Raw genomic sequence first — 282,564 nt, 5'->3', positions numbered from 1 at the left:
GTAAGAAAAGTCTTGTAAACGAAGTTCGTTCCATATTGCTGTTAGTAAGATGAAATGTTTATTAGTGAAGGTCAAATGCCGCGGTTAATTTGGAGAGGTTATTTTGTTGAACTCTTGTTGGTTGTGCTTATTTTTCAAGAGAACACCATACACTGGCCGTCAAATGGGTAAAGGGGCCATGGGTGCAAGGCAAAGACTTAAACTTGACGAACTAAACGGTCAGTCCATCAAGTCAAACAGTAACTTGTCTCAAAAGAAACTCAAGCTACTCAAGCTCGCCATCAAAAGGAATCCATTTGAAATATGGTTATTCAAAGATCGATTTAAGTCCGAAAAGGAATTGTTCATGACTTCACAACGTTGGGACAGCGGAGTGGTCCAGCGATATAGCACAACAAATCGTCTCAAGGATGTAATCCTGCGATCATTGAATGGGCAAGATGTAAACATCGCCATAATGGGAGGTTCAATCTCGGCAGGTGGAGGATTAAATCTTGACAATGAAGGCTTAAGAGGTATATATTACCGAGTTTTCAGCGACTGGTGGAGGAAAAACAGTTCAACCACTAACAGGGTCTGTTGCTAGGATTCATAACCTTGCCATAGGTGGGACTAGCAGTAACTTTTTTGCCTTTTGCTACAATGCTTTGTTGAACCCAAACACTGAAATGAATCTTGCACTTCTGGATTTCACAGTCAATGATTATGTTCAGTTAAGATATTCCAAATTCCCTAAGGCGCTACCACTAGAGCAATTGACCAGAGAACTTCTAAGTGAAAGAAACTCGCCTGCAGTTTTCTACGTTAATTTTGTTCAAGGGGAATTAAAAAATCCAATATGCAACAACCTCGAGAACCATGGACAAACTATGGTGGCTCAAAACTACGGAATAACAACTTTTACTCTGCGCAATTTCTTATGTTCAAGTCCTTCAGCAAAAGGCAAGAAGTTTTCGAGAATGTTTACATCTGACGGCACCCACATGAGTATCCTGGGTCATGCTCAAATGGCGTACATGATCATAAGCCACGTGAGACAATTGATGCTAAGTGCGCTCGACCGTTTAACGACTTCCAAAGTAGTTAAAGTAACTGTACCTAAGTTCTCGTTGCCGTCAATAGGCGACAAAATCATTTTGCCAGGCTGTCCGTTGAAATTCAGAGATCTTCCTGAGCCCGTGTTTAAGAGCTACAGAAAAAATTTCCGCGAACATCCTTTGTGTTTTACTCAGATAACACCAGACTTCACCAAGAATATGACACTGCGTCAAAGCCTTTCTGTAAAAGAAATAGGAAGTGTTGGATTTAAGGTGATGCAAAAAATGTTCATTGACAAAAGAGGTTCAGTCAACACGACATATGACCAGCACAACTCAGTGCATCAGATTCAGCCGTTTGAAATTCAGAAGTTCCGAACTGATGCATATGGTGGATGGGAATCACTGTCGGCCAACTCCATGCTGGAATTAGAAATACTAGTACCGTTAACTTCGCTTTCTAAACAGTGTCTTTTGGAAGATTCAACTGTTGCCAGGAATGTCGCTGTAGCGGTGAGAACACACGGTAATGGCGGCACAGCAAAAGTCTGGTTGAATGAATACGAAGAAAGAGGAGTTATAATCAATACTCGCTCGGTATTTGGTCACACTAAACTTTTTACTATAGCACATCACGTGATACCGGGACGTAACGTGCTAAGCGTCAGAACCGTAACCCCTGGGATATTTATTTTGTCGGGTGTTGTCATTGGGCCAACGTACAAGTGACAAATCGTGTCTGCCTTTTTTGTAACCCTCGGGGTAATTTGAGTTTCTCAGTTCAAGATGGTGAGACCTGGAAAAATTCAAAATGTATCAGGAATGCTCATTACGTTAACGTGATGAGCTAACATGCGGTCAAGAGTGTCATTATTGTCTATTGCACGTGGACCAGAACTGAAGCAAGCCGGGTGCCACAGAACCAGTTTCATAACTTCAGACCATATGTCATTCAAAACACAAATAAAGCAGGAATAGTTTAAGAGGCACCTAGCTGTGGCCAAGTTCGTCGAACTCTTGCCGGATCAAGCCTTCCGGGAACGATCGAGTACTGATCATTGTGTTGTGCTTTAGATACATTATGAGTAATATGGCCTTCTCGAGAATACGTGCGGCACACGCGCGATTGACTTGGTGTCGTTTATAGATGTATGTCCTTTAATTATAATGGAACCTATTCAATTGTTTCTTGTGGTCCATAGAGTACATCTTTTACAACATTTCTTCAACAGCAGTTTTGAAACCTTTTGTTAACCCACCATATGTTTACTTGCAACGGTGTAGATGCCTCGGGGAATTGCAATTTCACACCAGATTGAAGTTATAAGACAAGTATCCAACGATAAGCTATACAACTTATTTATTTTTTACTTCTCGCCGTAACGTTAGTTTAGGTACGTGTAGACTGATTTCGGTAACACTGTATTCTTTGGTATATATTGAATATCGATTAAATACCATGACTGATGTTGACGTTTTTCTTCCCGTTAAACCACCTGGTATGGTTTATCGCGGTTCTCGATTGTCTTTAATATAATTTCTCAAACTCATTAATAATTCATGAACTCACAAGCCAATCGGGATACGCCAATTTGGTCAGGTGTGTGTGGTTTGAAACCCCGATGAAACACTGGACAGAGGCCTTTCCACGGTAGTTTGATGAAATATCAAACTCTAGAGTTTGATAAAACGTCAAACCCTTGTGATGCAGGGTTATCCTAATTTTAAATATTAATGACACAAACACCGACTGAATAGACAAGCTTCTGTTTGGAATAACTCTAAAATTTACGTTAACCGCGCAATTCAAAAACGTTCCTAAATATCTCGTAGCGACCACCGTTCTTATTCGCAACCGAGTTTTGGACGAATGTTGTGAGCCAATACTTTAAAGACAGACTATCCAGGTCCTCCACTCTTCAAGACTCTGCACGCGATGAACACAAAGTTCCATGTCAAGAAAAAGGAATTTTTGCTCGCGCGCTGTTTGGCAAGTTCTCAAAGCTTCAACGGCTCACTTGTCTTTGTACTGTGTACTTCTACGGTTGGACTGTGTAAGCAAGAAATCTTCTTGCACACTTTTGGGCGGCCGAAACCGGCGAGATTCATTCTCAGCTAACCCGTCCACGTTTCAAAACTAGCAGGACGCCACTGCATGCAAATTGTGGCGGCTTGAAGTAAACGAGCTTAGTTGTGAAAAACACGGATCTTACATAATCATCACCAAGTATGCGCTAATTAAACAAAAGATAGTACCAATTAAATGTTAACGTGAATAATATCCTTTGTTTGTAATAAGGCCCCGATTTCAAACTGTTCGCTAATTAAACAAAAGAAATTAAAAAATTAAGTTTTCGTGAATAATATCTTTTGTTTGCAATTAGGCGCCGATTGAGAAGCTATTTCAAAAACTCGTGCTTCGTGTTTCATCGGGGTTCCAAACACTCCCAAACAATAAAAGCACTCGGCCTACGGCCTCGTGCTTTCATCAGTTTTCTCGTGTTTGGAAACCCCGATGAAACACTCGCACTCGTTTTTGAAATATTACATCAACATTGAACCCTAGTGAATTGGCTAATAGATGACGATCGGCTAAAAAGCTAAGTGGAGGTTAGTCTCGACTAGTCCACTATAACCAAGACAAACCAGTTGCCTCTTTTTATTTTTAACAATGGATATTGCGAAAGTTTGAACACCTGTGAGCTGGTCATTGCATCCAGTTACCACAAGTTGTTGTTGTCACGAAAGGTGCTGAGCTGACGCTAATTCCAAACATACGCTGCGGGTAGATAACCATGAAATTTGTAAAAAAATATTTTTAAATTCTTCTTGAGAGCTTGGCTCGAAGACTACCAATGATCATGGTCTAATTTCTTTAAACCTAAACTACAAACAAAAGGCAAAATGGTTCATCTACCTATCATCATTTCCACCATCATCGTGTGTTCAACTTTGGCACAAGAAGAGAGGAAAAGCTTCCATTCTTTACGTGACAAGCAACAAGAAGTGAACAGCAGGCCTTTTGAGAATTTCACTAAAATGGATGCTCTCAAACGTTCCGTTAAAAGGAACCCTTTTGAAGTCTGGTATTTCAAAGACAGGTTTAAGTCTTTGGAAGATCTGTCACTAACTACAGAGTCTTATAACAAACAGATTGTCGAAAGAAGAACAACGAAAGACCGTCTTCAAAATATTATGACAAGAGCTTAACTCGGTCAAAACATTAGCGCTACAGTCATGGGTGGGTCGATATCGGCCGGCGGTGGAATAATTAACGATTACTCCGATCTTAGTGGCATCTATTACCGAGTGTTCATGGATTGGTGGCAAAACGCCGTACAGCCTTTAACAGGATCTAACATCGGGCTTCGTAATCTCGCCGTTGGAGGAACTGCCAGCAACTTTTTCTCGTTTTGCTACAAAACTTTAATGGAACCTGAAGACAACCTGGACATTGTATTCCTTGAGTTTTCAGTTAACGATTGCATGCTTTTTAAAGACACTCGGCTTCCAAGGGCAATGTCTCTCGAAAGACTTACAAGGCAGCTGTTGAGTGAAGACACTTTACCTGCTGTCATGTTTGTGAACTTTATTCAAGGACAAAATTATGTTCCCGTATGTAATAATCTGGAAAATAATGGACAGACAATGCTTGCCTGGCATTATGGGATTACAAGCTTCAGCACGCAAGATACATTATGTCCAAATAAGGGAATGAAAAAATACCCTGTCATGTTTTCATCTGATGGTAACCACGCCAGCATTATTGCACATGCGCAAATGGCACTGATGATTATCAACAATGTCCGTAATGCTTTACTGAGGGCCAAAGAAAGTTTAACACAAGGTTCCCATCCTTTACCTTTCACGACTTACAGAGACCTGTTTATTTCATGGACACCCAGGGAGTTGTTCCAGACCCACTCTGTTATACTTTAGTCACTCCAGATGTAACTAACACGTTTTTTAATCCGTCGCTTTCTGTCAGAGAAATAAAAAATATCGGATTTAAACAAGTTAAAGACGTTGCTATCGGTTTTCACAAAACGATGCAGGAAAAATATAACGTCAGACCTTTACGAACGGATGGATTTGGCGGGTGGAAAGCAGAGATAGAAAATTCTACATTGAAACTACAATTTAATTTGCCTTTAGATGTAGGGAGAGGCAAGGTCACCAGGGATGTTGTTATAGTGTTTCGTACGAGCGGCCACGGTGGAAAAGCAGAGATTTGGCTGGAGAAGAACAAACCTGGAATCGTTGTCAACACGTATTCTCCATTTGGCCACACAAAGCTTGTCACTGTGGCACACAATGTGACTTCTGGAAGTCACGTGTTAACCGTCAGGGTAGTGAAAGCTGGGGAATTTCTATTGTGTGGCATTATGACTGGACAAAAGTCTATGCCGTGAACTGGGAAAATGCTGGAATCTCCAGTGTTAAAACCTGTTGTTATCAATGAAATTTTTAAAAAAATAAAATTTCTGGTTTTTGGAAACAAAACATTCTTCATATCGTCATTACTCAGTGTAGCTTTACATTTTAATTACGAAATATAAAACATAGCCCCCGGGGCTAAGAGCTTGTATGGAAATGTTAACAATTAGCACAACAGTGCTAAATACATTGACGCTTATATAAAGTTATTTGTTTATTTATCTATTTATTTATTTATTTATTTAATTTTATACCGATTATCTTGTATCTTGCATTAACAAAACGGTTGGGATCTACTGTTTTTAAATTTCTTCTGCGAAATAAATTTTATTATTTCATTTACATGGCATTATGCGATGCAATTGAGGGAAAGAAGGGATGTGCTCCGGCGGAGGTCAGTATTCGTATCACCTTATATCACCTTATTTATAACGAATCGTTATAAATTGCTTGAGATAAAGGAAGTCATTGAATATTGGTTTGACAAATGTCGCAGCAATTGTTAAATGAAATTTTTGAAAGATTAATAGGCAGTAATAAACAAAAATAGAAATCTTATTATCTAAGCATGTGTCAGTGCCGGCGTTTCCACCTATGGAGTGATAAATTGCGGTGGATTTCACTAATAGCTAATACAGACAGCTAACAAAATTAACAATTATTGAACGAGGTTGAGCAAAATATCGTGATTTGTCAGTGGCGAGCAGATCAAATAATTGATCTGCGAGACCCTGACAAATCACGATATTTTGCGAAAGCCGAGTTTAATAATTGTTTTAACATTCGATCACTGAATTTGTTTTTGTACAATTACCTTCGGGAATATCAGGAACTGCGCGCTTTCTCAGTGCTAAAGAAATGCAGACGAAGGCAGAACTTCGCCTTTGATGATACGAGCTGGTCTTCATCCAGTTCTTTTCCTTTCAGATATTGCCGAAAAACATTTAAGGAAATTTCCGTTGCCTTTTTTGCATTTCCGCAAATTAAACCGCTCTCCCACAACTCTGGAAAACAAGCTGCCATTTTTCTTGGGAGTGGACACAACTACGCATGAGCAGAATATCATTTGTAGCAAAATCAAGCAAAATCACTGTCAGACGCTAAAGCCACAGCAGGCCATTATTTGTAGGCAGTTATTTGCAGATCACATGGTGGGCTCTCGGCCAATGAAAAGAAAGAAAAAATTGCATCGAATGATAACATTTCTTTTATTTTTTATTTCTTTTTTGGCTTAATATTGTCATTATTCTGTGTTCAGTTGGTTGTTTTAGTATTTTTCGTGTTTTTTCTATTTTTCATTTATTTTCTTGAGAAACAGATGATCACCAGTGCAACTTAATTTGGTCTGCTTCTTTAGTTAAACTTTTATTTTCTATTTCACATTTACAGCTTTTTTGTGTTCAGTCGACTCTGTGCTGATTTATTTATATCTTGTCATGAAACATGTCGACTGGAACTTACAATTTATTTTTCACTTGACATCAATTTCTCTTAGTTATTTAGCATATATGTTGACTTGAGATCCGTTATGGTATCGTTTGTCGGGTTTCATGGCATTCCTCAACAGGTTTTTATTCAGCTGACTTCTCCTCTGTGTCCTGAAAATATAAAACAAAATAAAGAATTGTAAGTTACCTTTTTACAATTCCTACCTTCCAATTGCCACGTCTTCCTTTTTTAAGGAAACTTTCACTTTGTAACGAGATGAAACTGCCGTTAAATTGTTCTGACTGTTGTCTAAACTTAATTGTCGAGATTTGTTGAAGTACAGTCATTTAAAATTGGATCCAAGTATCAACCATTTTAGTCTGTATTGATTATACTACGTCAGACTGGGTCTCAAAAAATAGCCCTTTTATTGACCGTGCGACGTCATAAATACGAAATAGCCGGGCGAAGAAAACTGACAGATGGTCACAGTAAAAGAACTCCCTCTGTTCTTATTTTCCTTATAACTTATAAATTTTAACTATCTTCCTAACAATTTAGCGCCAGCTTTTATAATAATTGATGAGCCTTTAAAGGTGCAATTCATCACCGAAATAAAAGCCACGAATCAAACTGCAGTGTTTAGCATGTGCTCTGTATACACCTGTTGTCGTTTTCCGCGGATGTGGCCCATATAGGCATTGTTTAACGCCTCAAGCAAGTTCTTATTTGATCCCCAGCCTCCCTGCAAAAACAAAAGCAGCAAGCTACAGCTCAATGCAAACGTTTTCAATTTTAATTTTCATTGTTTTTTTATGTGACGCGAAACGTCTCCAGCGTGTTTAACTGCTTTTTTTAACGTCCTTTTCCCCCGAATGTGGCCAAAATACTGCCTATTGAGAGCTTCACGAAGCGCAAGATTATAACCCCAACCTTCCAGCTGTAAAGTAAGTAAAACAAATGCCAATGCAAAGTAAAAGTAAAACAAAATTAAATGCGAATTCTCTTCTCGGCTTCTATACGTTTTCTTATAGAACTAGTCGGGAGAATTTGATGAACAAATCAAGAAGATTATGTTCTTTGATTTCTTGTTTGGCATATTGTAAGGAGAAATATAGAAGATTGCCATTCTTGGAACTTAAGGGAGAAACGCGCGCCATTTGTAGCCATGGTGACTGTACTGTTCTAAAGTGATTTAACACTCGATATTCCTCTCCATCACGACAAATAAAGTGCCTTTTTAAGACTAAGGACATAAATGAACCAATTAACTTTGGTCCAAAAGTGAACCCTAAAATATCTTAATTAACATGCATTAACGGAGAATAAAGAACTGCTGATTAAAAAATATTTATTCAACAGCCAAATAGATACAGAAGGAGTGTCTGCACCACGGAATGTTTGGATCCAAAGTCAGAATCGAATCGGTGAGGGAAAATTTGTTTCAAAGGGGTTAAGTTTGTTTAAGAGAAAATCATGAGTGAATACCACATATATTAGCATCCATTATTCATTTTGTATGAGATAATTATTACCGTTCGTTTTCCTCGGATATGTCCAAAATAAGCTGAATTAAGTGCTTCCTCTAATGGTGGATGGTCTTCTAAATCTTTCTGTTAAATGAGTTAACACCAATTGCCATGTCAGTAAAGTAAAAATCGTTAGAAACGTGAACTTACTCAGTTGCTCACACGCAAAGAACGCCCGCGTAACGATGGACTAGTTAACCAATCAGATTGCGAGTTTTTCAATATTTCGTCCCTAAGTAATGCTCACAATGAAAGGTAACATGACCACTTTTCAATATATACGTGTGTTGAGAGTTTGTTCATTTTTTACCGTTCTTTTTCCACGAATATGTCCATAATAAGCGTTGCTTAGAGCCTCTTCCAAGCCTGGTGGAGAGTCTTCTGAGTCCTGTGTTGGAAAAAAGTGAAAAAAAAAAACTTTATTAAAATTACAAAACTACTTATTTCATCATGAGAAGATTGACTGAAAAGAAATTTTTTTAACGAATACGACATGCGAACAATTGTTTTTGAAACTTTTAGATCGAATAGAAATTAGCCAATGAAGTGTTTGTTTTAAAGACGTTAAAGAAGAAGAGATTGACTGTGATAACTCCAAACAAGAACTTCGTTCACAGGCATTATCAAATCATATGATTGCAATTATGAAATGCACAGAGGTGTTGAAAATGTTTATATCCCTAAAGCCTTTTTCGATTCGTTCAGATATTGTTCTAATGTCGCTTACAAAAAGATGATATGTATGTTAATGAACAAAGATATAATTAATTACAAATAAGCAAACACGGTACACGAGCGCACTGCTCAAAAGCTTTAATTTGAATTGCCACACAACAGTGTTTTATCTAAATACTTAAAAGTAACAACCAAATTTCTTTTTTATGATAATTGCGAGATCTGCTCTTTGAATTAAAGAGATACAATGTTTTGCTCACTTAAAAAGTTATCCTATCGGTTGTTTATTTATTTCCTTTATTCTTACCGTTCTTTTGCCTCTAATATGGCCAAAATATTTCGCGTTAAGTGCCTCGGCCCACGGAGGATCTTCGGATTTTTTCTCCGCTTCGCAGCTTGCTAGGCAAACCACAGAAAAAAAGATGGCAAGTCTTAAAAACATCGTTAATCTGGAAAGGAACGAAATTCACAGTAAGTTTTATAAATAATTGTTTCAATACCTAGTTTTTTTTGTTCACTGGGCTAACATGTAGCCCTTGTTACACAAAAGCGTTCAATGTCTATTACCCCTTAGTTAAGAATACTGCTCGGTCATTATTTCAAATTGTCAATCAGACAGGCAATGTTATAGTAAAAATTATAAACCAAAGGATTTTGTAACTAAAGATGTTTTCACTTATTTCCAGTTACAATTTTAGCCGTGTAACATTTTTTGAACAGTTCTTTTAAGAACTGTACAAAATAGTGCAGCAAATATCCGATAAATAGATTGGGAGATTCCATGAGTAGTACATGTAAAAAGGTGTAATCAGAACATTTATAAGAGGAAAAAGAGATGAAGTTTTACAACATAAAACAAGGAGGAACTAAACACCTAATATACAAAAAGAAACAAAAGAGGAAGAAAGCATAAAATTCCCATCTTATCACTTTGGTAAAAAGTTCACGCCATATTCAACATCCAATCTGGGAAGTGTCTTTTTATCAAAAAAGATCTCTGACAGGAACTCGATATACAGATACTACGAACAATAACATGAATATCGTTACTAAATCTGTTAAAACCAGTATAAATACGCGTCAAGTAATGCACTACAAGTTGAAAATGTCAAGAGATAAATACACTTAAGCTTTGCTTTTCTATTTTAGTAAAATTGTAAAAAATCAGCCATTTTTCTACTCAGTCTTTCCTTGCAAAGTGGAGCAAACTTGTACAAAATATTTTGTAAACAAACGGTTTCTTTGCTTTTCGAAAAACACGCTTTTAAAATTTCAAGTAAAACATTTATTCATTACGCGTATTTCGATATTGGTTGGAGTCATATTCTAGAAAATAAGCAAACTTTTAGACAAGAAGGGCGTAAAATGCTTTTTCATCGCACGTGGCAGTTAAAACTCTTTTATCTGAATAAAGTCAATGAACATTTATAATAAGTAATAATTGCACAAAATAAAGTAAAACATTTATTCATTACGCGTATTTTGATATTGGTTGGAGTCATATTCTAGAAAATAAGCAAACTTTTAGGCTAGAAGGGCGTAAAAAGCTTTTGCATCGCACGTGGCAGTTAAAACTCTTTTATATGAATAGAGTCAATGAACACTTATAATAAGTAATAATTGCACAAAATAAAGGATAAACATTTATCCATTACGCGTATTTGATATTGGTTGGAGTCATATTCTAGAAAATAAGCAAACTTTTAGGCAAGAAGGGCGTAAAAAGCTTTTGCATCGCACGTGGCAGTTAAAACTCTTTTATATGAATAGAGTCAATGAACATTTATAATCTGAAGTAATAATTATACAAAATAAAAACTGAAAAGCGCGGCTATAATCAAAGTTGTTCGCCATGATGGTATTAGGAGAAAATGCTGATGTTTTGAAAAAAAAAAAATTGCAATTGTGGGCCGAAAGTTTTAGTCAGCATAAAAAGATGGCCTGTTCACAAAAGGAATTTGTTTCTTAGTTTCACTGATAAATATCCAGCTCAAAGAAGTATTATTGAATGAAAAGGCGGGGCATTAAGAAAGTTGAACAACAAGGTTTTTTTGAAACCGTCGTTGATTAATTCGAATTAATCAAAGAAAGCTTAATTTCAAGGAGATGTTCGGGGGTCGTATATCGTAAAACAATTTTGCTGAGTATTTGTTATTTAGGTTAATGCAAAATAAAAAATTTCTAAAATGCAAAAGAAAAACCAAACGAAAGAGCGGCCGAAAATTAATAAACTTACAAGAAAATTCAACTTATGTATCACTGTACCTGTAAATTATTGTCGCTTCTCAAAGTTTTGATCGAAGCAAGCTAACAATGTGTGCGGTTGACTGCTTGCACCGGCTGAAAGTGATCTCAGCATAAAAAACGACAAGGCTTATATATACTAACCTGTTTATTGAGACAAAGTAAAGAATGTTAAATAGCTACAGATGTTTATGCAAAATTGTTCGGATTGTGAATAACTTTTAATGAGCGAGCTAACATAGAGCATAAATTAACACACTTAAATGACGGACGTTTATTAGTTTGACAAAAAACTGCAAATTACTTAAATAGTTCATACCATATGTTTACATAAAAGATAAAAAAATAATGGCATTTCGAATTCTGTTGGTGGCTTCTTTAAATTTTCGGTCCTCAGCTTTATTTTATTCAAGTTTCTTAAAGAAACTTCGGGTAAAACTGCTATAAATCTTTTATGGCAAATTCTTCAAGGCAAAGAAGCCTAAGAATGTTAATTACAGCAGAAGGCGAAATTTAACAGAAGTCTTAAAACGAACAAATTTACACAGTCAACCATTAAAATAAATCCAGGTTTATTTGTTTTTCGCTGTGTTTGTTTCCACACTTGAGTACTTGCACGAGAGTTGATTAGAACTCGCTTTTTGCCGTCTACGATCTGCCAAAATCCAAAAACAAAATTAAGGTAAGTTAAACACAAGTATTCCCAATTGGATGGTTCTGGATATGCTATGTCGACAACTCTGGACTCTTTTCAACTGATTTTTTCGCACATTTTAACCTGACCTGATGGAATGTACGTTGCACGCCTATTTAACACGCCTATTAAACATGCAAATTGTTTTTTTAGACAATAAAAAATAGACTAGCTATATTATGCCTCAAGACAAACCTCAAACAAATTGTCACTTCTTCGCTTTTAACACTTAAAAGCGGGCAGCCATCTTTAATCAGGAGCAGGTGCAGAATGTTAATCAACAAATATAAGGTTTGCCAATGATGGCTTATCATAAAACATTTAATGAAAGTTAAAAGTCTTTTACAATACCGAATGTCATCTTTTGAAGAAAACAAAAGGAATTTCATTTATCTTCAGCCATTTTTCTACTCAGTCTTTCCTTGCAAAGTAGAGCAAACTTGTACAAAATATTTTGTAAACAAACGGTTTCTTTGCTTTTCGAAAGAATTGAAACACACTTTTAAAATTTCAAGTAAAACATGTACTCATTACACGTATTTCGATATTGGTTGGAGTCATATTCTAGAGAATTTGCAAACTTTTAGGCAAGAAGGACGTGAAAAGCTTTTTCATCGCACATCGCATGTGGCAGTTAAAACTCTTTTATCTGAATACAGTCAATGAACATTTATAATAAGTAATAACTGCACAAAATAAAAACTGAAAAGCGCTAGCGCTGCTATAATCAAAGTTGTTCGCCATGATGGTATTAGGAGAAAATGCTGATTATTTGGAAAAAACACAAATTGCGATTGTGGGCCAGAAAGTTTTAGTCAGTATAAAAAGATGGCCTGTTCAACAAAAGGAATTTGTTTCTTAGTTTCACTGATAAATATCCAGCTCAAAGAAGTATTATTGAATGAAAAGGCGGGGCATTAAGAAAGTTGAACAAAATTTTTTCGCGTTGGTGAATATCAAAGAAAGTCTAATTTCAAGGAGATGTTCGGGGGTCGTATCCTAAAAAAATGTTGCTGAGTATTTGTTATTTAGGTTAATGCAAAAAAAAATCTAAAATGCAAAAGAAAAACCAAATAAAAGAGCGGCCGAAAATTAATAACCTTACAAGAAAATTCAACTCATGTATCACTGTACCTGCAAATTATTGTCGCTTCTCAAAGTTTTGATCGAAGCAAGCTAACAATGTGTGCGGCTGACTGCTTGCACCGGCTTAAAGTGATCTCAGCATAAAAAACGACAAGGCTTATATATACTAACCTGTTTATTGGGACAAAGTAAAGAATGTTAAATAGCTACAGATGTTTATGCAAAATTGTTCGGATTGTGAATAACTTTTAATGAGCGAGCTAACACAGAGCATAAAGTAACACACTTAAATGACGGACGTTTATTAGTTTGACAAAAAACTGCAAATTACTTAAACAGTTCATACCATATGTTTACAAAAAAGATAAAAAAATAATGGCATTTCGAATTCTGTCGGTGGCTTCTTTAAATTTTCGGTCCTCAGCTTTATTTTATTCAAGTTTCTAAAAGAAACTTCGGGTAAAACTGCGATAAATCTTCTATGGCAAATTCTTCAAGGCAAAGAAGCCTAAGAATGTTAATTACAGCAGAAGGCGAAATTTAACTGAAGTCTTAAAACGAACAAATTTACACAGTCAACCATTAAAATAAATCCAGGTTTATGTGTTTTTCGCTGTGTTTGTTTCCACACTTGAGTACTTGCATGAGAGTTGATTAGAACTCGCTTTTTGCCGTCTACGATCTGCCAAAATCCAAAAACAGAATTAAAGTATGTTAAACACAAGTATTCCCAATTGGATGGTTCTGGATATGCTATGTCGACAACTCTGGACTCTTTTCAACTGATTTTTTCGCACATTTTAACCTGACCTGATGGAATGTACGTTGCACGCCTATTTAACACGCCTATTAAACATGCAAATTGTTTTTTTAGACAATAAAAAATAGACTAGCTATATTATGCCTCAAGACAAACCTCAAACAAATTGTCACTTCTTCGCTTTTAACACTTAAAAGCGGGCAGCCATCTTTAATCAGGAGCAGGTGCAGAATGTTAATCAACAAATATAAGGTTTGCCAATGATGGCTTATCATAAAACATTTAATGAAAGTTAAAAGTCTTTTACAATACCGAATGTCATCTTTTGAAGAAAACAAAAGGAATTTCATTTATCTTCAGCCATTTTTCTACTCAGTCTTTCCTTGCAAAGTGGCCAGAGCAAACTTGTACAAAATATTTTGTAAACAAACGGTTTCTTTGCTTTTCGAAAGAATTGAAACACACTTTTAAAATTTCAAATAAAACATGTACTCATTACACGTATTTCGATATTGGCTGGAGTCATATTCTAAAGAATTTGCAAACTTTTAGGCAAGAAGGACGTAAAAAGCTTTTTCATCGCACATCGCATGTGGCAGTTAAAACTCTTTTATCTGAATACAGTCAATGAACATTTATAATAAGTAATAATTGCACAAAATAAAAACTGAAAAGCGCTAGCGCTACTATAATCAAAGTTGTTTGCCATGATGGTATTAGGAGAAAATGCTGATTATTTGGAAAAAACACAAATTGCGATTGTGGGCAGAAAGTTTTAGTCAGTATAAAAAGATGGCCTGTTCACAAAAGAAATTTGTTTCTTAGTTTCACTGATAAATATCCTGCTCAAAGAAGTATTATTGAATGAAAAGGCGGGGCATCAAAGAAAGCTTAATTTCAAGGAAATGTTCGGGGGTCGTATCGTAAAAAAATGTTGCTGAGTATTTGTTATTTAGGTTAATGCAAAAAAAAATCTAAAATGCAAAAGAAAAACCAAATAAAAGAGCGGCCGAAAATTAATAACCTTACAAGAAAATTCAACTCATGTATCACTGTACCTGCAAATTATTGTCGCTTCTCAAAGTTTTGATCGAAGCAAGCTAACAATGTGTGCGGCTGACTGCTTGCACCGGCTTAAAGTGATCTCAGCATAAAAAACGACAAGGCTTATATATACTAACCTGTTTATTGGGACAAAGTTAAGAATGTTAAATAGCTACAGATGTTTATGCAAAATTGTTCGGATTGTGAATAACTTTTAATGAGCGAGCTAACACAGAGCATAAAGTAACACACTTAAATGACGGACGTTTATTGTTTGACAAAAAACTGCAAATTACTTAAACAGTTCATAACAAAAAAGATAAAAAATAATGGCATTTCGAATTCTGTCGGTGGCTTCTTTAAATTTTCGGTCCTCAGCTTTATTTTATTCAAGTTTCTAAAAGAAACTTCGGGTAAAACTGCGAAAAATCTTCTATGGCAAATTCTTCAAGGCAAAGAAGCCTAAGAATGTTAATTACAGCAGAAGGCGAAATTTAACTGAAGTCTTAAAACGAACAAATTTACACAGTCAACCATTAAAATAAATCCAGGTTTATTTGTTTTTCGCTGTGTTTGTTTCCACACTTGAATACTTGCATGAGAGTTGATTAGAACTCGCTTTTTGCCGTCTACGATCTGCCAAAATCCGAAAACAGAATTAAGGTAAGTTAAACACAAGTATTCCCAATTGGGTGGTTCTGGATATGCTATGTCGACAACTCTGGACTCTTTTCAACTGATTTTTTCGCACATTTTAACCTGACCTGATGGAATGTACGTTGCACGCCTATTTAACACGCCTATTAAACATGCAAATTGTTTTTTTAAACAATAAAAAATAGACTAGCTATATTATGCCTCAAGACAAACCTCAAACAAATTGTCACTTCTTCGCTTTTAACACTTAAAAGCGGGCAGCCATCTTTAATCAGGAGCAGGTGCAGAATGTTAATCAACAAATATAAGGTTTGCCAATGATGGCTTATCATAAAACATTTAATGAAAGTTAAAAGTCTTTTACAATACCGAATGTCATCTTTTGAAGAAAACAAAAGGAATTTCATTTATCTTCAGCCATTTTTCTACTCAGTCTTTCCTTGCAAAGTGGCCAGAGCAAACTTGTACAAAATATTTTGTAAACAAACGGTTTCTTTGCTTTTCGAAAGAATTGAAACACACTTTTAAAATTTCAAGTAAAACATGTACTCATTACACGTATTTCGATATTGGTTGGAGTCATATTCTAAAGAATTTGCAAACTTTTAGGCAAGAAGGACGTAAAAAGCTTTTTCATCGCACATCGCATGTGGCAGTTAAAACTCTTTTATCTGAATACAGTCAATGAACATTTATAATAAGTAATAATTGCACAAAATAAAAACTGAAAAGCGCTAGCGCTACTATAATCAAAGTTGTTTGCCATGATGGTATTAGGAGAAAATGCTGATTATTTGGAAAAAACACAAATTGCGTTTGTGGGCAGAAAGTTTTAGTCAGTATAAAAAGATGGCCTGTTCACAAAAGAAATTTGTTTCTTAGTTTCACTGATAAATATCCTGCTCAAAGAAGTATTATTGAATGAAAAGGCGGGGCATCAAAGAAAGCTTAATTTCAAGGAAATGTTCGGGGGTCGTATCGTAAAAAAATGTTGCTGAGTATTTGTTATTTAGGTTAATGCAAAAAAAAAATCTAAAATGCAAAAGAAAAACCAAATAAAAGAGCGGCCGAAAATTAATAACCTTACAAGAAAATTCAACTCATGTATCACTGTACCTGCAAATTATTGTCGCTTCTCAAAGTTTTGATCGAAGCAAGCTAACAATGTGTGCGGCTGACTGCTTGCACCGGCTTAAAGTGATCTCAGCATAAAAAACGACAAGGCTTATATATACTAACCTGTTTATTGGGACAAAGTTAAGAATGTTAAATAGCTACAGATGTTTATGCAAAATTGTTCGGATTGTGAATAACTTTTAATGAGCGAGCTAACACAGAGCATAAAGTAACACACTTAAATGACGGACGTTTATTGTTTGACAAAAAACTGCAAATTACTTAAACAGTTCATAACAAAAAAGATAAAAAATAATGGCATTTCGAATTCTGTCGGTGGCTTCTTTAAATTTTCGGTCCTCAGCTTTATTTTATTCAAGTTTCTAAAAGAAACTTCGGGTAAAACTGCGAAAAATCTTCTATGGCAAATTCTTCAAGGCAAATAAGCCTAAGAATGTTAATTACAGCAGAAGGCGAAATTTAACAGAAGTCTTAAAACGAACAAATTTACACAGTCAACCATTAAAATAAAGCCAGGTTTATTTGTTTTTCGCTGTGTTTGTTTCCACACTTGAGTACTTGCATGAGAGTTGATTAGAACTAGCTTTTTGCCGTCTACGATCTGCCAAAATCCAAAAACAAAATTAAGGTAAGTTAAACACAAGTATTCCCAATTGGGTGGTTCTGGATATGCTATGTCGACAACTCTGGACTCTTTTCAACTGCTTTTTTCGCACATTGTAACCTGACCTGACAGAATGTTGCACGCCTATTTAACATATAAATTGTTTTTTTAAACAATAAAAAATAGACCAGCTATATCATGCCTGAAGACAAACCTCAAACAAATTGTCACTTCTTCGCTTTTAACACTTAAAAGCGGGCAGCCATCTTTAATCAGGAGCAGGTGCAGAATGTTAATCAACAAATATAAGGTTTTCCAATGATGGCTTATCATAAAACATTTAATGAAAGTTAAAAGTCTTTTACAATACCGAATGTCATCTTTTTGAAGAAAACAAAAGGAATTTCATTTATCTTCAGCCATTTTTCTACTCAGTCTTTCCTTGCAAAGTAGAGCAAACTTGTACAAAATATTTTGTAAACAAACGGTTTCTTTGCTTTTCGAAAGAATTGAAACACACTTTTAAAATTTCAAGTAAAACATGTACTCATTACACGTATTTCGATATTGGCTGGAGTCATATTCTAAAGAATTTGCAAACTTTTAGGCAAGAAGGACGTAAAAAGCTTTTTCATCGCACATCGCATGTGGCAGTTAAAACTCTTTTATCTGAATACAGTCAATGAGCATTTATAATAAGTAATAATTGCACAAAATAAAAACTGAAAAGCGCTAGCGCTACTATAATCAAAGTTGTTTGCCATGATGGTATTAGGAAAAAATGCTGATTATTTGGAAAAAACACAAATTGCGTTTGTGGGCAGAAAGTTTTAGTCAGTATAAAAAGATGGCCTGTTCACAAAAGAAATTTGTTTCTTAGTTTCACTGATAAATATCCTGCTCAAAGAAGTATTATTGAATGAAAAGGCGGGGCATCAAAGAAAGCTTAATTTCAAGGAAATGTTCGGGGGTCGTATCGTAAAAAAATGTTGCTGAGTATTTGTTATTTAGGTTAATGCAAAAAAAAAATCTAAAATGCAAAAGAAAAACCAAATAAAAGAGCGGCCGAAAATTAATAACCTTACAAGAAAATTCAACTCATGTATCACTGTACCTGCAAATTATTGTCGCTTCTCAAAGTTTTGATCGAAGCAAGCTAACAATGTGTGCGGCTGACTGCTTGCACCGGCTTAAAGTGATCTCAGCATAAAAAACGACAAGGCTTATATATACTAACCTGTTTATTGGGACAAAGTTAAGAATGTTAAATAGCTACAGATGTTTATGCAAAATTGTTCGGATTGTGAATAACTTTTAATGAGCGAGCTAACACAGAGCATAAAGTAACACACTTAAATGACGGACGTTTATTGTTTGACAAAAAACTGCAAATTACTTAAACAGTTCATAACAAAAAAGATAAAAAATAATGGCATTTCGAATTCTGTCGGTGGCTTCTTTAAATTTTCGGTCCTCAGCTTTATTTTATTCAAGTTTCTAAAAGAAACTTCGGGTAAAACTGCGAAAAATCTTCTATGGCAAATTCTTCAAGGGAAATAAGCCTAATAATGTTAATTACAGCAGAAGGCGAAATTTAACAGAAGTCTTAAAACGAACAAATTTACACAGTCAACCATTAAAATAAAGCCAGGTTTATTTGTTTTTCGCTGTGTTTGTTTCCACACTTGAATACTTGCATGAGAGTTGATTAGAACTAACTTTTTGCCGTCTACGATCTGCCAAAATCCAAAAACAAAATTAAGGTAAGTTAAACACAAGTATTCCCAATTAGGATGGTTCTGGATATGCTATGTCGACAACTCTGGACTCTTTTCAACTGCTTTTTTCGCACATTGTAACCTGACCTGACAGAATGTTGCACGCCTATTTAACATATAAATTGTTTTTTTAAACAATAAAAAATAGACCAGCTATATCATGCCTGAAGACAAACCTCAAACAAATTGTCACTTCTTCGCTTTTAACACTTAAAAGCGGGCAGCCATCTTTAATCAGGAGCAGGTGCAGAATGTTAATCAACAAATATAAGGTTTTCCAATGATGGCTTATCATAAAACATTTAATGAAAGTTAAAAGTCTTTTACAATACCGAACGTCATCTTTTGAAGAAAACAAAAGGAATTTCATTTATCTTCAGCCATTTTTCTACTCAGTCTTTCCTTGCAAAGTAGAGCAAACTTGTACAAAATATTTTGTAAACAAACGGTTTCTTTGCTTTTCAAAAGAATTGAAACACACTTTTAAAATTTCAAGTAAAACATGTACTCATTACACGTATTTCGATATTGGTTGGAGTCATATTCTAAAGAATTTGCAAACTTTTAGGCAAGAAGGACGTAAAAAGCTTTTTCATCGCACATCGCATGTGGCAGTTAAAACTCTTTTATCTGAATACAGTCAATGAACATTTATAATAAGTAATAATTGCACAAAATAAAAACTGAAAAGCGCTAGCGCTACTATAATCAAAGTTGTTTGCCATGATGGTATTAGGAGAAAATGCTGATTATTTGGAAAAAACACAAATTGCGATTGTGGGCAGAAAGTTTTAGTCAGTATAAAAAGATGGCCTGTTCACAAAAGAAATTTGTTTCTTAGTTTCACTGATAAATATCCTGCTCAAAGAAGTATTATTGAATGAAAAGGCGGGGCATCAAAGAAAGCTTAATTTCAAGGAAATGTTCGGGGGTCGTATCGTAAAAAAATGTTGCTGAGTATTTGTTATTTAGGTTAATGCAAAAAAAAAATCTAAAATGCAAAAGAAAAACCAAATAAAAGAGCGGCCGAAAATTAATAACCTTACAAGAAAATTCAACTCATGTATCACTGTACCTGCAAATTATTGTCGCTTCTCAAAGTTTTGATCGAAGCAAGCTAACAATGTGTGCGGCTGACTGCTTGCACCGGCTGAAAGTGATCTCAGCATAAAAAACGACAAGGCTTATATATACTAACCTGTTTATTGGGACAAAGTTAAGAATGTTAAATAGCTACAGATGTTTATGCAAAATTGTTCGGATTGTGAATAACTTTTAATGAGCGAGCTAACACAGAGCATAAAGTAACACACTTAAATGACGGACGTTTATTGTTTGACAAAAAACTGCAAATTACTTAAACAGTTCATAACAAAAAAGATAAAAAATAATGGCATTTCGAATTCTGTCGGTGGCTTCTTTAAATTTTCGGTCCTCAGCTTTATTTTATTCAAGTTTCTAAAAGAAACTTCGGGTAAAACTGCGAAAAATCTTCTATGGCAAATTCTTCAAGGCAAATAAGCCTAATAATGTTAATTACAGCAGAAGGCGAAATTTAACAGAAGTCTTAAAACGAACAAATTTACACAGTCAACCATTAAAATAAAGCCAGGTTTATTTGTTTTTCGCTGTGTTTGTTTCCACACTTGAATACTTGCATGAGAGTTGATTAGAACTAGCTTTTTGCCGTCTACGATCTGCCAAAATCCAAAAACAAAATTAAGGTAAGTTAAACACAAGTATTCCCAATTGGGTGGTTCTGGATATGCTATGTCGACAACTCTGGACTCTTTTCAACTGCTTTTTTCGCACATTGTAACCTGACCTGACAGAATGTTGCACGCCTATTTAACATATAAATTGTTTTTTTAAACAATAAAAAATAGACCAGCTATATCATGCCTGAAGACAAACCTCAAACAAATTGTCACTTCTTCGCTTTTAACACTTAAAAGCGGGCAGCCGTATTTAATCAGGAGCAGTTGCAGAATGTTAATCAACAAATATAAGGTTTGCCAATGATGGCTTATCATAAAACATTTAATGAAAGTTAAAAGTCTTTTACAATACCGAACGTCATCTTTTTGAAGAAAACAAAAGGAATTCCATTTATCTTCAGCCATTTTTCTACTCAGTCTTTCCTTGCAAAGTGGCCAGAGCAAACTTGTACAAAATATTTTGTAAACAAACGGTTTCTTTGCTTTTCGAAAGAATTGAAACACACTTTTAAAATTTCAAGTAAAACATGTATTCATTACGCGTGTTTCGATATTGGTTGGAGTCATATTCTAGAGAATTTGCAAACTTTTAGGCAAGAAGGACGTGAAAAGCTTTTTCATCGCATGTGGCAGTTAAAACTCGTTTATGTGAATACAGTCAATGAACATTTATAATAAGTAATGACTACACAAAATAAAAACTAAAAAGCGCTGCTATAATCAAAGTTGTTCGCCATGATGGTATTAGGAGAAAATGCTGATGATTTGGAAAAAACACAAATTGCAATTGTGGGCCAAAAGCTTTAGCCAGTATAAAAAGATGGCCTGTCAACAAAAGGAATTTGTTTCTTAGTTTTACTGATAAGTATCCAGCTCAAAGAAGTATTATTGAATGAAAAGGCGGGGCATTAAGAAAGTTGAACAAAAAGATTTTTTTGAAACCGTCGTTGGTTAACTAGAATTATTCAAAGAAAGTCTAATTTCAAGGAGATGTTCGGGGTCGTATCCTAAAAAAATGTTGCTGAGTATTTGTTATTTAGGTTAATGCAAAAAAAAATCTAAAATGCAAAAGAAAAACCAAATGAAAGAGCGGCCGAAAATTAATAACCTTACAAGAAAATTCAACTCATGTATCACTGTACCGGTAAATTATTGTCGCTTCTCAAAGTTTTGATCGAAGCAAGCTAACAATGTGTGCGGCTGACTGCTTGCACCGGCTGAAAGTGATCTCAGCATAAAAACGACAAGGCTTATATATACTAACCTGTTTATTGGGACAAAGTAAAGAATGTTTAATAGCTACAGATGTTTATGCAAAATTGTTCGGATTGTGAATAACTTTTAATGAGCGAGCTAACATAGAGCAGAAATTAACACACTTTAATGACGGACGTTTTTAGTTTGACAAAAAACTGCAAATTACTTAAACAGTTCATACCATATGTTTACATAAAAGATAAAAAATAATGACATTTCTGTCGGTGGCTTCTTTAAATTTTCGTTCCTCAGCTTAATTTTATTCACGTTTCTTAAAGAAACTTAAGGTAAAACTGCTCAAAATTTTCTATGGCAAATTCTTCAAGGCAAACAAGCCTTAGCGAATGTTAATTACAGTAGAAGACAGAATTTAACAGAAGTCTTAAAACGAACAAATTTACACAGTAAACGAACCATTAAAATAAATCCAGGTTTATTTGTTTTTCGCTGTGTTTGTTTCCACACTTGAGTACTCGCATGAGAGTTGATTAAAACTCGCTTTTTGTCGTCTACGATCTGCCAAAATCCAAAAACAAAATCAAAGTATGTTAAACACAAGTATTCTCAATTGGATGGTTCTGGATATGAAGGCTATGTCAACAGCTCTGGACTCTTTTCAACTGCGATATTCGCACATTTTAAGGCTTCTACTGACCTGACGGAATGGTGCACGCCTATTTATCCATGCAAATTGTTTTTTAGACAATAAAAAATAGACTAGCTATATTATGCCTCAAGACAAACCTCAAACAAATTGTCACTTCTTCGCTTTTAACACTTAAAAGCGGGCAGCCATATTTAATCAGGTGCAGGTGCAGAATGTTAATCAACAAATATAAGGTTTGCCAATGATGGCTTATCATAAAACATTTAATGAAAGTTAAAAGTCTTTTACAATACCGAATGTCATCTTTTGAAGAAAACAAAAGGAATTTCATTTACCTCTTGATAAAATTCATTTATCTTCAGCCATTTTAAGAGCTACAGAAAAAAATTCCGCGAACATCCTTTGTGCTTTACTCAGATAACACCAGACTTCACCAAGAATATGACACTGCGGCGGTCAAAGCCTTCCTGTAAAAGAAATAGGAAGTGTTGGATTTAAGGTGATGCAAAAATGTTCATTAATAAAAGAGGTTCAGTCAACACGACATATGACCAGCCCAGCCCAGTGCATCAGATTCAGCCGTTTGAAATTCAGAAGTTCCGAACTGATGCATATGGTGGATGGGAATCACTTTCGGCCAACTCCATGCTGGAATTAGAAATACTAGTACCGTTAACTTCGCTTTCTAAACAGTGTCTTTTGGAAGATTCAACTGTTGCCAGGAATGTCGCTGTCGCCGTAAGAACACACGGTAATGGCGGGACAGCAAAAGTCTGGTTGAATGAATACAAAGAGAGAGGAGTCATAATAAACACTCGCTCGGTGTTTGGTCACACTAAACGTTTCACCATCGCACGTCAAGTGATACCGGGACGTAATGTGCTTAGCGTCAGAACAAAAACCCCTGGGTTTTTTATTTTGTCGGGTGTTGTCATTGGGCCAACGTACAAATGACACATCGTGTTTGCCTTCTTTGTAACCATAAGGGTAGCTTAAGTTTCTCAGTTCAGGATGGACCTGAGTACTCAGTACTAGTTTCATAACTTCAGACCATTTGTCATTCAAAACACAAAAACAGCATAAACAATTTAAGAGGCACCTAGCTGTGGCCAATGCGTCGAACTCTTGCCGGATCAAGCCTTTCGGGAACGATCGAGTACTGATCATTGTGTTGTGCTTTAAATACATTATGGCCACCTCGAGCACACGCGCGGCACAAGCGTGATTTACTTGGTGTCGTTTGGAGATTTATGTCCTTTAATTGTAATTTTACGCTATATTGTGGCCGATAGAGTACATCTATAACAACATTTCTACAAAAGCAGCTTTGAATTCTTTTGTAAACCCATCATATGTTAACTCGCAACTGTGTTGATGCTTTGGGGAATCGGTATTTTATACCAGATTGTAGTTATGAGACAATGAAACGTCTATACAACTTATTTATTTTCTACTTCTCACCATAAAATTAGTTAACGTACGTGTAGACTGATTTTCGTAACACCGTATTCTTGGTATACATGTATAATATTGAATGCCATGACTGATGTTAACGTTTTTCTGCCCGTTTGACCATCTTGTATGGTTCATAGCGGTTCTTAATGGTTTTCCTGAAGAACACCAGCAATTGTATCCCATAATGTTAACACTTCTGACAAGTGAACCCTAGTGAAATTTAAAACCAAAATTAAATGACCCGTTCCAAAATGGCTGATAGATGATAAACGGCTAAAATTAAGGCTCAACTAGCCTACTAAAACCAAGACGAACCAGTTGCCTCTTTTTAATTTTGACAATGGATATTGCGAAATTTTAAACACCTGTAAACTGGTCATTGCATCCAGTTACCACAAGTTGTTGTTTTCACGAAAGGTGCTGAACTGACGCTAATTCCAAGCATATCCTGCGGGTAGATAAACATGATATGATTTGTTAAAATTATTTAAAAATTCTACTTGAGAGCTTGGCTCGAAGACTACCAATGATCATGGTCTAATTTTTTCAAACCTAAACTACAAACAAAAGGCAAAATGGTTCGTCTAAATATCATCATTTCCACCATCATCGTGTGTTTAACTTTGGCACAAGAAGAGAGGAAAAGCTTCCATTCTTTACGTGACAAGCAACAAGAAGTGAACAGCAGGCCTTTTGAGACTTTCACTCAAATCGATGCTCTCAAACGTTCCGTTAAAAGGAACCCTTTTGAAATCTGGTATTTTAAAGACAGGTTTAAGTCTTTGGAAGATCTGTCACTAACTACAGAGTCTTATAACAAACAGATTGTCGAAAGAAGAACAACGAAAGACCGTCTTCAAAATATTATGACAAGAGCTTTACTCGGTCAAAACATTGGCACTACAGTCATGGGTGGGTCGATATCGGCCGGCGGTGGAATAATTAACGATTACTCCGATCTAAGTGGCATCTATTACCGAGTGTTTATCGATTGGTGGCACAAAGCCGTACAGCCTCTCACAGGATCGAACATTGGGCTTCGTAATCTCGCCGTTGGAGGAACTGCTAGCAACTTTTTCTCGTTTTGCTACAAAACTTTAATGGAACCTGAAGACAACCTGGACATTGTATTCCTCGAGTTTTCAGTTAACGATTGCATGCTTTTTAAAGACACTCGGCTTCCAAGGGCAATGTCTCTCGAAAGACTTACAAGGCAGCTGTTGAGTGAAGACACTTTACCCGCTGTCATGTTTGTGAACTTTATTCAAGGACAAAGTTATGTTCCCGTATGTGATAATCTGGAAAATAATGGACAGACAATGCTTGCCTGGCATTATGGGATTACAAGCTTCAGCACGCGAGATACATTATGTCCAAATAATGGAATGAAAAAATATCCTACCATGTTTTCATCTGATGGTAACCACGCCAGCATTATTGCACATGCGCAAATGGCACTGATGATTATCAACAGTGTTCGTAATGCTTTACTGAGGGCCATAGAAAGTTTAAAACAAGGTTCCCATCCTTTACCTTCACACGACTTGCAGAGACCTGTTTATTTCATGGACACCCAGGGAGTTGTTCCAGACCCACTCTGTTATACTTTAGTCACTCCAGATGTAACTAACACGTTTTTTAATCCGTCGCTTTCTGTCAGAGAAATAAAAAATATCGGATTTAAACAAGTTAAAGACGTTGCTATCGGTTTTCACAAAACGATGCAGGAAAAATATAACGTCAGACCTTTACGAACGGATGGATTTGGCGGGTGGAAAGCAGAGATAGAAAATTCTACATTGAAACTCCAATTTGATTTGCCATTAGATGTGGGGAGAGGCAAGGTCACCAGGGATGTTGTTGTAGTGTTCCGTACGAGCGGCCACGGTGGAAAAGCAGAGATTTGGTTGGAGAAGGACAAACCTGGAATCGTTGTCAACACGTATTCTCCATTTGGCCACACAAAGCTTGTCACTGTGGCACACAATGTGACTTCTGGAAGTCACGTGTTAACAGTCAGGGTAGTGAAAGCTGGGGAATTTCTATTGTGCGGCATTATGACTGGAAAAAAGTCTATGCCGTAAACTGGGAGTATGTTTGGATCACTAGTGTTCAAATCTGTTGTGATCAATGAAATTTTCTAGAAAATAAAAAAAAAACTGTTATTTCGAAAAAAGCATTCTTCATTGTCATTACCGTGAAGCTTTACAGTTTAATTAATAAGAATATAAGGAACGGATGTGTTTTCAAACCGATTAGCTATAGCTTGCATATTGCATTAACAAAACCGATGGCATTTATTTGTTTTTAAATTTCTGTTACGAGATTAAACTTACTATTACATTTACATGGCATTATGCAAGGCAACAGGCCATTTCCGAGTTCCCCTTAGTCTCTGTTTCAAAACATATAAATGGTTTCGCACGTAGACTTGTTTTGAAACAGAGGAAAAGGTTGTCTTGAAAATGGCCTCTTAAAGGAAAGAAGGGATGTGCTTCGGTGGAGGTATACATATTATTATTGGATGATGTATTATTATTTCATATCACCTTATATAACGAATCGTTATAATTTGCTTGAGAGTAAGTATCAGAAAAAGGGAGTCATTAAATATTGATTTAAGAAATGTCGCAGCAATTGTTAAATGAAATTGTTGAAAGGTGGACAGGCAGTAAAAAACCATTATCTAAACATTTATGTTTTTAGAGTCGGCCGTTTCCACCTACGGAGTGATAAATTGCGGTGAATTTCAGTAATATTTTATAGTTGATCCAATTTTTCATTGTCTTTTGCTGATGTCATGTGATAGTAGCTAACAACATTTCTTTTTTGCCTTAATATTGTCATTATTCTGTATTTAGTTGGTTGTGTTAGCATTTTTTCGTGTTTGTTTTTCTATTTTTTCATTTATTTTCTTTCTTGAGGAACAAATGATCACCAGTGCAACTCAATTTCGTCTGCTTCTTCTGTTAAACTTTATTTTATTTCACATTTACAAATTTTTTGTGTTCAGTCGACTCTGTGTTGATTTATTTATAACTTGTCATGAAACATGTCGACTGGAAAGAACAATTTATTTTTCACTCAACATCAATTTTTCTTAGTTATTTAGCATATAATGTTGACTCGAGATCGGTAATGGTATCATTTATCGGATTTTTATGGCATTCCTCAACAGGTTTTTATTCAGCTGACTTCTCCTCTGTGTCCTGAAAATATAAAACAAAATAACGAAATATTTAAAATTAACAAATAAAAAATGCTTGATGGTACCCCTAATTGGTATGTCTTCCTTTGTTAACGAAACTGCCATTAAATTGTTTAGTCTGTTTTATAAACTTGTCAAGATGTGTTACAATAGAATAATTTAAAATGCTACAAAGAATTGGATCCAAGTATCAACCATTTTAATGTGTATGTGTAATGTGTATGATCTTCCTTTGCGATTATATGACGTCAGATAAGGTTTCCTATTATCAGAAAACGATAGCCCTTTTGTTGACTGTGCGACGTCATAATTTCGAAATGGCCCGGCGCGCAGAAAGTTGGCAAATGTTTATGTTCACATTTTTTCGTTAGCTCCCTTTGTTCTTATGTTTCTTCTGACTTAGAAATTTTGACTACCGTTATCTTCTTATCAATTTAGCGCCAGTTTTTAAAAGAGCGGACGAGCCATTTATAAAAGGTGCATTAACATCAGCAAAAACAACAAAACAAAACAAAAAAAATCAACCTGCAGTGTTTAGAATGTGTTGTGTATACCTGTTGTCTTTTTCCGCGGATATGGCCCATGTAGGCATTGTTTAACGCCTCAAGCAAGTTCTTATTTGATCCCCAGCCTCCCTGCAAAAACAAACACAACAAGCTACAGCTCAATGCAAACGTTTTCAGGTTTTAATTTCCATCGTTTAAATTTTTTATTTTTTTTTTTTTTTTAAAGAAAAAAAAAAAAAAAACCCGGCGGAACCCGCCAAAAGGGGGGAGGAGACTCTCACCACTGCGCCATCCCCCACCCCCTAAAGTGACGCGAAACGTCTCCAGCGTGTTTAACTGGATTTCTTACCGTCCTTTTTCCCCGAATGTGGCCAAAATACTGCCTATTGAGAGCTTCACGAAGCGCAGGATTATAACCCCAACCTTCCAGCTGTAAAGTAAGTAAAACAAATGCAAAGAAAAGTAAAACAAATGGAATGCAAAGTAAAAGTAAAATAAATGCAGATTCTCTTGCTCGCTTTTATACGTTTCTTATATATAAAACTTGTTGGGAGAATTTGATTAACAAATCAAGATGATCATGTTCGTGATTTTCTTGCCCTATGTGTTCTATAAGGAGAAAATAGAAGATCATTCGTGGAACTTAAGGGTGTAACGCGCGTCAATTGTAACCATGGTAACTGCACTGTTCTAAAATGACTTATCACTCGATATTCCTCTCCATCACGACAAATAAATGGCATTTTTTTTAACTGAGGCTTAGCACATAAATGAACCAATTAACTTTGGTCCAAATACTGAACCCTAAACCTTATATCTTAATTACCATGCATTAACGGAAGATATGATGTTTAAATGATGTTTAAAAAAAATAGTTACTCAATCAGTCCATTAAATAAAATAATAGAAATTTGGAATGGCTAAACCCGTTTTATTTCCTGAGTGTCCGCACCACGGAATGTTTGGATCCAAAGTCAAAATTGAAAACGTGGTTAGCTTGCTTTAGGCTCTCATCAGTCTATTTTACACCGAATGTAAGGCAGTCGCATTTTCATATTTTAGTAAAACTCACGTTATGTACAAGTTTAGCTTAACTGTTGGGATTAGTCTTGTACCTAATAACAAATTGCTTGACCTGTTTCTTTTTATGTTGTTCCATTTTATATAATTCTTACCGTTCGTTTTCCACGGATATGTCCAAAATAAGCTGAATTAAGTGCTTCCTCTAATGGTGGAAAGTTTTCTAAATCTTTCTGTTAGAATAAATATACACCAATTGCCATTTCAGTAAAGTAACAACAGTTAGAAACGTAAACTTACTCAGTTGCTCACACGCAAAAACGCGCACATAACGATGGCCTGGTTGACCAATCAGTTTGCGAGTTTTCAATATTTCGTCCCTATGTTATGCTCACAATGAAAGGTAACATGACCACTTTCCAATGCAAACGTGTAATTGAGAGTTTGTTAATTTTTTTACCGTTCTTTTTCCACGGATATGTCCATAATAAGCGTTGTTTAGAGCCTCTTCCAAGCCTGGTGGAGAGTCTTCTGAATCCTGTGTTGGGTGAAAGTAAAAAAAAAAACTTATTAAAATTGCAAAACAACTTATCTTATTATGAGAAGATTGACTGAAAAGACATTTTCTTAACGAATATGAAATGCGAACTATCGTTTTTAAAACTTTCAGATTGAATAGAAATTTGCTAATGAAGTGTATTTTAAAAGATGTTAAAGGAGAGGAGATTGGCTGTGAGAAATTACAAAAGTTACAAACAAGTACTTCATTCACAGGCGGTATCAAATGATATGATCGCAATTATGTAATACACAGAGGTGCTAATCAGTAATATCCTTAAAGCCTTTTTAACTTTTTCGATTCGTACAGATATTGTTCTAATGTCCGGCTTACAAAAAGATGATATAAATTGTATGTTAGTGAACAAAAATATAATGAATTACAAATAAGCAAACAGTACATGAGCGCACTGCTAAAAAGCCTTCATTTTTTATTTATGGTAATTACGGGATTTGGCTCTTAGAATTAAAGAGATACAATGCTTTACTCACTAAAAAGTTATCGTATCGGTTGTTTATTTATTTCCTTTATTCTTACCGTTCTTTTGCCTCTAATATGGCCAAAATATTTTGCGTTAAGTGCCTCGGCCCACGGAGGATCTTCGGATTTTTTCTCCGCTTCGCAGCTTGCTAGGCAAACCACAGAAAAAAAGATGGCAAGTCTTAAAAACATCGTTAATCTGGAAAGGAAGGAAATTCACAGTTAGTTTTATAATTAATTGTTTCAGTACCTAGTTTTTTTATGTTGACTGTGCTAACATGTAACTCTTGTTACACAAAAGCGCTCAATGACTGTTTCCCCTTAATTAAGAATACTGCTAGGCCATTATTTCCAATTGTCAGTCAGACAGGCGATGTAATAGTGGAAATCATCAACCAAAGGATTTTGTAGCTAAAGATGTTTTCAGTTATTTCCAGATATAATTTCAGCCGTGTAACATTTCATGCGCAGTTTTTTTTTAGTGCAGCAAAAATCCGATAAATAGATTGGGAGATTTCATGAGTAGTACATGTAAAAGATGTAATCAGAACATTTATAAGAGGAAAAAGAGATGAAGTTTTACAACATAAAACAAGGAGGAACTAAACACCTAATACACAAAAACAAACAAAAGAAGAAGTTAGCCTAAAATTCCCATCTTATCACTTTGGTGAAAAGTTCACGCCACATTCAAATCTGGCAAGTGTCTTATTATCAAAAAAGATCTCTGACAAGAACAGAACTCGATATACAGATACAACGAACAATAACATGAATATAGTGACCACATCTGTTTAAAACCAGAATGAATACACGTCAAGGGTTACGAACTAAAAGTTGAGTTTGCATGGTAAAATTGACAAGGAAAAGCTAACGTAAAAAGTTCAAGAGATAAATACACTTAAGTTTTGCTTTTTAAATTTAGTAAAATTATAACAAATTAACCATTTTTCTACTCAGTCTTTTCATGCAAAGTGGAGCAAACCTGTACAAAATATTTTGTAAACAAAAGGTTTCTTTGCTTTTCGAAAGAATTGAAACATGCTTTTAAAATTTCAAGTAAAACATTTATTCATTACGCGTATTTCGATTTTGGTTGGAGTCATATTCCAGAGGATTAGCAAATTTTTTAGGAACAAAGGACCTAAAAAGCTTTGGATCAATTTAGGTTTCTGGGAAACTGCTCACCTACCCCTCCCCAAACCTAACATTTTGCCCAAAGCGATAAGTAAGGGTTAATGTTAGGTTTGGGGAGGGGTAGGTGAGCAGTTTCCCAGAAACCTAAATTGATCCAAAGCTTTTTCATCGCATACGGCAGTAAAAACTCTTTTATCTGAATACAGTCAATAAACATTTAAAAATAAGTTATGACTACACAAAATAAAAACTAAAATCAAAGACGGTCGCCATGATGGTATTGGAAGAAAATGCTGATTATTTGGAAAAAACACAAATTGCAATTGTGGGGCGAACGTTTTGGCCTGTAAAACTGGTCCGTGAATAAAAGAAATTTGTTTCTTAGTTTCACTGATAAATATCCAGCACAAAGCAGTAATATTTAATGAAAAGGCGGGGCATTAAGAGAGTTGAACAAAACATTTTTTTAAAACCGTCGTTGATTAACTCGAATTAATCAAAGAAAGCTTAATTTCAAGAAGACGTTTAGGGGTTGTATCCCGAAAAAAATGTTGCTGAGTTTTTGTTATTTAGGTTATTGCAAATAAAATAATCCTAAAATGCAAAAGAAAAACCAAACGAAAGAGCTGCCGAAGATCAATAACCTTACAAGAAAATTCAACTTATGTATCACTGTACCTGTAAATTATTGTCGCTTCTCAAAGTTGTGGTCGAAGCAAGCTAACAATGTGTGCGGTTGACTGCTTGCACCGGCTTAAAGTGATCTCCGCATGAAAATGACAAAGCTTATATATACTTTCCGTTTTAAACATTTTCTATCAACACTTCAATTATATTTTTAATTATGTGTTCACTATCGTCATTAAATAAAATGTTCTTTCCTTCTCAGGGAACAAATGTTCTCCCACTCACTGCTTGCAATTAGTAGGTTAATGCGCATCCGGTCGCTCCTCATTAACAAGTAGATTTTTTTTTATTTCTTGGCACAATTAATGCTCCACCTTTTCATTCAATATTATTGCTTTGTGCTAGATTTTAATCAGTGAAACTAAGAAACAAATTTTCTTTTGTTCACAGGCGTCTTTTTATTCTGGCGAAAACCTTCGCTCTTTAATTGTAATTTGGTTTTCTCCAAATAATCAGCATTTTTCCCCTATACCATCATGGCGAATCATTTTGAATACAGCACCGCTTTATTTTGTGTAATCATTACTAAATGTTCATTGACTGTGTTCGGATAAAAGAGTTTTAAATGCCGGATGCGATGAAAAGGCTTTTGAATCATTTATCGTTTGAGTTTTTAATGAAGACATTTTTGTTTCCTCTTATGGACAGCACGTTCTTGAAACAGACATTTTTATAACTTTTTTTTTTTATCTAAATACACTCAAAACTTCATTCGAGATTTTTAAAATTAGCTGCAAGGAATATTCCACGTTTTTATTTCCTTTTTGAGGGGGAAAAGTCACTTTTTTAGAGGATGCTTTGTTTATTCAAAAAATATTTCTAACTTTCGCCTTTCATCGCCCTGTTGATTCCTTCCGCGAAAAATTAAAAAAAAAAATCCAATATGACATAGCTTTAAATTTACATCCTGCAAGCTTAAGGGTATTTTAATACTGACCAGTTTTCATTTTCTATGTCTTTGATATTAGCATTACACTGATTTGCCGTAAGCGGTTGTGTTCCACTAACGATATTGTGTAAGGTTTTTAGACTCAGAACATGATTATGTCTTCATCGAACCGGATCTTATATTCGTGAAATTTTTAATTTAAGATAAAAGCTCAATTATCGATTTACTGTTACTTCATCCAACTTAACTATTTAAAGAGAAGTATTTTGTGGAAAACCAAACTGTGTCAACTTAATGGAGAACTTTTGAGAGTACACGTAAAATCTAAGCAGTTGGCCTCGGTTGTTTCACTATATCTTCCGTTCAAGACCAAATACTTCCTAACGGAAACTAGATAATCTCACAAATTGAGGCTTTGCTGATAACAATGAACACATTTCAAGCTTTCTCTAATAGCATAAGATAAAAACCCTATGTACAGGATTGTGTTTGTAGAAGTAATCTTTGGTTTGCTGTTACTTTTGTTAGCGTTTTCTGACTTTATGTATCACATCCAGTGATATCTCTATATGGTACAGTCGGCTAACGTCGAAGGACCTTGTAGTCTCCTTGTGCTTAATTATTCTTTAGCTCACACTGAAATGATTAATTTCGTTTATACTAAATAATTATACTTACATATCTATAACTGAATAGCGATATAATGAAGGTACTTTAATGAGAACACAAAACAACTGGCCATGGGCTTCTTTTGTACCATAAAAAATAATAATGAATAAAAAACAAATGTACATTTCTCTAGAGTCCTTTGTCAACTGACTTATCTTGGCTTAATGAACACAAATTAGCTTATAACTGAAACTGAGCCAATAATTTTTTTATTCGGCCCACGAGAAGTTCAAAATCTTTTAACTACAACATATTTTTTTCTAGTAATTTAGATTCTTCAATAAGTTGAAGAATTAATTAGAAATCGAAAAATGTCGCTTCACGCCATTTTAGTAAAAGGTAAAGACATTAATCAAGACTCGAGAAGAGTTTGAAAATCCAAAAAAGACACGTAATATAAACTGTTCAAGACCTGAGGAATCAAACGTCTCGATTCGCCTCGGGATGAAATGTGTACTGAGCTATAAGCATGGCATGAAAAGTACAATTACTTTTATTTCGACCGTTCACAGACATATGCAAGTTTTATCCGTTAAACATCTGATTCACAAAAAATAATGTAATGTAAAACTTTATTTTACATTACATTACATTACGGCGTGGAATATCGAATGGATGGAGATACAAGTTTATTTTGGAAGTGAGGCTTGGATGTAAAACTAGAATTTAGGCCAATTTGATATTGTCAGCCTCCAAAAGAAGGGTCGCAGTGTCGTCGCAGTGGACATTTGTTGAATAATAGAAATCACCATCAGCCCAATAACTGAATATAATTTATTTCAGTTACAAGACAATCGACTTATGGCCGGTAAAAATGAGCAATATACAGAGTTTCTTTTGGAAAAGGTAAATTATGTGAAATAATATTATGAAGTTGACTCAAGAGAGGTGCGCCTACAGGGAGTCATGGTAGTCACGGTATTCAACTGAACAAAAGTGTCCTTGACTCATTCCTTGCAGGCGTGTCTCATTGAGGGATACTCTGCTTTCGAAATTTTGTTAAGTGCTCACTTCATGATTTCCCAGCTTCTCGATATTTACTTCTAGAAAGATATAAAGCTACCTGGAAACAACAAAAGACAAGAAAATTGCTCCGTCATGTTATCGTCAGTACGACTCACCCCGTGACACATGACACATCTGAGCCCGCAATGCAAATGCAGTCTTCCAAAAAAGCGCGCAATCCAAAATGGCGGACGAAGCTGTTTCACCGTACAAGAGTGTACCACAAAGTATGATCGACAATGTGATGTCAATCTGCCCAGATGTAGATCGTAAGGATGTAGCTAAGGATTTGGTCATCACAGGAAGTGCAACACGTACAATCAACAGAATTTTGGACGGTCAGGTAAGTGAGCATACAGATTTTGTTTTACGCAAGCTTATTCCACATGTCAGTTGCTATGTGACTGCAAGAGGCCGGGGGTCTAAATAATCGATTAATGCATACTGATTGATATCAGGTTTGTAATTCTCGGTCTTTTAACGACTCCCTTTTGTGTGTGAAGCATAGCATGAAATAAATACTGGACAATGAAGTGTGGATCTATTCGGAAATCTCTTCATGACTGATGAACAATAGATCGTTTCCCGGGGGGGGGGGGGGACTCCCATATGGGAGTGACGGGGATGCTCATCGTCTCGCTTAGGGGTATAAATTTCGGACTTTGGGTCTCGCTTAGGGTGTTCTGGAGAAAATGCAAGAAAATGACAATATTTTTAGCCGTCAGGGTCTCGTTTAGGGTTGCACACGAAGAAATATACAAATCTAAGTTCTTTTTCTGAGAATTTTGGTATCTTTTAGGGGTCTAAAATAGCTTGAGTCACGCCCAGATTGGTCTCTTTTAGGGGTTCTTTTCAAAATTTCCAACGAGCATCCCCGTCCCTTTAATATGGGAGTCCCCCCCCCCCCCCGGGGATCGTTTTCACTGTCACGCAAGAAAAATCGAAAAACCATTCAGTCAATGAAGTCAAGAAAATGGGATACTAAAGGAGATAATAAAGAAGACATTTCTCCAAGTTTTAGGTTTGTGCGTTATCCCAAACTTCAGATATTCGCCGAAACTTATTGCAGAAACTTACAGAGCCCAGTATATATGACTATGAGCTAGTATGGAGCCGCCATCTGTTTTGTACTTCCGCGGTACACCATGCCGGAAAAAAATGTAAACATTTGGAACCAAATTGGTCATCTAGGCCTTATCTGTAGTTGACAAATAAACATTTACATGAACACTTTTCCTGCTACTTTAACTTCTCAAATCGCTAAAAATCACAAGATAAATAATATATATTTTTTGACAAACATGATCGTAACTTTATGTCGCGCACCGCCATAACACTGAAATTCAATAGGTGCTAGCTTCTAAACAAAGGACGCTATTGAGCTGAAAAGTTGTAAACAGATTTCATTTTAGTACTTCTTATGCCTGAGTTAGATACAACCTTTGGTCAGTGGTGTCTCAAAAGTTTCGGATTTTAGTACTTTATGTCATGTGAAAACGATCTATCCATGACTTTAAGGTTTTTGTAATTATTGATTTCATTGAGCCAAGTGGCCCATACCACCAGAGCTTATCCTATTTTGCATAAGAAAACCCCCCCCCCCCCCCCTAGATGGGAGGCTAGTCCATTGCAGGGTAACCACCCAGATAATTTGCCGGTACCCATTTATACACTTTGGTTGAGACAGAAGCTATAAGAGTAAAGTTTCTTGCCCAAGAACACAACACAATTATCCCGGCCAGGGGTGGAACTCAGACCACTCAGGCCACCACATCTCCCACAATAATCTTTTTACCAACCACCAAAAAAAAAAAAAAAAAAAAAAAGGAAAATTTAAAAAAAAAAAAAAAAAAAGAGATAAATTTAAAAAAAAAAATTTAATTCGACAAAAAAAAAAATTGGGCAAAATGCCAAAAAGAAAAAAAATAAACTCGGAGGGTTGAACCATTACATAAATTGTAATACATAAAAGTCAACGTTTTAAATTCTGAGTTATCTATAAAAACAAATAAATATATCAAATAATAGTTATTACTGTCCATGCTTCTCATATTGGTGCCATTTTGATGTACATGTATTAAATATTTGTCATAGAGAGTTGACATTAATTATTTGATTTTGTATCAATTGTCAGTTTCCTACAGTAGTTAATATTGATTTTGATGCTGAAAGCACATCATCGGAGACCCGAACCCAGGATCAAGTTAAAAGATGTGCAGCTGATTCTGCAACCTCCAAGAGTTCAACAGCATCTGTTAACAGGGCAAAGTCACAGCAAAGTAATAACGATTCCAGTGACACTGATGTGTATACTGATACAGATGATGACGATGACATTATGATAGTTCAAGAAGAGAGGAAAAGTTTATTTAGTGCTTTAAAGAGTAGAATGAATGACAGAAAATCTGATAAAAGCTGTTCCAAACAATCAAAGCCTTCAGAGGTAACAACAGCCAAGGAAACATCTTGTCATGTAGGGGAAGAAAACAAGAAAATGTCGACAAAGCACAAACGAACAAGCGCAATAGTTGATCTCTCCTCCTCAGATGATGACAGTCAAGAAGAGCAAAACAGTTTACATTCATATGCCGCTAAATCACGAAAAACAACCCAGGATGACTGTGTTTTAGTTAAGAAACAAAAACCACACACAAGTAAGGCAGGACCACCATATCAGAACAAGAATGCTAGAAAGGAGTACTTTGAAAAATATGGCAAAAAATTTGTTGATTCATCACCATCTGATCACGACACAGACAGCTGTGAAGATAGCGACGACCTTCCTTGTGTTTTGCCATCTTCTTTGCATTCGGGTAGTGAAGGGAGCAGCCATTCTTTTACCAGCTCATGCACAGATAATTACAAAAGCAGTGACTCTAGAATGCAAAGAAGCAGCAACCTTGAATCTCAAGAGGATTCTGAAATTCCGGGAAAGAGAAAGAAAAGGTCACCAGAGGAAATCATAAGGCAAAGGAATGACGCTCTTGTAAGTTTAATGTAACTTTTCTTGTTATGTTGATTGCTCAGAAGATCCTTCCTGATCCTTTACAGGAAATGACTGGTAACCAGTAAGGGTCATCAAGAAGGGTAGAGGAAGGTGGGAGGGGGAGGCAGAGGTGGAGGGGTAGGGGGAGTGATTTGGACAGGTTCAATTACCAGAAAACTTTCCATGAGGTATTTTTATATTTCCTGGAACAACACAATCCTACAAATCAGACTGAGTCTGTAGCCTTGTACAGATACAGATGTAGCTTGCTTCAGCAAGTGCTTGCAAATGCCTGTAAAATGCCACATCATGTATTAAACTATTGTGTGTGCTTGTAAGTTTGTGCTTTACTAAATTTCCTGCTACATTCCTGATTGCAGTCTGTAGCCAGTGAATAATTCTCCTACTGCTTCAAAATAATGTTTTGCAGTTGAAAAAACAAGCCAAAGAACAGGAACGGCAAGCCAAGAAGGAAGCTATAGAGAAAGAACAGCAGGCCAGAGCACAAGCTAGAGGAAAGATAAAAATGGCTAAAGATAAAGAGAAACTATTGAAAAAGGTTTGTAAATGGAACAAAGGATATACTTCAAGGCCTAGTTGCTAGGTCATTGATGACCTCCTACCAGCAAGCTTGATTCTGGGCTGCCTTTCCTGACCTTGGTCATTGTTTTGGGGTGCTATCCAATAAGGAGTGAACTAAAGACCGCATGATCCTGTACATAAAACATTGTATTTTAGACAAAATTAATCCCATCAATTGAATTCAGTCTAAAACTGGTATCTGTTCAAACTTTAAAAATTAGAAATTTCACCATAATTTTGTAAACTACATGATTTTGTTTATCAAATGGGTTTGTACTTTGACTGGTTTTCTTCTGCTGAACTAGCATGTTCCTTCTTCAGGTGCTATTTGGTCTTCATCTATCTTTTTTCTGCGATGGGTCCTTCATGCAGAACCTTCCCTGTAAGGTTGTTGGTTTTCCTCAGAGTATTACCACTCCAGGATTTTCTGCTGTTCTACTTGTTTGTTCATGTACAATACTACACATGTAATCCAACTTGATAGCAGATTTCAACTTGTAAGTTATTTACCAAAATTAATGGATTTCTATCATTTCTTGGTTTAGGCAGAGAGTATGAATCAAAAAAATAATCGATTGGATGGCTGTATCAAGGTACAAGGCAATTTACCTTTTCTCTTCTAAATTACTGCAGAATGCCAAATATTATTTATTGTAGCTGTTGTTGTTGTTGTTGGTGATGATAATGATGATGATAATGATGATGATAATGATGATGATAATGATTATGATGATAATGATGATGATGATAATGATGATGATAATGATAATTATGTACGGTACCTTTTATGATGCATTTGGTTAAAATGTCTTTCAACAGCAAATAGTGGTCTGCATCGACCCTGAAATTCTAACCAATGGTCAGCTTCCAGAGGAAAGTGTTCTCCTTCAGAAGTTGGACTCACTGGGTGCAAGTCACAAAACACAATCACAGCAGATTCCTGGCAGCATCACATGGCAGAGAGCTTGCCTCCAGCATGATGTGCAGTCAGATACACTTCAGGTGCAGTTTACATGAAGAGATCTTTTGAAAAAATTTTGTTGAATGACAAAGTCTTGGTTGGTGTAGCTTTTGCTCGGTATTAGGTTAAAACGCAACCTCTTTTTTTTTATTTTTATTTTTTTAAACCAAAGCAAAGACTGGATTACTTCAAATCAAATCAAATCAAAACCTTTATTTATACACGATGGGATAAAAAAGCTACATAGCTTGTGGGGTCGTGTGTAAATAAAACATTAAAACTAGTAGATAAAAAACATTAAAACTATATTAAGGTAAAATAAAAAATAAAAACGCTAAAAATAGATAAATTGTTACAATGATAAAAAGATAAAAAGCGCTAAGATCTCTTACAATAAAGATTGTTAAAATAGGTTTATTTAATTATGTTCGACTTGTTGGTCACTTGTAACAGTAAAAAAAAAAAACCTCTTATGCTAAACTGTGTTGTAAAACTAAAACTAAAACCTGAAATGGTGCAAGACACTATTAACTCAGAACAATAGCAGTAACTGGAGTTCATGTATACCAGTGGCAAACAAGGAAAATGTAATCAATGGAGAGCGCGAAAAAAACAGGTCACTGGCAGCAAGCGCGGGAAAACGTAACCGGAAGTAATTCTTACCACCAGTTAGAAGCTCGGGAATTTATGTAACTGTATACACCGATTCAGCGTAAGCCGGAAGTTGCATGGAAACGAGGCCTAACGGCCCTCGGCGGCTAAAAACTATAAAGTTTTTACTAGCGTTTGGGGCGTTTCAAGTCGAAATAAAGCATTTCCTTTACAAATTAGCCACGATTCTTGATCCCTATCAGTGCAAACGTATAAAGAGAAGAAATTTTAATGTCTACCAGGCGACAGGCGAAATTCTAACAGCTTAGCGGTACGATTTTGCTGCCAAACTTCAATATTCCCCCCATCTCTCCAGCATAGGCTGAATTTCATCTGTTCTCTCAGATAGTTTACAATCAATTTTGAATTTTGTTAATCAATAAAATGAAACCCTTTTAAAGTCCAGAATACCTTTTAACCCTTTCCTTACCAGGTAGCCCTGTGGTTTTCGATCTGAATGAAAACTTTCTAGTATTATTGAGAAACTCGCGTATTCACGCAAACATCATTAAAGACAGTCTACTGATTCTGTTACAGAATTTGACAGATTTTTTCAGTAGAATTTGTGATTGGCATGAACTGTTTCAGGTGTAAATTGAATTGTACATGTATTTGAGTTGCAGATTCATGGAACAGGTTAATAATAAAATAAAGCCGACTTTCATATCAAAAGAATGATAATATAAAGTACACAACGTCGTTTTCGACGCCAATGGGTGAGTCGGTGTGTATACATGGAAGCTTATTTAGTGTTTAAAGTCATCAATGCTTTTTAAACACACAAATTCTAGAGTAGTAGCAAAGTGTAGCAGTGTATACAAAGCAGACTCGGTTGTTATTACCGGTAAAGTTATACCGACCTGGAGGCTTACATGTAAACTAGAAAATATTTTCTTGCCGGTCAAATTCGATCCATTTCACAAATGAAATCAGGTCCGTCCGTAAAAAAATTCAGTGAAAAAATCTGACATACCTGTATTTGACTGGGTTGACTGTACGCTTTTCAATTGTTGATTAATTATTATGATTGGAAAATGTAACAACAAACTGCAGCACATGTTTACCCGAGCTTCTCTGTCGAAACAAACTAACATAATTTAGATAACTGAAACTATTTGTGACACATGTTTACGCGTGACCTTCTCTACGTATCTGACACTGTCGATACCTGCAACTTTTTATTCGGATTAAGTATTTTGAGTAGACCTTTGTCCTTCTCAATAAATGGTGACTCTATAAAGCAAGTTGAATTTACAAAATCCCTTGGTGTATATATAGATAAGAACCTAACTTGGAATCTACACATTACAAATATTTCTAAAAAGATTGCATCTGGCATTGGCACCCTAAAGCGTAGCAGGTCTTTTGTTCCATTTAAGACATTACTATGTATCTATAACTCTTTAGTACAACCCCATTTTGATTATTGTAGTGTCGTTTGGGGGAATTGCAGTAAAACTCTGGCAAGTAAACTACAAAAACTGCAAAACCATGCTGCGCGTATCTTGACCTCTTCTTCCTACGATGCCAATGCTGATGATCTTATTGCAAGACTTGGCTGGAATAAACTCGATGTCCAATTTAAATTTAAAACAGCCGTCATGGTCTATAAATCACTCAATGGTCTTGCACCTGACTACCTTAGGACAATGTTTTCTAATAGAAGCAATACATGTACCTATTCACTGAGAGGGTCCGCGGGTAAACTAACTGTTTTAAAAACAGTTTTAGCTATAGAGGTCTATAGAGGTGCGGTGCTGTGGAACAGTTTACCTGTCGACCTTCGGCAAGCACAAACTCTCACTAGCTTTAAATTCGGCTGCAGCAGTTTCGTTTTTGGCTAGAATCAATGTAAATATTAACATCACACGGCATTCATGGAAAGCAGGCATTTCTTTTATTATAACTAATTAATTCATTGTAGACGACTAATGTAATTTAAATTTATTATGTAAAATAGGTATTAAGTAGTTTTAAATAAGTATTACTATGTATTTTAAGTCCTGATGATTTTTTACCGTGTTGAAATAAAGAGTATTATTATTATTTTATTATTGAAAACCTAAGGGTCTCTAAAAACCAAATTTGTTCTTCAAAAGTTCCATTCAGTAAATCATAAGGTAGTTCGTTTTATTGATTAACAAAATCCAAAATTGAGTGTGAACGGCAAACATTCAGGTTATGCTGATGAGCGAATATAAAATATTCGATTCCAAAGAAGGAGACAACAAAATCTTACCGGTAAGCTGTAAGAATTTCTTCTCTAGCCTGCTAGACCTTTAATTTCTTCTTCTTATACTTTTGAACTTAGGATCAAGATTCGCGGCTAATTTGTAAAGGGAATGCTTTTACCGACTCGAAATGCCCCACACGCTAATAAAAACTTTATGAATTTTGACCCGCCGAGGGCCCTTAGGCCTCGTTTCCATGCAACTTCCAGCTTACGCTGAATCAGTGTACGTGTATACCAGAGTAGTGGCAAGGAACGGCAGTTTCTCACGTACTAAAACGAGTTAAAAATAGTCTTGCCAAACCGTAAAAACCATTTCCTTGCGAATAAACGCAGCGGCAAGGATATTTTTTCCCGCTAGGCCCAGCCACTTAGCTCGAGTAGCCTTACTCTTGCATGTATTTACTTAATATAAACTCTTCTGGGCACGAAATAAAAGATCGTTGTTGTTTCCTGCACTAATTACGATATTTAAAAGGACCCTAGTCAGCTACACCTTTGTTTTTGTTTACATACGCCATACGCGAGTGTCATACGTGAGTTCCGGTGTTACGCGAGTTCCGGTGTTACGTACTTTTTGCACGTCTTTACCAGCCAAGGTTGTCCGTGCCGTGACTCAAATTTGAGCTGGCCTGTGACAATTGCAAGTGCGGGACGAAGAAAGTTTCGTGTAAAAACAAAACAGCCGCGGTTTTAGTAAATAGAAATCTCAGTGCTTTTGCTCGCCACCGTGAACAAGAGGCAAACGCTGAGAGAGAAATAAAGGTATTTCTTGTAAGATTATTTTTTGTGTCGTTATACTATATACATTTTGTTTCACACCTTTCTTTAAGTCTTCGCCAACGAAAGTCAGGCTCAGTGCTGTCTCTGGTTATGCTCCTAGGCGGGGGATTTGACACCAGTAATCTGGTCTAATCTGCCCTTTTTTGAGTACTTATGCTTAGTGTGGCAAGTGGCCCCACGGATGCCTGTGGTGGTGGGCACGTGAACAACTTTCAACTTTATCTTGATTGCTTTCATCACCAAATATAATATTTGTGTTTTTCTAACTTGGTTAAACAAAACTCTAAGATTAAGCTAAAAAAACACAACGAAGACTAAAGCTACAAGATAAAGCGACTAGAATTATGCAGAAATTAGCGAGGTCAAGTACTGTTAATAGCAAATAAACAAACCAATCGAGCCTACCTTGCTAGAAGCAAGCTCTTTCTTTCTGCTCTTGATCCACTCAGTAAATTCTCGAGAACTAAACTGACTACGAGCTAAACACGTGCTCCTATTTATACCAGAGTAGTGACAAGGAACGGCAGTTTCTCACGTACTAAAACGAGTTAAAAATAGCCTTGCCAAACCACAAAACCCATTTCCTTGCGAGTAAACGCAGCGGCAAGGATATCCTGCACTAATTACGATATTTTAAAGGATCCTAGTCAGCCACACCTTTGTTTTTGTTTACATACGCCATATGCAAGTGTCATACGCGAGTTCCGGTGTAAGCGAGTTCTGGTGTACGTGAGTTCCGGTGTACGCGAGTTCCTGTGTACGTGAGTTCCGGTGTACGCGAGTTCCCGTGTTACGTACTTTTTGCGCGTCTTTACCAAATGTATGTGCAAATCTCCGCGGCTCTCCTCGGTAAGGCAAAGGCGTGAGATTATGAATATGAATATGGATATGGATATGGAGATAATAACAGGCGGTGAAAGCTTAACAACAGTCGCCGTTTTTTAATCGAGGCTAAAAGAAATCGACAATGAAGCGACCGCAACCAACGTGGTCGTCTTAAATCGAGTGGCGAGTGTTGTTCAGCTATTATTATATTTCACACATACGGGTACTAAGATAACTTGAATCTATATATTGGAACGTGTTTTATTTACCACAGAGCTGCTCCTGCAAGAATACATGCAGCAGAAAGAAGACATCTAAGAGCCAAGGTTGTCCGTACCGTAACTCAAATTTCAGCGAAAGCCGGAAGTTGCATGTGAACAAGGCCTAAGGGCCCTCGGCGGCTCAAAATTATAAGCGTGTGGGGCATTTTGAGTTGGTAAAAGCATTCCCTTTACAAATTAGCCACGAATCTTGATTCTTATTAGTTCAAAAGTATAAGAAGAAGAAATTTAAGGTCTTGCAGGCTATAGAAGAAATTCTTACATCTTACCGGTAAGATTTTGTTGTCATCTTCTTTGGAATCGAATATTTTATATTTACTCATCAGCATAGCCTGAATGTTTGCCGCTCTCTGGCTACACTCAATTTTGGATTTTGTTAATCAATAAAAACGAACGTAACTACCTTATGATTCACTGAATGGAACTTTTGAAGAACAAAATTAATTTGGTTTTGAGAGCCCCTTAGGTTTTCAATCCGAATAAAAAGTTGCAGGTATCGACATAGAATCGTAGAGAGTCACGCGTAAACATGTCTCACAAATAGTTTCAGTTATCTAAATTATGTTAGTTTGTTTCGACAGAAAAGATCACGTAAACATGTATCGCAGTTTGTTGTAACATTTCCCAATCATAATAATTAATCAACAATCGAAAAGCGTACAGTCAACCCAGTCAAATACAGGTATGTCAGATTTCTTTCACTGAATTATTTTACGGACCTGACTTCATTTCTGAACTGGATCGAATTTGACCGGCAAGAGAAGATTTTATTGTTTACATGTAAGCTTCCAGGTCAGTATAATTTTACCGGTAATAACAACCGAGTCTGCTATGAATACACTGCTACATTTTGCTACTACTCTAGAATCTGTGTGTTTAATTAAAAAGCATCGATGAATTTAAACACTAAATAACCTTCCGTGTATACACACAACTCAGCCATTGGCGTCGAAAACGACGTTGTGTACTTTATATTATAATTCTTTTGATATGAAAGTTGGCTTTATTTTATTATTAACCTGTATGAATCTGCAACTCAAATACATGTAAAATTCAATTTACACTTGAAACAGTTCATGCCAATCACAAATTCTACTGAAAAAATCTAACAAATTCTGTAACAGAATCAGTACTGTCTTTAATGATGTGTGCGTGACGTTTTCGCGAGTTTCGCCATTAATATATTAGAAAGTTTTCATTTAGATCAAAAAACCAAAGGGCTTCCTTCCCACAGAAAAACCTGTTTCTTAAAAGGTATTCTGGATTTTTAAGTGGTTTCATTTTATTGATCAACAAAATTCAAAATTGATTGTAAACTACCTGAGAGAACGGATGAAATTCAGCCAATGCTGGCGAGGGAATATTGAAGTTGGCGGCAAAATCTTACCGCTATTAAAGCTGTTAGAATTTCGCCTGTCGCCTGGTAGACATTAACATTTCTTCTCTTTATACGTTTGCACTGATAGGGATCAAGAATCCTGGCTAATTTGTAAAGGAAATGCTTTCTTTCGACTCGAAATGCCCCACACGCTAGTAAAATCTTTATAGTTTTTAGCCGCCGAGGGCCCTTAGGCCTCGTTTCCATGCAACTTCCGGCTTACGCTGAATCGGTGTATTCTGTAGGCTAGCGCGGGAAAAATCTCGATTTACCTGATGGATAGAAAACACATCCTCAAGCTCGTTGCAGTCTTTTTTTAATCCAATTGCAAAGTTAAGAAAATGAAAAGGTAATTTACTACAGCATTGTATATAGCCATCAGAGGCATTCTCGTAATGACTGAATCATTTTTCCTTATTTTAGATCTCCACAAAGACTTCTTTTACAGACGAAAAACATGCAGTCGTTCGCTTGTCAGCCATTAAGTTCGTTGAAATGGTTTTTCAATTTCGTGAGGTAAGATCAAATGGCAAAATAGCATGCAATTTGTGTCAAATAAAACCCATTTAAAAATACTTTGTTTGTAGCCAAACATAAAAAGGCGACACTGGCTTTATAAACTATGTTCTGACGTTTGGGTTACTGCTGCAACCTTCTTCAGTAAAAATATGTAAATAACTTATGGCGTGCCTGGTGTTATATGAAAGAAAATTATAAAATATACAATAAATGTGATAATGAGTGTGCTAAGGAAATGATTTTTGAATTTTTCATGAGAGCTACAACAATTGAAGAAAAGGCTCTTTCATCGACTCCTCAGCAATCCAAATGGTGGTTCAGATATGTCGGCGATAGTTATGAGTGCTTAAAAAAAAGAAAAACAAATGTGAATTTTATTCACACCTCAACTCCTTTAAGCCGCACATTAAAATGTGCCATCGAGGTTCTCAACCAGTATGCATTTTCCTTATTTTTTTCAGGAGATGCAAAATCCCACCATCTCTGTGATCGCCGATGAGGAAACCTTGTGCACATTTAGCGAAAGAGCTCTGGCAATTTACCCAGGAAAAATTATTACAATTGTTGTGCTAGGACTTGAAAAGTATTGCAGGTGTGTTATAATGTATGGCTCTACATTGTACTATGAAGTCTGTTATTCTACTGCTGTCCAATACTGCTTAATATGTAACCCACTTTTCATTCTTTTTTTTTCTCTCTGAAGAGATGTAAAGGTCACTCAACAACGCCACTTTCGAAGCGCCGTTCTCGGCCCAAGCTCCTCGGACACGGAAAACACAAGCGGTAAAGGACGGAAGAAGTCTAAAAAGGAGTCTGGACCAAGCGTCATGGTATCGAGGGTTGACGTGGAAGAAGCGCTTGTGGACCTACAGATAAAGCAACCAAAATGCCGAGTACGCATGTGTGAAACAGATGAGGAGTTTGTTGAACTGCTGACCATGTTCACTAAAGCTGTGGCTGAGGCGCCGTTCAAGTAAGATTCAAGTTTCATTAACCACGGAAACAGCACACAATGTTTTACAGAAGCACTCCTCCCTTAGTGACTTGCTGTACCTTATCTAAATACCAAGTAAAATTGCAAAATTTAAATCATGAGTAAGAAAATTAAACTTTTTTTATCAACAGGAAAAAGCAACCGGAGTCGTTCAGTTTCTGTGTCGAAGGAGGTGAAAAAGGATCTGTGAAGGTCAGACGGTCCATTATCAACTTACAAATTCTCCTTCCTGCAGTCATTTATTCCCTTTTTCTTTCGCTGGGAGAATTTGTTTCCAAAGTTTGTCAACTGATGAGACTTTCTTGAGATGACCAGGCCGCTGGTCCTTCATTTGCTAATCTGCATGACGGGCGACAATTAGCTCAGTGGGGTTGGGAGAGGTGTACACTGTATATGATATGGATCCTCATAAGTTTTCCCTCGTGTTTTTCCCTTCGTCCACGTTCCTCCTTTGTTGCCCACTCTCCCCCGGTATTCCGGCCCAAGTTATGTAAACAGAAGTAAAAATAACCGCGGAAACACCACTATTTTGCTTCTTTATTGTTTGCGAATTAATCTTCATTTAACTAACCATTATATTTGCCGAGACTGAAACATTTGTGACTTGTTCAAATCTCAATTTTTATCATTTTGTAGGTAACAAAAGAAGGAGAAGGTTTGAAGAAAGTCTGGCAGCAGCATTTCCAACAGTTTAGGAATGTTTCAGCTGATATGGCGGCCGCTATAGTTGCTGTGTACCCCAGCCCACAGAGTCTCTTTCAGGTAACGAAGGATTTTTTTGCGAGATCGGCATTGAAAATCTCCTCTCTGGTTTTCATGAATTTTCTTTAATTCCGCTTAGGAGAATGTCGTTTTTAGCCTACCAACTTTAAAAATGCCACTGCCAGGTGCCCTTTTTCAAACAGTAGTGGTTTTGTTTTCGGTGATTTCCGCTTACAGTTTAAGGTAATCTAAGAAAGTTCATTCGCACATTTAGTAAGAAGGGTTTGTTGTTAACATATTTTGTAGGCGTATAAACGATGTAACAGCACACAAGAAGCTTCGAAACTTCTTCAAGACATCCAGGTAAGTTTACAACAGTGAGAGATAAATCGTAGATACGTCAGTTTTCTTCGATTTGCTATATCTTCACCGCTGAAAGTGCGAACGCGTCCGAAGAAATGATTTTGATATAAAAAGAAGAAAGAGCAGACAGCTTTTCGTCAACCATTACTCGTTTTTCACGGTCTTTTTTTGTGCCAATTATTATACTTGATGCGTGATACTTACTGGTAAAAAATATCTATTTTCCTTGTAGGTCCGTCGCGGTGCCGGGGTACTCGCCACTAGCCGTAGAATTGGTCCTGAACTTTCTCGACGAATTCATCTTCTTCTCACAAGTGAAGATGGCGACCAGTCCATGAAATGAATAGAAAATTAGTGTTACTAAGCCTGGGATTATATTTGAGTTGCCAGTGCAAGCTTGGTTCAGCTTAGCCTTGGCAGTACGAAACCGTCGGAACCTGGTAACAGCACTCATTTACATCCTCTGGAAAGATATGTGTGAAATTCGAGCCAAAAATTCCATACTGTTGATGTAGACTGTACTACAGAGATCCGTGTTGTTTCTCTGTTTGGTTTACTTGTGCGCGGAAATTCAACCAATCAGAGAGACGGATCTCTGTTATGCTGCGTCATCAGTGTGGAATTTTCAAATCGAATTTAAACATCGCTCTCTTTATTGATGCAAATGACTACACAACGAAAATCGTTTGACTCTTAAGGCTACAATTTGTTTTTTGAGTTTGTCGTGTTTTGTTTTTGTGCTAAAAGCTTTTCTCGTGGCATGTTTCGGTTGACCAGTCCTCAACGGCGCCATGCAGAGAAACCTCTAGTACCCAAGCTATGTCGTGTTTGTATTTTTAAATTTTGTGTGAATATTGATCGTTTGTTACAGTTCAGCCTCTAGTATGGTGGAATAAATCTATAAAAACCAAAGGATATTAGAAATTAAAATTATGCATGACACTACAGCATACAAATATTCATGAAAGAGATATATGATTTTAGGTACCGTATTTATTCGTTTAAGCGCCCTGGGCGCTTATTAAATTTTTGGACCTTGAGAGTGGGCGCTTATTCGAGGCTGGGCGCTTATTAAATTTTCACCATTTTTAGCAAGTAGTACGGTTATTTTGCAAGAAAAAGTAAATAATAACAGAACGTGAAGATTTCCAAGAGTCGCATTTTCACTGATCCTTGAAAGTTTCTGTAAATTATTGAGAAAGCTTGGTCTTCGGGGTGGTCTCTAACTAGTACTTAGTCAATTTCTCACCTCTCATTTTACTCCTCTGGTGCATGTCATTTTTTAGGGGGTGGGGGTGGGCGCTTATTCGAGGCTGGGCGCTTATTAACTTTTCCTACCTACAGAGTGGGCGCTTATTCGAGGTGGGCGCTTATTCGAGGTTGGGCGCTTAATCGAATAAATACGGTACTTTATATTTTATAAATAAAATTGTTTATTGAACAAAGCTCGAGATACTGGTTGTGTTTAGTGTTATATGTTTTTTTTTATTCGTTTTTTGGATCGAAAATACAGTAGAATTCTGATTTGTTGAACCCTCGATTACTCAAACCAAACGTCATTTCCCTTGGATTTACTTCCCTAAGTCGAACACTGCAGTTTTAACCCGTAACCAACTTTCGTTTCACCTCACGGTTCTAGAAATCGAGATTCCAATGTTAAAGGATCATTCCGAATTTAGAACAGCGGCCTACACAGATTTTTCCAGACTTATTTCTTAAAGCTTACATTCCTAAGAGCTCTTCTTGTTTATATACTACATGGAGATCAAAACAAGTTCTGGGCGCCAGCCTTGTCCAACTGTATCTTATCTTTTTCTCATATTTTGATTTTCCTGGTCGTCCACCGTTTGGTTCTTGTTCTGCTGGACGCCATCATTCCGACATATTCTGCTGGAAAAGACACAAATAACCCAAATAGCGAACATTTTTCTGTGAAATAGTTTAATAACTGGTTCGTTTGTCTGCGTTACGCGGCATTTAAACTTCAGGACTATGAAGTACAAAATATTAGTTCCTTTTGACGAAGAAAGTACGTGAGCGCGTGTACGCCGAAAACGATCCAAGAGAGACTTACGGAGTTACGTAAAAAAGTCAGTAATGCCATCCACTGTATTTACTATGTAAAACTGTAACGGTGAAAGTGGTGGGCATGAGAACATTCAGCCAAATAACAAACAAGTTAGTTATGAACAAACTGACATAAATAAAGGGGAATTCTTGATGTCATTACAGCAAATAAACAAGCCGATCTTATTAAGGGCTATAATAATGTAATGATTCTTGACGTTATTACAGCAAATAAACAAACCGATCTAATTAAGGGCTATGATAATGTAATGATTCTTGACGTCATTACAGCAAATAAACAAACCGATCTAATTAAGGGCTAAATGATTCTTGACGTTATTACAGCAAATAAACAAACCGATCTAGTTAAGGGCTATGATATTGTAATGATTCTTGACGTCACAACAGCAAATAAACAAGCCGATCTAATTAAGGGCTAAATGATTCTTGACGTAATTACAGCAAATAAACAAACCGATCTAGTTAAGGGCTATGATATTGTAATGATTCTTGACGGACGTCATTACAGCAAATAAACAAACCGATCTAATTAACGGATATGATATTGTAGTGATTCTTGACGTCATTACAGCAAATAAACAAGCCGATCTAATTAAGGGCTAAATGATTCTTGACGTAATTACAGCAAATAAACAAACCGATCTAGTTAAGGGCTATGATATTGTAATGATTCTTGACGTCATAACAGCAAATAAACAAGGCAATCTAATTAACGGATATGATATTGTAGTGATTCTTCACGTCATTACAGCAAATAAACAAGCCGATCTTATTAAGGGCTATGATATTGAAATGATTCTTGACGTCATTACAGCAAATAAACAAGGTGATCTAATTAAGGGATATGATATTGTAGTGATTCTTGACGTCATTACAGCAAATAAACAAACCGATCTAATTAAGGGATATGATATTGTAATGATTCTTGACGTTATTACAGCAAATAAACAAACCGATCTAAAAAAAACTACAAAAAAAAACAAACCGATCTTTAAGGGTTATGATAATGTAATGATTCTTGACGTCATTACAGCAAATAAACAAGCCGATCTAACTAAGAGCTAAATGATTCTTGACGTTATTACAGCAAATAAACAAACCGATCTAGTTAAGGGCTATGATATTGTAATGATTCTTGACGTCACTACAGCAAATAAACAAGCCGATCTTATTAAGGGCTAAATGATTCTTGACGTAATTACAGCAAATAAACAAACCGATCTAGTTAAGGGCTATGATATTGTAATGATTCTTGACGTCACTACAGCAAATAAACAAGCCAATCTAATTAAGGGATAAATGATTCTTGACGTAATTACAGCAAATAAACAAACCGATCTAGTTAAGGGCTATGATATTGTAATGATTCTTGCCGGACCGTCATTACAGCAAATAAACAAACCGATCTAATTAACGGATATGATATTGTAGTGATTCTTGACGTCATTACAGCAGATAAACAAGCCGATCTAATTAAGGGCTAAATGATTCTTGACGTAATTACAGCAAATAAACAAACCGATCTAGTTAAGGGCTATGATATTGTAATGATTCTTGACGTCATAACAGCAAATAAACAAGGCGATCTAATTAACGGATATGATATTGTAGTGATTCTTCACGTCATTACAGCAAATAAACAAGCCGATCTTATTAAGGGCTATGATATTGAAATGATTCTTGACGTCATTACAGCAAATAAACAAACCGATCTAATTAAGGGCTAAATGATTCTTGACGGCATAACAGCAAATAAACAAGGTGATCTAATTAAGGGATATGATATTGTAGTGATTCTTGACGTCATTACAGCAAATAAACAAACCGAACTAATTAAGGGATATGATATTGTAATGATTCTTGACGTCATTACAGAAAATAAACAAACCGATCTAATTAAGGGCTATGATATTGTAATGATTCTTGACGTCATTACAGCAAATAAACAAGCCGATCTAACTAAGAGCTAAATGATTTTTGACGTTATTACAGCAAATAAACAAACCGATCTAATTAAGGGCTAAATGATTCTTGACGTTATTACAGCAAATAAACAAACCGATCTAGTTAAGGGCTATGATATTGTAATGATTCTTGACGTCATAACAGCAAATAAACAAGGCGATCTAATTAACGGCTATGATATTGTAGTGATTCTTCACGTCATTACAGCAAATAAACAAGCCGATCTAGTTAAGCTAAGGGCTATGATATTGAAATGATTCTTGACGTCATTACAGCAAATAAACAAGGCGATCTAATTAACGGATATGATATTGTAGTGATTCTTGACGTCATTACAGCAAATAAACTAATCGATCACGGTAAAGGGTATGTTGTTGTTTTGTTGCTCGATCTTCTAGAATAATTTCGATACAATTTGTGTCACGTATAACGAACTTGCTATTTGTTTTTTTTTTAAGAAAAATGATTTAAAAAGCCTCCGGACATAACGAGCCTCGCGATAACGAAATTTGCGATAATTATAACAACGAACAAGGATGACGACGACTTCGCCGACGATGTGCCTTTGAGTATACACCTCCCCAGGCCAGTCCTAATAGATACGACGAGTACCCACACGAAACGGAATTTGTGATTACGAAGTACCGTACCTCCCGAACGAACTTTGTCTGGAAGGCAACAATCTGCTCTGCGCCATACTCAGTTGAACGAACTTACCCTGCGAAAATAGGTGTGTGGGGTGGGGGGGGGGGGGGGGATAAAACAAACTCCTTCGACGACATAACAAGCCTTCCTGGCATAGCCGTACGGGCCCCTTCGGACCATGAGGCCTGAAGGGGCACCTTATTTTCCGAAAAAAGCGACATGCGGTGAAGGCTGACTATTTGAGGCACGTGAAATGGACAACAAAACATGCATCAAAATAGTTGCGTGTAAACCTTACTTGTTTGCTTAAAGAAAAAGTCAGCTCTTTAATTAATTTCGTGGCGTTATTCAAAGATGTCAGTGTGTCAGATGTCAGATGTTTCTTTTTTTTTTTTTTCGTAAATTATTTTAATTCAATCTCAGAAGTTCAGCAAATGGTATGTTAGGGTAGCCAATCTACATTATTTCCCCCTCTTTTTTTATACACTCAGGGGTAATTAAATGGGTTATTACATTTCAATTTTACTATAAAAATTACCGAAATGTTCTCTTATTATATTTCACTAAGAGTTTTGAGCTAGCGCTCATGATTAGAGCTTTACGTTTGAGTCAAAAGCATTAGCTTCATCGTATATGTAACAGCTTAGTTCAGTCCCTAAACTCTCTCATCCGCGCTCCCTAATTTATAGGGGTTGAACCCAGGCGCGAAAAGAGGTTCGCACCTGGGTTCAGCCCCTATAAATAAGGGAGTGCGGAAAAATAATAGTAATAGTATATCTTTATTGCGCCTTACCCTCCATTGGTCCGTTTACAACAAAGGTTTTAACATTTACTAATACATTTAAGAAATAACAAAAAACTAGATTCTTATACAATTCATAATGTCAATGTAAAAATTAAATAAATTATAATGTTCATTGTGCTTGTAAGTTAAGAAGCTCTTTCCTTTTTTGAAACATTGAATGTATATATTTACCTACTATTTTTGATGTATGTTTTTTGTCAGCTCTAAGTAGGTACTTAATCCTCTCGTTTTCACTTAAATATATGTACCTTACATCAACCTTTGAAATGTGAGAACATAATTCATGTCTTATGGCTGTAAACCCCTGGCAACACATCAAAAAATGTTTTTCGTCTTCTACGTAATTTTGTTTACATACCAAGCATGTTCTTTGCTCTACTGGGATTGATGCTCCTTTATTTTCATATTTTCCAGTCTGTATTCGTAATGCATGACATCCTAATCTAAGCTTTGTCAGGCTTATTCTGTGTGCTGGGTTTTTAACTGTTGTTAAGTAATTCTCAAATTCATAGCTCTTTTTAACTTCCTTGTGTGTAAATTTTTTTCTTGAAGTTGACGATGAACTATTCTGGGTGCCCAGCCAGTTTTGTGAATACGTATTTCTGAGGGTTTTTCTCATAATTAATCGACCGTTCTTGATGTGTTGCCGGGTTATCGGTTCTGTTTCTTGATGCATCTCTTCGTTAGTTGCAACATCGAAGAGAGAATTCAGGGACTGGACTAGTAACAGCTTTATTTCAACTTCTTACGGCACTGGATCCACCGCGCGAGCTATGCAAAAGTCTAATAGTCTGGTCGCCCTCGACAATTTCCCACTCACTTCGAAATGATTGCAGCTGAATCAAACTGAGACGCACGCGAGTTTGAATTGGGAGAAAAATTGAAACATGGTTATAGAAATTTCTAAAAGGAAACGAAAGTAGATAAATGAGAAATTTAGACTTTTTGTTACACAAAGTTCGGTAAGTTTCCAAAACTACCGTATTTACTGGAATAAGCGCCGCCCCCGAATAAGCGCCGCATTTAAGACAAAAGTTAATACGCGCCGCACCCGAATAAGCGCCGCAGTCTCGATGCGGCGCTTATTTGAAGAATTTCGTTTTGCTTAAAACGGCACTACAAAGCAACTCTAAGACAAGCTTGAACATTTCTTTGCATCAAAAGCGATGTTTTGCAGTTATGAGTGATTGTTTTTTCGCTCTCCCATTAGTTTTTCTATTCAACACTCTAACAATGCGTAGTTCTGTAAATGTTGCGAAGGCCGCCAACCTTTTCCAGGACAGCTAGCGCCACTTCTGTCTCAGCAAGAGACAAAAACTGACAATCAAAAGACGCTCTTTTCAATACCTGTAAAAGATAAGATTATTTGTGGCGTCCAAATTTTAAATAAGCGCCACCCTCGAATAAGCGCCGCACTTGAGACGCGAACAATTTAATAAGCGCCGCGGCGCTTATTCGAGTAAATACGGTATTTCTATTGATGCGATTCATTCTGGGTGTAATGCTGATATTTGTAGGCCTATTTTCTAGTTTATTCTCCTGGCTTGTTACCAGAATTCCAATCGTTTTCCCCGCCTCGTTCGTCTACGCTCCTCGATGATAAAGCGAACTGCGATGATACAGGAGAACATCTCCTGCGATATAACGAGCCCCCGCGGCGAAGAAACGAGCAGCCACGAGTGATATATGGCGGTATAATAAAAAATCTTCCGTCAACTTTTATTCTTTGACAAACAAAACTAATAGCTTTTGTAGAGAATACTCCTTTTAGGCCTTTTTATTTCCAGCTTCTGACATTCTAAAATCGGTCCACGGTATAGTGTTTATTCCTTTCCTCCCCCCCCCCCCCCCCTCCGCCTCGTACGCCTATGTTTGGCATTGAAAGTGTTAAGTTTCCATGAATCAGTGATTTATGTTAAATTACTCAGGCAGACCAGGTTTACTGGGCAAGCATTTGAAACTTGATTAAAATAGCAGTTTTAGTACTATAAAATTTATGTTTATTTGTATAAAGATTCACATGTTAATATGCAGATCAAATTTATTCTTCTTTCTATTAAATTGATTTTCCCTTTTCTAACATACTTTTTTGTACAAAACGTAATCATACATGTACGCAACCTTATTTAATACAGAAAAGCTCGCAAATTGTAGACTCAGAACCGTATAAAAGAATTCAACTGTAACGAAGCTAATACCACATTTATTATTTGCACTGCTTTTTGCTGTCGTGAATTGCAAAATACAAACAATCAAACAACCACCCAGGGTGCCATTTTTGCATTAAAACTTATTTACATAAAATTGAGGATATTTGTTACATTACACAACAAAATCAGTGATTTGTGGAAATACATGTTAGTGATCAGCCCAGATAGGTACTAAAGGATAAACAAGTGATAGGGATTTGTATGAAATAATTTGACAATATTGGGTGCTTCTTTTTCTTACAAAGAGGGGTGGGTGGGGAGGTGTCACAAAATAAGAGAGAAAATATGTTTAATAATGTCTTATAATTGGTTCTTATTTTACCATCCTAAAGTACTGGCCCTCCCACGGATGTAGGCAGACGGCTTATTTTGAATATAGTGCTAAGGATGGTCCTCTACCCGATACCAAATATTCAATACTGCAATACCAAAAACATTATAGGAAATAATAATACTCCAAAAAATATTAAAGCTTTTGATATGCGTGAGCCCGCGGTCTGCTGGTCAGCTCCTGACATTTATAAATTTGATATTGAGTAGAGCCTGAAATTAACAATTAATGGTATTTTTGTCAATAAATTTAAACATTTGACTTCCTTGACTTGTTGTCCATACATTGCTAATGCAAAAAAAAACACAGTGATGATCAATATTTACAGTGCCATACTGCCTTTCTTTGATCAACAAATCATGTGATATACCAGCTAAGTCAATAAAGTCAGTATCGATATTGATATATTGCAGTAGTAAGTCAGTATTTCCGGGTATTATATTGATTTAAAAAACTGGTATTGGCCCATCCTTAAGAGTACTTTGTCTTATGATGATGATGATGATGATAATTTTATTATCGTGTCAAATTGCTAGCATACAATGCTAATTGGGACACCTAACCTATACACATTAACCTGTGCTAACACACCATTAAAAAATTGAATAAGTAGACACAGTACATAGACGCTTTAAGTCTTGCCCTGTAAAACTAGGGACTTTCATAATTGGCCTTCAAGGTGCAAAAGAGGTTTATCAAAGTTGTTTGATTTTTCATAGAAAGCATTTCATTTTGAGAAAGATTGTGAAAAGTTTACATACTTGAAAACCAGCATTTAAAGTACTTTTCAAGAATCTGCATTGATTTGATACATTCAACCTTTGGAACTTGTAACTGCCATGCAGTCAGTGCGGAGGAGATGAAGGGTAGTTGGAAAAATAATGTTCTTTAAAACCTTGCAGATTCAAACATTTCCTGTAACAGTGTTGACATGGGAATTTCTCCCTCGAGCTTAGCTCGCACAAGTAAAAAATATTGGTAACCCTTGGTGCATACGTCACGCAGAGCTGGAAGACGGAGAAGTAGCTTTGCAAAGCGTCCAGTATGATCAGGGTAAGTTGATTCCATGTGCTCTTTAAGAGCTCCAAGAAATGACCCTTGAAGTGCTTCAACAGCCATCTTGTCAGAAAGACCAGGTGTCTCTGAAAAACATACATAGATGTTAGGACTGCAGAATGAGCTTTAAGTCTGGACGAGGCAAATAACTTCCTATTTTGCACTTAAGACCCATAATGTCTGAGGTCTGTCAGGTCTAATTTACCATTTCAGTCTGCTACTGGAAGCAAAGTTCCCTGCTCATGATCATTTTAAATAATGCAATTTAGTTTGAGAGGGAAGAAAAAGAGACTCCATCTTCTCTGACTAATAACGTGACAATGTTTGATCTTAAACGGTCCATCCTCATGGATGAAACCAACTGAATTTTAGAGCTGTTCAAATTATCTGCTGATAGGTAACAGAGCCCACAGTGACAAAGCATATGTTGTTTAATAACTCTACTGCAGACTACTATTGAGCCTGCAGATGGTTACCTTCCCGGCTGGAAGTTGTACGTACCATGTGGTTGGCCGGCAGGTTGGCATGCAAATAATTTGCATAATGAAAGGAAACTGACACTTGCATGTCAAATACACCCTTGACCTGAATAACTTATATGGGGATTAGTCATATTACTTGAATCCAGCAAAGAACTGCTGGAAGTTGTCAAACCCCCCCCCCCCCCACATATGTGTGGAGCACAGAAATAGACATCTCTTAGGACTTTGCAAGCAATTTAATTTGGTTAAATGGTTTAATGCCTGGACAGACAAGAAAAGAAAACACTCTTTAATCATTATGTACAGTGAAATATCTACTGAGAATATTACCTGGGTCAGCTAACAGAATTGTCTTTAAACAGGCAAACTCAACTTGATCAATAGCCAGTGGTCTAAGTCTCTCCACGACATCTAGAATCATGTCAACAATTTCTTTATTCAGCACACTATAACTATCTTCTCTCACAAGAAGGGTAGTTGTGCTCATGTACACATGATCCTTATATGGAATGGATCTATAAATGACTCGAAACACAATTAACTCCATGCCACCAGCAGTCAGCAAAGCAATCTGATCCTTTCTACAAAGTGCGTCAAAACCTGGGACAAGTTTGGCCCACTCCACAATCAGGTAGAGCTCTTTGGTGATTGCATTTGAAAGTCTCGTCAGTATTCCTTCTCTGCTCTCTGTAACGATGGCTTCCCTTGAGTTTTCATGTGACTCACCAGGAGGAACAATGCATGGACTACTGGTCATCAGTTTTGCAACGAGTTCAGAGCAATATACAATGTCACGATCTTCATTTAGAGAAGTTTGAGTTTCTTGCTCACATTTTTGTTTCTTCAAAGGATAGAAGGATCGGCCACCACGCCTTTTTTCCTTTCTCACCCCTGGAAAAAAACCCAGAAACATTCAGTTCAACCTCTGCTGACAAACATTTCCCATAGCCAATGACAACACTCACTCACACACACACAGAGTCAAATATATTTTCCACTTGGACACCTAACTTCTAAAAAGTGATCACAATCACCAAAACAATCGATATCACTATAAATAAAATAGCATCTTGAATATTTACTTCCAAATTCTTTGAAGGGAAATGTATGAGAGATGTAACCTGCGATCAGGCTTTCTTTTTTTCGCGTAAAGGGAAGAAGAAAAAAAGGAAAGCCTGATACAATTACTTCTCGAGTCGTCTGCCGCCCCCTTATTAAAGTATCTTTCATTTTGGCAATCGTAGATGAGTTGTGCAAAAAAGTTGACCAAAAATTTCTATCTCTGTGAGAGTAGCGTTTCAGCTGGCGAAGGTACTGTTTCGCTTTGTGAAAATAACCCCCCCCCCCCCCCCCCCCCCCCCCCCCCCCCTTTTCCCCGGGGGGGGGGGGGGGTGGGGTGGGGGGCGGGCCGGGGGAAAAAGGGGGGGAGGGGGGGGGAGGTAAAAAAAAAAAAAAATTAAAAAAAAAAGAAAAAAAAAGAGGTATTTTATAAAAATAATATTATAATATTATATTATTTTTTTTTTTTTTTTTTTTTTTTTTTTTATCACATATAAAAAAAAAAAAAAACGAGGGGGAGAATGATCTTTTTTTCTCCCCCCCCCCCGGAAAAAATTTTTTTTTTTAAAAAAAAAAAAAACCCCGGGGGGGAGCCAGGGGGGGGGGGGATGGGCACTGCTGGAATTGACTGATGCATAAAGTTAAAGACAGGCCTGCAGGGACTCCCCATGTGGCCTTTTGCGGTCGCATCGCATTAGCGCCTTCAAATTATATTTTTACTTTCGCAAACATGTATTTAAATGATTAACCCTTTTTGAACGAGCTGATCGGAGGTTTTTTAAAATTTGTCTTCAGCAAGTGAAGGGCTGGTTTTGTGTAAGGCTCAGGTCAGACATTTCAAGGCCGTAGTTTTCGTCACTGGCACGATCGTCTGGCGTCTTTGGTGGTGCGATGTTGTAATTATCTTCGACACCATTGGAATAGATTTGAAATCCCGTTGGAAGCACCACCAAAACATCTTTTCTTTCACAAACTATTCGTCCAATACACTCCCTTTGTTTGGCTTTAAACAAAACTCTTGAAAGATTATCTTAAAGCTAGAAAAACCGAAAAACTCGCTCTTTCCTTCATTGCGCTCAACACCCGCCAGATAAAAATCATTCACGCGCGATATGTTTTGACCGGAAGTTACGCTTGAACTCAATTAGCCAATCAGGATAGGGTTCTAATGTTGCCTTTTGTATCCTGACCAATCAGCAAAAAAAAAAACAGATTCTGGACTTTTTACAGACGACTCAACAAGTAATTGTATCAGGCGTTCATTTTTCCGTTGACCCCTCCACCTGATCGCAGGTTATGACAGATGGCAAGGAGAATTTAGATATCGACCTAGAGTAGTCCTCTTGGACTAAAAGGTTGGGTGTCCTGTTGATGTAAACAGGTATTGTCACGTGACATGTGCTAGTTTCAAACTCTGAAAGGTCCAAAGGATGTGATTATCCTAATAAACTTTTCTTTTCCTTTTAGAATTGCGTTCAGCTTGCTACTCAAATACAGCTAAAGCGTTTATACAGCAAATAATTCGATTTTCTCATAGATCAGCCGTCCGCCAGGCGACTACTACATATTTACTACTACATAAACACAGTTACGTACATGTAAACTTTGATTCATATCCCACAAACGGATTCATGTAAGATAATTTTTTTGAGTTTTAATTTACCCAGGTAAACATAGATAATACCTTCTGCAACCATTCCTACTGTAAAGCACTTCTGCAGCCTGCAGAATTGACATTTTGCACGGGATTGTTTGTCCACAGAGCAATCTTCGTTACCGCTGCACTCGTATTTGTCGAGAAGATCTTTTTGTACTGTTCTTTTGAAGAAACTCTTGCATCCTTCGCAAGTGTTTGCACCGTAATGGTAGCCAGAAGAACTGTCATTGCATACAGCACACCACTTCTCGCTTTCATCATCTTTCTCTGTCATCTTCACACTATTAGCGCCCACAAAACTGTACGTCATCGGTGCTTCGTGAGCAAATTCTAGAGGAAGCCACCATTTTTGTTCCAAACTTCAAGAAGAAGTCAGAGTTTACGACTCAAGCGTATCAAGATAGCAGCTTTTGGATTATATAATAGTTCCTTACTTTTTAACGGCTGCCATAGACTAACAAAAAGACTGATTCTCACTTCTCCAACTCAAGAACTGAAAGTGACACTTTCACAGTCACGGGCAGGCCGTCAAATTACGCAACTGCACCAATGTGGTGACGTCATTATTTCTGTCACGCAACACTTCTTGGTCAAAAGATCGCTGGGCGATGGCAGCCACGAAGATAGTTTTCTGGTCGTGTTTGGTGGCAGTTCTCGGCTTTTTGGCTTACAGGGAACTGCAGGTTGTAACGCTGGGATTCTCATTTGATCCAATTTATATACCTGCAAAGCGGTCGGATGTGTTTCGAAAGTTGATAGATGCAGAGCCCGAATTTTGGGTCAAAATTCATCCTTTGTGGTAAGCGAATACATTTTGTGTATGAATAGCTGCGCGTACATTGTAGGTCATCTTTCAGATCTTTGTTGGCTCTATTTAAACCCAGTCACGCCGATAACCAACATAATTTAAAAGCAATTAAGCTTGTAAGATCAATCGGAAGTAAGAAGTAATTATCAAACCGCAAACCCGTCCAGGTGTGTCCAGTCACGCCACGACGTGCGCTCTCTCTTCATTGCTTGATGAGCTCGTCCCACTGTAAAGTCATATCAATACAGAAAAATATTTGAAGGAAAAGTTACGGATGCCATAACGAAGCTTGATGAGTGTTTTTCATTTCCAAGCACATCATGATCAAATTCCATTGTTGCTATGGAGGAGAGAAAGACAAGGCATTTTAAATGCGCGTCAGTATATCTCAGATGCAAAGGTCTGCTGTGAAATTATAAAGGAACCGATGCGCCTTTTCCCAGCTCCCGTATTTCTTTGCCCTAACTCGTCAGGTTCTCCAGGGATAGAAATTGATTCTGAGAATTGGAAATAATGCTTTAGAACGGAAAATTACAAGCTGAGGGCTAGGGGCGGGGGACAAGTTGCTGATTAGCATTATCATTTGTATTGCCTCTCTTAATTATGATATACTCGATTATAGTAACATTTTTTGAACCTTATCAGCATACTTTTTCACTTGAATAGCACTGGTATAAGTAACATTGTCAGATCACAAGATGCGGATGGACGAAGGGTTGTTGAGCTTGACATTCAAGAGAGGGTTGTTTTCTTTGGATTCTACGACACCGGTAATTTTACCTTCCATGCGGCTGTGACGGTGCTAGAGGAAAACGTATCTACTCAGCTTAAAGCACAGCATGGAATGTTACAAATTAACCAAGGCTTTGATTTAACTGATGCTGAGAATGGCAAAGATGGTACAATGTTAGCGGATCATGCTAAATACACTGCACCTCGTATTTTAGCAAGACTTGTCTTAAGACAAGCAGAGGCTGCCCGCACGTCTATAACCCAAAATATCAAGAAACATTTTGAGGAAATTTCTAAAAATGGCAAGCTGTAACTGGTGACATTTAAGTGCATGTCAACATGGGGTTAGGTACTGAATTTAAATGGCTGAGCAATGATAAATACTGACTATGCAACTCTGAAGTTTCTCTGTAGTTTGACTAACTCTGATTGCTCACTGTCATTCCAGTAATAATAATTAAAAAATAATAATGATAATGATAGAGAACATAAACAACTATAACATCGACCTTTCCTATGGTCAGTACTGCATCTTACTTCCATTCAGACAACCATAGGAAACTGACCAAACATTTTATAGGGTCTAAAGAAACTTGCAAATAAAATATATTCATGTTTAGATTTCCAAACTTCTTCAATATCATAATGCAAAATTAAGTGACAACATCTGACTTCACAAGACCACTAACTACACCAAACCTCCTGCCAGCCTCATTCCCAGGGTTTTTTCCCTTGGTAATTTGAAAGGGAAAAGTCCTGGGAACGAGGTTGACCTCCTGCCCTAATCTAATGTCTAAAATTTTGCCTTGGTCTGTCTCACCCAGACCACCCAGTATACTGTTTTTGTATGAAAACCTCAATAAAACTGAGAATATAGTTGAAAAGAAAGATCATAAGATCATAAGAACTTTAATTTTGTTTTGAAATTTATATTTCCATGTCAGGGATACAACGTGGTCGCTTGCCAGCACGCAGTTCTGATATCCTGTGGGATACTACCCAAAAATATGTGTTTAGTTAGGATGTGTGGTGCACTTCTAAAAACCTGTCTCCTAGCCTATTTCCAAACAAAATATGTGATTCCCCAATCCAATTTCAGACCTGACCCAAAATCAATACCATATTCAGAATAAACAGGAACCGCTTCGGGCAATCATAAGAAATAGTTTCTTCCAAAATATTATACCTAATTGTTCCCCGGGTCCCATTTCAGACCTAAAAAAATAAATAGGCAAAAGCTATATGCTCTACATATGCTCTGATATCTACCTTTTTTATGTGGGCAAGAAGCGTTGCGTGACGATTGACGACCTCATACCAAAGGCAGCGAAGGAGACTGGGACGGCGCCTCTGGTTATTTTTGTGAGATAATTCATGCTGGCTTATATGTAAGGGTTGGTGATCTTTTGTTTGGCTCACTACTGTCAAAATTTGTTCGAGAGACTGTTCGAGTTTGTGCTCCTCGAACTAACTTTATAATCGCCGTTTGCAAAAATGTTTTCGCATGTTACTGTTTTTCTGTTGTTTATAAGCCAGTTTTTTGATGTACAAGCCAAATATGAGCCTACCTGGGAGTCACTTGATGCGAGACCGCTTCCTTCGTGGTATGACGAGGCGAAGTTCGGAATTTTCATGCACTGGGGAGTTTATTCAGTTCCGAGTTTTAACTCAGAGTGGTTTTGGTGGCATTGGAAAGGACAAAATGATCCAAGATGCGTCGAGTTCATGAAAAATAACTATCGTCCGGGATTCTCTTATGCTGATTTTGCACCGATGTTCAAGGCAGAATTTTTTGATCCTGATCATTGGGCAGATCTGTTGGCGCGCTCTGGAGCAAGGTAAGCTTATGTAACTGATCGATTTTTTTTAGGTCGCGGTTGCGCTGTTTTGATAAAATCTATTCACTGTAAGTTTATTTCTTTGTTAGTTTAAGTTAGAGAAATGTAAGGTAAGGTAAAATGATGTAAGATAATATTATAGAACCACGAAGGTAAACAAAATTACCGGTCAGATTACCGGTAGAGAGAAAAGAGAAATTTTGGTGGCAGCTGAAAGTCACGAGACTAAGGCCCTTTTCATATGAGCCCGGTTGACCGGGCTGGCTCGATTACCGAGACGAATGTTGTCTTGGGTTCATATGAGAAATTTTATCCCGGTAACCAAGGTGAGAAAAGGCGCTAAGATCCTGGGGACGAGTTATGGCGCGAAATTCAAGAAACAAAACAAACATGGCGGCGAAACGCAAACTCATAACTTTCGTGCCCATCTTGGCTTTGTCAACTCTTGTAGCTGTATTGCTGCAGCTAAATGGAGTATTAATGATGTGGAAAATACACCAGACACGGCAAAATGATGCTATTCGGGCCGCATTATTGCGGAAGCGAAACTATTCTCTACGAAGTTTGAAGCGAATAAAGCAAAGATGCTTGAACCGAAGTAAGCGAAGGTGTTGGCATAAGCCTGGTCGAACTGACTTGTGGTGGGAAAACATTTGGACAGGAGTTGCACCAGATGAATGTTGGAATGAGAACTTCAGGATGACAAGGTTTGTCAAATCCTCCCTGCCATAAGATGGATTTGTGTTCGGTGGTCACGAATTCAACTCCTCCACGCAGCTTGGATTTTTAACAATTTCTGTTCGATTTATAATATTTGTTCTCTATTTACACTGTCCACAATAAATTATTAGCACAGCAATGCTAAATACATCGACACTTAAATAAAGTGATATATTTGTATTTTTTTAAGGGACTCTTTTGTGAAGCTAGTGGCAGAGCTGGGACCCTACATTTCACCCAACCCAAAGTCACCCAACCACAGGGCACTGAGTGCTGAAAAAAAGGTAGCAATAGCACTCTATTTTTTGAAAGACACTGGCTCCCTGAGAATGACAGCCAATAGCTTTGGAATCGCACTCAATACAGCATCAAATGTTGTAACTGAGGTTTGTCAGGCCATATCAAATTTTCTTGGCCCAAAATATTTACATCTACCCAAAGATCAAGAAGGCATGAGGGAGAAGGTGGCAGAATTTGAGGCAAAATTTGGTATGACACAAGCCTTCGGTTGCATTGATGGGACACACATTCCCATAAAATGCCCATCAGAGAACTCACAAGATTTCTTCTGTTACAAACAATTCTATTCATTGAGTGTACAGGCTGTGTGCGACTACAAAGGCATGTTTATGGATGTTGAATGTCGCTGGCCAGGAAGTGTACACGATGCAAAAGTCTTTGCCAATTCTTCCATCAATGCCAAATTAAGGGACAACAAATTGCCAACCACATTTCAAACTCCTGTTCCAGGTGGGGTCAAGATACCTAATTACCTCATTGGTGATCCAGCATATCCATTGCTGCCATTTTGCATGAAAGAGTTTGAAACCTGTTCTAGCAATGAACAAGTAATTTTCAACAACATGTTACGATCTGCTAGAAACCCAATTGAATGTGCCTTTGGCCGACTCTAAGCAAGATGGGCCATACTTACAACAAAAATGGACATGAAACTTGAGTCAGTACCAACAATTATCTATGCATGTTTTGTGTTACACAATTACTGTGAGAAAAACAATGCGTACATTGATGACGATTTGGTTGAATGTCAAATTGAACACATGAAGGAAAATGAGGTGCAGTTTCAAAATGTTCCTGACCCAATCTACTCTTGTAATGTAGGAGAGGGGAGTGTTGTTAGGACAACCCTCACAGAATTAATACTGAAGAATCTTTAACTCAGGACCCCAACCACAACTCATTCATTTTATTGTTTTGCTGAATTATAGTAGCTTTTCAAGCTTAACATTGTTAACCCTATGTTTTACAACAGAAACTGAACATTCTTAACACAAAGGTAGATTTTACATATGCAAATGTGTGATAAGCTAGGAGGGTCTTAACAACACCAGCTAAAAACTGCTTGATCATAATGGATCTACCTTACAGTGAATACAGAAAGAGGCACTGTAGGTGTCCTTAAATTTGCACTTTGAATTTAAAATTGGTTTTGAACATAAAGTTACGTAAATAAAAGCATCATAACTAACCTATTAACTTAAGGCCCTGGGTTTCTGCAATAAACTGTACACAGTCAGGTGCCAGAGAAGAGAGCAATCTGAATGAACCAGGAGAGACACTATCTTATTCTTCTCTCCAGTTTTCGTTGATCTTTGTTCTTACATGTATGTACGTATGCCATTTGACTTGTAACAGTTCAATGTAAAACCCGAGCACCCTCTTTCATTTTCCTGGCTGCTAATTTGCAACCAAAAGTAATAGAACAGAAAGTCACCAAGAGTTAGTTATGCCTTAAGGACAAGCCCTGCAGAAAAAAACAAGTTACTTCCATGTCCTTCAATTGTATCTAGGGTACATAATTTAATATTATAAACAAATGCCAACATCATGATACTCAACATGTTTCAAACAGCACTTAATCTCACCAAAATGTACTAGGTAAGTACAGCTGTTTGTAAAGACAATGTAGGACCTAGGGTGAACTTTAGGTTCAAACAGTTCAAATTTAATATTCACAAACATGTGAAAGATAGAAGAAAAATGAAACTCAACATAGCTTTCCATGTAATCTCTCACTTAGGGTGCTTTCATCTATTAGTGCATGGGGAAGGGGGATTTGGCAAAATCACTTGGAGTGGCTTCCAAATATTACCGAACCCTCAACGCCGCTTCCTTGGTAGGCAAAAATGTCACATCCCCGCCATTAATTCACCCTGCTTTTAATTTATTATTTATTTTTTGCCCAAAATTTGCTACACAGTTAGCTTTGCGTTTCCTACTACCAGTAGGTGCACCATGATCATTTTCATTGCCCTCATCAACTCTAGAACTGACCTCACTTATCTCACTTGAGCTAGGCGAGGGAACTGCTGCTTCCAAATCCAAACTGCTGTCATCTTCCAGACCATCGTTTCTATGAGCTTCAACGTCTTCCTCAAAGGTATCTCCTTCTACGCCATAAGAAAGTGGCTCAGTACCGGCCGAACCACCCCAAAGAGTAATCAACTTGTCGTAAAATTCGTAAACAATCTTTCCGCTTCCACTTCGGCTGCCAGAAACAACCGCTTTTGAGAACCCTTGTCTCATTTCTTTGACTTTCTCCATTACTCTCTTTTGTCCTCTAGTAATCATCTCCTTCGATTCTTTAACACGACTCTTCGCGGCGGCCTTTTCGGGCACTGAAAAAGTGTCAAAATCATCCGGTAACTGCGAAGCAGCCACAGGACCGAAGAAAGACACATTGTCCGCGTACAGTTTCGCCATAGCCACTCGCAATTCCTGGTATTGAATTTGTTTATCAGCGTCGAAATCGAGGCTTCTATATTCCATGTTCGACTTGTATTCGGTTAAACAGAAGATCAACTGGCTGATCATTTCTGTGCTCCATCGGAACCGCTTCGGAGGCAAGGGAGCAGAAGTATCTTCCATTGCAAGATTTGCCGCCATGTTTGACCACGTTGTCTGAAGCCGCGCTCCGTCAGCGACCTTTATGCAAGGCATGCGTAAATGAACGAAATTCGCCGCGGTAACCGGGATAAAGCGTTCATATGGAAAAAATTTCCGGCCCGTCTGCCGAGATCCCGGTTGGAAAAAGCGAGATATCGGCAACCGGGCCATCCCACCTTCTCATATGAAAACGCCGAGATTTTTACAAGGGAAATAGGAGTGAGGCGAGATCTCGGAAACTGGGCCAGCCCGGTCAACCGGGCTCATATGAAGAGGCCCTAACTTCAACAATAGGCAATTTGCATGATGGCGTCACTTGACTACAACTACCAGAATCCTCCGCTTTGTCTTTTTGTCATTCTAATTAGAGCAATTGTTTTTCAAACCCCACTGGGAATTCAAAATTTGAATAACAAAGGAAAGGCGAAATGAATTCTGGTATTTGTAGTCAAATGACGACATCGTGCAAATGTGCTATTCCCCACCACCCCTCTGGAAAAAACCTCTTCCTACATAACACCTCTTCCACATTGACACCTTGTTACTGTACCTCTGATCTTTTTAATATGTAATAATATAATATTTACAGTGTTTATCCTTGTTTGTGTTTCATATGCACAGGTATGTTGTTTTAACTAGTAAGCACCACGAAGGATTTACAAACTGGCGATCAAACGTTTCTTGGAACTGGAACTCTGTTGAAAATGGCCCTCACAGGGATCTTGTTGGTAAGCAAGCTATGAGTTTAAAGGAGGATATTTTAAAATGTCTTTCAAAATAATTTCAAAATTTTATATACATGTATATAATTTTTTATGTTGTTTTTCAATTTTATGCTTGGTTCAAATTTTATTTTCCTTTTTTTTAAACTCATTATCATACATTACCATACCCAAAAACAAAGGAAAAGAAAATTTGAACCAAGCATAAAATTGAACCACAACATACACCTAATTGCAATAAGGTTGTCATAGAAAAAGGAAAAAAGGAAAAAGTCAAATAGGAATTAATTAAGTGCATGCATAAAATTTGTTCACATAGATGGCCTTAACATGCCTCAAAATACGATTTAATCAATTTTATTAAGCTTATCTTGTTTCGGAATAAAAAAGACTGGTCACAAAGTGTGCAGATAAAAACTGATGAGTTTCTGTAAAAATATTAGTTATGAAACTATGCTAATTAATTTCCATTTATATCTTTTTTCTTTTTTCGATAACAACATTATTGCTATATTATATACATTTTCTAAATACAATACATGTATGTTTAGGGAGGAGGTGGGAGGGGGGGGGGGGGTAAACAGACTGTGCAGGCGAGTCCAAATGAACAAATTTCAATTCTATTAATTATCCTTCTGTAATTTTAATTGACTCTTGTCGTTGTTTTCACAGGTGACCTTGCGTCATCTATCAGGAAGCGTACTAACATCACATTTGGCTTGTACTATTCTCTGTATGAGTGGTTTCACCCTCTCTATGTTAAGGACAAAAAGAGTAAATTTGCAACACAGGAATATGTTGATGTGAGTTGTGCCAAAACAATCCTTAATAAACAAAGACATACAGTAGTTGCTTTCAGATTTTAAATGAAACTCCTCTTCAGATTTGAGAAAAATAAATTCAAAACGTAACATAATTATTTTTCCTAAATCATCTCTGACATGATATGAAGGACTCTTTGATTTGAATTTCACCATGCAGTTTAAAATCTTTGGGGGTGGTGTTGGTGTTGTGATTATATTTTACTCTTGGTATAATTTGGTATCACCCTTTGTTCTGGTGTATGATAATGAATATAAAACAAAGGAAAATACAAATTGTACTCTCTCCTCCGCAGAGGCCTCTTTCGTGGGGGGAGGCGAAAAAACACGAGGAGAGGAAGGCGAAAACACAAAAAATGAAAAATAGGGGGAGCGCAGTGTGCCCCGCGCGCTTTCATTTCGATTCTCTCCAGACTCCGCTCGCTTACTTTTCAGCTCTCCCCGTTCCTCTCCATATAGCCCGAAACACGAAAGAGACCTCTGCGGAGGAGAGAGCAAATTGTACCAAAGGTAAAATTGAACTGCACATTGGCATGTTCATGTGTATAGCAAATGTAAGATTTCCAACCAGCACATCATATGGCCACTTACAGATTGATGAAGAAAAACATTTTCTTTGAATGTTAAAATCAACTTTACTTACCTTTTGTCATCTTGAGTGGCAACAGTACTAACAACTTAAATTGCAGACTACCGGTATATAAAACTACACAGTACAAGTTGTCGGTAGTGTGATACTCAGTTGATGTTCATTTTATGATAATAACTGGTTTCAGTTCAGATTGACAGTTTCCCCTTACCAAAACTGCACATGTGTAAATTGTGTGTAATACACATGTGAATTTCATGGGACTGCAGATGTTTTACACATGTGTGACACATGTGTGACACATGTGTAACACATGTGTTACACTATGTGTAGCACATGTGAAACACACTATAAAATTTGCCCACTAAATCATGGTGTAACACATGTGTCACACATGTGTAATTTCATGTGTCAGACATGTGTACTTTCATGTGTTACACATGTGTACTCTCATGTGATACACATGTGTACTGTGTGTACTTTCATGTATACACATGTTAACTTGCATGCATGTGATACAGTACTTAATCGACAAAGTCACAAGGCTGGCAATTATATTTGAAATGATGTTTTATTCAAAATTAACCTTTTACAGTAAATATGTTAAAACTGTTTTCTACAAATATATACTACCTGGAAATGATTTGTTGAAGTTTTAAAAGGAAAAAGAAGATATTCCATTCAACATAAGCTCAGTTGTACTCACCAAAGCACTAAATGTTAAACGTCTGCCATTTGATAAATCACCTCATACTGTAAACAAAACCTTTGATCCGCTCCAAGAATCACAAGCTTTAAAACACTATAAGCAGATTTTAACACCGTGCGATCTGTTTCCTTTGATTATTGCAAAGGAAACACAAAAAACACAACAATACTGACCACTAGCACGAACGATTTCAAAACGACCGCGCCAAAATGGAGAATGAATAACGATATAGTCACGTGGGATAAGTTACGTTCCGTGATTGGTTAAACCAGGGATATCCGCTGGAGCCTTGTACTGCAGTCTCAATAAACATGGCGATCGCAAGCAGACGGGAAAGACGATTTCATTGTTTCACACGATCTCATTCTCGTGAAATTCTCAAGCTTTATGAAGAATAAATGTTGAAAATGAAACACAAATAAGGTGCTTAGTCTATCTGCCATATGGTTTTGAAGAATTTTAAGGGTGGAAAGCCTTATAAACTCAGTGCACTCATGATGGCATTAATTCAGTGAAGGCCGGTGCAGCAGGAACGCAAAATGGTCAGGTCTGAAATTTGTTTCTGATAATATCTCGTAAAGCAATGCTTTCTTTATGGAATGATCATGCTCATTTTTTGTTCTTGGCTCCTTTGACTGCTTGGCTGTTTGTATATGAAGTATATACAATGTTCATGCTACTGTTATAATTTTAGCGCCGCTATATATAAGCTTATATATAAGTCTTTCGACTTTCCCGCTTAAGTTGCATTTTGTGTGCTACCATACACATGTGTAACACATATGTAATGTTTAAATACGAATTGTGTAATATTTCTCCACATGTGTAACACATGTGCGATGTTAAGTTGCATTCAATGTAAAAAAATACACATGTGTGACACATGTGTAATATTTTACACATGTATTACACATGTTCAGTACACATATGTACATATGTGTAAGTAAGCACCAAACAATCAGCAAAATCCTGCTCACATGTGTGACACATGTGTTACATTGGTCTGGGTGAATAACACCAAGTTTTCACATGTGTAATACATGTGTAACACATGTGTGCACATGTGTAGTTTTGATAAGGGGATCATGTCATGAACCTTCAAAAAAGATAGTTTCACAAAGTTTAGTACCCTTGTTTTGTTTTATAGGAAATTATGCTGCCTCAGTTGTATGATATTATAAACTCTTACAAGCCTGCGTATGTTTGGTCAGATGGAGACTGGGAGGCTCCTGATAAATACTGGAAAAGCAAAGAATTTCTGGCCTGGCTGTACAATGAGAGGTATTCCGGGGAAAGTTGTCATTTGTTGCATGGCATTTAGAAAAATAACCCAAAAAAGGAATGTAAGTAGTCTTATCTCATTGGCTGAACTCTTTTGTTTAAGAAAAACTCACTGCAGAAAGTCTAATGGTCTGTGAATTATTATCTAAATTGTCCAGGCTTCTTTTAAACTCATCAATGAAATGCATGTAACATTTGAGTTCATTAGTAGGAGAACATGCCTAGTGTTTTACAAGTGTGCCTCAAATAGTTCAATTAGTGAAAACTGACTTTCACAACTCGAAGACAGTGTGAAATGACATACAATGTACAACTAGCCACTGGTCTATACTAAGGGCCTTATATGATTTGTCTTCCAGTCCAGTCAAGGATACTGTAGTTGTGAATGACCGCTGGGGTGCTGGAGACATGTGTCATCATGGTGGTGTATATACTTGTGCTGACAGATATAACCCAGGTAAAGATATTTATTATATATACAGTGAGAATTTTGGGGAATAAACCTTGCAAATAGATTTCTATATTTGCTATATTTCACATGTGAGAAAAGCGATACGTCCAATCAGCTTCGCATATAGCTTTCTTCACATGTGAAAAAAATTACCAATCAGCATCTAGTGCAGAACGACTCATCCAATCAGAGTGCGAGAACTCAAATGGGTTCCAATGAGGTTGAGCAAACAGCGAGCGCAAGTTTGCTCTCGACGGCAATTTATGCTTTGAAAACATTGCTACAATTTGTGTTTCTTTGCAAAACTCTCACTTTATTTAAATGACTTTGTGGAATGGCAAGCCGACAGAAACATGCTCAGCAAAACCTTTAGCATTCAGTAATGACAAAAATCATTCTTCAAAGGCGGAATGAAGACAAACAAGTGTCGATAAGAGAAAGCGAAGACAAGACTTTCTTCGGAACTTACAAAGCATCAGCAGACTTTCTAGGAATATTCAAGCACTCTTGGGAACGCCTTGGTAAAGTAAATCGCAGTTTTAAATGTGGATTTACGTCGTCATTATTGTTTAATTAACTGACTTCTTGTGTTATCACAAGTTGTTCAAAATTTGCCTGCTGATACGCTGCCAGTAGTTCATTCACTTGTGGCGACGTTTCTTCGATGCGATGCGATGCGAAAAGTTTTGCTAGTTTTAAAATGTTGCATATTTTATTTATTAAATAAAGTGTTTGTCTAGGAGAATTTGTCTCCAGTAATTTTTGTTATGATTCATAACGAATTCGCTTGGAAAGCGACGTTCATTTTGCAGCTTATTTTTTCGATCCTTGCGCTGCTGGGTGATTAAACTGTAATGTTTCAACGGTTATGAACTAGAAAAATTGCGTGATGTTTCCAATGGTTGAATTCTCGTTATATATAATAAACAAATAACAGCATAGAAAGTGCTTTGTACGGATTTTATTCACTCGTTGCAAAACGTTTGAAAACTTACTCGTTCGCTTTACTCACTCGTTCGTTTTCCAAAGTTATGCAACTCATGAATAAAATTTCGTACGTCGCACTTTCTATGAAGTAATCTATATCTTCTGGTACATGTATATGACTTAAATTAAATAACTATTATAAGGTTTTTTCAAATGCACAAACAAAGAGTATACTTTAATATGCTACTTTTACCACTCAGTAACAGGGCAGTAAAAAAAATGTAATGTAATTATATAAATTGACACTACTGTTTGATGTCTTTCTTTATCAGGTGTTCTGCAGAATCACAAATGGGAAGATGCTATGACAGTTGATAAAAAGTCCTGGGGCTATCGCAGAAACACAACTATGGCAGATTTCCTCACTATGGATGATTTGACGTCTATTCTTGCTTCAACTGTAAGGTGAGATAAGAGTGACTTTCCTTGCTTACTGCCTCCCCCCTGCCTGACTACCCTCCCTTCCATGTTCCTTCCATTTCTCTTTCATTCATTCTATTTCATCTGTCTGCCCATCTGCCTGTCATCCTGCCCGGTATGGCCATCTGTCTGTCCTACATTCAGATTGTGATTGAGATGCTGTGATCACTAACTCTAATAGTAGTTTTCTTTTTCTTTTATTAGTTGTGGAGGAAACATGCTTATGAATGTAGGCCCAACAGCTGATGGCAGGATTGACCCCATTTTCCAGGAACGGCTTGAGCAAATGGGAGACTGGCTAAGGGTTAATGGGGAAGGCATTTATGGAACCAAGCCTTGGCGGGCTCAGAATGATACCACAACCCCTCACATATGGTAAGAAACACTGTTATTTCCAACAGTGTTCAAAATCTGTTTTCTCCTACAATACTGATATGTTTTCAAGCTGATAAGTGGTTAGCCTGCGAAAACAGCCGCCTCTCATGCTCCGATCCACTTGTTGTGTTGAGAGGCGGCTGTTTTCGCAGGCTAATAAGTGGTGAGAATAAAGAAAGTCATCGGCTTCACTTATTTAGGTTTGACAAGCGCTAAGTGTCCATAATTATGAAAGATTCCATGTTATAGACATGGATAAAGATTATTCAATTCTGTGTTTTCTCTGTTACTAAGTGAACTGCCTGTATGGAATATAAGGGAGCCCTTATTGACAGTATATAGCTTACTTAATTAATACATTTTCCCATATGGGTAGTCCCCATGTGCTGCATGTCTTGCTCACATAAAGTAACGATTTTAAAGTGGGCCATACAGGCAGCAGTTCAGGCTGATCAGAAAAGGCACTTACATGTAGACAGGCTACCTTTACATTGATTTCTTTTTCTACAGGTATACCAGCAATAACAAAACAGGGCTAACCTATGCAATTGTGTTAGATTGGCCAAAAGCAGACACACTAAGTCTTGGTGTACCAATCCCAACAGAGGCGACCACTATCACTCTCCTTGGCCTTCCAGATGTTAAGTTTCCTTGGAAGCAGATGTCTGCTGACAAAGGGATCATTATAACGATTCCACCCTTGTCTGTGTCTGATCTGCCATGTCAGTGGGCATGGGTGTTTAGAATGACTAATGTGAAGTAACAACAATAAGAAGAATGTTCAATTTTAATTAAGTGAATTTTGCAATTTTTTGTCACAATTTTTGAGCTGGAAGTCACAGACAATCACAAGTATGCAGTATAATTAAGCGCTGTAATTTTATATTATTTTCTGTTAATTTTTAGAGCATAAAATTCTCAAGAATTGTATTTTTAACTTTTCGTATTTCTCTGTGAGAGTTTTTTTAAATAGCTTGTATAATAAGAATGTGCACGAAAAAAAAAAAAGTTTATAGAACAATAAAAACTTGTTTAAAAATATTATTGTGTGTCGGTAATTATTTTATGATAGCTTCCACCTGGCGGAGTGTCCATTACGTTCCACTTGTTGTTTATTTGTTGTTGTTGTTGTTGTTTTTTTTTTTTTGGGGGGGGGGGGTTATAAAGGATCGGCAACCTATCCAGTCACTACCACGCTATTGACTATATTTCTTTTGTGACAACATTGCACAGATTTGCAATCCTGATCACCTCAATAAATACACGGAAATGCAGCCCTCCAGATTGCTACCATCTTTTGGTATAGGGTGCTGTTATTCAGTAGTTTTCCATATCCTATAAATCTCAGTTGTTTTCTCCTAGTGTTTTGTGGATACTTGTAAAACTTTTAATACAAAAAAGTATTTTACAGTATAATCTCTAAAAAGGCAAAAAAAAATATATATATAAATGGTATAAATCAATACCAATCTATGCCTACCTATTTCTATCGGCAATCGATAGCAATCAAACTCGCAACTTTTTTCCTTTATTAACTATCATTGATTGTTATTCCTAGTGTGTTCAAATGGTAAACCAATAACTAGGGAAAGCATGGCAATCTTGCCTTTTTTTTCCTCGTTCTCATAAATGATATCTCGTACAGTCTACAAACTCGGTTGTCAATCACTGAAATGGCAAACGTGTCTGGTTTCAGATTTTGGCTTTCTCGCGTGACCTTCGATATTGATTGCGTGACTGATTTAGAAATAAAGTCACGCACATTCTCGTACCACTTCAGTGGCATCGCTCCCATCCCACTCCCCTGGTAGTAGATCTACTCATACGTACATACATTACAGATAACTGAAAATTTCTTCATCAGGGCTACTACAAATGAAAATTTTCGTAACCAACGCCAACTCAAAGCAAAAGAAATCACCGTGGTAAATTTTAGCCTCGTGAGAAGAATGCTACACGCTGATTGGTTGATTTTGGAGGTGTGTGAGGTGACGTGTCACCAAGCGCTCTCGGTCAAATTCTTCCCGAACTTTGAACAGTATCACATAAAGAAAAGATGGCAGCCGTAAATAACTGCAAGGATATTTTGTGCTTATTTGATGTTGATGGCACTGTTACTCCCGCCAGATTGGTAAGCGTAGCTCGAAGGCCTGTACTATTTGTGAGAATGGGAGGTTAATTTGCGTGGTTACGTCTTTAAATATTATCTAAAGCTCATTCGATAAATGATGCAACTCGACCTCCATCGTAGGTTGTCACTCCAGAAATGAAAAATTTCATGAAGGAACTTCGAAAGAAGGTTGCAGTCGGTTTAGTTGGAGGTTCAGATTTTCCAAAACTTCAAGAACAGATGGGAGGCGAAGATGGTAGGTTTGTGTTTTGAGAAATTTGCGGTAATAAGACAGCTTACCGAATTGTGATGAAAATTCTTGTGAAGTCAGATGAATTTGTGTTATGTTAGTTTACTATTAAAAGAAGCTGTTAATATACAAGTTTTATGGCTTGTTTTAACAGTGAAAACTCTGATTTATAGTCAAAGGTCTTCTAATCGTCTAACACGTTTTTCTTGTCATTTCTCAGTGACTAGCCTATATGATTATGTTTTTCCTGAGAATGGCCTTGTAGCTTACAAGAATGGGGAGCTAATAGCTACACAGGTTTGTTTGTCCAAAGCTATTTTTTTAATTGATATATGAAACGATTGTGGCCACTATACTCACCCCTAACTGCCTTTACTTGTCTAATCCTAAGGAAGGGGATGTCGGGGGGGGGGGGGGGGGTGAGGGGAGGTACTCCCTGAGCTGTATGATACTGGACAGTAGAAGTATGTGGAAGAAGTGAATGGTTGTCAGACATCAATAATGTAATTTTTGGTTTAGAATAAGGTATTAGAAGCATATACGGTAGTCTCCTTCATATGCATACAGTTTATTCCTTTTTTGGCTTGGAAAAGTATATCAATTTAAATGGGAAGAAAATATCGGCTTATGGGCCTCTAATGAAGTTAGATTGTGGACAAAATGTTTGACTCGTCGTTTCGTTATTGCGTTTCGTCATTTCGGCACGCTGATACTTCTATTCGAGTCGTCGTTTTCTGGGTTCGACTCGTCGAAATGCACGTTCGTTTCGGCGTTTTTCGGGGTCGGCTCGTCGTCTCCTGAGTTCGACTCATCATCTTGTCTGTTCAACTCGTCGGCTGACCTATTCGACTCGTCGTTTTTGCATAGTTGGTCGTTATGCCGTTTCGTTGTTTCGTTATGTCGTTTCGTTGTTTCGACTCGTCGACTTTGGCAGGATATAATTTCGTTACAAAATATATGAAGTATTACTTGATTCTATGCGCCAATACATGCAGTCGGAATGCGGAACGGCGGAACGATAATCGGCGTAACGATTTTTTTAAATAACTAAATTAATTTATTGTTATGAACAAAATTAAATTAATAAATTTTCACTTTGCAGACCTGCAGACAGCAGTACCTGGAACCAATTTTTTTTTCTTCGCAATATCGGTATATCTGGTATATGGCTTATTTGATCTCTAGACTTACGTAAAACGGGGTAAAACTAGGCAAAGAAACAAAGAAGCAAACCAACAGTAAATAGTATCCCACAAAATAATGGGCACCCACATCTTTTTAATCCTTTGAGGTCGATCTAGAGCCAGGAATTCAAGTTTATTTCGAGTGAGAATTTCAAGAAGCGCGACTTTATAGTGCCCTTCAAACTTTCACGCCTCAATCGAGACAATGAAACATACAAAACCGAAGCAAGTCAACGAAGCCGTTGGAAAAAGTAGAAGGGCCTGAGAAGTTACTGATTTTGTAAGAAAAAGAAAGATAGAAAGAAAACGAAAAGCCCACAACAAGGGGTATTTTCAGTTGGTCACCCAACAGGGCTTAACTTTAGCGATCAGACGAAAACCAGTCCTATCCTTGTGCTGTCAGTGTCAGACGAGACAAAGGGTTATAAAAGTCATGCAGATAGAGAAAAAGAAATACCTGGTTTAAATGGATCTTTTTGAAAACTTGGTACTTTCCTGCCAAAACTGGTCTTAACTTTTATGCACTGATTTACGTCATTTACGCGCTCTTACTGATACCACATGGAAAGAGACGTTTCTTGTCCGATGGCCGAAGTTAAGCCCTGTTGGGCTGTTGGTTTGCTTCTTTGTTTCTTTGCCTAGTTTTACCCCGTTTTACGTAAGTCTAGAGATCAAATAAGCCATATACCAGATATACCGATATTGCGAAGAAAAAAAAATTGGTTCCAGGTACTGCTGTCTGCAGGTCTGCAAAGTGAAAATTTATTAATTTAATTTTGTTCATAACAATAAATTAACTTAGTTATTTAAAAAAATCGATACGCCGATTCTCGTTCCGCCGTTCCCGCGTTCCGACTTCATGTATTGGCGCATAGAATCAAGTAATACTTCATATATTTTGTAACGAATTATATCCTGCCAAAGTCGACGAGACGAAACGACATAACGAAACGACGAAACGGTATAACGACCAACTATGCAAAAACGACGAGTCGAATAGGTCAGCCGACGAGTCGAACAGACAAGACGACAAGTCGAACTCAGGAGACGACGAGTCGACCCCGTAAAACGCCGAAACGAACTTGCATTTCGACGAGTCGAACTCAGAAAACGACGACTCGAATAGAAGTATCGGCGTGCCGAAATGACGAAACGCAATAACGAAACGACAAGTCGAACATTTTGTCCACGATCTAACTTCATAGCCTCTTTATACAATGTATGAAGGCGAGCAAGTTCAGAAAAAATGCTATCCTGATAACTGTAACTGTACACAGTATATGTGTCTGGGATCATTACTCAGGTTAAAATTAATCTTACTATACTTATGGAGAAGTGTGTTTGTCTTTTGAGGGAGGGTGGGGGAGGGGGAGGTAGAGTGTGTTACCTGTACTTGGGTCTATGCCAGATGTCTAGAATGTACAGTGGACCCTAATTTCTCATACCTCTCAACAACTCAAACCACAAGTCATTTCCCACAGATTTGCATCACTCAGTTGAACAAGTGCAAGTTTACTTCCTTCCCCCTTCTGATTTCTCCAACCAATTTTGTATAAATATACATTTAAATAATTATGCAGTAATATTGAGTTAATATGTTTTGTTATTTGTTCAAAGAGCATCAAATCCTTTGTTGGTGAAGAAAAGCTCAAGACTTTCATCAACTTTTGCTTGAAATATATTGCCGACTTGGACATTCCTGTGAAGAGGTATACTTAATAAATTATACACATATGGGACATGTACTTGTGCAGTTTATTTGAGACACAATTTTGAATATTGCTTGGGGTCTTTCTGGTATGGACCTCGTGTTGCCCTGTCTGTACAAAAAAGATCAATGGTGATATGCACCCAAGCTTGTGGGAGTTATCGAATGTAAGAAGTTTACTATGTGATTCTATGCCACACTGGACATTACAGGAAAATATGGCCCTGACAGTAAGACAATCACAGCACATGTTATATCTTAAAGAGCTGACCACCCATTATAATTATTTATTATGAAAAACACCAAAGGTGTTTTTTGGTTCCATTACATTCTATGCTTTTTTGTGTGTTTGCATTTCATTAACTTGTGGCTAACCAACAGTCTAATTTCAGTCTGTTTTATTATCCTTCAGAGGAACCTTTATTGAGTTCAGAAATGGCATGTTAAATGTTTCACCTATTGGACGAAACTGCACACAAGAGGAGAGGATTGCATTCTTTGAGTATGACAAAGTGTGTAAAGGGAACTATCAGTTATTGTGCAGTTCCAGAAAAAAATCCATACCCACCCCACGGAAGATCATTGGAAATTCTGAGGGGGTGGGGGGTCTCAAAAGCCAAAATATTTAAAGGAAAGTATGGAGCTAAACTATTTTCAGAGGGGTGGGAGGGATTCAAACCAAAAACCTTTCCGTGGGAGGGGAATGGATATTTTCTGGTACAACACATTTTGACATTACAAAACTGCAGCCATATTGGTGTTCCTAAAATTTGTATTCTGTTGTTGTGGAAACGTTTTTGCACTATTAGGGAACACCATTTTGGCTACTGTGATTGAGTCTCTTGCCCCCAGCCATTCTTTGCATCTAGCCATACAATTAAGACCACAAGACCTTTTAACCATCTTGTCTTGATGTACATGTTCTACCAAATTCTCAAAACAAAAGAAAACCATTATAATTTCCGCTTGGGGCTGAAAGAGTTCAATATTTCTTGGCCTAAGCGGACAAATGTCTCTCTTTGCACCACTTTCGTACTTGATGACCCAAAAAACATATCATACACATACAGTTTTTAAAGCAAGAAAAGAAATAAACAGCACGCAATGAGTGCAGAAGCGATGACGTTTGAAAATGGGATTTAGAAAGCAGAATTTTCGAGCCTGCAGTCAAGTACAAAAACGGCAAATAGAATGATTCCAAATCATTCGATGAGACTTTTTAAACATAGGAGCAACCAATGACTTGTTAAAACATAGGAGCAACCAATGACTTGTTAAAACATAGGAGCAACCAATGACTTGTTTAAACATAGGAGCAACCAATGACTTTTTAAAACATAGGAGCAACCAATGACTTTTTAAAACATAGGAGCAACCAATGACTTGTTAAAACATAGGAGCAACCAATGACTTGTTAAAACATAGGAGCAACCAATGACTTGTTAAAACATAGGAGCAACCAATGACTTGTTAAAACATAGGAGCAACCGATGACTTGTTAAAACATAGGAGCAACCGATGAATTGTTAAAACATAGGAGCAACCGATGACTTGTTAAAACATAGGAGCAACCAATGACTTGTTAAAACATAGGAGCAACCGATGACTTGTTAAAACATAGGAGCAACCGATGACTTGTTAAAACATAGGAGCAACCGATGAGGTCCACTGAAGGACCGAAACTCGAGTCTTGCTTAAGATAAAACATTTGCCAGGAGACATAGTTGCAGCATCCTAGAAACTTCAAATGCAGTAATCAAACTGCCATAGAATTTATTTGTTGGATGCAAGTAACGCAACAAGACAGTTAAAAAATAATGGAGGTAAAGTTAACCCCATACAAGAACTCAAATCACAACCACTCAAACTAAGGGGAGCTAAACATTAACTCAAAGAAACCATCGCTCTCAATGCCTAGAGACTGTAGTAGCCATAAAAATACTTGGATCTTAGACCCTCGCAACCGTGGAATAACGAAACGTTATCCTGCAAGCTAACCGCCACTTCAAACAAGATGACGGTTAGAGACCCACTGATCTGATAAACATTATAGACTACAACATTCTTTTGAAGGCAATTAAGAATCTTTCAACAAACAAGAGCTGATAAATCTAACGAAATATGCCAGAGTGCTAGCAGACACAATGGCATAAATATCAATGCTGTAGCGGCTCCAGAGAGCGAGTGAAATCCTCCGTTAACAGACTGAAGGCTAACTTTTAGCGACCGACGGGAGTCGTGTTTGACCTGTCACTAATAGTATAGTATATTTTCACTAATAAACGTAACCCACGTGACATTAATTCCTGTCGATCGCGCTTTAAATATTTACACACGATAAATGTTTTGGAACAAACAACAGAGAACGGACGTAGATTAATTGCACAATTGAACAACAGTAATATTTTATTTTATTTTACTTTTATTTTTACATTTCCCTTTGTTGCCTGGAGAAAGGTTACGTTATATTGTCGTGTTACATCCGATAAACAACATACGATACACGCGAGCAAGCTTATTAAAGGTCAAACGGTATCTTGGTCTCGGCGGCCCTTTGTGGTCCTGTTTGTCAAAAGAATTTAGACATTTCTTGTCTTCTAAATCTACTTGAACTAATCAAATATAATTAGTCCCTTTCGGTTATACACTGTAGTGTTCGTTTCTACCTGCACGGGAATATTGTTCTTTTGTGTTCTACGCGGCGATTTCTTGTTTAGTTAAAATGATTTCTGTCCGGGGGGGGGGTACTTCCATCTATGGGCTATAGAGGTATGTGCCGCTCAACAGTGTATGCTTTTTTGCCTCCCTGACTCTGGAACGGGGTATAGAATTCAGCCTTTCTATCTGGAACAGGGTCGATTTTCCCCCAGAATCCTGATTAAGCATGATCAAGCATAGCTACGAAACTCCGCTCCCCGTAAAAAATTTTGGGGAGTAACCCCCCGGGATTTTTGTTCGTCGGTGCTAAACAGACAAAAAGAACCGGTCGTTCGATGACATAAAGCGATGACATTATCACTTACAAGTCATCACTTAAAAAGGAGATATACATCTGTAAAGTGTACTCTGCAGAGATCCATGCAGTGTCACTGGGTGGTTGTTACTTCTGTGCAAAAATTAAAACACAAGCAGCAGCTATTCAGAGACACTGCATTGGTGTCTGATGGGCAAGGACCCAGGCAAATTACTTGCCAGCTAAATTGTAAAAAGAGAAAGCTAAGACAAGCATACAAATGTACAACTGCCCAAGGAAAACAAAATTTAAGTGCTTAAGTACTGCTTGTCTGAAATAATGTCAAGCTGGAATTCAAGTAGTTTTCAAGCCCAGTATGTGTCAGTAGGGGGTTTTCAGGTGAAATCTGTACATGTATTTCTTGGGGGGGAGAAAGACTTGAGCCCACAAAAAGAGAGTAGCTCATTTTGAAGAGTATTAATTATTTTTATATTAATTGCCTTGTGGTGTGTTTTTCCACAGGTTCACAAAGTTAGAGACAAGTTTGTGTCAATTTTGAGAGAAAAATTTGCTGATTATGGACTACAGCTAAGCATAGGTGGTCAAATAAGTTTTGACGTCTTCCCAAAAGGCTGGGACAAAACGTATTGCCTGAGACATGTTGAAAACGATGGGTACAAGGAAATCCATTTCTTTGGTGATAAATGCTATCAGGTACCTCTAACCTCTTATCTAATAAAGTCACTGAGTCATTGATACGTAATAAATAAAACTATCATTTACAGTCAACTCTCTCTCTCTAAGACGGACACCTTTCGGGACCAGCCCCAACTGTCCATCTTATTTCGTTTTCTTATGAACCTAGTAATGATGAGTCTCCCTGTAGCTCAGTGTGCCCAGCATCAGACTAGTGTACCAAAAGTCATGAATTTGACTCCTGTTGGGAACTCAGAGTTTTTTCTTTTACATTCGTTATTACACTTTGTTCAATGTGGGAATGCAACAGGCTTACTTTTGACCTGGTTTATGCTATTTTCAGTCAAACTACCATGCAAATCTGGATGGGATTAAGGTAGTTAATTGACCAAATTGAATGTAAGCTATTTGAAGTCATCAGTTGAAGATGTCAAACGTTATTAAAAATGTCACTGGATGGCAATGATACAGAACACATCGCCATAAGCTTTTAAAAACCTTAATTACTAATATCGCCTGCATCCCTTTGAGTCCAGAATTTATATGCATAACTTTCGTCCTACAAATTCATTTCATAATTTGATATTTAATCACAATTAGTGTGCGAGAAAGTCAAGTGCGCGCGTTTTGTAATAAAACTGTTCTCTCTTTCTACTTACTTCAGGGAGGAAATGACTTTGAAATCTACATGGACGAGCGGACCACAGGCCATAAAGTAACCTCGCCAGAAGATACTATGAAACAATTAAAGGAAATGTTCTATAGCTAAAAGTAAAGATTATTTTTATTTAAAGGTCTGTCTAGAAACATTTTATGTGAAACTTTAGAATTAAATAGTTTTTATATTGGTCTTAACAGCTGGTACTGTACCTTCGTAAAACGAGAACAAAGTTTTTGCTTTAAGTTTAGTTATTTATAATAACACGGTACTGTACATTGTAAAATACCTCCTTTCATGCAACATTTATTTTTATTTTATTTTTCAATTTCTAAATGCACTGCACGACTATGGAAAGGCTGCTAGCCTTGTGGGAAATCAAATAAAGACTGGCATCAAGGGAAATACTTCTTGAAGTTTTGTTTTTAATAATGCGCAGTTTGTCCTACAAGCCTCGTCAATTTTTTTGAAACACGTGTAAAAACTTGAAGTAATATATCAAACACGAGAGGCAGTGTTTCATCGGGAAGGCCGGCCTGGGATATCCAAACACTGGGAAGAGAGTTAAAAATACGACATGCAGCGGAGTGTTTTTGAAAAATTCGAGGTGTTTGGATAGCCGACGAAACACTGTTTGAGTGTTTCATAATTATTATTATCTTCTCAATCGAAACAAAAACTTCGCAATAAGCGGGGAAATGGGGGTCGGGGTCGCCAAACCTCCTTCACGGCCATGATTTTCTTTGTTTTAACTTGATGAATTATTAAGAAGATATTCTGATACAATGTAACTCCTACTCAGGATCTGCCAAACCCTCACCGACACACCCTTTTTCTCTGTCAATGTTAGAAAATGGCAAGTTCAAAGTGTTTTACCGACGTTGTACAGGGATGGGAAGGGGGAGTGTGGAAAACGAAGTGTTTTAGCACTAGCTGTGTCGAGGCTTACTGGTAGAATAACGCACGGCAACTGCATTTACTAAATGACTCTTGGAGAGGTTTGATACTTGTTCAAGAAGATTACCAACAACGAAACAAGTGACTGACTCCCTCGCTGTCAGCAATTTTATGAGCTGTGAAGTAGTCGTCACTAATGTGAGCAAAACGCAATGTGATTACCATTTATCCTTCTTTCTCTTCGCGCGCGAATCTTTTAAAGTAACCGTCTTAGTGATTAACATTTTTCTACATACAAGAAAGACAAAACTAACAAAGAGGTTCATGTAAGGGGGCGTCGACAAGTTTGGAGGTTTAGGTCAGACCCCTCGCACCTCCACCCCCCGCCTGCCCCCTTCCTTAACGTCCACAAGGAATTTCGCACTCACCATTTCTTAGAGTGACTGCGTTCATCAGTCGCAATAGTTAACGTTACTGATAAGTGAAACGTCAAGATCATTTTAATATGCTTAAAATACATTAAAAAGACCTAAGATTGTAATTGAAGCAATGTCTGCGGAATCACGAGCAATTTTGTGTGGCAATTTTTATGGGAAACTTTTAATTGCTCGTGTAGATGAAAAAAAATTGTCAATTTTAATTTGACAAATATATTTGTTAACAAGCTGGTGTGTTAGCTTTTATGGGGCAAATAAAAGTTGTTACATAAAATGTGGCACATATTTCGTCAGCATATGTGGTCCCCAATCTCCAAACTCCCACTGACCACTGTGCGCGCGTATCTCTATGCGTATGTCTGATGTTCAGGGTCATTACTAGCGCACTAAACTTTGGACTGCTGACGAACAATTGTTGTGTCATCTACACAATCAAATACATTCGTCACATACAAAATTGACGGTGTAAACCCGGCTCAACTAAGTATAAGCTAAGATCTGGTGAAAGCCTTTATATGCTAGATTTCAATTCTGGGAGCTATACTAGAGCTTTTTAAATCAGCTGCGCCAAATCTTTGGAAAAAGTTTGTCCAAGCAAATTAGTCACATCCAATTTTTCTCTAGTTTTAACGTATTTTTATTTCTTAAGTTTTTCAATTTGGTCTATGTCAGTTATCATTTTTACTTTTTATCTTTTATCAATTTTAAGCGCATTTGATCATTTTTTAATGACGTTTACTTAACTATGCAAATTTTAATTATTTTCTTAGTTCAGAAAAGATGGCGAACAGGTGACGCTTGCATATGTATTTACAAACTGCCTTGTTTATTTTTGAGACACTACTTCTTCTTGTTAACACTTCATCTGTTTTCTAGGGCTAGCGGTTTTTTATGACCTGTTATCTATTGTTTTAAGAACCAATGAAGTGATTCTTTCCGAGAGGCCTTGGTAGCGGGCGACACTACTGTTACTACAGCTTTGTTCAGTTTTGACTTGGAATTATATTCCGCAGTATGTCCACGATAGCGTGTCGTATGTGTCTCATCTTCCAACAGTAAATAACTGGATTTAAAGATGAATTAAGAAACATCAGCGTCAAAGTGTACAGAAACAAACGATCTGTAAATTCAGTTCTACTCGAATCAGAAATAATATGAAGCACGACCGACGTGCAATAGTCTGGCAAATAACAAACCAAAAACACGAGATATACATAGAATGTACTGACGGCAGATTTTCTCTGCCTTACAACATTTTCCATTTCTTCATTCTGTGCTTCTTGATGTATTTGTAGGGCTTGCATTTGGTTTGTGTGGCGTCGCACAACTAAATAAATTATGCAATAAAAAACGGTTGTGAAAATGAAACAAAGTCCCAAAATAAAAGCTATAACTATATCTAACTTAGTAATATCCCTGATCCAAAGCCCAAGTAACGAAAGAACTGCACTTAAAACCCATATTAAGATCACCACAGCAACAACACGCTTGTGAGTCACAAGTTCCTGATATCTGAGATGAAGATGAATAGCTAAGAACCTGTCTACACTTATGGCCACAACAATAAAGAATGAAGCATAACCGAATATAACTGTCATTGTGGTAAGCGCGGTGTACGTAGAACGAAAGCTACTGTCTTCAGCGCTTTGCTGTAACTGCTTGACCATCAGTGCGATGTACAAAGGTTGAGCCAGTAAACCAACACCAAGATCAGAAACAGCAAGACTCAGGAGCAATGTCTTTAAATGTTTCGGCAACGACGAAGTTTTCCTAAGCGCGTGGATTGTGACAATGTTCAACATGATGGCGGTGTAGGATGAGAAGGCGTTGAACACGCAATTAGCGATGAGCGATGAATAGAGCGGGACAGCTACATTCATTCTATATAGAGAAAGCAATACTACAGTGAAAACTTTCCGTAGGCTTAATATTGTCTTGGCACAGGATGGCTTACCAAAAGCTGTCTTAAATAATAAATTAACACTTTCCGCTTACGTCTGTCTTTAATTATCTGTGCTTAATGCATCGCCGAAAATTAAAATTTAGTAGTCTGTCTGTCTGAATTCAAACAAAAGTGTTAAGAGGGGTTTGCTCTACAGACCGACTAAGGTATGCAAGATAGCAGAGACCGATTTTCCCAAACTTTGCCAGAATAAAGGCCTCAGTAAACTAGTTCTAAAAATATAAGTTTCGGATCCTTAAGAATTTTTTTGATTTTTTAGTAGAATTTATAATATTTTGCCCGTGGCGGCACGCTAAATCAACGCCAAAATAGCGACTTTTGTGGAAGCTGTTATTCATATATTAAAAGCTTCCTAGAAAAAAATTACCAAGGAACTTAAAACCTTTCATTTCCTCTGTCTATAAGTGGTGTTCAAATTATGTGGAACAAAAACTGGAATTTTTAACGGAATTTTTAAGTTTATACATTTTGACAGTCGTAGCAACAGCCGAATTTTGCCTAAATTCACGGGTCAAAAAATCACTCTGGTACACGACTTTACCCTTTAAGACTATACGCCGTAGAAAGAGAAATTTCCCATCTACAGTTTCCACGAAAAAAAAATTGGGATAAACGAAACGACGAATTTTGAAAGCGTTTTGAAAATAGGTCACTCGAGTCATATGAGTGACCTTTCGACCTTCCGTGTCAATAACAACAACTAACGGAAGGTCTTCAAATGTTACGTTTCTTCGTTAAAATACGTGTAATTTCCACTTTGTTGCATGCTTTTAAATAAAAGGAAACCTGGTTTTTTGCGGTGGAATTGCTTATTTGCTATGTTGGCGAATTTGTTCGAAACTTTCGCGAGAGTTTTGAAATGCGAGCTTATCTTCTGCTTTGAGCGGTTCCGGTACGTTGATTACCAAATTATACTTTCGAATCTGCTTTCAACGAGAATGTGGCATCTACAACGAAGTAAATACCAAATCACTGAGCAATATAGAAATATTTCTTACCTTTATGATTTTTCCTAGTCCAGAAACCACATTATTCGTACCAAAATACGGAGCGAAATGCCTCTTCACGCCTTCTTGTCGCACGCGATCATGTTTCAATGTAACGTCCATGTTAACGATTAACTTGGCAAAACCGCATAATTCAACAGGAAGTACAGTTCACTAAGGCTTTCTTGGTAGTGCAGCAGCGCATTTTCCCGATCTTACTTTGACATCTCAAATACTCGACGCTGTCAGCTGTGTTCTGAGATGTGATGTGAATGTGCAAAGCTAGACTGGATAACTCCAATTCACCCCGGAAGTGGCGCGGCCGCGAAGCAAATTTTCAACTACCGATTATACTTGCTGTCACTCCAGTGCAGTTCATTTTGACAGAAACGACTGTGCCGGCTTTTGCTTATGGCCGCGTGTGAATATGGACAGATTGCAGGGGGAGAATGTGGTCCTAGTGTGGACAATCCGGCAAATACGAATAGTGTCGTCATTGCTAAATGTACAAAAGACATACAAGGACATCTGCGTGCATACGACGTTCGAGACGCTTCTATAGACTCGGAGCCAAAGCTATTACTAGCACGAGCAGGTATGTTGTAGTTGTACGGATATGTTAGTAACTAATAATTACCCGCTTAGTTTTATTCTCAAGCACCCAAGACATGTATGATTCTCGTGAATCTGACTAAAATTTAGAACAATAAAGTGAATACGAAGCAGTTAAAGGCACAGTAATAATTAATAATTACCAACAATAAGCATAACACTTTTACTGATCTTTACTTTTATGTAAGATTAAGTAAGGTCTGCATACAAAAATAGTGGACCATAAATTACACCCGGAGCTTATCTTGGTTCCCGTGGCATGGGTAGATTACGATGGTAGTCCAACAGAGGGTTATCCCCATCATTAGAGAGGTTAAGCATGACGTTTACGGCAAACGGCAAACGGCAAAACTGAAACTTTTGCCGTGTCTCTTTAGTTGTGTGTACAGTGGAGTGAAATTATTTGTATTTGCAATGAATATTAGGAGACATTATTCCATTTTTGTGTGCTTTATTTACGGATTAGAAGAAAAGAACTCAAAATCAGAAGTTATCTTTGCCGTTTGCCGTCTGCCGTTAACGTCATGCTTAACCTCTCTATTAACTCGCCGGTACCCAAGGTAGAGAGAGGTACTGTGAGAGTAAAGTGTCCTGCCCAAGAACACAACAGTGACCCCGGTAAGGGCTCGAACTTGGAGCGCTCGGTTCGGAGCTACTAACCGTTGGGTCACCGCGCCTGGCAGGTGCATAGCGACTTTTAAACGTGGAGTTGAAGCGTGACGAATGCGTGACAAATGCGTGACGAAAGTGGACTATGTTTCTAGTACCCAGTTTCCTTTTGGCTTAGCTCACAAAAGAAGAGAAATAGCTTACTTAGACTGTAGTGAAAGGATACAACATATGAATGCAGTGACGTGTCATCAATGGTAAAAACAATTATCAAGAGAATATTGTCAAATGTTGTTAAGCACAGTGCCTTGATTGTTTTCTTTTAAAAAGGCATTTTCAATGTGGGCGAAGATCATCTCAAACTCACAATTTGCCCAAGACACCGCGACAAGTTTGGCATCCGATGGCGTTCAAATAAAAGAAATTGTGCCGCTCCAAGTGGATGGTCTTCGCATGGGAAGTCAGTATCAGGAGTAAGAGGAATATCTCTTTCTCATGCCAAACTACTCCACCATTTAACTCAAGTACTGCTTCCTGTAGGCTCACGTAAGTTTTCAGCCTTATAACACGTTTACACGTTTGATACTTTTTGTTACTCCATATTAAACCGAAATAAGTGGTAGTCTTGGTCAAAATCCGCCCGTTACGCATTGATTAATACACAAAATAAAGAGTTGCTTTTTAACTATATTGAGACCAAATTAAGCCCCGAAGGGTTTAGAAAGATTATTTTCCAGAGCTGACCCCCCTCTTATTCCAGGGCCTGGATGATCGGGGGCCCCACTTAGCTGAAGGTCTGGATCGGCCACTGACTCAGCACGAAACGGAGAAAAATGAATAAGAACAAGAAATCAAAGATTTTCTAGTTATACATTCTAGCTAGGTAGAACATGAAATCCAGCCATTTTTTAACTCCTTAGGAATATGCACACAATGTCGAAGAAAGCTGGAGGAGTCATCTCCTATAGAAAGCACTGCCCAAGAATCTGCAATTTCACCTATCGAAGATCAATGTGGCCCAGAACTTGAAGAGGACATATCAGAGAATATCGCAAAGGTAAGTAATATGCATCAGCTACAGAGGAGGTTACTCATTGCTGATCTTAACTATGGTCGCTGCTGCTGCCGCAACTCAATGGGTTTTTTTATAAATCCACCGGCCAAGTTATTTTCTACTAACTCATCTTCACTTGTACGCAGTAAAGGTTATCATTCAAGCTATTTTACTTGCTGGTATAGCCATATGGATTGCCTTTTTATTCCCAAGTGAACATAATTTTTTTCTGTTTAAAACACAGAGAGCAGATGCAGCTAGTTCAGAAGTCATGCAACAACTTGGTGACTCAATCTACCACCTCAAGATAGAAGACTATAGTCCGTGCCAGCCCGACTCTCAACTTGATGACTCAATCCGTCACCTGACGATAGAAGAAGAAAATCTGTCTCAGCCTGATTCTACACTTGGCGATTTAGTTTACCAACTGACAACAGAGGAGACTAGCCTATATCAACCAAACTCACAGTCGGCAAGCAGCGAAACCTCTAGCGGCAGCGACACACCAACAACCAGCCTGACCACGAAACGTTTACTACTGAATGATTTCTTACGTTCATGTGATACTGATACTGTCGGGCCATACAAACGGCGTTGGGAGGAAGCTACCGTACGTACGAGAGCTAACCATGTATCCAAGGCGAAGTCTGTAATTGTGGCTGGCCTTAATGTTATCGCCCCAGGAGATGCAGGCTACCTCTGGGAGGCCGTAAGAAATTCCGGGTCAGTCGAAAAAGAACTCGGTATTGGCGAGCCTGAGGAGCGAAAATATCTTGTTGCTCTGGCAGAGTCTTACGAAAACGCATCATCCTGGGAAACAAGACGTCAAATATTGTCAATCATGGCGGACCTCACAACTTTCAAACACATCCAGAGCTACATCCCAGGCCTTACCGAATACCGGTTCAAAATGGCAAGACAGCATTCTCTTCAGTATGGGCGTGGAGTCGAAGTACCCCGAGCAAAAAGTCCGAGAATGAGAGTGGAAAGAAAACAGCTTGACCACTTTTTAACTTACATAACGAGTCCGCATGTCATCCAGGATATCCCGTTTGGGCAGCGATACCTACGCCTCTCCTCTGGGAAGATACTAGAAACACCAAATGTCATCAGGACGATGATCCCCAGCAGACTAGTAAAGCAATACCAGACTTACTGTGTGGAAACAGATTTCACTCCATTCAGCCCGGCAACTATGCTAAGAGTCTTGTCGGCCTGTGCGGCTACTACCAGGAAATCCTTGCAGGGTCTGGATTACGTTGCAGCAGACGGTGCGAAAGGTTTTGAAGATCTGTGTTCAATGGTGGAACAGCTTAAAGAAAAAGGGGGACTGGACAGAGAGACTGCTAAAGGCTGGGAGATATCCCTGAAGGAAGGGAAGGAATATTTGAAGGCTGACTATAAGGTAACACAAATTATTATTTTTTATTTTGTTTTGTTCTGTGATGCGCTTTTCTCTCTTTATTGCTCCCACTTTGTCGTTACGAAAAATGTAGGTTTTGATGACCACGGCTGGAAAAGAATATGTCTGGTATTCATTATTGCACCTGCCTCAACATTTCGAAAATACTCCCAACCCCTACTCCGAAATTCAGACGGAAGCCAAATATTTCCCAATTATAGGATAAGCATTACCAAAGATGAGCCTACGGGCTAAGATTGATTTACTAGCATATTCTTTTTCAAATATTAAACCAAAACGTATTTGTTACGCACATTTAAATCCGAAGATAAGCCACACCTTTACCAATCCCCCCCCCCCCCCCCCCACCTTTATTTGAGCGCCAGCGCTTTTGTCACTTAATGGTTTTTGCTCAGTCTCTTTTCTACAGGTGCATTGTAAGCAACCAAATTGGAAGTGGATGTTTTATTCATACAAGTTACCTTATTGGTACTAAATTTTGCGATTTTGCGAGACAATATTTCGCGGGATTTTCTTTTTGCGATTTAGTCACAACGTACGTTAAAACTAGTAAAAATATATCAAAAACGTTAAAAATACGTTTCACGGGTCTTTAATTCGCGATTGTTTGAGAATCGCGAAAATTGTGAAATTATAGACCCGCGAAATTAAATACCAATAAGGTATGTAAATTGCGACTCTTTCTGTTTTAACAGGTGCACATATCCGAGTGCTGCTCTGTTGCAGACCATTGTAGCAGCTATGCCCTTAGCGACAGCAAGAACAGTGAGCTGAGTTCCTTGTGTTCCCACGACCACAGTCTCAAGTGTTCGAAGTGTGAGAGTATCAGTGAAGTACTTTGCTGTATCGAACGATATTTAACTAAATCAACGCTTGCGCCCGAGGAGGCGGAAGACTTCTCTTACATACATAGTCAGGCCGTCCAGGCAATCCAGGCCTGGAAAGCACACCAACTCAGAACTGTTAAACAAGACACAGCACGAACAGTGTGTTTAAGTGCTTTGGACGAGAGCAATGTCATGATAACGCTAGATTGGGCAATGAAATTTCTCCCACTCAAGTACCGAGAGACCCAATCTGACTGGTATGCAAAGAGAGGCATATCATGGCATATCAGTGTCGTCGCAAGAAAGATGAATGGGTGGTTTGAAAGTCAATGTTTTGTACATATCGTGGAAAACGCATCACAAGAGACCACTGATGTAGTGCGTATCTTGGAACACACCTTGAGATCACTAAAGGAAGAAAATCCCGAAGTCGGCACTGCCTCCCTGCGTCAGGATAACGCTGGATGCTACCACAGCTCTGGCTTAATAGCATCATGCCCTCTCATGAGGGCTAATACGGGGATAGATGTTAGCAGAGTGGACTTCAGTGACCCACAGGGGGGAAAGGGGGCCTGCGATAGGAAGGCAGCGATGATTAAATCTCACGTACGCAGGTACGTGAACGAAGGGCATGATGTTCAAAACGCCCAGGAATTAAAAACGGCCATTTTGTCGCATGGAGGAGTTCCCGGGGTCCGCGTTGCCGTTGTTGACGCTACTGTAGCTGCTCGCGCACTACCTGAAGTTAAACTCGATGGAATAAGCATGCTGAACAACTTCGAGTTTTCAAGAGACACAGTCAGAGTATGGAAAGCATTTGACGTCGGTGAAGGAAAGCAAATCTGCAAATCAAAAGTTGAAGGTAAGAAAAATGAAAACAGAAAGAAATAAACAATAAACAGTGCGCAACTAACGATCAACTTCGCGTATTACACCCAGTAAGTTTGTTGCAAGACATCAAATACGTCTAGTTATCACAAAACTAAGGCAGCTGAGAGAGCCGACAAGCGAAATCAAGAAACCAGTGTGCTTTATTTGTGGTAAAAGGTTATCTTAGTCCCTGGGTCTTTTTTGTATGTATCTTTTCATTCTTGATTCACTCTGTTAAAGTGTTTATGACAGGAAATCTTTATTGGCTTTTTTCTTTCGTTGATATGCTTAAATATAGGATTGATAGTTAAAATTTGTCCCAAAAAATTTTCCGTCATTTTTTGCCTCCGAAATGTCGCACTCTCAGCCATCTTAAAAATTCATCAAACAAGTAGACGTCACAAAAGTGACGTGACGTACCTATTGTCATAGCGGCGCGGCCAAAAGGTTCGTCACGTCAGCTTTGTGACGTCTACTTGTTTGATGAATTTTCAAGATGGCTGAGAGTGCGACATTTCGGCGGCAAAAAATGACCCAAATTTTTTTATGGACAAATTTTAACTATGAATCCTTTATCGAAACATATCAACGAAAGAAAAAAGCCAAGAAAAGATTTCGTGCCATAGACACTTTAAGCTTAGGGTATAAAATTATGCGGGATTTAGTTTATTTTAATACTTAACCATGACATTCCTTTTTTATAGTTCCTGACATTCTGAAGAGTTGCCGATTTGACTGCCAGTTCTCTCCTGGTGGCTTCGTCCGCGCTTCCCAAGAAAATTCAAAGAAGCCATGCCTTGATGAAACGTTTGAAGAACAAGAAAACGACAGTGGTGCGGTGGAAGATTCCAGCGTCCTGTTTTCCTGCCCAAATGAGGGTTGTGTAAAGGTTTATCAGAGGTATTCAAGTCTGGAGAAGCATATGTCCTTTGGCAAATGCAAGATGTTGCCAGAAAAAGAGACATTGCTTGACAAAGCAAAGAAGTCATACCACATACTCCTTCAAGAAGATGTCAGTTCCGCAAAAGCACTAGAAACAACTGAAGTTGAGGCGACGGAGGGAGCAGGCTTACCCCAGGGTTGGGCCTTGAAAACAGCCAAAAAGCCCAAACGATTTAGTGAAACTCAAAGGAAGTACTTAGAAGACAAGTTCAACCTTGGGCAGGAAACTGGTCACAAACAAAACCCTGAGCAAGTTTCTAAAGATATGCGATTTGCAAAGAAAGCAGACGGGTCGAGGTTGTTCTCCAAAGACGAATTCCTAACTGCACAGCAGATACGGTCGTTCTTTTCAAGAACGGCAGCTAAGTTGCGCAACGCTGTGGCAACTTCCGACGAAGATATTAGAGCTGTGGAAGTAGAGCAAGAGTTTTGCGATGCCCGCCAGGTTGTACTGGATGACGTGCAGTTACGACACCCCATTGTTTATGACAACTTAAACCTGTGTGACATGCACAAGAAGGGGAGAATAAAAGCATTGAGTATAGCTATGCTCAAGACTGTTTGCGAGTTCTTTGGCGTTTCCACGGACGGATTCATCGCAACCCGCAAAGCGGAATTTCTTTTCTCCTTAGAGGAGATTGTAAAGGGGTGCAGCTGTTGTAGCAAATAAGACAGCAGTCATGTTGAGGTCTGTTTTCTAAGATTGTTAAGTGTATAGTTTGTTGGCTTAGGCCGGGTGAGATTGAGAAAGGGTGTATAGATTGTTGACTAAGAGGAGATTGTAAATGGGGGTGGCTCTAAGTAGAGATTAAGACACCTGTCAAATTGTCATCTGTTATCACTTGAATTGTATAGCTTGTCCACTAAGGGTAGTTTGTAAAAGATCATGTCTCTAATTAGAGAGTAAGACACCTGTCAAATTGTCATCTGCTATCATTTGAATTGTTATAGCTTGTTCGCTTGCTAAGGGTAGTTTGTAAAGGGGCGTAGCTTTAAGTAGAGACTAGGACACCTGCCAAATTGTCATCTTCTATCACTTAAATTATAGCTTGTTCGCTAAAGGGTAGAAGGGGTGTGGCTCTAAGTAAAGAGTACGACACCTGTCAAATTGTCATCTGCTATAACTTGAATTGTGTAGCTTGTTCGCTAAAGGGTAGTTTGTAAAGGGGTGTGGCTCTAAGTAGAGAGTAAGACACCTGTAAAATTGTCTTCTGTTTTCATTCAATTGTATATCATGTTTGCCAGAGGGCAGTTTGTGGGGCGTGCTTTAGTAGAGAGTAGGACACCGCAATCATCTACTATCACTTAAATTATACTTTCGCTAAGGGTAGAAGGGGTGTGGCTCTAGTAGAGAGTAGGCACTGTCAAATTGTCATCTGCTTTCACTTGAATTGTTATAGCTTGTTCGCTAAGGGTAGTTTGTAAAGGGGTGTGGCTCTAAGTAGAGAGTAAGACACCTGTCAAATTGTCTTCTGTTTTCATTCAATTGTATATCATGTTTGCCAGAGGGTAGAAGGGGTGTGGCTCTTAGTTGAGAGTAAGACACCTGCTATCACATGAATTGTATAGCTTGTTCGCCAAAGGGTAGTTTGTAAAGGACGTGGCTCTAAGTAGAGAGTAAGACACCTGTCAAATTGTCATTTTTTGTCATTGAACTGTATAGGTGTGTTGGCTAAGGGGATTGTAAAGGGGTGTGGCTCTTAGTAGGGAGTAAGACACATGTCATATTGTCATCTGAATACAATTGGCTAGCTTTTTGGAGAAGTAGCTGGTTGGTTTAAGGAAATTGTAAAGGGTAGTGCCTGTAAGTAGAGGCTTAGACATTTGCCACATCTGTTTTCCACTTGAATTGTACAGCTTGCTGACCATGTGGTATAAACCAAACAATAAAGATGTTTCATTGTGGATCTATACTAAATGCACGTACAATGTAGGATGGTATGTTTTATACCGCAGTTTCTTAGAGCTGAATAATGTCGCATGGACGATGGAATTTGCCTGTAAAGTTTTACATAATTTCAATAAGAACGTCAAAAAAAAAATAAATATACTAAATATACTAAATACACATATACCTATACATTCGCTTACTATATAACTATATTTTCAATTACCGTTTAATGAAGTCGATCAATGAAGCAACTTTTACTGTGCTCAAAATGCTCACGAAGTTTTTGCCTTTGTGTATAATATATATTTTTTAATTGATTAGCAACCTTTACGTACAGCTGGGTAGCCTGTGGCTTTACTTTACAAATCGTTAACATTCCTAAAAGACAAGCAAAAGACCACTTCTGTTGACCGAGAGCGTCGAGAATTTAAGATGCCCAATTCAAGTAACACCGGGAAAACGCACTGCTGCACTACGAAGAAAGACTCAGTGAACGCTGCCATAAGCAAAAGCCGGCACAGTCGTTTCTGTCAAAATGAACTGCACTGGAGTGACAGCAAGTATAGTCGGTAGTTGAAAATTTGCTTCGTGGCCGCGCCACTTCCGGGGTGAATTGGAGTTATCCAGTCTAGCTTTGCACATTCACATCACATCTCAGAACACAGCTGACAGCGTCGAGTATTTGAGATGTCAAAGTAAGATCGGGAAAATGCGCTGCTGCACTACCAAGAAAGCCTTAGTGAACTGTACTTCCTGTTGAATTATGCGGTTTTGCCAAGTTAATCGTTAACATGGACGTTACATTGAAACATGATCGCGTGCGACAAGAAGGCGTGAAGAGGCATTTCGCTCCCTATTTTGGTACGAATAATGTGGTTTCTGGACTAGGAAAAATCATAAAGGTAAGAAATATTTCTATATTGCTCAGTGATTTGGTATTTACTTCGTTGTAGATGCCACATTCTCGTTGAAAGCAGATTCGAAAGTATAATTTGGTAATCAACGTACCGGAACCGCTCAAAGCAGAAGATAAGCTCGCATTTCAAAACTCTCGAGCTCGCGAAAGTTTCGAACAAATTCGCCAACATAGCAAATAAGCAATTCCACCGCAAAAAACCAGGTTTCCTTTTATTTAAAAGCATGCAACAAAGTGGAAATTACACGTATTTTTACGAAGAAACGTAACATTTGAAGACCTTCCGTTAGTTGTTGTTATTGACACGGAAGGTCGAAAGGTCACTCATATGACTCGAGTGACCTATTTTCAAAACGCTTTCAAAATTCGTCGTTTCGTTTATCCCAATTTTTTTTTCGTGGAAACTGTAGATGGGAAATTTCTCTTTCTACGGCGTATAGTCTTAAAGGGTAAAGTCGTGTACCAGAGTGATTTTTTGACCCTTGAATTTAGGCAAAATTCGGCTGTTGCTAAGACTGTCAAAATGTATAAACTTAAAAATTCCGTTAAAAATTCCAGTTTTTGTTCCACATAATTTTGACACCACTTGTAGGTAGAGGAAATGAAAGGTTTTAAGTTCCTTGGTAATTTTTTTCTAGGACGCTTTTAATATATGAACAACAGCTTTCACAAAAGTCGCTATTTCGGCGTTGATTTAGCGTGCCGCCACGGGCAAAACATTAAAAATTCTACTAAAAAATCAAAAAATTTCTTAAGGATCCGAAACTTATATTTTTAGAACTAGTTTACTGAGGCCTTTATTCTGGCAAAGTTTGGGAAAATCGGTCTCTGCTATCTTGCATACCTTAGTCGGTCCGTAGAGCAAACCCCTCTTAAGTCAATTGAATATGCATGTAAACAGAAAAAACCTGAATTGCAGTCTCCGGCTTCGATTTTCGGATTCGAAATGGTACTGTTGCTCTCCCCAGAAGACAAATCGTTCGATTTTGCATAAACTGCGGGGCCCCTTATTTTCACTTGCCCGCATAGATTTCTTATCAACTTCAAGTTGACATTTGAAAGTGGTGATAGTTTAAGGACAATAAACCCAGTGCAATAATGCTAAGGAAATAGGATTAACTGGCTAACTGCAACTGAGTTCTCCGTGACTGTAGGTGTTGAATTAATGTCGTGGGAAATAGCACTAATTTTACAACCGACTTCTGGAAGCGCAACACGCGATCAGAATGTTTGATAAAAAGCAAATGTCATATTAGCTAAGTATTTTCAACTTTGGCGAAACTTTATTTCCATACACGGCCGTAGCTAGCGAACCGCACTTGCCTCGATAAAAATTTTGATTTCTTTATTTGCTTATTTCAGGCAAGAGAATCAGATTTTTGTCATATTTGTAAGTTGCTATGCATTAAAAAAAGTACACGTGAAAGAAGTGTTTTTTTATTTTTTTTTCTGATGTTGCCTCGGTTAGAATCGGTAATGACAAGTTTCTTATTTTCATTGAGGTGTTTACTTGTTATGCAAACTGGAGCTCGGTTTTAATATTTCCAGGTCTTTTGCTTCTACTTAAAAACGCCAGTCCTCTCGGCGAAACCATTTAAATACTAGTGGTAACCACAGGTTAGAAAGTGCGGGCCTCGATGCAGTTAAGAGAAGGTACTGGGAGGGAAGTGTTTATAAATCACTGGACAAAAGAAAATTATTCCGAGTAAGGTCGAGTAACGCGTCACGCTTAAGTCACGAATGTTTTTTATCATTTCCTATTGCCGCGAACCAATCAGAGATGTTTTTTTGATTGACAGTTTTGCGAAGTGTAGTCGAGCACGCGGTGTGAATTGAGATGTGATTTTCCTCCGTCGGCAAACTTGCTTTGTTGTCAGTGTTATAAGGAATTTCTCGAGAATAACCGTTGTTTGAATCATTCCCTTTGCCGTAGTTTATCTGTGATACAATCACAGCAGATCTTCTCAAAAGCAACACCTATAAAACAACGTCTGCAAAACGTAATGTCTGCAAGACAGAAGCCTCGATCTAATGTGACAAACTGTTGATTTTTCGCATTCTTATCGCTCTTGGAGACAAGATTTTTCTCTTCCGGTGTTACGGCAAACTGTCGTGATTGACACATTTTTTGCATTCCGATCGTTCTTAGTGGAAGAACAAAATTTTCAACTTCCGGTTTGCAGATAGCCTTTATAACGCAATCCGCAGCCTTTATAACGTAATACGCAATCCGCAGGTCACTGTCAAGATTAGGGTTGCGGGCCTCTCTTGGGCCCGCAAAAATTGTTTTTTGATTTGCATGGAAATGAACATCACTGATTAAAACTCATTTTTATATTAAATGTCTTTCAACAATTTTTATTCTCTGTTTTATGTGGAAGCGAACTTCCCAGCTAGAGTTCAGACTTTCGTTGTTATGCAAATCAATTGACAGTATTATGAGAAATGTATTATCATTTCTCAAACTCATTAATAATTCATCAGATTAACACAAAGAAAATCATAACCGTGACGGAGGTTTGGATACCCGATCTTAATTAGCATAGATTTTCACGATTTTATTTCTCTGTTTACTCCATAGGTTTTGTTTCGATTGAGAAGATATATCTAACACTCGAGACAATGTTTCATCGGCTATCCAAAATCCTCGAATTTCGTCAAAGATACTCCGCTGCGCGTCGTATTTTCAACTCTCTTCTTGGTGTTTGGATATCTCGATGAAACACTGTCTCTCGTGTTTGATATATTACTTCTAATTCTGTTTTGTGAACCCGCTTTGCCGCGAAGGTCATCCGACCCCAAGACAGGTGAAGATTTGTAAAATATCTTTTAAGCACAATGGAAACTTATTCAAATTAATGTCTAGAATTTCAACCAAATCTGTTTCAAAATGACGTCAGATAGACCTTGACACACAAGTAAATCATTCCGGCACTTTTATTACATTAGTGGGTTCTAGGCATGAATAGATTGTGCTAGTAAATTCAGGAAAAGTTGCTTCACAATATACCCAAAAGTTGCTCAAATATCAAAAAGTTGCCACCAAAATTTAAAAAAGTTGCTTACTCTCTAGAGTGAAATTTGCGTTTTCTAGAAATTAAAGCGCTTGCAGGTTTATTAAGAGTTGCCCCAGCATCTATGACAACCTCAATGGGGTCAATGTCTGAATTATTTCTATTTTCCTCGTCTGAAATTTCATCTGATTGCGATGCCATTAGTGACTTGCACTTCAGCAAATACCAAGATGGCCGGTTGCAGGCTCTATGTTGCAGCGAATAACCGCTGGATTTAAGCGCCCGTTAGATAGATAGCCGCTGTCCAGATTTCGTGGGCATAAAGCAAGTGTTAGTTTTAATAAAAATCAATTTTGATAAAATCCTTCGAAATGAAACGACCTTTTATGGTTTGGATCGGTTTTATATCAATTTGTTTCTCAAAAGTTGCCAAGAAAGGGAAAAGTTGCCCTAGGTTGCTGGTACTACAAAAAAGTTGCTCAAAACGCTAAAAGTTGCCGAGCACAATCTATTTATGCCTAGTGGGTTCCCTGTGACTTTGAGTAAGGTACCAGAAGCATGTAATGCTTCTAATTTTGGATACATATATATCTCTCTCCTTTTTAGGGTGAAACAGAATATTAATATATTGGATCAAAGCAAGGAAATATCAGCTTATAGGCTTCTTGAGAGGTGACACAGAACAGAACAATATGTCCTACTGATGGCTGTACAGAGGGATGTGTAGCATTAAAACTTGTCAAAGCAACTGCCAATCACAGACACTACATCACAATCACAGTCAGTTTTTTGTTACCATAGAGAACTGCTATTACGACTGCGCCGGAGGCTGCGGTGAACTCAGATCGGCCAGTTCAAATATCATAAAGTGAAGGAGTAGGGCTAATCTTCCTGCATCCTTTGCACATTTGTCACTCTTACTGCAGCTCTGTTTGGTTTCTTCTTGGAAATGTAGTTCTAAGTATGCCCATGATAGCTTGCCGAATGTGTCTCATCTTCCAACAGTAAATAACAGGATTTAAAGAGGAATTAAGAAACATCAGCGTCAAAGTGTACAGAGACAAATGATCTGTAAATTCAGTTCTGCATGAAACAGAGATCATAAGCACGACAGACGTACAATAGTCTGGCAAATAACAAACTAAAAACACAAGATATACGTAGAATGTACTGACGGCAGATTTTTTCTGCCTTACAACATTTTCCATTCCGCTATTCTGTGCTATCTGATGTATTTGCAGGGCTTGAATTTGGTTTGTGTGACGTCGCACAACTAAATAAATTATGCAATAAAAAACGGTTGTGAAAATGAAACAAAGTCCTAAAATAATTGCTATAACCATATCTAACTTAGTAATATCGCTGATCCAATGCCCAGGTAACGAAAGAACTGCGCTTAAAACCCATATTAAGATCACCACAGCAACAACACGCTTGTGAGTCACAAGTTCCTGATATCTGAGATGAAGATGAATAGCTAAGAATCTGTCTGCACTTATGGCCACAATAACAAAGAATGAAGTATAACCAAACAAAACCGTGATGGCGACAAATGCGGTGTGCGTAGAATGAAAGCTACTGTCTTCAGTGTTTTGCTGTAACTGCTTGACCATCACTGCGATGTACAGAGGTTGAACCAGTAAACCAACACCAAGATCAGAAACAGCAAGACTCAGGAGCAATGTTTTTAAAGGCTTTGGCAAGGACGGCGTTCTTCTAATCGCGTGGATTGTTAAAATGTTCAACATGATGGCGGTGTAGGATGAGAAGGCGTTGAACACACAGTTAGCGATGTACGATGAATAGAGCGAGACGGCCTCATTCATTGTGTATAGGAAGAGATATTACAATGGAAACTTTTCGTAGGCTTGATACTGCTTTGGCACAAGATGGCGTTCCAAAAGCGAAGCAACGACTAGTTAAGAATCGGCTAGTATTTTGAGCCATCTGAAAGCCGATCCACTGAAACAGCTTTAAAGTGTAGACTGATAGGGGGCGTGTTCTCTGTGCTAATTACCAATCACACGTGGGTGATCTTTGTACAATTAATTAACACTTTGCTCTTTGGATCTTTCCTTCCAGCTTCAAAAACTAGAAACTCAGTAGAAGTTACATGATGTATTACTTATGTCAACTTAATATGCATATTGACAATAAAACTCTGAATTGCAGTCTTCGGCTTCGATTTTCGGAATCGAATTGGTACTGCTGCTTTCCCTAGTAAACAGATAAAATTGAAACCGAGATCGATTTTGCCCAACGACAAGTGTACTTTATTATCAGAGTTGACATTTGGCTGAAGTGGCTATAATTTAACAACAACAAACCCAATGTAATATTGCCAAGGAAAATAGAATTGCCGGAAACTTAAATGATTCTAAGTGGTGGTGCGCCATAATTTTCCTTTGGAAACAGCACTAATTTTACAACTGTTGACTAATTGCGGACTGACTTCTGAAAGTGAAACACGCGATCAGAATGCTTGATAAAAAGCAAATTTCATATTGGTAAACGTTTTTGTAATGTGATGAAACTTCCAGTGGCATGTTTTTTATTTTCATTGAGCTCTTTCTTGTTATGCGAAATCAAATCAAACTCGTTTTTAATATTTTCAGGTGCCTTTGTTTGTCCTACTTGAAAAATCCTCTCGAAACCTTTCTATTGAAAACGTGTTCGATTTGCATGAAAATGAACTTCACCGAGCCGCATTTTCATATGCGGAAATGTTTTGAAACGAGGCTCATTTTTAAAGGTCAGAAATTGCTTATTAATTTTAATCTCTGTTTTATGGGGAAGCAACTTTCCAGCTGGAGTTCAGACTTTCCTTTTTATGCAAATCAATTGACGTGGACATTAGAAAAGTTTATAATTTCTTATTTCGTGTTTTTGGATGTGCTTTGTCGCTGAAGGTCAACACAATCCAAGACAGGTGAAAACTTTCAAAATATCTTTCAAGCATGTTGGAAACTGAACTCCAAATTAATGTCCCGAATGTCAACGAAATCCCTTCCAAAATGACTAAAGGAAGACACAGACACACAGGTAATTACGGCCATTTTTATAGACAATTGTCTAGGTTGCAAGTGCTTCGAGGTGGCTTATCACAGATCTTTTATAATAATGGGTTAAAGACGTCAGTGATCACTCATTCATAAGTTACACGATAGGTGGGTGCACGCTTGTGTAAAGAAAAATGGGTGTGATCTATTGCATTTAACGGAAAACATTTTTAAAAAAATTCGATGTCGTTTCAACTTCCCCAATTGAAACGTAACAACTGCAACAATATAAACCGTACAAAGACCATTTTTAACGAATAAAAATAAAGCTTAAATATAAGAAAAAACTTAAAATAAAGATCGCTACGCAACACTCCAAAATTTTTTATTATTATTTCGCTGAAACCTTTATTATTATTATTATTATTATTATTATTATTATTATTATTATTATTAAATATTTTAATTATGTGTCTTTTTATCGATGTGTGTACATTTTTTAATAATCATTGTGAAATAAAGTTAATTATTATAATTATTTTTTAATTATTATTATTATTTTTATTATTATTAATATTATTATTATTATTATTATTATTATTATTATTAAATTAAGTTGCATGGCAAATGACGAAACGAAGTTCTTCTTTTCCCAAAAATTAACTGAAAATTTCAGAACAGTAATGAATTAAAAATATTGACATAATATTCGCTAAAAGGTAAAAATATTATTTACATTTTTATTTTTTATTCAAAAATATTATTTACAAGGCTAAAAGGTTATAAAATTTTAAAAAGAAACCAAACGTTTCGACGTGTTTTCGTCAGCAGGGTGACAACACGTCGAAAAGGTTTGGTTTCTTTTTTAAAATTTTATAACCTTTTAACCTTTTAGCCTTGTATTGGCGATAACATTTAATTTAAAATGTTCCAACACTTCCTCGAGAAGTGTGAGGTAAAAATATACTGAAATATATTGGCTAAAAAACTCAACTAAAGTAACAAAGTCTGCCGTGGGAAAAAGTTCAATTTGATGAAAGGGATAAATTTGACAATAACAAAAAAGTATTCCAGGAAACGTTAAGGTGAAATAATTTAAATTATTCTTTCGCTTGGCAAGAAAACTAGGACAACGGACGTCCGTCATATACAAAACTAATTAAAATGTTATAGGCGTTATTGAAAAAGGACTTTATTTGGTCGAACCGGATCCGACTGAAAAGATGATAATTAAAGCAACTTGTTCCGATGTGAAGCTGAAAGCTGTAGATGCTAATCTCTTCACTGATGAACAAGATAATAATACGTTTTACATAAGAACACATATGAATATTTATCATTAAGATTTTATCGAGTTTACGCGTCTTTTTTACTGAGAAATCTTACCAAAGATTTTTTCCTCTTGCTCAATTTTTGTTGTTAAACGCAATACAGACAATAGCAATCACCCACTTGCTATTCAATAAAACATATACTAACCTATATCAAGTGTAATGGGTTGGGGCACTTTTGCGTTCTCGGAGTACGGAATGTATCTCGGAGTACGGAATATATCCATTTACATAAAATTACTGAATTTCGTTTTGCTAACAAGATTTCAAAACCTCAACGGGAGCAACTTTTCAGATACCATCAGAACCAAGCGAAACCGTAGCTAGAATTACTACAAATTTAGTGTCTACACAAAGATGACTCCGCTGGTAGTGATAGCATTGTGAGTTCGCTCCTTTATTACTGCAGATTTCATTCAGTTTTGACTTGCAAATGTATTTCGCAGCATGTCAATCATAGCCTGTCGAATGTGTTTCATCTTCCAACAGTAAATAACGGGATTTAAAGATGAGTTTAGAAATACCAGTGTCCAAGTATACAGATAAAATACAAGCATGAAGTTGGTGTTTGTTCCACGGATTAAACTCACAACTAACCTGCAATACTCTGGCAAACAACAAACTATAAACACAAGATAAATGTAGAATGTACTAACGGCAGATTTTCTGAGTCTCGCGACATTTGCCAATTCGTCATTGTGTACTTCTTGTTGTGCTTGAAGGACCTGCATCTGGTTTCTGTGGCGACGTACAGTGAAATAAATTCTGCAGTTAAAAATTGTTGTACAAATAAAACAAAGACCGAAAATTACAGCTAAAACCACCGAAATGTATATTTTTGCGTCGCCTGAGAGCCACAATTGACTTATTGAAAGACTTGCACTTGAGATCCATATTGAGGTCACCACAGCAACGATGCGCTTGAAGGTCACAAGTTCCTGGTATCTGAGATGAAGCTGGATAGACAAGAATCTGTCTGTAATAATGGCCACAACACCAAAGAACGAAGCGTAAAAAAATACGCATTGAAAGAAGTCAAACGCTTTAAGTGTGGAGAGAGGTAGAAAACTGTTTTGATGCAACAGCTTGGCCAACAACGCAATGTAAAAAGGTTGAACAAGTAAACCAACACCAAGATCAGAAACAGCAAGACTCAGGAGCAATGTTTTTAAAGTTTTTGGCAACGACGAAGTTTTCGTTATCGCGTAGATTGTCATAATGTTCAACATGATGGCGGTGTAGGATGAGAAGGCGTTGAACACACAGTTAACGATGTAGGCTGAATGGAACGGTTCTTCAGGCATTCTTAGGCCGGAACTTATTAAGCAAAGAGCATCAAAACTTATAACAGTGGAGTCCTACCGAGCACTCACTACAATCTGCGCAGAAGAAATTATGTTAATCTTTTGAGATATACAGCTGGTTTAAATACTTTTTGTGGAAGGCCAGCCACCTGTTTTTATGTAAATATTAATATCAGTCCAAAACATTATTTTTTCCTCTCCAGTTTCAATTTAAATTTCTTTTTTCTTTTTTAAAAAAATTGTTCCCCTAAAACTAAATAGCCTCAAAGGATAGTTCTTTAAGATTTAGCCAAATAAACTAAAAGATACTATAAAATTAGAATTAAGATGCTAGTTTCAATTCAATTTGCATAAGAACAAAAGTCGGATATTTAATTTAAACTCTCAGTTTCTCTTTTGGGAAGAAATCGAAATGGTAAGTTCGCTTTGCCCAGCAAAAGTAAAACGAGCTCAATTTTTTATAACTTAAACGGATTTATTCCATAATTAACTACTTATTGGAAATAAAAGTACAAGGAAACTGGTGGCATTTTGGAACATGGATTTTAATGAAGCTCAAATGGTCAAGTGTTCCATATATTTGCCGTAGTTATTCCAAAACAATTTTCTAAACTGGATTATTCATTTCTCAACTACTATTTATCTTTCTCAATAAAGCAGGATAGTGGCCGATACCCAAAATTGTCTTGTTTACTACTCGTTATGATGTTTCCATGACAACCTAAATGGATATCCGGCGCCTGTCCATCTGAAAATTAACTTGTTTGAATAGAGTTCTTTTCTCTTTTCACGTTCAATATCTCACTATTTTAGCCTGACGGTGTGATCAAGATCGCATTTTCTGAGAGGAAGTGCGCGCAAGTTCCTCCTTTTACCATGAATGTGACTTAAAAGTTCTTTACATGCAAGTTACAAAATAAAATTTCATTATATTAGAAAACGTGCTACAAGAGATGAAAATGAAATTAAAGAAATATTTGTTGAGGCGATTGCGACCAACACTTCCTGGAGAAGTACAAGTAAGTGTGAAGTAAACATATTCTTTTAAAGAATATGGGCTAAAAACTCAACTTAAGTAAAAAAAGTCTGTTATGGCTTTACTTTGGAAGAAGTAAAACTGAATTTGATAACAGGACTGACCGTAACATTGAACTCTTCCAGGAAAAGGTCATGTACCCAATACTAACAGTTACTGTGTTATCTTATCATGGAAGCGGCTTGAGTTACGTCCTTGATATAGAAGATAAGCAAAAGTAAGCGTTATCAGATTTAATGAAAAAAGGTCTTTATTTGCTCAATCCGGCTAAAAAGATGATAATCAAATGAACTTCTTGCGATGTGAAGTTGAAAGCTGTAAATGCTCTCGCTCCATGAATAAGACATTGATAAGTATAACACAAGAACCCATATGAATATTTATCACTTGTTTTTTTCGATTTCACGCGTTTTTCTATCGAGAAATTTTTACCAAAGATTTTCCCTATGATGATCAGTTTTATTGTTTATCGCCTTAGATAAAGTAATCATCCACCCCCAGGAAATTTTGAAAAAATAGGTTATCTGAGACAGCATTTAATTTCGTGCGTTTTGAAGACAGTTTGTAAGGAAACATGGCACTGGTAAAAGTGAAGGTAGCAACGACAATAATCTGGTACATTTTTTAAATTCAAAAACGTATTTTTTTAGAAACAGAGCCTTGTAAACGTAATTTACAATGAATAGCTAACAACGACGGCAGTACATAAAAGGAAGGCAGGAAATAGATAGGTTTCATTATTTCAGTGTCAAATGGTAATTAAATAAATCAGCCAGAGAGTCGGTTTGTTGATCTTTTAGCTCCAACCTTGTTGGGTGCTTCCAAGCCCAACAAGTACCCAGTCTCCTCTCTTTTTTCTAGCGCCTGGGAATATTAATGACACTTCGAACAGTTCGACTGTTTGAGACTATGAAGGACATTTAGAAGAATGCATAGTTGAAATTAACTTAGAATCACTCAATTTTGTCTAAAATATACCACAGGAATCTACAAATGGTGGACCTTCAACCCAAAGGACTATATTGAATGTAAACAGTACAGGAGTACAGGAATACCATTTCCCTTTATTAACCGTATTTATTTATTTATTTATTTTGATGTATTTTTTTCACAATGAGCGACGCACCCATCGCACCCCCTCCCTACGGGCCTGTATGCACCGCGGTTAAAGTACATGAATTTTAGTTCGCATTATTGTTGTCGACTACAGCTTTGTTTAGTTTTGTTTCAGAAATATATTTCGCAGTATGTCCATGATAGCGTGTCTAATATGTCTCATCTTCCAACAGTAAACAGGATTTAAAGATGAATTAAGAAACAACAGAGTCCAAGAATACAGACTGAAACGCTTTAAAGTCATGTTGGGTTTATGGTTTACATTAATAATATTTACAACTAACCTGCAATACTCTGGTAAACAACAAACCAAAAACACAAGATATATGTAGAATGTACTGACGACAGATTTCCTTAGCCGCGCAGTATTTGACAATTCGCTATCCTGTGCTGTCTGTTGTACTTGCGAGAGTTGAATTTGGTTTGTGTGGCGTCGTACAGTGAAATAAATTCTACAATAAACCAGCGTTGTACTAACAAAGCAAAGAACAAAAATTATAGCGAAAAACACGTAAATATATATAATGTCGACTACGAGATATAGCTGAATAAATGATGAAAGAAATACACTGAAAATCCATATCACGATCACCACAGCAACAACACGCTTGTGAGTCACAAGTTCCTGATATCTGAGATGAAGATGAATAGCCAAGAATCTGTCTACACTTATGGCCACAACACCAAAGAACGAAGAATAAGAAAATATACCTTTGATGAAGGTGTACGCGATCTGTGTGGAAGGGTTGTCTTGAGTGTTCTGTTTTAACTTCTTGATCATCAATGCGACGGTAAAAGGTTGAACCAGTAAACCAACACCAAGATCAGAAACAGCAAGACTCAGGAGTAATGTTTTTAACTGATTTGGCAACGACGTAGTTTTTTTCATCGCGTGGATTGTCGAAATGTTTAACATGATGGCGGTGTAGGATGAGAAGGCGTTCATCACACAATTAACAATGTATGATGAATAGAGCGGTTCTTTGTCTTTCATTATGTGGTCGGAACGTTAGGAAATATGGAACCGACTGAGCAGTATTACAGTGGCATTGTACTGTAGGCTGATTGCCGTCTGCACGCCTAGTAAGGTTTCTAATCTTTGAGCATGTAAAGCTTTTCTTTACTCTGACAGTTAAATGGGAATACCAAATTGCTATCTTTTTTCGTAAGTGTGTTTATCTTCGTTGTTGGTGTAACCATTACCCGTAAAATTTTAGTTTCCGACAATTCTGTTTTCTGTCTAAACATTGTTTTATTGTCCTTACATTATCGCCAATTTTCACATTTTAGTTTTACCGATATCAAATCAATCAGTCCATTTATTTTAGTGGTCGGTACGCTTCGCTATATCTAACTTTGATATATATAACTAGCTAGATTGAAAAGTAAAACTAGTATAAAGTTTCTGCTTTAATCAGTGAAAGGTTCCGGCAGTTTTGTTGCCTTCCTTGTAAATATTAGTTTTTGGTATCAAACTGACTTAATACGTTTTTATGATATAAATCTTACAAGAAATATTTCGAGTTTGAAATTTAAAAACGACTGATCAATACGGTGAATTGAAGTTTCGGCAATTTTGGTTTTCTGGTTCAAATTGGTTTTTGGTTTCTGCACGATTTACGGCCCATTTTTGAAATTTACCTTTCATTTTGTTTGAATTTTAATCAAATAATCGTACCCAAGAAAATACTCTTCGGGTTAAAACCAATAAGCTTTTTATTTCTTTTCAACGAGATTAGCATGCATTATTTTAATTTTTCGGCTAACAAATAAAATCGTTATTAGGAACTAAAAGGCAGAACATTAATTAGGAACCTTTTTAAACCTCGCCGCCAAAAAAATGAAAATCGAAATTTAGCACCTTTTTAACTTTAAACAGAAAAATTAAAATTCGAAATAAGGGCCATAATTCAGAGACCAAAAATCATTTGGCACGAGAAAACCAAAATTGCCGGAAATATTGACTTATTGGCTGCGGTCACATCTACGACGTAACTAAAGTTTAACTATAGTTGTCTCAAGTTACGTGAGTTAGTCTCAAGTTACGTGACGTCATACCTAACTATAGTTAGTGCTTTCGGTCGTCTTTGCGGTCATACCAATGCAGTTAACTACAGTTAGTTCGGATTAGCTTTTAAATAATTTCGAATTTAAATTAGTTTATGACAGCCCTCGTTGCTGATCTGTGTCTAGTTGTTCCTCTTTTTTTTTTTCTTTTTTTGCACTGCATCTCGGCGTTGAAGAAAATAAAATGAAGTAAGGATGCTAGACGCCGAAGAATTCAAGCTTTATTTTTGCTAACATTGGTGATGTGTAATTTCTTGGCAAATAGCTAACTATAGTTATCCCTGTCTTAACTATAGTTAGTAACCTAGATGTGACCGCAGCCATTATTGGTGCTGGTCACGATTGCGTGGGAACATTTTCACCACAGTAGTTCAAGTAATCGCCATCTAATCTGATTCCTTTGATGTAAAAAATTCTCAGAACAGGCATTGAGTGAAATGTGCAACAATCAGTCGGGCTTATTCATATTTTTTAATTATTGTATTATAAAAGTAAAGGATGTTAAAGGGGTTACGTCATGGACAAACCATCTTGAAAAAATTGGCAACTTTTTTTTCAAGTTTGTCATTTGTAATCCATCTTATATAATCTTCGCCATCCTTGTTTAGTTTCTGGTTCATTTTTTATTACTCCGTTGGTGTTTTTGTACATTAGAAAGCTATTATTTTGAGGTTTTCTTCAATTTAAATCTTATCAAAAAATGACTTCCTGTAAAATACCGTGACATAGCTCCTTTAAGAGAAAGAAAATGCACAGAGAACGTAAAACAAAAATTTGGATTATGAGATTTCCATTACATTTTCTCCAGCAGATATAAAATTAAATTTTCCATGCCTCACAAGACCTTAATATGCTCATGCCATTTTTTATATGTGTTTGTTAAGCTCATCAATTTTATTTAAAAAAGAGGTCCATATTGAGAAATTACATTCCGATTATGTTAACCTGAGTTGTCCAAAAATTGTAATACGGACTGCTAAGATGTAGTAACGCGGAACTATTTTTTTATATATATAGACGAAAGAAAACTGTTGGCTGTTAGATTTTTTCCTCTTAATGTCTGGCGGATTTTAATGTTTCTCTAAACAATAACAGATTTATATTTTATGCGGTTCACTATCAATTTGGAGACGACTACGGATGCGTCGCTTAAGGGGCAAAGACCGTGGCTGAGAAACCTTTCGTGTTCGGCTTCATGAGAGAGCTTGAATGTATTAAATTACCGCAACCTCTTTTTTTTCTAAGCTGACCTATCTAACTAACCCTAATAAAAGGAGGAAAACGTCAAAAAAAAAAATAACGTAGGAAGGAACAGTGATAAAAATGCACGTGTTCGTTTAATCCTTAGCATACAGCAATCGGCCACCTGCTGGGAAATGTAAATTTTCTACTTATCTAGTTTGTGGGTCGCGGGGCACTTTGTGTTGATCCTCGAAATTTATTCGTCTAAACGACAGTGCCGTCTACAATTATTTATCAAATTCCCCACTTATTAAATGGCAGCTGACGAAAAAAATTATAATTTAAAGTTAATTTTGGAAAGTTTCTAACCTTTTTTTACTTTTTTTGACACTTATGACGTCATTTTTGATTGTACTTCGCTCCTGCTGTTGACAGCGCAACAGTAGCATGTTTTTCAGCTTACTGCTGTACCCGCAAAAAAACGTGTTTCCTGAAGTGGAATGATGGTCATCTGTATCATCCGCCCAATGTGCATCTGAGTAACCAGTCAGGTTTCCATCGGCACATTTTTTGTAACTCAAACCAAGATACGCAGTTCCTTTCAGATATCTAAGGGTCCGTTTTTCTACAGTTAAATGATTTTGTGTAAAATTTGCAGAGAGCTTCGACATGACTTCCTCTGCTTGGGCGATATCTGGACGAGTTGCGATTGCAGCATAAAATAGGCTCCCACAAATGGACTAGTTACGACATACAGACGACGGCTCTGCTAAAACCATCTTCCTTTTGCAACTTGACGTTCAACTCATTGGGTTTAGAAAATGGTTTCACTCCTGTTTTCCCAAACTTTTTGAGCACCTTTCGATGTACTACCCTTGATGTAGGTGGACTTGCTTGTTTTCCCTTTTATAAACGATAGAGACTCCGACATAGTAATGCAGCTGTCCCATATCCTTCATCTTAAACTGTTACCTCAGGCTGTCCTTGACTCTTTTAATCTCCGCAATGTTTTCGCTATGTTCTCTGAATCCGTAGCGACTTTCCACTCTGCACCGTGGTCACTTAACATTGCTTCTTGTACAGTTGTAGGTGGATCATCCTCCTTTCATGTAAAATGGAATGATCCTAGTGCTGGGATCATCCTAGTACTAGGATCATCCGAGCGCCATATGTTTTCAGCTTTCAGTTTACATGTGAATGGTTGCATTTGGCATTAACGCTAGGATCATCCTAGCGCTAGGATCATCCCTTATTTCAGATAGGATGATCCTAGCGCTAGGATGATCCTAGCGTAAGGGCCAAATGCAACCATTCACATGTAAACTGAAAGATGAAAACATATGGCGCTCGGATGATCCTAGTACTAGGATGATCCTAGCACTAGGATCATTCCATTTTACATGAAAGTAGGATGATCCTTGTGCTAGGATCATCCTCTTTCCATGTAAATGGGCCCCTAGGGCCTGTTTACAAGCAGGCGGGTAACCCTAGCACATAAGGTTACCCTAGTACCTAGGGTTACCCTAGCGCTCCCACATTTCTTCTTTTTTTCATCGACGTGTTTACAAGGCGCTAGGGTTACCCTAGCACCTAGGGTAACCCTAGCTGAGTGCTAGGGTTACCCTAGCTGCTAGGGTAACCCTAGCGCCTTGTAAACGCTCTGCTAGGGATAACTCGCCTACCCGGGACAACTTTATTTTGGCTCCAAAAAGCTAAATATGTTTAAAAATACCGACAAAAACAGCGAATTGTGACCAAGAAACATCGTGTTCATTCACAATTTGTCGTATTTTTGCACTGGAACGGAATTATTTTCGAATAACAGTTTCTAACGACAAAATTTTACAAGGTTAACTGAAGCGTAACCGGTGTACGTTGACCCGGGGTAGTAGGGTTACCCTACCTGCGAATTTTGCTTGTAAACCCGGGCTATCTTCTAACCCTCTTGCTAGGGTAACCCTAGCACCTAGGGTTACCCTACCTGCTTGTAAACAGGCCCTTAAAGTGTCTGCATATTCATCGTAACCATTTTTGACAGGTGCTTTTCGCGTTGTTTCAAACTGTCGAGGTTCTTGCGGCTTATCTATATCTTATTTCTTTGTTTCTCCGTCTTCTTAACAATTCGTCTTCTCTACTGGTGACAGCATTCTGCCTCGCTTCCTCGCACTTTTGTTCTGGCCCTATTGTCATGACTTGCTTCTGACCGAAATCGTTCTCATGAAACTCAACATCTCTCCGGATATACAGCTTTCGATTCGTCTTATCAAAAAGACGACCTGCATTTGTCGTTAAATTGTTGCCCACGAAACGCATCTTCTTAGACTTGTTGCCGTTTAGCTTTCGTCGTTTACCGTCTGGCACGTGGGCATAGGCCATACTCCAAATACTCTTAGGTGGCTCACATCTGGTTGCTTTCCATACCACCGCTAATAAGGAGTTTCTTTCTCTTTAATTGCCGTCGTGGGGAGGCGGTTTTTACACAAATAGTTCACTTAGCTTCGCTTTATCGGCGTTCCTGCAGTTTTGCTCAGTCCCTACTTGGAAATATATTCCGCAGTATGTCCAAGATAGCGTGTCGAATGTGTCTCATCTTCCAACAGTAAATTACAGGATTTAAAGATGAATTTAGATATGCCAGAGTCCAACTATACAGAAAAAATCTCCGCATTGAAATAGTGGTTGGGTCATCGACTATACCAACAACTAACCTGCAATACTCTGGCAAATAGCAGATCAAAAACACAAGATAAATGTAGAATGTACTGAGGGCAGATTTTCCCTGCCGCGCAATATTTTCCATTTCACCATTCTGTGCTACTTGTTGTACTTGCAGGGCTTGAATCTGGTCTGTGTGGCGTCGTACAGTGAAATAAATTTTGCAATAAATAATTGCTGTACAAATAAAACAAAGGCCGATGATAATAGCGTGAACTATGAAAGATATCCACAACTGGCTTATTGAAAGAAGTGCACTGAAAATCCATATTGAGATCACCGCAGAAACAACACGCTTGTGAGTCACAAGTTCCTGATATCTGAGATGAAGACGTATGGCCAAGAATCTGTCTACACTTATGGTCACAACACCAAAGAACGACGCGTAAAAAAATATACCTCTGATGACACCATACGCGTTGAGGGTGAAATGTGAGGGTTTGTCTTCGGCATTTTGTTGTAACATCTTGACCATCAGTGCGATGTAAAAAGGTTGAACCAGTAAACCAACACCAAGATCAGAAACAGCAAGACTCAAGAGCAGTGCTTTCAAAGTCTTTGGCAAGGACGGAGTTTTTCTCAATGCGTGAATTGTTAAAATGTTCAACATGATGGCCGTGTAGGATGAGAGGACGTTGAACACACAATTCGCGATGTACGATGAATAGAGCGGGTCTTGTACTTGTTTCATTTTATAGCCAGAACTCTATGAAACAAATAGCGATTTGTTACAAGGAACCGGTGTCGAAGGACTGCCTATCTGCGTATTCACGAGATATTTTGATCTAAGGATGTATAAGTTATACTAGTTTTTATATTTTTTTGTTACTATCCTTTATCCAGGACTGATGATGAATACGAGTACCAAACTACCACCTGCTGTCCTGGACAAACGAATGTCATTCTAAGTGGACATCACTCATTAATGGCGCATCAATACGCGGTAAAAATACAATACAGAGTTAATACAATGAAAAATTTATAAAAATTGTTAAAAATTTTACATATCTGCCTGTGGGGGTCTAACAAATAAAAACATTTTCGAGGTACCAACACCGGAAAAGCGCAGAAAAACCTGCAAGATTTACTTTACTTTTTGATGCAGTTTATTTTTGGCCTTTCTAACCTGAAACAAAATATTGAAATCCCTCTATGTCGTTAACCTTTTCAAAAAATAGGATGCAATTTGCATGAAAAAAGAAAGATTTGTGTAATTTCGAAATTAGTTTCGGCATTTTAAAACACGAATTCTAATGAAGCTCAAGGGTGTCTAAAACGAAAACGAATGTCTAAAACGAAGACCGTACACAAACAAGACACTTTTTTAATCATATTTTAACTCATCCATATTTGTATTGTTAACTTCGGGCCGATACGCACTTGCGGACAAGTCTGGCAACATTTGTCGATTTCCTCATTAATGTGTCAATTGTTGCAAAGTGCGAACTTCGGACGTTTTTCAGGCGCAAAACTTGTCCAACAATATAAACCAACAAAGAAGCAGTTGTCCCACGATTGTTCCGCGTCGCACGTGCGATACATTTTGTCATTCCCCAAAAAAAATCACCCAAATTAGACACGGTCCAAGCACCGAGAACAAATGCATTGAGGTTTGCACTGTTACTATGCTTGTTCCAGACCAGGACTGATGATGAATACAAGTACCAAACCGCCACCTGTCATCCTGGACAAACTAATGTCATTCTGAGTGGACATCATTCATTAATGATGCACCAATACGCGGTAAAGATACAATACAGAGTTAATACAATGAAAAATTCATAAAAATTGTTAAAATTATTACATATCTGCCTGTAGGGGTCTAACAAATAAAAACATTTTAGAGGCATAACCGGATAAGCGCAGATAAAACTGCAAAATTTAATTTAATCATTTTAATTTTGGTCTCCCTAGCCTGAAACAAAATATTGAAATCCATCAATGGTGTTTACCTTTAAACAGGATACAATTTGCATGAAAAAAGGAGGATTTCTATTTTCGGAATTAATGTCGGCATTTTGACACACGCATTCTAGTGAAGCTCAAGGGTGTCTTTAAAACGAAGACCTTACACGCACAAAACACTTTTAAATCTCATCCATATTTGTTTTGTTAACTTTGGGCCAATACGCACTTGCGAACAAGTCTGGCAAAATTTGGTTGATTTCCTCATTAATGTGTCAATTGTTGCAAAACACAAGTACGAACTGCTGATGATTTTCAGGCGCTTAAAGGCTGGTTCTCATATGATCGCCCCGATCGTCTCTGTCGCCTCTGTCGCTTCAAAAAGTTTGCTCGCGATCGGGGCGATCATATGAGAACATTACAAAGACGATCGCTAACGTCTGCGACGATCGGGGCGATCGCGATCGCTTCGATCGTCCCTGTTTTATCCGGGCGATCGGTTGCAGACCGCGGCGATCGCGAACGATTATATGAGAACTACCGACTTTCACAGAGGGGGACGATCGAAGCGATCCAAACTGTCCCATGGTGCATCAGTATTACCCAGAACTACGTTTCCGTTTGGCCTCCCTTTTGATCCTTCGCCGTAAAACGGCAATAACGAGAAGATAGGAGGCCACGAGGATTGCTCTTGCATCGAAGGCTGCCATAAGCGATATCGGAGTTCTGAAAAAAAAACACGTACGTCGATCGGAATAAAATCGAATATTCATCTGCGGGAACAAAGAAAAGATCATGAATTATTATCTTGTTTGTTTAACCCTATTTTTCACATACCAGACGATCGGGGCGATCATATGAGAACCCCCTGATCGCTTCCAATCGCTTCGATCGCCTACGATCGTCTCAGTATTTGCAAACGATCGATGCGATAGAAACGATCGGGGCGATCATATGAGAACCAGCCTTAACTTGTCCAACAATATATAACAACAAGGAAGCGATTGTTCCGCGATCCCACTCGCGATACATTTTGACATTTTTAGTGAAAACAATCGTAAGAACAAGTGCTATTAACTTGTTCGGGCAAATTTTGTCAAAACAGGCAAAACTTCAAATGACCGTCGTCTAGCCTGAATGTAGGACAATTCAGGACAATCTGTATTTCCATGCCTCTTGCGACTCCAGATATCAATACGTTGTTGATTGGCCATTGTGTTTCTCTCTGAGAATTAAGACAGGGTCTCAAGCACCGAGAACAAATGCATTGAGGTTTGCACCACCTAACTTTATTTTGTCTTTGCCGAAAAACTTAACGAGAAAAAATGAATTGTTTTATAGTATTCGGTGGTTTTCGTGAATCTACTGTAACTGTAGTTGCAAATAATGACTTCATCAATGCATAAATCTTTCATTACCTTTAGACCTGCCCAACTATTCGGTAATGAACTTTAAACGCTTTGTCAGACGCCAAGAATACGAAATCAATGGATTTTCGTTTTATAGAAAGGGCTCGGTCAAACGCCTCTCTTTAACCCTTTGTTAGGTGCCTAAAAACTTAACCAGTGGAGTTTCCATTTTGTGGAAAAGGCCAGCAAGTATTTTCTAAAAATGTCTTCTCGTGGGTCAATCATTTCGAGCAGTGCCCTTCTTAAACACTAATAATATTGGAAATTTCTTTTACACCTGAAGTGTATATTAGGCGGCCTTGAACACGCCAGAAACTCTGAAATCTCACAGGTACTCGATAAAAAAATTCCTTACAAGAAAAGAAAAGAACATCGCCGATGTCCTTTACGGCAAGCTAAGGACAGACGGACGTACAAAGAAACTAAACACAAGATGTTTATTGACCACTGTAGCAGACATTAGAATTAAAACCATTAGAATTACAAGAATTTGCTGTTCTATTTACTGACTACTTTAAATGTAATGAATTTTACCAAAGTGAGGTCTACGGGATAACAATAGGTTTCTTATGGAATACTGAGGATAATTCCACTCAAGAAATAAATACAATTTAACTCGTTGTATAACTGGTAAAATTAATTTCTCTTGAATTAAATATTTGCAAATATTCCATAAGAAAACCGTGGAATTGCGAACATCTGTTCGCGAATAACAAGTAATGATAAACCACAAACTCATCACACGGCCCCACAAGCTTCTTGCTTTAAACACAAACCGTGTATAAATAAAGTTGCTTTACCTTTTATTTTATGCTATGGTGTGTAGTATAACGTAAAATTAAGTCTCCTTCCACTGCGAAAGACATGCAACATATATGAACGTTTTCGTTAAATGTTCCACATTAAGACGAATTTTTGCCAAAAACAGATGTCTCTCAGTGGCATGCCTGGAAAATAGCTAGTCGAAGCTAAGTACGTTTACACTTTTGATATTTTACCATTTTATATATTTACAGTTTGCCTTTTTGCATTTTACATTGCGTGGATCGGATTGCTATATCGTTTAAAAATTTGCATTTCAACGAAATTGGGAATTTAAAACCCCAGTTTCTTATCCTTAATGGAAACGCAATTATTTCGAAAGTTCGACAACCAATTGGATATCGCGCTTGGATAATTGGTGGCATGCCCTTTAATGAATGAATGACATGCATTCTATTTCACCCGAGCTATCGATCAAATATATGACAACAGTCTTTTCAGTAAGGATGCCATTACAATCAAGTAAAGCCCAAAATTACAAGAAATACAGTGTATTTGACATTTAAATCTGTCGATAGCTGCTAACTACAACATTGTTTAGTTTAGACTTGGAATTATTTTTCTCAGCATGTCCATAATGGCGTGTCGAATGGGTCTCAACTTCCAGCAGTAAATAACAGGATTTAAGGATGAATTAATAAACACTAGAGTGTGAAAGTAAATTAACAAACATGTTAAAGTAGTATTTGATCCAGATATTATAACGGCAACAAAGGTAAAATGAAGCGGTAAATAACAAACCAAAAACACAAGATATACGTAGAATGTACTGACGGCAGATTTTCTCTGCCTGACAACATTTGTCATTATATAATTCCCCATTTTGTGCTTCTTGTTGTACTTGCAGGGCTTGAATTTGTTTTGTGTGGCGTCGCACAGCAAAATAAATTCTGCAATAAACAAATGCTGTACATATAAAACAAAGATCAAAAATGATCGCCACAACAATCTTGAAGGATGAAGTTTGTAGTGGGATGCACAACTCAATTAAGGAAAGAAATGCACTTAACAGCCATATTGAGATCACCGCAGCAACAACACGCTTGTGAGTCACAAGTTCCTGATATCTGAGATGAAGATGAATAGCCAAGAATCTGTCCACGCTTATAGCTATGACATGGAAAAACGAGGCGAAATAAAATAAACCAGTGATGATTTCAAACGACATAAGCGTTGGATAAAAAGAATTATCTTCCATGTTTCGCTGCAACATCTTAACCATCATTGTGATGTACAAAGGTTGAACCAGTAAACCAACACCAAGATCAGAAACAGCAAGACTCAGGAGCAATATTTTTAAAGTTATTGAAAACGACGGAGTTTTCCTTATCGCGTGGATTGTTACAATGTTCAACATGATGGCGGTGTAGGATGAGAAGGCGTTGAACACACAGTTGAGGATATACGATGAATAGAGCGGGTCTTCACCTTCTTTCATTGTATATTCTGTAATAGAACAACAGCAAGAGATGTTACAGACAGATTTCTTCTGTAGGTTGAATCCCGTCTCGGCTGCTTTTAGGTTTCCTTCAGCCTCGCAGATTACATAGTTATATGCCTCATAGATTGTAGAGTAATACACAAGGCAGTAATCAGCCAATGAGGTGTGATCAGCGATGGAAAACGCAATTAGCAATGCACAATGAGCGACAGCTTTTAACATTTTTCATTATAATAGAGCCGGCAGGAAGAAATAAAATTAAAAATATAAAGATACATGGTTTCAATTTCAATTTGCATAACAAGGAAATTCGCAACACGAACTGTCAATTTTGATTTTTGGAATCAGAATGGTATAAAATCACCAGCATAATATACAACTGAAATGAAGTACGATTCTGTAAAGCTAAAACTGCTGTAAATAAATATGTTTTTAACAAACCTATGTATCTGTTATTAGCCTAAGTGTGTCATTCAATTCGATTCAATGTTTATATTGCTCAGGCTTAAGCAGGTGATAATTCCCTGAAGACCAAATACAGGTGTCTGACATGCATATTTGAACATAAGCCGATTTTAATAAAGTTCCTTTATAGTTACGGGTGAATACACAAGGTTGGACTAGAAAAACGAACAATAAAGCTGGTACAATTAGTTGATCAGGAAAGTTTTCATATTTATGTCAATGAAAACGCGATGTAAAAACGAAGACCGTACACGCACAAAACACTTTTAATCTTAATCTCATCCGTATTTGTTTTGTTAACTTTGGGCCGATACGCACTTGCGGACAAGTCTGGCTACATTTGGTTGATTTCCTCATTAATGTGTCAATTGTTGCAAAACACAAGTACGAACTGCTGACGTTTTACAGGCGCTTAACTTGTCCAACAATATAAACCAACAAAGAAGCAGTTGTCCTACGATTGCTCCGCGTCGCACGCGCGATACATTTTGTTATTTGTAGTGAAAACAATCGTAAGAACAAGTGCCAATAACTTGTTTGGACTGGGACAAATTTTGTCAAAATGGGAAAAACTTCAAAGGGGCCGTCGTCCTGCCTGAAGGCAGGACAATCTGCATTTCCATGCCTCTTGTGCCTCCAGATAACAATACGTTGTTGATTGGCCATTGTGTTTCTCTCTGCGAATTTAGACAAGCACGTACCGAGAACAAATGCATTGAGGTTTGCACTGTCACCGATATTTAATTTTCCCTTTGCCGGAAAACGTAACGAGAGAAAATGAACTGCTTTATAGCATTCGGTTGTTTTCGTGAATCTACTGTAACTGTAGTTGTAAATAATGCCTTCATCAATGCATAAATCTTTCATTAACTTTAGACCTGCCCAACTACACGGGAATAAACCTTAGACGCTTCGTCAGACGCCAAGAATACGAAATCAATGGATTTTCGTTTTGTAGAAAAGGCTTGGTCAAACGCCTCTCTTTAACCCTTTGTTAGATGCCAAAAAACTTAACCAGTGGATTTCCATTTTGTGGAAAAGGCCAGCAAGTGTTTTCTAAAAATGTTTTCTCGTGGGTAAATCATTTCGAGCAGTGCCCTTCTGAAACACTTTATACTGGAAATTTCTTTTTCTCCTGAAGTGTATATTAGCGACCTTTAACATGCCAGACACTGAAAACTCACATGCAGCTACTCCTTCTGCCAACGGCGATGTCCTTTACGGCAAGCTAAGGACAGGCGGACGTACAAAGAAACTAAACACAAGATGATTATTGGCCGCTGTAGCAGACATTAGAAGTAAAACCATTTGAATAACAAGAATTTGTTGTTCATTTTTTTTGACTGCTTCAAGTGTAATGAATTTTACCATAGTGAGGTCTTCCGGATAACTTCTCAATATGGAATACTGAAGATAATTCCACTCAAAATGGATACAATTTTAGTCGTTGTATACCTGGTAAAATTAATTTCTCGTGAATTAAATATTTGCAAATATTCCATAGAAAACCGTGGAATCACGAACATCTGTTCGCGATTAACTAGTAATTATAAACCACAATCGCATTTTATACGGTGGTGTGTAGTGTAACGTAGAGGTAAGTCTCCTTCTACTGCGAAAGAGCATTGTTTCTTTTTTGGTGGAATGAAAAACATGCAACATATATAAAAGTTTGTGATAAATGATCCAGATAAAGACGAATTTTTTTTTCAAAAACAGTTGCCTCTCACTGGCATGCCTTGAAACTAACTAAGTCGTCGAAGCTAAGTTAAATTACACTTTTGAGATTTTACCATTTTTTACATTTACAGTTTACCCAATATTTTTGCATTTTACATGGCGTGGATTGGATTGTTATATCGTTTAACGTGATGGCTTTTTATAACGAAAAACATGTTAAGAATTCAATTGGAAATCTCCTTCAGTTTCTATTAAAAATTTACATTACAACGAAATTGGGAATTTAAACCCAAGTTTCGTATCCTGTTCTACATGGAAGTGCAATTATTTCAAAAGTTCGACAACCAATTGGATATCGCGCTTGGATAATTGGTGGCATGCCCTTTAATGAATGAATGACATGCATTCTATTTCACCCGAGCTATCGATCAAATATATGACAACAGTCTTTTCAGTAAGGATGCCATTACAATCAAGTAAAGTCCAAAATTACAAGAAATACAGTGTATTTGACATTTAAATCTATCGATAGCTGCTAACTACAACATTGTTCAGTTTAGATTTGGAAATATTTTTCTCAGCATGTCCATGATAGCGTGTCGAATGGGTCTCAACTTCCAGCAATAAATAACAGGATTTAAAGATGAATTAATAAACACTAGAGTGTGAAAGTAAAGTAACAAACCAGTTAAAGTAAGATTTGATCCAGATATTATAACGGCAACAAAAGTAAAATGTAGTGGTAAATAACAAACCAAAAACACGAGATATACGTAGAATGTACTGACGGCAGATTTTCTCTGCCTTACAACATTTGCCATTTCCCCATTTTGTGCTGCTTGTTGTACTTGCAGGGCTTGAATTTGGTTTGTGTGGCGTCGCACAGCAAAATAAATTTTGCAATAAACAAATGCTGTACATATAAAACAAAGATCAAAAATGATGGCCACAAAAATCATGAAGGATGATGATGATGAAGTTTGAGTTGGAATGCACAACTCAATTAAGGAAAGAAATGTACTTAACAGCCATATTGAGATCACCGCAGCAACAACACGCTTGTGAGTCACAAGTTCCTGATATCTGAGATGAAGATGAATAGCCAAGAATCTGTCCACGCTTATAGCTATGACATGGAAAAACGAGGCGAAATAAAATAAACCAGTGATGATTTCAAACGACATAAGCGTTGGATAAAAAGAATCGTCTTCCATGTTTCGCTGCAACATCTTAACCATCATTGTGATGTACAAAGGTTGAACCAGTAAACCAACACCAAGATCAGAAACAGCAAGACTCAGGAGCAATATTTTCAAAGTTATTGACAACGACGGCGTTTTCCTTATCGCGTGGATTGTTACAATGTTCAACATGATGGCGGTGTAGGATGAGAAGGCGTTGAACACACAATTGAGGATGTACGATGAATAGAGCGGGTCTTCACCTTCTTCCATTGTATATCCTGACCTTAATTATAATAGAACAACTGCAAGAGATGTTACAGATAAATTTCTTCTGTAAGTTGAATCCCGTCTCCGCTGCTTTTAAGTTTCCTTCAGCCTCGCAGATAACAAAGTAATCTGCCTCGTAGATTATAGAGTAATATACGAGGCAGTAATCAGCCAATGAGGTGTGATCAACCAATAAGGTGTGATCAGGAAAACGCAATTAAAAATGCACAATGAGCGAACGCTTTCAACGTCTGTCATTATAATAGAGCAGGAAGAAATAAAATTAAAAATATAAAGAAACATAGTTTCAATTTCAATTTGCATAACAAGGAAATTCGCAACACGAACTGTCAATTTCGATTTTTGGAATCAGAATGATATAAAATCACCAGCATAATATACAACTGAAATGAATTTTGATTCTGTAAAACTAAAACTGCTTTTCTAAAATTAAAAAAGAAACTCTGTAAACAAATATGTTTTTAAGAAACCTATGTATCTGTTATTAGCCTAAGTGTGTCATTCAATTCGATTCAATGTTTATATTGCTCAGGCTTAAACAGGTGATGATTCCCTGAAGACCAAATACAGGTGTCTGACATGCATATTTGAACATAAGCCGATTTTAATAAAGTTCCTTTATAGTTACGGGTGAATACACAAGGTTGACTAGAAAAACCAACAATAAAGCTGGTACAATTAGTTGATCAGTAAAGCGTTCATATTTATGTCAATGCGATATGAATACGATTGGTCCTTCATTTCTTTTTTCGCGCAGTGCGAATATTTCACAATTAGTCACCTAATATTTCCTGAGATAATCGATACATTGTCAAGCAGAGAAGTGACGATTAAAAACGATTCTTATAAAGAGAATGTAAAATTAATGAAACAGCCGGTGTCACCGTAAAGAACTTTATTCATCGCAGCCCTGCAAAGTATGTTCTGAAGTGAAGGCACACACGCAAGCAATAGATCTTTTTGACGTTTTTCGACTCCTTGGACTAAGCTAGCATACAAACTGCTTTACAACAAAAAACTGCAGAGTGGGATCCCCATTTCTCCAACCTTCTGTTACCTCGCCCATAATTTTAGCCACAAATTCTCGAAGCCTCGATAACTCGAGACTCACGCAAACTTACAATACTTCAGTCTTAGCTACCGTGGGAAAAACTAGTACTTTAAGCATAAAGAACTAATTTCAATTAAATTCGCGCCACGAAACAATGTATTCTCTTTTTTAAAAAGTACAACCAAGAGGCAATCTTTCATTTGTTCACTTTATTGAGGGTGTCAGAACTTCATTTATTCAGACACAGCTTTTTTGAAGATGATCTGCAAATAGATGAACAATTAACGCTGAATTACCAGAAACATTTCTGACATTGTAGAGCAGTGTTTCTTGTTTAATATAAGACAAGTCAGAGCCTATTATTCATTTGCTCAGTTTACAGAGCTGTGCATGTGTTTTTTTTTTATGAATGTAAGGTTTACATTCATAAAGTTTACATTTTGTTTTCTATAAACAAGGTAAATTAAACCAATTGAAGATCTGCATTTTTAAACTCTTTCACTTCTTACATTTTCCGCCTGTTGCGTCATCTGTCTGCGTTCGCAGGTAAATTGTGCCCGAATTGCCTCTTGCAATGCAAATATTGAATATCGCCTGATACCATGCTGACCAGGCCAACGGCAATATTGAGCAGGATAATTGTTAGACTCCGATCAGTCTCTCGTTTGCTTTAATTCCGTGGGGACCAACGCGAAAGCGAGCGAGATCGAGCGTGAGTAGCGCGGGCGCCGCAGCTCGCGCCTTCAACGCACGTATATCGAGCTCCCTCGCTTTCGCCTTCGTCCCACGCAATTCAAAGCACAAGAGAGACTGATTGCAGTATAGATAATTGTTTTTATTATTCAATAAATCGTCAACGAAACTATTTACTTAGCAACATAATCTGTGTTCATGTAACACTTTGCAAGAAGACGGATGAGTATAAATGGTCATCGCGACAATTTGTTGAATATTATTGAGATCGTTTTCTACAAAAAATGGTATTAGCATGAATAGTATAACGGAATATATAACAGGTTACATACACCAGACGAGTTTTACGATATTAATCCGGAGATATTAAGCAATGGGAAACGAGGTGAAAACCGGTATTAAATTTGCTGGAAGAAAGCAAGAATAAACAGAATACGTTACAGACCACAGAAAATAAACAAAAAGAAACATTTAGTATAAATCATTTTTATTTTACATTTTTTAAACAATAAAATTTCTTCATAAAACATAAATTTATAGAATTTGATTTCATTTTGGAAGATTAAGACATGTTCTTTCATGCAAAATACTTTCACAACCGTATGTACAAATTTCAGCAATATGTAATTTTTGTGACGAATTTGTATACACTTGCTAATTACTCGAGAGGCTTTTAGAACTGGTCTTCTCGTAGTCTGGAGAAACAATGCAACCCGACTTCCCAAGTAACGGCTGTGATCAACACTTTTTAAATTACTTAGTTAGTCTTTGTACCCCCTCACGTCTAATCAGCAGCGACTTGGGAGTTCTTCCGCTGGAAATAATTTGCTCTGGGAAAAAATGTGAGAAATATTAATATTCCTGACATTGCTGTTTTCCTTGTACAAAATATATACGTTTGTACGGAATTGCCGTCGACCTTAAACTTGTGGTTTAATTATGAGATTTCAACATTATTTTGTTTTTGCTTTTTTTATTTTTGTTTGCCCTTATTTTTCACTTATTGAAAAAAAATTAACTAGACTTAGTTCTGATATCTCTAGAAAGTGTAGATCAGTGTGCCAAAGAAACTTATTTTTGTCGTCTTTTCACCCTAAAAATAGGCTTCAAATTTTGCGCAACTTTTTTCGGGCCCCATGTCTTTATAAGGGAAACAAAAACTAAATCATACCTCCTTCAGTTCAGGAAAGATCTCTCCCATTACACGATCCAGAAGCACGTAGGTCAGCTACGAAAGATAAAACAGGCAAGGGACTTGATTTATTTACTCATTGATCAACATAAAATTCTCCTTACTTCTATTCATACTTTTTCAATGATTATTTTTGGAAGAATTTGGTTTATAATCAAAACTGTTTTTCTAGATGATCCAATTCTACAATTGTACAACAATATAAAACACAAGTACTTGTAATATTTCGATATAATTCTATATCATCTACAGACTAAGGTGACAATCAGTTAGCTTAGACTTAAATACTGAAGGATCGTACATTAGCATTAATATGCACATGAAATACTGTCAAGAGAGTTATCTTTACCTCTGGGGATTGGAGAAAGATTCAACTCTGCTTACTCTAAGGCCCCGTCCACACTGACCCGGGTAAATTTGAAAACGCATCTTTTTTTCCTCGGTTAGACCAACCGTCCACACTGAAACGGCGTTTTCGGTCACCGAGAACGGAGCTTTTCAAAAACGCTCACCAATGAAACGTATAGTTTTCAAATTTACCCGGGTTAATGTGGACGGAAAACATTTTACGCGGCGTTTTCAAATTTATCCGTTTTCAAATTTACCCGGGTCAGTGTGGACGGGGCCTAATAGTCAACAGCTGGTTTTTACCTTTAAAGCACCTTTTGAAACAATACGGGGAAATGGTTTCCTCATATCAACGACAATTTTCCTTAATAAATTTTTTTATAAAGTCACCAAGTGACCAGGATACGTCATGTTTACCTTGGCAATTTTGTATTAATCTGATAAACAAAAGGAAGCGGGCTATAATCAAGATATCTACCTGTTTGTTTAACCTGGGTTGCTGTAAAAGTTCGAAGAGCAAAGTGATTCCGGACTTGTGTCTTTCCGTGCCTATTACTCGTACAGCCATGTCTGAAACAAACAAACCGTGTAACTCAGTACAAAAGCAAATTTTAATTAATAAAATACGTCTATGGCCAGATTCGCGACATCTGCCCGTTTCCCTATAGTTGAAATTTAGACGATCAAGACTCGGTGATAACTTTGAGTGACTCTAGCGCAATTAGAGTAGGGGAGTAGGGATGGCGCAGTGATGAGAGCGCTCGCCGCCCACCAATGTGGCCTGGGTTCCATTCTCGGACTCGATGTCATATGTGGGTTGAGTTTGTTGTTGGTTCTCGTCCACTCCTTGCTCCGAGAGTTTTTCTCCGGGTTCTCCGGTTTTCCTCCCTCCACAAAACCAACACTTCTAAATTCCGATTCGATCAGGAATACACGGCCCCACAAGCTTCTAGCCTTAATCCTCACCGTGTCTAAATAAAGGTAATTTATTTTTATTTTAGAAATTAATTATTAAAAAAAAACATATCTCTTCGTAGTTAAATTGCACCCAGGCAACTTTTGCGCATACAAACAACAACTAATTCGCCTGTAAAACTATGTAACCTTTTATTTCTGTGGAGTTTAAGTCATAAACACAGCAGCTTTGTTGCTATAGCAACTATCAAACCTGGTATAAAGTCAAGCATTTCTTTCAAAGTCTGTTCGCATCTTTCTAACTTCTGTGTATCAGTTCTGCAGAAACAAGAAAACATAACATTAAGCTGATAAACCAAAAGCTCGGCATTCTATGGATTATTTTGTTTGACTTTTGTAGTAACATTTCTAACAAACTATCAAATGAAGAAATCATTACCTCGGTGGATCTTGATCAAAGAAAATTGCATCTACAAAAGGAAAACAAGAATAAAGGCCTCTTAGTTAGCTTGGTTGGGCCATAGATCAAGGGAAAAAAAGGAGAGAAAGTAATGACAAATCAACTCACTTTATCAATCTTGTGCTGGTCAATTCTTGAGACTTACCTCTCAGTAAATGAATGATCATAACTAAACGATGCTCACTCGTTAACAAGTTCACTTTACCAGCTAAATATCTGAAATACGAAAACACGCTAGTAGTATAATAGTAATGAAATTAACCACCCTACTGCGGGAGAAACTCGCTAACGTGCATGGAAAAACATTAAATTTTTCTTTACTGGCATGGGTGAACGAAAAAGATAAAAAGACAAGTTGGAAAACGAAGGGCACACATAACACTTAAAAGTATAAGAAAAAAAAAAAAAGATTGTTGTTGTTATATACAGTCTTACTCAAGCATACCTGTCGGCATATACATCAAGTGTATGTTGAAAGGCGACTTTTCCACAAACGAACAAGCTGTATAGCCAGGCTGGGACATTGAACAGGCGTTGAGCTAGAAAAAAGCCAAAATAGATAATGAATTAACATTCTCAAACTCACGGATAATTAATCAAGTTAAAACAAAGGAAATCATAACCGTGAAGAAGGTTTGAATATATAGATATTTACGACTTTATTTCTCCGTTTACTCCGTAGTTTTTGTTTCAATTGAAAAGATATATCAAACACTCGAGACAGTGTTTCATCGGCTATCCAGACACCTCGAATATCGTCAAAAATACTCCGCTGCGCGTCGTTTCTTCAACTTCCTTCTTGGTGTTTGGATATACCGATGAAACATTGTCTCTTGTGTTTAAATATATTACGTACATGTGCTTGATGCCTTTAAGAATTATTCAATCCAGGCAACCCTTTCTTGGAATTCGGAATTGTAAGTTCTCAACATTGTGTTTGGGATACTCGCGAACACAACGTTGTTTCGTTCCCCCTCGGGATTCCACTGTACTTCAACACAGGTCTGGGTGCAAATAATTCAAGAAGTGCACGAACAAAGCATTTTTAAATACTTAAACGTCAGAAAGTGTAATTTAGCGCACGAGTACTAGCACGGCTACAAGTTCAAGATTAAATGCCGTAAAGTAAAGACATGTCGGAGAAAATGTTTTACCCATACTCTTCGAGTGATGCCATTTCTTGAATAAAAAGTATGAGTTTTACCTACTTTTTGAGAACTTTGTTTTCACTAATACAATATTCGTAGGGAAAATAACGAAGGATGCGACGTTTCTCCCGCTAAAATAATACGCGTTCACTCCTAAATCTGACGTTGACATAAATTACGCGATGAAGATGCAGGAAAAATTGAGATTAAGACACTGCCAACTTGTAAATAGCAAGTTTTATAAAACGTATAAGGCTACTAACCAAGGAAGAGGATATAATCAGTCACACCGGTCACTAGTATCTGTGGCTTCCCTGACGCTGAAGAACAGCAAAATATTAAATTAGTGTGAGAATGGACATGCAATTTTAGATGACTTTATCGAGTGTAAGAGTTGAATGTAGATAATGGAATGATGTGTGTATAGCAGCGACTAACAGAGACGGTTGGCGACGGGATGTTGTGGCTTTAAGTCACACTTGGCACGAAGAAGCTAGGTGAAGTTGTCAAGTAAAAAAAAGTGGTTTGAAAACGTGGAATTAACTAATTTGGTCGACGTTATTCAATAACGTCGACCAAATTAGTTATTCTTGGAGGAACACAGAAGGCCTCGCACAGAGTGATGGCCTTCAGGAGGTTGAAAGTGGAATTTTAATGCAAAAATTGACCTACCTTCCACTTTTAAACGCATTGAGTTACTCCTAGAAACAAATAAAACAATAAAATAAGCAAATATGCAAGGAATGAACCTCCTGAGCTTATAATTGGTCAGTGCTTTCGCGAGGAAAAGTAAAGGTCTGTGGAATAAACGTACACAATTTTTTCCCTGCGTTTTAAGAGTTTGACAATGCGCAGCACTGGACCTGAACATCTACGAATCAGGGCTCCCTAAAGAGTTACGTTTTGATGCGCGTCACGTGATTCGTTCTCGTCCAATCAAAAATGGCACTTCAGATGCAGTAAAACAAACTGATTTGACAGCAGGGTGTGTGACTGCATAAAATAATAATTTGTGTTTATCAGGAAATGCTATTAATATAAAAATTTCTCTTAGAACAAAAGAAAGTAATACTTACAAGGTTTTTCTTCTTCCTGGAAAAAGTCCCTCCTGTGTGAAATATAATAGTTTCGTCATTTTAACAACATTAACGGCCGTTTTGATTATAAATACAGTGATGTGCGGGTGCTTTAAACAATGAGTTCTGAGCTGAGGATAAAAGCGTGATTATTATGTACATGACCAACACAACAGTGGAAAAAACGAAAAAAAAAAAAACAATGAAATCAGTAATAGCTAATAAAAACACTAAGTACCTCGCTTCGTCTTGATTGTTCTAGAAGACCTCTGCAAAGAAACAGACAGATATAGAAATTCATCATATAAAACATTTATTTTTTTTTATAAAAAACGTTTCCAACAGCAACAATAACGCATGGGATGTTTACTTAATGGCGCGTATGGAAAATTTACGCTATTTAGCCCGAGTATCAGGCTTTACTACGGGGGAGGCGAAAACCTCGTGCATGCTATTGCCAAAAGTAATTTGTTCTGTTGTAGTTAACCAACATATGAAAATATTTACTTACTTTGGTAATGGTTTTCTTTTTGTTGGTTCCACGGTAGAGGATAGAAACGCTTGAAGAAAAGGATCAAGGTTCTGACCTTTCTGTAAAGCAAGATAGCGAAAGTTTGTCACGAAAATTATCATTCATCTAGCTATGTTTGTGAAGACAATTTTTTTATAGTAGATTTGATTTTCTTTGAATAGGTATGCTTTTCAGTGGTCAGCTTCCTTACCTCCTTCTTTAGTATTGTTGCCATAGACTTAAACTTCTTTCCTGTGCAGCCAAGAAAAAAACGAGGTATTATAACTATCAAAAGATAAAGTAAACAAGAGAGAGGTGCGGGCCGGAGCTTGCATGCCTCAATATAATTCAGATAGCACCGCTGGCAGGGATGTATTTTTTTAATAGATTCAACCACACCGGACAGATCAATGGGGGAAAACAGAAAAGAAGAAACAAGGTTTTCCAGGTGGCGGTTAAGAAACAAAGAGGCTTACACATACCTACTTGTTAAAGTGAAGTACGTGTCGTAATGATATTGCACGTGATTTAAGGTTCAGAATGAAAAAGAAGTGGAGCCCACTTACAATCCAGTTATTACACAAGTTCTTACCCGCTTTGTCGCCCATTTTATCAGGACCAAACATGTTGCTGAATTCTTTATCAGGAGAAAAGAAATTGAACAACAACGCGCTTCCTTTGAGTAGAGGATTAGAACACAAATACTGAAAAAAAAAAATGAAACGTATATTGTATTAAATTGTCGCTATTGCCAACTTTTGAGATCTTTCAGTTGGTTTTCTGAACTATGGTATCCAAGACAATCAAAGATCCAAGAACCTCATCTAATTTCAGTATCAGACGTCTTCACTCCAAAGTCGAAGTAATAGGAAAACCAACAGAAAAGAATACAAATAGAAGTAAAAAAATAGTCGGAGGCTTTATCGATTGGGAACGGTTACACAAATGTTGAAATTAAAAAATTAAGGCTAATTTTTTTACATCTAAAAAACGACTTTCCATGGCCTATTAAATGAACGCCTTATTAAACATATATCTACATCTACATTTAATATGTCGGTAAAAAGTCCATACGGATATCACACCAACGTCTAAAAATAAGTAAAAATACAATATGTACATATATAATAACGGAAAAAAATTCTAAATTAATTCTAAAAATCTAAAAATTCTAAAATTATATGGGTAAACCACTAAATTAATAAAAATGCTCGCGCAGTCCAGACTGGAAAGACGTAAGAGAGTCGGACTCAACAATCGCCGCAGGGAGTGCATTCCTCTCTCTTATGGTCCTCGGAAAATACGAGTAAAAATACGCGTTTTTCGTCGCTCTATATTGCGTATATTTGAAATTATGGCTGCCGCGAGTTCTGGATTCATTATGTCTACTAAGATAGGAGTCAACATTTATATCTACAAGGTCGTGACTCATTTTATATAGTAAAAAAGATGTAAAAGATAAGAAGTTTGGAAGAGGAGATTTTTTCTTAAGTCTCTTGTTGTAACTTTTATATAATAATTCGCGATGAAAAACAAAACAGAGTTATTTTGTTAAAAAAAAATTTAGGCCAAAGTGGCTCAGAAACTGCAAGCTTCAGCAGTTATTACAAGTAAAACTGACCTGTAAATATTTCTCAAACTGAACTCGACAAGCCTCAAAATAAGTGGCTGTACTCTTCTGTGATATTGACTTTGTAGAATTACGCTTGGGTGGAAGAAGTGAGTCATCGATCGCACCTGACATGAAAAAGAAAGAAACAAGTAGCTAATAAGCTGAGTGTGAATTAATGGAGATCACGGTTTTCATTGCGGTGGTCTAATAGTTAGTGCGCTGGACTCCGGATCGAGCGGTCCGGTTTCGAGCCCTGGGAGGGGTCACTGCGTGGTGTTCTTGGGCATGTCCCTCTCATAGTGCTTCACCTCGCCCAGGAGTGAAAATGAGTCGGTAAGCTCACAAAAATGCTGAAGTGTAATATGCGTGGACTGGCATCAAATCCATGGAAGTTGCAACACTAGTACTACTACTACTACTACTACTACTACTAGTGGCTAGGGAAATACGGATAAACTCCGGTGCTGTTGATCATGTTTAGCCTGAGCGCAGACTGAGCTGCAGTTTTAAAGCAGAAGGAAAGACTACTGAAAGTAACAAACAAATATCCTACCGTGAAATTCTTTTAACTTGCTCTGAAGAACAAAGAACTCGTTATACCGCCTGAGGATTAAAAAACAAAAAAAGTAAGGCGGCTGAAACTGTTAGAAAAAACTAAAATGTTTTGCTCATCACACAGATAGAACAACGCATTGCAGTACAAAATACACCTCTTAGCAACCAAAGTTCTTTTATCTTTTGACAGCTTATTAGTTTTTTGTTCATTTTACGAGTTCAGATTCGCGAAAATCAAGGTGCAAAAATTTATCCTAAGAAAAAAAACATCGACATTACCTCGCCACTCTTTGCATATCGTAAAATATGTAAATATATAAGTTTCGTGAATTCTAAACCTCGCAAACATATACGTGTTCTTCAGTTTTCCAACTGAACTATAGAACAGTGCATTCGTTTCTGTTTGCATCACATGCGCTAGTCTTCGAATCCAAAAAATCACCGCTCCGAAGATTACTGCTTGTAAAATAAAGAAATACGATCTGCAAAATGACAAAATGTGTGTCGAAAGAAAAACTTACCGAGCAACATCCCATCGTGTGGCTGTAGAAAGAAGAAAAGAACGTTTAGGATATCTTACTTTGCAATTTTATTACAACAGACCTCACAAGAGTGAGAAGGCAGCGTTTTGTTTGGTTTCTTAAGCCTGGTTTTCACTAGCGACGCAAGCACAAGCGCAAGCACAAGCGCGATCACGCAAAAAGGACAAATTTTGAACTTTGTGCTTGCCGCAAGGCACGTGCACAAGCATCCAAATGCAATGCGCTTGTGCTTTTGCTTGAGTCGAAGCCGTTTTCACGGAGAAATAAGAGCTGTTATCCTTGCGCTTGTGCTTGCGTCGCTAGTGAAAACCAGGCTTTACTCTCGGAAGGTAAACACTTCTTCTAACTTTAACCTTTATTTATCGCTCTAAGATACACATTGTTGGGGCCAAAGAAAAACACAAAAATAAGTCGGGACAAATCGGCACAATTCTCCAGGTTTCGTTGTCGAAGGCACTGCGATTGCCGCAGCTTTACCGATTACGCTTTCGTTCACTTTCTTAATTCGCAAAGATGAAAAATACATGTATGGTAATGGCTTCTTAAAAATAATGACATTTCCAAACGTTGAAAAAAAAATGATCCAACACTAAACGTCATAAAGTTAATGACAAAATCAAAGTGCGGCTTGAAGCCCATTAGCTACAGGGCTCCATTGAAAAGCACTGCGGTGAAATGGACCTCCTATTTAAATATTATTATTATTATAAAGAGAAAACACGCCTTTCATCACTCCCGCTTTTAAAGGTCAAACAAAAACCGCCATTACTATTAAAATTGCCGCTATTGTTTCTCATGTAAATTAGTTGATGCAAAGACGCTCCGCACTCGGCTGACGCGGGGCACTCGGCTGACGCGGGGCACTCGGCTGACGCGGGCTATTCAAACGAAGTTTCTCAAGACAACAACAGACTCGGTTGTAACTCTCTTACCAAAATGATGGAATATGAAGAAATACGCGACAGACTTGAAAACTTGAAACACCACCTGGCATATGCCGCGAACAGTCTGTCACAGAGTGAATCACGTCTACACGAAGCCATTGAACACACTGAAATGACTCAGCAAGCCGCATCAAGCTTAGCCAAGAAGTTTGGAGAAATAGCGAGAGATTTGGACGAAGCCGAAATAGGAATCAAGAACGCATATAAAAAGTTACTGGAAAAGAAGAAAACAGATGAAAAAGAATGCTTCGAGGAGAAAGATTAAGCAGTTTTAAAGTAAGGCAAAGATCAGAAACAAGCAATTCAACGAAGACAACGAAGTGAAATGGACAACGGAACGGACGAACTTTGCCAACTCAAAACAAATTTAAATCAAGTTGAACTTCGTCGAGTACGAACAAGCTATTGGCATTGTTTCATTTTGCTACGATGCGAGGGAAATTTATCAACTCATTACGAATAACACCTGGAGCCAGAGGAAATACAACGTGGAGGTTTAATTGATTTTAATATCGACAAATTCCTCGCCTCAGCATTGATGTTACACACTCACAATACAACAAAGAGACCAAGCGAATGGTGTACCCACCTTCAGTCACATCTGATCTTTCCACTGATATTATAAACATGCATTTCTGTGAAGCAAAGGATACAGTAAAACACGTTACAGTTGTCAAACATTAAAATAACTTGGAGTCATCTAACATGAAAACAAAGTTTGAAAACAGTATTCACGGAACTAGAAAGACATTTATGTCTTTCTTTTCCTTAATTTTTGGCAGTTAGTTTCACAATGAACATCTTTTAGTGCTGTACTGAAGACGGGCTTGTAAATCTGCTACTATTTGCACCCGTGTTGGCAAATAAAGTATTTCTAAGTACTGAACCAACCAAAATTTGATGTCATTTCTCTAGTTTCTTAGTTTACTAAGCCGAGTAGTACGGACAACACGTTTTTTCGACGGTTTTGCTTGTTTACAAGCTAAAAACGTAGAATAGGGGTTAGTGGACAAAATTTGGAACCACATATTTGTAAACTCTCAAGGGACTTTTTTAATTTCTCAAGGGACTGTTTTAATTTCTCAAGGGATTACTTTCCGCTGTGGGTGATCACTTGCGATCTCGTGAAAAAAAACGTGACTTGTCACATTTACAAACGTTATATAACAATTTTAAAAGTGACATGTCAGCTTTCTTATCTCAACGCACGTGTGTCTGAAAGGCGATCTATAAAAAGCGTCGCACAAACAATGGATTGCGTAACTAAAACACGAATAAATAATCACTAGCACTTACATCGTTTAAAAATTACAAACGTCAAAAATAAACCATACCAAAAAACTCGCTCTTTTCAAAGATATTATTGAAGTTAAAACAAATGCAAGAGATGGGGGCTTCTTTTAGCTTAGGAGCGGTTAAAAATTAGACCAAATTTGGTCGCTACATGCAAGCGCAACTCTATTTCGTCATCAGCCTAGGTCGTTAGGGACGTGACCTCGCGTTGACAGGGAATGACAGCAATGTTGCATGAATCGGCTTTACAACATGCGATCGTATCTACGCAGTTCGAGTGGAATTTCAGTCAAAGACAGCAAAATTCTTTCTTATTTCATCTTCAAATATAATTCGAAAGCATTCACTGTATATATGGCTTTTGTTTAATCCTGGGTCTTGATATCCGACCCTCGCAGAGCCTAGACAAAACGCAGCTTGAGTGTAACGATTTGTTTACGCGGCAATTATATTTTGCTGTTTCATTTGCTAATTTCGCTGCCGTAATCGACTGCCTTGAAAGGTCCTTGCAATTTTAAAGTATAGAATTGTCAGATCTCGGTGAAATTTGCACTGTTTATTTGTGTAATGTTAAGGAATATGTGTATAAATACCCGGCGCGGACAAGCCATTTTTGAGCCAGTTTTCTCCGACAGTAGTCGGAAATATCTGTATTTTTTGTGCTTTTTTGTGGAGCAATCGTTACGCTACGGCCTTGAACACACTGAACAGCGGTCTACCTATAACAATTCAGATATGGCGTCACAAAATGACAAAAACAAAGCGTCAAACGCATATTTTGCTGTTTCATTTGCTAATTTCGCTGCCGTAATCGACTGCCTCGAAAGGTCCTTGCAATTTTAAAGTATAGAATTGTCAGATCTCGGTGAAATTTGCACTGTTTATTTGTGTAATGTTAGGGAATATGTGTATAAATACCCGGCGCGGACGAGCCATTTTTGACAAAATTATATGGCTGCATTTCCTCCGCGAAGATAGGAAATTGTTAAACTAAACTACAAAGAAACTGTAATGATAAGTTCGAAGAACAATGCACAGGATAAACCTTCGACTCGTACTTCATGCAAAAACGTCGATATCTCGAAGAGACTTTGATTTAAACTACGAGCAGTGGCTCTTTTTTCGTAGTTCGTCAAGCGGTAAAACGAGGTCATTTTTCTACTCGCGCATTTTTTTCGCTTCACGCTCGAAGAACTAAGAAAAAAAAAGCGACTGTTTGTAATCTACGCATTATCAGCTGTCTTGCAAGTTGCGACAACATCTTGCGCGAGGTACACGCAAATTCAACTGTGTGCAACATGTTGCCAAAAATTGCACGCGGGTGGTAAGGCGCGTAATATTGCTTTTCAGTTCAACTTGCAATGTGACATTAGCCTCCGAGAAGGCTCTCTCTTCAGGGGCAACGTAAGTGCTTTAGGTACAACGAAGTGAGGGCAGAAGGAACGAGCGGCTCGCTTTTCTCGCGTCGTTGAGCCCGAAGTGCGTACGTTGTCCCCGAAGAGACAGCCTGCTCGCAGGTTATGTATCATTGTAGCGCGACATTTCTTGCAGTGACAGATAACGGATTTTTGCTGACAAACATCCGTGCGTTCTTGCGCAAAGTTTTCTCTGTTTTATTTAGAAAAGTACAAGTTGTATAAGGCGAAATTAAGATTACCTGTTTAGTTTCCATGATCACGTGTGGAACAGTTACTTTCCACATGCTCAGGTCACGTGACTCCTCTTCTTCCGCCTCTTCTTTATCTTCGTGATCACTTTCCAGCTCAAAATCCTAAAAATAATAACAATGACCTTCTAGTTCTCTAAGAAAGAAACAGGAAAATGACAACATAAAAAAGTTAAACAGAAACTAGCTTAGGCCGCGTGCTAGGATATCTGGGATCGTTCAGTCAAACAATACTTTTTTTTCCAAAATGAGCCATTGTTTTCTAAGAGATTTTTCGTCTTCCCAGATGTACTATGAATTTCAATGTACACCCTTTAGTTCTATGATTTCCACGATAAAAGAGTCGATTCATTGTAAAACACTGATGCTGTTATGCAGCCATTTAGAAAATTTCCCGAAGCCAGCTAAACGATCGCAGAAGTCCTTACGGAGTGACGTATTACCGGTGGTGTATCCGGGATATCAAACGGGTCGTCTTCGTACGGCGAATCGTCTGTGGTATAAAATAAATGAAATGACGTTACTTGGGTTGAATTGCGTTAGTAACATCGGTATAGATACAAAGAACGCTAAACGTGGGCTAAAAATGACAGCATTACCATAAACAGAAGAGTCAGAAGTAGTCAACTACTCATCACTCTTCTATTGTTTTTACCTTTGCTTGGATTCATCACTTTATCTTTCAGCTTTCCCGCCAGTCTTGAAAATTCCGCCAAAGGATCAAACTTTTTCTTTGAAACTCTACAAGAAATGACAACATTCCATAACAAAATATTACATCTCAAGACCAGTCACTAACTTAGATTTGAAAAGCTAAGCAAACAGACTCTTGACAGAGGGCTTCTCTTTCTTCAAATAGAGCGGCGATTGAAACGCATTTTACCTTGACGCTGGTTTGTGTAAAGGCTTGGCTGGCAATCGACTTCCGCACAGCAGAGAAAAATACTGCAAGATGGAACAAACCAGCATTTAATTAACACAAGCTTATAGTCGTGACTTCGATTTGTCTTTAAAAGGCGGTAACTTTCACAAGAAAAACACAATTCGTGTTTGAGTTGGAAACAAAAACGTGTAATTCGTTTGGGATTTTTGTTTTTAACCGACCAAAAGAGCCACTCAGAGTCAGTTTATCATTTCTATATTTAGAATCTGCATGATATGGACGAGTTTTGAAATGCGGCAGCAATACTTACATCATCACTTTGGTAAAAAAGTGGAAGAAAAGTTGTCTCCAGGAGATTGTACGCATATTCACAAGCTCTGAAATATAGAAAGGAAAAATATTAGTACAGGAAGGCAATATCAATTTTTACTGACATTACATTTAGCTCAGTGTAAGTGGGAGCTATCTGTATTCACTATACTGGACTATCCACTTTAAATGCTCTATATTTAACTTGCATGTAAACCTCTATACATTATTTGACAATTATCTCGCCCGTACATGTGATAAGACTGATGACACACCCGAACGTGTGTTTATCGGATTCTTGGCATGGGTAGCGAAGAAAAAGAAATTTTGAGCACGATTTCACTCTTCACTGAAGCCATACATCCAGACTCATCCAACAAAACTGCGTATAATTACAGTAACAAATCTAAAAGAGTGTCAGGTAACTATTTGGTTTAAATTCACTTACTTAGATAGCAAAGTTGCCATTTTTAATCTTTCCGTTTTGTTCATTGGACCATTAATGCCTGCAACGAGGAACAAGGCAGTTTTTCATTAAAAAAAACCACATCATTTACAATTGAAGTTCCTGACTTATTATAACTGACCAGGATTAAGCGATTTGCTTCCACGAGAAGCAATAACTTATACTTGCTATTAAAGTAAAAAGTCTAAACTTACATGCTTGTAGACCTTCTACGATCTCTGTATCAAAGTTTATTCTGTCTACAGCACTAGTATCAAAGTATGAACTGAAGATTTCTTTAACCTGTTGGAGAAATGTAGAACAAGTACAAAATATACGTCAAAACAAAAATTGTTTTACTTAATAAAAAGAGCTTGGACAGGAAAAAAGACTCCCACAAATCTCACCTCTTTTATGAGAAATTCCTTTTCCTCTTTTGTTTCTTCAGAGGAAAATATGCGTTTGTTAAAGTCCTCTGTGATCATAGTAACAAAACAAATACATAATTATTAGTTTGCAGCAAAATACGCAGATGTCGTACTCATGACAAAGAGTGCCGGATATGTAGCTAAGTTCCTACAAATTAAGTGAAATTATGAAAAAGATGGACTGTTTATTGTCACGGTCCCCAAAAGGCATTTCTACCATTTACACATCGTTATTAGGCGTAATTGTTTGCAATCATTCCGTTGGTTTTTTCAATTTTTTCAGCTCATCAAAGTCAAAGAAAAAACGGGAGGGTATGTGCAATCTGTCCAAATCCAACATAAAGATGTCAAACGATGTTAATCATAAACCAATTGAAACTATTAAATCAAGTAGAAGCTAAATAACTGTACATGTGCAGTAACGTACCAACAGTGAGGCAGAACTGCAGTATATTTAGTGCACCCTCGCTTTTCATAAACTGCATGAATGGAAACAGTGCCGATTGTGTGTGAAGAATGTCGGCTATGGACAGATGAAGAGCCTAAAAAAACAAACACAGTGACAAAGGTTATCATTGTTTAAATAAAAAACTGTACTGTACTGATGCAAGGTGTGTTACTATGAATGTTACAGTTACTGTGTGAAGAATGTCAGCTATGGACAGATGAAGAGCCTAAAAAACAAACACAAGTACTGATGCAAATGTTGCCGTAATATTAAGAGACAATGTAGAGTGTGGCTTAGTTTGAGATTTGTATTATTTGAAGAACAACAGAAAATTAATATTTTGGAGAGAAACGATTACAAACGTTGACCGATGAATGTCTTACCGAGTTTATAAGTGGTGCTCTTGGTTTAGCAAATTTACCAAGTAACGGGACTTTAGGACTTGGAGGTTCGTCAGAAGCAACCATCTGTGACAAGAGTTTGATCACAAAAGTTAGCTAAAGTTCGGTAGCTTTACTTTAAGCTGTTCACTGTACATAAATATCAGTTCTGATAAAAAGTACATGACTTGTTACACATATTGAAAAAGTAAAAAAGCAAAACGATTTAAAATAAAAAAAAACTTACTGGTTCTTCGTCCAACAGTAGGAGAAGTAAATTATTTACAAAGTCCTGGAAAAGAAAATAAGTTTTCAATAATTTACATTAAATTAGTACTTCATGCCAAAAAACAAGATCTGATCAGTTGTAAAATGGTAAATGTCTCCAACCTTGTTCCCAGGGTCTCTCTCGCCCCGCCCTCAAGAGCGTGTTTGTTTTTTTCGATAACCAGCTACTCAAGGAGAGATGAAAAGTCTCTTCTCTCGCTCTTGGGGGTGGGGAGAGAAAGACCCTGGGAACGAGGTTGAATGTCTCCATGTTTTCAACTCACAGGATCAGAGAGTTTGTCCACTGCTGTTAAAAACACTGCACTCGCCATTAATTCGCGTAACAAGGATAAAAGGCTCCTGAAAAGTGATAAGGCTTTGTTTTAGCAAAATATTCAGTTGATTAGAAAAATACAGTCAATGAAGATGTGATAAAGAATAATTTAATGGTAATCTAAAAAATGCAGCAAAGTAATTGGTACAAGGAAAATTTTGCCTTGTGTGTTCTACCTGGAGAGCAGGCTTTTAGCCACGATTAAAAAAGTGCGAGTCCAAAATTTTTATGTGTTTCTCTGCAGTTATGAGTGCAAAGGTATCTAAAGATTACCAAAGTTGCTAATAAAAAACTCTGTATACAGTTATTCATATTAATTTTCTTCTTGAATGGCTGTCCATAGGACTCATGGACTCCCACCTGGCTAAAAGCCTGCTGAAAAGTGTATCTAAAATGTTCCTGTCAGGTACGTTTACTTATAGATTTGAAAAGAGACGATATATTTAAAAAAAAAAAAGATTTTCTGAGTCAGTTCCCCAATGGGACTCAAACCCATGACCTTCCAGAATACTGGAACCACCAAGCTATAGGGGACTCATGGTGAGGGAGGTCATATACTGGGTTCTTATGTGTCTCCACTTATTTTCACTTTAATCCAAGTCACCACTTCACTTATCATATTTCTCTTTGTTTGCACTAATTTACTACATCAAAGATGTGTGCAATCTAAACGCTGATATTGTAACACACTTACTTGCATTGAAGAGAATCTGGAGGTAATATAAAAGGAATAACAGACTCTGAGAGCTTTCGAAGGTAATGAAGCTCCATCTGTCGACTCTGCATAGCACAGTGCATCCTGGGACCAAAGCGTTCTAGAATTGCTGTCTGAGTGTTGGTAGAATGTGACCGAATAACTGGACAGACAAATTACAAAAAAAAAAATTGTTAGTAAACTTACACATTGAAATTTTGTGTGAAAGTTGGTGTTGCAGGGCCCACAAAAATTTTGTCCAATTTTTACAGAGCTTTAAAAAATTTGGTTAAGTGCAGCACATCAGATGAAAAAGAAGGCACATCAAATATGTGACCTTTCACGCGAAAACGTACACTAACGACTTTCCCATTTTACACGGGATCCCGTTTACAACCCGTTTGTAAGTTGTTTGAAAAAAATTTGCACTCGTTCGAACGACTTCGGTCTACCGTTAAGTAAACACATCCACTCGTTTGAATGACTTGGTCGCCCATTTGGTAAAATAATAATTAGGTTTGAACGACTTGGTCGCCCGTTCGGTAAAAAATAATTAATTTCCACTTGTTTGAACGACTTGGTCGCTGGTTCGTTCGAAACATTCATCCATTCGAATGACTTGAATAATCTGTTTGTTCATCGGTTCAGGGACAAGTTATAATTATGTGACCTCTCATGCGAAAACTTTTCTTACGGTATTTCTCGTTTACTAGCTACTTTAGCGTCTTTAGCGGAAGCATAAGCATAGTAAACAAAGTACATTATACATACTAGTTATGCAACGCTTTCGAGTGGTATACTATGGAATATCCCACGAGTCACTTGTATTTTCTCGGTATACACACGAGCCTTTAGGCGAGTGTGTATGCCAATAAAATACAAGTGACAAGTGGGATATTCCATAGTATACCACGAGAAAGTGTTGTGTAACTATTTTATACCATGCCATAGAAAATACGCTTACTAAACTTCATCGAGAATACAGTCGCAGCGCACTATGGGAAGGTTGGGTTGAATACCGTCGAATATACAACGGGTTTCCTGTATTCTGATTGGCTGTATTTTCTATGGCAATATAAGAAAGGTACATGTACCTTTTTCTTTAGCAGAAAGATACATCTCCAGATGCTTTAAGCCTTCTTTGCCTACATTTTCTATAATTAAAGTTGGGATATCAACCTGAAAAGTAAGGCAACAGTAAGAAATTATAATAATGTACTAAACACACACAAAAAAGGTACACAAGCAAGTGATGTCTGCAGAGGGTTATGTACACAAGCTGTTAGTAGCTCTTTGCACACCTTGCAGGCCTATGACACTAGAAAACACTTGATGTTCCTGTTAAGCTTTGCTTAACTAGGAAATGGTCAGGAATTGTAAGGCATGAGGAATTTCCACAACTTTTCCCCTCTGAGAAAGATGATGTGAATTCTGTTACATGACAAGCATAGGGAAATTTATTTTGTTACAAAACTTATTTATATCAGACTACCCCATTCTATCAAACTGAGAGATCATATGAAGGAAAAGAAAAAAAAACAATGTGCTATGCGGTTACTCCCAAATGTTTCTACATCTTTGTATAAAATAATTGGTTAAGACGTTAATAAACAGGATTTAGAAAGTTCCCATAAAACCCTTTATAAATTACCTTGCATATTCTTTTTAATAACACTGCTGCCATATAACGGATGCTTGAACGAATTTCATCCACACATACTTCACTGCAGTTTAACTCTCTGCAATGTGAAAAGAAGACTTGCATTATATCCACCTGTTGAACAACTGGGCCCCAATAAATAAAAACTATACCTATTTGTTTACAGTATGTCATGCGTGATGAACCTCAATTAAGTTACTAATTACTGTACCTGTACCAAGTGTAAACATAGTTTTGAAGAAGAAGGCCAAGAAACTGAAATTAGAAAACAAAAACAAAAAGTTATTTTTTTCATTAATTATATAGCCGTCAGTAAATCCTATATTGTCAGCACGGCTATTTTTCCTTAATTTCTGGGAACTGTCCAATTTGGGATTAAATTTGGATAGTTTCAATTAGGAATTTTAGGTAAAATTCACAATCTGTCCAATTTAAGATAAATTGGACAGTTTCGTCTCAGCGAATCAAATCGAAGAAAACACAACATGTGACGGATAGTAGCCAATTAGCACAAAGCATAGCGTCAGCGCTGTAAACTGGTCGCATTGTGAGTCGACAATGGCGGAATTTTATTGAGCAAGTTTGCTACGTTTTTCTATTCCTTTTGAGCTTTTCAGCAATAGAAACAACAAAGAGAAATTTTCTACGTTGTCAGAAGACGAGCTAGCTACACTAAGAAGCAAAAACCAAGAGCAAAACACCTCCAATAGTACAAAACTTGGGTGAACGTAAGTGCAGCGAAGCGAAGCAAGAAATCTGTCAGATATTTATCGCCATGAGGCATGAGGTAGATGCAATTCTTTGTCGTTTTTTGCTGAAATTCGAAAAGAAAAGACGGCGATGAAGTACGAACGATATAGTGAAAAGGAGTATGTCACATTCAAGAAGTTGTTAAGCTCTTGGGACACTTTGTTTACGACTTTCATTGATTGATGCAGTGTTTTCACTCACTTTGTAGCAAGCTTCGCAAACTCAGGTGAATAAAATTGCACTGTTTTGTTTAAGTTTTATTTGTGAAGACAATGCTCTGAGTGAGTTGCATGTGCTGTGTTATGCATACTATTGTTGAATGCTTTTCCCGTTCTGGACATAAGTTTATTGTTTATGCTGGATTGACTGACTACAAGCTATATAATTAATATGTAACCGGACTACATGCTTGTCCAATTTTGGAAATAATTAGATTCAAAAAATTCCTCTGACAGCCAAATTGGACTCGGCCTACGGCCTCGTCCAATTTTGGCTGCCCTCGGAATTTTTTTCATCAAATTATTTCCAAATTGGACAGCATGTAGTCCAATTACGTATACTAATAACCAGAATTGCACCTGTTAAAAAATTTCACTTAATTACATATCAATACCTAATAACAGACTGATATTGTTAAATATAAATACAGGGTTGCGTAGAGATATGAAATTTATCTTTGAGTGTTTAAATCGATAGCTCACGAGTGAGCGCAGCGAATGAGTGAGATTTTTTTTTATTTATTATTATTATTATTATTGCAATTACAAAAAAGAACATTAATTACACAGTAAAGTTACATACATTTTAGGAATAGGAATAAAAATAAAAATAAATTAAAAATAAAATAAAAATAAAAAAATAAAAAAATAAAAATATTGGTTTTGAACACAAGAAGATAAATTTCATATTTCAAGCACCACGTGTTATTCTGTTTATTTTATAAACCTACTAATTACGATGTTTTTAATGAATTTCTGAAGATTTCTGACCATTTTCCACAGATTAAAAAATGGCGTCCGAAGGCTTGTATGAATGTTTCCAAACATTTTCCGAACTTTTCCGAAAAGTTCAGAAGATTTCCGAAGATTGCCGAGGAAGATCCGAAGATGTTTCGACTTAATAACGATTAACTTTAGCTCATTGAGTGTTGAAACATGGCAAACTCTACGAGCCGATTGGTCAAAAATGATATCACACATGTGTGGATATCATTTTTATCCACACATGTGTGATATCATTTTTATCGATTTACTACCACACGCTATACCACTGCAGTTTATATAATAAATACAGTTAACAAACCTCTTGTAATGCTGAATCTACTGACTCTGGAATAAGAATATCCTCCCACGGCTAAAAGAAGAAGAAACAGATGAAGACATGTATTAATGATCAATGGGAAGAAGGGATTCTCTACAAATTTATTTAGGGAGCACTTTATAATAAGAGAAGTTGGCATGAAGACAAGATCTATGGAGTGATTCCATCAGCACCTACAGCAAGCATCAGTGATTATATTACAAGTTTCCATACATGTATTTTAATACTGTCAGAGTGGCTGTTGATTCAAGTACTACATTTAATGGTTCAAATTCATTTTAAGTGCAGTCGCAGGTTTCTTAACAATGTCATAATTATGTGTGATTATTCCCTTGAATGGTCTGAATCTTCTTAAAACCATAATGTGAAATTGTATGATAATGTGCAGTGCAGGCCTAACGGACACACACTACAGAGTGCCACTGTGAGCTCACCTTTAGCTTAGCTCTTGAAATTTCTGGCCTTTAAAAAAAGTATTCGAAAATAATTATTATTGATATTTCTTACATGTCAAAAGTTAATATACATGTAAAACTGTTCATCAAACATAAAGGTCGATAAAAAATAATTTCATTTGTTAATATTATTACTGAAAATTAAATTAGGTAAAGGAACATTTCATGTAGATCTTGCAGATTTTGAAAAAAAATTATTCAATGAAGTGCTATTGACTAACATTTATTATTGTTTAATATTACCATGATTGTACTTATTCTGAACAATAATAATTATCATAATAAACATTTTGTGTTATAGTTTGTATTAATTTTACTAAGGTTTGTCAGTTTTTCCAGATTTAAGACCATAAATATACATGTAATAGATAATTTACGGTTCAAGACAAAATAAACTAAATTGTAAAAAATATAAACTGTAACATAGTTTATGGGCATACTGCCTATAAATAGTTTATATTCACTAAATTGCTTTTATAATATTTACCTATGTCTTTGGCATTTACTGTTGCCACAAATAGAACACTGCTTGGATAAATATGATTGCTGTTGATCATCTACTCCATAATTCTGAGAAAAATAACATATTAAATTAAACTTACTGGTAACATAAGCAAGGATTACTCTGTTTATTAGAAACTGATGTACATGTTCAGACTTGACAAGACATTTTTTTAGCTATAAAAAAAATTCTTTCAAACCAAAAAAATGCATGATCAGTTACCAGGGGGTAGCTTGCCAACTTATCTTTTAAAAGTAATTGACACATTCAGTACTCATTCAGTATTAAATTTTCCCTTGTTCTGGTACTTGTATGGTTACATTGATAATTTTATGGGATTTTTAATATATATAAAACAAAGAAAAATATCAAAGTGTACAAGGGTAAAACTAAACCACTAAAACGTCCACTGTTTTGGCACTACTGTACATTATTGTGTATTTCCATTTAGTGTTCCTTCTTTGTCTAGGTACATGTATAACTTTCAATCCATCTAAGAGTACACATTCAGTCACTGATTTGTAATCACTTCTCTTTAAAACAGTCAAGAACATATATTACAAATTAGTGAACGCCCTGTACACTATACCTTTTGACGTTGGCTCCAATGTAATAACAGACTAGGTAATACTGGACAATAACTGAAAAAAATATAAATTATCCAATAAAAGTACAAATTAATGAACAATTTATATGCAGTGGAATCTAGGCTTAGACAACCCAACATTATAAAAGTTAACTTTTATGACCAAGACAAGAGCTACACTGTACAGTTCTTTGGCTGAAACTGGCCAGGTAACTGGCCCCTTATCTGAAAGTTACGTCCTTGACCCAACTACATGTACCTTGTTAATGCAACCATGCCACAAGAGCTTCATAGAACATCAATGTAATCAAAATGTTCAAAGTACATTACATGATTCTCATTTACCTGAATACAAGAAAACCTATGGCAATTCCAAAGGCAAGAACCCATATTCCAATGAGTAATGGAGGACAACTACAGTTGAAAGAAAATATGAACACTGGTCACTAAGGATTTACTATGGATGGCCCACTTTATCATGAAGAAAGACCGCAGATGATTACGATGATAAAAATGATGGGTACATGTATATTATGAACTCATAAGGTGACCAGCTCTCAGTTGGCTTGATAGCTCAGTTGGCAGAGCACTGCATCGCAAAGGTAATTGGTTTGAATCCCTTTTAAAACTGAAATTTTTTCAGGCTTTCATTTTTCAACTGCTTAAGGTGCATACATTGTGATGATTTTTTGTGTTGTTAAAAATACACGGTACCTGCTCAGTCAGGAGGAAGTAATTACATATACCAGCTGGCCAATCAAAATTATACTCAGGGTCCTATCCATACAAGATACACATGGCTAAAACACAATCAGGACCTCCCTTCTCATGTTCACAACCAACCTCATCCCCACACCCAGTTCCCTTTCCCTCCCTGCACGTACCCCTTCCCAATTAAAACTTAAAGGTATTAGAATTAAAAACTCCGTGTATTATAAACTATCACATAAATATGTGAGTGAAATGATCACTTTCTGTACTTTGAAGAAATTGAAATAAGCTTAACTTTAGTAAGCTTAAATTAATTTAATTTAAGCTTACTAAAGTAAAAACTTTAAATTTTAAATCTCTGCACAGACAATACACCGGGGCTAAGCTTGACCCCTCAAGCTTATCTCTCTTGATACAATCTTTACGTATACAAACTCAACTATATTAAAATCAGGTGATCAAATATTGAATGATCTTGAATCAAAGCTCTACTTGGGCACGTTGAAATGAACAACAACAAATGACGAGTTAGACAGAAAATCTACATACCTGTAAAACTGGAAGGTAAAAATAAACACAAAAACAGCTCCTGAGGCCAACACAGGTCGAATAGAATCCAAATTCTGACCTTCAAGTCTGTTCATTTTGTCAAAACGTCAGACATGTTGACTTCCTCTTCTACAGTGACTTCATGTAATATCACTTGAAATGTCCAAGCATACTTTTATTTGGAATGATACATGTTGCTTACATGACGTAAATAGCTCTTTCCTCTCCCCAGTCTCTCAACAGCAGACAAGAATCAAAGATGGAAGACGACTTCGCTGTAAGTTTTCATTTCAGTGTTTTATAATAATGCTCCCATACGGTACCATGTCGCGTTTGAAGTCCGTGTTTATACTTAGGAAAACCGGATCATGTGTACTTACGGCACCCCCGATCGAGTGTCGATCGACACTAGCGATCGACCATCGATCGACACTATCAATCGACACTCGATCGACCCACGATCGGCACTCGATCGACACTCGCTCAACATATCGGTCGACCCGCGATCGACACACGGTTGACAGCCTTTCAATTTTCTTTGACACTCTATCGAGTGGCGATCGATACTAGCGATGACTACACGTTCGATGTCGGTCGACGTGTCGATAGGTACCTTACAGTCGGCTGTCGGTAGCGTGTCGGTAGCGTGTCGGTCGTCTGTCGGTAGCGTGTCGGTCGTCTGTCAGTGATATATCGTTGGTATGTCGGTGATCTCAGTATTCCTCTTCAAAAGGCGGTATGTCGATCGATTGTCGATCGTGGGTCGATCGACAGTCGATGGAGGTGTCGATCGCAAGTATCGATCGAATTTTAAACTCGGAAAATGGCTTTGTCATTTCAGAGCTTTCGAAAGGCTAATGTTACTAGTTCGCTACGTTCCTGTAATACTAGACTTTCTAAAAGTCGTGAGCATGTATTTTCCAATCAATCGAGGAAATGTAACACGTCGTCTTACATTTCATTACATCTTTCTTTCTTTCTTTCTTTCTTTCTTTCTTTCTTTCTTTCTTTCTTTCTTTCTTTCTTTCTTCTTAAATAAACATGCACCCGTTTTAGTTAAACAAAAAAAAAAAAAATACTTGACCGCCGAACATTCTCGAGAGTTTAAACCTTCACCGATGTCACTTATCTTTTAAAATACTGCTTAAATTTATACAGGAGAGTCAAACTGTGTGTTTCGATTAATATAAAATTCGAACTTTGCGACTCGTAAAACGAGACAACATTTGAGCACTTTTTAAGAAAAAACATTTTATAGTACATTAACAACAGCAACTTATTATTTTTTATCTGTTTCGATAAATAGTTTGTGGAATGTTGATTATACACAGTAAAAGGTTTATTGCTTGTAAGCTTGTGGGGCCGTGTACAACTTTAATATTTAATATATACTATTCAAATTTCATTGCTAATTACATTTTAACCCTTTAACTGGCAAATTTTCTCAAAAATGCCGTTTTTTAACCGTTAAATCAGTTTTTTGGTTACCATGCTCTTACATGTTCTTACATTTGCTGTAAAACCGGTTTACTGAGGAGCTAGACTTTCTCAACGTTAAAGTACAAAATGTACACCATTACTTTGACGCATGGGTATAAGCCACAATTTGGACTTTTTGTTTTTGATTTTCATTTTTTTCTTCTTGTCTTTTTCCTTTCTTTTTTCTCGTCTCTTTTATTCTCCCTTCCTTTTGAACTTCATATCCCTGACAGCCTTAAAATTTTGGTTGTAAGGATAATAGGCCATTTCCGAGTTACCCTTTGCCACTGTTTCTGAAAAGAGTCTAGGTGCGAAACCATTAAAATGAAAATGAGTTTGATTTGCATGAAAATGGACCCGGACTCCCCCATGGGTTTTTTTTGCGACGCAGTATAACTATTTAAATTTTTGCTCTAACCAGCATGTCCTTGACAGATTTGCCTCTCTTATAAAATATCATCAGAGGCCTTGTGAATATATTTTTCACAACGGCTGATTTTGTATTAAATACTAGTTATCAATTAATATTTAATTAAGGTCGCGTACTTCTGGGTTGTATGTGGTACTTACAAAAGGCAGTATTTTCTTTCTGTTTTTTTTTTTTTAATTGTTTGCTGGAGCGCCGATCGACTGTCTATTGGCGGAATTGACTCCTGTTAAAGACCTCTTTATAATGTTGTTTGGGTAGCCGTTAAAGAACAGTTTTTATGAACAGTTTGTTGCTTCGCCTTTAATAAAAAAATCCTCTTTTAACACCCAGTGGATGACACGTGGTAAAGTGAATGTATTGGAATTTTTCTGTCGGCTTATAGTGTGTCTTGATGTCAAGGATATATTCTGTGTTAAATCTATCTCCTTCTAAACTACTGTGTCCAGGAAAGTTAAAAATAAGTTAATTCGTTCCATAATATTTCAGCAGTAAATTTAATTGTGGGATGAAGTTTGTTGGCTTCAGTTAATAAATTGACAAATGTCTTGTCGTTCATGACCCCAAAGGGAGAACACGTCATCAATGTATCGATTCCATTTTCTTGTATTGATATTGCTTTGGCGAATAAGTCTTGTTATAATGTCTGCTATAAAGATGCTGGCAAATGCCATTTTTGTACCCATGGTAGTTCCATGAGTTTGTAGATAGTTCTTGCCATTAAATTGGAGAGAATTTTCCTTTAAGACAAAACCAAGCATTTCCGTTATGAAGTGAGTTTGGATAGGAGGGTTGTTATTGTGGAACGTTTCGTATGCTTGGTATACTATTTCCATCCCTCTTCATGTGGTATATTATACCAGCTGGTTACATCCATAGATACTAGAATTCTAATTGCGGGCCCAAGAGAGGCCCGCAACGCTAATCTTGACAGTGACCAGCGGATTGCGTATTACGCGTGCGCGTCACGTTTATAAAGGCTATCTGCAAACCGGAAGTTGAAAATTTTGTTCTTCCACTAAGAACAAAACGCAAAACGCAAAAAATGTGTCAATCACGATAGTTTGTCGTAACACCGGAAGAGAAAAATCTCTTCTCCAAGAACGATAAGAATGCGAAAAATGAGTCAATCTCTCAACAGTTTGTCACATAAGATCTACGCTTCAGTCACATGGAAGTTTGCAAATATTACAATTTGTAGACGTTGTTTTATAGGTGTTGCTTTTGAGAAATTATATCACAGATAAAACAACGGCAAAGCGAATGATTCCAGCAACGGTTATTCTCGAGGAATTCGTTTTATAATGACACTGACAACATAGCGAGTTTATCAACCGAGGAAAATCACATCTCAATTCACAAGTCTTTCACACCACGTGCTCGACTACACTTCACAATCAACTGTCAATCAAAAAACAACTCTGACTTGTTCGCGGCCGGTTCGCGGCAATTTTGCGTGACGCGTAATTTTGTCCAGTGCTTTTTCATTAATCGCGCCACGTTAACAAAAGGCAAGCACAACATAGCGAGTTTACCGACTGAGAAAAAAGAGTTTGATCGTAGCACGAGTCAAGTTCGAGCCCGAGTCAACTTCGAGTCACGAGTCAACTTCGAGTCACTTTTTTTTCCCTTTTTTTTTCGACTTTTTTTGCTTGTTTGAGAAATTATATCACAGATAAAACAACGGCAAAGCGAATGATTCCAGCAACGGTTATTCTCGAGGAATTCGTTTTATAATGACACTGACAACATAGCGAGTTTATCAACCGAGGAAAATCACATCTCAATTCACAAGTCTTTCACACCACGTGCTCGACTACACTTCACAATCAACTGTCAATCAAAAAACAACTCTGACTTGTTCGCGGCCGGTTCGCGGCAATTTTGCGTGACGCGTAATTTTGTCCAGTGCTTTTTCATTAATCGCGCCACGTTAACAAAAGGCAAGCACAACATAGCGAGTTTACCGACTGAGAAAAAAGAGTTTGATCGTAGCACGAGTCAAGTTCGAGCCCGAGTCAACTTCGAGTCACGAGTCAACTTCGAGTCACTTTTTTTTCCCTTTTTTTTTCGACTTTTTTTGCTTGTTTACAAGCAAAAAGAAGTAGAATAGCGTTTACATGGGCTAAAATCTGAACCGGAAGGGATTGCATTCTTGTTAACTCTCAAGGGACTGTTTTAATTTCTCAAGGGAATACTTTCCGCTGTGGGTGATCAAAGCGCGTGACTTGTAAAGTGTCACTCTATAGTTGGCTTCAGCACTTCCGTTCTTGTAGAAAAAACGTGACTTGTCAAATTTATATAAGAATCAAAAACGTGAGTAGCCCAAATCTTACGTCACATAACTCGCTCGAAGGCAGCGAAGTTTAAAACGATTATAAGAACGCAATTTTTACTAATACAAGTCCTTAGGCGCTAATATTAATTTAACCTAAAATCACATAGCGAAAACAAAGACCGCTTGGACATGTCCAAGCTATTTAAAACTACCACTACGTCAGACCCATGTCACGCGATCTCTCGCTTGTAGCTATAAATAATCATTCACCTATTTTCAGTTTGAATACTCTGCTATTGTTGTGTTACTCAAGCGTTTGGCTCGGAGCGAGTACAAGTCGTACAATTTACCCGGAACGTGTTAAATATTGCAAAACAACGACTTATTTTCTGGATATCCCAATTTTTGTTTTGAGTTTACGGTATTTTGAGAATCGAAACGTTATCGAAACGTAAGTTGCAAGCTCAGCAAGAATGTGTCAAAGCACGGGATACACGTCATCGCGCCAGGGGAATTACCAAAAGCTTGTCGGAAGACGCTAAACGGAGAAACACAATGGGATAGCCTTTATAGTCTACTCTTTATTTTGGCGTGATTTGGCTTTCTTTTAAATGAACTGGTTTGGGTTATTTTATTGAACATTCGGAACAAAATAAATATTTGCATGCGTAAGCAGGCATTTTTCCGGCTAGGCATGTGGTTTTAAAAAGCAAAAGATGACGTGGTAAAGAAAATTCATGTCACGTTCACTCCGTGACTAACGCAAACACGACTTGTGTGTTTCTCAAGTGACTACTTTTCTAAAGATTTTACTGTGCGGCGCCGTGCCTTTAATTTAGCCAAAGCACTGAAAGAGGTCAGGAGGTCAAACATTACCCGCACGAACACACTAAAACGTTGCTAATAGTTAACCAAAGGGAACTCATTTCGTGACAATTGATTATTTCTGCTGAGTTGCACAATTTAGAATTGCAACATCATCTAGCAAAGCGCAGCGCGTAGAAGGACTTTGAGAAAGTCTAGCAAAGGCTTTGTATGGAGGGGACGCATTCTTGACAAGAAAAAAAAGGGCGAGAAAGGCACAATTTGAGGCCGAGATTCTCGAAAGGCTCGAAAAATGATAGATTTCAAACATTTTTGCTTTAGTAAGTGAAAAACAGATTGAAGGTATCCAAAAAATGGCCCAAAATTGAATTTATTAGTCGAAGATCCAGTAATGACACCTTGATTTCCACTGCAAAATTATTCAGGCTGCCGAGAAATTTAAGCGGCGGATAGCGAATTACTATCGAATTATATAATTGCGAAGGATAGCACTTGTATGTTTGCTTCATTTAGGCACCGGAAAGATCGTCGGTTGCAAGAAGTTCAGAATTCTTCCCGAATTTGACGGCACTGATCGCCGGCCATCCGATCTGTTTCAGAAGAGTGCGATTATGGCTAAATCGGAGAATAGTAAAATATGAATTGTGACGTACAATTCTTCCGATTCTCCGATTATTCTTATTCTCCGTGTTCAACACGATTCTTCCGATTGTTATTTTGCGATTTTCCGATTTCTCCTATTTTTCCGATTCTCCGATTTTTCCGATTATACGATTCTTCCGATTGCTGTTCTCCGATTTTTCCGATTCTCCTAGTTGTAAATATGTAAACTTTAATAGTCAGCTCCCAACAGGGCTTTTCAGTAACTATTTACAATTTACAGAATTAAGGGATGAGATCGGACATCAGCATATATAAGGCGCCTATGGCTGCCGCTATCCGTCCATGTGTATGATCTCACCCCACCACCAACCCATGGAATAGAACAGACCACAACACCGGGAACTTCATGCCCTACTCTTTGCGATGAGTGTGTGGGTTCTTTAACGTCCCCTGCTGATTATAACACTGAAGATGCAGGAGACGGGGCCTACGGTTTATCGTCCTTATCCGAGAAGACTAGAATGTCTAACCATTTGCAGATGTAATTACAAAGGCAGCACATTCTCCTCAGTTATTTTAAGACCCTGAGTGTTGGTCCGGTCTGGGAGTCGAACCCGAGACCTCCCGCACAACAGTCCGGCGCTCTACCACTGAGCTAACCGGTGGGCGGTTCTACACGATTCTCCGATTTTTCCGATTATACGATTCTTTCGATTGCTATTCTCCGATTTTTCCGATTCTCCTAGTTCTACACGATTCTCCGATTTTTCCGATTATACGATTCTTCCGATTGCTATTCTCCGATTTTTCCGATTCTCCTAGTTCTACACGATTCTCCGATTTTTCCGATTATACATTTCTTCCGATTGCTATTCTCCGATTTTTCCGATTCTCCGAGTTCTACGCGATTCTACCTATTTTTCCGATTTGATGATTTTTCTAATTATTTTACAAATTTACGCGGTATAAAGTGAACTAGAACCTTTTAAACTTTTATTTTAAACATGATAACCTACAATACACTTTGAATACAGTATCTCTTGTGCTCGCGCTTTAAACATTACTTCATTTTTCCTTTGGCTTTGAATCTACGCGGTAAAAGTGAACTTAAACCTTTTCAACCTTTATTTTACAACACGAACACATGATAGATAGAGGGCGAAAATATTATGCTATTCAATCGCCTTTCTAATGGAATTGACGGCGGGTTTGATTTAGATAAAGCTATTATTTATCCCCATTACTATTACAGACTGCAGCTACAGCTGCCGAGCTCGAACAGTGTATATTAAATAGTATTTGCCGCGACAATTGTGTAACGAAATTGACCTCTTTAAATATTCGGGTCAGGCAAGGGGACCGATCGGACGAGCGTTTCTTTGTGCAATTTTGTGGTGGCATAAATCTGAGGTTAGCTCTGTTGTGTTGCAAAATGTGCCACTAAGAACAGCGTAAACGTTTTGCATTTCTCATAAAAATAAATGTTTTCTTTCAGCAAATCCCGGCAGCAAATCGGGCATTTATAATCCATTCAATAACTGAGAGTAAAACATTTTACACATTTATTGAATAATCGCTCTGTTTGACAAACCTTTTGTTTCAAACCACGGTTTGAGCTTTCTACGTTGCACAGGTAAGGCTTTCCGAAGTCCGAGCCAATTTGGCCATGGTTTTGTGAAACAATCGCTAAATATGCCTCCAAAGTGCCCGCCAACCATACATTGCTCTTACAGAGCGGTTTGTTTGTCCGAATTTTGACTCACACCGGGGGTCAAATTCTGTGACGTCATTATGTGTTAAGTGATATTTATAAGTGTTTTTGTAGCTTTCGAATAACAAAATGTTTTGTGAAACATTTGAGAAGAAAAATAAGCGATAGGAAAATAGAACGACGTTTCGATGACGCCATGTCATCATTATCAAGTTAAAACTATAATACGGAGTTCAGGCTTATATAGTGATCTAGGGTGTGATAATATATTAGCATATTAAGATTTTAAATAAACAGTTTAGCATGCACAGAATCTGATTGCGTGTTAAGTTTCGGCTTTATGTTTCTAATAAAGAGCATTTCGTAAATTAAACAGTCCAACTTCGTGCGGCATTTCTTTAAAACAGAAAACTGGTCTTGTACATTGTAGACTTGCAGCTGGTGGTCTTCTTTTAAGTGTCGGTTTTGTAGCCTGTTGTGAAATTACTTCCGGTGGAAGCAGTAAACGTTAAACGTTTCTTCCGTTCAGAAGTTTATGCATCGCCATTAGAAAAATAAACAGCAACTGTTTTGCTGGAAATGTAGTCGTTAGAAATGGGATGTGTAGCCGTAAGGTAAAGAATAACGAGGAGAAGCGGCTTTTGGTAATATCCAAACGAAAATTAACTTCTCAATGTGGGGTTAAGATTGCGTGACGAGACAAAAGGTAACTCTGTCGTGCGTAACCTAACCTGCGATCAGGCGTTATTTTTCTGCATTAAGCCGAGTAGAAATCTTTCTAACTCGAAAGGAAACAACTATTTCGATTAAACATGTTAAAGGCAAACGTCAAAGTTTACCTTTTTTAACCAAGCCAAAGTATATGAGTCGCAAAGCACCCAGCCGTCGCGACTGACAAGTACAGCATTTACTCCGCGAAAATAAAAAAATGCTTGAACTGAAAGACGTTTGAATTCTTCCATGATATGTTCGAACAACAATGCCCAGGATAAACCTTCTACTCATACTAACTTCATGCAAAAAAAGTCGATATCTCGAAGAGATCTTTGATTTTTCAATAATATCGTTTGACTATACCGTAATTGTTATTGTCAAACAATGTCGCATGGGTAAGATAAACATCAGTTGTTTGGTTTGACACGAAACGATTTTCAACTCACCAGCGACAGAATTGTCGTTCAAGAACCGAACAGTCAATCATTCTCTGCATTTTGTTGACCCGGTCACTGGGGTACATACACAACACGCTGAAAGCAATTGGTCCACAGCGAAGGAAAAGTTCAAGAAAATGAAGGGAAATACAAACCCGAACTTTCTGATAGAATACCTGCATGAATTTATGTGGAGGAGATGGTATGGCGATCCTCACCCAGATGGATGTTTTCAACGTCTTTTGCAAGATATTGCTGAGCAGAATCCTCTTTGAAAATAACGCTGACTACATTCCGATTTAAAATATACCAAGAATCACAGAAAATTGAATAGGTCTATACTAAATAGGCGTTAGACTATTACTAATTGATCAATTAGAAACTTTAGAATGCATGGACGTGTCTGAAAAGTCAACTTCTTTTACTGGACGAAAATTTACTAGCGCTGAAAATAAGATTTAAAAATGCCTTTAATAGTTACAAACACACGTTAATCAAACCTCATTTGATCGAAACATTTATCGTTCGATTGACTAAGCCGGACATTGAAACCGGTTTCAACAGGTTTCTAAAGTTATGTGTGGTCTTGGCATTATAAACGAGAGTACCCAGGCGATGTTGGAGTTCGATTACATGTGCGACTATAATTCGTGTTACTAAAAACGATTTGAAACTGATAAAAAAAAAATCTAAAAGTTAAAATGATGTTGTAAAAACTTATAAGAAGTTAAATTTTCGAAAAGTCTCTGTTGCTTTCGTCAGATTTTTTTTTAATCAGCCTGAGTTTCAAATTGTTTTAATAAAATGATTAATTGTAATCGCCAGAATAACATCGACTAGACTTCGATTGAGTTTGATTAGTTTTTCGTTATGTTTGGTTCGATTGATTACGCGGGGGGGGGGGGGGGGGGGTACCGCCTATGTCTTATACGTTGAAAGTATTTTTTTTTAACAGCAGCAATTTTCATTTTAACGTTGTTCATCAGTTATTCTATTTAACAATTAGACTACGAGCCCAAAAAATTCACCCTTAAAAGAGCAACGCTAGCGCGATTGTTTTTATCAGGACGGGAGAAGGCTGGGCGATGAAACGAGCGGGACCGAGTGAAAGGCTGTGATGCAGTAGACTGGGTTCGATTGAAACTCGCAGTTTCCGCTCATATTTCCGCTCTATCGCAGCATAGTCAAAAATCCAGCAAAATCTAGGCTCCGTCTCTATCTATATTCGTCAGCACCTTTTTAGCACATTGTTTTTGCTCAAACCGAAAGAAAAAGGTGAATTTTTCAGGGCTAAAAGCAATATTTCAAACTCGACATGCACGCGCTAATTGTACGCGTAAGCTTTTGGGCTTCTTGCTTATGCAAAAAGCTGTTTCCTTAGATTCGAGTTAATCTGACTAATTCTTAAAAGAGTTGTCAACTTTTTTTAAATTAAGTCCGGTAGGTTTTTCGATGGTTTCTTATTGTTTCGTCTTATTAAGCGAGTTTGAAGACGTGCTTGAAAGGAAAATTTTTTTCACATATGACGCGTACATACACGCAATCCAGCGCGCGCTAAGGTTCTTGAATTTTTTTTCCGAGTGCGATTTTGATTGTCAACAAATCTTAATTGAGATCCTGCGATCTTTTGTGCTTAGACTTAACAACAGTTTTCACCAACAGTTAAAGTTTACCGACATCGATGATGTTTATTTAACCTAAGAGAATTTTCGGAACGACATAATGAAAAAGAAAGAAGTTTCGAGAAATCAAAAGCCGTAAACGAAATCGTCATTAACATTGATTAAGAAAAAGTGCTTTGCAACTTTGCTGAATATCTCTGGTATCTCCAAATATCTCCAGCTAACGTTTTAGTATGTTCTTAAATATGTATTAGTCTCAAATATATCTAAAAACTAGAGATGTGTTTTGATGTGCTTTTTTACACGAGACCGCGAAAGCCAATTGGTCGTGTTCAAACTGCACAACACGCATCAAGTGCAGTCTTACTTAACACCTGTTAAATTGAATTTAAACAAAAATAAAACTATGCAACATTTACGGCCGTAAACTTTATTTGTTTTTAATTGAATATCAAGTGTTGTGAACATGTCAGGTAAAACTCGCGACTCGCAAGCTCGAAGAGAAAAACCGATTTCCGGTTTGTCCAAAAACAACTTCTCCCTTCAAGAATTCGCACCGGAAGAGCGGAAAGAGCGCTCGTGCCAGTCCTACTCCGCATCACACATTGCACAAAGCGCGGACCGCTCGTTTCATCGCCCAGCCTTCTCCCGCCCAGTTTCTATGTTTTTGCGATTGTTTTCTAGGTTTTTTTATGTGCGCGCGGAAGAAAATTTAGTGGAGAACAGTAAAGACAATAGAGTGTTTCTGTCTCGGAACTATCGGTCTGATAGTTGCCCCTTGGAAATTTGATGTTCTTAAAACTATAATATTATCGCTCGAAGCTTCGCTTCTCGGGTTAGAGTGTCTGCAGATAACCTGAAATCGTGCCCTCCCTCCCTACTACTGATTCGAAAAAGAAATAAGAACGCCTGATCGCAGGTTAGGTCAGGTTAGTCTACAGACAAAAAAAAAAAACAATTTAATGCATTTAGTGGGTTTCTTGTCTGGTCATGTTTGCAAGCCCTCCCGGATATAAGCCCCTCCGCTTATAAGCCCACCCAAAACTCCTTGTATAAGCGCAGGGCTTATAACCGGAATTTTACGGTATGAGCTTTTCGACTGCGTGGCGACCGTTATGACGATGTATGGATATCGATCGACACTCGACCGTGTGTCAGCAGAGCGTCGATAGAGTATCGACCGAGTATCGGCCGAGTGTCGACCGACAAGGAGGATACTATCGCCCGACACATGAGTCGGTCGACACTCGACCGACTATCGCCCGTTGTTGGTCGAGTGTCGATCTAGTATCGGTCGACATGTAGATCGAGTGTCGATCGCCATGTCGATCGCGGGTCGATCGCGAGTCGATCGAGGTGTCGATCGCTAGTGTCGATCGACACTCGATCGGGGGTGCCGTAAGTACACATGATCCGGAAAACCTACAGTTAATGTAAACAGATAACTTGAAAAAATTGATAATAAGTTATTGTTATATTTTTGAAGATGTTTATAGTGTACACGTGCACGACTGCACGGTGAAGACAGCTGAGTTTCTTGTTTTTGTTGCACATATCGCCGGCACCCAAACCGACCACGGGTATATCTTGGTGAATTCTTAAACCGGGGGATACCTGGAATCCTTGCCGTGAAGCTCAAAGGAAAATGTACATCACAGGGCTAGTACTTTCACTACTTTGCCTCTATAAAGTTTTCTTCATAAGAGCATCCGGTTGAAATATTGTATACAGGTTGCAATTACCTCTAAGCATAAAGGCCTAACTATGATCTAAGAAGCTCCCATTGCCCCTGGGGAAAATCCCTGGGGGACCCGTTCTCAATTACCCCCTACTTGGGGAAATTATCAACTTGCTTTATCCTTTTAAATTCTTCCCAGCAAAGCAGTATGTATGTGCAGCTAAATACATATACCATTGCAGTCACAATCAGCTGATAATACAATGCTATTGAAATGTGTTTTTATTTTTAATTAAAGATTTCAGAAAAATCAAGAAAAAGAAAAATGATTACAAGTGATGGAATACTTTCTACTGGTAAAAATTAAAAATACACTACACAACTTGATATACAATGTTCCCCAGGGGGGGTACTCCGGCTTGTTAATGACGGGGATGATCAAAGGATTTTTTGGGGTTTGAAATTTTCGATTCCGGGATTTTTTGGGGTTGGAAAATTTGGCAAGTATTTTTTGGGGTATCTTGATTTAGATAGGGGATTTTTTGGGTATTAAAAATGAACTAAATAAATGTGCCTTGGCGCGGCCTTGGCGTATTTATGGTATGATGAATAAACAAAACAAGCGTTCTTTGTGTTATTTTATTGCACCTCCTGGCAATTTAGGGGTAATTTGACAAGGGATTTTTTGGGGGGGTTATTTTTGGTTCAGGGATTTTTTTGGGTAATGTCGGAAGACTTAGGGATTTTTTTGGGTCCTGAATTTTGCCTCCATTCGATCATCCCCATCATTTACAAGCCGGAGTACCCCCCTGGGCAATGCAAATAGTGGTCTTGGCTCTATGCCACACGTAATTAACGTTCTTTCTGGCAATAAAAAATCATTTAAAAACACAGATCTTTGCTCCATGATATTATTTTTTTAATTAAAATTAATACACTTTTCCAATACATTTTGCAATTGGGCTTACATTACATACTTTTGTAATGTATTTGTAGTAATTTATTTTTAATCACTGCCCTTTACTTAATAAAATAATAACTTGACATAAATTAAAAATAATAAATAAAGAATTAATTGTTATTAATAATAATTATTGTCTGTTAAATAACAGTGAAGCCAAGAAAGAGCAAGAAAAAGAAGAGTGGCAAGAAGTCAAGAAACAAGGACAGAAAGGTTTGCAAATGTCGCCTTCAGTTGAGTTATACATGTAGCTGTATTAGGGCCAGATGTGTTCAGACGTCCCTTCTGGGGAGTAGGCGATCACAGAGGGATGTCTGAAATTCAGGCTAAGTATTCCCACTCCTACAAATAAATTAAGGCAACTTTGTAAAGTATTAGATTGTAATTTTTAAGATGTATATAATTTTTTTTTCTACAGTCAAATGTCACGCCTTATTCACAGCATCTGTTTAGAGTTGAAGAAGGACATGCCACCTCTCCACTAAAGATTTCAAACGTTAAAGATCTGATAGTATTTGCATCTTTACAAGATGTTGATGGTCATTGCCCACATCCCAAGTGGTGTAACATTGCATGTGCTGGTAAAATCCAAAAGGTCGTTGTTGTTCTTGTCAGTGGTGTGGGAGCTACAGAGTATGTAGAAAATCAACAGTGTTTCCGCCAGTGCAATAATCTTTTTGAACAGGTAACTATGATGAGACAACTTTACAGGCCATATTCTACAGTATGGCCTTCTTCTTATGTGCTTGACTTGAAATGATAATTACTTTATTTCTACATCTAGTAAAAGATAATTAATTTATTAATTAATATTACTATTAATAACTAACAATATTTACTTTATTTTCTTAGTCAAAACAAGATACATTTACTTAATTTTTATACTTCTAATCATAGTTAATATGTAGAGGAGATGTTATAATTGGTCATTTTCCCCATTGAGTTATGCCATACACGTACATTGTAAAAACATGAGAAAAAACTGCTCCATGTATGTACAGTGTTTGTACTGCCAGTACAGACCCAATTGTCTATCATAATTTGTTTGGTGGTTTGAATTTTCTCTAACCAGTTCCTTCTTTGGTGACAAGACAATGAAATAACAAACCCACCTGGCTTAGAAATTATATTTTAAACCCACACTTTTCTTTTGCCTTGCAGTGTGTACACACTAAAGCCTCAGGAACAGATTTAAGTGTCAAACTCCCTCATGAGAGTTTACTATTTGTTGACCTGACAAAAAAAGAGATAAAGCAGCGGACAAATGAGTTGCAAGTTTCTAAGAGTATGCATCTGTTAACCTTGTTACGCATTAGCAAGATAACGATCGATTAAGGCTGGAAGGTTGACACATAAATGCCAAAGAAACATCTCATGTATCTAAGTTTTATGTTGTTTTATGTTTTATGCCCTTTCAGTTGTCATTTATAAGAATCTAATAATTAAAGATATTCTTTTCATGATTAAAATGCAACAATTCACTTCATTATAATTTTATGTCTTTCTTATAATCCCTATATCATACTGCATATACAAAGTAAAATTATTATTAATGGTCGTCATCAGGGATGTTGATTTTTTAAGGAATCAATGTCTGCTCTTTTTTAATTTTCTTGTTTTTGTTCAAACAGAGGCTAAACATGACAGAGAGGATTACATATTAACACCTGATGAAATGTTTGAGAATGACTTTCCTTTGCCGACTGATGTCAACAAAGATACTGGTGAAAACAGAGTATGAGGGTATGTCTAGTGAACATCATAAACTAAGACATGTACAAAATCATGTGTATTTTTTTGTTTTCTGAATTTTCTTTTCTTGGTGAAAAATATACATTATTGATAAATAATGAAAGATGGTAATTGTTAAGCTCGGTAAATTAAATGTGAAAATTTATCACCATACATGATGCTATCAACACTTCTCATCCTAGCAGTATGCAGGGCGCAAGTCACATATGAACCTAGAAAAATGGCCTTGCTCACCATGAGTTTCTCCGTAGCTCAGTGGATAGAGTGCCTGCCCAGTGTTTGGGAGGCCATGGGTTTGGTTCCCATCGAAGGACTCAGAATTTTTTCTTTGTCCTACGCTTGCGACATGCTTAATATTTCATCTTTCACAATAGACATTATTGTTAAGAAAAGCAGCATTTACGTGCAGACTATTTTCATGTGTCAATGTTGGAAAAGAAAATGTTTGAGTAACAGTTTTACTTGAGTATCATATTTTAATCCGACCCATGTTATGGTCTTCTAGCATTAGTACATTTAAGTTCACAATACTTTTTTCAATACTCAAATGCATTTTCATTAAAGTCAAAATTATTTTTAATCAATTTATTATTTTAATTAATATGTTATTAATGTTTCAAAGACCTGTTTGGTAAGATATGCATGTACATAAACTTAATTATTCTGTTATTCTGGTTTATAAAATTTACTCCCAGTTTTCTTGTCTCTAGGCTTTATGACAACAAAACCATTTAAAAAATCTGCAAAATCTTCTGAGTCACCAATGTATGCTGTTGATTGTGAGATGGTAAGATTACACAAAACATCTAAATTACAGTATAAATGAACAGTTTTTTCTTCCATTTCGTTTTAAGTAGGTTACAGAAGTGATTATTAAGATGTTGATTTTGTATTTGTTAGTGCCATACATCAGTGGGAAAAGAACTAACAAGAATATCATTGGTTGATGAATCGCTTAACGTGGTTTTTGACACACTTGTCAAACCACCAAGGCCAATACTGGATTACAAAACAGAGTGAGTAAGAAAAGTAGAAATGCTCCAAATAGATTTAGATTAATGGATCGGGAATTCAGTGAATTGATTTCCAAATCCAGTAGCCACAAATTGAGTACTAGCGAGCTGAGGGTCATTTTGTTGTGTTCTGATTAGCAAGGCACTTTGAAATAGTCTTAGAAGTATAAATGGGACTAACGAACTGTTAAGGCAACCTGGGAGAAAGGTTCGTAGAGGGGTTGACCTTTATCAGCGTACGTGTCTTTGTTTTATTGACATGTTCTCCTTTTGTTTTCTGTATTTATTTTCTAGATTTAGTGGAATTACAGCTGAAATGCTCGATGATGTAACTACAACATTGGCTGATGTCCAGAAACGTTTGGTTGATATCCTTCCTGCAGATGCCATTCTTTTGGGCCATTCACTAGAATTTGATCTTAGAGCCCTTAAGGTGGGTTTATATGTATCAGTTTCATACACATTGTAAAGTGCACAATACAACATCTTTGTTCAGTTTAACATAAACCCATTGGGAGCACCAGTTTCCAAGTAATTAAAATTATTTCGTTGCTACCTGTACGATCTTCTAAGATTTTTTTGTTACATTGTATTTTTACTTTTTTGTTACATAATAACATGTTATTTTTTAATTCTGTGATTTTTACTGATAATTTCAGCTGCATCACAGCAGAGTGATTGATACATCTGTTATCTATGGAGATAACAAAGGAACGTTGTTTAAATCTTCATTACGGAGTCTTGCCAATAAGCATTTAAAGTGAGTTCAAAACTTTAAAATATTCTTTTTTCTAAAGAACCTTTCACTTCAGCTTATAGTTCATTCTGTGGTCAGGAAACCTAACAGTTTGTTTCTGGCAATTGTTATAAGTTCTTCTGCTTACATTTTGTGAGTTATAATAAAGGATATTCTTATTGCTTTACAGGAGAAAGATTCAAAATGGTGCCAATGGTCATTGCTCAATCGAAGATGCAAAAGCGTGCATGGAATTGGTTCAGCTGAAAATTAAAAATGGTATGTTTTACTTCAAGATTTCAACTCGTTCAAGTTGTTAGAATTTTTTTAGTTGCTGTTATTTGTTTTTGGTTTTCACTCAGCTGTATATTCCTTTTACTTTTTTCAGGTCCTAGCTTTGGAAAAACCGTTCTGGATAAGGAAGGGTACGAATAATAATAAAAAATAATAAGAGCACAGCAGTTTTAGCAATGGAATTAATCGGTACGAATTAAAATTTACAAGCTTACGAAAAACGTTTATGTCTTACGTTTAAGCACGAATTATTTTCTTATATGCAGATTTTTTGAGAGAACCGAGCGCATTGGGAAAACAGGTAATTATTTGTGATTTTTGATGGTAGGAGGTCGTGGTTTTGAGGGAGGGTTTGGAAATAGCTGTAACAAAGTTCCGCTGGTTTGGGAGAGCAGCAAACTCTTTTGTCAGAAGTAAAATAAACTCGAAAACTTTATCCCGAAACTAGTGATAAATTAATAAGTCACTACAATGCACACAAAGAAATTGTAGTAAGTGAATTTTTCCTTGACCTACGTAAGAGCACTTTTATACCATGGTCAATTTCTAACAACAGAAGTCACATAGATGTCTACAAGAATGAAATGTTTTGATATTTGTTCTTTTTCTAGCCTCCATGCTGGATTACCCAGGTGTAGTAAGAAAATTTGGCAGCGGTGCGACTCATGTAATCGCCTGCACTTCAGATGAAGAGGTAGGAGATGCTCATTAACAATAGTAACTAGTAATGACATCTGCAGTGCCACCCTCCTATAATAAAACGCCTAAACAGAGATCTTTTTTTTTTTCATTATTTACTTGCAGGTTGTTTCTCGTGCGGTAAAACAAATGGATTCTTCAGATATTGTGTGGACTCATCTTCATGAAGCTGAAATGTTCTTTAGAGGTTAGCAGCGTTGGAATTACCAATTGTCTTCATCCAAGACTACATCAGATAATTTGCTAAAACACTTATCCATGCTTACGATATCAACATCAGTCGTTCTAAGTGGTTTCTGGGTTTTTTTTTTTCGTTATTGATCGTTATTCATTGACCTTTTTTTAACTTTCTGTGTTTAGAGGGACAGTCTAGCCCAAAAGAGGAGCAACAGCGAACTTTCACGGTATGTGTTAGCTTTCCCTGGGTGCCAGAGGGTTTTTGATAGTGGCTACGCCGTAAATACAGAAACAAAAAAATGGCACCCAGTGTAGTTTTAGCTAAAATTCCCGCCAGTTTATTTTAAAGTATTTGTTTTAGTCAAAACAAATACAATTTTATTTAAACAAATGATCAAACTAATATATTAAGTGGATTAATACATAAAAATCGCAAAAGGATTGACGGTATTTTGTCCACTTCCCACTAAAAATGAGCTTTAAACAGTAAACGTTTTTCAAAAGGACGTGCTTCGGTCAGTGGACGCCAGAATCAAACAAATCCACGATGCAGTGCCAAGCCAAAGTCTACTGCTGGTGATACTCGGTTGTAGTGATTTGTCGCTCGTGAAAAGGTAAGTGATATTAAATTCTCCTTACTTACTTCCATACACTTTTTATAGTGCGAGTTCTGAGAATTTGCTAATGATAGGTTGAGCAAGGGTTGAGTTTCATCACAGCAAGTCATTTCTACGATTTAGGCGTACGGCTTGTTAGAAGGCAACGCGAAAGCAATGAGCAAAAAATAAGGGGAGGTCAACCGAACGGCTGGAACAGGCTAAACTTTTGTAGTAAATAATAAAGATGGTAAATTTCAAGCTCGGTGATAAATAGTGAAGAAATAATTCAACATGACACGAGCGTGGGACAAAGAAAAAATCTGAGACCCCGACGGGAATCGAACCCATGGCCTCCCAGACACCGGTTGGGCGCTCTAACCAACTGAGCTACGAGAGACTCGTTGTGAGCTTGGCCATTTACGCTCGTGTCACGCTCGTGTCATGCCCACGCTCGTGTCATGTTGAATTATTTCTTCACTAGGCTAAACTTTTGTAACCACAGGGTAAACTTTTTAACGAGTGCAATTTTCAATTTCAGACTTCAAAGACAAATCCAATCAAATAAACCCGAATTAAAGGAAGCAGTGAAGACTACAAAGAACGGACTGTGCTTTCTAAAAATTACGTAGCAGTGTTACGATAATCTAAGATGGCGAGATAGCTGAGAATTGATCAGAAAGAAAATCGCGTCTCTCTCCAAGACGAAACGATGATCGGTCCCCAAGACGCAGAACCTTGGAATACAGCTGACTGAGATTCAAGCATCACTAATGAGAAATATCCAGTAATTGCTTGGTTGAACAGCGACTGATATCACTTCACTGATGATGAAATTACCGGGACAGTAAAATACAGCCTTATTCCTCCAGGAACTTAATTTAAGAGTTTAATTTTACTTTTGAAGTTTTGTAGTTTAAGAGAACATAATAGAACTGTTTATTCCTGTAAAGAAGTGTCAGTGGGTTTTGCAAAGAATACAATGAAATTGGAATCGAGGAATTAGCTTATTGACTTCATGAAAAGCCGATGCTAAAATCAAGATAGCAAATAAAGGTGAAGTTTTTGAAACTTACTTTCAAGAATATATCATTGTACAGTTTAAAAGGACTATGTCACTGGGATTTTGCAGATTTTTGGTCTAAAATCATGTTATGAAATTAGACGTAGGCAACTTAACCCTAAATAAACATTATGTTTGAACATCTAAAGGAATATTTAACCTTAATTTGCGGATAGAAATCAAGCTATGGCTATAAATATCGATATTTTTAAGACGCACGGAAACAGTTTAAAAACGTTTGCCTAACGTTTTTAAATTGCAATCCATTTCGATCCGAGCCATCCGCAGCCAAAGATGCTCGTTAACAGTTTCAGTGCTCTAATATAGCAATTCTTAATAAAAATGGATTATTTTTTTAGGTTTCTTGCGACACAAATATAAATGTTCAAAAATGTTCAAAAATCAGTTCAAAAATCAGTTAAAATCCGTGACATAGTCCCTTTAGGCACATTTCAGCAGTCAGTCTTCGCAGCTTTTCTTTAAATAATTTGAAAGGTAAGCATTGCGTGACGACCTTAAATAACAGCTACGAAATTACTACGGCGACAACCGTTACGACATGATTTCGAAAAAGGAAGTATCTAATAACAAACATAAGGTTCCTGATATCAATACATGGCATAGTCAACACTGTAAATAAACGTATGAAAGCAGATTTTATCGACGTGAATCAGAAAAAGTCACTCGACTGTACACACGCCAAAATTCCTTCAAAACACAACTCACAATTATAAAGACAAGGAGGATAAACGTAGTCCTGTGACAGTCAATGAGCAAGATTTTTGAAAAAATTTGAGACAGTCGAATAAACATCCTACCAACTTTTTTCGTTTTGGAACGATAGTAAGTGAAAATGAACTTTTTTTATAATCTTCTTGATTTTGATCTTTTTTCATTAATAGTTAATGAAAAAATGTCTGAAAATTAATCTTAAAATAGCTCCTATGTATCTGACAGCGAATTAAACTTCGATCTCCTAACCTGGTCTAAACTTCTGAAATGTAAACATTGATTTCTTGTTGCCTGTTACGCGCGAGACAACGCTATGTTTTTTGTTTTTGTTTTTTTATTTTTTTAAAGGGACGTGAATACTCAACTGCAATAGTAAAGTATATTCTTGATACGTGTTCTTAGCCTGGCTGTGATGACGTCAATGATGCAAAGATGAGGGCCGGTAGATACTCGATGAGGTTTGCGGTCAATAATGTTAAGGCCAAGGATAAAAAATTGTACAACTTCATTGGCTGTTATTTTTTAGCGGTGCAGTCATGCATAATCCGAGGCAAGTTTTATTCGTAATTTTTACATTTAGCCGGTCCACGTAAAGCAGTTCTAAAGTAGAGTGATGTTTCCTCGCTTTTAGATTTCAACTGACATCGTGAAACGAACAAATGCCCGATAGTTATCCAAAAGAAAGCTTCTAAATATCGAGTGCAAGAAGCGTTATTTACGTTTAGCAAGCTTTTTGCTCAACTGTGTGCTACATGAAGGAGAGCAGACTTCGGAAAATGGGTCAGTACTTTGTAAAATGATTTGTTTGATTTTTATTTAATTTCATTTGAATGTATCCATGCCTTGACATTCGTCCTCTAGACAGTAAACGTCACACTAAAAAACAATCTGTCGTTTTTATCAGTGTTGACTTTAAACGCAAAAGTAAACTGACAAAATTTTTTCGCAAGCTAAAAGCAGGTTTCTCCGCGGTTTCTTAACGTGGTAGATGCGTGAGAGATACCAGAATTGCTCAATGTTTCCATTCCAAAACAAATGTGTATCAAGATTAAAAATAGAAAAATGCATTTGAAACTCATCAACAAATTTCATTCTCTTGCCCAATCATTTGCCTGTAAAGTAGCTACAACAGGCCCACACAGCTGTGATTGACTTTAAAAAATGTGTTGCAGCTGACTATTTTTTATATTTCTATCTCATGAACAGGAATCGTCAAATTCTTCTGCAAGCTGGTAGCCCGCGGGATGTGTAGGAATATTAAGCTGAGAACATGCGACAAGAAATCTTTCTGTTTTAGCTTCCAATCGCGAGGACAGAGAAGATGTAAGTGTTTTCTGCCAGGACGGAGATTTTTCTCAAGAGATGCCAAACATTTAAGAAGCGATGAAGAAATTTGTATTCCAACAGCAAGGGATGCATTGCAACCAATTTACGTCACTGAAATCACGAAGAACTTCCCGTCGGAAATTTTAATGCCTTTTGCCTCAGCAAGACATCAACACGGCGAAATTAATCTTCTTAGCAGTGGAAACCTAGATGAGAGTTTTCTGAGCGATTCCAGAGTTTCAGTTGATCCTGAGGAAAATACAATAACTGAGATTTTTGCTTGGGTGTACAGCATGGACATCACAGAGGAGAACATTCCAGATAAATTATCCATGTCATCTGTTCGTGAAAATTAGCTTCCCAGAGACAAAAATAGAAGGAATTAGCCAAGCTAATTACAGTATTGTTATGAATTTAAAGGAGTTTATCCTTTGATTGGCCTGAGGAATGGGATGTAATAATATTCGGCCAAATGATAAAACGAGAGTTAAAAGATACTCCAGCGTAGGTTGTGCAAATTAAACACAAGCTGGTCAAGGAACAGACTTAAATACATTATAAGCGTCGGCAAAATAACTGCTGTTTATATTCCGCAATTTGAACAACGTGAACTGGAGAGACTGCAAACAGCGAGAGGGGAATCCAAGAGTAGATACTGAGGTTATTTTTTTATTATTTTCGTCGGACTTCATCAGTTCGGCTTGCCATGCAACTTTTCCCGCCTTTGCACACGCTTCCCGCGGTTTCTGCACGTGACCTGTTTTAGCCAATTAGGACACGAGAATAAATCGGTTTGCTGCGATCACAAAATATGGTGCATTGCTCGGTTGGAGCAAATTCAAAACAACTGAGATTAGTTGGTGATAAGTGGCAGCAGACACCTGTTAGAGAAATAAGCTTTTATATATGAAATGTATCAACAGGAAATAAAACAAATATGTAAACGGTACATTGTTATTGGTGGCTAGACGGTTCTAAATTACATTTTGCATGCCACTTCAAAAATAAATGAATCTTTCTGTTAATCAAAAACTGCAGAATTGATTTTTTTTGTGACGGTCATGGGCTTCTTTTTCTCAATACAACGTATTTTAGGAAAGTATGTAATTTGATTTTCACTACGTGATTTTAATATGGATTACTCAATCTTAAAGATTAAAAAACATAAATTCAGTATTTCTGTGATGAAAATAGTTTTATTCTTGGAAAGGCGATATAGTTGAACGTAAATACTCTAAAATGCTACTGGGTGTAACAAAAATAAAGTTACACGATTTTAAAATAGATGAATATTCATAATAACCACCCCAAGGTAATTTATAGTCTTGATAAATGTATGCGGCTTGGATAGAACATGTTGGAAAGGGAACTAGTGGGGAATTAGTAAGATTTCTCATTCTGCGAGTTGTGTCTTTTGTACAGGATGTGTTAAGATCGTTTTTGACTTGGTGGTTCACTAGTAGTTAGGCTGGTGGTTAGTCCGTAGCATGAAGCAACTAAGGCCCCGTCCACACTGACACGGGTAAATTTGAAAACGATACCCAATTTGGAGAGCGTTTTTGAAAAGTACCGTTTTCGGTGACCAAAAACGCCGTTTCAGTGTGGACGGTTGGCCTATCCGGGTAAAAAAATATGCGTTTTCAATTTTACCCGGGTCAGTGTGGACGGGGCCTAATAATACTTCTATTGGATGAATGGAATACCCACCAGGATTGTTTGTCAGATTCGCCTAAACATCCGCCCATGTATTTTGTATGGAGTCGCGAATATTGCTCAGTAAAATTTGGTGCGGTGTTATGAAGGTCTTGGGAAAAAAATGTCTAAGGAAAATCTAGCGACAAAAACGCCCCTATAAGGAATATGAAATATATGATTCCGTCAAATTTATCCCGGAATTTTGTTGTTTAATTTTATTCCAGCGTGTATAAAATGAAATATATGATTCTCAAATTTATCCCAGAATTTTGTCGTTTAATTTTATTCCAGCGTGTATTAAACATGTCGCCACCATGAGTAAATGTACTTAGCTTGTAGTGGACACAAAGAAACATGTTTCACCGGCATGGATCGAAGCCATGGTAACGGTAACAAGATTAACAATAGCCGTGGGAAAGAATATTATTTATAATTAACTCCAAATTCACGAGAAAAAAAAGATAGAATAATCTTATTTTCAGGAAGGAAACTTGAATCTCAAAATTTAAAAAAAAAAAACATTTTGCAGAAGTACTGTTTGATGAAATTCGGTTGCGAGTCATGGTTAATAGAATGCTTTAAACAAATACGTTTATTTAGTGTTTGTTTTAGCCTGAGGGTTGTTTCAGAAAATAAAACAAAAGTAGCCAAAAAGGAAACAAAAAAATTAATTCTTTAACTTATGGAATTTATGTATTGAGATTCAGCAAGTTTTTTTTTTTCGAACAGGATTCATGGGAAATGTAGCAAGTACAACTATAATAATTATTTCGGCCGCGCTGAACTGATAAAATATCGAACAAAAAGCTTAATTTTCGCCTTCACACTATAACATGTAGCCACGGGAACTGATGAAAACACCAAGTTCTTAATTAATAAAATAAGGCAAAACGTCCTTAGAAACTTTCCCATAATTTAGCTTGGTCAATTTTAATTTTAATTTTTTTTAACTAAATATCTTATTTCACAGCTTTAGAATTATAAATAGTTTGCTTTTACTTCTTATACTCCTCGATAATAAAAAATATTTATTTACAAACTGAAATAAAGTTGCGAAATTGAGTTCGTCATTGACGTGAATATATATCTTCTTAATCACAACTCCAACAGTTCTGCAAGCATTTGATCAAGTTCTTCTTCTGAGGCGCTTGCCTCGAGTTTAGAGAAAGTCCTTTCTTTCGTTGCTTTATTCGAGCTCTTTTGCATTTCTTTAGTCCTATTTGAATTATCTTTTTCGCAACCAACGCAATCCAACTCTTGCATAAGTTTCTCAACCAGTGAATCTGTACTGCCTCGTTCTCCAGCGGACGCAATTCTCGATAGCTGCTCCTCGCTTTCCTCTCTTGTGCTCTCCACAGCTTGAAGCAGCTCTTGTAACTCTGCATTCCGCTTTTCTACATCCACAAAAAACATGTCCAGTTCCTCGTCTGGAGGCAAACCTCCATCGTCTGTAACAGACGGACGTTTTTTAGCGGTTTTTGAAGAAGGTTTATACTTATTAATAGTCTCAATGTCCTGCAGAATTTTCTCTAAATCTTCATCTTTTGCAAAACTGTTAACTCTCGACAGCTTTCGCTGGGATTTCAAAGAATTTTGGTTGTGAAGTTTTCGTTCACTCGCCATCGATGGCGTCCAAGGTTTGAAGCTTTCGTCTATTAAAGGACTATGCTTACTGTTTCGGACAGACCTGCCAAACAAAACCTCTGTCTTCATGGCAGCTTCGGCGTAATGGCGATAAAATATTGTCCACTACGTATGCACTGAACGACCGCAGTTTACGTTTTAGTGGCTGGTCTAAATACTATTAATTAGAGGTATGGTTTGTGGCACTTCCCAAGGAAGTGATATAACATTATCACCTGCCTTCATTTTCGCAACAATTTGACTACAATGGATCTCACTGCATTGCTTAAACGTACGTCCAATAAAATCGTCGGTTTTCTCATCTCTTAAATAATAAACGACAATATGTCTTGGAGACCAAAACTAAAATTTCACCTGTTTTTGTCAATAAGGTCCCTATTTCCTTTCTTCGAGCGATTAATCGTGGTGCTTTCCTCGAAGGGAAAGATTTATTTCTTTTTTGTCACTGTATACGCAAAAACTGATCGGCGTGGTGCATTTGTTAATTCAAATCACGTATTCTATTCCGAGGGTTTTAAATAAAAAAGAAAAAAGTCTTTTTCTTATGTTGCTTAGATTTTTACATACTTGTACTTCATGACTGCATAACACATTTCTAGTATTTTCATTTTAAGTTTCCGTCCAATTTTTCCAGACTTTGTTATATATATAGTTTGTTACATTAATTTGCATATTTCGTTTACTCTTAAACTAGATATCTTATTCGAAAATTCGCTACTTTGGTATTTGAGTATTGGCAAAAAAATACCTTCAAAAATCCAAGTTTTTCTTTTGCTGCTTAGATTTTCACATACTTGTTTGTAGCGAGCATAACTTTTATTTAAATTTGACAGAACGATGCAGTTAATTTTGTCGGAGAAATTTGTTTGCCTCACACTTTAATTGAAAGCTACAACATTTGCAAATGATGACTGTCTAAAAATAATAATTCATTATGTAAACCGCAGTGTTTTATAAGAATTTTCTCCACTGAGAAAAATCGTAGTTTCCACACGTAACGTCACGATTGCTAAATGTGTTTGCCTTGTATTAGTGATGAACGAGTTGAACACAGTCGGTAAACTTCGGAATTTTTTAAGAAATTTATCGGAAATGTCCGAATGACCTTCGGACAATCTTTTCGCACCTATAAAAATCGTCGGGAAAGCGCGCAATCTTTAACCAATTTTAACTGATTTTAGCATTTATTAGGATATTTAGATTTTGTTATTTTTCTTTTACTTTAAAGTGTCCCCACTATATTCAGTGTGGCTTATTTACCAAATAACAAAGCCTTGACCGTGCTTTGTTTTGTTACAAAGCATACTAGGAAGTGACGATAGCGCGAAAGAAGTGCAGGGTGAAACACGAGCCGCACGGAAGTGTTTTACCCTACTTCTTGAGTGCTCTTGGCGCTTTCTGGAGTGCTTTTCAACAGCTCCCGGCCTGCAGGCGCTTGTTATAGAGGGTACTGAGCATTTGTTGTTTGGTTTTATTCTACTACGAAAGATAAAGTATTATAAAAAGAAACTACACCTTTATTTCCAAGTTTCCACAGAGACTTTTTACCCATCTTTTGCTTCACTAGTTTAAAGTCTAGAGTAAAATAAACAAATATATCATTTTAAGGAGAATATATACAGCGATTGTAAATTTCAGTGCAGTTATCAGTGGGCAACAGTCTTTGAATTAAAAAAAAAAACTAGTCCATCTCAATTATTGGTGTTAATTCACGTGAGCCCTTAGAATGTTCAGACAGACTCGCAGATGTGTAAAAATCTTTCATGGTTTCAGCAATTTCATTAGTTCCGGACAAAGTTTCCTTCCTTCTCAAAGTAAAGAACGTTGACGACTTTAGACTTCTACTGTTTGTGATCATTTCTTTGGTGACAATAAAATCCTGCGTCGCTTTGAGGCACATACTTGTGAAGTCATCCTTGGTTACGGAAGGACTGAAGATGTGCATGACATCTCGCTTCTTTCCGCTGTGGATATTGTGGCCTAACGTGGGCTCATGCTTCCCAGCGCCGCTTGTGATCGATTCTGTAGCCGGTGATGCATTTGGAGATTTGAGCCCAGCAACCTCGCGGGATAAGTTCTTGTTCCGTTTTAAGATTGGTGATAAAGATATTAGACGTGGCGTGAACACGCTATTTGGTACCAAGTTAAATCTCACCATTTTCTCGACCTTCCGTGGAACGCCTCCGTAGTAAGTCTGGTCCACCCGTACCACGACCTTTGAAGGTTGACGCTGAAAAGTAATGACGTAAAGAAATAAAATAGTAAAAACTGTAAACTATTTTAATTTTTGTTAATTTTCAGCACCATTTTCGTTTCGCCCAAACAAGTCAGACTGTGCAAAACAAGTATATGACAGAATATCTTTACTAGTCGTTTCATCATCTTTTCAGGAAAAAATTCAAGAGAAGATAAAAGATTTTTTTTACGATATCTTTACAATTCCTTTCCAATCGTATATCGTATATATCTTATTATATGGAGGAGAGTGTTTTTCTGGGAACTTAACCACTGATTACGCCACTCCATCCGGGACCCGAGTGGCGTATTTTCTGTATGACACTCTAGCGAGTGACATATCGCCTTTTCTACTTTGTTGAATGAAGTTGGTTTCTTGTGTCGTTTTGTTGTTAGCAAGCATCGACAAGCAGGTTTAATTTATTTAACTAAACAACGAAAAAGAATGAGTTTTCCGAAAGACTAAAGTCAGTAATGTTTTTGGTTCTAAAGTTTTATTTAGTTGACAAGTATTTTGTTTGATTGGAATTCAGTTAGTGTTTCTATGTCCTGGGTGCGGGTGCAGGGCCGTAACTAGCAAGAGGCAAGACGAGGCACTTGCCTCGTCTAGATTTTTACCAAAAATTAAAAACAAAATACGTTTTGTTGGGAAAATAATCCCCAGTTGAACAAAATTAAATTTTTCTCAAGAAATACCTTATGAAAAATGTCTCTGAAAGTGTCTCAGAGCTTCTAGATATCATTTTTTTCTAGAGGGCATGCCCCCTGAGCCCCCTAGCAAGATCTCGCCTCGTCTACGGCAAATGTCTGGTTACGGCCCTGACGGGTGCTTTGTATTTTCTATGAAGTCGAACGGTGATTTGTAAAACTGGTCTTTTACGATATCCTTACTATTCCTTTACGATATCTTTACTTGTCCTTTACGATATCTTTACTCTTCCTTTGCGATATCTTTACTAGTCCTTTACAACATCGTTACTAGTCCTTTACAACATCGTTACTAGTTCTTTACGATATCTTTACTATTCCTTTACGATATCTTTACTATTCCTTTACAATATCTTTACTAGTCCTTTACGATATCCTTACTATTCCTTTACGACACCTTTACTATTCCTTTACGATATCTTTCCTAGTTCTTTACGATATCCTTACTATTCGTTTACGATATCTTTACTGGTCCTGTGCGATTTCTCCAGCATCAGAATACAGAACACGACTTAAGAATACAGAATCTTAATTATGCACGAAATTTAGCGTCAATTTTACATACAACTGAGGATGAAAATAGGCCCGGTAGTTTTTTATATCCTATTTTTCCTTGTTAAAAAATAATGTTATGAAGTTGCAAGTCTTCATCAATAAGAGCCTGAGGAACATCTTGCGGATTTGGCGGCCTAGAAAAATCAGCAATAAGGATCTTTGGAGACAAACAGGGCAGCGACCGATTGCGCAAGAGATAAGACAAAGAGCTTGGAGCTGGATCGGCCACACGCTGAGAAGACCAGATAGACATGTAGTCAAGGAGGCATTAGAGTGAAACCCACAGGGGAAGCGAAAGAGAGAGAGACCCCAACAAACCTGGAGACGCACGAGAATGGCAGAGTTGGAGGTGAAACATCTTACGTGGAATGACGCAAAGGGCACTGAACAAAATAGGGTAAGGTGTAGACTTGCCCCAAGTCGCTCGTTTTTTCTTTGCATCTATAGTTACTTAAATAAAACCGCTTTTGAAATCACGCGCGAAAAACCACTTGAGTAAAATCGCCACTTGAGTAAAATCACTGAATCGCGCGCGAGAGATCGCGCGGAATTCATTTCTGTGAACGCGCGCGCCAAGGAAAACAAATGACACTTGCCGAGCATGGCCGAGGAATGACTCGCCACGATCCTCCGCCTTTTTTTCTCATGCCCGCGCGCGCCCTCCGTTTCCGTATCCAGCGGTCGCCTACGAATCTAACGAGCGACTTGGAGCAAGTCTAGGTAAGGCGGTGCACCCTAGTCAAGGACCTATGTTCTACTTAGGAACGAAGAGGATTTTAAAATTAAGTAAGTACGAAATAATGTTAATTATTACAACTATTTTTTTCTGAATACATATTTACCTCTTTCGTTGGGGTAGAATCCTCTTCATTGTCAGTATTTTGAGCTGTAAATATCCTTTTCACGGTGAAATTTGCAATTTTTCTCTTGCTTACAAGCGTTTTGAGTGTCTCAGTTATTTTATACATTAGCTCTCCTTCACAAACTCTTATTCTTCCTTTCCACATCTCTCCATAAACACAATTCCAAAAGTTCGTATGATCCACATCCATAATTTGCCGGCAATCATTAGCACTGGTGGGACTTTCCAAAAACACCTTCGAGGGATGAATTTCATAGGCAATCTCCACTTCTTTCACCTTTTTTGGCGGTTTCCAGACACCAATAACCACTTTCGCCCTTCTACGATCGTCTTTGAGCTTTTGCAGATAAGCTTTCCAAAATGTTCTTTCGACTTCCTCCGCTGTTAGCGGCCTGAATTGTTTAACTGTGAGGCTGCCTCTCTTTTTTCCCCCAGCAGAGCGATCTTTGTAATTAAAAAGTTCGTAGTTTCTCACGAAACAATTGCTGCATATGCAGTTATTTCGTGGCGCATGCGACATGTTTTCACTTGCGTCTGAGAAGCAAACACTGATAAGCAGTTTTACTTCAGCGCGAGTGATGTTCACGTCATAAACACCGAAGCTCGTCAAGTTCTTCGTCGGCGCGTGCGTGCTAGTTATCATTCTGCGCTTGTTCTGACTGTTCAAAGCTTATCCACCATAACCCAATGCAAACTCCTGGTTCTTCAATAAAGGAAAGAAAAACTATTTCTACCTTACTTTACGTTACTTTACTCTGCTCTACTCTACTCTACTCTACTCTACTCTACTCTACTCTACTCTACTCTACTCTACTCTACTCTACTCTACTCTACTCTACTCTACTCTACTCTACTCTACTCTACTCTACTCTACTCTACTCTACTCTACTCTACTCTACTCTACTCTACTCTACTCTACTCTACTCTACTCTACTCTACTCTACTCTACTCTACTCTACTCTACTCTACTCTACTCTACTCTACTCTACTCTACTCTACTCTACTCTACTCCCCTACTCTACTCTACTCTACTCTACTCTACTCTACTCTACTCTACTCTACTCTACTCTACTCTACTCTACTCTACTAGTCCGGCGGCATAGCTGAAAAATTGTGTCATTTTTGTTACTAATCTCATATTTTGCAGAACAATAGAGATATGCATAGTGATTAACTTCTGCTATAGAACCACTCTCAGTTCTCGCCGTATTGCCAGTAAATGGCTTCCAAGTTTTTCGTCGCTGAGACCCCCCTCGAAGACGTACGTCATCTTTTAGTAACTCAAGAATGACTTAATCATTTGCGCAAAAAAGTGAAGCTTTCGTATTAATTTATACATTTTCTTCTAAAAAAATAATTTTTGTTGTATTAATGAGCCATTCATACAAACAAATACAAAAACTAGTGGATAATTATGCGTGCACAAATTGAATGCAAATTTGTTATTTGCTGTATTGTCTTCCCTTGCCCGTGTTTTGGCAATATTACTTCCGCAGTAGCATTTTAGCACAGGCAAAAGGGAAAATTGTTAACCGGATTTTCAGTGACCAGCTGGTATTACTGGGCCGTTGTTTAAACTTTTTAGGTCAGCTATGTCTTCCAGTAAAAAAAAAATGAAGAAACCATCAGGCCAAAATGCTGAAGCAAATGCATATTTTGCCAAGAACGTACTAGCGAGAATAGTGAATGTCCAGCAAACTCGAAACGGAGCAACCGTGGTGCTGGATATTTCACCCTTGAAAAGGATTTGCAGAGTTTTTATGAGACTAAAGAACTTCACTTAGACTGAGCAGAGCCAGATGCAGGAGAGAGAATTGCTGAGACGCGTTTGAGGCACAATGCCTCATGGGCTAGGTCATACCACGTACCTTATTGCGGGAACTTAATTTCGAAATCATGGATAGGGCATACTTCTATTCGCTGGACTTACTATTCGCACTTTGGCCAAAAATACGTTAAAAACAAAAAAATACAATAAAAATCTTTAAAAATAAATTTTTCGCGGATGGCAGGATTTTTATTTTCGCGATTTTCGAAAATCGCGAAAATTAGGTCTTGCGAAGATAAGTTTCAATAAGGTAATACTACCAAATTGAAAACGCTTCAGTAGGAAAGAAAGCAAAGTAAAGGAAATGCATCGCAGCAGCCAGATGATATTGAAAATTAAAGCGCGCTAGATGTGGCATTGCTAGTACGACTGTAGGACAGAAAATCTGTTTCTTTTAGGGGGGGGGGGGACAAGCTACTTAGGGGAAACGAATATTTCGTGCAAGCACCATAGAGCTAGTACCCCCAAGTGTTAAAAGTGTAAAAGCTCTCTACTGCTTTTTTTGGATTGCACTCAGTCCGAGGCGATGATAAGTCACACTGTAGCTGCTATTGGCAAAGCCGTAGAGTACGTAAGTCCGGGACAAACTGTGGTTATTGCTTGCGATCAGCCGCTCTTTACTTTAGCAAAAACAGTCGAGTGGGCTCAGAAGGAGCGTACATGGGAAGAAAAGCTGGAAGTCATGCTTGGTGGTCTCCACATCGAGCAGGCGGCACTAAAAGCTTTTGGGACCTGGCTCGCTGGCAGTGGATGGGTTGAAGTTTTGTTACAAGATAAGATCACTACAGCAGGAAAAAAGCGGAATCTCAACTGTGCATATATTACGCGCACTAGGTACACTCAAAAGGAAACTTCAGAAACAGGAATACAGGAAATATGTGAAATCTGTTCAAATGGAGAAGAAGCTGAACCATAGTTAGTAGAACTATGGCTGAACAGATTCGATTTCCACAAGGGGAAGTAAGAAAGAAACCCCGATCCCCATACAATTTGAACTCATCAAAGGGGACGGCGGGGCAATAGGTCTGACAGAGAATCCAAGTGTGTTGCTAAGGTGGATGGTATCTGGGCCTGAACTAGCGAGGTTGGTCCTCAGACAGTTTGAAAATAGTGATAAAGACATGCACTCACATGTTGCCCTATGACGAGTAATTTCAATGCAAGTAAAACAGGGTTCAACTGAGGATCATTTCAGACCCCTGTTGTCAACAAGATAATAGAGAGGTTGGGCAAGCCATTTGAGGAAACCAGTCAATTTGATCTGGGAAAGGAACAGCGGAAATTCAAGTCCCGTCCCGAACACATTGTCCATTGTTTTCCAAAGGCAATATTGTTTGCCAGAATCGCGGAGGCAACCTCGATAATCAACATTTTTATCTGATAGAGGAACCAAGGTATCGCACCAAGAAGAATGGGACTGGACGTTCAGCGAGGAAACATGGCGACCGATACGGTGCATAGTGCCTGACGCTGCAATGTTCTGTCAAGAGTTCATCCTATGTGACTGCAAGACCAGCTGTGGCAACAATAGATGCGAGTGCTGTAGAGAGCCGCTAGAGCCGCTAGCGGTGATAAGCTATTAACACATGGCAAATTTCAACATTGTACCTCCAAAGAGAAGTATTAAACACAACAAACAACACAACAAAACATAACACTTTATTTGCACCCTAAATTAAAATTTAGGGTGCAAAGAATAAAAATAAATTAAGTGCATGGCTGCCCAAAATACCCACCATTGGCTAATGAGATTGGGCAGTCATCAGGTTCTTAGGACTTCGATAACAAAATACAACAACACACAGACACACAGACAAAAAAATAAGAAATTTGCTTATTATTATTTAGTGAAAATAAGCTGGAAAATAGAGTATAATTATGAACAGATAAACCAACAGAAGAAAGGAATCAAAGTGTGAATGATGAGTGATTTGTTGTTCAATTTCCTGATCTGAACTTGCAAACAATACAAACCTTGCATAAATTAAGATGCAGTTACCATGGCGATGATATTTTATTCGTTGCATATCTCTGCAGGGCCGCTCCTGGCCATCCCTACACGCCGACATATCCGTATCTCCCGTTAAACATGCAGAAAATCGCTCTTCACATGTAGCTCATTTAAATGCAGTTTCTATGGAAACAGCGTCTCTGTCGAGGTGGTTCTATAGCTTAAAATGTTTACTTCGATAGTCTCTCGCTGTGTGCCAAATTTCAGGCTGGTAACAAGAAGTGCACAATTTAGCCGAAATTTTGAGCTATGCCGCCGGACTATACTACTCTACTCTACTTTTCTTCATTTTACTGATGTTGTTATAATAATATTAATAATGTTGTTGTTGTTGTTGTGTAATCAGTAGGGGATAGGGGTTTTATAGATTGATTTTCACTCGAGTGTCGAAAGTAATTTGCGTTCGATTCAGTTGGCGTTGGTTTTGCAGTACTACGCTAAGTGATTGGTTTAAAAACCTCGCGCCAATTTTTCAACCAATCAGAAGTAAACCCGAAACGTTTCTCCGTGCTTTACACCTGTTACATGTATTTGCCCCGTTGAGCCCGCAAGGGTTTGTTGAGAGCTCCTGCTCCATAAGAAATAGGGTATTATAGAGACATCTTTGTAAACATGCAATATCTTTATGGGCAAATAAAGAAAGAAAAATTGCTTTGCTTTTTGATTGGTTCACTGGATTGTCTGTGTCCATTACCATAGTTTTGGTTTTACGACACTCGAAAATCGCTCGTGGAACATTAAAATTAGATTATATCGTTCTTTTATTGAGGGTCCTGAAAGGGTAAAATGTGAACTGGGATTTGCCTATTTTGACTGGAATTTGCCTATTGTTTCACTGGGAAAATGGGATTTAGGTCACTGGGACTGGGATACAGAAGCAAAAAATGGGAATGGGAAGAGTGTCAGTAAATGACTAAACATACATATTTTACGCTCTGTAATATTCTCTAAGTCCGGCATAGAATAGTTAAAACGCTGAAAACTCTGAAACAAAACCACTGCACTGCACGAGTGTCCATCAAGTGGCGATCAATTTCCGTGTAAGTGAGTTACTTAGCGGAACAGCTATGGAGCATGGGCACAAATGGAAGTGATGGTAATTATAAGTTGTTGTCAGTCAGGGTAGTGGTAGGTAAGAGATAAAAACTTGATAGCTTAAGTTAAAGCACTAAACATTTCTAATTCTCTACAAGACAAGTGAACAAATGAAGCTTTAGTGATGATCTCAACAGTATTTGTGATAATAACTTGCAGAAATAAAAACATGATTTTGGATAGTCCAGTCCCTACACTATCCCTTTTGCGCCCTATAAAGGGGTAAAACCCAGGAGCGAGAGGAGAGAGTTCAGGATAACTTGTATGTGCATGCTCAAAACAAACCAATCAAAAACGACAGAGAAGTGTAGCATTTCTTACATTTAATGTGCACTCTAGGGTAAAAATAGCTCGCTAAAATGAAAAATTCAACTGTGCAACCAAAGTGCGCAATCTGCAAGAAAAATTGTCGTAACCTTTTTCTAAAGTCGTAATTAAAAGAACAAGTATCAAATCTACAAATACTAAATTTTTGAATTTATCATCTGTACGCGTGCATGTCTAAAGATTCTGTGGAAAATGGTTTGGTTTTCCCCCATTTTAAGGGGAGGGGATGGGGGAGGGCGGGACGATGGATTTCTGAGCATGCGCATGCAAGTTATTTCTGGACTGGCACTCCTGCGCCTGGGTTAATCCCCCATATAGGGCACCGAAGGGAAAGTTCAGGGAGTGGACAACATTTAAGACAATCAAAACAACACTGACATAATGCGCTTGAGACCAGATTTTCCACGCACTGGGAATTTCACTGCTGGGACTGGGATTTAGATAAAAAATAGGCTGGGAAATGGGATATGGGCAAAATATGGGCTGGGAAATGGAAATTGGTATCCCCCCCTCAGGACCCTCTTTATAGCCAAATCTAGACAGTGGCTTACTTTTAGGCGGCTAACACTCATGGGAGGGGAGGGTTATTGCGTCAAAGATGTGGGGATTATCCTTATTCTGGTAATTTCAGTTTAAGAAATGTCATAACCTAAATCGGCTTATTGGTTGTGCGGAGAGACAAGATAAACATTCTCTATTATAGAGAATGGCGCTGATGTGGTGTACATTGCATAAATTTTGGTAATTGCAAAAAAAAAAAAAATCATCCAAGTTAGTTCGATAAACTTCTAATTTCTTTTTTTACAACATTAATTCTTTGTCATGCTGACATATAATCAGAACATAAGAGATTGTCTTGATATACCGCAAAGTTACTACATGCAATTGAAATTAAAAGAAATATATGGCACATTTTAGTGAAAAAATATTAATATTTTGCGCCAGCTTGATATTTTGCCTTTTGAAATGCAATCTAAGTCTTCGGACATTGCTCGTAAAAGGCAAGGGGCAAAACCATTATTTTGTCGGTTAGGAAATCAATAAAATTTAAAACTCAATTTTTTCGCAAGCTTTGAAAGTATTAAAAAAAAGTATGATTAAATGTAGAATTGGGCGCAATGATCATATCCTTGGAATAAAAACGAATAAAATAATTCAAAATAGTGTCTTTTAAATCTTTAATATTTGCCATCCTATTTTCAAAACATTTTGTATATATTACAAAGCACAATATTAAACCTAAAGACAACAACCTTTAGGCAGTAATATTTTTTGGATCCTGTTTACATTTTATTTCAAAGATTTTCTTTATGGTTTTAAAAAATTGGATAATTATCCGTTCAATCAGTGAGCTAGAGGAAAGTACAAACGATTTCTTTAAAACAAGCAAATGCTGATCCCTAAGGCAATTACACCATATAAATTTTTTATCGCAGTTTCAGACAAAAAAAATCAACTTTTTCATCGCGGTGTGAAGAAAAAGAGACAGTAGTTTTTTTAGTCACTTTTCTGACGGATGTGAGTACAACTCAATATGCTTCATTCCTTTTTATTTGTGCTGACAATCTTTATAATATTCACTGTATACACTCTTTTTATTTAATTGTACAAACTATCTTTCGAATGTTCACTGTACACTTAATTTCGCGAATTTCAGGGTAAAATTTAATGAACTTGAGTATGGCTTTCTATTTGCAGTCGTGAATTTCTCTTATCACTGCCTTATCCTCCAGTCAATACGATAGATATTTTCTTTACAAGTGCTATCTATTTTAACCGATTTTCGCCTCTGTGGTCAAACTGCATATCATTCCTTTTTTTGTTTGATTCAACACAAACAGCTATTAATTATTGACGTTTTAAGAATATAAATAGAATGTCAAAATCCTGGCTACAAACCTTGATTAAATCTCACAACAATTGAAAGAAAAAGAATTCCATCTCGCTAAGAGGTTGCATGACTTTGCACTTTCTTTGTGACTAGTCGATCACATAAGGTGCTTATATTTAATTAAATGGAAAAGACCCAAAATGTCATTGGTCAACATCGGTAAACGCTCAATATAAAATACGATCACGATTTGAAAAAAACAAGCCATTTAATTAAGCACTGGCGTTTAAATTCACTGAGGTGGGTTTCAGCATCGCTTCGAGGACTGAAGTGGGAAGAAACTCTTTTTTTTTTCTTGTAAGTGAAGATGGTTGTTTTGCTTTATAACAAACGTAACAGGGGACACCTAAGGAAGGCAAAAATTAAGGCATGCTGATATTAATCATTAAATGTTCGTGGTTTTTTGCATATCAGCGCTAAAAACGGCAGGTGATACGAAATTAAGCCAGGCACCTTAGATGTCATTTAAATCAAAAGCAGAGAAACAAAACCTCAACGAAATACTGCTTGGAGGTATGGTTACTTTTTAATCATTATATTCATCGCAAATGTAAGTTTTAAAATAACAAGGCAGGAGTTAAGATATGGCATTTATTGTCCCCTCAAGTCTAATTTCAGTCCCCTTGCACAATAATGAACTGTACTTAGCTTCTTCCAATTATTTTTATGAAAGACGGAAATAAGATTTATATCTTGTATGTAAATAGAAAAATTTTGTAAGAATAGATGCCGTCTTTTATTAATGGTTCATTTACAGTCTTAATATTCTTCTGCACACTATTTGTGACAGAAATGTTCACAAAAAAATTGTTCTGACAAGCCGAAGTAATTAACATTGAGATAATGACGTTTTATTATTTGCTGATGCCTGTTTTGCAATTAAAATAAGTCATTTCTAAGTTAGATTTTAATTGTTATGGAAATGGCCTGCACTTGTAATGTAATATAAGTGAACCCCTGCTTTTGCAGACAATTTTAGCAGTAATTTGTAGAGCAACACAATTGTATTCTATTCTGTTGACACAATTCATGAACCAACCACAGGCCAAGAAGTTCTTCGTGACGTCTGCAAACAAAGCCTGGATTGATAATTTCATCTCCGGAGTAAAAGCTGAACAAAATGTTAGATGACTCAGAGTACATTAAGCTGGAAGGAATTGATGACAAAGAAATGTCCCTCCGCTTGAGTCTGCTTAGCAGCAGAAATTCTCGAAGAGTTTCTGACAATTCCATGGGAGAGAATTCTCTCCAACAAAGTATCAATGAAACTGTGGAACGAAATCCGTGCAAAAGGATTGGGTTGCATCAGGTAGGGAAGGTTTTTTAATCGTTTCTGTTAATAAAAATAATCACTTTCGTAACGACCATGAATTTCTCTGTCGCGAAAAAGCTTTAATGTTTTTTTACAAGTTCAGCAAAAAGAGGAAATGATACCGTACCTTATCGTTACACTGTAGCGCGAGTTGTATGCACCCATATTCTAACTGGCATAATCTCTTCGAGAGAATACAAACGATGTTGTTGGCTTGAAATGAATATCATGTTCGACTTATAATGATGTTTATGTTAAATTTATTCGTATGTAAATCTGCAATTTTAGACGTTTTGCTTCAAATAACTCGAGATTTTTCACCCAAAATCAACCTCACGTTTCACCCATATTCATTTTGTCATGAGAAAAAATAATAAACAAGAACGCCGCAGTGATAATATACCGATCCGATATGCAGTATACGTGTTTTTGCAATACGCCTTCAGTACAGTAAACCTCTATATTACATTTATTAGTATCCATATGCTGTTCATTAAGCTAGAAGAGTTTTTTCAGTTATCTCTGACATGGCTTGCTGCAAAATGTGGTGCCACTACAATTTAAAGTTAATTTAAATGTCATCTTCCAACAGTGTCACCATCGACGTTACAGTAATATTGCCTCATATCGGCTCAAATTTTATATTTTCTATTAATTTTTTAAAGGATCACCTTCGTATATAAAAATTTTTCCAACACTGTATACTCAACATCCATTGACAACCTTTTCCTGAGCTTATTTTTTCCCTGGTTCAAGGCATATCTCTCAAAATTAGGAATTTTGCTTATTTTGCTGTGCTCTTTTGCGCGGTGTCGACGTTTTTTTTTTTTCGTTTTTTTTTTCCAAGTCAGAAAAAAGTTCAGTGCAAAATTTAGAAACGTTGAAAAACGTTGAATACGAAATGTTTTATTGGAAAAAAATATTTATTCCGTTATGTTAGTTGTAATTAATCAATAAGAAGGCAGGGACCTGTTTGAATTGGAAGAAAATAAACCTAAAAGATTAGTTATATTCCTACACAATTACAATCTTTTTGAAATTATCATAAGAAAGGTTTTGCCAAAATCATATTTTCTTTAGCTTGTAGATAACTAGCAACCAAAACATTTCACCGTAGATTAAATAGCCGTTGCCCTAATATTTCTATTCAAAACACGCTTACGTTTTGAGATGAGTAATTTTATAATATTTGTTATTGCTACAATATTTGTTGTTGCTCGAGTTAGATCACTGCGAGATGACAAGTTCTACAGAGTATTTGACAACAATTGTCATATACATGAAATGTATTCATGTCATATTTGTTTCTCTTTCGTTTTTCGCAGTAGGGTGATGCATGTCCCATTGTTGTGCTTCCTATGTTAGGGCCAGTATTGCTGGTGCACGGAAAGATTCACTAAAAGTACATTTTACAAAGACAGAAATATACTGTCGAAAAGAAACATCTGATTAATTTTTCTGTTTTCGTAACAAAGTTTAATTTTGTCCCTGCAAAGTACAGTTATTATAACTGTTCAAGGTAAACCAAAACATTAATCCATATTTTTCCGTTAATCATTTTTTATCAGTTTCAAGTTAGACGAATTTTGGGAAGAATTATGACCATTTCAGGCCTGACAAGTTTTTTTCTCTGATATAAAAAAAATATTACAATGCATCAACGCACCGTTTATGGCAATTAAATTACTGAAATGAATATGGACACACCAAAGCAGCAAATAAGTTGGGCTGGAATTCATTCTTTCATTAAGTTTTTCTTCCGTGAGAATTTTTTGTGATTAAACAGAAATAAATTGGTTTGTCATAACGAATAATTTACTAGGTACATTTAACCTTTATTAAAAAAAACTTGGTAACATGTATAATAAATGGGGATCGTTATAAATGCTGCAAAGTCCTGTATTCAAAATGTTTTTTGAAATATCCAGTCTCAAAATAAAAAGGTCCTTCGTTAGAATTGGAAGTTTGTTACACTCAAGTCTGTAAATACTACACTCGTAAGAATACCCACTGAAAAAGAGAAAGGTTTATCTTCCAGAAACCTCCTTTATTTTTTGAGTTAATGAAAGTTGAATAATTTAGGAAAACGATCCATATTATGTTTGACACTTTCCAATTTCAAATTCAGCAAATGTCTTTCCAATTAATTTAGCTGCTAAATTTAAATTCATTATAGATGCGGTTTGATATATCATAAATTCCACACACGTATTACTGCACGCGCACACGTTTCAATTTTAAAAGAGCTGTAAGAATACATTGATTATACTTACATCTTATCAAAAAAGCGTGAAAAGAAATATTTTTATAAGGTTTATTTTACTTTTGTGATTCTGAAAATTATTTCCCATGAAATACTAGGTCAATAAGATAATAATTTTTAAATGGCACTGTCATCTGTTCTTGGATTGACTTCAAGAACTTTTTTCACATAGTATCAATTGTTGAAAATTAGCGTCCTTGAAGACATCGTTGTCTAAGTATTATCCTCTTTATTGTTTTATAACTTAAAGTACTTTTTCCAGAAATAAAGGGGTTTGTTTCCTCGAGGTATCACGATTTTTATGAAAGTATTAATGACGTTATGGCTCTGTTCTCCCATAGGAGAGTTAGGATTAAGAAGAAAATTAATGACGTCAACTGTATAAAAAAAGGCGGCGACTTTTCGTGAATTGGCAAGGCGTTTGAACAGGTGCAAGACAACGATCCAAAATTTCATAAATACGCCTCTGAAATTTCAGCACTGATTTTTATATGTTACCGAATAATTTATGCATTGAAAACTATCGAATTGTTAGAAAAGCTTAACATTACAAGCATGTACATAGTCGTTTTTTTGGCTTTGCTTTGTGCGATTCTGATCGTAATACTTTTGAAACTATCGTATCATAAATAGGTTGAATTGGAAGCAAACATTTGTTTTACTCCCGTAAAGAACAAGCGAAATGTGGTTAAAATCACGGATCTTCTTCACGGCGGTAGTCTTGAATGCCATACATTCCGTGTATTTTGCTTTTTCAGTTCCCAAAATAAATTAGCTCCGATTGCCTTATTTCTGCTGAGTCACTGTGATGCACTGTTTTATTTTTACTGACATGACATCATGTGCACAGGTGTTTGATTATTGATAATGAACATTCTTTTGTTTAGGCTAACAGGTTTAATTAATAACTGGCACGCGACGCATGCAGAAGCGATGGCGTTTCACGAGGGGTCTTACATAATTTTGAGGAAAACTTACAGTAAATAATAGTAGCTGACACCTTGTGTGTCGAAAAGATGTTATCCAACTGCATCTTACATTTTTTTAACATAAGAAGCAATGTTAGTGATTGTATAAATAGTATAGTCCGAGGATCTGATGGAATTCAAATAAATGCAGTTGTTATGAATTCACAGACCAAGGATGCAAATAAACATTTTTTCGTAGATTTGCTCAATGAACAAAGTAATACTTTATTTTATATTTTTATTATTTATTTAATTTCCTATTTGTCTCAACAAAGATTGCGTTATACTGCAGTGTGATATCCGGATAAACGACATACGATACGCGCTAGCCTGGTCAAACGGTCTCTTGCTCACAGCGGCCCTTTTTGCCTTTGCTAATTTCCTGATAATAATGCCCTCTCAAAAGATTTTTAATACTGACTTTTGTTTAAGGGAAAAATAGTTATTTTGTCAAATAATCTGAGGCAAAATAATCGAACAGAAAACTTCATTAGGGATACCCTTAATAAAGACGGTAACGCCTTTAAAGTTAAACGTTCTTAACAATGATGTTTAATAGATAATCATCGCAATGTCTTTTTCAAAAGTAATAAACTTCATGTGACTTTTATTCTGCCTAGCTATAATACCTTATTAAAGGAAATTAACGCTCCATAAAATTAACGCGAATTATCAAAATTTAGAATCGTTAAATCATTTAAGTCGCGTTATTTTCTGTGAGCGTTAATTTTCACGACATCATTTAAGTGGAGCATTAATTTCCAAGACCTTAATTTCATTCCAAATACTGGATACTGTCCGAACACATAAAGAAAGTAGAAAACAATATCTTTCTCTCCTCTGTGCGGTTTTGTTTTAGTCTTTCACAATGTAAAAGCCTTAAAAATATGTTATCTGCAATATTTCCAGTTTATTCTTGCTTTCAGAAGATCCGGCAGAACAGCAGCCAAAATATATTTTAGAGACATCAAAAATCGCGGTAACTTTCTTCATTTTGAAAAATTGCCCCGTCCCTTGCGTTAATTTCCTATATTTAAGAGACATTTTTCCTCCAATTCGCGCCAATTTACGGTGGTCTTTTACAGTAGTCCCGTGGCCCTACATAGCCGAACGCCTGGGACTTAAAAACATTCAATAAAGTTCGTCACTCCACGTAACAACAAACGTCACTCCTTTTATGGAAGACAACAAAAAATATTTAAATATGTAAAGAGGAAAGTAGGGAAAGTTAAGAGGAAAGTTAAGTTAAGTAAAGGGGAAAGTAAAGTAAAATAAAGGCTTTACTTTCAGTGGGTAAATCGTTTACTTAAGGTCGCGGGGGACACCTTAGGCTCATCATTATACATTTATTTAAAGCGTATGCACGAAGTGCAACGACTGACATCGACAACTTTACGAGATATTCATGACTGGATAAAAATATGAGTGCGTGCGCGTGATTTAAAAAAAAATCCTGTTTCTTTGATATTTTGACCGATTTAAAACAACACTTAGCTTTATACGTTGATATAGATTGTAGGAAGTCTGTGAGCTTGTTTTTATTCAAATTTGAAAATTTCTGCAGCTCAGAGTAATCACAATAATATTCGGCATAAACGATCGTGTCCTCTTTAAAAACGCTTGTTCTCACCATAAAAGCGTGGAATATAATTATCATAATTACATCTCTCCTTTGGAAACTGATCGTGTTTTGGTCGGGACACCTTCGGAAATCTCAAAGTTTGGACTTTTCCGACAATTTTGTGGCAGAGAATACAGCGCGGATACATAACTTCATGACTTGCCACTGCAGATAGGTAAACTATGAATACTGTAGTGTGTCATAACAGAAGCGGAATTTTAAAAGAGCGCTTTTAGAAAGTGGTAGAAGGCATTCAATTAAAATTTACGCATTTAAACCGCCATTACTTGCTGGCAAATCTTAAATTAAAAAATCCGCTTTTGTTATGACACTCTAGAGATATTGACTGATTAGTTTTTGACAAGATCAGAGTGTGCTGTCTCCTACTCGTTCCGCAAACTCTGCCACAAAATCATGTTCTTCCCAGTTTGGCACTAACAAGGCTATAACATCGCCGTTAAGTCTAATTCACCAAATAAAAGATGACATACATAATCATTCATCATTTCTTTATGTCTCTGTAAAATTTGAGCTTAATCGCACCCATAACAGCGGAGAAATAAGCATTTTAAAACATGCAGGTCTAGCGAAATTTCGCTTCATGAATTTATTCATGCAGTAGGTATCCCCCGCGACCTTAAGTTACAAATAACTTCGTGGCCCACTTTTCAAGAGACGAATATAAAAAGCTTAAAATTATAAAAATACAAATAAAACATATTGTTCGTCTTTTCCGTAAACTTTTAACAAATCATTTTGACGTACTTGTTTACTAGGCATGTCGTGATGGCATGGCAGACGTTGCAGAACGGTTGATTCGAATAAATCCTTCAGCTTGTGATGAATACGACAAAGATGGACTGACTCCACTTCACCATGCCGCGAGAGGAAACTTTGTAAAAATCATTCAATTACTACTTGACGCTGGAGCGGGTAAGGAAGATTTACTTAACTTAGAGTTATTGAAATGCATTAGATTTACACTCAACTATTTCTACGACGGACGCCGTCGGGACCAACTTTGAGAGTTGTCCGTCTTTTAGGGGGTATAGTTACAGTAAAATGGCTGAAAAACGGCAGGGACGGGACCAACACCAGAGTAACTGTTGCTGTACTCAATCTGATGACCACCAACAAACGAGGTGTTTCTTTTCTTCATTTATTAACGAAGCATGAAGAGTAACTGGAGGATGATTCGCGAAACATGAAAAGTAAAAGATATTACGTGAAACGTGAAGCGTGAAGCGTTGGGCGTGAAATGTAGAGCACCAGGCGCGAGTAGTAAAGTGCTAAAAGTGAATCGTAAATCGTGACGAGTTTATATAAATGAAATTATGCGTACGTTCTATTTATACTTTAACATGTGAATGACCCTGTGCGCTTGCAGATAAAACGTTTGCGTCTTTCCTTCTTTCCTTCTCTGAGTAGCTCTCCGTCGAGTTTCTTAAAATCGATGTTTATTGGACGAATTTATTTACATTTTTTTTAGTGTCCCGTTCCCAATTGAAAGCCCTAGTTGTATATAAGATTTAATTTACCTCTCCAAAAATGGTTTTTCAGGGCAAATTACAATAAAATGTTAAAAATGTACAGCTAAAAAATAAAATTATTCTAAATATTAAAAAGGGTTACGTTTAAAAGGGTTCTATGTTTCAATAAAATTCTTCCAAGCGCGACGTTTTATAGCATCCTTAAAAATACCATCCTCAGAGACCGAGGGGCAGTTAGTGGGGGCGGGGAAAAGTCTATACGGGCGTTGGTTTATCAAATAGATGTTTTACACGGTTTATTATATATTTAATTAAGCTTTTCGATACACCTTTCCTGCGTTCAAAACAGTACAAAAAAGAATGCTTTCTTTCCAAGTAGTCGCCACTTTTAATTTGAACGCCAAACAGATCTGAAAAGAGTTTTTTTCTTTTTCCACACAGATATTAATGCTACTGCTACCAAGAGTTGTTCATACATGACACCGCTGACATGTGCCAGCAAGTTCAACTCGTACGATGCGTGTCGTGCGCTTATTCAAAATGGCGCCAACATGGTAAAGAAAACATGTAATGGTCAGTCACCACTGCACTTTGCTGCACGTAAAGGGCATATCAGGATTATGGAGGTAGGCCAGTAGTTTTATAAGTAGTTTTATAGTAGTTGATCGAAGTAATCAAACAAAATTAAAAAAGGTCAAAACATGAGAACTCAAAGTAAACACAAGCAGCCAGAGCCAACGTCTGAAAATGCACAAAAGCCAAGTCACGTTTTCAGTCGTCGTTTTGGTTTTGCTTCAGTTATACTCTTATCGTCTGTACCCTAGCGTTTGAATTTGTGAACGCTTAAGTTGCAACAAACACTCCATGTTTGCAATAACAGGAACTAGCTGCCCAATACATTATGCCGCAGAAAATACGCTAAATATTTACTAATTACCAACAGTTACGTAAAGACAAATCAAAAAAACAAAAAGTAAAAAAAGTTACCAGCTAAGAAAAACTATAAGAAATCACATGCCAGATGCTACATTTTAAGCTTAACTCTTTAAAGGTAGCGTAAGATATACATGCGCATTGCGGACCTATGTCAAATAGGGCCATCTTTTTAGCTTAGCTCCACAGCGGCCCGAAGGGCCGCAGAGCGGAGCCCCATACCCATAGAAAATTCACAGCAATAGGAAAACCATAAACTTAGTTTACATGGTCATCATGGCTAGCGGCATGGCTTGCGGGCGCGTCCGTACGTACGTACGTCGCCCACTTCAGAAATAGATAGACGCTAACATCTTTTATACCATGCCATAGAAAATACAGCCAATCAGAATTCAGGAAAACCGTTGTATATTCGACGGTATTCAACTCAACCTTCCCATCGTGCGCTGCTTTCTTATTCTCGACGTAATTTAGTCGGCGTATTTCTATGGCATGGTATAAAATAGTTACACAACACTTTCTCGTGGTATACTATGGAATATCCCACTTGTCACTTGTATTTTCTTGGTATACACACTCGCCTAAAGGCTCGTGTGCATACCGAGAAAATACAAGTGACTCGTGGGATATTCCATATTATATAATAACCTGAATTCTACGCGCATTTTGATTGGTTCTTACTTATGATCTATCAGAGTACAGACGCATAGATGACGTCACGCGGTGGTGTGACTCGCGCGCGTGATCAGAGTTCATAGTACAAATCAGAGTTTTATTATATAAAACAAATAGATTCAATTTTGCCGTGGGTCTGTTCAGTTATAGATCACAGAAGACGTCAAAATGTGGTAAGAACAACAGTGACCCACTCGCCTTGCGGCTCGTGGGCCACTTTTTTTGTTCTTACCACATTTTGACGTCATCTGTGATCTATAACTGAACAGACGCACGGCAAAATGGAATCTATTTGTTAAGTATACCACTCGAAAGCGTTGCATAACTAGTATTGATACTGGGTATCCACGTTATGGCCAATTGACAGCTGTCAACACAAGGTGTCCGCTGACCAGTATCACGTGACTATATCGCGGGCTCAGGTGTATAACTCATCGAGGTGACGAGTTTTTATAATGTTGACCGCTGACCGGAAAATGTTTTTCTATTGGATCGCGGGCTCAATACCAATTTTTTTATGTCCATGGTCAGTTAATTCAAATACTTAAATAAAGGGCAAAGTAAATTATCGCGGAGCTCCGCTTTTAGTCTTGGCTAAATCTATTTAATATGCATCATTTAGATTCTGTTAAATGAAGGAGGAATTCCTGTAAATCTTGAGGATAACGACAAAGCCACTCCATTGCACACCGCAGCGCAGGCAGGACAGACAGATGTTATAAGGAAGTTGGTGAGTAAATACAATAAATCAACAAAACTTGGTAGAAAATAGACTCATTTAAGGAAGAAAGTTGCTGTAGTTGCTGTAGTTGCTAAGAAACATGACCTTTGATGTTTCCCGTTTGGTGACACTGACGTCCTCTTGTGTGCTCGTGCGTATTCTGATTGGTCTAAAACGGTCGGATACGCTTTGGAAATATTCATGAAGATTTACCGAAATTAAAGAGACGACGCGATCTCCCTTAAGAATAATTAAAGGCACGTTTTATAACGTAAATTAATTTAACGACATTAATATTTAAAAAATTTCAGGTATTTTAATAACTTTATTCAAACTGGAAACTGAAGGTTAAAATACTTTCTTGCTTCAATGAGGGAGTTTAATTTTCAGGAAGGATAACTGGACGGCCATACTGTAATTATTTTACAGGTGTTATACGGAGGTGACATGGCCCTCCGTGATAATGACGGTTACACACCACTGCACCTAGCAGCGAGAGAGGGTCACGTGGACGCTTTCAGAGAAATGCTGCGAAAAGGTACAACACAATGCATAGCTCCTTTTGCAATTTTTGTTTTACGAAATAAGGCTCTGTAAGCGAAGATCTATAATTCCCACAGATCTAGTACTTTGTTGTCGTTTTTCCGCCTTAAATTGTTAAATAATAATGTTTCTTGCTAAACAAAAAGCAAAATGAAGTAAAAAAAAATTTAAGTCAGAGAGATCTGTAATACTTATAGAATAGTATAGATTATAAATTTTAGCATCGTAACGATATGCAAGAGCAAATGTGATACTGGTAACAAGGCGAAGTCCCCCACGCGCTTACTCTATGAAACTCAGTATTAAAAAAAACCACAAGTCTGGCCGTTAAAAGAAAAGATAAATACAACAGTTTATAGACTCGGAATACATTTATCGAGTAGAAGCTTTAAGTTTGTTATTGTTTTTTTTTATTTCAACACAGCAAAATATGGTGGTTTGTCGACCCGGACATTGTTAAACAGCCCTGATAATTATGGAAATGCTTGCTTACATCTGGCCATTAAACATGGACATAAAGAGGTAAGAGGATTGATTCTCATGCCTTCATTATCCTTTACTGCCTGTTTAAAACGTTTTTTTCAAATTTGTACTGTACTAGAACTCAGTGTATTGTGAATAAAGGGCGTATGTTATCTGTAGTTCTTGTTATTTATTTTGTTGTGTTATATTTCATTGTTTTCAGATCGTAGAACTGTGTCTGGAGTCTGGGGCTGACATTAGCAAAGCACAGGTAATTCAAAATCATTTCAACTCAGCGGGGCGGGGCATCACTGCTCAAAGAGCTCGCACCGTTTTAGAACTGTGTATTAAAGTTTTCGCCTGATGAAGTACATTGGACATTCAATTCATACATTTAATCATTCGGGAGAGGTTTTTCGAAAAAAAAAAATTGGTAAAAAATAATCTCAATTATGATGTTTCGCCCACTTTGCACTTTTATACATTTTGTTTCGAGATCTGATCTTGCTTTCACATTTTGAAGAGGTTTTACCATTTGTAATTATTGTCTTTTCTAGGAGGATTTTTCCATGCCAATTCATTTGGTTTGCAGTCAAGGTAACTTGGAAATAGCAAAGCTTCTAGTAAATAATGGTGCCAAGATTGAAAGTGAAGATGGCAATGGATTAACTCCTTTACAAAGGTAACTGCACATTCACTTGTCATTTAACCCACGGTTCCACATTTATTTATTAATTTCCGTTATTTTTTAACTTTCTAAGAAAATGGTGATGGTAGATCAAATGACGTAGTAAGACGTCACAGCCAAGAAAGTTAAGTCATCTTGTAGAGCAAGCTAAGGGCTTTTTATATAGTGCAAAATAATTTCGCTGCACATTAATGGAACGAAAACCTTAGGGGGAGGGGGGTCCCTCCCGTCCTTTTTCCACGGTGGGGGTTTAAATTTGCTTGTACGTTCTTTTCTCTTGCAGTGCATCTCTGTCTCTGAGTAATATTTTTACTGATAGTCTGTATAGTCATTAACTCCTGTACAGTTAACTGCTTTCTTATATCGTGGTCTTTTCCTTTTCTTCAGAGCTTCACTTGATGGACATGTGCCTATCATTCAATACCTCCTTGACCAGGTAACACTTCTGGAAAACAAGCAGACCTACGTTGGCCTTCTTGTGTTCATAAAAATGTCGTCCCGCGCGAAAAAATATAAACTAAGGCAACGCTTGTGGTTGATCACTGGTTTTACGAGTCACAAGATGCATGATTCGTAATGATAAAACTCCTGACTACCTATCACTTATTTGGAAAATAATGAGTTTTCTTTCAGAGAAGTGTCATATGACGCAAATGTAACAATAAACAAAGAAGAAACAGTTATTTTTCATTCAAACCAATCTACCTTATTGTTACTTATTTTCGCGGGAACTTAATTTCGCGAAAATGAAACGGGCATATTTCGCGGGACCTAATTTTCGCGATTTGGCCAAAATACGTAATTAACATAAAAAATACAATAGAAAACGTTGAAAAGAAATTTTCGCGGGTCTTAAATTTCGCAATTTTCTGAAAATCGCACCGAAAATTGAGTCCCGCGAAAATAAGTAACAATAAGGTAAACCTATATTGTTTTTACAGTTGCCATTGTTGTTTTTAGGGAGCGCAGGTTTGTCCAACTACAGAAACCTGCTCACCTTGTCCATTAATGTGCGCTGTGAAGCGGAGCCAGCACCACGCTGTCAAGTATTTCCTGGCACGCGGTTTCCCATTAAAGTTCAGAGATGCGAACTGGAGAACAGTACTTCATGTAGCCGTCGCATGCGCTGACATTCAGACTGTGGACTTGATTTTGGAGGTATAGTATTTTATGTAGTAAAACGAAATTTGCTTTTGAAATGAATGATCCTTTTGAATTAGAATGAATCGAATGGAAACATTTTGCAATGTCTTAGGCTAATGTGAGGAACCTTCTCCAGTAATATAACATTTAGTTGTTTTCAGTGACAATTCCCTCGCATGATCATGAGCCAGGCGAACCATAACAATAAAATTGGAAAATAAAATAAAACGTAAAAATGGTTATTTCAAGGGGAAAAAATAAAAAAAAATAACAATATGTTTATCGTGGTCATGCACTTAACTTCATATCTCAACGAGATAGCTAGTTTACAGACATGCCACTGAAACAAAGGAAACAAATATTTTTAAATAAACGTAACAAGGTTAAAAATCCCAACTGGCAGGAGGGAGACCAGTTGGCTAATACAAAGCGTGGTCGAGGATTTGAACTCGGGACAACCGAGAAACAAATCCAGCTAGTGGCAAGGACAGGTCTTGAACCGGGGACCTCCAGATTACAACACCCTCGCCCTTAACCACTCGGCCACGCTTGCCTCCAATAGGATTTCAGGATAGGATTTCAGCGTGTAGGGACTAAACAAATCAAACCTTAAAATGATTTTATGGTTTCAGAATGGAGGTCATAACCTCTTGGAGAACAAAGACCAATACGGGAAGACAGCAATGCACTATGCTGCTGCTACATGTAACGTGGATGTAAGTTTATTTTAGAACATGCAACGACAAGACAAATCGATAGATTGCTTAAATGTACGATTCCTTTGCGTACGCAACAGAATATTCCATTTTTTCGTGTGAAACCACCCTAGTCGACAAAAAAAAAGAATGCGAAGAAACTGAGTTATGACGTCATATCGCGCTAAAATGACGTCATCTATTTCAGTTAGTCCGCCATCTTGGATTATAATTTTTTTAATTGTCAGAGAATCTCCAGAAATTAATTTAAAAAGATAGAAAAAAGCAAGAATGCTTAACCTTTAAAGATTTTGGAATAAACTCTTCATAAAAACTGATTTCTACGGAAAATAAAAAATAATGCCTAAAAGAAACCAAATCTCGATAAAACATGCTCATAGAAAACACCCCATAGAAACATAGCTGTCATGGAAATGCCAAGACACGTGACCAATGAATGTAGACTGTAAACATGGATTTCAGTTTTTCTTGTTTTAATAATTGTCAAGAGGCCATTTTTAATAACCCGAAAAGTGAGCAAACTGCTTTTAATCTCTTCCACCCGATTTAATTTTCTAAAAATTGACATGATCCTACAACTGTCTTATACAAATGGCGGACGATGCCGATAACTAACTGTTTTCTTTCTTTTAATCTTAGTATTAGAAGATGTTTCTATAGTATGAAAATGATAAAAGGTTTCGTGTTTGTATCTCTTCTCACAATAGGTAATAAACCGTCTAATCCTTGTCGGAGCTGATGTCAGGGCAAAAGAAAACGAGGAGAGGATACCTCTTCACTTTGCTGCAGAGTGTGTACAATTTTTATAAGTGTTCATAAGTCTGCAAGTGAAACGCTCAAAACAGCTTGAAGCGGTCAGCGTTTATCAACTGATCATAATATTAAAAATAAATAATAATAATAATAATAATAATAATAATAATAATAATAATCATAATCATAATCATCATCATCATCGCAGGTTCTAGTGCAGTTAGGCGCACAACCTAAGAGTTACTCGAGCAACTTGAGCATCTTAAGTGTTCTCTTAACTTCCAAAGTGCACCATAACTCGATAGTGCTTTGCTAAAAGCATGCACCAATTGTTTTACAGCATTGCCGGTGGAGATGTACATCAAAACCAGCGCGAGAAAAAGAAATTTCTGGCTAAGTGATTTGCTGACACCACCAGCGTGCACTATTGGATTATGATGCACGCTCACATATACTGATTTTGATTGCGCGGCTCTGCAAGCTATGCCGAGGTTGTCTGTTTAATTAAAATCGAATCCAGCTAGTTCCCATTGCTTACCGTACCGTGGATCTCTCACGTGATGGTAGAATAACACAGACTGTTTTTTTATCAGGAGTGGCGTTCTATGTGTGGTGAGATCACTTGTCAGCGCATGCCCAGAGTCTGTAAATGACTTTGATTATGGATCTCGCACGCCTTTGCACCTCGCAGCCTCACAAGGATGGGTGGAAGTGGCAACTCACTTACTGCAGAATGGCGCTGAAGTTGACTACAGGTAACTGATAAATCGACTTACGCATACTTCCCTTTTTGTCACTCACCCCCTATGTCGTTCCGTTCATATTAACAAATGACCTTAAGGGTGTTTGCTTTTGCTCTTTAAGTAACTTAAAGGCTGTTATAACCGATGGGCTTTCGTCTTTTTCTTTTATCTTTCACAGAGATGATGATCGTCTTACACCCCTGTTCCATGCGACAATTCATGGTTGCCCTGTGACAACTGACACACTGCTTCATTATGGAGCGGATATTAACAGTCTTGACAAAAATAGAGTAAGTAGAGTTCCACCACAATGACATACACTTGTGGCCCAAGGTGTTCAAATCCGGAGTCTAACACGCTAACCATTAGCACATATGATAATCATTTCATCTATTATTATCACAATTATTGTCATTATTATTTTACCATTTTCGTTGTTTTCATTTGTAGAAACCTCCCTTGATAATGGCGTCCTATTTCGGGCACCTTTCAACTTTTCGAAAGCTGGCTAAATGTGGAGCGGATGCAACTATAGTCTCAACAACTGGATATAACTGCTTGGATGCAGCAATCAGAGGTGGACACTTGGACATTTGCACGGAGATTATCAAACACGAGAAGTACGAACACAGATTGCTATAAACAAGAGAGGATGATCTAAGAGATAGATCCCCCCCCCCATAATCTCTTAAAACTAGGACTGTTTTTAAAAAGGTTCCAGATTGGTCTATTTAAGTGACGTAACGTACTGTTTGGTTTTTCGCGCGTTCGAAGCCTTGATCAGAAGTAACTTGTTGCAGTATGGCACGAAATTGTTAATAGATTTCATAAAATTCTCATAGGAGACGGGAATGCGTTTCTTAGATCATCCCCTCTTGCCATAAAATAACAGCTATGTCACACTGTTAATAAAAATTGTGAAAAAAAATGATTCGCTCGATGGTTTTGAAACTTCAGCTTTAACTTCACTTTTCGTGTGGTCAGAAAATCACCAAAACCGACTCAAAAGTAATTTAACAAAAAGTAACAAAAGAGACTAATCAGTAAAATGGTCCATGGCTTTTGTTTAAATATCAAACAAAAAGCTATCAATCTTATGGGCACCCGGTCTGAATAAGGTTAAACATTACTGAGGAAAGGAATTCCCCCCTGTAAATAAGTACAGTCTGACATTATAATATTTACCACCTTTACCCTTATTTCTACAAAATATATACGCCCCTAAAAATGGCCTATCAGTGTATGTGGTCCTTCTCTTAAAAGGCGGAATGCCATTTCTTCCTGTAGGTTGGTAAATATCTGAATGCTTATGTTGTATTTTATGTTTATCACGTTCTTAGGTGGCGGGAAATTTTAAACAACAAAAAATGTGAGGGTGTGACTCCGATGCGAAAACTCATTGAACGTTTTCCACAAGTTGCCAAAGTAAGTTTTTATTGTAACTAGAGCTTTCTTCACTTGTTTGTTTATTTCTGAGTTAGTGGATCTGTAGTGTCCCAAAGCAGTTCTTTATAGTGATTTCATTAGAAGGCAAAATACATGTGTCTTTGAAATTTGGCAAGAAGGAATGTACGTTCACTTGCTAATAACATTTTTCTAGAATTAAGTTGTGCCGCGAATATAAAACAATTTTTAATAAACGAAAGATTTACTAATTTAGGAAAAAATGGCCTGGGATTTTTCTTATGTCTAGAAAATTTAAAAAGAATTCGTTGTTCTGTATTTTGCTTCGTATAGCTTGTCTTGGACAAATGCATTGAACCTTCATCACATCTCGACACTGATCCAAATTACTCGGTAAGTGCTGAGTGGTGCGTGAAATCATACACATGGTATTGGACTCCTGTCTCCAATTTTACTGAGCCCGTGGGTTTTGCTATGGTAATTACAATGGTGATTACAGCGCGTGAGCTTAGCCTTACTACAACCGAGATTTAGCTTAGGCGTTTCTTCCGCTTAGCAGGCCAGGGGAAAACGCGGCGTTTTTTGGAAGTTCTGATTGTTTCATTCGCTCATTTGCGTTATTGCGACTGGAAATATTTAATGTACCCTAGAAGACTAACATGAGCATACAGCTCCCTCGTGTCATCCATAACTCATACCCTTGCAAGGTTTGAGGTGCCTTACAACTCAGAAATATGTAGACTTCGTCAAACAGGCAGGCGGAATGCTATGTTTATTTTTTACTGTCTGCATAGCTGCCTCTGACGCTTTGGAAGAGCTTCGCGACATTTTGAGGATAATTAATAGTGTCAACTATCAAGCTTTTTAAAAAATCGTTCCAAAATCAATTGTAAACCATCTACAAAGCTTGTTAGTATCTAACATCGCCAGCAGAAAGCTAGAGTTGTAGTCAGTACATGGCTTTCCTTGCAAAGGACATGTCATCTTACTATTTCCGTTCACCTATTTCTTGTTTTACTTAGATCACGTACGATTTCAGTGTCCTTTATACCAAACCCGGCGAAGATCTAGATTTTAACCAGACAAAATACTGTGGATTAAAGGTACTTTTGTTTGAGAGGCAATAAATATTGTATTGTCTGTCTATCTCTGCCATTTGTATTATTCAGTAAATGGTTGCGTGTTGCTTTTCTTACTTACAGATACAGATACAGACTTTATTGTAACTTTCTACCAAGGGTTTTTAAACGTTGCAAAACTACCTACATAGATAAGGAAATAACTAAACTACACCATAAAACTAATACAAACTTGTTTAAAACTTTTAAAATGAAAAACTTTGTGATAAAATTTAATTCGATTCAAACAAAATTATTTTGGGCAAAATATTTGTTTTGTTGTAGACTATGCTGGAATGTGGTCGTGAAGAACTTCTGTTTCATCCTCTCACTCGAGAACTGGTGCGAATGAAGTGGTATGTACGATGCTGTGTTTAAAGGAGCTTTATGTCACGGATTTCAACAGATTTTTAAACGGCCAAAATTTATATTTGTTTGTAGGAAACCTTAACATAATGGTCCATTTTTATTACCAATTGCTATATTAGAGCACTGAAACTGTTAACAAACATCTTTGGCGGTGGATGGCTCGGATAGAAATGGATTGCAGCTCGAAAATTTAAGGCTTAACTTTTCAGTTGTTTCCGCGCGTCTTTTAAAAAAAATCGATATTTAAAGCCGTAACTTGATTTCTATCCGCAAATTAAGGTTATATATTCCTTTAGATGTTCAGCGATAATGTTTTTCATGTGTTAAGTTGCCTACCACTTATTTCAGAACAGTTTGGACAAAAATATGCGAAATCCCGGTGACGTAGCTTCTTTAAACAAGAAGTACCTGTACAAAAGGGGACTGGCCTGGCCATTTCACGCCCAGCTGTCAGTCGGCCATCAAAGCAAAAAGAGCTGACAAACAACCTGTGCATTTTGTACTGATAAACGTGTTTCCGTTTTGGTTAAAACATTAACAATTCATATCTTATTTTCTGTCAGAGGTATCTTTTGATTTCTAAGACTATTTAACATCCCATGAATGCAGGAGTACAAATTTGCATTTTGCGCCCAAAAGTTGTCAAATGTGAAAGGTGCTATCCTTTCTTTCGGGAGGAACGTCTTGTTTAAGAGTAATAAAGGGTCAACTTGCTGTCATCTCTCTTTCACTGGCTTAATCACTCGTTTTCTTGCGTCCTTCCTGCCTACCTCCCACGCTCTTGATCTCAATCCTTGCTTACACACCCACCACCCAGCCCGTCCGCAAACGTAGTAGCGGGGGCAAGCAATCTTGTAACAATTTGTAAATAACAAAATTAAGTTCAGTTCAGTTCAGTTCAGGCCCACCCATCCACTTCAATCAATCAATCAATCAATCAATCAATCAATCAATAAAACAATCAACCATTCACAACAAAGTTTACTGTAGAATCCTGCGCATACATAGCCCCTGGCTGTTGGTATAACTTCTTAAGGAGGTTTGAGTGGCTCCTCAGTCGTCTCTGTGACCTGTGAAAACCCAGCAGCGCTTTTAAAAATTTAATTTAGTGTCGTTTTTTTTTCTTTAATAGGCGGCGCATTGGTCTGACCGTGTTTTTCTTGGGCGCTATTTTATATGCAATGTTCTTGGCGATATTTTCTCTCTACCTGTACTGTGGCCATTCCTTCATGTCAAACAATAGCACAATTGCTAACGAGAAAGCTCAACACTACTACGTGCTTAAGGTAAGTGAAATATCACTGGCATTCTGGAATCGCCTCTGTCTTAGGAAAAGCATAACAAGGGGCGCTTTTATAGACCAAAAAGGCTAAATAAAAACAATGCAATTATTTAACGCGGAACTCAAGATGACATGACAATTACTGCATGTAAAATCCAACAGGCATGTGACTCCAGTAAGGAGCCTTTTTGTAAAAAAAAAGGAAGCTAAGTATTTTGAAAGTTGAGTAGGTAATCGTATGGGTAGGTGGCACGAGAAGCCGTTTTATAGGAAACGCAAGTACTCAAAGTGGTATAAGTAGTGCTTGTAATCATACAGAAAACTGGTGTGAGTACCCTTGATACAAAAAGCGCCAAAAAATTGCAAAGTAAATATTGCAAGCAATGAATTGTAGGTAGTAAAAGTAACTGTGATATTATTAGTGTGAGTAATTGTATTGTAAGCATTTTTCTGTATATGATGCTGTATAAAAAGGCTCGAAACCGATACGTTATATTACCACGTGAGTATCATATTCACTGGATGACTTGAAACTTAATAATTTAATGTCCACACATTTCAGAGTCTTGCAGCAAAACGTAAATATTTTCTTTTAGATCTGCAGGGAAAGTTGGTTGTATCCAAAAGAAATTTTACTGATACTGTTTTGCTGTGTTAATCTATTACTGGAAGCTTACCAGCTATACAGTGAGGTTTGTATGGGAAAAAATATTTTATTTAGATTTTTTCACCTTTAAAGCTCTTCTCCCTTATTCCCTTATTCACTCCTTCTCCTTTAGAATTAAGTTCTCTCACTAACTAGCTGAGAAAAACGAATATAAACACTATTTGCCAATGTCTTCACTTATAAGCGCGTAAAACATATTTTATGTCCCTCTCCCCCTGTTCAGATCTATTCAATGCTGTTCCATAGGGTTTGCAATTTATCCGCTAGGGCTGACATGGAATAGACGTTCTTGTTGAATTTTAATAGTTGCTCAAGAAAATACAGTTGCACAAGATCCAGGTTTCGTATATGGGATGAACTATACAAGTATCAGCCTGGGATGGGGTAAAGAAAGGGAAAGGGGGCTAGAGCAGGGGGTGTGGGAGTTTCATAGTTTCCCGGTAGAGCAACCCACGCTAGAATCCCCTTCCCACCATAGAAGGTTACAGTCTCTCACCCACCAAAAATAGCAATATAAATTGCTTGTTGTTTTTGTTCTTTTCGTCAGCGTTGGATGTATTTTGACTTGACTAATTTGTTGGAAGTGTCAACCTACGTGACAACACTGCTCACCATTCTCCCAGCAAATGGCATCATCGATGACCAACGACAGTGGGCGTGTGGGATTATAGCGCTGTTACTGGCCTTTGTTGCTATGCTTCTACAGCTCCAGCTGTAAGTAACGAGCCATAAAGAGGGAGTATACACCGAAACAAGAAACGCTGATCTTGTGAAAAGCATGAACCTTGAACGGTCTGACCTAATTAGATTCTGGGTAGAAAGCATTGGTAAGCTTTGTAATACTCCATTTATTTATAATCAAGATATGTTCTTTCTTTGAGTATTTTTATATCTTGATTATATATAAATAAAAGAGTATGATTTATGCAACCTGTCTTATTATGATGTTCATTTTATCACAGACGACGATAACTTTTTTTCTGATTTCCAAGTTTACATTTGGGTCGAATCATTTATGGTTTATGCTTTTCATGGGTCAAAGTTTCTTCAATCAGGTGTATCTGTTGTGTGGTCATCATAACAAGTTTGAAAAGAAATAATGGACAACTGCTTTAACTAAAGTATTTGAGATTGAAAGCAATTAAAACATTTACAGACGTTTGTATGAGTTCCAGTCATACTAAAATTGCGCGAAGACGGAGTTTTAAAGCAGTCTGCTGAAAAACCTGGCTCGCTGCTCTGGGTTTCTTTCGCAACTTTGCTGCTTGCAGAAACTTCATTACAAGGAAAACACTTCTAGTACCAAGGGTATCCAAACATAGCTTATAAAAACTGAATTAAAAAAAGAACTCTCATTGTACTTGGCTTTCTTTCTTTCAGACTGGTTTGCTCAGGGATCTATGTAACAATGCTGTTTGAAGTTTTAAAATCTGTTTTTAAGGTGAGTGTATTTGTCGTCAAGACCCATTGTCAATTGTAATATCTGAAGAAAATCGTCCATGATAAGTGCAAAATCACATGGTGCGTAGTACATAACAGCGGAGGGTGGTGTCCCTCCCCGGCAAGGTTTTCGTTCTATCAACGCAGCTGTGACGTCATAAGACGTTATTAGAGCCGCCATTTTGAATCTGCTATTTTGGATTTTCTTAGAAAGTTAGACTGTGACTTGTCTATCTGCTATGCTTGACGTCAATCCTGTTTTTTCCTCAGGTCATTGTGGTATTTTCCATGCTTGTTATTGCCTACGGGTTGATCTTCTTTTTGCTGTTGGGAGATGAGGTGAGAACCTTCTACTCCGTTTACACCGACACATACATGTCAATGCAAACAGTAGAAAGCAAGAAATTAATTAAATCCTTAACTTTAAATTTAGTTTAATTTCAAGTAGCTCATTATTAATTAAATTAATTAACTTATTTATTTATTTATAACTTATTTATTTTTTATCTATTTATTTATGTATCCATTTGCTAATACTGGAAGCTCCGTTATCAGTCAATTTTTCTGATTGTTCAGTAATCAGTTAAAACTTTTAAGCCCTTTTATTAGCTATCAGTAAATTTTGCAGATCCCAACTCGATCATTTTGACAGTTAGAATTTGGCCACCTCTTAGCTATCCGTTAAATTCCATTCAATCTCCTACAGTATTCTGTTAAGGGGTCTGCCTATTCCCTAAATGTACATTTTAATACTATCCATTACATGTTGTAACCGGGCAAGGTCGATGTTACATAACGGCCAGTGAAACCAGAAAAGAATTCATAATATATATATATATATATTTTTATTTTCAGTTATCGTACACGTCTCCATACATGTCCATACTCAAGGTATTCGACATGATGGCTGGTGGTGTCGAGTTCAACCATTACTTTGTTGAAAAAGACCTGGCGATGCCCGAGCTGGCTCGCTTCATCTGCTTCACTTTCATTCTTATAATGTCCATCTCTCTTATGAACTTGTTGGTGAGTACATATTCACGCACAGGCATTTGAATTCTAGTTAGTGATTTAGTAAGTTAGTTTGTTTGTTTTTATTCTGTTTGTTTCTTTGTTCGATCGCTTGCTTGTTTACACGTTATGGTGATCGTAGGGCGTTTACCGTTAGTCAGAACTGGCCGGCCAGGTCGGTTTATTCGAAAACAGAATTCCGTTGTTGGTCAGATTTGTCCTATCAAATCAGTCAATGCATAAATATTATACACTGTTGTGGTGGATTTGTGAGGAAATCGCCTGGAAAAGGGCCTAATTCACATTTAAATTCACCCGACCGGCCTGCCAGTTCTGACCTAATGGTAAGCGCACATAGTTGCCCTTTACTCACCTTATGTAAGAACAGTTGGCCATTTCCCCAATCCAGCTTTGTTATGACTGAGAATTATACTTGTAAAGTTATTATGTTATTACTAGTAGTTAGTCTCTTTTTGTTTCCGTAGTTAGTGATTTTTTTCCTTTGTTTTTTATCTTTAATTTTTCTCTGAATGGAAATACTGTGTTTTAACTGAATAAAGTACTACTACTTCTAAACTTATTTGCGGGTTCTTTACAAACTGACCTCACTTCAGTGGTTGTATTTGCATCAGTGTGAACGCGTTCGAGTTTTCTACTTCTCATTTTCGTTTTATATATAGTATATATTTTTGTTTTTGTAGATCGGCTTGGCCGTTGGAGACATTGAGTCTGTGCGAAAGAATGCCGAGCTAAAGCGCCTTAAAACACAGGTACCAGTCAATCGTTATAGATCCTATCGGTTTTTTTGTACTCCAGATGAATAAGCCCTGAGCCAAGCTTCGTTGTGAATAAATCATATTCTCCTAGATTACCAATGAATTATAATAACGTGCAAAACATTAAATTCTTCTATACATTTCAGAACATTGTAAAGTAGAATTAAGAAAATCATTCAGTAAGAGATTTTGTCCTAAGTATCAAAATATTCTCAGATCTAATATTAAAAGACATGTTTAAGGAAATACTTGCTTATATTTTGAAAGGTTATACGGACGCCTTCATGTAGTGGGCACCACACTGTGTTAACTGATTTTTTCTCTCAACAGATAGAAGCAATTAGTCAGTTTGAAAATAAACTCCCATTCAGCATTAGGGAGCGTCTTTACGTGTCTAAAGTGGTTCTGTGGCCAAACTCAGGCTCCAAGTCTTTCATAAGGAAACTTACGGTAAGTAAGACTATCGCTTACAAAAACGGAGATCTTTTTAATCCGTCTACATGGCCATTTTGGTGTCGTTTTAAGAGTTGTTTTGGAAGTTCTCATAACTAGCTGTTTAAAAAAGATAAATGGTTTGCATGACTGAAGGTGTAATAATTTGTGCCTTTTTTGTTTTTCGCTAGTGGTACTTGGGATTGGTAGATTACACAGCATGTAACTACATTGAAAGTACTCCCTCCGATGAAGACACGATGACGCAGCTTCAAGAGCAGCTGAGCACACATCATGAGAGGTAAATATGACAAAATGAAGTCAGACTTTTTTAGGTTAAGCTGTCCTTTTTACCGTGGAAAAAACTTATTTAGTGGAGCTCCCAACGGCCCGAAGGGACGCAGAGCGGAGCCCCAAAACCATAAAAAATCCACAGAAATAAGAGAACCATGCATTTGTGTCTCATGGCTAGCGGCACGTTCGCGGGCGCGTCCTCTTTACGACCTACGTCCTCAACATGCGGCCATACCCGGAAATAGGTTAACGTTAAGTTTTCGTCAGTTACATATTTGATATCAGACATCATACTTGATCAATTGACAGCTGTTAAAACAAGGTATTCGCTGACGATTTGCATGACATCACAGTTGTCAAACTGTCAGTGTCATTTCTGATAAAAGATAAAGAGAATCGAAGCCCTGCGGATACTCTTCGAAGATTGTGCGAAAATTTTTCAATTTGCATTGACGGTTCATATTTTCCCTTTATGACATTTTTTTGTTCATCTCTGATGTTTTTATGAGTTTGCAAATCATTTTTTTTTTCGTTTTATACAGCATCATGGCGATAAGGGCGGAGTTGCAATCACAAAGAACAATACTCGAGAACATCTCGCTTCATTTGGGCGCACGTTCCCCAGTCAGTAACAGGACGAACCTGCTGGATGATTTCTAAGCCATGTCCCGGATGTATAGCGAAACCAACCGCAAGCGGACGCGCCGGCAATCGCTCCGTAAACATGCATGTCACAAAGTGGAGTGCAAACAATTCTTAAAGGAGCAATGTCACGATATTTTAAGTCATTTTTCTGATTACTTTCGAATTGAAGGAAACCTCGAGATCGTAATTTTTTGACATAGAAAAACAACAAAGGAGTAATAAAAACGCGAAAATAACCAAGGATGTTTTGGACTGACGAAGATAAAGATGGATTACGAACAACAAACTTGAAAAAAAAATAGCCAAGATGCGTTGTCCGTGATGTAGCTCCTTTAACTCAGGCTCGATGTTAATTTAAATGTATATCCAGCTCCTTCAAAGTGGTGATTATAACTTGTAAAAAAATGCTGATAGTGCTTATTTCAGCGCGGCTAGTAATTGTAAAAATTTGCTTCTACACGTGGCGCATGTACATACATGCTTCAATTGTTTTTAGTAGTTCGATGCTTCTAGCTATTATCCCATAAAGTCTTACTGGTACAAAAGAGTCAGGTAACAACAACACTAAGTTCACAAAGAAATAACTAAAGCAAGGCAAAATGACGTGTCAATAAGTCAGCGGTGACAAATGACTAAAATACTATAACAACTAGAAAACTACTAAGAATGCTATTATTAAGCTACGTAGAACTTACAGAAAGTAAGTAAACAATCAAAATAAAATTAAACGAGAACTAATTTGAATAAAAATGTATTCACATAAAGGCTCTCTGGAATAAAAAAGTGCTTTCTTAAATTTGCAACAGAGGGCCTACTTCTTCAAGTTAGTGGGCCAGCTAGTGTCCAGACCAAACCACATCGGCTGCGCAAACTGATGACGGCCCCTGGGTATTCTGGGACCAAATACTGGGACTCAATTCCCCAAGAACTTACAGACGAGCCCGCGATTTTTTACCGCAAAGTTGCAAAGCCTATTGCACCATTCCGGCGTGACCGTTTACGAAGTACTTGCGCTAGTTTTTTCTTTTTTTTTACAAGATTAAAGAATCGTAAATTCCCAGTGTCTCGACGAAGATTTGCCAACAAACCGCATTTGTTTCAAATACCTTGACTGTGGGTATGAGTTGATTTGTAAACAGTCATGATAGGAAGGGATTGAGGGAAGCGCGAGGTATGATGGGAAGGGAACTAGATAAAGAGCTGTAGAAAGCTAGAGCACAGACATTTTTGAGCCACGGATGGCAACCAGAAGGCGAAAATGAGTTGAACGCCCCCGTTTTGGCATTGTAACTTGATGGTACGGAGAAAGAGACTTTCGATTACCATTCGAGGCTCAAAAACGTCCTTGCTTAAGCTATCTAAGACTGCCCCGTGTCGACACATCGAATGTTAAAGGTTCACATTGAAGGTCCCCAGCGAGTGACAACACACGCAAATACGTCGTTCAAGTTTCATAGCTATTTCTTTAATAAAAACATCCTGCGATCACATAAATTAATCAAGGTATACTCTGTTGTCCTTTCCCTTTCCATTTTCTTTGAATTTCTAAATTTTCCCGATTTCTTATTTACTACCTACAGTATAAGTTATATTTACAAACAAAAAAAATACTAAAAATATTCGATTTTTTTTTCTACATTACCCGTTTTTCAATAAAACAGGTATGGTACGTTATTTACAAAGCTCTTTGCATCTGTACAATATATTGTATTTGTCGTAAAAATAAATATCCCATAAGATCCACTGATTACAATCAACGAGACTAGAGTTGTATTGTTGTTGGTCTGGAACCAATCCAAGGCCAGCTGTCATCTGTGTGTAATGACCGGCATTGCCTCGGTAATAATATCTTATTACACATCATAATATAATTAATGTCCTGTAAAATTTCAACTTTTCCACATGCTCCTGTAGCTGACGAAAGCCACTGTGCGACTTCGAGAGCCTCGTGCGCATGCTTCTTTTGCCTTGTCACGAAATCGATCCTTTGGGATTGGGCGACAAGCCAAAAAGAAGTTTTATCAAGCTAATGAGGCTGTCACGAGTTCCTGGAATCTCACCTCGAGCGATTCGTTACACAACAGAATGCTATGACAACCATTTTGATGAGAAGTTTCAATCGTTTCACTTCAAGCGAGTGGGAGCTTCCCCTACAAAAATACCAATCAGGTAAGCACAGCTGGCGTCTCTTTTCGAAGATTCGAGCCAAAACCAATTTCTCACTGATAACGAAGTAGTAGCTGTTACTCAACAACCGAGTAAGAATTGGTCAGAGAAATATATGTTATGCTAGACCTGACCCAGGCCTAAGTTCGCAACTGAGGCATCCACCTTCTTAGCTGAGCAGCTATTAAAAAGAAATCGGCCCAGCTTCGATAGATGTTCCTTAACAGTTGTGGTGGCGATGAAGATGGCAGTAAGGAAGAACTCGCCGACACTCACTCTGATCTTCACTAAGAGCGTGTTCTACTCAACCATGAACGAGAATTGCGAGGCGTTTCCTGAGGCGGATTCCGCCATGGTGAGGAAGCTGTCGGATCTTTTCAGTGCTGGTAATGGTGGCAGGGGTCCCTGTCTGACAGCCATCCAGACGGGCTCGGCTGATGATCTACTCGCCTTGTGCACCATACGAGAAGTCACCGGCATGTTCTTTGGAAGTTCGTACTCTTTCGTGTCCTGTCAGAAAGGGGATTAAATTGTATTAAATATTTCGTGTCCCAAATGCTAAGTTGTGTAGTTGAAACTGTTTTTAAGGCTAGGAAAATCGTCAGTTGTTTACTGAACTGTTTTATGAACCAACACCTAAGTCAGTGAATATTTAACTCAGCTTAACAAGAGAAAATTTCACTTTTCACAAGATGACTGCGGATGGTTAGACTAAAAAGATAGGAAGGCAAGTCAGAAGTCCATCTAGCAGGTCCTTTTTGTTTTTTTTTTTTACTTAAGAAGTTTGAAACTCACACAATTTAAGAGAACAGGATAGGATTAAAAAGGTAAATAGCGCATGTCCTTTTTGTGTTTTTTGTGCATTACTATTTTACACTGGTGTGATCTTACACAACCTATATTGATTTTATTTTCTATTGAAGTCGACTTACAGGCATATGAAGTGCTTGAAAAGGAGAGCACGTGTTCCCCAATCCTCCTCCATTCGTTAACTTCCGGTCCACATTACCCACGTGATCCCTTCGTGACTGCCTCGTCTCCATGCGGCGTCTGAAGTCCTTGTTGTAATGATCCCCGAGAATAGACTGGATAGGAAAATGTGTACATTAACGATAATGTATGCAGGAAGGGAGTACATGCACCAAGATAATGTATGAAGTTCATTGATGTCATATCATGATAATGTAGGCATAATATCCAAACCCTCACCCAAGTCTGTGAATTTTTGTTTGATCTCTCCAGCACTAGGCTTGTCATGGACCTGTAGTATTCATTCTTCCTCCATGAGTACGGATCTTCTTCGCTTCCTTCTTCGCCCGTCTTTCCTACGTCAATAGTCGGCAGAAAATTACGCTCGCGGGGAGTTGTTGGTGTACTAGAAACAGAAAGATTAACAAAAACACTTCATAATTTGTACTACATGTACAGTAACGTAGTTTCACTCTCCGATAAGCTCATTCATTACGAAAGGAACTCGCTTGAACAAGAAAGAAAGAAAAACACATACAATAAGCGAAGTGTAATGTTGATATAACAGCCAAATACTGTCTCGAAAATGTGTAATCAACTAATAAAAGCTCTAAGCTAACGCCGGGAAACACGAAAACGGCGGTAAAATCTGTGGAAAGATAAACGTTGCAAAAGCGAAACACTATCAACCAGTAAAAAGCGCAAGAAACAATATCCTTTATCAATTACTTTTGAAAAAAGTGCGGGAAGCTTGCATGTAACCATGGTGAATGCTGGAAGGTGCGTAACCGGCGACAAGCGCGGAAGAGCGTTTAACGTACCAGTGAAAGAAGCGCGAGAAAAATCATCTTTCTGATTGGTTCTTTTCCGTTCGCCAGGAGAAAGTGAATACAAAATAGAAAAACACAAAAAAGGCACTCACCTTCTGCTTAACCGGGGTAGGTCCAATGTCGGTGAACTGGTGCTTAGTTGACTTGGACTCGCAGGGGGAGGGGAGGGTGGGTTAGGACTTGAACTACCCATTTCGCTGAAATGATGTGTTCTTTTTGTCGCACTTCTATTTGCTACAACGCAAAAGAAAAAAAATGTTAGAATAGTCTCTTATGTAGTTATAGTATAAATATGCTTTAATGTCTGATGTTTAGAAACCACTCAGATTTAAAAAAAACAAAAGATAAAAAAAAACGAACGTCTCCATTAAGTAATGGCTCATGTTTTTCCATCAATAAATTCTAACAACTCGTTTTTATACCTTTACTCGTTTCAAGTTAAGTTTGCTCCGAGTGCAGTACTGATGAGAAAGCTTCAGGCACTGGGCAGCCGAAGTCTATAATTATGAAAGTTGGGAAGCACCTCCAGCAAGGTCTAAGGTAGCCCCCAGAGGACCAGCCGAATAACAAGCTTACAAGCGCTACAAAATTTACTACAGTGCAACAGTGACTCTATTCACCGACCCAAAGTGTATTTAGATGACGCCATACCTCTGTCATGTTCTCTTCCTTCATCCCAAGTATTTCTATTAAACAAACAGAAAACATATGTTTAACTACAAAGGGCATTTTCCACACTTTGGGTAAGATTTATTAAGGATAATTTGCACGGTTTTTAAAAGCTAATCCCTTTCTTCACTGTATTTAAGTGTGTTACACATTGTAAATTTATCGAAACAGTAATTGCATCTACAAAAGTTTAGCTACTTTAACATTTTTCTTACCCTGCAAGTCTGTACGAGCTTGGGTCGTCAATGTCCCACAGCTTCTTCTGTGTGGCACAAAATATGGTAAACGTTAGACTGCCTGCGAACAGGCTCCCTAGCGGAGTATAGGTCGAAAAAACAAAAATCGGAAAAGACCAGCGCGGACCGCGCTCGGCTAGCTCAGCTCGCTTATTCTTGTCTCTCTATACCCCACTAGGAAGCCTATTCGCAGGCTACCTTAACATGTACATTTGACTGATTTGGGCTTATTTATGATTTACAAAGAAAGCCTTTGAAAGCAGTGTATTATAAACATAAAATTCTACTCTGCTAACCTGCCCAAACATTCCAATATATTGGCCGTTCAGGGTCCAGAGCCTTGCAGTGCAGTCCTCAGAAGCAGACAGCAATAAAGCACCTTGATCACGTGCTAAGTATTCTACAGTGACCACAGGCCCCTGGTGCGCATGCCAGCTGCAGAGTATTGGAGGTTTGCCTTCTGGGTTCTCATCTGTGCTGGCCGCTCCTTGAGTTCTCGACCAGACCTGCAAAAAAATAAACCGGATCACAGGTCTATTTTAAGACTGCTCGTAGTCGGTCTTTTCTCTTAGGGGCCGACGAGCGCGCTGTTCAATATCGGAAACTACGAACGCAAACTGGCAACAGGACGAGAAGGGGCCTGTCTCGCCCCAATTCCTCCTCGCGCGTCTTAAACCCTCGCCCTGCACTCTCTTACTGAATTTCGAGAGAACAAAAAAGACTGCAAGCAGTCTAGTTAGTAACTTTATTTTTCGATCTTAATGTTCCTTTGAAGTTGCTCGGTTCATACTGCAAGCGTGACTAATAGCTTTATAATTGGCTAAAAGGTTTGAAAAACCAACTGAAAGTAGTTGATGAATTACGTACTTCAAGAGTGATTAATCGATCATCGATTGATTGATTGATTACAAGAGGGATCGATTATGAGTGTTTTACTTTACATGTATAAGTAAATTTTCTTCTCTCATAGCAGTCTTATGCTAACGTGCGACAACTTACTTGCGCAACAATAGTTTCTGCTCTTGAAATGCAGTATGAGCTGATGTCCCACACAGTAATGTTTCCATTAGAGTCACCAGTTATCAACATCTCGTTGCTAGGGTCAGTTGCTAGGGCAAAAACTGTGCTATCTTCGTCATCAGCAGCGCAATATCTACCTAAGGAACGAAACACAGAACAATGATGTGTCAGCAATCAGTGTGTTAATATCTAGATGTAACAGTCCGGTAAAAGGGAAATAAGTATTACTAAAACTTTTATTTCTCTTTGTTTCAGATTATGAGATATGAACACGAGGCAAAGAAAAATAGAAGTCAAACTGGTTTGAAAAATTTGAACGATAAACAATTTTTAACCACGACCGGAATATTTCTCAAACGCGTGACAGAAAGCCATTTAGATCATTCATCCACCTCGCATGTTAGCCAATCACAATAGAAGGTTGCGCGATTCTACAGAAAAGAAAAACAATACGTTATTTTCAGGTGCATACCCATGGGTCTATTCGCGCCGTACAAACACCAAAACTCCAGAAGACCAGCTTCTGATGACACAAGTACAGCACTCTCTTGAGTCTTCCACTGAGCCCTTGATGTAAGAAACAATAACTTGTCCACCGGTGCACCAGCGCTACTTTGACTGTGCAGGAAAAGAAGAAAAAATGAAGTTATACTTAAACTCTTCACACATCTACTTATTACTGCTTGGATATCTCAGCAGTTTCATGCCACTGTTTGAAACACCTGCTTTGCTAAAGGCAATTACTTTTTTCAAATACTGAACGCAAGATACCACTAACTGCCAAAATGTTGACATCATTCTGAACTTTGGTTTTCCGAATAAACGAGAAAAATTAAGGAAAAAAAAACTACATGAGCAATTCACTGGCAATCAACTCCTACCATCCCACACAAACTTGGTTTTCACTGGTCGGGCAATGAATGGACCTACGCAACAAAACGATGTCAAAACAACGGTAAGGCGCACTTAAATGAGCGTAAAACATTTCAATACAGTGTAAATCGTTTTAGGTGAAGGTCTAGAATTTGAAGTTGACAATCCTAAGAAATCATTTGCTATCGGATGGGGCCCTGGTATTTTAAAAGAAAGAACGAAGCTGCTCATAGTTCAAAACTAATTCAAAAGTTTAATCAGAGATAAATCATACAGTCACATATTACGGCAACAAAAGATAAAAACAAAAACAAAAGTGGAAAGGCTCTTACTGAGCTTTTTTGTTTTGGATGAGTCCCAACTTCTTAATCTTGGCTTTCCTGTACCGAAAGAAGAAATAAAACAACTTGTTAAAAGAACCAATATGAAAACAAAACTCCAAGTAATAAAAAGAATAAGAAAAAGTCCACTAGAGCAAAAGAAATAATACAATAATGACACGAAAAGGAACTTTAACTCACAACAAACTTCCAGAACCTTTCTTCAGTCTTCGCATCATCTTTTCTCGGTCCAGACTCCAGAGAATGATGTCGCCATCAAAGCTGGCTGTGGCTAGGTAGTTTGGGGGACAGAAGGCAGCGGTCAAGATGTCATCCTGTAAAGGGCAGAAATTGTAAGACTGTGTACATGATTTCACTCTCCATTTCTGTTATAGTTCATAAGCCTCTTTAATTCTATCCAGTTATATGTTCTGGAATATAATTTTCTGCTTCCTGACTGCAAATTTGGTTCCCAAAATTTCGTTCAACGTACTTAAATCAATCAAAGCGAAATACGAAACGAGAAAAATTCGCCAAATCACAAATACGATTTTTTTCCCGCTCTTTCAAGAGTTCTCACGATATCCCGCGCTTTACCACTGGTTACAAGATTCAAGCTTTTTCTCTTCAAGTAATCGACACATTTTCTTACATATTAAATTTAAATAAGGTTTTACGAGGGTCATTGAACAATTACTCTAATAAACAGTAGTTAGTGTTGAAGTTTAAATAACAAATTACCTGGTGAAGCTGTCCTCCTTTCCAGCCCGCATTTGGTCTGAGACAAAAGGTCTGAAAACAAAAATAAACTCCGATTTTATACATAGCGGTTATATTTGAGCAAACACACTTAACAAAGCCATTTAAGCTACAGACATCATTAGAACGATTTTCACTTGAGTGTCAAAAGTAATTCGCGTTTTCTTCGGTTTTGCATTACTCCTTAGTGATTGGTTGAAAACTTGCACCTTTCTCGACCTCAGTCCCCTACTATTGTGACTCGCTCGTAACGTTTTCCCCGCTTCGTGCCCGTGTTAGTTTGTGCTTTGTTGGCTCGCTGGATTGTCTGTGTCCTTTGTGTTGGCCGAGTGTACTTTGGTTTGGTTTTACGACAAATCGAACATCGCTCCATATCGATGTATTAAATGTATACACAAAATCCAAAACATGAATACTTTTCGCACCTGAATATCATCATAGTAAACCAGGATTTTGCGATTCCATCCCACTGTGATTATTTTACTTTTCTCAGGTAATGAAATGATTCCAGTCACTTCATTTTCTTCAACAGGTTCAAGTTTGTTTAGCAAATGTCCATTGTTTGCATTCCACACCTGCGTATCAGAAAATAACACAACACTAAAAGAAAGCAATATAGTAAAAGGCTACCCCCATAGTCCCTTTAGTACTATGTAAATGTAATCCAATGCACTTACAGATTAGTTATTTAGCAATGTTAGTACGTGGAACAAAATACCATTTTTGGCAAATCTTCGTACATACTCGAGGACTTTCCGATTGTCATAACCCAATAAACAAATAGCGCGATTAACCCGCGAGTGTTCCGAACATGTCACGTCAGTATGACGCAATGAGAATACGTCATGTTGCTTAGCAACTTCCGTAACGAATACTCGCGGGTTCAATCAATTCTCGGAGAGTAGATTTTATAAGTGATAAAGTCGTCAACTAGTACTTAAATCCTTCTACTGATGAACTCTAACTCACATGTATATTGCCGCTCCTATCGCCTGTCATCAGCCGGCGCCCTGATGGATCCATAGTCATGCAGGATATTTCCTCCACGCCATGCGCCTCTGTTATATGTTGAGCCTTACGCCCGGTGTTCAGGTCCCAGAATGTTATCACTGATCCATCACACCCCGTGATCACCTGTCCCATACTAGGATTATACAACGCTGCACACAAAGGCCTCCAGTGTGTGGTCTTGCTGCTTTTATTAGCGCTCATTGCTATTATCTTGATTTCTGCCAAGCAGTCGTTACTTCCGATAAACAGAGAGTTGATGGGTGATGTAAGGAGAAGAAATGGAAATGGACCGTGTTCAGGAATCCTGTGGCCAAACGGGAATCTGATGGGGATTGTCTGAAGACAAACGTGTTCTTTAATGTCCCAGGACTTTAATACCTGCAATTAAAGACCGCACGTCTTAATGAAAACCTCTTTTAATAAAAGTCTTCAAATGTACAATGTAATTTCCAGTGCTATCCTTTTTTTGAAAACTTCCACTATTGCAAGATACAGACACTGTACAAACTGTAAACTGTGGTGCAACATAAACATGGCCCATGGTGTTTTCGTCGCCACAATCGGCTAACTTAGGAAGTCGGATCTACAGCATTGCATACGAGCATTGCAGCAGAAGTACCCACTTAATACACGCATTTTACATGGCATTTATGCGCGCAACATTGCAATAATTTTTTAGCGCAGTTCACAGCGTAACACCCTTCTGCATTCCCGTTCCCTCTCCCCCGACGTGTGTCCCCGGCCGTCGTGCTGGTCTGTTGGCCCGCCCTGTGGCAATTTGTCTTATATTCATTGCTTTTTACCATTTAAACGCAGCTAGTCAAAATACAGCATTTTTATCTCTTACCCCGTCCTTGTCATAACTGAAGACCTGCTCCAGTGCTTCGTGAATTGCCAAGTCGATGATAGAAGACTGATGCCCCTTCATGATAGCCACAGGTTTAACTGTGACGTAAGGATTCCACAAACGGACAGCATGATCCACCCCTCCAGTGCAGATAACATTCAGATTGTGGCTATAGTCAAAGCACTCCACGCCCTGAATGAAGAAAAGAAAAAACCGGTACTATCTATCGTAAAAGAAGCCTTCTGACAATAAGTAGAATGCATCTAATTAATTTAAAGAATTTAACAACAGCAACATTTACACAAGAAACTATTTTGTCTAGCCCAACAGTAAAAAATAAAAAGTACTACATACTACATGTGTACTTTTTATTAACCAAGCGTGAGGTATATACAGTAAGTTATGGACTGAGTTATTTTTTTCCCTTTCTATGGTCCAAAAGCAAGGCACGTGGGTCATAAAAAAGGACGATCCATAACTTTTAGCATTTTGTTGGTACACTGACACATTTTTTTGTTTACCTTTGCTACTTTAAAAGTGTATGTTTTCCTCTTCTTATCATCAATATCCCGGACTACAAGCGAGTCCTTTCCACTGCCGCTGCACGAGATAACAAACTCCTTCACTGGAATGTACTTGACTCTTCTGACCCAATCAGAGTGAACTTGACCCAGAGTCTGGCATGTTACAAAGCGAGAGTGACTGGACAGGTCCTAGAGAAAGAATCACAATGGACAATAATCACTGTGGATTCCAGTCATAACATAACCAAAGGTACAGAGCCTCCAATGCAGAAGTTCCAAGATTATGTGTGAACCAATCAGAACATTTCCATTTAGTCCTAGCTTGGCTAACTCAAATGGGGACTCCTTATGATTTAAGGCATTGATATGGATGTCTTGTCGTACCTTTGCAACAGTAAAACTGCATTTTGTAGGTGCCACTTAAGTACATGTACAGTCTCTAGTCTCTCTTTACAGCCCAACACTGACAGTGTTAACATGTACATGTAGCATGAAGCAAGTATGCTTTTTCCGCTCTGTAGGATGCTAGTCCAAGGTGGTTACCCACCTTTTCCTTAGTTTCCCTTACAGTTCATTGGTACCCTAAACTGATGCACTTCTGGAGGGGTGAATGAGGCAATGTGGGAGTAATGTGTCTTGTCCAAGAGCAAAAACAATTATAACTTAAGCCAGGATTCTACACCCAGACCACTTGATCCAGCAGTACAAGGCACTGTCCATAAGGCCTCTGTATATTGCCGTGCCACAATGACATTACAGCTTTAGGTTCTGAGTAAATTTTAAAGTTCCAGAGTCAGTTCAATATTTACCTGAAGATAAACCTGATGACTCCCTGATGTTTTCTTGAATGGAGTCTCAAACAGTCCTTTGAGAGGATTTGAGAACACAAAGAACATGATCACACCATTGTCCATTCCAAGAAAAAGCATCGACCTTCCAGCGGGTAACTAAATGCAACACAACATTTGGTTAGTTTTTTTGTTTCACATATTCAGAATTATGATCAGCACATCAGCAGAGGAAAGAAAATACAATAAAAACCGTCTGAGAGAAAATTAATGTACAAATGTAGGGTTGAAATTCCCCAGCTCCCATTTTAAGCAAGATTCACTTTGGAGCTCCTTTTTCCGGCACCAGTGAATCCAGCACTGACAATCAATAAATAGAATTCCTGCATACATTGTACATGTGTGTGTGCAACACTGAGACACTCACCTTTTTGTTGTAATGGTAATCAAGACAGAGAGCCACATTCCCAAGAGCTGTAATCAAAGAAAAAACATGAGAATATGGGTGTAGAATTATGGCCCTGCGAAAGTAGTCTTGCCCAAGTACACAACAAAATGCCAAAGTTAAAACTTGCACTGTGTTTTTTTTAGACTATTACAGTGAGAAGCCATCAATAGGCCATTTCCGATATATTAAAATTATAACTTGGATCTAAGGCTTGGGGAAATAAAACAAAAGATATCACGTCGAGGTTCAAGGATGAATAAATCATTTATTTTGTTTAATTCCCCCAAGCTTTGGAGCCAAGTTAGAATATTAATATATCGAAATTGGCCTATTGTCCAGAATCATAGGCCTGCAATGCATGCAGAGAGCTAAATAGTTATCTAATATCATAGGTCTGCAATAGTTGCAAAAAGCTAGATAATTACGGTATATATAACATCATAGGTTAGCAATGAGAGCCTGATATTCCAGCTTTGCAGGTCCGCAATGCGTGCAGAGAGCTAGAGGCTTTTGTCTTATGAAAACAAAAATCATCAAAGTCTTGTTCACAACAAATTATTGCTATTAATTTAATAACACTCACCACAAAGATGAAATTGTGGAGTATAAATTGGTGTTGACATGTCATAAAAATAAATGTCCCTGTTAGTAGTAGAGAGGGCCATTTTATGTACATTCGGCATGGCAACAGCATCTGTCACCCACATCTTGATATGACGCTTGTTAGAGGTTCGTTCAACATCAGAGTTGCTGTGCTCCATTTCGATTTTCCTTTGAAGCTCTAGTTCTGTGCTCCACACTCCAATGATTCCTTCCTGGAATGAAAAAAAAAATTACAAGGCCATTGAAGAATATACATGTATTATATTTATTCACTATAGGCCGGTTTGGCCCAGATTTGATAGGAAAGTGAGCACACAGTTAAAACTCTGCCTCATTTTTAAAATCCTGCTGCTGCAGTGCCAAAGAGTTTTAGAAATTAGGCTAACCTTCAACCTCACAATTGAAGCAAGGCAAAGAAAATCAGGCCTACTAAGCAGCAGCATGCACATGTTGCTTGGAACAAATTGGGCCAACTAATTGTAGCATGTAAACTGGACTCAACACAAATTATAATTTTTTTATATGAAATAAATAAAAAATAAAGGGAGAAAAGAGAGAGAAAAAATAAAGGAGAGAAAAATTAAAAAATAAAAAAAAAAAAAAAAAAAAAAATTAAAACCCCAAAATTTTTTAAAGCTTCTTTATTACAAATATTTAAAATGGAAAAACACTGCGACGATCATTTATCACTCTCACAAATTATAATAGTTATGAATTAAATTATGAAGGTACTGTACCTTACTAACAGTGACATATCTCATGGGATTAAAGTCAGTGAGAATTTTTGTTGTTGTTTCCTAGAAAACATAAGAGCATACCAATCAATCACCAGCTGGTCAAATTTAGAGTGTATTCCTTAAGTGTTTAACTAAATATCACTAATAAAAAAATAGTCTCTGTAAAGAACCATGATATTTGGTTCAAGAATTACCAAATTAACTTTACATTTATTTACAAAAGATCATTTAAAATTCTTAAGCTAGTATAATAATTACAAGCAGCTATAATCATTTTAATACTGCTGTTGACACTAGCTGCATACCTTGTTATAGTCTATCCTCACAATATTTGGCTTAGGAATGAACGTGTTACTGTTAACTTTAGTTGCTTGGTCATTCTCCTCAAACTGGAGCATAAGATAAGTGCAAAATTCATCCCAGTCAACAAGGCCATCAGATGCAATATCCACCTACGGTAGAAAAAAAAAATAATATCATTAGCATGAGTTAACCAGATCTTAAAACTATTCAAATGAGTTCCAATGCATCCACTGATGATGGTTCAGTCTGTACCATCTTAGAGGAAGGAAGAGGCCAGTTGATGACTTATCAGTGTCAGGGCTTTTAACTCCACAGCTTCTGTGGCACAAGAAGACTAGGGGTCAGTTGCTTATCCAACTGGATGGACTGGGTCACCTTTGTATTTTGCCAGATTGTAACAACAAATGAAGACAGCAACATGATACATTGTATACAGTAAATGTATTCTAGACAATGACACTGAGCTTTTGACTCTTTTAAACTTCTCAATTCCCAATCCCTACGCTTAACATTAGAGCACCAAAAAGTTTCCAAGAAAGTAATTCAACCACCTTACTTCATTTTGTTTTCCAATAACTACAGCAAAAAACACCTGTGCATCCATGTAAAAAAACAAGTAACTAACAACATGCTATTGATATAAGTAGCTTTAATGAACAAAAAAAAAGTTTTAAAACTGATACTTTAAAACAAAATCTACTAAACGAAAGTAACATGACAAACCCAAAGCAGGTACCTTTTTAAATAGTGTTTCTATCTCTCTGTCAAATAATGCCACTTTTTGACTATCCCATGTTTCAACTCCTAGTAAATCTGCAAGCATTTCATGAAATTCTTCTTGCGTCATCAGCCCCGCTGAATGAAACCTTGTTTGGTCTCTGAATACCGATCCCCGCCGCAACAGCCATTTCTTGAGTGCTACCTTATCAGGAATGTGCGTCATAAACTTGAACATAAGGGTCTCAAGATGATGAATGTCCAACTCTTCCTCCAAGCGCAGAGGTTCCAACCCCTTGGCATTGCTGAATAATACACAGTTTATACAAGAAATAAATTTGATCAGTTATCATGTGTATAAAAAGTAGCAGATTCAGATATGCTTAAATTAAAGTAGCAGAGGGAGGGGAGGGGGGTCCCTGGTTCCTATACCCATTAGATCTGCCACAGAAACGTGAACTTGTACATGTGTTTTTCGTGCACCCAAACCATTGAGGGAACTTGCAATAAAAACCCACAGTCAAAAACTCTATACAGTTAACAATTAGTACTACTTGTATCTTCCATTTGCTAAACATGTTTGCCAAGTGCATAACATGTACTTAATTTTATGCAGCTAGGTTTGCTTGTAAGAAAAATATATTACATGGCTGGCAAACCAATTAAAACTACATACCTGCAATTGTGATAATGTAACACAAGATAAACAATTATGATAATAATAATAAATATCAAGATCGCTAAGCTAAAAATTAACCGGGTTCTATAAGCAGCAAGATACAAATTGGTTTATTCACCACACAGCATGGAGAAGGCAACAGTACTTAACTAAGTGAAAAAGTTTGTTTAGCCACAAATTACAAAGTGTGTAATGATTACTGCATGCATGTTTGTATAGGATACAAGCTAAGAAGAAATCAGCATGTGATCCCAGCAGGAGCTTAATTCTTACATGCAAATATCAACTTCAATATTTCACTGTAACTATGATAAACAAAACTTGCCCATGAATATAAAAAGATGAAAAAGAAGAAAGTAGTTTATGACAAGGTCAGATAATACAGAAAATATTCCCTACCTTCCACCCATGACTTTTCAGGCCAAGGGTTTCAATAACAACTTCTTTGTTTAAACAAGTAATCTCGGGCTTAGAACTCCATAACATCCAAAAAATTTTCTTGAAGTATCAACTTTACTACTTTATAGTCAGAGTTTTAGAATACTGGTGAAAAATCAATTTATCATTACTTAGCAGTAAAATAAAGCAATTCTTGGTATTGTGTGAACATTTAGAAGCCTCTTGAAGGTAGCCATGGCAGTAACAAATATCAGAAGTCACACTTGGCTGATTACAAAATTAACTTCTGCCAAAATTTGAATTGTTAATTAGATTGTTCTTGAAAACCTCAAACAAGACAAAGAAAAGCTTTGTATAACAAAAGAAACAAAAGATAGCTTAGGAAACAAAACAGACATTGAAAATATTTACATGATCAAAGAAAAGCTACCAAAAGCTAAAAAAAAAAGGTTACAGAAAAACAGTTAACCAAATTTCAACAAAAAAATTCAAGGACAAGTTTTCAAATTATGATTAAAAAGAAAAAAGGTAGACTTAAACTGTAAAATATATTGCACAAGTAAATGAATTTAATTTGAATGGAAGATTCTGTATTTGGAAGGTTGTAATTAAAATCTTTAAGCTAATTAACCAGTGTTTTTTATATTACAATCCATGAGAGACAAAAGAGTAGATATTTATCTAAATTGAATCTAGCACATGGAAGAAAGATACAATGAAGACAAATTACTTTTCATTTCTCGTCTCTTTTTTTATCTCTGACATTAACATTCTCCATTCTACAAAATATGTCCCTGGGCACCAATTACATATAAATTACATTTCTGATAACACAGGGATTATCTGCTATTAGTTTGTAATCCACGATTCAGAAAACCAATATGTTGCAGCTCTCTATTTTTTAAAAAAAGACGTGCTTATTACTAAACCAATAAAATGGATTTCAGAGTTTCATTAAAACATGAAGAGTGGTAACTAGCACATGACTAAAAGGATCAAACTTTGCTAAGCCTTGAGTTGCTGATATTATGGCAAATCGAGCCTCGAATCAAAGAGATAAAGTTAAATCGCTTGCTCTTCAACTTTTTACCACAAATGTAATTGGACAGCTCATGAAAATTAAGGCTGTGTTTATTTTCGGTATAAACCATTTTTAGGGGTAAAACCAAGAAATCTCTTAGAGTTCTTGAGGGAGGGGGGACAGGGGGGTCTGAACCTCCCGCTTCCCGCCCCTTTCCGTAGCTGTTATCTCCCGTTTGTTCCATGTTTATTGCAAAATATAATGAAATGTTACGAAATTTCACTCGTTTTCTCCCGGTTCCCGCCACCTTAAGAACCCCGCTTCCCGCCCTCTCTCCTCCCGCTTCCCACCCCTTTTCTTCCCCCCCCCCCCCCCCTCCCCCTCCCCTCTTGAGGGCTAAGCACATTTTCAAATGATTTCAATAGGGTTTAATATATTTTCAGTGGATTTATTTGTGTGTTTAGACATTTTCAATGGATTTCTTTAGGGGTTGAGGCGTTTTTAATGGATTTCTTTAGGGGTAAAAATGAAAGACCTGTACTGTCATCAATAGGGGGGAGGTGGGGGAGGGGGCTGCAGGAGTGCTACTGTAGTGTCACCTAAAGTTACACTGTTCTTTTATTTTATTCCTTTTTATACAACTGCACCACACTGATTTTACAAAGAATTATTCAGCAGAGAAATGAATCAGTTATAAAATTAATAGTGGTAAGCTTAATTAAGCTTAAGTTAAGCTAAATAGCAGTGTTTTATTAATTATTCATTTTGGATGTTTAAAATTCCTACACGGTATCTACGAAGGCAATTGATGACTTACTCGTTAGCAGTATCATTTGTGTTAAAGGAACAAGGGGTAACAGCAACTAATTTCTGAAAATAGAAGGAAAAACAACGTCAAATTAAGCGCGCACAAGAAATCATAAAATAGCGCGCGCAGCCTTTTAACAGCTTTTAATCATGCTTCCCCCGACGTAATTGCAAAAACAAACACAGCAAAAGCACATTCAATATTAAATACTTGCCTTAGTGTCAATAACAATTTGAATAAATCAGATAAAATTTTAATAAACGAGCGTAAAATAAAGGCATTTTAAGATTCAAGGAAGGTTTATTTTCATGTTTTCTGACATGTTTTGCACCTGAAAGCTGCTGAAAGCCCTTGACATAGCGATGCACTGCCCCTGTCATATTTGGAACGACGAATCGGAAGGTCTTGAAAGCCGAAAATAGCCCAAAAATTTTGGCCTTTCGACGGCAAATCTCCGCAAAGTGATCAAACAACAACAATCTATTAAAACCAACCTTTTTTCTTGACTGAATTCGCGACCAAATCACTGGAGCAAGCATTCGTACTGTTGTCGAGAAGCGAATCGATCCAGACTTTACCGAAGACGTTGCCGAAGGCACCCGAGAGTTTCCGGACTCGTATTCGGTTCCAGGTACCTGGAGAAACGAATTGCCCGCAGAGGCGGTTTCCTGGGTAACAGATTTCTTGTCCATTGTCAATTACCTTCAGGCAGAATCTCTTTGTTCTCGAGACACCTTAAAATTAGAAAGTCAAGTGTCGATAAACATTTCTAATGAAGTGGTCGCGTATAGCGTTTCCTTTATCAAAATAAACATTATTCAGAGTCACGTATTACCGATAAGCGTTTGTGTTTCCCGGCAAAGTGGTTTTCTTATAACTCGTATTAAAAGCTAGACCAAGCAACACCTAAATAGACCAAATGATCTTTTCAATTTCTCTTTGTTGGCAAGTGAGCACTAGACTTTCAAAAGAGTGGCGACAGCTTGGTCTGTTTACATGTAGTTGGACCACTTCAAAGACTTTCAACGAGGAAATTACAATACGGTCATTAAAGTGCTACTATTTCCGCAGAGTTCAGTTGAGTGTTGATGAGACACTATATAAAGTGAAATAAAACATTACCTTATCAAATTCTGTGAGTAGAAACACCCAACTGCTGTAACATGCCGCAAATGATCAATTCGATTTGGTTGAGCAACAAATCCTGTATCTTCAATAGCATATATGTGCTCGACTAGTTTTCCCTCCGCTTGGTCACTCTGCAACTGAATATCTGATCCCCGCTGTGCGACTCCATACAAGTGCCTCTGCCATACTTCAAACTCCCCTTACATCTTTAGGAAGCTTTGCTGTGCATTGACGGATCAAAACGTAACAAAGAAACAAGTAATTATACACTGAGAGCTAGAGCAGAATAATCGTATTATAAGTGAAACGGTTGTCAATCAAACTAAGCCGCTCTAAAAGGGTTGCCGTGACAACGGCACAAAGATCATAATTAGCGTCTTAATTAGACGCTCAAATAACCAACTGCGCTTTTGTTATCAAGGATTATTGAACAAGAACGATAATTTGTAAAATGCAAAGCAGGTTACAGGCTAATGCTTTCAGATATTAAGATTGTGTAGCTACGGCAGCAGTCACTGACAAAAAGAGCGAAACAAGGACAGGGGAGGGAAAGATTAATTACGTCGATATTACTGCTAGTATGGTCTCATTTGCAGCTGCTCGTGAAACAAATAAAAGTGTAACATTTTCACCCACAAGTTAAGGGAAACGTCGCGAGGCCGAAAAGATCGCTATCAGCAAAGGAGCACAGTACTGTCCCAACGGCCAACGGCATATCTGCATGACGAGAAGGCTAAAGAGCCTTTTCAGGCTTTTACAAGGTAGCCCGTTATCATGTTGGACCGAAAAAAATAAACTAAGTAACAATTTTGCTGACATTTTTCATATTTACATTTATTTTACTTATATTTGTTATACACTTATGTTTCTTAACCAGAGCATTCTCAAATAGGTATAGGTGCATGATAACTTTTAAAAGAATGCTGTCAAGCGCGTGCGCAGAAGTCTAGACCTAATTTTCGCGCGAGAACTCGTGTAATTATATCTGACGTAACAAGTGGTAGATCATTAGATATTGCTGACATGGCTGGCTGTTTAATGGCTCGTAAAATCTCTTCTGCAATGCAAGATTCATGCGCGTGTAGTGAGTGCGCAAAGTGGAAAGTAATGCCATTCAATGCAACAAAGATGAAAACGTCGAGAAACGTGGGCTCTTGTTCAGTGAAAAGGCATTCGTGGCTCGAGGGGATAAGCATGTTTGCAGGTAACCTGTTGCGAATGACACGAAGTTCATGGACTAAAGAACGTGGTTTCAAGTATTCTGTAAAAGATTCATATCATAACGTAACAAGAACTGTTCAGTGGAGATTTGTGTTTGCTGATCCGGCGAACGAAGAAAATAAGTAGACTTAAGCTTACATGGTATACTATATAAAAAAAGAACTTGCAAGGAACAACGAATTTTCTCAATCAGTCCTGACTGAGGTCAGTATCACGGCAAGTAAACTGTTTAGCACCCACTGCATTAGGGAGGGGACGTATTATCGATACAATATGATAATATGATAATCTGTATAATATGATAATAAGGCAAAAAACGGCCTTTGTGCATGGTCTCATTAGGGAAATTCAATATGAAACTGACTTGGTATAATCGCCGTCGATGCAATGAATTGCTTTCTAAAACATTTTCTATATAATCACATACCAAACTCCTTAAAAAATCAATACCTTTTCGTGTAAAATCTCAAAATTGTTAAAATAAAATAATTCTAAATGACTATCAGTAAGACTATATGTGTCTCAGCTTAAATAATGTAATTTCTATTTTTCATGTTCTGCTAAACTCGCTAAATAATTTTCAATTCTTTATTCAGTGTATATGAATTAATTGCTCTTTTTCTTTCTGACTATGTTTTTCTTTCTAACTATGTTTGTGTTTGTCATAACATATTTACTATCTATTGTGTTTTATCTAAACTTCGGTCCTTTCTAGAAAAGAAGTAGCAAAGTTGTGCTGCTGGGAATGTGCTTGCTATCGTCTCTTCTGCCTTCGCACTTGGATTCTGCTACATTCAAGAGCTGCCACTTTCAAAGTGATCGTTTCTTTCAATTCGATCTTGTTTTAATTCTAATCATCGCTCAAAGTTCTTGTGGCGTCATTCTTTGACATGATTTGGTACAGCTTCTCCAGCAGTATTCGTTGTTCCTTCATCTCGCTGCTTAGGGAAATAATTCTAATGAAAAACGAATTAAATGAAAATGAATTACGTTACTTCTACATCGATTGCAACATTTCAATAATAAATTTTGTCAGACTGTAGCAAAATAAGCAATACTTTGGCTTAATTTGTAATATTTTGACAACTGAAGTACCTCATAACTGGTCGTTAAGGAAATCAGTAAGTTCTGTTTTGTTTATTGATTGACCAAGTCGAAAAATTTCAGCAACCAAATCTGAAATTTTGTACGTACATTTGATTTGCTAAAACGTTATTCAAACTGTAAGCAAGATAACACGTTTTCGTGGAGGGGAAATACTGCGGTTCACAATTACAATTCCTCTGAGCATGAGTAATTTATATTTTTAACAAAAAAAAACATTCAATATAAAAATGAAGCAATTAGCACTAGTTTCATTTGTCCTATTTCTTGGATGTGTTTAACCAAATCTTCTTGTACCTGCAATCTTGCTCCTTCATTTTTGAGGTAAGAATATTTGACAGTTGATCAGCTAGGTTTCCCTCCGCATCTTCACCTGTGTATTTTGTTTTGCTGTTGACCAACTTGTTTCCAAGGCCCTAAAACGTACACAAATAGCACAAAACAATCATTCTACCGATATTTTGAATAATCATATGTTAACCTTTGCATGCGTTTTTGCTTTGCTTTACCGCCTTTTTCGCTTAAAGAAACAGGCAAGGAAAGAAAGAATTTTGCAAGCTTCCTATAGCCATCGGATCAAAATGTTCGTTTTTCAGGCAATCAGCTTGCTGCAGTTCCACAACCAATTGCGATTTTCCCGGCGCGCTTGCTAGCAGCTACATGTTTGTTTTCTTCCAGTCATGGTGGGCTTATTACGATTTTGCGGATCTTTCGAAGTAAAGTGCCCGCTAGAGCTTGATTTCTCCATATTGTATCAAGGGTCTTTGAGAACTTAACCAAACCCAGAGGGTTTTTTTTTTACTCAACTAACCTTGATCTTTTGGAATACAGTTTTTGCCTTCATGTTCGGTGTTCTAACGGACTTACACTGATGTAAGCGATGAAGAAACCACAATGGTAACTTTTCTTTGAATTCGTGGATGACTTCGATCTGTTAGGAATAACAACAAACGTTTTAAAAAAAGATACTGAATAGTCTTAGCTAGCGAGAAGCCTCAAACATGCTGTCAAATATCTCCACTAGACTGTAACTTCTTGCAATAACTGCTTTTTATGTCTTTAAATACAAAAGAGAGAGAGTTTTAGAGCGGTTTTCACTTGAGTGTCGTAAGTAATTTGCGTTTGCTTTGCATGGTTTTACATCACTACGCTTATTGATTGGTTTAAAAATCTCGCGCCGCCTTCTTAGCCATTCAAAAGTAAAACCAAAACCAATCGTGACTCGCTCACGCACGTTTTCCCGCGCTTCGTGCCTGCGACATGTATTTGCTTCGAGTTTTGTCCTTTATGATTGGCAAAGGTAATAACTTTGGTTTTGGTTTTACCGTAATGATTCGATTTAGCTTTACTCTCTGGTGCGCGCTCACCCCTGTCTCTCTCCTTGGCCACTGTGTGCCCCCCCCGCCCGGGGCGCTTATTTACTTTTGGCACCTCGAGGGAGGGCGCTTATTCGAGACAGGGCGCTTATTCGGGACAGGGCGCTTATTTAATTTCTTGAGAAACAACCAAATGTATCTAACAATAACAGAAACTGTAACAGTTAGAAATTGTTTAAAGTTCAGTTACTTTTAAAATAATTGTTCATTTTAGCAGTAAATATATACATGAACTGTACGGCGAACGGTCAGGAGTTTATCTAGTTGACGTCAATGACTTCAGTATGCTCAGATTTCCACAATAGGGGGACTTATTAGAATAGGGGTGCTTATAAGAACGGGGTCGCTAATAAGAATGGGGGCGCTTATTGGAATAGGGGCGCTTATTTACAAAAACACATTCGAAGGGGGGCGTTTATTCGTAAGGGGGCGCTTATTGGAAGGAGGGCGCTAAATCGAATCATTACGGTACTACACTCAATTGAAAACTGCTCTAATGCACAATGATAAATCTAAAGCGCGGTCATGGCCTGAGTGTCAATGGTATTGCTCCGTTGATCAGAACCGCCTGCTAAGCTAACTTCAATTCCCGTCAGATAAGTACCAATCCTCCGGGGAAGTATTTTTTGTGTTCGATTAATTTACACCCACTTTTCAGACTGCCTTGCACTAAAAAAGGCACAAAATATCTCTTTCACCTTCACAGACAAACGCTTGTATTCTGCATTCTGCTGAATTGAATCGATGTCACCAACAGCGAGACCAATCTAGAGCGACAAAATATAAAACAAGGTAAATGTTTGGCAAAATGCGCCTTTCCTGCTATCGTTTTAACGTTTAATTATCAGGAATATTCAACGTATAACATTTCCTTACAATATCAGTAAATTAGCAACTGAGGCAATGAAAAAAAAAAAACTTTCAACACTTTAATATTACAACAAATCTACCGTAATCATTAGGAGTCTTAGGAGTCATGTAAAATACTTCGAGGCGAGAGAGGAAAAACAGGTAACTGGCGGAAAGCGCGGGAAAACATAACGTAAAACGGGGGGAAGAATAGAAGCGACACAAGCGCGGGAAAACACGTAGCTGGTGAAAAGCGCGGGAAAACATTAACTGGTAGCAAGCGCAGCAATGTACGTGAATGGCGGCAAAGGCGGAGAAACGTTTGTTGTTTAGATGTGCTTGATATACGTACAGGGGGAGGGACGTCTTTGCTGCTTAACATTATAAGCTGTCAGCATTGAAATCCAGTTTTAAGGATAACAAGAACGAACAACAGAAAAAGAAAAAAAGAACAAACAAAATCAGTACCAACCGTCAAATTCATTAAGACAATCGGCATCATGATGCAGAAAGTCAAAAACACCAACCGGCTCAAAACCGGGGAGAACAGTTGTTGATCAGTAAAAAAACGTGTGTACTCAATTTCACCAATCGTCATGGCAACCACCTTCATTATTGACAATTCCAAACTTCCAAATGGATCCTAGTAGACAAACAACAAACAACAAATTGTAAGAAGAAAATTTTTCCTGTTTACAGAAAAAAGATTTTCGATTTAGGTTTATTTAATTTTCTACTCCAACTGTATTACCTTTTCAATTTCCTCCAATATTGTACCGTTTATCATCATGTTGAAGGCTATTGCCTGTGCGATAACGAAAAAGAAAGGAGCTGAACATGATCTGACAAAACTGGCTCACACCAAATGTAAAGAAAATTATAGAGCTTTTGATAGCTTGCACTGTAGGCTAGGCCTTGTGCCGTGACTAGGGAAACATATCGTCGTGTGATTGTAGCAGTCCAAAAGGAACAAAGGGATTTCGGCGAGGCAAAAAAACACCAGGGTAAGCTAGGGTATCCAATTTACCTTAACTCCTCTTTAATAAACGCCTGTTTTGTAGGATAAGAAAGAAAAAAAAAAAAAAAAAGGGGGGGAAAAGAGAAGGAGGATAAACAATTAGGGAACTTAAACCACTAGACGGTGATTAATTTGGCACAGACTCTTTATCCGCTGTACGAGGTGAGTTCCTTTTAAGTATTATGCTATTTAAAAATATGCTATTTAAAAATAGCATAATAAAATGATGATTTGAATTTTGATTTTTACAGTAACAAAAGACTTTCACGTTTTACTTACATTTGCTTTCTTTGAGAGAAGCATTTGGAACACCAAAGCAAAAGCGAAGATTAAAATGCAGAACATTATTGCTACCTGAAAATACGATAAAAACATCGGAACAAAAAAATTGTTAACTCCAAGAAGTTAACCGTAGTCATTGACGTCACTAAGGTACATACTCATCAAATGTTCTTGCTACTCGTTATACAAACCTTTCCTAATGTCTTCAGCACAACAAAAAGCATTGTGACGTGAATTCCATTTTCAAAAACACTGCAAGAAGAAACAATGGTAAAAGTTTAAGGTCTCCTCGCAACATCGGTTACGTTTCCTAACGAAAGTTGTTAACAAACCATCAGTTATCACAACTAACCAATCACTGCAAAAGTAAATTACGTGAGGAACCAGACAGAAAAGGGCGGGGAAACGTGCGAAAACTAAGTTTCACTTGCTTCTGATTGGTTGAAAAAAAGCATGTTTGCTCTGATTGGTTAAGCCGCAGGCTGCACGCACTTTTAAATTAAACTCATTAGGGCACGTATCAAATGCAAAAACAACACATGAACAAAAAATATCTTTTATAGAATTTTAAACGACACGCAATGCATGCAGAAGCGATGACGTTTCACAACGGGGGTCTTTAAAAATTTTCAGGAAATTTGTCAAAAAGTTAACGTAAATCAAAGTAGCTAAAATTCTTTGTATTAATCCTTTCTAACTCAGACCGGGAGTATTTTGCTTTTGTTCTATATATTATTACGCGTCCAATTCGTGTTGAGTTCGTGTTTAACTTGATTTCTGTTCCCGTAACATTTATTCCTGTAGTTAGTTCACACTCCTATTTGGTTTCATTGATCGGTCGATCGCGCGCAACCGACTCGTCTACACGCCCGATGAAATTTAGCGATGCCGTCATCGCTTAAAAAAATGAAAGTAATGAAACCAACCAACCTTTGTAAATACAGTAGAAGGGTGAGATAGCCAAACAGCACAGACATTACAAGAAAAATATATTTATTAGACGAATCCAGGCCCAGTTTTTCAGACAATGAGGAAATAAGTGCCATGGAAAATGTACACACTTCCACCACGTTACTTGTTTCAATATATCGCCATTTCTGTAGGACAAACAGGACAAATCAAAACATTTGTTTGTGTTAAACCAACTTTCTTTGTAATGGCCTTATGCGCCTACTGGCGTGAAGAGAATTGATGATGATGCGGTGATGAACTTTCTTTGTACAGACGGAAAGGTTACTCAAATAATTGCCATGGTTACATAAGGACGTACACGAGTGTATAAAGGCACATCTGACTGGCAGCTGGTCAAGGAACCGTCTACCTTAGAATGGCGTCCTCAATTTGCCTCGACAGAAAGAAAAGTGATTTCTTACTCAAGGCTCTTTGTTTTCCTCAACTCCGTCTCTAAAAAGGTTTATATCTTTTGAAAACAGAACTAAATACTTTCCTTCGGAATTATACCAACGTAATTAGAGACAACTCACTTCAGAGAAGGCTTGATGAACTTCAACTAGCAGATACGCTGCAGTCGTGACGGTTATAAATATTTCCCAGATTCCTACGTCAGCAGTTATGCATACTCCCTGAAAAACACAGTAAAAGGCCAAAAAGGGAAAAATAAAAATAAAAGGGTGGAAAAAAAAATTAAAAAGGAAAATTTTGAAAAGGTATCTTATCTGATATTTGGTTAATAATTGGTCAACAAATACCATTGGTTTGCATAAACCAAAACCCTGTTCGTGAACGACGATTTCGAATACTTATCATTTTTTGGCATTGGTTTACGTTTGTCCCTCGATAACAAGGGTGAACATTTATAATACTTTTGTATGTTGACGAAAATCCGCGCAGGAAAACAATGAAGTGATGTCAAATTTGCGTTATTTGATGATGTACAAATTCTCTACACTTGCAATTGTATGCATGGTTAAGCTGAAAATTGCCGCGTCAGCTTTAATCCTACAATATCAGCCATTATTAAAACCATTTAAATTCAGCTTTGCGTCGACCGGAGTTGTCATACCTGTCTGACCGGAATGGCTGGTCTAGTGGGATTGAGCAAGTAGAGGTCTTGAACGCACAACATGTACAAAGTCAAGTTGGCTAGGTAAAACATGTAAATCAAGGCAGATATGTAGAAGAACCTCACACCAATACGCTGCCTGAAAAATAGAGAAATGAAATAACAATAAGAAAAGTCTAATTCAGATTGGCATTCAGTCCTGAACACCTTTAAGTGGTACCAAAATCCGCCATCTCCACCACTAAAAGAGACGATGAGCATCCCCCACCCACACCCATCCGAACGCCGGTCCAGAGGCGCTCAAAAAGAGACCCAGAGTAAAGTGGACCTTTCCTTGCTCAAGAGGGGGCAAGTAGCGGGAGTTAGTCCCCTGGACTTCTCCCCTACCTCCCCCACTATATTACATTCGGCATTTTAAGGAAGTCTTTTTCGAGTCTTTAGGGCAAGCAATATACAACCGTTTAGTTAAAAATAGCCCGGGATTTTTTAATTAATTGTTCCGACAATATAATTTTCGGAATTATAAACAACCAGCGACTTTTGGTTCGAGTTATCAATAGGTTAGAGAAAGCGAGGGATCGAAAAATCGGGATTTTACTGTAAATTGACAGGCAATTTTCCCTTCCCCCCCCCCCTTCCCCCCCCCGGTAGCAAGGAACTAAGCAGCTTACCATTCGCATCGCATGAGCTCCATAGTAAGGGGATGAAAAATCAACTCTTCTCGTCCATAGTCTAGCATGGTCTGTAAATAAATTCACCACTACTTTAATAAGAAAAATAAACATTTGCATAAAAGAAATTTAATCAGCTTATCTTTAATTAGTTCCTATTTACTTGGAAGTTCCAAACTTTGCAGTGCTATTACCAAACCATTTATAAAGCTATTTTTATTGCTGCTCTTGTTGTTGTTGTTTTTGTTGATATTACCTTTGGTGCGAAGAAGACACGTCCGTCACTGCGGAGGGAGGGGTCAGGATTCACGTATTTGAAATCGTACGTTACCTAAAAGGACAAATGACATGCCATAAACAACTGAAATAGTTAATGCTGTCCTGATTCTTTTTTCATGCTATCACACTAGCCAAGAGATTCAATTAGTATAATTAGTTCTAGAACCGAGAACCAAGGCAAGTACTTAACTTAACAAATATTGGTCTGTGTTTTTATTGTTGATTAATCGAGACATAAAATTGTTAATACCAAACCCAGACAATCTCGTATTGTAAAAAAGACTTTGTATTACAGAGTCTTGCACCCTGACAATAAAAACGATAAGAAAACGGACATCAATCTGGACAGTGTTGTACAAAACATATCGAGTCTACTTTTATTGTCGTCGTTTGCAAAATCAAGGAATTTAAAATAGACCAAAACGATTAAGGTATCTAAAGTCTATAAAAACAATACTATTGGTCCCTTTTAAAGATTTTTGCGTGCATTATTCCTACCGTGTAATTCTCGTCTGAGCTCAGATGCGGGGAGGTTTGAATGCATTTATCCATCACCACCTGAAATTATTAAGCACCACTTAGATGTTTTACAATCAATTCAATATGATAACCGAAACTCTTAACACGAGTTAATATTTCAGGTTAAATTTGTAACATTTTTGTATTTTCACCTTTCTTACCTTTGCTACGAGTGGAAAAGTTTCAATCAGACGTTCCATTGGAATAAAAGTGGTCTCCTTGCTACACCTCGGAAACGCTTCATTCCACCTGCCGGGGTGCAAACAATTTAACGCCATAATAGAATAATGTCTACCTACCTACCTACCAAAATACAGTGGAACCTCGATTTGACGAACCTCTGTATAACGAAGTCCTCGATATAACGAACGATATTTTTTGTCCCAGTTATAGCAAAATATATGAAAAAGAACCTCGATATAACGAAACCTCGATATAGCGAACACATTTTGCCAGTCCCTTGGCCCTTCGTTATATCGAGCCACGGTTCCACTGTACCTACTTACCTACCACCTACCATTTTCCACCTACCCACCTACCTACCTACCTACCTACCTATCTACCTACCTACCTACTTTCCTACCCACGTACCTACTACCCAACTACCTGCCTACCTACTTACCTACGGTACCACCTACCATCTAATCTTCCACCTAACTAGCTACCTACCTACCACCTACCTAGCTACCCACCTACCTGCCTACCACCCACCTACCTACCTACCACCAACCTAGCTACCCACCTACCTACCTACCTACCTACCTACTAATGATGATGATGATGATGATGATGATGATGATGATGATGATGATGATGATGATGATGATGATGACGAACAAAATACACGCTTGAATAGCGTCTTGTTAACAGTGCGCGAGGGCCGTCCTGAGAGTATATCACCAATGTTAGTACAACAAAGACCCGGTGCATTACATCTTAACAAGTTCTATCCATATAATAACACTTTATAAATCACCTGTCGTGTTTGATAAACTCCATGCAAACATCATGGTGTCCATTTTCTATTGCAGTTTCCAGGCAGTTTTTTCCTTCTGTTGTGACAAGCCGCAGGTCCGCTCCTCTATCAAGTAACAGCCGCAAAACTCCCACCTTACCTTTCGACGCCGCAGCAATTAGAGCAGTGCACTGTCGGAAAAAGGAAAAAAAAACATCCAAATGGCGGTCACAAAAGGTTCGTCAAAAACCTCTGCATCATAAAGAGATTTTGCGGAATAACTTTCAAGTGTTATGTTATTTCCTTAATTTAAAAAATGCATGTTGTCGTAGTTAATCTAAGGGCAATGATTTTGAACTTTCAGCCAGTGAGATTCAAAGCCAAAACCAACTCACGAAAACTACATATCAGTTTTTTTTTTAGGCGGGGGAGGGGGACCTGTGGAGCTTAAAGCTCCCATCGTTTTACTGCTCGGAGCTCTAACATTATTTTCTGTAAGAGTGTGAAGCTCCGAAAACGCCGTGACCTACATAAGCCCAAAGCCCTGCTTTTTGGAGGGACTGGAGCCCTGAAGCCCTGAAGCCTAATTATCATACCCCGTTTTTGTCCGTAGCATCGATTTTAGCTCCTTGGTCAAGCAACAGACCAGCGGTTAATTTACAGCCACAAAACGATGCCTGGATCAGTGGAGTCAAGCGCTCATCATCCCTAAGAAAAATAAATTAACAAATCATAAATTAACAACTTTGCTACTCCGTTAGGTGATGAGATTAAAGAATTTCATCATGTTCAAATAATATCATTGATAAGTCAAGGAAGTTTAATGGTGGTATAAAGCTGAGCAAGGGCAGCGTCGATTCGAAACTAAATCGGTGGCAATCAGTTTTTCTATTAGTTTCAGAATTATGCTTCAACTGATTAAAGAGCTATGCCGGTTCCAAATAGGGGGGGGGGGGGGGGGGGGGGCCCCCCCCCCCCCCCCCCCCCCCCCACCCACCCTCATGAGACTATGTAGGTACCAAGTTAATAAAGTACGTGCAAAGCTATTTTAAATATTGGTTTGCAACGTTTTTGTCTTGTTGGTGTAGTAGTTTATGTTCACCTGCTATCCACAGCGGCTCCTTGATCTACAAGATATTTGGCCACAGAAATAAGGCCTTTAACAGCAGCAAAATGTAAACAGTTTTGAAGACGAAAGTCGGTTGCGTGAATGGAGTCTGGGCAAGCCTCTAATAACGCGCGAACACAGGGAAGGTCGCCATTTCTGTTTAAAATAAATAAGAGTTAGAGGGATGTAATACCAATGGCAGATTAAGGAGAAACAAAGGAAAAACTTCAAATCAGTGAGTGTGGGTTTGCCTAAATTTTAGCGTGTCGGATCGCGAGTTTAGTTTCAACAGCCTATCCAAAGGCGAGAGACACTCCATAGTCACATGGCTTTCTTTCCTCCACGCCTAACTATAAATGAAAACAGTTGTTCTTTCTACACTTACTCTACTGCGTAATGAAGCGGAATTCTCTCGTCTTCATCTTTAACATCCAATGTTGCGCCAGCCACCAATAGCTCTTGAATTATCTATTTTGGATAGAAGACATTGACGTTATGAAAAACCTTGGAACTCTGAGAATTAAATTACCTTATTGTCAAAGAAGTTGCTAAGAAACGAAACCCATCACTATGGCTACAAGCTGACGCGAAAACTTTAATTTGGCCGGGGTACTTATGCGCGCTTGATGAACTATTATTTGATGGGATATCTAAAAAGAGAACAACCAGCGTTGTTACAGCGGCTCACCTGTAAATTTCCTTTTGTCGCCGCGTAATGTAGAGGCGTCTTGTCATTTTTGTCCCTGCTGTTCAACAAGCAGTCTCCTCCCGCCTACAGTCAGCATAATACACAATATTAGCCGATGAACTGCATATCTGGTGAACATATCCTTTTGACCCTTCTTGCTTTTAGTTCGGTATAGAAAGAAATGAGAATAAATGATGTAATGTTCATCATGTCACGGGCGTGGGACAAAGGAAAAAACTGAGCTTTAAATTTACCATCTTTCTTTATTTATCACCATACAGTCCGCTTCGACACTGCCGATCCTAGCAGTATGCAGGACGCGTGTCACAGATGAACCAAGTAAAATGGCCTTGCTCACCATGAGTTTCTCCGAGACTCAGTGGATAGAGCGCCCGCCTGGTTTTTGGGAGGTCCTAAGTTCGATTCCCGCCGAAGACTCAGATTTTTTTCTTTGTTCCACGCTCGTAACATGATGAACATTTCATCTTTTTCATAAATGTTTGCACAGCGCACGCGTTGGATATATTTAAGGTTTTGTTTGTAACACGCTTCTCAAGACTTCAGCAAAAAATGGCAATGTAAAGTATTGCTACGAACTTGAATGGAATTTTTTACTGCGCGCTTTTCCAGTGTTTTTTTTTTTTTGCTGTACTGTACCCTGCCTTTCAAGCCAAAGCGGATAGTTGATCATTAACCGCCCAATTTTAAGCCTTTCAAGCTTCTTGTTACTTTAGCTTTAGCGCCATGTCAAATCGTTTGAAGCTTCTTACCTGAATAATTGTTTTTAGCGTGTCCACATCTGAGCTGTACACAGCCACGTGTAAACAAGTCCTCTGATTCAAGTCTCTCAGATCAATCGGTGATCCATGTTGTAATAGAAACTTTACCGCGCCGTGATGACCTCTTTTTACAGCACACATTAATGGTGAAGGCGCACAGGAATCTGCTTGAGGTGAAATTGCAGCACCCTTGGTATGAAAAATAAATGGAGAAAGGAAATCGTATTAGAGACACGTTGTAAGAACGACTTGGGAAGTAAGAAGTTTTTACTAGAAGCTGAAGTTAGGATCAAAGATGAGGGAAAAATCTCCCCTTGGAAAATTGATTTGAAGAATTTTTCTTAAAGCTGCCATACAAATTTTTAAAATTTAGTTCAACGGATTTCCTGCAACATTAAGACAATATCTTCAGTTGATTATTGTTTTTACTGTCACTACTTTCTACTTGAATATGCTGAATATGGGGAAATTTAAAGTTAATCATCAAGTGGACGAGTCTAAAAAACTAATTATGGAACAAATTCAGTTTCTAGTTAATCCTCCTGAAGAGTTTGAAGAGATTCTATTTCTTTTTGTCCAATAGCAACTAGCCGACCATCCTCGGATACCCAGGGGCAGTTAGTGGGGGCGACGTGCAGCTTATCGGGACAACGGGATTTTCGGGCGAAAGTTTACAACATAGAGCGTAACAGCCCCTGGGCACTTTGTCTTACCGAACCAGTTCCAGAAGCGTTTGAACTCCTTCCTCCTGATTGGCCACAAAAATATTTTTGTGGCCAATCAGCGACGAGGACCGGCCAGGAGACTCTGATGTCTTCTTACACGAAGTTGTTTTCCTCATAGACTCGTCGTGGATGCTCTGCCCATCAATCGGATGCTATTACATGGAGAGTCTCAGAAAAAAATAAGCCTTAGACGACTGCCAGTTCTACACTGTTAGTTGCGCGCTTTTTAATAGTTATTCGAGTAAACAACAATTCTTATTATTTTTCTCGGTCGTTGCCCGACTTCTGGAACTTGCCACGGTGTGGGTACTTCACTGCACGGGCCACGCGTTAGCGAAGATATCGCTGTCGTCACCTATTGTTATTTTGTTGCCAGCTTGACAGTTAAAACAAAGGGTTTTTGTTTAATTTGTTGGATATTTAAATAACAAAAACAAAACTTATAAACAAGAGGTGCTCGCGTATAGCTTTAAAAACTTTTGGTTTCCTTGCGCTATGCTACATTTAACATATTCCCATAACATATTGTTTTGCTTTTTTATCTGAGACCCACGTAGTATCATCCGATGGACGGGCTTAACAACCACGTCGAGTCTATGAGGAAAACAACTTCGTGTAAGAAGACGTCAGAGTCGTTCTTCTGGTCAACCTCGCTGATTGGCCACAAAAATATTTTTGTGGCCAATCAAGAGGAAGGAGTTCAAACGCTTCTGGAACTGGTTCGGTAAGACAAAGTGCCCAGGGGCTGTTACGCTCTATGTTGTAAACTTTCGCCCGAAATCCCGTTGTCCCGATAAGCTGCCCGTCGCCCCCACTAACTGCCCCTGGGTCTCCGAGGATGCTAGCCGACAAACACTCTAACAGTTCTCGCGTGAGCTTGTCGCCATAAGATGACGTCATATTCATAGAAAGATCTTTTGATTATAAAAGAAACAAATGGTTTTATCACTAACCTGTGATAGAAGTAGTTCAATTATCTCAACATTTCCTGCCAAAGAAGCCCTGTGAAGCATTAGAACAAAAATTAAAATGTCTCCGCCATAATCGTTAATCAGAAATATAAGCATTATTTTCATTACATTAATCTATTTTTGGTTTTCGTCAAGCGTAAATACAAATGGATGAAAGTTCAACTGAGAAATGAGAAAAATGTTTACACATTGCCAAACAGTCGATGCCGCTCCGCACCTTCCTCCCGCCCCAACAAAGGCTTGCAAAGCCTTGAGACCTTTGTTTATACAACGAGGAGTTTCATAGGATCAATAACCTTAAGATTGGCGTCATTCCATCAGCGTCTTCATCGTGAACACAAGCTCCATTCAACACAAGAAGTTTGGTCATGTCATAATGACTGTTCACACAAGCAACATGAAGAGGGGAACACAAGTCATCCTGTGCAGGTAAGAAATAAGAAAGAATTGCTGAGTGTGATTCACACATACATGCAAGGACTAATCTTGAGCTGCCTTTTGCCTAGGCATAATTCCCGCATTTTTTACTATTATCCAGACTTCAGAATAAAAATGAGCGACAGAAACACACAACGTTTTCGTTTTTGTGTATTTCTGTCGCTCATTTTCATTCTGAAATGTTTATCCAAATTTAATCTTTACCAGACTTCATGTCGATAAATTCTAAAAATGGAAAAAAAATTCTGCAGATTAATTTTGACATATAAGCCGGGAGTGCCCAAAGCCAACGACAGTGGATCCACAAGTGCAGCGGTAATTTTTTGGGGTACGAGTGATGCGTTTCATACGCCTACTTCAGAATTGATTCGAACCATGCAAGGCTGTATATGGCTCAGTAACAGAACTACAATATCTTCAGGTGCATGCATAACTCAACTACGTACTCTAACAATATACTCTTAAATATGATTTTTTTGTTATGTTATAGCATGGAAATTTTCAAATATCGATTTACCTGTAAAGCACAAGTATCTGCGCCATATTTTATGCAAACCTCGGCTGCCTAAAAGAGACGAATTCGTAAGTTAAACAGTGAACACTTACACATGCCTTTGTGAACAAGTAGCAGACTTAACCTTTTTTTTTTTCTTCTTCTTTTTTTTTTTGGACATGAAGTGGATGCATACTCCTGTGAAGATTCTAGGAATTCATTTCTCGCATTACAAGAAAGGCAATGATGACCTTAACTTTAGCTTGAAATTAAGAAAGCTACAAACAAAACTGGATATGTGGAGTGCTAGAAGTCTCACGCTAATTGGGAGAGTATTAAAAACCAAAACGCTGGGTATCTCACAGATCATTTATTCCGCGTCAAGTATTGAAGTCCCAGATACAGTTGCAGGGACGCTAAAAAAAGAAATTGTTCAATTTTATATGGAGAAAAAAGAAGGATAAAATAAAACGAACCGTCCTCTACCAAAATTTAGAGAAAGGTGGGCTACGTATGACAGATGTAGATCTTATGTTTAAAGCCTTGAGACTAGCATGGATCCCCAGACTCTTGAACGCTGGAAATACAAACTGGTGTTCTGTGCCAAACCACTATTTCAGAAAACAAGGGGGCTTATACTTTCTTTTAAAATGCAACTATGACACAAAGCACTTTCCTCAATTGCCAGCCTTTTACAAGAACATTCTCAATTTCTTTCAAGAATTAAAAACGCTTTATGGTTACGACCAAGCAAGTGATTTAGTATTATACAATAATAAAGAAATTCAAGTAGATCAGAAAACAATCTTTCTCAGCAACTGGATGGAGGAAGGAATTGTTTCTATAAAAGACTTGTTGAAGGAGGATGGTAGATACCTTTCATTCCAAGAATTTAAAGAAAAATTTTCATGCAACACAAACTTTCTTCAATATTTTCAGGTTATCAGTGCCATACCTGACCGGTTACGGTTGAAAGCGAGACAACTAGAGTCGTTTAATAAACAGTTCTTCACAAGTAACGACCATCTCTTCCATTTTAACAGTAATTTCACTTTCAACCTTGATAAAGCCAAATCAAGAGATTTCTACAATCTCTTCATTGATAAAATTCACACCGGAGGTCCGACCGGTCCCAAAAGATGGAGTGAAACACTTTCTTTAAATGATGAACATTGGGCAAAGATATTTAAATTAACACGAAAACTTTGCATGGAAACGAAACTAAAAGAATTTCAATTTAAATTGATTCATAGAATCGTTGTGACAAAGAAAGAACTATTCAAATACGGTATTAAAACAGACGATAGATGCTGCTTTTGTGGGGAAAAGGACTCAATCAACCACACTTTTATTTACTGCTCTTTTACGAAATCATTCATACAAAAAGTCATTCTGTGGTTTAATACAACGTTTAATTTACAGATCTCTCCAACAATAGAGCAACTTTTATTTGGAATTACCTCTAACTTATATGAGAAAAGTATGACCAACAAATTCAATTACTTTACACTACTTATGCGCTATTATATCTATAATTGTAAATTAAATAATAAGCCTATTGTCCTCCATGACTTTGTGAATGCTGCACAACAAAGAGAACTAATTGAAAACACCGTTGATAACTCAGAAACCAATAGAGGGTAAAATATCTCATCTCTCCTTAACGTGTAAGGAGTTATATTGTAAGTAACAAAAAAGAGGAAGAAGATTGTCACCGTAGCTGACTAAGTAACTAAGTAACTGTACATAGAGTAGTTAAGAAAAGTAGGGTAATTTGTAGTTTGTGTTTAAATCTGCGTAGTATTGTAAGTAATTGTATTGTTGTGTGTTATTAATAAAAAAAAAAGACTTAACCTTAATGTGGCCATGTTTAACTGCCAAATGAAGACACGAATTAGCATCGTTGTCCATCTTATTCAAAAGAGCGGAGCATGACGCACCGACGTGACTGGCTGAAAAAAATGGAAAGGACAATCTTCAGAAATTTTTATCATTCAAAATAGTAAATGAAAGCTTCTGTCGAACTCGACGAAGCGATTTTTTCGAGCAAAGTATTTATTCCTGATTTATTTGGACTCAACACTTTAATTTCAACCTCGTATTAGCTTACTTGGACCTACAAGCGATTCAATCATCTAGTCAAGCGTAGAGAGACTGGTACAGAATGAGGAAACAATTTTACGCTTCCCAGTGACGTCACACAATAACACGGTTCACCTGTGGAAAGTAATTTCTCTAGCACGTCATCATGTCCATCTTTAGCTGCCAGGTGTACTGCGGTGTATCCATCATTATCACTCATACTGGGGTCTGCACCATACTGTAACTAAAAACAACATAATTAAATCATTACTATTTAGTTCGGAATAAAAAATTGAAAAACAATTCGTTTGGGCATTTATTTGTTCAAGTTAAAGCACAGCAATAAGTTGGAATTTGTGTCATATCTTTTTCTATTCTCACCAGAATCTCGACTACATTCAGCTTTCCTTCTTGAGAGGCAGCATGCAGCGGAGTGGAATTCTCATTGTCTGTTGCATTAGCCTTTGCATTTCCTTCTTTTAGCAAAACCTGAAATAAAACAATCCAAAGTGACAATAGGATATGAAAAAAATCATGGTAATAAAACACTGATGAACAGTTTTTTAAAAATATTTTGCATGCTGACGCTAAACGGTGAATGCGTTAATGCCTGATGAGGGAATCACGAATGTATTTCGAAATGGCTTGTATCAGTTTTAACATTGTGCGACCACTAAATAGCGAACAAGAAACATTACTTATAGTCGGTTTAATATCATAATAATACATTGGCGCAGTGGCCTAATGGTTAGCGCGCCGGACTCCAGAGCGAGCGTTCCGGGTTCGAGCCCTGGCCGGGGTCACTGTGTTGTGTTCTTGGGCAAAACACTTTACTCTCATAGTGCCTCTCTCCACCCAGGTGTATAAATGGGTACCGGCGAAATAATGCTGGGGGGTTCCCTGCGATGGACTAGCATCCCATCCAGGGGGGAGTAGAAATACTCCTAGCTGCTTAATGCTAAGGAAACCGGGATAAGCTCCGGCAATATACGCCACTTTGGCTCGAAGCTGACCTTTTTTTTTTTTTTTTTTTTTTTTTTGTCGAGTTTGGTACCACCCACTCCTACCTCTAAGGGAGCTTACTCGCAGAGTAGGGACTCAACCTTTCTCACACACCCACAGCCCCACATCTCTGCCTCTAAGAGAGCTTGCTCGCAGGGTATGGAATCACTCTTTCTCCCACCCGCACACCCCCACACCCCAACACCCCTACCTCTAAAAGAGAGCTTCCTCGCAGGGTATGGAATCACTCTTTCTCCCACCCCCACACCCCAACACCCCTACCTCTAAAAGAGAGCTTCCTCGCAGGGTATGGAATCACTCTTTCTCCCACCCCCACACCTCCACACCCCAACACCCCTACCTCTAAAAGAGAGCTTGCTCGCAGGGTATGGAATCACTCTTTCTCCCACCCCCACACCCCAACACCCCTACCTCTAAAAGAGAGCTTCCTCGCAGAGTAGGGACTCACCTCAACAACTTTCAAGTTTCCTCTTCTTGCAGCGTAGTGTAGAGCCTGCTGACCATAGTTCGACTGCTTTGCTACATCTGCTCCATTTAATATCAGCAAGCGAGCTGTGGCAGGACTGTTGAATCTTGCCGCAATTTGAAGCGGTGTAGTGAACTTATTATCACCATCAGAACAAATGTTAAGATCTGAAAAAAAAGATGCTGATGTTACAAACGAGAAAATAATTTAGTTCCTGGGCTTTAAGAAGTTTTCTGCTAATACAAGGCCTATTTACCAAATTTTTAATTGTGATTGGACAATCGAGCAAGTTTGGGGTTATAGCAGATGACCTTCGAGTCTTTCGTTACTCAATTTTGAATTTTCGCGCGTAAGTAACAGCCAAGCAAAGACTCAACCGCGGTCAAACGACAGAAATATGCAAAAAACAAGAAAAGTACTTCAAGATTAGGTTTTAATTTTCGCAGTTCAAAGTTAGATACATAACGAGTATCCAGAGGATTTACTAAGTTTTTTGGAACTTGTTTGAAAATTGACCTAAGCGGACTTGTCGGCGCCATTTGTCAAAACACTTTGGTTCAGATGCGGAACAATCAAAAAGTAAAAACACTCGTTTACCTAAGGCAATGGTAATATGTTTACACTCAGGAGCTATCTTGTCTATCCTTGCTTACTAACACTTCAATATAAACGAAATTTGCCAAAATAGAAAGAAAAGTTGCCTGCGACGTTTGACCGCGGCGAAAGCAAAGACAATGCACGGATCTCCGTGGAGCTACGAAATCAGTACTTAATTCAGCTGAGTTGAGCTTGCTAAAAGAAACCTCTACCTACGGTTGTCTCGTAGAAACACAAGTGTGCATAAAAGAAGGAATAACAGGATTGATCTGTTACAGCTTACCCGCGCCTGCATTTATGAGCAGCTCCACAATCTTCGCGCGGTCATAACGAGCCGCGTAGTGGAGTGGAACGAACCCTTCCTCGTCTAAAGTGTTGATAGTAGGTGCACGCCCTTGTAGCAAAGTACGAACTATATCAACAATTCCTTCACGACAGGCCTGTGAAAGAAAACAAAATAATCAAGAAAGATACCAAAAAAGTGTATAAGGTAGCATATCTAGAAAGAAATAAAAAAAAATTTCCAATATCCATTGTTGAAGGTCATGTGTTCGAATCCTCCGTGTTGGGAGAACTCCAAAATGTTTCCAAATAACTTTTTAATAACTTTTCTCGTACTTTTTTTTTTTCCTTTCTCGTACTTATTTCTTTACAACATATACAATTATTGCTAATAGAGGATTTTATTCTCCTTCCACCTTAGCGGTATTAATCAAAATTATTAAAAAAAGCCACAGAGAGTTTTGCGTTCTGTTGATGAAACTGAATCTTCTTTCGCCTAATATAATACTTAAGAGTCGCGTTAAATAATGACATCCACGCCACAGAAATCTCGAGCTTATTGGTATTTACGCTTCACCGGACTGGGTAACATTACACTATTGAAGAAAAGTGTTCAAATTTGCTATTTGTGTGGAAGTTGCGATTTTTCTGGGACTTGAATTAATTCTACTTGTTTGTTTCTTTTTTTTTTTTTTTTTTTTTTTTTTTTTTTAACCATTTTAAAATAGTCTGATGTAATACTTTTATACCCTTTGTTTTGATGTAAATACTTTTGTAAATACTAAACTTTTAATCGTGGAGCACCTGTAAACTAGCTAACAGCTAAGTGTGTACTTTTTTCCACGTTAAATAAAGTATGTATGTATGTATGTATGTAAAATGCGACATACAAATTGAGCCTTAATGAACTTTTTGAAAATGATTTACGTGAACTATGAATGGATGGACAATTAACACTTAAAAAAAACCTTTATTGTAATACGTGGTGTGACTGTTAACTTTCAGCTGAAATCATTATTAACTAGCAACAATTTAACTTTAAATGAGAATCAATAAATAAAAAATCAAAGAAAAAGTCTGCAAACGAAAGTTTTGTTAATCGCCGTGATCGCTTGCCCTGGCAATCTTGCTCATTTTAAGTGTTTTGTTTATCGTGTAAAAAAGTTTCCTCGTATGAAATCGTTGTTATTGTAAGAAATACCTGATGTAATCCAACCCTGTGGCAGAGATTTCTCTCAACTGAATCTGAAATGCTTCGTCGAAGAATACTTGTCGAGGAACGCGGACGATTTCCATTTCTCTTGCTTGAAAATTGTCGAAAAATCGACAACGGCAGTTCTTGAATTGCTACGCGTGGTTTCTGATCGCCTTCCAAGTCACGAAGAAGGACGGTTGTGCTGCGATCCATTCTCAGTCAACAAAGAAAAAAATTGCATCTATGAGAAATTCTGATTCCGTGATTTAGGCCTTCAGTAGCTGATTACATCTTGTTTTTGATCACTTCACCTCCGGTGGAATCAATATAAACAAGCGCTAAAACCTCGCCCTGAAATAATCCTGAATAACATTTCCAGCAGGTATTACATGTTTTATAAAAATCAATGTACTACACAAGCAAATTACATGTGAACAAAATGTCTCTGTGATCAACTGGAAAAGTTGTTTTGTTTTGCTGAGCTGTAATTAATGATAATTGTAGACTAAAGCAAAAGTCACTTCAAAATTAAAGTACGTATTTTAAAAACCACAAACGAACCTATTCAGCCTCAAAAAACAATACATTTTAAAATCGATTTATCTCATAGCTGTAAAGCTTTTAACGTTTATTTTGAACACAATTTATAAACTCGATGAGAAATATTCATCTCCTGAAAATTAATCCATGATTCCAAAGATTAAAAATCTACTCTAGCTGAGAAAAATCATTAAAATTAAAATACTAGTGAAAAATATTTTAATTTCTACACTAACTTAAATTTACCGTGAACACCTACCTTTTTAAATCAATGAAATTTTTAAATTACTTCCGTTTTAAAAAAGTACTAACATCTTTTCTTTGAGAATGAAGGTAGTCATAATAAAGAACCGTAACAGAGATATGTCTGCTTGCCGTCAAAATTTGAACGCAAACTGTCCCCCCTCGCAAGTGGTGCATGTAAAATTACAATTATGCACTGTCAGGTCTTTTATGTTTAGGCAAATACAAAATTACAAGTAATCAAAATTAACGAAGATGTAAGCAATAAGAATTGCGCATTGTACTTTCGGGAAAAAGCAATTAAGAGAGCACCTGCTGTTTGAAAGATATTGGGAGATAATATTTGATTGTTGGAACAAAATTTTAATGACAAAATTTTGCGTGCAAAATAGACATTTGCCATCCCTGGTGATGAGGTGCAGATTCAGTTAAAGATTTGTTTTACGGACCATCATGATAGCAAGACATCTAGCAAAATTTCACAAGTCTATTTCTTTATTATTAAATTATGTTAGATGCATGAATCTTACAGCACTGTAATCGCTTTCATCATATCAACTGATTTAATTCAGTGCAAGCGCTATCTTTAAGAAGTCCGACACAAGAGAACTAACAAAGGATTACTGTGATCTCAAAATCCCACGAAATTCACTTATTGTTAAAATTGCACAACAGGAGAGCCCTGGACTCCAATACTGTGGCTCAGTTTGGTTTACTAGACCCCTGCATCATAGTGAGTTAGCTTTATTGTTATTTTTTCGCCATGTAGCAAGGGTTTTTCACTCCCAATTCTCCAGTTTTGCTTCCCTCCGCAAAATCGAATATATATCTAAATTTCAATTTGATGTGAAATTGGAGTTGCATCCTAATTAACTTTATTTTTCCATGATGCTAAGCTTCTTCAAATATTGAAATTAATTTTATTCCCAGGTTATCATTTATTTATTTTGCCTTCATCATAATGTCATCTTTGCAAATTAATAGTTCTCCTACATAATGGCAGTCTTACATTCCTGTCAGAGGTGGCTGGATTAGTAAGATTTTCGGTCTTTGTTGTTGATTACGTGAACAGGAACTTGACGTATGCTGTGATTGGTTGTGTAGTCTCTTGAGTGACACGAGGTTACGTAAACACACCTGATCGATCACTGCATTTTGTTGGCTTTATTTTACATAGTTAATATAGGAAAATGGTTAGAAAGCCCGGCAAACATCAAAGGAGCAAACAAAGAGGCCAAGATTTATGTTGGAGGGTCCACGACCCTGCACATCTTTTTTTTGCGCTCATACACTATGCATGAATTACGTAATCGCTATGATTCTATTGGTTAGTTACATGAACACACGTAACCACCTATTGTATTTTCTCAGGTTTTGTGCAGGGTCAACCCCCAAAATAGCGAACAAAAACATACAACAAAGAACTTTGCCGGGCTTCCTAACCACTTCCCTCTATTAACTATGATTTTACAAAAGAAATAGAAAATGGCTTCTTGTTTACATAGAGTGACGCAATGGAATAATTTGAAAAAAAATGTAAATCCTCGCCTGCCTGCGGTTTACAACATGAACATCAACATTCAGATTCGCAAAATATATTTTAAGGGGACAGACATTAAGATAATATCGCTCCTGAAAATATCTAATTGCCATAACCGTTCATCAGTAGGATGCCTGAAATGCGTACAATTCCATTAGTGTCCCCAACAGGGTTTTTTTAAGCGAAATAACATTGACATTTTAATTAAGTCTTTCATTTCATTTCATTTCATTTCAGTTCAGTTCACAATTGGTTTCGGCGACATTAAATCCTATACCAATTGCAGAACATATTAGCAGGAGCCACCCACGATGTGAGAAAGTATCAGACAAGACAAAACAATAAGGAAAATAACGCAAAATAAATGTAAACTGTTAAATTAGACTCAGGTGTGTCTGGCCTGTTCCCAAGCTGGGAACCGTTACAGCGGTTCTTCTTCCTTAGAAGAAAGACGGTTTGCACATTACAACACCAGTTATGAGTTTGTGCTTTTGTTTTTATTGATTCTGTGTAGTTACGAAAATTAAAGGAAACAGTTGCATATGAAAATAAATTATCGTCGTTTGCGCATGCGTAGACTTGAAATCGACGTGCAAACAACTTTCAGACATCTGGCAGTAGCGTGCAATTTTTTAACATGACCACAGCACTACTTCACATGCTAAATTCTAGTATCTTTTAAAGCTATACCCCTTTTTGAAATTCCAGGGAAAAAGTAAATATAAAAAAGTGTCACTCAACCGCCTCCCACATTTGAGGAGAGCTCGCTCTGTATAGGCCTTACAGCCGGATATGTGCTCAGTTAGCTTTGCGCAGTGGCATTACCGTAGCCAGTGAGGTCCATCCGAGGCGCGGTTATTGCTGATTGAAAACTTTTCCCAATACCCCGCAAGACGACTTGAAATACAGTCGGCTTTGCAATTTTTGACGGCCCACTGCGGGCCCTACAAAAATATAAAGAGAAAGAGAGCTTTAATATTCTAGATGTAATATATCAAACACGAGAGACAGTGTTTCATCGGGATATCCAAACACCGAGAAGAGAGTTGAAAATACGACGCGCAGCGAAGTATTTGACGAATTCGGTGTGGATGCGTGAACACTGTCTGGTGTTTGATTATTCTCATCGACATCGGAGTAAACGGAGAAATAAAATCGTAAAAATCTATGCTAAGTAAGTCGGGTCCACGTCACGGTTATAATTTTCTTTGTTTTAACTTGATGAATATTTGAGTTGAGGTCTGTTACAGTCACAGTATTTACAGTTTTCTTGATCACAGTTGACACATATACCCACTGACAAATATAATACAGTTGGCTTTGCAATTTTAAACGGCCCACTGCGGGCCCTACAAAAATATAAAGAGAAAGAGAGCTTTAATATTCTAGATGTCTAGTTTAAAATAACCCAGTTCAGCAGTATTTACAGTTTTCTTGGTCACAGTAGTGACAACATATTACCCCACTGGACAACTCTTAATACAGTCAGCTTTGCAATTTTTGCTGACCCACACAATCTATCGGGATAACAGCACTTCGTTGATGTATTCTTTATTCTCATTACCTAAGCGCTGGACAATGTATTGATGTTGGGAAGGAGAAATTACATGTTGGTACAGACTGTCGAAAAAGAATTAAAAGTATTAAATAGATTTAGCCAAGCCTAAAAGCGGAGCTCCACGGTAGTTTACTTTCCTCTTCAAAGGGAAACCCCTTGAATTCACTTACCATAGACCATGTAGAAATAGCACTTGAAAAACAGTCAGCGGTCAACTTTAAAAAGGATTCGCCTTTATGTACCTTTTGTAAACGAGAGATTGAATCCTTCGAACATTTATTTTTCTATTGCGTAGTGACAAAGACTTTCTGGGAAGCTTTCTTTTCTTGGCTTGGTGAATGTAAGATTAAGTCTCAACCATTTACAATAACAAACATCTTTTATGGAGTGTTCAATACGGAAGAAGACTTTATTATTTTAAACCATCTGATACTAATAGCTAAATTTTATGTCTATAAGTGTAAATTGAATTCTGTGAATCCCTCCTTACGAGTTTCCAAGACCCGGGAGGTCTTCCAAGTAGAAAAAAGATAGCCGCAAAGCGGAACAAGCTGACAAAACATTTTCAGAAATGGGAAAAACTTTTGCCATATATTGATTTATAGTATAGTCCACCTGCATACGTACCCCTCTGTCTCGGGTAGCTTAAATTAATTAACTAATTTACACATGACCTCCATGAGTTATACACCTGAGCCCGCGATATGGTCACGTGAACTGGTCAGCGGACACCTTGTATTGACAGCTGTCAATTGACCATAACGTGGATGCCCAGTATCAAAGAGGTTAGGGTTAATCTATTGCTGAAGTGGGCGTACGTACGTACGTACGTACGGTCGGACCTACGCGCCCGCGAGCCATGAAAACTCAATTTCATGGTTTTCCTATTTCTGTGGAATTTTTATGATTATGGGGCTCCGCTGTGGAGCTCCGCTATCAAAGAGAGAAAGGCCACGCAGAAATTTGTAAGCATCGCATTTTTGTATATCATTCACCGTTTTCATAGAAATCATAGTATATTTTTGCTTGGAAACTGAATGTAAATTATCTCGGCGGCAGAAAAAAGCTTAAAAAATTGAATGCCAAACCGTTTGACAGAAAACTTTGCTTTCAGTTTTCAACACCACACGATTTGAAATAAAAATAGCATCTCGCCTGTGTTGTAGATACCGAAAAGGCCGGGTGTTTTCTTTTTTCCATTCGTTACGGCTGGAAAATTACAATACGGCTCAGATGTTGTCATTAAATAAATTAATGGCTCGTTTACACCAGCAACTTTTATGCGGCAATTTTTATCTGGCATTTTTTTCTCGTGTTTATGAGAAAGAATGGCCATTTTTACGTGACTAATTATCTGTTGAGAAGCTGGCACTTGTACGCTTTTATGTGACAAATACAAATGTTCACATACGAAAAATTGCTCGTGTTGACGACTCGTCACAAAAAATATGGCAATTAAATATTGCGTCTGCATATCTGGTCCCCAATCTCCCAATCTGTGCGCGCGTATCTCTATGTGTATCTGTGCTGTCCAAGGTCATTAATGGCGCACTAATCTTTGAACTGCCGAAAAACAATCGATGTGTCATCTACACGATCAAATACATTTGTCTCATAAAAATTGTCACATAAAAATTGCCTGTGTAAACGCGCCTTAACATTAACATTTAACTAAGTGGAAGTGAATTACAATGAATATTTTCTCCGACACTTTTGAAATATACCCCCCAAAGATATAACGTTTTGAAATTTGCGCCAGCTTCCCGTACCCTTTATCGCATATTTTAAGCACGTAATAAAATTGCGCAACAGTGGAAATCCATCTCTCATTATTTCATTAAAACTCCGCCAAGATTCATTACAATTCAGCGAAATACTTTTGTGACTTCTGCCAAAAAATCAAATAATATTCCTCATTTTAATTTATTCAATTTACTCAAGTGCACGCTTTTCTCGCGACATTTGCCGAATTCTCACTTATTTAATGCACCAACGTCTTTAACAAATTATTCTGACTGAACAAAGCACATATAGCGAAGCTGCAATGAATTTTAATCGTGTATATAAAGAAGTCTCAAAGGACACGCCGATCATTTTGGTGTTGTTCACCGTTGTGTGCTGTGAAGCTGAGTCCTTCATCTTTTTCCATGTTCTCCCGCTTCTGGTAAGCCAACGTTTCCTCTTTCTATTTTCTTTTTCAGAGTTGTTTATTTGTCTAGTTTTTATGGCTTTTGTAGCTTTTCGTTTTGCAAGCTTTCTGTTCAATTTTGGCGCTTTAACGGTTAAACTGTTAACCATTCTGCTGTGAAATTTTCGGCGTGCTTGTCGGTGACGCTATAAAGAAATCGTTGTTCAATCAGCTAGTTTAGTTGTTGAAATACTCATTGAATCAGAAATATAAATTTTCTTCGTGAGCAATCCAATGGTTATAGTTTTTCTTACGAATGGCTATTGATTAGAATGTTTGCACTGCTAATACAAATGACACTTTTTCGTTCGTGATTTCAGTTGGTTTGGAGTGCTGCCGTGCACATTTCTCCTCCGTGAAACGTTAATTTTGTTTCACATTCTGTGCATGTGTTGGAAAGAGAATTTTTCAACATAACGGCAGTCATTCCCATAACTTGAACATTTTTTTTGCAGGCTGAATGAAACTATCTGACAGCGAGCAAGGTTTAAGGTTCTGCAATTGACTGAAATAGGCGTGCCTTCAAGACGCATTCCTTTGTCCGAGTTCACGCTGGTAAATTTGCTTACAAGTACCTACAACATCTTGTTTCATCGATTTTAGGTAAAAGAAAAATTGTTTACCATTCCTTTATCTAGAATACATTTTTTTAATAAATGGTACTTTGGAAGTCGGTTTCTATGCATTGAAATTCTGTAATATGCACGGTTTCAACCGTTTTGAGGTTAATATTAAAGTTAGTTACGTTAATTACTGCAGTTTTTAAAAAAACTAAGCCAAAAAAGGTTATTATATCTTGATGTTCAAGGGAACTGTCCAATTTCTTAGAACAACATGTAACATGTCTGTCAGTGAATAATATTCAAAAATGTTGCTTTATGAAATCAATACAAGACGCCTCTATAATTGTTTTCTGGCAAAATTATGAAATTTACATGACTGAGATTTTGGTGAATGAAAGAAAACTAGCTAAGAGAAAATAAATAGCTAAAACAGTGTTTTATTGATGCTGTGGCTGTAATTATTTCTTTCCAGATTTAACAAACACGTTGCATCAAGGCAATTTTGGTTGCATTGTAGAGCTCTTGGACTTTGGTACACAAGGACAGTTCACAACTGAAAACTTTTTTATCCAGATAAGTACCAACATCATTGTTTTGTTTTTCCTTCTGTCGTTTACCCGTTAACGGTTCGGTTTCAGTCCAAGAGTGATCAAAATCTAATACATTTTTGACTGTCTTTTAAGGAAAGCGTCCCCGATTTCTCTTTTGAACACAGATGTTTTGCAAAAAAGTGCAGCATTGTAGATCGCAGTGTGTGGCTCTTGAACTCTTACGGCAGTTGCATAGGCGTACGAGGTGGGGGGTGGAAGCGAGGGGGGCTGCAGCCCCCCAGTGTCGACATTGTTCGGCCAAAATACCTAGAATTCGGACAACAAGCCTAGAGAAAAAAATAGAACATATGCATGCTAGCCGACAAATCTCAACGTAACCTTCAAAACAAATCTCAACATTACCCTCATTTATCTGCTTTCGTTTCCTCTCGCAAATTGCTATAATCATGTTCGATTTTTCTCGCCAATTCTGCGTGGCCCCTCAGTTTAATTCAGTTGCAATTATTTTGAAGTGAGTAGAAAATTGGCAAGGGCGACCAGACGTTAGGTTTTTTCATAGCTTGAGCGTTTGTGAGCGGTGGATGGTTTTGACGCAAATGTTAAGTTCTCAGGTCTAGCCCAAAACTTTCAACAATATGTTTTAACAGAACTACATAATCATGTACTTCTGGTTTTAACCCATTTACCCCTGAATGTTTCACACGCTCTTGTGCAACTTTTAAGTTGGAAAAACAATGTAAATTGGATCGCCCAAAATACTTTAATTTTGCTGAACTAGCTAGAGTGAATGAATGCGAAGAAAAAGGATTTAGTGAATTGACATCTTCGGGCAACGCCACGACATTAATTAAAGAACTATCGTTTCCTTTTAACAAGCAGGCAAGGTTTGAACACTACTATTTTAATGCACGTTTTGTTGTCCATTTTATATGCTTCTTTATTCGGCTTTTAACGTATGAAATTTTCTTTCGGGTTTACACTGGCAAGATTGAGGAATGGATGTAGAAAGAAATCTAGGAGCACGACCGCAATCCTACCTCGTTTCAGCGCTCAAGATTTCCACTGGTACACTGGTATATTTGTACACATTTTCATTAGACTGCGCCCAAACACCATCAACAGGCATAGTGGAATTGAGATCCAAAAGCATCAACGCCCACCAATATGGGAGTAGACCGCTGTAGGGAAAACCTCTTGCCAGGACAGTGAGGATCAAAATCAGCAAATCACAGCCGACCATTGTGCTAAATATGGTGACGCTTAATCAGTCCACCATTATCGCCTGATGAACACTAACAATTATAAGCAATCGTTAACGCCTTATTAATATTGTGCGTTACAACCATGAACAACAATAAAAAATTTTCAAGAAACTCTACTTGTTGGCTCACAATACTTTAGGCCGAGTTAAGATTACTTTATGTGTGTAGTCTTTGTATTCTATGGCTAGCTCAATGATGCCACTGAAAATCGTTTACTGTACACAAGTAAACTATTTATCAGTCAAATCCAAATGACGTCAAAATATGTTGCCATGGCAACGTCAAAAATGGGTCAAAGATACCCCATTTTTGGCGTTTTAGGTTACTAACATAACTAATATACGCTGTGAACGATTTTGTTTTCTACAAAGTTAAAAAACAAAATAAATATATAATTTACAGCCATTTTAACAAACTGTGGTGGGTTCAGAGCCACCTTAAATGTATGAAAAATATTGTTGCTCTGAGCCACACTGTAAAAAGGTCTTCTCTACCGATTGAACAAAAATATGTCGAAAACAACAATTGACCTAGTAGTTCTCGAGTTCTTTGATTGGGTAACGTAAGATATTTCAAGAGAAATTTTGGCTGGGATTAGAGACGGACGAAAGCTCAGTGATATCCGCAGTGCTTATAAGCTAAAATTAATTCGATCCGATAACACCTTTGATGGTGAATGGAAGTGGATAAAAAACGTGCAAGGGGTGTTCTTGTTTTATTATTATTATTTACACATTGTTTGTTGTAAATTGTTCAACGATCTGTTAGGAAAACAAGGGAAACGTGGTGGGGGAGGGAAGCTCATAACCGCAGTTGTTGTTGTTGTTTTGTTTTTTTTGTTGTTGTTTTTTGTTGTTGTTTTTTTTTTTTGGGGGGGGGGGGTTATTGTTTCTTGCAACCGGGATTTTACATTATGTAGATTCGACATAGCCTCCTCCGCAGGCGTCTCAAATTGAAAAGAAGCGAAGAAAACGAGAGAAACGCGAAAATAATGGGCTCGGGCTTCCTGTGTTATGTGAACCGGAAGCGCGAGAAATTTGTTTCTCGCGCTTCCGGTTTGCATAACACAGGAAGCCCAAGACAGTATTTTCGCGTTTCTCTCGTTTTCTTCAGTTCTTTTCAATTTGAGACGACAGATTCGACAGATTTATGTGAAATTTATCGCGAAGGTTTGGAGTAACCTTTACATAATGTTCGTTATTGTCGGGAGTCATTGCGAAACTGACAATTGTATTGTGGATTGATGCTAAAACGGGATTAATACACTTCTAAACGTTCGAGTTAACAAAGAAAAATTGCCCAAGTTAATGTTGTTTTCTTTTTCTTCAGGTTGAACGCAGACATTTTGGAAGAAAGTGCAGCCACTTTGGATTGCAGTGGTTAGCTCTTGGACTCTGGCGCAAGCTGACACTGGAAACATCTTATGTAAGAAGTTCATCATATCTTGTCTTTTTTTTGTTATTTCATTTACCAAAAAATGTTTCAGTTCAAGAGTGATCCAATCTCGCATCTCCTTACCATGTCGAGATATTGTTAAATCTTGTAAAAAAAACTGTCAACTAGGAAATTTTGCCTTAATATACTCAGCAAAAGAGTTATAAAGTATAATCAGTAAGGATTGTGATATGAATAAAATAATCTTGGTAGTAAACAAGCAAATTTAAACAAGTGCTTTGTTTGGTCTGAAAAATAATCAAGGTTCAAGAATTGATATTTCGAGTTGGTTAATTTGAAACTGACAATATTATACGCATGATCAGTAAAATATATGAGTGCTATTCGTATGCCGTATTGATCAGTAAACAGAACTGAAATCGTTCCTAAACGTTCGTCGAAACAAAAAAATAGTATAAAGTTAATAATGTTTTCTTTTTTCTCCAGGTTGAACGCGGATATTTCGGGAGATATTTTGGATTGCAGTGATTCTGATTACCTCTCGGACGCTGGCGCAAGATGACATTGGAAACATGCTATGTAAGATAAATTCATTGTATCATGTGTTTTTGTTCTGTCGTTTACAATAAAAATAAAAAACGAGATTTGAACCCTCGTCGGTGCGTTGCTCTACCACATGAGCTATGAAGCCTTGGTACTTTGGGAGCAAGCCAATTGTAGGTTCGAGAATTAATATTCTGTTCGAGCTGGTTAATTTGAAGCTGACAAATATTATTCACATAATCAGTCAACGGAAATTAAAATCGTTTCTAACTAAACAAAGGAAAATAGCCAAAGTTAACAATGTTTCTTTTTTTCTCCAGGCTGAAGCAAATATTTTGAAAGAACGTGCCGCCAATGAACTTTGGAATGAAGCTCTTGGACACTGATTTAAGATGACATTGGAAACATCTTATTTAAGATAAGTTTATCATCAATATCTTGTCTTTTTGTTCTGTCGTTTATCATAAAAAGTTTCAGTCCAAGAGTGATCAAAACATAATATCACCTTTACCACATTGATCCACATTGTTGCTGTCGATGAACCAGCAACAGAAAAAAGATACAAAGTAATCAGTGAGGAAGCAGAATGATTATTTCCAGAAAGTTAATTTTTCTAAAACTAGTTCATTTTTGGAATACTGTTCGTATAACGTATTTTATTATTAGAATACCAAAAATACCATAAAATACCCAAAATTTGATTTGATTTGATTGAATTGATTTGAATACCAGAATCGAAATTTTTCGTAAAAATTCGACTAAACAAGAAATGTTACCAAAAAATGGTCAACAGAAAACGATGGAACTATTATTATCGTAAAGATCACAAACATATGCTAACGCGAAACAACCTTGTGATTTCTGACATTGAAAAGAAGTACTTTTAAGTTTACAACGAAGGACGTAGTGATCGTGAAGTCGTAAAAGCAATTTGTGACAAAAATTAAGTTTAAGGTGACAACCAATTCTAGTTAACTATCTTTATAAATCCTTGTAAGAGGCTGCAAAACAAATCATTTTCAAGATGTGACTCGATTTTTTTTATTACTGTTTGTTACTGAGAAGCTTTATAAATTTTCAGTAAAATGTAAAAATTCAGCACAAACCATTTCTTTTTTAATCACTGACATGCCAATAATAACCGCTCCTATAGCATGTTCAGTTTCCGGTAACCAGCTATCGCGATAAGACGAAAAGTCGATTTTCTCTTTAAAATATTTCTACATTATTTCAAAAAAAAAAACACGAGAAAAAAATTGTTCACTGGGGAAATTGTCTTCGTTTAGCTGTGAATTCTCAGGACTAACTTATCGGCACAATATGGCAATTTACATTTGTGTGGAGAATTTACTTTTTAGATCATTACTGAAAGCGAACCAATCGTTAATTTAATCTGTTATGTGACTACATTTGAAAAAAAGTTTTATTGCATGGCAAAGAGTAGGAATATGAACCCAATTGGACCAAGTTGAAACTCTTTAGTATTCTTTGTCGCTTGCAATTTTTTTTAAGAAAACAATTAGAACAAGTTCACTGACATAGGCCTACAACATGAAGCAAAGCAGTTCAAAATAAATGTAAACGGAAACATTCCAATTAAAACGATAAGGACTAGGTATAAAAGTAATCAAATCTGAAATCTCTTAACCATATCGAAAAAAATCATTAAGTAAGAAAGATGTCTTGATGTACCAGCAACGTTAAAAAAGGAGCATTTCGGGCGGTTAGCATTTAATTTAATTTTTATGCGAAATTAGAGTACTATTCGTATTACGTATTTGATCAGTAAACCAAACCTGTTTGTCAAAAGTAAGCTAAGAGAAAATTCATTTAATATGAAATGGGGAAGAGGAGGAGAGGGGCGGGACATTAAGATGCGGCATCATTAACCCGAATCCAAGGCCCCCCTTCGTAACCGAAATTTCAGGGCTCCCATTCCCACAATCACAATTTCCACAATCCAAAACACTAAAAATTAAAATTAAACAAAAATGTTAGCCACGAAACAAACTCAAGTACCTTAAAACTGAGACCAATACCTTGACATATATCCATATATAGCTAACATTTACACCTTAACCCTATTCAGACCGGGGGGGGGGACTTTTGAGGCCCGCGCTGACTTTGAACTTTTATATCTTTTTTAAGATTCAACTAAACGCTGCCAAACTTTCTGAGTTTTCCTAAAATTTATCTGGCAACAATTTGGTATGGTTGGATGATGTGTCAGGAACTTGACATCACCATGCCAACGGCATTTTGACAGGCATGTTTTCCAAAATTTGTAATTTTGCGTGTTTCTGTTAATAAAAATCAACTTAAATGGGATTATTTTTACATTTTTACGGGTTTAAAGCACATTTTTATTCATTTTGAGTACTTTGCAGTGGTTTTGGGTGGTTTTCTGGCATTTTGGAAAAATTTTGAAATCCAAGATGGCGGATCCAAGATGGCGGCTGTTTTGACATCATGATGTAATTGTCACGTGATGTGACGTCACCATCCCACGTGACGTATACCAAACGAAAGAGGTTAGGTTGTACAATACATCCTATAAGTTTCATGGTGATTGCTTTAATATTCTGGAAGTTACATAGGGGGGGCTTCCGAAGCCCCCCCCCCCCCGGTCTGAGAAGGTCCAAAAAAGCCCGGTCTGAATAGGGTTAAAACTGGGCGAGTAACGAACTTAATGGGAAAATCAGTTCTTTACACTACTGTATTAGTTAAAAATACAAAATAGTAGGCAGTCTTCTGGTTGGGATACAGTTGCTGCTGAAGAAAGGAAAAGAATGAAGAAAAACAGAATGAGCAGAAAAGGAAAACGGTGGACGGCAGAAAGATGGAAAAAGCAAGCATGTATATTATAAATCTATGGTGAAGTCCTCGCAAATCATCGCAGTCTTACAGGGACACCCTTACCGGAAATTGTTCGGTAAAAAGCAAAGTTGGCAAGGAAGCTCCACCCAAGGTTTCACATCAAGGCCCTGGAATATCTCATCGAAACAGATGTGATAGGCGACGTGGAGCAAACCACAGTAAACTCAGACCTGTTATGGGCAAGAAAATCGTGTTAAATGGCAACAAAAGAAATCAGACGACGTCACTGATCAAGAGTCAGATCCCTGAAAATGACAGTGGTGATGCCAATGATGTAAATGACATTGAAACTTCTGTTGGAAATGATTAAATAAAACGCCTAAGTCCCCCACCTTTATATATATTTCTTGTGTTCAGATTTTGGAATGGACATTTGTAAGTTATGATTGTGGGAGAAAAAAGCATAAAAACCAATGTGTAAATATCAAAAGAGAAAAGTTCTACCCCACCTAGTGACCACATATTTTTTCCCTTAACGTCTTCATAACCCCAGTCCCACCCTGTCCCTCTCTCCACTTTTCATATTAAATGAACGTTTGATACACTTTTTTTTTTACAAAATAGTAGTCATTCGTTTCGAGAAGTTTTCAGTTTGTAGCCAAAAAAATAAACTTGCAAATGCTTCATTTGTGAAACCAATTGTTTGCATTAAGAGAAGTTGAACTTGACGAAAGATGAACATAGTTACAAACGATTTGCATCGAAAATATTGAGAAAAAATAATGTTACAGTTCACTAATTATGCAAAAATGCTGACCGAAAGTGCAAAAAATACAATCTTTAAATAACGGCAAAAAACTTTCCGCTTTTCTCAACTAGATTTTCTGATTACAATGTGCTAGTAAATAATATTTATAGTAAAATGCATACAAAGTACTCACCGACTTTTAAGAACATTTGTAGTGATTTCAGTGTCATTTCAATAATAACAGCGCCTTTAACATGCTCGCTTTTCGATAAACATAGTATAAGGGGAGATGCAAAGTCTATTATTCCGTTACACTGTCAATAAACAGTACCCAAAAACAGGTTTATGAGAAAATAATCAATTCTGTCAAATGTGAAGAAATATGAAAATTGCAAAAAGCGCAGTAAAATATGAAGTAGTAACTGAACAATACTTGCGTTCAATCCTGTATATAAGTGATTAGCTGGGAAATATTGTCTTAAGGTCGCGCAGGACCCTTGCAATCACTAGTATGTATTTTTTTAAAGAGTATGCACGAACTGCCGACCGGACGACTGAAGCCGACAACAAACGAAATATTCATGAGAATATTTGTTTTTAAACTCTTTTGTACAAGTAATTACTAGTAATTGTTCTCAGCTTTGTGCCACGTGCGTTGGAACATAGGGAATTATCATAATTAGATTCACAGCTTTGAATATATCACACGTTGTTGTAAACATTGACTCGGAAGGTATTCGGAAGCCTCAAAACCTGCAATTTTGTGTCCAAGTTTTCTCCGCCGATATAGAATTTCAAGAGTTGATTCGCGAGGAACATAAACTTGGTGTACTCTATTGTGCTATGACTAGAGCGAATTTTTAAATTTCCTTCTCAAAATGAAGATAGCACGTTTCAAAGTTTAGATTTCACATTTTTGCTCTCTTAGAAGCGATTAACTTGTAGCAGTTTTTGAAATCGAAAATTTCGTTCTAGTGGTAGCACAAAAGAGGTTAAGATTTATCACTAGGCTATATAATCATTTAATTTGGTGCGCTGTCCAACCCGAAAACTTGGACACAAAATCGCATTATCTGCAGTTAAACGTTTAAGGGCTTGTAACATCACAGACAAAGGTCGTCTCTCAGTAAAAGGACAACCATGGTGTAATTCCATCATCCCCGAATATCCTTGTTACATTTTAGAGGAATCGATGTTCAAAATGAAGCGAATTAAAGCTTTACAAGATAGCACTCCGTCAAGAAATTTGTCTAATGAATTTATTAATGAGCAAGGGTCCCGCGCGACCTTAATGTAGGATTAAATTCATTTCATTTGGTAATATTTTGGTAAAAATGGTGAATACATTAGTTTGGAAAATTTCTATTCACAAGTAAGATTTGTACTGAAAAGAACGCAACCACGCTAAGTTTGGTTTGTTGTTAAAATTTGTTTGATTGAATGGCAAGGTTTAGAATAAGTAGAATAACTCGATACGTTTAAATTGAAACTCTATAGTCTTGTTCATCTCTTGCAACTTATGCTTGTGCAATGTTGTTAATTGTCTGTTTGTTTGTTTGTTTGTTTGTTTGTCTTTAAAGTTAAACAATTTCTAGTAATATTCCGCCAGCTGTTTATATTATGTAAATTTTGTTTCTTGCCACTCAAAAAGGAGAAATTAAATTGTGATCATCTAACTTGGGAATTCATGGGGGTTAGATAGAACGTATTATTTTCCTTTTCCTAATATATTGTCAATGTTTGATTCCTTCAGCAGGAAAGCAACAGAGCGAACAACCGAGTGAATAAACAAAACAGCGCCCGAGTGAGCAGTAACGAGAAGTAGAAGAACATTTGAAAACGTTTTTTATTCATGGAGGGACTCTTTTGTAATTACAACAATTAATAATGATACAAACACTGAGTGTAAATAAAGGATCGTTTCAAAGTTTTCACATGTGCCTAAAAGAAAATGTTTACTTCACATGTATTTTTATAACTTGCAGACGGGCAAAAAAAAAAATTCTAATCAATGTAAAAACACAATACGGATTCCCGTCCATAATCCTCCACTCTCCCAGAAGAAAAACCAAAGGGAAGAAGTGTAACGTTCATCCACAATCTCAACTCTTCACAATGTAAGAGAGGAGGATTATGGATAGGAGTACAATCCCTCGTGTTCACATCTGCGACGGTGAAGGACGTTGGGTTGGAATAGAGCTCACTCCCCATTCTTTTTTTTAAGAGTATGGAGGACTTTGGATGAAATTTGAACTTCAGCCAACTCTTTTCTCACCTGAGATAGTGGCGTTTGTGGATAGGAGAAAAACTCTCTACTAATCATCACTCCCAGAATGGTGGATGTCTGTGTAAGGAGTTGAAACAAAGTAACAGTCATCTCTCTTGGGAGCTTGTGGCCCTCTCACATAGAAAGTATTGTACTTTAGTTGTAAAATCTTTTATGAAAGAGACAAATTGCAAAAGGGAGTAAAAAAAATTTAAATGTAAAAGAAAAAAAGACAACAATACTGAAAACGCCCTTGTATCGCAGTTATGTTCTCCGAAATATATGAATAAATTAACTCTGGAAGGGTGAGTGGGAGTACCTCCCCCTCGCTCTCTACTACTCCGAGTGGAGTGGGAGAAGGGTGAGTGGGAGTACCTCCCCCTCGCTCTCTACTACTCCGAGTGGAGTGGGAGAAGGGTGAGTGGGAGTACCTCCCCCTCGCTCTCTACTACTCCGAGTGGAGTGGGAGAAGGGTGAGTGGGAGTACCTCCCCCTCGCTCTCTACTACTCCGAGTGGAGTGGGAGAAGGGTGAGTGGGAGTACCTCCCCCTCGCTCTCTACTACTCCGAGTGGAGTGGGAGAAGGGTGAGTGGGAGTACCTCCCCCTCGCTCTCTACTACTCCGAGTGGAGTGGGAGAAGGGTGAGTGGGAGTACCTCCCCCTCGCTCTCTACTACTCCGAGTGGAGTGGGAGAAGGGTGAGTGGGAGTACCTCCCCCTCGCTCTCTACTACTCCGAGTGGAGTGGGAGAAGGGTGAGTGGGAGTACCTCCCCCTCGCTCTCTACTACTCCGAGTGGAGTGGGAGAAGGGTGAGTGGGAGTACCTCCCCCTCGCTCTCTACTACTCCGAGTGGAGTGGGAGAAGGGTGAGTGGGAGTACCTCCCCCTCGCTCTCTACTACTCCGAGTGGAGTGGGAGAAGGGTGAGTGGGAGTACCTCCCCCTCGCTCTCTACTACTCCGAGTGGAGTGGGAGAAGGGTGAGTGGGAGTACCTCCCCCTCGCTCTCTACTACTCCGAGTGGAGTGGGAGAAGGGTGAGTGGGAGTACCTCCCCCTCGCTCTCTACTACTCCGAGTGGAGTGGGAGAAGGGTGAGTGGGAGTACCTCCCCCTCGCTCTCTACTACTCCGAGTGGAGTGGGAGAAGGGTGAGTGGGAGTACCTCCCCCTCGCTCTCTACTACTCCGAGTGGAGTGGGAGAAGGGTGAGTGGGAGTACCTCCCCCTCGCTCTCTACTACTCCGAGTGGAGTGGGAGAAGGGTGAGTGGGAGTACCTCCCCCTCGCTCTCTACTACTCCGAGTGGAGTGGGAGAAGGGTGAGTGGGAGTACCTCCCCCTCGCTCTCTACTACTCCGAGTGGAGTGGGAGAAGGGTGAGTGGGAGTACCTCCCCCTCGCTCTCTACTACTCCGAGTGGAGTGGGAGAAGGGTGAGTGGGAGTACCTCCCCCTCGCTCTCTACTACTCCGAGTGGAGTGGGAGAAGGGTGAGTGGGAGTACCTCCCCCTCGCTCTCTACTACTCCGAGTGGAGTGGGAGAAGGGTGAGTGGGAGTCGTCCTTTCTTCCTACATCTCCTTTTTTGAGGTCCTCAAATGTCGTTGTAATTTAAGAACTAATTTTAAATAAAATAAAGTAAAACACAAGAACACATGTGTTGATGGAGCGTTCCTTTTAGAATGCTCAACTTCTTTTCATCTTATTCTATGTTTAATTACGAGTGTGTTTTAGTAGAAAGTGTTTAAGAGCGTTTCATCGGTCTTCCTTTAATTTGCTCTTTACACTTTCTTTACACCAATAAAATTACGAATGTTACTATAGGTCTTTTATCGCATTACCCAACTGAAAACAATTCTTTTGCTTTGATATTTGTTGGCTTCCGTAGATGCCGCCATTTGAAGTACTTGGTAAATAAGCAGAATTATTTAACGAAAGATGACAAGTCAATACTTTATTTCAAGAATCTTGAAAGTTTTTTTCGACACATTCTTTATGCTCCATTGTACAAGTATGTGATGCTTCACAATTGATTTCCTTGCAAAATCCCTCTTATCTCTGCGTTCCTATATTGAGAAGAATATCAGTATATTAGAAGGCGTGTTCAAGATGTTTTAAAAAATGTCACATTAAAACCAGGAGCCCTATGGCTCCTGATTAAAACTGATAATGAAAAACTGGATCTGCAAAACTGACCAAATTTGGGTGGTGGTTGTTCCTTGTTTTCAAAAAGTTTAAGTTTACAAATGTTTTAAGTATATGCTGTTTTTACCCCCACAAAACTCTTATTTCCATTCCAAAATACTGCTAAACAATCTAATAAATTAAATTAACTGGACTGCGCACGTATAATCGATCTTTACATGTGTGGTGGAAATCTAATTTTGAGGTACCTCGAAAGAGTGTTTTGGGAAATGTACCTAACTTTTGCAATTGAAGTTAGGCGTATAAATGTCAACTATTAAACTTTCGTGGTGAAAAAATCTATCGAGACATTTACGAGATTTTAACAATGGCGTATAAAAATAATATTAGTTGTTAATTCTAATACAAGTGAGCTAAAGAATGAAAATCGTTCGCAGGGTCCAAAAAGAAAATAAGCGAAACATTCGCGACGAGCAAAAATAGTTTGTTAATAGTCGAGGTAATGTCATAGTTTATAAAGTTACAAAAACGTATTACTCAACGTTTTTAAATTTTTGTGCCAAAAAAATGTCATTTTTAAGAAAATAACTGTAGGACTTTTACAAATGCTTTTCAACTAATGATAACAATTTAAAAAATTTCAGACGGACAATACAGTGCTGTTCCTCGAAAATAAACTCCCTTTCATTTTTTCTTCCAAATATGTTTTGTGGAACCTACATAGTATGACTACCGTAATTTCCAGAATTTTCTAATGTCAACTTCCATTCCATAAACAGGATATACAAAACAACAATCTTGTGTTTAGATATTATTGTGTTCTCGGCCTTATTGGATGTATGAATTTTTATCCTAACTGGGCCTAGTTGCTCAAAGTGTTTTATTATTAGTAATCATTTGTCCAAATAATTGTTGTTCAACATTTTTTTTACTTAAAGAAGTGTTAAATAAGCAGCGACAGACGGCTTGAAACGACAGAATTAAAAGCGGAAAATAGATTATAAAGTTCAGTCAAAGTAATGTAATTTTATTGATAATTACTTTATTGCTTAACAAAAACGAGTTTATTCACATTTCCAAATATCTGAAAGTGATAAACGTCCCGTCCGGTTTATAAAAATATTAAGTTATAAAATACATCTCCGGTACAAATTCTATTTAATAATATTAAAGTAGGAATTAACTCAAAAACACGCCTTTGGAAACAAATTTCATATCATCATCATCATCATCATTATAAACTTTTTTTAAGCTCGAATTTTAGAGTAGCTTGACAAGCTAAAATTTCTGAGAACGAAATATTCGAAAAAAATACAAAATATTTGCGTATTTTCACACGCAAATCGTCGTATAAGAAAGTTGCCGATCGTCTTACGTGATAGCTACCAATTGTATCGTTTACAAAGAAACGTTAGTATGTTTTTGGCTGCATGTTTCCTCTGACTGTATTCTTCAATTCAGAGCAATCGCAAATTCTTGTTTTGCAAACACTTTTCGAATACTTTCCTAAGAAGTTTTCGAACAAGTTAGTTTTTTTTTCTTGGTTTGGATCGTACTACAGAAACGCCACACGGATGACCCTAAACGCAGAGTTTTAGAAAACTGAATGTTAACCCTTTCAAATACTAGATCAAAACATCTGTTCTCCTAACTTAACTAATTGTTATACATTTATTTCAATGTAATTTGTGATATCTTGGTAGTTCAACAAGACAATATCCTGATAGCGTTTATCACCTCACCATATTTGATAGAAAAATTAACTGAAGATACATTATTAATAACGACACTCTTTGTACAAGATATGAGAAACAACGATACTTTTCTTTTCAATTCTCTATCTTTTGGTTTTGAACTAAATCCTTCTAAAAGCGAACGACCATAATGATAATTTTCTAACATTCTTGATAAGTCAAAGTATGGGGGTGTCTGTAATATTTCATAGTTGTTGTTAAACAAATTTTAGCATTGAATTTTTAAGTGATGAGTTAAGGCCTGTTTCAAGTACTGTTTCAGTTTAACTTTATGCATTTTGAGCTGAAAAGAATGGGTTTACATGAGTTTTTGTTTGAATTCCCTTAATAAAAGTGTTGAACAATTTTTTTCGTGTTCATTTACCGCGATCAATATTTCATTCGACTAACAATAAAATTATGCAAAGAAAGGTGAACATAATATTCAACAGTTTGACCGACCGTCGAAAATTATGAACTGGATCTAAGCCATTTCAAAATTTACATTTTATGCACTTATTGTCGAAAAACGAATTTGCCAACAGTCAACTTACTTCAGAATCCAACAGCTACACCATTGTCACTTTGACCCATAATTGTTGCACTCCTGAGCCCTTACATTCTCTTTTTTTATATATCTGTTCCACCTGGAGAAACAAAGAAACATCAATATAACTTTGTCATGAATTTTAACAGATTTTTGAACAGTCCAATATATATTTGTGTCGTAGAAAACCTAAAAATAATGGTTCATTTTTATTAACAATCGCTAGGAGGAGTGAAGGAGTGAAACACGATCGCCCCAAAAAACGACTGCATGCGTGGAAGGCTACTATGCAATCTCAATCTCCAAACAAATATTACTCACAACGAGAGTAAAGTGTAATTTTGGACGAATTTTTGAAACAATATATAGAATAGTGTTAAACATAGGGTATCGTGACTGAATAACACGTCCATGTAACATTTTACTGTGGTTTGGTTCAGTTTTGCTTCGATTGATGTCAAACAGGTGTAAAAACATTTTTATGCGAGGAAAAATAAAAACGTATTTCTTTCAGTTTTTAAAAAGCCGCATGAATGGCAAATTATTTCCACGGTGTTTTCAACCCGTTTATGAACCACTCCTTGTGAATACAGTAAAAACCCACGTATAAGAACCTAACATTTAAGAAACTGTTAGGCTAAAATTTCATTTTTAAGCACCCTTCACATAAGAACCATTTTAGGCTAAAATTCTAAAACAGGTTCTTATTTTCAAAAAAGAAAAAATAATCTTCTCAAAAATATAGAATTAAAAAATCTTCTCAAAAATATATTTATAACACAGTCTGTACACACTAAAGTTACAGCATAGTTACAAGATTTATTGGGAATTATAGTGAGGGTTACAGTATAGTTTTGATTTTAACGGAATCAGATTAAAATAGTATAGTATTTTGCTTACCGAAGCTTTCAAGAATACTGTTATTGGACATTAAAGAGCAGATCATTTACAAATTCTACTTTATTTCTTGAACAAAAGTTAAGAACGCAGTAAGCCTAATTTTACACTAAATACCATTTATATATATGAACCTGTTTAGGCTAACTTGAAAAAACCTAGGTTCTTATACGCGGGTTTTTACTGTATCACACTTTTTAACTCCAACCAGGTCAATCGAAGTGATTTTTTCTTATTTTGTATAAAATAGTGTGAATTTTATTTAACTAAGCTCTTTTTTTCGCTGTAGCTTGTAATTGATGGAATTTTATGCCTGTTACGTTAAATTTCCTTGTAATTTTTACTCAGATTTTTCTTTACTGTTAATGTTGTAGCTTCTATTTTGGTTACGTCAGAACGTACACTGTAACATTTCAGTTTTAGCATCTTTGTAACTGATGTACATATAAACTCGATCGCTAGGTGGCTCCCTCCACAATTTGTTGTATTGTTTGCGTCTTTACTTACAATAGATATGTTTTCTATTCGGCTGAGCAAAGATAATAGGTCTTGGAAGAACGCGGCACTAGATGTTAATTCTCTTAATTCAGAACGAACTTTTTAATCAATATCTACAAATGTTTGAACTATGACAGTTATTCTAAAAATCTTAAAGACATGCTTACTCTGTGTCAGTCTGAATGCTCTTTTAGAAGTGCTATCCTTCAGATGATGATTTTTTTTCATTGCCCAAGTACTTAGGAAACGACCAAGATAATTTGATATGAATCTACTCAAGGTACTTTCCATTGAATAGCAAGATGTCTAGAACAGTAGCTATGTAGTCTGGTGTATCACTGTTTTAACAGTTGAGAACACATTTCTCGTTACTATTTCCATAGGCGTACGAGGCGGGGGGGGGGGGGGCGAGGGGGGCTGCAGCACCACCACCCCCTCCCCCCCAGTGCCAAAATTTTTCGGGCAAAATGCTTAGAATTCGGGCAACAAGCCTAAAGAAAAAAGAGAAAATAAGCCGAAAAATTTATATAGTCAACATTACGTTTAAAACGAATTACATCAACGGGAAAAGTATTGGAAATATACCTAACTTTGTTGTTCAAAAGTCCAAATTTCTCATTCATCTGTGTTTGTTTCTTCTCGCAAATTGCTATAATCATGTTCAATTTTTTTCGCAAATTCTGCGTGACTGACTCTTCAGTTTTAATCAGTTGCGATCAGTTTTCCATAGCTTGAGCGTTTGCGCACGGTGGATTTAGTGCAAGACCTTTAAGCTGTTAGAAATGTTATGAAGCTCATGCTTTCGACTCAAATAATGAGTTCTCAGGACTAGCTTGAAACTTTCACCGTAATGTTTTAAAACCCATTCATCCCTGCATGTTTTACACGCTTTTGTATTACTTTCAAATGGGGGAAAACAATGTAAATTGCCTCCCAAAAATTAATATAATTTTTTCTGAAGTAGAGTAAATAAATTAAAGATACGCATTGACACCTTCGGATAACGCCAGGAAATTAATTTAGGAACTTAAGGCGAAGTTTGTACACAACTATTTCAATGCATGTTTTGTCTTTTCATTTAACATGCCTCTTTATTCGGCTTTCAACCCATGCCATTTTTTTCGGGCAGAAAGGTTTCCCCCTCCCCTCTCCTGGACCGAAGGTGCCCGTACGCCTATGACTATTTCGAACAAGTTCGATTTGGTTTGCTCATCATTGCGTTATAGGATAGTAACTTAGCAACCAATTCCATCCTCGGAGACCCAGGGGCAGTTAGTGGGGCGAGGGAAACGCGAAAATGCGGGTAGAAAATAGCGCGAAACTGCGAGGGAAAAAATCAGCATATAAAAGTTGTATTGACTGAAAGTGCCCCTGGGGAAAGAGTCTTACCAGACCAGTTCAAAAAGCTCTCTGAATACTGCCTCCTGATTGGGCAGAAAAATCTTTTGTATTCCCTTTGTATTATTTTGCCCAATCGGCGACCAGCCTGACTACAGTCCTTTTGGTGTGTTCTCACACGAAATATGTTCCTTCCCGAGCAAGTTCTTGGCGAACAAGCAAGACAGGTATGGCCAGCGAACTGGCTTTGTGTACATATTTCATATGAGAACACACCAAAAGGACTGTAGTCAGGCTGGTCTCCGATTGGGCAAAATAATACAAAGGGAATATTTTTCTGCCCAATCAGGAGGCAGTATTCAGAGAGCTTTTTGAACTGGTCTGGTAAGACTCTTTCCCCAGGGGCACTTTCAGTCAATACAACTTTTATATGCTGATTTTTTCCCTCGCAGTTTCGCGCTATTTTCTACCCGCATTTTCGCGTTTCCCTCGCCCCACTAACTGCCCCTGGGTCTTCGAGGATGCAACCAATTCGAAAACCATTGAGAGTTTGTGCTTGCCGCAAATCAGGTGGTAAGCTGTTCCAAAGCACCGCACCTTGGTAACTAAAACTGGTTTTTAGATAGTTTGTGCGAGGCAAAGGAACAGCGAGTTTGCCCACGGTGTCTCTCAGTTCGTATTGAACTGAGAGACATAGCTCTAAGTATTTTAAATTCCCTTTTTACATATTTTTTAATACCTATTAATTGTATACCCAAATTAGTATGGGATTTTCCCAGGCTATGTGGCCCTGACACATTAATAAAGTTTATCTATCTATCTATACTACTCCTATAAGTAAAGGTAGATTGCAAATAAGTAGGTACAAGACCGTTAAGAGATTTGTACACCATTACTGCTTCTTATACGAAGCAGGAAGGACACTTAACTTAATGATCAACTGCAGTCTTGCGTTCTTTTTACTAAATTTTATTAATTCCTCTTGGTCAGGACAAGAGCATATATAATAAAAGAAAACGTTTTTGTACCGAAAATGTGAAATAACCAGAAGAACAACAAAAAATACTTATCTGAAATAGGAAGTTTCCAGAGACGGAGAGCTACCAGACTTTGATCAAAACAATAGCTGCACTTGATGCACATTCTTCAACATTGATCTCTGTTCATGAACCAGCTGAAGAAAATATAGAAAACATTAGTTCTTAGTGACTTGAACAAAAACGAATCTCATGAGATCTAACAATAAAACTGTTTCCCGCCAAAATTTCTGAGCGGGGAATATTGCAAATTTCTTTGACGTCAGAGGCTAACAATGAACTGTTGTCCGCAACTGTTTCTTCCTCGAGACCAGTGATAAGTGTTAAATATTCCGTTTATGTTACGGCATTGTTTTATCAATCCGAAGTTGTTCTGAAAGCACTGGTTATCTCTATTTTTGTTCACGTTAAAATTAAAATACAAGTATGCCGAATACAAATCACAGTGTAAAAGCAAGTTGGATAATAGAAACGTATCTATTTGGAATGGAGTAGCCATTAAAAAATCAGAGCTACTGTAATAATCGAGTTCCAAAATGGTTGCACGGCATTTTAAATCAAATATCATAGTGAAAAACGCGTGTTTTAAAATAATCAAGGCTATTCTTGAGCTCGCTTCACCAAATTTACCACCACTTCAAAGTAAAGCAGTTAAGCCAATTTAAAATTTGATCACCATACAGGGCAGTCTTGTTATAAAAGCAGATCACATCCGTGCTGCCTCGGTACAGAATGTAGGCTTTACAGACAGACTTAAAATTGAGACAGGATCTTGAAAATGACAAATTAACTGTTCAACAATCATCGAACGATCACCCTACCTGAAACTGTAATTGTTTGTAACACGAAGAGGCGGCGAGGATGGAATAACAACGCCCCACTTGCTTGCTGCTAATTCCCAATTTTTTGGCGCCAACACTGAACATGGCCGCTCTGTTTGTAAATTCTTTTGGAAGCACTTCTACTGCTCTGCTGCTGCTAAACTTGACGAAAAAACGCAGTAAAGAATTAAGGTATTTGTATTCTTAACCATGCAAAAAAATTTATTTACCGTCTGGTACGGGAAGGAGGCGTCGAAGGAGTTTAGTTTGACGCCAGCTTACTGAGTGACAAGTATAGAAAACTAAAATCAAACCTCACATTCTATTCGATACAAATTGCGAGCGAAAATTTAGAGGCGTAGGAAACTATCCGTGCTTGGTCTTACAGTATAATGCAATAACTACTCAAGGGAAAAACGTAATTAAAACGATTTCCGTGCCGTGGCCGATGAGTAACTCGAACTAAACTTCACTGCTTGGTTAAATTAGACCGTTTAATAGGCAAAACTTATTGGTTAGCATAATTCTAAAGCTGCACAGCAACTAAAGAATTAACATTTAAAAAGAAGAGAGAAAATGTGGACTTATCTGAACGAAGCACATGGAGGATCGAAGATGTTCGCCGTTTGAGAACAACGATGACCAACACTAAAATTATGGGAGTGTCTTGACACTTAAAAACTTTTATATGCAATTAATATTCATTCAAATATGCCACGACAAATATGGTTTTCACAAAACAATGCACCATTAATAGCTTTTTCGAAATGTTTAACATTTTTGTGCATTTGATGTTAGCTCAACAATGTCGGGAGAAAGCTCGCATACCAGCCATCACCGAGGTATTTTTTTCATTTGTTGCAATATGCGCTCATTAATGTCAGCTTTGGAAATGGCACATATTGTTAACGTAAACAATTAAAATCCCGACATTAATTACAAGCCAGAAAAAAAACAGATAGTAACAATTTCGGACATTTCGGTTGTAAAGAAATTGGAACAGTAATTTTCTGGAAAGTCCAGTTTAAAATTTGCGAATAACATTTTGAAGTCAGGTGTTTTTATCTTACTTTGTACAAACCGTACAGTTATTGTATTTTTCTCATATCCATTCTTTCGTCAAGGGAAGGTAGAAACCAGTCATGGAGAGCGCTTTCTATTCGAGAAAAAAGTTCCGAAAATCTCGACACGGGAGTGAAAGGTTCGGAATTTGACTGGGATAGCTTCCAGAAAATCCAAAACATGTTGAATTTCCGAAATGCAAACCATTCAACCCAACACTTCAAAAATTCCAAAAGCAAAATCAAACAATGGTCAGTGAAGAAATTTCGAAAATTTGGGTATTGATGATTTGCAGCCAATCTCGAGCGATTCAAATAGCAATGACGTGGCGGCCATGAAAAAAACTTAAACACACCGTCTGATCCAATGCTTATTATTTTTTTTAATCTAACTTCATACAGAACAACGCCTCATTTTGAATATCAAATGGGACCATTTTGTAAGCAATGAAGATGTGTGAAAGCGCGCGCGCAGGTGTTGAAGATAACGAATCCATGTTAATCAGAAGCCGTCTACGTTGGCTGGGACAATTTTGCCGGACACTAGAGCACCCAAACAAGCACCTGAGTAAGACTTTATTTGCCACTCCAATAAAATGGTTTTTCCAGTGTAAAATTACAATAAAACGTTTTTAATATGTACAGTAAAATAAATTCATCCTAACTATTTTAAAAGGTCTACTTATAAAAGGGTTGTATGAGTCTAAAAAACACTTTCATGCGCGACTTTTAATAGCAGCCTTTAAATTAGTCAAACTGCTCACATCTGTTAAGCAACTGATGTATAGGGAACTTGGCTACGGTAATGCCACTGCGCAAAGCTAAATAACGATATCACAAGGTGTGGAACTTGCTTGTGGTTCTCGCCCAGTTGGTCGACCGAATAAAAACACGTAAAAAAACGCGCATCAAATGTGGAGATGTTCTCAATGGATGGCAGCTGTCTTCCGTTAACAATAGGCAGAAGCTGGCATTGCCTGATCGAGTGTGTCTGTGGTAGTTTTACCAAAAAGAGAGTTCGGGATTGTGAAAGAAAATGGGCACACCGAAGAGGAAAGAAATAAGCTGTGCATTTACCGAAGATCGCGATTTGCGCATGCGTTAAACGTAACTAAAATTCATAACTTTTTCTTCTTTTACAGCCTTACGCACAAGCACTTGCATCACCCCTTGAGGCGTTTTGTTTGTGAGGCCGTACATCCTCTTTGTATTAAAAAATTTTGAACAAAAGTTTCATTTGTTCACCTCCCACAATTGTGAAAAGCCCTCCCTGCATAAATTCGCAGCTTGTAATGTTCTCAGTCAGCTTTGCGCAGTGGCGTTACCGTAGCCAGTGAGGTTCATCCGAGGCGCGGTTATTGCTGATTGAAAACTTTTCCCAATACCCCGCAAGACGACTTGAAATACAGTCGGCTTTGCAATTTTTGACGGCCCACTGCGGGCCCAACAAAAATAAAGAAAAAGCAAGCCCGGTATTTCAGACGTCGAGATAATAACTCAGTTCTGCGGTATTTGCAGTCCCTGGAATTAAATAAAATGAAAAAAAAATTGAAATACACAACTTATCAGGATAGCAGGACCTCGTTGATGTACTCTTTATTTTCACTACAGGGCGCTTAACAATGTATTGATGTTGGTTAGAATATTGTCGAAAAAAGGATGGAAATTATCAAGGAGAGAAAGACCATGCAGAAATTTCCATGAATTGCATTTTGTATATCGTTCACAGTTTTCGTAAAAATCGTATTAAATATATCTTTGCTTGGAAAGTGACGGCGGCAGAAAAGTACAAAAATTTGGATAACAAACGTACCGTTTCGTTAAAATAAAACTCAGACTTAAATTCCAGTTATTAACACCAAACGATTAGAAATAATCACCTGTGCTGTTGAAAACTGACTAGGACGGGCGTTGTTCTCTAATTCCACTCGTACGCCTGGAAACAGACCTAGATGCGTAATTAAATCTCATCAACATTGAACTAAGTGAAAGTGCATTACAAAAAAATATTTTCCCGACACTTTCAGCGGCAATTTTCACTCTTTAACGATCGACTTTAGATAAACAACGGTGATGATGGAAAATTAAACTCAGTTGATGGTTGACAGTTAAAAAAATCCGCACAAATTTAACGATCGACGGTTTTACCTGCAACGCAAACACCTAGATAAAGTTATTATTGATAGTATTATTAGGTGTTCCTGAAAGAATTCAGGTTAATTTGTCCTACGAACGGTTACAAGGAATACATCTTGAAAAAAGGCGTTTTAAAATGTCGACGACAGCTTCGCGAACTTCACGGATTTTCCAACAATACACCAACGGGTTTAAGGAAGAATTATAAAAAACTAGAGAAGCACTTACAAAATAGCATAACGTTAATAAAGGACCAGGTGTGGGTGTCATCATAAAAATAGAAGAACTGCAAAGGAAAGGAACATAGCAGATCAAAAGTATAACATAAATATAAAAGGTGTTAATAGCCAGCTTCTTGGCGCGGGCCAGTTGCCTGGTAAGATTAGTTTGATTCTCAAGTTGAGCTTGGGCTTGAATCTGATTCTGATGGTAGCGAGCGATTTTGTAAATCTTGATGTAAGCGAATGAAGCCAGTACGATTATAAGTACTTCAGCAGGTGCGTTAATTAAGTCATTAAAAGTTATCAATGTTTGTAGCAGAGCCGACAGAAAAACTGTTATCCAGATAGCAGTTACTACGATAAAGGCTCTAGTTGGACTCATTAACTCTTGGTATCTTAAATGCAGAGACAGCGCAAGGTACCTGTCTATGGAAATGGCTCCTATCGTTAACAGCGACGCACCAGCGAACAAAATTCCGAAAAATTGCCAGGTTTTAACAAGAGGACAGATCAGATGCAAGGTATGAGTATCTTCATTGCCATGATTGTCCATGAGAGCCAACATTCTCGCCATTATGGCTGTGTTAATCGGCTGGACGATCAAACCCACGCCAAGATCCGAAGCAGCCAGGCTCAGCAGGAATATCCTTGAGGTTAGAGGCATTGAAGACGCTTTCCAGAAGGCGTAAATGATGATAGCATTGCCAAAAATTGCTGTTAACGACGACGTTAAACTGGCAGCACAATAAAATAACCCGAAGATTGGATATTCAGAAATCATTATAAAAGAAAATTTCAGTATATGAATGCAATGTTCCATTATAGAATTCTTGTCTAAAAAGCTCAGAAGCTATGTCGTTGACCGATAGAATCTGTAGAATAAAAACCGGAATATTTATTTTGTTTAATAGTAATCAAATTAAATCTCTAAGAAAACGATCGCAGTTCGCATGAGAGAAAAAAATTGTCATTGCCAATTCGTTAAAAGTGATTATATAAAAAAATATATTAAATAGTACCTTAATTGAAGAGAACCTCTTTAGGGTACGAGCTGGCTCGAAATGTCTCTAAGTGTAATTTATATAACCTTGTCTTTTACTGCTGAGTTTAATTTGAATTCTTAGCAAGTGTCAATAGTGTAGTGCTGTTCGTCCTCGTTTATTCACCAACAGATGTTGCTCTGTGCACATTGATTGGTTGTATGCGAAATAATGAATACTGAATAACGGTTTGCAATCATGAGAAATTGAATAAAGTCATCAAACTTGTATTCAAGCGGCACCGTATTAACCAGTCATTCTCTATTTAGCTGTCGGTTGGTTGTCAATCCCGGAAATCGCAGCACTTAATTAAGCTTCACTTTACTAGTTAATGGTCACCTCGCTAAAGGTGTATTTCTACTGACACGTAACTTTTTACGTAACACACAATTAACTAAATTATACTAATTTTGGATGTCAGGCTAAGCAAAAAGTGAGAATTGCCAGCATTGATCTCAATGCAAAAAAGGTCTTCATATTTTTTTCTTCAAAACTTTGCCCAATTATGCAATAATGACATCGTTTGATAAAAAAAATGTTGTTCACTGTAGCCCTGGCTGATTCAATTCTGAAGTAATTGTACATTGAAAGTAGCTGCCAAATTAAGAAGGAAAATACATTTTTGATTACTTTAATTGTGATTATTCTTATTTTTAATTATTATTGTTCCTGAAAAGCACCATTTGGGAGGTGCAATAAAGTATGTGTTCTATGTATTGTTTTTTATTATTATATTTTTTTTAAAAAAATAGGAGCTACTACTTGCTTCAGTCAGTAGTCAACTTGATTTTAAAAATATACAATGGAAAACAACATGATGACTAACAATCAGAATAAGATCATGGTCATGGATTAACCACTCTATGCTAGAAATCCACCTTAAAGCGGACGCGGTCGCCTTTTACGAAGTGCTTGAGTGTGTTTGAGGGAACCCAAAACACTTTAGCTAACCGACTGTCCTTTAGAGCTCAATAAAATTCTCTAAATATAGCCGGGACGTTCTGCTTTGATCTAAGTACAAATGATCCAACGGTCAAGTCTATTGTTGTTGGTGAGTGAACCTGTACTAAATGGCCAACCTGTTTTTAGCGATCGTCTACCTATCCCCCAAAGGTGACAGTTTAATGCAGTTTTGACTGAATTAAATGAATACTTGTCACAGTAAAAATGAATAACAAAGATCGACCCAAATATTGATAACAGCGAGTGATGCCAGCTGCCAAATTGTGGTTATCTAAAATATGTTAAATTCAACTGGGCATTATTGTTAGCTAGATACATTACTCTGATATTCAACGACTTTAAACTGCATGGGTGCCCTGGGACCTTTTATTATTTATTGGGGGGGAGGGCCACTTTATTTGGGGGGAGGGTCACTATTTTTTGAGCGCCAGTTTGGGGAGGGCCAGCCATTACTTTGTAACTTTGTAAGCTGAATTTAGGGGAGGGCGCAGACTTTTTAAGCGTAAAACTCTACCTAGTGTCTCAAATGATTTTTATATCAAGTTCTTAATTTTGAAAATGATGTTCGCCCTTTCTTTTGATGTCAGAACAATGGTGTTGACTAAAGATTCAAGTCAGTTTTCAAGTACGGCCAGTAATGAACTTTTCTCTTTTTAAAGACTGTATTTTGACTTTGCTTTACTCTTTGCCTTGACTACAAATTTCTCTTTTCAGACAAACATTTTGTCAATAGTGCCTATTTTACTGGTAAGTTCTTATTGCGCGCTCTCATTGCCTAACTACACATGACATTCAACAATAAAACTGTTTCCCGCCAAAAATCTCTAAGCGGGCAAAACTGCAAAACTTTTGACGTCAGAGAGTGCAATTTAAAATTTATCACCATTCAGGCAAGTCTTGATATGAAAGAAGATCACATCAGTGCCCGGAGGGGACTCCAATATTAAATGGACGGGAATGCTCGTCGGAAATTTTGAAAATAACCCCTAAAAGAGACCAATATGGGCGTGACTCAAGCTATTTTAGACCCCTAAAAGATACCAAAATTCTGAAAAAAGAACTTATATTTGTATATTTCTTCGTGTGTAACCTTAAACGAGACCAGGATGGCTAAAAATATTGCCATTTTGCCCAGAACACCCTAAGCGAGACCCAAAGTCTAACATTTATACATACCCCTAAGCGAGACGACGAGCATCCCCGTCCCTTTCATATATATATGGGAGTTCTCCCACCGGGCATCAGTGCTGCCCCGGTACGCTATCTAGGCTTACAGGCAGACTTAAAATTAAGACAGGACCTTGTAAATGGCAAATTAACTGTTCAGCTCGAACGATCACCTTACCTGAAGTTTTAGTTTGTAACAGGAAGAGGCCGGCTAGGATAGAATAACAACTCCCTACTTGCTTGCTGCTGATTCCCATTTTTTGGCGCCAACACTGAATATGGCCGTTCTGTTTCTGCTCTTTTGGAAGCACTTTTACTGCTTGCAGCTGCTATACTTGACGAAAAACGCCGTAAAAGATTAAGTTATTTGTATCCTGAACGGAAAACAAACCTCTCATTATATACGAAACAAATTCCGAACGAAAAGTTAGAGGCGTAAGAAACCGTCCATGCTTGGTTTAACAGTATAATGCAATAACTACTCACGGGAAAAACATATTTCAAAAACGATTTCCGCGGCGTGATCGATGAGTAACTCGAACTAAACTTCACTGCTTGGTTATATTAGACCGTTTCAAAGGCAAAACTTTTAAAAGGCAAGCATAATTCTAAAGCTACATAACAACTAAAGAAATAACATTTAAAAAGAAGAGAGAAAATGTGGACTTATCTGAACGAAGCACATAGTTTGTACGAACCGTCGGAAAATTCTGTACGATTATTATTTTCTCTCATATCCATTCTTTTAACAAGGAAAAATAAAACCAGTCATAGAGGGCGCTTTCTATATTCGAGAAAAAATTTCCGGAAAACTCGACACGCGAGTGAAAGGTTCGGAATTTGCCTGGGATAGCTTCCAGAAAACCCAACACTTCGGAAATTTTAAATGCAAAATCAAACAGAATGGTTAGTGCAGAAATTTCGAAAATTTGGGTATTGATGATTTGCAACCAATCCCGAGCGATTCAAATTGGAATGAAGTGGCGGCCACGAAAAAACTTAAACTCACTTTTGAACCAATGCTTATTTTTTAATATTCAATCTAACTTTACGCAAATCTACGCCTCATTTTGAATGTCAAATGTGACCATTTTGTAAGTATGAAGATTTGTTAAAGCGCTCAAGTGTTGCAGACATCGAACCCATGTTAATCAGAAGCCGTCTATGTTGGCTCCGACATATTGCCGGACACTTAAACATCCAAACAACTGATATATGGGGAACTGGCTTGTGGTTCTCAACCAGTTGGTCGACCAAAGCTTCCTTATAAAGACACGAGTAAAAACGCGCTCAAATGTGGGGATGTTCTCAACGGATTGCAGTCTTCCGTCAACAACAAGCAGAAGTGGCATTGCCTGATCGAGTCTGTCTGTGGTAGTTTTACCAAAAAGAGAGTTCAGTGAAAGGTAAAGGGCACACCGCAGAGGAAAGAAATAAACTGTGTATTTACCAAAGATCGCGATTTGCGCATGCGTTGAACGTAACTTAAAATCATAACTTTTTTTTCTTTTACGGGTTTACACACAAGCACTGGCCACCCCTTGAAACGTTTTGTTTATGAGGCCTTACTTCCTCTTTGTATTTAGAATTTCTGGACAAATTAAACGTTTTAATTGTTTACCTCCCACAATTGTGAAAAGCTCTCCCTGCATAAGATTCACAGCTTGTTAGTTTCTTATTTAGCTTTTCGCAGTGGCATTACGTGATAGCATTGCACTACGCTATCACCTGCATCCAAAAAAAAAAAAAAAAAAAAAATTACCGTAGCCAGTGAGGTTCATCCGAGGCGCGGTTATTGCTGATTGAAAACTTTTCCCAATACCCCGCAAGACGACTTGAAATGCAGTCGGCTTTGCAATTTTTGACGGCCTACTGCGGGCCCTACAAAAATAAAGAGAAAAGAGAGACCGATATTTTAGACGTCGAGATAATAACTAAGTTCCGCGGTATTTGCAGTCCTTGGAATTAAATAAAATGAAAATCCTGCAATACACAACTTGTCAGGATAACAGCACCTCCTTGATGTACTCTTTATTTTCACTACAGGGCGCTTAACAATGTATTGATGTTGGTTAGAATATTGTCTGAAAAAGGATGGAAATTATCAAGGAGAAAAAGACCATGCAGAAATTTCCATGAACTGTATTTTGTATATCGTTCACAGTTTTCGTAAAAATCGTATTAAATATATCTTTGCTTGGAAAGTGACGGCGGCAGAAAAGTAAAAAAAATTTGGATAACAAACGTACTGTTTCGTTAAAATGAAACTCAGACATTAACACCAAACGATTAGAAATAATCACCCGTGCTGTTAAAAACCGACGAGGACGGGCGTTGTCCTTTAATTCCACTTGTTATGGCTGGAAACAGACCCAGATGCGTAATTAAATCGCTTATCAACATTGAACTAAGTGAAAGTGCATTTACAACAAATATTTTCCCGACACTTAAAGCGGCAATTTTCACTCTTTAACGATCGACTTTAGATTAATAACGGTGATGATGGAAAAAAAACTCAGTTGATGGTTGACAGTTAAAAAAATCCGCACAAATTTAACGATCGATTTTATCGGTTTTACCTGCAACGCAAACACCTAGATAAAGTTATTATTGATAGTATTATTAGGTGTTCTGAAAGAATTCAGGTTAGTTTGTCCTACGAACGGTTACAAGGAATACATCTTGAAAATAGGCGTTTTAAAATGTCGACGACAGCTTCACGAACTTCACGGATCTTCCAACAATACACCAACGGGTTTAAGGACGAATTATAAAAAACTAGAGAAGCACTCACGAAATAGAATAACGTTAATAAAGGACCAGGTGTGGGTGTCATCATAAAAACAGAAGAAATGCAAAGCGAAGGGACATAGCAGATCAAAAGTATAACGTAAATATAAAAGGTGTTAATAGCCAGCTTCTTGGCGCGGGCCAGTTGCGTGGTAAGATTAGTTTGATTCTCAAGTTGAGCTTGGGCTTGAATTTGATTCTGATGGTAGCGAGCGATTTTGTAAATCTTGATATAAGCGAATGAAGCCAGTACGATTATAAGTACTTCACCAGATGCGTTAATCAAGTCGTTAAAAGTTATCAATATTTGCAGCAGAGCCGACAGAAAAGCTGTTATCCAGATAGCAGTAACAACGATAAAGGTTCTAGTTGGAGTCACTAATTCCTGGTATCTTAAATGCAGAGACAGCGCAAGGTACCTGTCAATGGAAATGGCTCCAATTGTTAACAGCGACGCACCAGCGAAGAAAACTCCGAAAAATTGCCAGGTTTTAACAAGAGGACAGATCAGATGCAAGCCATGAGTATCTTCATCGCCATGATTGTCCATGATAGCCAACATTCTCACCATTATGGCTGTGTTAATCGGCTGGACGATCAAACCCACACCGAGATCAGAAGCAGCCAGGCTCAGCAGGAGTATTCTTGAGGTTAGAGGCATTGAAGATGTTTGCCAGAAGGCGTAAATGATGATAGAATTACCAAAACTTGCTGTTAACGACGACATTAAACTGGCAACACAATGAAATAACCCGAAGTTCGAATATTCAGAAATCATTATAAAAGAAAACCTTAGCACATGAATGCAGTGTTCCATTACGGAATTCTTGTCTAAAAAGCTCAGAATCTATGTCGTTTATCGATAGAATCTGTGGAATATAAAACCGGAATATTTATTTTGTTTAAATGTTAATCTATCTAAAACTCTAAGAAAATGATCGCAGTTGACATGATGCGTTAAAAGTGATTAAATATATATTAAATAGTACCTTAATTGAAGAGAACCTCTTAGGGTACAAGCTGGCTCGAAATGTCTCTAAGTGTAGTTTATATAACCTTGTCTTTTAATGCTGGGCTAGAACCGAGTTAATTTGAATTCTTGGCAAGTGTCAAAAGTGTAATGTTGTTCGTCCTCGTTTATTCACCAACAGATGTTTCCCTGTGCACATTGATTGGTTGTTTGTGCAATAATGAATTCTGAATAATGGTTTGCAATCATGAGAAATTGAATTAAGTCATCAAACTTGTATTCAGACGGCAGCGTATTAAGTAATCACCCTTTATTTAGCTGTCAGTTGTCAGTCCCGGAAATGTCACCACTCAATTAATCTTCACTTTTACAAAGTGATTGAGAATTTTTAAGGAAACCGAAAACACTCTAGCTAACCGACTATCAGCTTAACAGCTCACTGAAACTGTCTATATTTAGCCTGGATGTTCCGCTTTGATCTATAAGTATAAATTATCCGAGTCAAACTTTATTGTATAGAGCGGTTTTCACTTGAGTGTCGAAAGTTAATTTCGTTTGCTTTGGTTTTGCATTACTACGCTTAGTGATTGGCTTAAAAATCTCGCGCCACTTTCTCAGCCAATCAGAACTAAAACCAAAACCAATCGTGACTCGCTCGTGCAC

General features: G+C 37.4%; 24 protein-coding genes, 1 long non-coding RNA gene, 2 other non-coding genes and 4 pseudogenes across 34 annotated transcripts; 16 read left to right on the top strand and 15 right to left on the bottom strand.

Annotated features, from left to right (window-relative positions):
• The first annotated feature begins 105 nt into the window (after positions 1-105).
• Positions 106-2,326, top strand: LOC144633617 (uncharacterized; annotated as a pseudogene).
• Positions 2,327-3,941: 1,615 nt separating this feature from the next.
• On the top strand, positions 3,942-5,449 carry LOC144632237 (uncharacterized; annotated as a pseudogene).
• Positions 5,450-6,827: 1,378 nt separating this feature from the next.
• On the bottom strand, positions 6,828-13,259 carry LOC144633090 (uncharacterized). Of its 4 annotated transcripts, none has more exons than XM_078491870.1 (6): positions 13,179-13,259; positions 9,414-9,555; positions 8,742-8,819; positions 8,438-8,515; positions 7,513-7,647; positions 6,829-7,072 (listed from the first exon to the last, which is right to left on the bottom strand). In XM_078491870.1, the coding sequence occupies exons 2-5, from the start codon at positions 9,546-9,548 to the stop codon at positions 7,531-7,533; spliced, it is 408 nt and encodes a 135-aa protein (XP_078347996.1). In that variant the 5' UTR covers positions 9,549-9,555; positions 13,179-13,259; the 3' UTR covers positions 6,829-7,072; positions 7,513-7,530. The 4 variants fall into 4 exon arrangements, with proteins under 4 accessions (XP_078347998.1, XP_078347996.1, XP_078347995.1 ...); XM_078491869.1 differs by lacking the exon at positions 13,179-13,259 and adding an exon at positions 11,372-11,452 and having other exon boundaries at positions 6,832-7,072; XM_078491871.1 differs by lacking the exon at positions 13,179-13,259 and adding an exon at positions 11,372-11,452 and having other exon boundaries at positions 6,835-7,072; positions 7,567-7,647.
• Positions 13,260-24,522: 11,263 nt separating this feature from the next.
• On the top strand, positions 24,523-26,231 carry LOC144632235 (uncharacterized). The gene has a single exon (XM_078490831.1). It carries the CDS (start codon positions 24,723-24,725, stop codon positions 26,229-26,231), a length of 1,509 nt encoding a protein of 502 aa, XP_078346957.1. The 5' UTR covers positions 24,523-24,722.
• An 867-nt stretch (positions 26,232-27,098) lies between these two features.
• Positions 27,099-31,840, bottom strand: LOC144632864 (uncharacterized). 4 transcript variants are annotated; one of them, XM_078491614.1, is made up of 7 exons: positions 31,736-31,840; positions 29,978-30,119; positions 29,342-29,419; positions 29,037-29,114; positions 28,211-28,291; positions 27,910-27,990; positions 27,099-27,356 (listed from the first exon to the last, which is right to left on the bottom strand). In XM_078491614.1, exons 2-7 carry the CDS (start codon positions 30,110-30,112, stop codon positions 27,330-27,332), a joined length of 480 nt encoding a protein of 159 aa, XP_078347740.1. In that variant the 5' UTR covers positions 30,113-30,119; positions 31,736-31,840; the 3' UTR covers positions 27,099-27,329. The 4 variants fall into 4 exon arrangements, with proteins under 4 accessions (XP_078347740.1, XP_078347739.1, XP_078347742.1 ...); XM_078491613.1 differs by having other exon boundaries at positions 27,910-27,994; positions 28,212-28,291; XM_078491616.1 differs by lacking the exon at positions 28,211-28,291.
• A 2,659-nt stretch (positions 31,841-34,499) lies between these two features.
• On the top strand, positions 34,500-50,248 carry LOC144631640 (uncharacterized). The gene is made up of 12 exons (XM_078490123.1): positions 34,500-34,650; positions 36,442-37,293; positions 37,724-37,852; positions 38,421-38,468; positions 38,695-38,877; positions 45,408-45,500; positions 45,965-46,095; positions 46,207-46,476; positions 46,629-46,689; positions 47,134-47,259; positions 47,506-47,562; positions 47,795-50,248. Exons 1-12 carry the CDS (start codon positions 34,537-34,539, stop codon positions 47,903-47,905), a joined length of 2,175 nt encoding a protein of 724 aa, XP_078346249.1. The 5' UTR covers positions 34,500-34,536; the 3' UTR covers positions 47,906-50,248.
• Positions 50,249-55,094: 4,846 nt separating this feature from the next.
• LOC144631645 (retinoic acid receptor RXR-alpha-like) lies at positions 55,095-60,458 on the bottom strand. The gene is made up of 3 exons (XM_078490129.1): positions 59,888-60,458; positions 57,475-58,035; positions 55,095-56,748 (listed from the first exon to the last, which is right to left on the bottom strand). Exons 1-3 carry the CDS (start codon positions 60,168-60,170, stop codon positions 56,495-56,497), a joined length of 1,098 nt encoding a protein of 365 aa, XP_078346255.1. The 5' UTR covers positions 60,171-60,458; the 3' UTR covers positions 55,095-56,494.
• Positions 60,459-60,468: 10 nt separating this feature from the next.
• LOC144631654 (uncharacterized) lies at positions 60,469-62,021 on the top strand. Its single transcript, XM_078490137.1, has 2 exons — positions 60,469-60,659; positions 61,335-62,021. Exons 1-2 carry the CDS (start codon positions 60,469-60,471, stop codon positions 61,711-61,713), a joined length of 570 nt encoding a protein of 189 aa, XP_078346263.1. The 3' UTR covers positions 61,714-62,021.
• A 155-nt stretch (positions 62,022-62,176) lies between these two features.
• Positions 62,177-74,230, top strand: LOC144631642 (alpha-L-fucosidase-like). Its single transcript, XM_078490126.1, has 8 exons — positions 62,177-63,238; positions 67,487-67,593; positions 68,260-68,390; positions 70,854-70,987; positions 71,347-71,444; positions 72,698-72,830; positions 73,050-73,220; positions 73,731-74,230. The coding sequence occupies exons 1-8, from the start codon at positions 62,895-62,897 to the stop codon at positions 73,981-73,983; spliced, it is 1,371 nt and encodes a 456-aa protein (XP_078346252.1). The 5' UTR covers positions 62,177-62,894; the 3' UTR covers positions 73,984-74,230.
• On the top strand, positions 63,457-65,148 carry LOC144631646 (uncharacterized). Its single transcript, XM_078490130.1, has 2 exons — positions 63,457-63,945; positions 64,149-65,148. Exons 1-2 carry the CDS (start codon positions 63,599-63,601, stop codon positions 64,870-64,872), a joined length of 1,071 nt encoding a protein of 356 aa, XP_078346256.1. The 5' UTR covers positions 63,457-63,598; the 3' UTR covers positions 64,873-65,148.
• Positions 66,128-67,141, bottom strand: LOC144632233 (uncharacterized). Its single transcript, XM_078490830.1, has one exon. The coding sequence runs from the start codon at positions 67,034-67,036 to the stop codon at positions 66,128-66,130; it is 909 nt and encodes a 302-aa protein (XP_078346956.1). The 5' UTR covers positions 67,037-67,141.
• Positions 74,231-74,386: 156 nt separating the features above from the next.
• On the top strand, positions 74,387-83,184 carry LOC144631653 (uncharacterized). Its single transcript, XM_078490136.1, has 7 exons — positions 74,387-75,351; positions 75,472-75,586; positions 75,801-75,877; positions 78,382-78,473; positions 78,885-78,984; positions 81,948-82,139; positions 82,786-83,184. The coding sequence occupies exons 1-7, from the start codon at positions 75,277-75,279 to the stop codon at positions 82,888-82,890; spliced, it is 756 nt and encodes a 251-aa protein (XP_078346262.1). The 5' UTR covers positions 74,387-75,276; the 3' UTR covers positions 82,891-83,184.
• A 1,597-nt stretch (positions 83,185-84,781) lies between these two features.
• On the bottom strand, positions 84,782-86,078 carry LOC144633582 (adenosine receptor A2b-like). The gene has a single exon (XM_078492427.1). It carries the CDS (start codon positions 85,991-85,993, stop codon positions 85,097-85,099), a length of 897 nt encoding a protein of 298 aa, XP_078348553.1. The 5' UTR covers positions 85,994-86,078; the 3' UTR covers positions 84,782-85,096.
• Positions 86,079-88,618: 2,540 nt separating this feature from the next.
• On the top strand, positions 88,619-94,069 carry LOC144633568 (uncharacterized). Its single transcript, XM_078492414.1, has 5 exons — positions 88,619-88,829; positions 89,204-89,340; positions 89,582-90,742; positions 91,456-92,449; positions 93,162-94,069. Exons 3-5 carry the CDS (start codon positions 89,609-89,611, stop codon positions 94,067-94,069), a joined length of 3,036 nt encoding a protein of 1,011 aa, XP_078348540.1. The 5' UTR covers positions 88,619-88,829; positions 89,204-89,340; positions 89,582-89,608.
• A 12,799-nt stretch (positions 94,070-106,868) lies between these two features.
• LOC144633620 (uncharacterized) lies at positions 106,869-108,119 on the bottom strand. Its single transcript, XM_078492462.1, has one exon. The coding sequence runs from the start codon at positions 107,998-108,000 to the stop codon at positions 107,107-107,109; it is 894 nt and encodes a 297-aa protein (XP_078348588.1). The 5' UTR covers positions 108,001-108,119; the 3' UTR covers positions 106,869-107,106.
• A 4,663-nt stretch (positions 108,120-112,782) lies between these two features.
• Positions 112,783-113,661, bottom strand: LOC144632572 (adenosine receptor A3-like). Its single transcript, XM_078491246.1, has one exon. It carries the CDS (start codon positions 113,659-113,661, stop codon positions 112,783-112,785), a length of 879 nt encoding a protein of 292 aa, XP_078347372.1.
• A 3,174-nt stretch (positions 113,662-116,835) lies between these two features.
• Positions 116,836-118,605, bottom strand: LOC144633742 (adenosine receptor A3-like; annotated as a pseudogene).
• Positions 118,606-121,237: 2,632 nt separating this feature from the next.
• On the bottom strand, positions 121,238-122,245 carry LOC144631521 (adenosine receptor A3-like). The gene has a single exon (XM_078489965.1). It carries the CDS (start codon positions 122,144-122,146, stop codon positions 121,244-121,246), a length of 903 nt encoding a protein of 300 aa, XP_078346091.1. The 5' UTR covers positions 122,147-122,245; the 3' UTR covers positions 121,238-121,243.
• Positions 122,246-124,378: 2,133 nt separating this feature from the next.
• On the bottom strand, positions 124,379-147,048 carry LOC144633127 (sorting nexin-14-like). Its single transcript, XM_078491917.1, has 40 exons — positions 146,892-147,048; positions 145,977-146,045; positions 145,635-145,686; positions 145,031-145,113; positions 144,523-144,550; positions 144,071-144,121; positions 142,230-142,273; positions 142,010-142,097; positions 141,453-141,537; positions 140,359-140,521; positions 139,615-139,690; positions 139,311-139,355; positions 139,067-139,150; positions 138,663-138,777; positions 138,215-138,282; positions 138,023-138,110; positions 137,811-137,868; positions 137,364-137,430; positions 137,054-137,115; positions 136,826-136,911; positions 136,614-136,663; positions 136,162-136,275; positions 133,801-133,846; positions 132,247-132,268; positions 131,724-131,773; positions 131,180-131,295; positions 130,151-130,262; positions 129,770-129,810; positions 129,559-129,638; positions 129,286-129,316; positions 129,048-129,079; positions 128,644-128,672; positions 128,235-128,291; positions 127,269-127,362; positions 126,969-127,039; positions 126,803-126,833; positions 126,617-126,681; positions 125,927-126,018; positions 125,080-125,136; positions 124,379-124,738 (listed from the first exon to the last, which is right to left on the bottom strand). Exons 1-40 carry the CDS (start codon positions 146,984-146,986, stop codon positions 124,697-124,699), a joined length of 2,739 nt encoding a protein of 912 aa, XP_078348043.1. The 5' UTR covers positions 146,987-147,048; the 3' UTR covers positions 124,379-124,696.
• A 14,266-nt stretch (positions 147,049-161,314) lies between these two features.
• On the top strand, positions 161,315-165,964 carry LOC144633129 (uncharacterized). The gene is made up of 13 exons (XM_078491919.1): positions 161,315-161,369; positions 162,089-162,165; positions 162,279-162,394; positions 162,686-162,824; positions 163,051-163,151; positions 163,318-163,406; positions 163,516-163,552; positions 163,688-163,722; positions 164,033-164,115; positions 164,226-164,307; positions 164,481-164,524; positions 164,802-164,911; positions 165,435-165,964. Exons 1-13 carry the CDS (start codon positions 161,333-161,335, stop codon positions 165,523-165,525), a joined length of 1,041 nt encoding a protein of 346 aa, XP_078348045.1. The 5' UTR covers positions 161,315-161,332; the 3' UTR covers positions 165,526-165,964.
• Positions 165,965-166,416: 452 nt separating this feature from the next.
• Positions 166,417-170,576, top strand: LOC144632589 (uncharacterized). Its single transcript, XM_078491267.1, has 2 exons — positions 166,417-167,468; positions 167,895-170,576. Exons 1-2 carry the CDS (start codon positions 167,441-167,443, stop codon positions 168,368-168,370), a joined length of 504 nt encoding a protein of 167 aa, XP_078347393.1. The 5' UTR covers positions 166,417-167,440; the 3' UTR covers positions 168,371-170,576.
• Positions 170,577-170,588: 12 nt separating this feature from the next.
• LOC144632588 (uncharacterized) lies at positions 170,589-171,947 on the bottom strand. The gene has a single exon (XM_078491266.1). It carries the CDS (start codon positions 171,420-171,422, stop codon positions 170,805-170,807), a length of 618 nt encoding a protein of 205 aa, XP_078347392.1. The 5' UTR covers positions 171,423-171,947; the 3' UTR covers positions 170,589-170,804.
• A 747-nt stretch (positions 171,948-172,694) lies between these two features.
• LOC144633128 (uncharacterized) lies at positions 172,695-176,281 on the bottom strand. The gene is made up of 2 exons (XM_078491918.1): positions 175,694-176,281; positions 172,695-173,583 (listed from the first exon to the last, which is right to left on the bottom strand). The coding sequence occupies exons 1-2, from the start codon at positions 176,231-176,233 to the stop codon at positions 173,035-173,037; spliced, it is 1,089 nt and encodes a 362-aa protein (XP_078348044.1). The 5' UTR covers positions 176,234-176,281; the 3' UTR covers positions 172,695-173,034.
• A 6,816-nt stretch (positions 176,282-183,097) lies between these two features.
• On the top strand, positions 183,098-208,163 carry LOC144633126 (transient receptor potential cation channel subfamily A member 1-like). The gene is made up of 31 exons (XM_078491915.1): positions 183,098-183,162; positions 183,280-183,378; positions 183,910-184,174; positions 189,806-189,962; positions 190,961-191,145; positions 192,750-192,857; positions 193,278-193,386; positions 193,816-193,913; positions 194,077-194,124; positions 194,411-194,535; positions 194,929-194,977; positions 195,502-195,699; positions 196,317-196,400; positions 197,108-197,190; positions 197,747-197,908; positions 198,075-198,186; positions 198,347-198,516; positions 199,237-199,321; positions 199,634-199,693; positions 200,323-200,403; positions 200,704-200,774; positions 201,920-202,073; positions 202,666-202,761; positions 203,284-203,450; positions 204,117-204,177; positions 204,447-204,515; positions 205,032-205,202; positions 205,889-205,957; positions 206,294-206,413; positions 206,587-206,696; positions 207,232-208,163. The coding sequence occupies exons 3-31, from the start codon at positions 183,986-183,988 to the stop codon at positions 207,347-207,349; spliced, it is 3,309 nt and encodes a 1,102-aa protein (XP_078348041.1). The 5' UTR covers positions 183,098-183,162; positions 183,280-183,378; positions 183,910-183,985; the 3' UTR covers positions 207,350-208,163.
• A 620-nt stretch (positions 208,164-208,783) lies between these two features.
• Positions 208,784-225,930, bottom strand: LOC144633636 (cilia- and flagella-associated protein 337-like). 2 transcript variants are annotated; one of them, XM_078492476.1, is made up of 25 exons: positions 225,184-225,930; positions 224,556-224,795; positions 224,071-224,123; positions 221,174-221,459; positions 220,440-220,586; positions 220,135-220,194; positions 219,378-219,609; positions 218,774-218,820; positions 218,368-218,505; positions 217,556-217,747; positions 217,035-217,226; positions 216,146-216,565; positions 215,602-215,751; positions 215,159-215,209; positions 214,619-214,752; positions 214,430-214,477; positions 213,697-213,842; positions 213,204-213,361; positions 212,501-212,710; positions 212,184-212,230; positions 211,951-211,985; positions 211,392-211,533; positions 210,710-210,875; positions 210,433-210,585; positions 208,784-210,010 (listed from the first exon to the last, which is right to left on the bottom strand). In XM_078492476.1, the coding sequence occupies exons 2-25, from the start codon at positions 224,751-224,753 to the stop codon at positions 209,801-209,803; spliced, it is 3,615 nt and encodes a 1,204-aa protein (XP_078348602.1). In that variant the 5' UTR covers positions 224,754-224,795; positions 225,184-225,930; the 3' UTR covers positions 208,784-209,800. The 2 variants fall into 2 exon arrangements, with proteins under 2 accessions (XP_078348602.1, XP_078348603.1); XM_078492477.1 differs by lacking the exons at positions 224,071-224,123; positions 224,556-224,795; positions 225,184-225,930 and adding an exon at positions 222,233-222,582.
• Positions 225,931-225,982: 52 nt separating this feature from the next.
• On the bottom strand, positions 225,983-247,268 carry LOC144633637 (transient receptor potential cation channel subfamily A member 1 homolog). The gene is made up of 31 exons (XM_078492478.1): positions 247,127-247,268; positions 246,340-246,547; positions 245,140-245,296; positions 244,242-244,426; positions 243,152-243,259; positions 242,906-243,014; positions 242,543-242,640; positions 240,713-240,760; positions 240,054-240,178; positions 239,740-239,788; positions 238,053-238,250; positions 237,283-237,366; positions 236,980-237,062; positions 236,589-236,750; positions 236,083-236,194; positions 235,508-235,677; positions 234,693-234,780; positions 234,511-234,570; positions 233,990-234,064; positions 233,734-233,804; positions 233,063-233,201; positions 232,524-232,622; positions 231,970-232,136; positions 231,231-231,291; positions 231,037-231,111; positions 230,491-230,544; positions 230,212-230,382; positions 229,589-229,657; positions 228,326-228,445; positions 227,812-227,930; positions 225,983-227,366 (listed from the first exon to the last, which is right to left on the bottom strand). Exons 2-31 carry the CDS (start codon positions 246,544-246,546, stop codon positions 227,261-227,263), a joined length of 3,369 nt encoding a protein of 1,122 aa, XP_078348604.1. The 5' UTR covers position 246,547; positions 247,127-247,268; the 3' UTR covers positions 225,983-227,260.
• Positions 230,865-236,411, top strand: LOC144633638 (uncharacterized). The gene is made up of 3 exons (XR_013567080.1): positions 230,865-230,919; positions 235,563-235,723; positions 236,100-236,411. It is a non-coding gene; the product is annotated as an uncharacterized LOC144633638 (long non-coding RNA).
• A 2,192-nt stretch (positions 247,269-249,460) lies between the features above and the next one.
• LOC144634097 (U4 spliceosomal RNA) lies at positions 249,461-249,598 on the top strand. Its single transcript, XR_013567155.1, has one exon. It is a non-coding gene; the product is annotated as a U4 spliceosomal RNA (small nuclear RNA).
• A 24,320-nt stretch (positions 249,599-273,918) lies between these two features.
• On the top strand, positions 273,919-274,056 carry LOC144634098 (U4 spliceosomal RNA). Its single transcript, XR_013567156.1, has one exon. It is a non-coding gene; the product is annotated as a U4 spliceosomal RNA (small nuclear RNA).
• A 5,842-nt stretch (positions 274,057-279,898) lies between these two features.
• On the top strand, positions 279,899-280,020 carry LOC144634099 (U4 spliceosomal RNA; annotated as a pseudogene).
• Positions 280,021-280,797: 777 nt separating this feature from the next.
• Positions 280,798-281,658, bottom strand: LOC144633567 (adenosine receptor A2a-like). The gene has a single exon (XM_078492413.1). The coding sequence runs from the start codon at positions 281,656-281,658 to the stop codon at positions 280,798-280,800; it is 861 nt and encodes a 286-aa protein (XP_078348539.1).
• Positions 281,659-282,564: the final 906 nt, after the last annotated feature.

Source organism: Oculina patagonica, chromosome 12 (assembly GCF_052425735.1).
Source record: "Oculina patagonica isolate OP01 chromosome 12, crgOcupat, whole genome shotgun sequence".
Taxonomy (NCBI): domain Eukaryota; kingdom Metazoa; phylum Cnidaria; class Anthozoa; order Scleractinia; family Oculinidae; genus Oculina; species Oculina patagonica.
This window is presented reverse-complemented; position numbering and strand designations above follow the sequence as displayed.

Bases quoted from the DNA above. Each gene is read 5' to 3' on its own strand.
- LOC144633090 (XM_078491870.1), bottom strand. From the start codon at position 9,548: ATGTTTTTAAGACTTGCCATCTTTTTTTCTGTGGTTTGCCTAGCAAGC. The intron at 8,820-9,413 runs GTAAGAATAAAG...TTTCCAACACAG, and splicing joins ATATTAGAGGCAAAAGAACG to GACTCAGAAGACTCTCCACC. The intron at 8,516-8,741 runs GTAAAAAATGAA...CTCATTTAACAG, and splicing joins ATATTCGTGGAAAAAGAACG to AAAGATTTAGAAGACCATCC.
- LOC144632235 (XM_078490831.1), top strand. From the start codon at position 24,723: ATGGTTCGTCTAAATATCATCATTTCCACCATCATCGTGTGTTTAACT.
- LOC144632864 (XM_078491613.1), bottom strand. From the start codon at position 30,112: ATGTTTTTAAGACTTGCCATCTTTTTTTCTGTGGTTTGCCTAGCAAGC. The intron at 29,115-29,341 runs GTAAAAAAATTA...TTATTCTAACAG, and splicing joins ATATCCGTGGAAAAAGAACG to AAAGATTTAGAAAACTTTCC. The intron at 27,995-28,211 runs GGTAAGAAATCC...GTGTTTGTTTTT, and splicing joins CACATTCGGGGAAAAAGGAC to GCAGGGAGGCTGGGGATCAA.
- LOC144631640 (XM_078490123.1), top strand. From the start codon at position 34,537: ATGATCGACAATGTGATGTCAATCTGCCCAGATGTAGATCGTAAGGAT. The intron at 46,096-46,206 runs GTGTGTTATAAT...TTCTCTCTGAAG, and splicing joins GGACTTGAAAAGTATTGCAG to AGATGTAAAGGTCACTCAAC. The intron at 47,563-47,794 runs GTAAGTTTACAA...TTTTCCTTGTAG, and splicing joins AACTTCTTCAAGACATCCAG to GTCCGTCGCGGTGCCGGGGT.
- LOC144631645 (XM_078490129.1), bottom strand. From the start codon at position 60,170: ATGACGTACAGTTTTGTGGGCGCTAATAGTGTGAAGATGACAGAGAAA. The intron at 58,036-59,887 runs GTATTATCTATG...GTTTTTTTCCAG, and splicing joins AGTAGGAATGGTTGCAGAAG to GGGTGAGAAAGGAAAAAAGG. The intron at 56,749-57,474 runs GTAATATTCTCA...TATGTTTTTCAG, and splicing joins AATTCTGTTAGCTGACCCAG to AGACACCTGGTCTTTCTGAC.
- LOC144631654 (XM_078490137.1), top strand. From the start codon at position 60,469: ATGGCAGCCACGAAGATAGTTTTCTGGTCGTGTTTGGTGGCAGTTCTC. The intron at 60,660-61,334 runs GTAAGCGAATAC...TCACTTGAATAG, and splicing joins GTCAAAATTCATCCTTTGTG to CACTGGTATAAGTAACATTG.
- LOC144631642 (XM_078490126.1), top strand. From the start codon at position 62,895: ATGTTTTCGCATGTTACTGTTTTTCTGTTGTTTATAAGCCAGTTTTTT. The intron at 70,988-71,346 runs GTATTCCGGGGA...TTTGTCTTCCAG, and splicing joins GCCTGGCTGTACAATGAGAG to TCCAGTCAAGGATACTGTAG. The intron at 72,831-73,049 runs GTGAGATAAGAG...TTCTTTTATTAG, and splicing joins ATTCTTGCTTCAACTGTAAG to TTGTGGAGGAAACATGCTTA.
- LOC144631646 (XM_078490130.1), top strand. From the start codon at position 63,599: ATGGCGCGAAATTCAAGAAACAAAACAAACATGGCGGCGAAACGCAAA. The intron at 63,946-64,148 runs GTTTGTCAAATC...TATTTTTTTAAG, and splicing joins GAGAACTTCAGGATGACAAG to GGACTCTTTTGTGAAGCTAG.
- LOC144632233 (XM_078490830.1), bottom strand. From the start codon at position 67,036: ATGGCCCGGTTGCCGATATCTCGCTTTTTCCAACCGGGATCTCGGCAG.
- LOC144631653 (XM_078490136.1), top strand. From the start codon at position 75,277: ATGGCAGCCGTAAATAACTGCAAGGATATTTTGTGCTTATTTGATGTT. The intron at 75,587-75,800 runs GTAGGTTTGTGT...GTCATTTCTCAG, and splicing joins ACAGATGGGAGGCGAAGATG to TGACTAGCCTATATGATTAT. The intron at 82,140-82,785 runs GTACCTCTAACC...TACTTACTTCAG, and splicing joins TTGGTGATAAATGCTATCAG to GGAGGAAATGACTTTGAAAT.
- LOC144633582 (XM_078492427.1), bottom strand. From the start codon at position 85,993: ATGAATGTAGCTGTCCCGCTCTATTCATCGCTCATCGCTAATTGCGTG.
- LOC144633568 (XM_078492414.1), top strand. From the start codon at position 89,609: ATGCAACAACTTGGTGACTCAATCTACCACCTCAAGATAGAAGACTAT. The intron at 90,743-91,455 runs GTAACACAAATT...CTGTTTTAACAG, and splicing joins ATTTGAAGGCTGACTATAAG to GTGCACATATCCGAGTGCTG. The intron at 92,450-93,161 runs GTAAGAAAAATG...CCTTTTTTATAG, and splicing joins CTGCAAATCAAAAGTTGAAG to TTCCTGACATTCTGAAGAGT.
- LOC144633620 (XM_078492462.1), bottom strand. From the start codon at position 108,000: ATGAAAGACAAAGAACCGCTCTATTCATCATACATTGTTAATTGTGTG.
- LOC144632572 (XM_078491246.1), bottom strand. From the start codon at position 113,661: ATGAAACAAGTACAAGACCCGCTCTATTCATCGTACATCGCGAATTGT.
- LOC144631521 (XM_078489965.1), bottom strand. From the start codon at position 122,146: ATGGAAGAAGGTGAAGACCCGCTCTATTCATCGTACATCCTCAATTGT.
- LOC144633127 (XM_078491917.1), bottom strand. From the start codon at position 146,986: ATGAACAGACTTGAAGGTCAGAATTTGGATTCTATTCGACCTGTGTTG. The intron at 141,538-142,009 runs GTAATTTATAAA...CTTACTTTTCAG, and splicing joins TATTAAAAAGAATATGCAAG to GTTGATATCCCAACTTTAAT. The intron at 131,296-131,723 runs GTAGGATATTTG...TTTTCATGTCAG, and splicing joins CAAGTTAAAAGAATTTCACG to GTGCGATCGATGACTCACTT.
- LOC144633129 (XM_078491919.1), top strand. From the start codon at position 161,333: ATGTCAACAAAGATACTGGTGAAAACAGAGTATGAGG. The intron at 163,723-164,032 runs GTAATTATTTGT...TTCTTTTTCTAG, and splicing joins CGAGCGCATTGGGAAAACAG to CCTCCATGCTGGATTACCCA. The intron at 164,912-165,434 runs GTAAGTGATATT...TTTCAATTTCAG, and splicing joins GATTTGTCGCTCGTGAAAAG to ACTTCAAAGACAAATCCAAT.
- LOC144632589 (XM_078491267.1), top strand. From the start codon at position 167,441: ATGAAGGAGAGCAGACTTCGGAAAATGG. The intron at 167,469-167,894 runs GTCAGTACTTTG...TCTCATGAACAG, and splicing joins GAGCAGACTTCGGAAAATGG to GAATCGTCAAATTCTTCTGC.
- LOC144632588 (XM_078491266.1), bottom strand. From the start codon at position 171,422: ATGAAGACAGAGGTTTTGTTTGGCAGGTCTGTCCGAAACAGTAAGCAT.
- LOC144633128 (XM_078491918.1), bottom strand. From the start codon at position 176,233: ATGTCGCATGCGCCACGAAATAACTGCATATGCAGCAATTGTTTCGTG. The intron at 173,584-175,693 runs GTAAATATGTAT...ATTACTTTTCAG, and splicing joins ATTCTACCCCAACGAAAGAG to CGTCAACCTTCAAAGGTCGT.
- LOC144633126 (XM_078491915.1), top strand. From the start codon at position 183,986: ATGTTAGATGACTCAGAGTACATTAAGCTGGAAGGAATTGATGACAAA. The intron at 199,322-199,633 runs GTAAGTTTTTAT...TGCTTCGTATAG, and splicing joins GTTTTCCACAAGTTGCCAAA to CTTGTCTTGGACAAATGCAT. The intron at 200,404-200,703 runs GTACTTTTGTTT...GTTTTGTTGTAG, and splicing joins CAAAATACTGTGGATTAAAG to ACTATGCTGGAATGTGGTCG.
- LOC144633636 (XM_078492476.1), bottom strand. From the start codon at position 224,753: ATGGACAAGAAATCTGTTACCCAGGAAACCGCCTCTGCGGGCAATTCG. The intron at 218,821-219,377 runs GTGAGTGTTATT...CTTTGATTACAG, and splicing joins TCCACAATTTCATCTTTGTG to CTCTTGGGAATGTGGCTCTC. The intron at 217,748-218,367 runs GTAAATATTGAA...TTCTTTCTCTAG, and splicing joins GTCATCAGGTTTATCTTCAG to GACCTGTCCAGTCACTCTCG.
- LOC144633637 (XM_078492478.1), bottom strand. From the start codon at position 246,546: ATGGATCGCAGCACAACCGTCCTTCTTCGTGACTTGGAAGGCGATCAG. The intron at 233,805-233,989 runs GTAATATCAACA...ATTTATTTACAG, and splicing joins GTGTCTTCTTCGCACCAAAG to ACCATGCTAGACTATGGACG. The intron at 232,623-233,062 runs GTATGACAACTC...TGTGTTTTTCAG, and splicing joins CAGCCATTCCGGTCAGACAG to GGAGTATGCATAACTGCTGA.
- LOC144633567 (XM_078492413.1), bottom strand. From the start codon at position 281,658: ATGTCGTCGTTAACAGCAAGTTTTGGTAATTCTATCATCATTTACGCC.